Source organism: Sphaerodactylus townsendi, unplaced genomic scaffold, assembly GCF_021028975.2.
Source record: "Sphaerodactylus townsendi isolate TG3544 unplaced genomic scaffold, MPM_Stown_v2.3 scaffold_23, whole genome shotgun sequence".
NCBI lineage: Eukaryota > Metazoa > Chordata > Lepidosauria > Squamata > Sphaerodactylidae > Sphaerodactylus > Sphaerodactylus townsendi.
The window spans coordinates 316,012-604,369 of NW_025950396.1; the positions used below are offsets into that span (position 1 = coordinate 316,012).

General features: G+C 47.2%; 1 protein-coding gene and 1 long non-coding RNA gene across 2 annotated transcripts; both read left to right on the forward strand.

The window, feature by feature from the left end:
- Positions 1–12,105: 12,105 nt before the first annotated feature.
- TBX15 (T-box transcription factor 15) lies at positions 12,106–185,408 on the forward strand. Its single transcript, XM_048482794.1, has 8 exons — positions 12,106–12,479; positions 95,906–96,119; positions 113,862–113,963; positions 115,988–116,159; positions 117,805–117,972; positions 125,296–125,360; positions 164,214–164,311; positions 183,241–185,408. Exons 1-8 carry the CDS (start codon positions 12,263–12,265, stop codon positions 184,026–184,028), a joined length of 1,824 nt encoding a protein of 607 aa, XP_048338751.1. The 5' UTR covers positions 12,106–12,262; the 3' UTR covers positions 184,029–185,408.
- A 47,474-nt stretch (positions 185,409–232,882) lies between these two features.
- Positions 232,883–246,666, forward strand: LOC125425241. Its single transcript, XR_007243335.1, has 2 exons — positions 232,883–232,999; positions 246,595–246,666. It is a non-coding gene; the product is annotated as an uncharacterized LOC125425241 (long non-coding RNA).
- The last annotated feature ends 41,692 nt before the right edge of the window (positions 246,667–288,358 follow it).

Sequence of the window (288,358 nt, forward strand, 5' to 3'; positions counted from 1 at the left end):
CCCTCTGTAGGATGAGGCAGGAAACAGCGCAACAGCATACATTCCTTCCTTCCTTCCTTCCTTCCTTCCTTCCTTCCTTCCTTCCTTCCTTCCTTCCTTCCTTCCTTCCTTCCACCAGAACCCCGGGGCAGCCTCTCTGGGCGCCCTGGCCGCGCCGTCCGGGTTCCTGAGCTGGACTCCCCGCCCCTCCCCCGCCTCCTTCTTTGCAAAGCCGAGTTCCATTCCGAGAATCGCCCCCCCACCCCCTTCCTGGAAAACCAGCCCCAAAGCCAGGACAGCTGGGAGCTAAGCGCACACAGCCCCCCCCCCCCCCCACACACACTTCCCCGCAACGAAAGGCCCCGCAGCGGTCTGAGGCTCCCCGAAGCCATAGGGCGCCCCGGAGAACCTGCAGCCTCTTGAGCCTTCTCCCTGCCTCGACGGCCGCCCGATTCGCCGGCCTTTTTGCCCCGGGGAAGGCGCCTTTCCAGACTTTCCCTTCTAAAATCTCCCCCCAACGCTTGGGCAGCGCGAGGGGCGAGCGGCGAGCCCAGCGCGGGGCGAGGGCGTCCGCCCAGGGGAGCGCTCTTCCGAAGGAGACCCCCAGCGACTCTCCCGCGGCCCCTGCGCTGCGCAACTCCTCTTCCCTGCTCTTTCCTCCGCCGGGAGCCACCGCAGGGATTAAAGGCGGCCTCCGCTTCGAGCTGCGCTGCTTGTCCCCGGGACTCTCCGGCCCCGAAGTTTCAGGGGATCTGCCCCGTGTCCCCTTCTTGGGGACCCTTCTCCCCACTCCAGGGTGGCCAAGCCTCCTCGTGGCCCAGGGAGCCAAGCGCCGCTGAGAAACGCGTCTCAGGAATCCCAGCCCAAGACCCCCTTGGGAGGAGGGAGAAGAGGGTGGAAGAAGGTCCGGGGTGGTGGTGGTGTCTGCAGACCCAGGCCCGGGCTCACGAGGCCGCCGAGGCCTGTGGCAGGAACCGGTCCCGCAGAGCCGATTCCCCCCCCCCCCCAGGCAAAACGCGGGCGATTTATCTCCTCACCGCCTCCTGCTGAGTCAGGCCCTCCTCTAGCAGAGCGTCGCCGCCAAGCGTCGCCGACTCAGGCTGGCAGCTGCGCTCCGCGGCTTGCCCCGTCACCTCCTGCCGGATCTTTTTCACCTGGAGAGGCTGGGGATCGAACAGGGGAAGTTGGGACCCCCGGCGCGCCGAGCTGGTAGTCCAATTGTTCTGTCCAGACGCGCCCGGGGAGCTCCCAGCCCGGAGCCAGCCGCAATTTCAGAGCAAACCAACCCGTTCGCAGGGACCGAGGGGTGCAGAAGCGAAACGCATCCAGGTGCAGATGGACAGGAGAAGTGGTACAGTCCTCGCGGCACTTCCGGGCTAGAGGGACGGCTAGAAAAGGGAGCCCAGCCTCGTCTGCGGAGTTTCTAGCCGTGCGTCTGACGCGAAACTCGCTCATCTGCCTAAAGTTTTGACACCTCGTCTTATGTATTAGGATTTATTTATTAGGATTTATGTATTTTTCTAGTCCGCCTTTCTCCCAGGCGGATCACGCAAGAGGGAGTCGGGGCAGGCAACGAAATAGGACCCTTAGGAGAGTTAGATGACTGGAACCCCCCCCCCCCCCCAAAGGACGGCAGCTGAAGCATTAAGGCGCCCCACATTAAGGGGGGCAGAAATGACACCACAGGGCCCTACTTATTATAAGATGCCCCCAGAAGTCCAGAGCCAACTGCCAATCGCGTATTTAAGCAAGTCTGTGCACCTTTTGTTCAGCGCAGCCCAGTTGCCGGCCCAGAAAAGCCCTCTTGACTAGTTCACTTTTAAACAGTTTAGGGGAGGGCAGGAGACGGGCAGTTTTCCTGACCTCTCCGGAAAAGACCATCCCACAAGGGAGAAAGCCGCTGTACAGGTTCGGGGAGCTCAGACATCGCCCTTCTCCCCCCAAGTGGTACAGTAACAATGTATTGTCGAAGGCTGTCACGGGCCGGATTGGTGTTGTAGAGCTGGTTAAGCGTGTTAGAATTAGCAGCATTCTCTCCTGACGTTTCGCCTGCATCTGTGGCTGGCATCTTCAGAGATCCTCTGAAGATGCCAGCCACAGATGCATGCGAAACGTCAGGAGAGAATGCTGCTAGAACACAGCCATACAGCCCGGAAACCACACAGCACCCAAGGTACAGTAACAGCCCCCGTTGGACCACCCCACAACTGGGCCACCCCACAACCGGACCACCCGGTTTTGCATCAGCCTTCCAACATCAAGGCAATGCCTCCCAGCTCGCCCAACTGGCGGCCTGCACGGGCCCTTCCGCACATGCAGAATAATGCACTTTCAATGCACTTTGTGGCTGGATTTGGCCCTGCGGAATAGCAAAACCCACGGGCAAACAATCCTGAAAGTGGATTGAAAGTGCATTATTCTGCCTGCACGGAAGGGGGCTCAGGGCTAAGAGGCCGCCTTCAGCCCCCAACCAAGTGCTATATAGCATGGGCTGATTCCGCATGGGCCAAAAACAGCAGTGTGAAAATGGTGTGACAGGGTTTAAAATGGTGTAAAAGGGTTTAAACTGTTTTCACAACGTTTTCACACCGCTGTTTTGGGCCCATGCGGAATCAGCCATGATTTCACAGTTGGACTGACCGCCCCTAACCCCGGATTGCGCAATACCTGCGCAATAGCTATCCAGGTGCGGACACACCCAGGTCTCCAGTTTGAAGCGGCATTCGCGGGTCCCTTAGACAGCGAATGGGCCCAATCCATTCCAGGTTTGGCGATCTGGCTGCCCGACTCCCGAGGAAGTCTGCAGGGTGGGAGGGATCGGGTAATAGGGGTTTCTGTTGGCCTTGAGATCACCGAACTAGCAGTGGCCAGAACTGAATCCGTGGTTGACAGCAGGGACGGGACCTTAAGGGTCGCTCTGTTGGGGTGGGGGTGCTGGGTGGGGGTGGGGGGGGGGAATGCATTTTATCCTGTATAATTTAACGAACCTTTCCGGAGAAACCGAGGGGAGTTTCGCTTCATTGCCCTCTGGAAAGAGTAAGCTGGAAGCTGCGGCCTCGCTTCTGTAAAAACCCATTCGCATCTTTATCTCCTCCTGGACTTTATTATTTTGTGTGTGTGTGTGTGTGTGTGTGTGTGTGTGTGCCCCCCATAGGATAGCACAAGCGAGCGAGTAAAGGCCACCCAGGCCAAGATACAGAGTGGGGGGGGGGGAGGAGGTAAAATAAATTAAAACCCCCGCAAGTGCTGCCCGGGTTTTTCTAGGCGCGGCTGTGCGTTTTAATCTCCGTTTTTCCAAGCGCACCATCGACTGGTCCCCCCTTTCCTGGAGAAAAACAGATAAATTTATGAAGGGCGAGCGAAGAGATTAATTACAGAGGAAGGCCGTTAAATTTTATTTGGAGTCCCCAAAGGCAAAAAGCTGACATTTTATTGCAAACATCTGGCCGGCTGAAGGAGGCTGGCATGGGTCTGGGTGGAGGCTCCGGACCTCGGTGTGTGTTTGTGTGTATTTAAAAAAAAATCGGGAAGAACAACAGCAGCAGCAGCAGCAACAATGGCTCCTTCCGCACATGCAGAATAAGGCACTTTCAAACTGCTTTCAGTGCTCTTTGAAGCTGTGCTGAATAGCAAAATCCACTTGCAAACAGTTGTGAAAGTGGTTTGAAAATGCATTATTCTGCATGTGCAGAAAGGGCAGTACAACAGCAGCAGCAACAGGCGACAGTCCATTCAGTACCAAGGAGGGTAACAATCCCACAAACAATTCTTCTGCCCAGTGGTCAGGGAAACGTCACCTCTCACCTAAGGCTAAGATCCTACGCAAACCTCCTTGGGAGTAAGAGCCCTATTAGACCCGTCTTAAGACTCCTGTGTTTGAAAACTCAGGGTTGCTGTTTGCTTGTTTTTCCAAAAAAAAAACAATTGGGGGAAGGGGCTTGTCAGGTTTCTCAGTATCCCTGGGGGCACCTTTCTTTCGGCAGATTTCATTCTACAGTTGTGCTGGCAAGAGCAGGCAAGAAAGCAGGGGGAGTACAAAAGAGGGGGGGTAAGAAAGAGGAGAAAGAGAAATAAAAAAGAGAGAAATAGGAAGAAAGAAAAGAAAGACAGAAAGAGAAAAGAGGAAGGAAGGAAGGAAGAAAGAAAGAAAGAAAGAAAGAAAGAAAGAAAGAAAGAAAGAAAGAAAGAAAGAAAGAAAGAAAGAAAGAAAGAAAGAAAGAAAGAAAATCTCTCTCTCTTTTCCTTTCTTCCAAGAAACTGGCTTGGGGGGCCTCAAACTTGGTGACACTTCAATGCCAACCCCCCCCAAACAAAAACAACCCCCCTCTTTTCATTAGAGGTCTGGGAAGCCTTGATCTACTCTCGCCTCGTCCACTGACTGACAGGGAGGCCCTGGACACCTCTCCCCCCCTCAAATCCCCATAGGGCGGTTTGGGGGCCAGGTTGCCACCTTCCTCCAGGGCCAGGGAGAGGTGCAGAATTCTCCTTGGCTGCCTGGCGGAGCGGAGGTGGCGGGAGACAACCCCCCCCCCTTCCCTGACCCCTAGCTAGTTCCGAAGTCAAACACCTGGGCCTTGGCTTGGGGAGGCACGGAGGGAGGGAGGGGCACATCTAATGGCCGCCGAGTCCCCCCCTCCCCGTTTTAAAAGAAAAGGTGTCCCGAGAGCGACCGGATTGAACTGGATTGTGCCCCTCCGGTTCCCCCTGGAGCGGTCCTCAAGTGCCGTCGATCACACGACACCCCCCCGACCCCGGTCAAAGCCGCCACCCCCACCCCAATAAATGGGGCAAGCAGTGGGGGGGGGGGGGGCACCAGAAACTCCCTGCGTTTTGGAAGGGGGAAACTCCCTGCGTTTTGGAAGGAAGGGATTTGCTCTGGAGTAAAGATTAAACTTCTCGAAGTAAACCTCCCCGTGCAAAGTTTCCTTGAGCCGAAGGTATGCCAAGGAGAAAAGATTCTTTGCCACGAGCTGCTAGATTTCTATGTGCTGGGAGTGGTGTTTTTTTAAAAAATGGAAGACCATTCAGTCCTGCTGAACGCAAGACCATTCGGCTCTGCTGGTATCTTCCAAGCTGGAGGTAGTTCTAGTAAACAATTGGGAGAGTGGAGACTCCTACCCAGCCTAACTAGCGATTTAACTAGGTGTGGAAGGCAGAACGGGAGGCCGAAAGACGAGAGGCGCTTCCAGGCCTCAAGATCGCGCGGTTAATCCGAATCGAGGCCCCCGTCGGAACAAAGCAGCGTTCCCCGACGGACGCTGCCCGGTAAGGGGGCTTAGATCGGATGGAAGTTTAAAAATCATACATTTGAGTGGGTTGAGGCGACAGGCTCTGGGGGGGATTGGGGGCTGTCGGCTGCCACTCCGCCACGCTTACTTGGGAGTAAATCCCCGAAAACGGCCCCCTTGCAAGCGGAAGCCGAGCTTTTCCACCGGCCAGAAGGCTTTTTAAAAAACTCAAACATGTCCTCTGCTTGAGTCCTGTGTCGGCTGATCAATCTGTCTGCCTACTCAGAAGTAAATCGCGCCGAGCGGGACGGGTTTGACGCAGGCCGCAGCTTTTCCGACCAGATCAAGCGCCTCGCACTTTATCAGGGGGGTTCAAAGGTTTCAAAGTAAAGGGGGGGGGGCAAGGAGCGTAATCCGGATTCCCCGCTCCCCTCCAAGGCAAGCCTTGAACCCCAAGGAGACGGGGGTGTTCCGATCTGCCGCAGCCCCCGAGGGCGTTGGGCCGGAATCCGAAGTGAAAAGCCGGACCCAAGTGAGATTTGGCTTCTGTGCGTCTCAGACACTCCGGGTTTTGCAACCGGCGTTGGTGTGAACGGCCCGAATTCTCGAGAACGAACCCGGCGGAGTAGACCTCGGGGTGGCGAAGGGCCACGATCCGGCAGAGTTGAAGTTCACCCGAGTTCGGGTCTGCCTTTAAACACCGCCAGGCCAGCCCGGGTGAAATAGGCGCGTGGTTTCCCCACCTATGAGATCGGCCTCCCTTTCTTGTTTGAACCGGCTCAGTTGCTCCCCTCGATTCCCCGGGCTTTCTCGCCGTTGAGCGCACCCTGACTTCAGGAGGATATTTTAAAGGGGAGGCGCTGGAAATGCCCCGCTTGAAACACCCCCCCCCCCCGGGATTTTGGAAAAGCTCCGTTTTGGAGACGCCGCATTTCTTGCCCACGCTCCAGTTCAGCGCGGTTGGGATCTGGTGCGTTCAGGAGCGGAGAAAGCAACGCGACTCCCTGCTGCTCCGTCTGGGGGTGTGCAGGAATCCCACGTCTGGCCGCAATTTTCTGTCTTTTGTGGGGGGGGGGCACCCCTTTTTAATTTTTCTCCCTGCTCCGAGCCTGCCTCTGGCTTCCTCCCCCCCCCCGCCCGCCCGCCCCCCAAACCTTCCAGTGGCTCTTGCGCTCAGGCGAAAAGTCCTGAAAAGATTGGCACGGAATGGCTCAGCTGGCAGGCCCGACCCAGCGATCAAGAAATAACTCACCATCGATCCGGGAATCGCAATCTTCACGCGCCGGCAGTTTCCCGAGACGGTAGTTCTCTGCAAGAGACAGAGAGAGACACAGAGAAAGACAAACGGAAGGAAGGAAGGAAGGAAGGAAGGAAGGAAGGAAGGAAGGAAGGAAGGAAGGAAGGAAGGAAGGAAGGAAGGAAGGAAGTATAGAAAAAGAGAAAGAGAGAAAGAGAAAATAAAGGAACGAAGAGAGAGAGAGAAAAAGGGAGAAAAAAGAGAAACAAAAAGAAGGCAAGAAAGAGAAAGAGAAACAAAAAAGGAAGGAAAGAAAGAAAGAAAGAAAGAGAGAGAGAGAGAGAGAGATAGAAGCAGAAAGGGAAGGAAGATAAAGAGAGATAAAGAAACAAAAAGAAAGGAAGGCAGAAAGAGAGAGAGAGAGAAAGAACGAACGAAAAAAGAACAAGAGAGAAAGAAGGAAAAAATTAAAAGACAGAGAGAAAGAGAGAGGAAGAAAGAAAGAAAGAGAGGAGAAGAGGCGACTACGGGGCGCTGGGAGAAGTCAGCCCGACTCCGCGGCTCCTTCCCCGACCGGCAGCAGGTCACCCGAGCGGATCTTCCTTACCGAATCGCCCCCCGTCCGCCGCCTGCCCCGCCGCGGTTTCCCCCCGACTCCCGCTGCTGCTGCAGAAGGCTCCTGGCCCGAAACGTCCTGGGGGTGTCCGGGCGCCCTTCCCGGGGGCTGCCGAGCGAGTTCTCCGCCTGCCTGCCTGCCTGCCTGCCAGCGCCCCTTGCCCAGCAGAGGGCCTGGGTGGGGGTCCAGGGCTGCTTCGGTGTAGCCCCCCCCCCCGCCCCAGCCAGGCCAGTCCTTCCCGCAGCCTCGGCCAGCAACGCCCCAGGCCAACTCTCCTTTGTCCGGTCCCCGCTGGCTCCGGAAGGGTCGGCTGGGCAGCCAGATCGCCCCCGCCCAGCCTCCCCCGGCAACGGAGCCTTTGACCCCCGCCCGCCCGCCCGCCCGCCCGGCCTCTCTCCCTCCCCCTCTGCCCGAGCCTGAAGCGAAGCGGATTTCGGCCTCCGGCCGCCCTTTCCCTTCTTCCCACCCCGCAAGGAAAACCTGCAGAGAAAAATGAGCGCCCAGACCCCGCAAGGGAACCCCCCCCCCCCGAGGGCGCCGGCTTTGCCCTGGAAGCCTCATGACCGAGGGGAGGGATGGAATGTCTCTTTCTTTCTTTCTTTCTTTCTTTCTTTCTTTCTTTCTTTCTTTCTTTCTTTCTTTCTTTCTTTCTTTCTTTCTTTCTTTCTTTCTTTCTTTCTTTCTTTCTTTCTTTCTTTCTTTCTTTCTTTCTTTCTTCCTTCCTTCCTTCCTTCCTTCCTTCCTTCCTTCCTTCCTTCCTTCCTTCCTTCCTTCCTTCCTTCCTTCTCTTTCTCTTTCTCTTTTTCTGTCTCTCTCTTTCTCTCTTTTTCTTTCTTTTCTTTCTCCCTCCCTCCCTCCCCCCCCTCCCTCCCTCCCTCCCTCCCTTCCTTCCTTCCTCCCTCCCTCCCTCCCTTCTCTTTCTCTTTCTCTTTTTCTGTCTCTCTATTTCTCTCTCTTTTTCTTTCTTTCTCCCTCTTTTCCTTCCTTCCTTCCTTCCTTCCTTCCTTCCTTCCTTCCTTCCTTCCTTCCTTCCTTCCTTCCTTCCTTCCTTCCTTCCTTCCTTCCTTCCTTCCTTCCTTCCTTCCTTCCTTCCTTCCTTCCTCTCTCTCTCTCTCTTTATTTTCCCCTCTTTCTCTTTCTTGTTCTTTCTTCTCTCTCTGTTCATTCACTCCTTTCTTTTACGTTTCCTTCTCTTGTTCTGTCTTTCTCTTTATTTCCTTCCTTCCTTGAAAACGTCTCATTTGCAGGGTCACAATCCACGCAAAACGCAGCGCTGCTCGCCCCGAGCTACGGCAGCGAATCCCCTCGCAAGCCCTCGCAGCTGAGCCCCGCGAAGAACGGCGGCCTTGAAGGTCTTGCCCCTTCCGACCGACCGGCCAGAGCAAATCCCCGGTCCCGGAATGATTCCACCGAGCATCGGTCGAAGGGTGCCTGGGCGGGCATGCGCCCAACCCCACGCTCAGTGACTCCAGCGCAAACCCGCTACCACCCCCACCCCTAACTCTGCCTGCCTGGCGTCGTGGTGTGAAGAATCTACCAAGCTGCAGGGAGGGGCTGGTAGTGGAAGTAAAGGTAGAGCTCCAGGAGGTGCTCGGGTCCTATGCCAGGCAGGCAGGGTGTGCCAGGATCTAGGGGGAGGGGCAAGAGCTCCTGGCGGCGGGCACAGAGCGGGGCAGGGCAAGATTGGCTCCTGCAGTGCAGGCCCGTTTCCGACTAAGCTGCTGCTAGGAGGTGGGGGATGCTCCATGGCAGGGAGAGAGAAGACTCCTTCTGCCCCACTCATCCCTTCCCTCGTCAGGCTGCTGCAGGGAGGCGGGGGAGGTTGAACCACCCAGCAGAGAGGAGCCCTCCTGCAGCAGGCACCCCATTCCCGGAGGAGGCTGCTGCAGGGAGGCGGGGAGGTTTCCTTCGCACCAAAGAGATGGTTTATTCTGCACCATAAAGCGCCCTGCTTATCCCATTCGGCTGCTGCTGGGAGGTGTGGGGAGGGGACTTCATTGCAGGGGGAGGGGAGGGATGGCTTACTCTGCAGCAGGAGAGCTCTGTTGCTGGGAGGTGGGCGCAGGTGGGAGAGGGAGACCCTGCGCCTTGGTAAGCAGAAACTGTTGCTGTTAGCCAGGGGTCCTATGGCCGGACAATGGGACAGGGAGCCCGAAGTTCAAAGATGTTCAAAGTTCTATGCAATGGTTGACATGTAACCAGAAATAAATACCTAGACCCATGGTTAAAACCCCCCAGTGATAATGCTGATATATCAATTGTGGTAACTATGCTGGATTGTGGATCTGCAAGTGAATTGGAAGCGTTGGCTAACTTTTTGTGCTCTGTCATTAGCAAACGATTATAACTGTCCTGGAGATTGTATTTATTACACTGGTGTTGCCGCTGTTGTTGTTATATTACTGTTGTTGTTTTATATATATATATTAAAGGTTTATATATATATAAAACCTTTAATGGCATAATTAAAACAACAACAGTAATATATATACATTAATATACATTAATATATATACATTAATATATAGTAATATATATATATACATATATATATGTAGACACCCCCACCCCCACCAGGTAACCTTTCTTGGCCTTCCTAATCTCTCTCCTTCCCCTCCACTCTCCCACCAACAAGACCTAGGCCCTTTCCGCAAACACAAAATACTGCGTTTTCAAACCACTTTCACAACTGTTTGCAAGTGGATTTTGCTATTCCGCACAGCTTCAAAGAGCACTGAAAGCAGTTTGAAAGTGCATTATTCTGCATGTGCGGAAGGAGCCCTTCTAATTCAGGGGTGTCCAACTCTGGCGCCCGAGATGTTAATGGACTACGATTCCCATCAGTCCCTGCCAGCAAGGCCATTGGCTTATGGGAATCGTAGTCCATGAACATCTCGGGCATCAGAGTTGGATCCCCCTGTTCTAATTCCTTTCCCCCCCCACACCTTTCAAGGCCTGCAAGTTGACAGTGATCCTGGTAGGCTTTGGGCAGACATGACTTCGGGTGGGGGAGAGGGGCGGCTTGGGGCCCCTTCCACACACTCACAGGCAGAACTGGTGACCATTTATGCCTCTCTTTCCCGCTCCCCCTTTCCTGCTGTGCTGAGGGGTTGCAAGCCCTGGAGGAGCCTGGAATCCAATGGGGCAGAGGAGGCTCTCCCTCCCCCTTATAGCTGGGAGCTGAGCTGCGTCATACCTGGCTTTGCCAAAAGCCCCTATGGCATAGGTGTCAAACTCGTGGCCCTCCAGATGTTATGGACTACAGTTCCCATCATCCCCTGCCAGCATCATACTGGCAGGGGATGATGGGAACTGTAGTCCATAACATCTGGAGGGCCGCGAGTTTGACACCTGTGCTCTATGGGTTGGCCTTCCCCCAAGAAGCTGATTTTGGGAAAGGCTGGGAGCAAAAATGGAGGGCTCCTTCGCCTGCACCATGTGCCCTCAAGTCCCTTCTTGCATGAATCAGTGACCTCCATAACCTGCTGTCACTCACAGCCTTGCCCAGGTGAGAAGGGCGGGGCTTCCTTTGGTGGATCAATCCATCTCAGGGGGTTTCTTCCTCTTTCCTGCCTGCCTTTCACCATTCCTAGCATTCTCGTCTTTTCCGGTGAGGCCTCTTCCGCACATGCAGAATAATGCACTTTCAATCCACTTTCAATGCACTTTGCAGCAGTGCGGAACAGCAAAACCCACTTGCAAACAGTTGTGAAAATGGATTGAAAGTGCATTATTCTGCCCCTTCGGAAGGGGCCGTAGTCTTTCCCAGTGACTAAAGCACAGTCTTTTTAGCTTCTAGCATCACAATTACCAGACACAATCCCCCGCCTTGGGGTGTACTTTATCAGGCTACTAAGGTGCACAAGGTGTGTTTGGTGTTTCCCATATCACAATGATGTGTGCTGTATTTTTTTTAAAAATGTCCAGGGCCCCTTCCGCACACGCAAAAGAATGCGTTTTCAAACCACTTTCACAACTGTTTGCAAGTGGATTTTGCCATTCCTCACAGCTTCAAAGAGCACTGAAAGCAGTTTGAAAGGGCATTATTCTGCATGTGCGGAAGGAGCCCAAGAAAAGGCTACGCTGAAAAACCTATTCCTTGGGTCTGGGTTTAATAGGTGCAGCTGTGCGGGGAATATCCAAGCATGATAGGTCCATGACATATTGTAAAAGTGTTATGATTCGTTCACAGTTCATAGAGACCAATAGAACTTATTCAAAAAGTGGTTGATAATACACATAGAGACATATACATCTACATAAAGACAAATGGATATAATATAAGGGGGCCTCATTTTGTGCTTCCCCTCCCGCCTGCTTGAAAAAAAAATGTAGATCTGGTCCTGGCCAGGAGGGATAGAAAATACCTTCCGCAGCGCCTTCTTCCAAACCTGACCTCTGTTCTGAGGGGGGGGGGGGGAGAAGCCCCCCCCACGTGTTAAAATCCACTGGGGGCAAAAATCCCGGGCAAATCTCCAGGTTGATTCTTTAGGTAATTCTCTGCTGAGATCCTAAATCTTTCCTCCCCCGCCCCAAATGGTGTGCATGCCAACTTTCCCTTTACAAGGAGACCCCTTTCTAGGCAACTGTTACCTAAACTTGGCCAGGAGTTTTGCGTGGGGGGGGGGGTCCCCCGAGAGGAGGGCAGGCGGGGTCTTGTCTTTCTTCTGTATCCAAAAGACGCTTTTCACATTTCTTCTTTCCTTCCCCCCCCCTTCCCCCTTCCCCCTTCCCCAGTCTCTTGGCTGTGCAGCTGAAAGGGGAAACTAAACATCTCTGGCCATTTGGGGTTGGGGCGGCCCCGCTGTCCGCCTTCCCCCCCCCCCCGGGGGTCGCCCATCTGGGTCTGGCTGGAGCCCGGCGGCTGGGGCACAAGCGGGGGCGCCCCGCAAAGGGTTAATCCGGCTCCCGGGAGGAGTCGAGCCGGAGCAGCCCGGCCTCTGGGCCCGCCTCCCGCTCATTGGCCCGGCCTCGGGCCGCCCCTTCTCGGCCGGCTCTTGACGGGCGCTGGCAGGCGGGCCCGGGGAGGAGGGGGGGGGCGAGACCGGCGGCTGCCCAGAAGTGGGGCTGGAGCCGAGGGCGGCCCCCAAAAGATGCGGCGCGGCCGGCCAGCGCGCCTGTGAGCCGGCGCCGGCTCGGGCTCCATGTAGGCGCGCCTGGCGGGGCGCAGCCGTCGCTGGGGCCGCCGTCGGGGCGGCCAAGATGAGCGAGCGGCGGCGCTCGGCCGTGGCGCTGAGCTCGCGGGCCCACGCCTTCTCCGTCGAGGCGCTCATCGGGTCCGGCAAGAAGCGCAAACTCCGCGCCTGGGAGCCCAAAGGCCTCGAGCTGGCCATGGACGGCCTCGGCCCCGACGACGCCCACCCCCAGCGCCCGGACGACGCTGCCGCCGCCGCGCCGGGCCTGGAGCTCCACGCCGCCGGTGAGTGGCCGCTGCCCGGGGACGGGGGAGGGTTCGGCTGGGGGGGGGCTCCGTGGTGCAGACGGGGGGGGGCGCACTGCCGCTCCTCCCCCGAGGGCGCGTTCCTGGGAGCCGCCGGCCGGCTGGCCTTTCAGGGCTCTCCTTTGCCTCCCGCCGGCCAGGAATAGCTCGGCCACGCCGGCTATGAATAGCCGCCCTTCAGAGCAGAGCTCACCTGGGCGCCGGGGCGGGGAGGGGGGGAGGTTGGGGGGGGGACCCGATTTAGGGACCCTCGAGGGGAGCACGATCTTGCCCAGTTGGGGTCTTCTCGGCTGGGAGGGGCGCCCGGGGGGGGGGGGGTTTGGAGGGACCCGATTGAGGAAACCGATTTAGGGAGCCGAGGGGAACAGGATTTTGCCCGGCTGGGGTCTCCTCTGCTGGGGGGGGGGGTAGGCTGGAAGGGCGGGAAGGGGAGGGGGGGGTCTTGAAAGCAGCGCCCAAACTGGTATTGCGACCGAGGTCCCCATTTTCGGCAGAGTGTCCACAAACGTAAAACCAGACCGAACCCTTCGGAATCTGGAGGCTGGGGGGAACACAGGCCAGGAACCGTGTGTGTTTATTGGGGGGACGTTATTATTGGGGAGGACGCTTTATTGGGGGGACGCTTCTCTCCCCCACCCCCCAGCTTCCATTTTGGTACAAAAAAGCCTACTTTGCGCGCTCCCAGACAAAGCGCCGTCTCTCCGCTGCGGCTCTGCGCGCTCTCTCTTTTTTCACCCGTTCGTCTGAACCGTTCGACACGCAGGCTGGATTCAGCCGCTGCCTTCGGCGCGCTCGGGGACCCTCTTTGGGCAGCGGGGTGGGGCGGAAAGACGCGTTTCTATCGCGCCCGAAGAGAGATCGCCTCGGCCGTTTGGCCGCGCAATTCCCTTGAACGGGACCAGTCCAAGGCTTAAGCGGTTGGAGGATCGCAAGGATGTATTTCTCGGCAGGCGGCGTGTTTAAGAGGGGGGGGGGGCTTCCCCCTTCCCCCTCGCATTTGTCTGAGCCGCTGGGTCGTTTTGGGTTGCGAAGCGATTCGGTTTGGAAAAATAGATTTCGGAGGCAGCGGCGGAAAAGCTCAAAAATTCCAGGGGACGAACATGTGTCGGGGGTGGAGTTTTTTTTTGGGGGGGGGGGGAGCACGTTTATTCCATAAATGCAAAATTAATGAAAAATATATTTGCTTTCTTTTCTTTTCTTAAAAAAACCGCGTTGGAAAGGAATCGAACTCTGCCCTTTTCCAAAAAACACCCCCAAAGTACGAAAGTTAAAAACAGCCAAAAAATAAACGCAGTTGAATTTGCGCGAACGGACCCGCACGGACGGCAGGAAAGGAAAGGAAATCGCCCCCGAAATCTTGCGCATTCTTTACTCCGGATTCCGGATTAAGGGCCGTGGGGACCAGCCCAAACGCGCCGGTTTGAGAATGTAGGGTATACAAGAGGGATCCCCCCCCCCCAAAAAAAGCAGGGACCCGTTTTCTTTTCTATCCAAAGAAAGGCCCGTGGGCGACCCAGTCCCGGAATCCTCCGGTTCAGTTCGGATGACCTGGTCGCGGGAGGGAAGTCGCCCCAATTCACCAGTCCCCAAAATGAAAACCCGAAAGCCCCAATTTTGGGGGGCGATTCTCTTGGCAGGCGCCGCTCCTTTCGAGGGAGCTCGGCTTGGGGGAACTCGGCGCGGGATTGAGCCCCCAGATCAATTCGGATTCGAAGTGGGTTTTTTTTGTTTTAGGAACGAGTCGCTCTGAATTCAGCGGGCCTTACTCCAGAGTAAGTGCGGCGGCCTGGAATCCGCCTTGTCGGATGAATTCAATTCTTCCCGTTTCGGCGTGTTTTTCGAGCGCCGCTTGCAAAAGGCGTCGAAGCGGAATGGGGGCTCCGTTTTGTCTCGCCGGTTCGGTCCGTTGCCCCTCAGCTGCTGGGCCCGAATTCGAATTAAAAGCCCCCTTTTCCGGCTCCGGAGTGTAAATACAGATGTTCTGGGGAAAACCTCCTCTCCCCGCAGCGTACTGTTAGAGAGAGTTTCTGCAAAACTTCCCAAACTTTTCTTTCTGCTCCAAATCCAGGCGGACCGAGACTCCCCGTTTCAAATCCCCCCCAGCCCCCACTCCAAGTAAAACCGCACCGCTTCGCTTGTGCGAGCGGCACACTGGTCCGAATCGGAATCCGGGGCGACTTCGGAGCCCCTTCCAAAGAAAACTAGTGTTCCCAAACGGTTTGACAAATCAGGACTGCGGCGCCAGAAAGAGGCCTTTGCGCCCAGCTCTGAACTGGTTCTAACGGGAGTCACCAGCAAGAGGGACGAAAACCCACAGCCCATAGACCCCCTGTCCCCAGAGGCCCAGGGCTGGACGCTTCGACCCGTCTGGAGCCCCAGCCTATTTTAGCCGAAAAGAAAAACCACAATAACAACTTAAGAGCAAAACTTTAAAAACAAAACAAAACACTGAAGCCAAAAGGGAAAGGAAGAAAGGAAAGAAAGAAAGAAAGGAAAGAAAGGAAAGAAAGGAAAGAAAAGAAAAGAAAAGAAAAGAAAGAAAGAAAGGAAGGAAGGAAGGAAGGAAAGGAAGGAAGAAAGGAAAGGAAGGAAAGAAAGAAAGAAAGGAAAGAAAGAAAGAAAGAAAGAAAATAAGGAAGGAAAGGAAAGGAAGGAAGGAAGGAAGGAAGAAAGGAAAGGAAAGGAAGGAAGGAAGAAAGGAAAGGAAGGAAAGAAAGAAAGAAAGGAAAGAAAGGAAAGAAAGGAAAGGAAATAAAGGAAAGAAAATAAGGAAAGGAAGGAAAGAAAGAAAGGAAGGAAGGAAGGAAGGAAGAAAGGAAAGAAAGAAAGAAAGAAAATAAGGAAAGGAAGGAAAGGAAAGAAAGGAAAGAAAGGAAAGAAAGAAAGACAGACAGAACCCCGCTGAAATTATAAAAATGGGTAATTTAAAATTGCGGGCGTGTGTGGATCGAATGCCACTAGATTGTGCGTGCGTTTTAAAAGAACCGAATTGTCCCCGAAACCGAATTGGGTTGTGTGCTGGCCCTCTGTCCTTGTAGCTCGACATAGCTCAGAGAACCGGGGGTGCAGCTTCAGATATATGGCAGTCAGACATATGACAGCTAGGCCCTGCTGTACTGGTCTGTACTGGTATTTTGCCGCCCCCCCCCCCCCCCAATGAATTGCCGTAGATTGGACGGCGCGCCTTAGCCCGCGAAGGTCCCCGCTTCGACAGGCGGCCCTTCCAAGCACGCGGCGCCAACCCTATAACGGGGTTGGGTAGGTGGCGGCCTTCGAACTCGGGGCGGACAGAGTCCTGTCCACACGTGGACGGGAAACGTGCCTGGTGGCCCACCCTTTCGCAGCTCCGGATCTGCCGCCGGCTGGCTGGGCCAGACTGGGAAGGCGCTTCGCCTTTCCCTAAAAAGGGCTGCCCTGTCTGGAGGAGGTTTCCGCGCCTCGCTTGTCCCCGACGGGGCTGGTCAATTTCTCCCCCGACGCCCCGCTGGTCAATTTCACTTGAAATTGACCAGCGGGGGCCAATCAACGCAGGCGAAGTCTTCCAAGCCCGCTGAGCTGGACTTGACTCTTTTAGGAAACGGCGCGACGCCCCCGCCGAGCCCCCCTCCCCCGGAATGGCTCCCTTTGGCGGCTGACCCGCTTGCAGAGGCCGCCGGCCTGGGCCTGCGCTGGGGGGGGGGGGGAACGCGCCGATCTCTGGCCTCCTTTTGGGAAGGGTGCCCGGCTTTGGGGGGAGGGGGCAGGAAGGACTGGCTATCCCCCCCAGCCCCTGAACCTCCTCTCTCCCCCCCTCCCAGTTTAATGTTCTGTTTTACGAGGCCTTGTCTTGTGATCCCCCACCAGAGGAGTCCCCCCCCCACCCCCATATGGAGGCATTTTATGGAGACGGACCGGTTTTCCAAGGGGTCTGAAGCCAGGAGGCGGCCAAGGGGAAAGTTGGAAAGTTTGACCAGAGGGTTAGGCAGGCCAGAAGGAAACAGGGAAAGTCCCAGGCCCGCCGTTAGGTTTTCTGATATTGCTCTTTCCTTAATATCTTGAGGGTTTTTGGGGGGGGTGGGGGTGGGTGATGAGTGTATGAAATGTACCCTCTGAACTTAAGAGCAATTCAGTGACACCGAACCAGACTTTTTCGTGCATTTGGAACTCAGCTCCCTCCCCAACCTACCCTATCTTGCCCCTACCCTTTTCACCAGCCATCTGTTCCGCAGCAGTATTGAACAGGCCTCTGGTGCGTACAAATCAGGGCACGGCTCCAACTGTGCCATTAGAAAAGGAAGAGAACTAGAGCTCTCCCGGCCTTGCCTTAAAACAAAGCAGGAACAAGGATGTCCCAGCCCAGCCTGGGGGAGCTGCCCCTGCCAATCCAGGCTGCCTCGAAAAAGGATCCTGGGAGAAGGCCCCTGGGCCATGCCGGGCTTTCAGGTGCCCTCTAGGTGCCCTGTCCCATTGGGTCTCACTGAAGGCCCGCTGGTTGGGCATCACATAACCTTGTGAACCCCCCTCCCACACACAATTATTCGCTTCCAGCAGAACCAGTGGGATCTCCACCCCCATTAACAGCTGGTTGTTTACAAGCACCGTTTTAGCAACCGGTTCTGCTGAAGTGGTGCGAACCGGCTGAATCCCACCACTGCCCCCCCCCCCCAGTCCATGTAAGTTGTCAAGCAGTCCCCCTAGAATTTACCAGGGGCATTTTTGCACATGCAAAATAATGCAATTTCAATCCACTTTCAATGCACTTTCACAATTATTTGCAGATGGATTTTGCTATTTTGCACAGTAAAATCCAACTGCAAAGAGGATTGGAAGTGGATTGAAAGTGCCTTATTCTGCATGTGCGGAAGTGCCCTAGGAATTACTCCAAGGGTCTTCATAGAGACCGGAAGCTTAGCCCAAACCACACTATTGGGAAAGAAGTCTCTTTGGAAAGCATGGGTTATCCCTACAAGGAATGTGTTTAGGGTCAGATGGGAGTCTCTGTGGATATCCATCCCACTGATTTCCAGAGGCTTAACTTTCAATTAAGCTTGTTTGGAGGAGGCAGTTTAAGCCAGAAGCTAACACACTTCAAGGCATAGATCTGTAGATGAGGAATCAAACATGGGACAAACAGCATTGGAAACAGATCGAGAGGCTCTCCACCCTGAATGCTTAGAGACTATGTTACCGTGTTTCCCCGAATATAAGACAGTGTCTTATATTAATTTTTGCTCCCAAAGATGCGCTATGTCTTATTTTCAGGGGATGTCTTATATTTCTGTATTCTGTTCGTCGGGCATGCTTCCAAACAAAAACTTTGCTGCATCTTACTTTTGGGGGATGTCTTATATTTCGCACTTCAGCAAAACCTCTACTATGTCTTATTTTCCGGGGATGTCTTATATTCGGGGAAACAGGGTAATACATGGGGGGGGGGGGGTTTAAAATACAGATGGGGTAGAGATCCCCTTAGTGTGTTTCTTTCTTTCTCTCTCTTGTTTTGTTCTATTAATTTAAAAAAGAGAGAAATAAAATAGAAAATAAAAACATAGCTCATTTTTGCAAAGAATATATATATTGTATTGTACGCTATATTGTATAGTGTATTACATATAGTGTAATACACTATATGATACTTCAGTGGTTCCCAGCCTAGGGTGCATGCCTCAGTGTTTGTGGATATGCAAAAAGTGTGAAATGGGTTTGCTAATATGGGGGTACAATTTTAAGAGAAATGGGTTTCCAAGGGGTATGTGTGTGAAAAAAGATTGAGAATCACTGTGATACTTGATTATAACAGTAACAGCATTTTTTAAAAAAAACTCTAATAATTTGATAGTAATCCAGTAGAGGTTCTTTAAACTTGCAGTTTTCTGCATTACTAATATGGCGGCATTCGGAAGCCCAGCAGGATTAGCACTCGGAAGGGAGACTGATGGAAGGCTTTGCAGAGGATAGAGCCGACCAAAACCACCTCTGCTCCTCGCTGAAAGTCATTGGATGGAGTCGCCATAAGTCGGCAGCGACTCGATGCCATTTTGCCCATGGGCAATATGATTTTCACGCCATGTTGTTAGCATGTAACGATGGCTCAGTTGAATCTCTGGCCCACCGATTACGACACTGTCTCAGATTCAAGGAAATCAGATCCAAGTATGTGAATCTTACTCCTTTACATTTACCCCATCTCCCCGATTTAATTAGATTACACCATTTGTTGGACAATCCTGATCCTTCTCTCTGTATGATCGTGGCAGACTTTCTCCTGGAAAATTACTAAATGGCCCGTAGATTTCCTTCGACCTGACATTTCTTTCCCGTATTGTATATGCTTTTTAATCCGTTTTTTTTTTATGGTTGTACTGTTGTCTATGCCAATAAAGGCTTGCTAGCTAGAACAGTTTGGCTACGTTTCCCAGAAAGCCTTGCGCTCACTAAATAACAGTCTGCTGGTGTTCCTGGGCCCTGAAACAGCCAGGACTAGTGCTTTTTCAGCTAGGTCTGGTGGTGGGCCCTGTCGAGTGTGACCAGGGCCCTGTGAGATTTAGCACAATTTCCCAGGGTCTGTAAGGCCTGTCACTGTTCCTCCAGGCCTATCCCTGAGGACAGCTATGATTTCCACCTTCCTGGTCTCTCTTCTGCCCTCCCCCCTCCCCTGACATGACTGATAAAGTATTGGGGGTGGTGGTATCGAGTTGATTGATTTACGCTTGTTTTAAATGGCATCAAAGATACCGTTTGTACTGGAATTTTATCAGTTTTATGCGTTTTAGATCATTTATGTTATGAATTCTTCGCTGTGAGCCGCCTTGAGCTTGCTTGGGAAGGGTGACCTAGAATACCAATAATAAATAAAAATATTTTTTAAAGTGGGTGGTCCCTGGGTGGTCCCTGCAGCGCTCGGGGTTGAGGACACCCCTTGTGGCTGCCCCTGGCCCAGTGACGGCGAACCTTTTCGAGGCCGAGTGCCCAAACTGCAACCCAAAACCCACTTATTTATCGCAAAGGGCCAACACGGCAATTTAACCTGAATACTGAGGTTTTAGTTGAGAAAAAATGGTTGGCTCCGAGGCACACGTCACTCGGGAGTAAGCTTGGTGGTAGTCGGTGGCTTTGCTTTGAAGCAACCGTGCAATGCTTCGAACGGGTGAATCATGACCCTAGGACAGTGGTGGCGAACCTATGGCATGGGTGCCAGAGGTGGCACTCAGAGCCCTTTCTGTGGGCACGCAAGCACAGATTCGTCATGTGGGAGGGTGGAAAATCACCCCCCAGCACACACATCTAGGCTGGGCTGGGCACGATCCTTTACCTGGGAGTAAGCTCGGTTGCTGGCAATGGGGCTTTCTTCTGAATAAACCCTCCTAGGGTCGTGATTCACCCATTCGAAGTGTTGCACGTTGCTTTACCAAGCTTATTCCTGAGTAATGTGCGCCCTGGAGCCAACCATTTTTTCTAAATTAAAACCTCAGTATTCAGGTTACATTGCCCTGTTGGCACTTTGCAATAAATAAGTAGGTTTTGGGTTGCAATTTGGGCACTCGGTCTCGAAAAGGTTCGCCATCACTGCCCTAGGAGGGTTTACTCAGAAGCAAACCCCACTGCCAGCAGCCGAGCTTACTCCCAGGTAGATCGTGCTTTCGTTCTTCCCATGAAAATCAGTAGGGTTTAACAGCGCTTAACAGGGTTACCTACACTGCTTCCCCAAAACTAGGTCTTAGGTTTAATGCTAATAATCTCCCTGAAATAATTACACTATTATCACATGACGAACGCTGGGCATGCGTGCCCACAGAGAGGGCTCTGAGTGCCACCTCTGGCACCCGTGCCATAGGTTCGCCACCACTGCTAGTCTTTCTGAGCTGTGTCTTTGCTGAAGCTCTGGCGGTTCGGCATCATTCGTTTCTGACTGCCCATCAGAGAAGCCCACCAGGAATTGTTCCTGTTTGTGAAACAGCCAATCTACCCCAGAGAGTTAGATCAAGTATATTTAAAAGTTTAACTCCTGGTAGATGTTTTACTCATTAGACGCTGTGTCTTTCCTTTTGGGCGGAGGGCCCGTGCTTGTGAGCCGTGCCACGCTCTCTGCTTGTATCTTGCTGTGGATTCTCCATACTGATTTTAGAAACTAGATTGGGGTTTTCTTCCCTCTCCGACATCTCTTCATTCTGTCGCCAAGAAAGCTGCAACGTATAACGGGGAGGGGAGGAAGGGGCTCTCCCCACCAGGACTGTCTAAGCCAGCCTTGCGAGATTACGAGATCTGCCCAATTTAATCTCTTTCTCTTCGGCCTGACCACAAACTCAGCCCCAGCAGCTGCGGGAGAGATATTTATAAAGCGGACTGCCACTCTGCCTGGCCTCTGACGCTCCCCCTGATCCCTGGCTGGAGGCTGGTTGGGGCGTAGCAGGTGGTCAAGGTGGCCTGGCCCCTTACCAGGGTTCCCAACTTGTTTGTTTATTGCTCCCATGGGGAAGAGAAACAAGGAAGGATTCCAAAAAACACTTGATCTGCTGGAAGTCAAGTCGCCCTCTGCTCAGCTTCTCTCCCCCCCGCCCCTAGCACATGGATACTCTCTTCAAGAGGCTGCTGGGAATGAGAGCCCAAAGCAGATTCACAAACGAACCCATGCTTTTCAGCTTGAAAATGGCAGGCTTGAGGTTCTGGGTTAGCATAAGCAGTTTATTGGACTCCCTTGATCTCTGTACGTCTGGCTGAGTTTTGCTTTCGAAAGGTAATCTCCTTGCTCCCAGAAAACATTGATCAGAGATTATTAAATCCGCCTCACAATCATTTATTATTTTCAGATGTCCACAGTATGCAAGGTACTTCATACTGATGAATTATTCCTGAAGGGTAGTTTGTTTCACACTGGTTTGATCTTTCTTTCTTTCTTTCTTTCTTTCTTTCTTTCTTTCTTTCTTTCTTTCTTTCTTTCTTTCTTTCTTTCTTTCTTTCTTTCTTTCTTTCTTTCTTTCTTTCTTTCTTTCTTTCTTTCTTTCTTTCTTTCTTTCTTTCTTTCTGTCTGTCTGTCTGTCTGTCTGTCTGTCTGTCTGTCTTCCTTCCTTCCTTCCTTCCTTCCTTCCTTCCTTCCTTCCTTCCTTCCTTCCTTCCTTCCTTCCTTCCTTCCTTCCTTCCTTCCTTCCTTCCTTCCTTCCTTCCTTCCTTCCTTCCTTCCTTCCTTCCTTCCTTCCTTCCTGGAATTTAAATCGGCCCAGGAAGGCTCTATGATAGCCCTTCTATTGACTAAAACAGCTTAACTGGTCCACAGGTATAACCAGAACCCGTAGATTTGTGCAAACACCTGAAGAGGTTGTGTTTGGTTTGTTGAAGCCGGACGCAGCTTGGTTCGCTTGGGCCAGTCACGCACTCTCAGTCTAATCTACCTTGCAGGGTTGTTGTGAGGATAAAACTGAGGGCAAGGAGAATAATTGGTTTGTAGGTACAAGCTGGACTCTTCAGGTCGCCATCAGGGAGAAAAGTTGGGTGTGAATGCATTTAATTTTGAAATGTAGACTTTCCCATACACATTGTATGAAAACAATGGACAGTGGAATATGCTGCCTCGGCGTGTGGTGGGGTCTCCTTCTTTGGAAGTTTTTAAGCAGAGGCTGGACGGCCATCTGTCGGGAGTGCCTTGACTGTGTAGTCCAGCATGGCAGGGAGTTGGACAGGATGTCCCTTGTGGTCTCTTCCCACTCCGAGGATTCAAACATGCCTCGAGTGCTTTGGTTCTGCAAAAATCATGTCAGACCAGGCGTAGGCAAAAGTGCAGCCAGGCAGGGGAAGATGCGGCAAGTGGATGGTTGGAGGACAGTGTCACACGGGTGAGACCAGTTTGGTGCCAGACTGGGCAGAATCATCCATGCGGAAGCAGCATTGTGTGAAAAGAACCGGATGACTCAGCTCTCCAGAGGAACCGAAGCCCAGCGTGGCGGATGTCCTGCTGGCATGAGTCAGACCTGGCTAGAAAATAAGCTTCTAGCACAGTGGTTCTCAACCTTCCTAATGCTGCGACCCTTTAATACAGTTCCTCATGTTGTGGTGACCTCCAACCATAAAATTGGTATATATAAGAAGAAGAAGAAGAGTTTGGATTTATATCCCTCCTTTCTCTCCTGCAGGAGACTCAAAGGGGCTCACAATCTCCTTGTCCTTCCCCCCTCACAACAAACACCCTGTGAGGTAGGTGGGGCTGAGAGAGCTCCGAGAAGCTGTGACTAGCCCAAAGTCACCCAGCTGGCATGTGTGGGAGTATACAGGCTAATCTGAATTCCCCAGATAAGCCTCCACAGCTCAGGCGGCAGAGCTGGGAATCAAACCCGGTTCCTCCAGATTAGATACACGAGCTCTTAACCTCCTACACCAATGGTCTTAGGCGTCCCCCGTGAAAGGGTCGTTCGACCCCCAAAGGGGTCATGACCCACAGGTTGAGAACCACTGTTCTAGCATTCCAGGAGTCGTGTGTGTGTGTGTGTGTGTGTGTGTGTGTGGGGAGGGGGGCAAGCTTCCTTTATGGCCAATGGCAGAACAACAGAGAAATGCCAGCAGTTTGGACTGTGCAGGGAAAGAGAGAAAACAGCTTCCCCTTGGCACTTGACGGGAGACTCATTTTGCAAAAGTGGAATAGCAGAGATGATGTCACCTTCTCTGCCTTGCCCACATCCCACGGGCCTGAGCTCTCCCCCCCCCCCCAACCACAGACTGACATGGAGGCTTGAAATAAAGACAGCGACGCAGTAAAAAAAGCCCGCATTCTTTGGTTAGACAGGCTCTTAAATCCTTAAACTCCAAATAAATGCCCTCGCCCGATTCCAGTTCTGTACGAGTGGGGAAATATTAATTGTTGGGTTCAATTGTGTGCCAGAATACTCTTGCTGGTTTTGACCTAACAGTTTAACTAGGCAGGCTATTTTCCCAATGAGTCATTGTTTCGCATTAAATCGGTGTAAAACCTGATCCTGTCCAGCGATGGGCCTACTTAAGACCACGGCTTTCACTTGGCTAAGGAAGGCCTAAATCTGGATAACGTCAGCCCAATATTTGTTTCCTCCTCCTTCCACTTCCTAACAACTGATAACTTGCAGATTTGAGAATCTGAATTGCAGCGATTTATTTCCGGCCTCTAAGATATATGATTGGATACACCAACGTACAGTTGGACTTGTGTTGTGTTGCTGAATAGGTGTGTGGTGTCTAAAAGCCAGGAAGATAAGCGAAGCAAGCCTGTTAGAGAGGGAATAGAATTTGTTCCACGAGGAACCACGACAACGGCTGACATGAAAAGTATTCTGTACCTCTCTGAATAAATGGCCGCAGTCATATCAGCATTTTGCTCAGCAAATCCTGTTCCTTAACTTTTGTTATCTGCCAAAATGTAAAGCTGACACAGCTTTCAAAAGACACATATCTTCAGACTGCATGCAGCTATTTTACGTTAAATAGGTTTGCGGGGTGGGGAGGGGGAATTGATGAATTTTATTGAAAAGGTTTTAAAAAGTGCAATGTGCTTGCAAGATTATTTCAGAGTTGCATTATGAAGTATTAAGGAATACAAAGGAACAAATCCCATCCTGTTATTATAAATAACGATCATTTCTGGCTGTGTGCGAACGTCTCTAAGTCTTCTACTCTGAAAAGTTAATTTGGACATTAGAACCACTTTCCAAATTCCCAAATGCCAACCACTTGATTTCCAGTAAGACGCACAGCGTGAGCAGCCAAGCGGCGAATTCCCTATCTGTCGCATGTGCACAATCGTCCAAATAACATAATATCACTGTAGAGTCTGAAGGTAAATTTAATCCAGTGAGATTTAAAATAAGATTACAACTTGGTCAGCACAATGAGTGCATTTTAAGGACTCAGGAGAGGCAAACCTGGAACGCCCAATTTGTCGCTGGCATCTAGATATTTGAAGTATTTGTCGAACTCAGCTGGGCCCCACGTAGCACAAATGTTTTATAATCCTAGTGGAGAAACTGTACTTTTTAAAACTATTTTTTTGGGGGGGGGGGAGAGGGTTTAATATAAAGTGCTTGGAAATACACGGAGGGCATAATTCTGCCAAGTGATTTTATGTTTTGTGAAGAACTGTGGGAATGGAAAGTACTTCACTTTGGAGGTTCTGGGCATTAGTGTCAATTGATTGATGTTTGTATTCAGCCAAGGAGCGCCGGTCATTGTGGATGCTTCCAACCCCGGCTGTTGGCTATGTTGTCCTCTCAGCCATCCACTTAGGAAGGTCAGGCCAAGTTTGCGATGGTGGTTATAAAATACCATTGCAAATACTCTGGGAGGGACCCAAATGTGAATCAAGAGAGCAGCCCAAACACATCTCATTTCCTTTGTTGCCATCTCTATGCCACCTTTCTCTCCAGTTCTTGCATCCTTCTCCATTCTATTTTCCAAGCAACCCTGCGAGGTAGACTGGGATGAAAGTGGCCTGAGGTCACGTGGCACACTTCCATGGGGATTGGAACGTGGGTCTCTCAGATCCTAACTGAACACTCTAAGCCAGTGGTGGCGAACCTTTGGCACTCCAGATGTTATGGACTACAATTCCCATCAGCCCCTGCCAGCATCACCAATTGGCCATGCTGGCAGGGGCTGATGGGAATTGTAGTCCATAACATCTGGAGTGCCAAAGGTTCGCCACCACGGCTCTAAGCCCTACAACCGCACTGACTTTCGAGGGCAACAGATCCAGTCAGATTCCTCCATCTTTTCTCTCTGAGCCTTGAGGAAAAATGGAGAAGGAGAGGTAGAATTTGCCCGTGAAAGAATTTGTGTCTGTCCCATTGAATTGCTGTGGCTGCTAATTTCTTCTTTCGTGGAGCAGCAGCAGCAGCAGAACAGAAGGAGAGAGTTAGAATGGTTGAGGCCACTTCAGAAAATTCATGGGGGAGATAGTCGTGGAAGTTACCTCACACAGAGTTGCTAGCCCCATAATCCTCAACGTGGTGCCTCAGGTGATCTGGCAGCCTCAGATGTTTCTGGATCCCTTCCAGACTCCTTCCATATGAAGAGGGGATTCATCTTTTCCTGCTCAGATTCTCGGTCCTTTTTCATCTGTTTACATACCCACATTTCTGCCCTTTCCTTTGTTTCTTTCTTCACTCTTTCTTCTTCGAGTCTTCGTTGGCCCTCAGATCTTTCTGTCCTTCACCCCCACCCTCTGCCACTTCTCCAGAGGACCTTGAGGTTTGCTAAAGGAAAATGGGATGATGGGAAGATGGGCAGGATGAGAGGGTAGCCATTGGAATTGGGGGGGGGGAGGGGTTGAGGAAAGAGACAGTCAAGCTCCAGTTGTTTTTAGCCGTGCAGGTGAAGGTAAGCTTTGGTGTTAAGTTGCAACCAACCCATTGCAACCCGTGATGTTCCACTTCCACCCCATGGGATTTTCAAGGCAAGAGATGAGCAGAGGTGAGTTACCTTTACCATGCTCTACAGTGGAGGAAGGTGGTTTCCCACCCAAGTCCAAACTCTGCCTAACCTCTGAGTTCTAACAAGACTGGGTTAGTTTGGGCTATTTGGGCTAGCCCAGACCTTGATGGCCCAGCCTACCCTGATCTTGTCAATCATGGAAGCTGAATAGGATTGGCCTGCTCTGCCACCTGAGCTGTGGAGGCTTATCTGGGGAATTCAGATTAGCCTGTGCACTCCCACACACGCCAGCTGGGTGACCTTGGGCTAGTCACAGTTCTTCTGAGCTCTCTCAGCCCCACCTACCTCACAGGGTGTTTGTTGTGGGGGGGGGGAAGGGAAGGAGTTCTTTGAGTCTCCTTGCAGGATAGAAAGGGATGATATAAATCATCACCATCATCATCATCATCATCATCATCATCATCATCATCATCATCATCATCATCTCCTCCTCCTCCTCCTCCTCCTCCTCCTCCTCCTCCTCCTCCTCCTCCTTCTTCTTCTTCTTCTTCTTCTTCTTCTTCTTCTTCTTCTTCTTCTTCTTCTTCTTCTTCTTCTTCTTCTTCTTCTTCTTCTTCTTCTTCTTCTTCTTCTTCTTTACATTTACCCCATCTCCCCGATTTAATTAGATTACACTACTTGTTGGACAGTCCTGATCCTTCTCTCTGTATGATAGTGGCAGACTTTCTCCTGGAAAATTACTAAACGCCAGTAGATTTCCTTCGACCTAACATTTATTTCCTGTATTGTATATGCCTTTTAATCCGTTTTTATTATTGTTGTACTGTTGTCTATGCCAATAAAGGCTTGCTAAAGACTCTCCTCCTCCTCCTCCTCCCATTCCAACTACTAGCCTGGGCCATCCATGTCAGGGAGGACATGTTCCTACCCCCCTAAGAAAGCTCAAATCTTCTGCACACACTCCAGAATTCAGTTGAAACTGTACGTGTTTGGGAGGGCCTCCATGGGAACCATCCTGGCATGATGCTCACTACCCTTTACTGATCTTGCAAAAGGGTCCTTAGGCGTAGAATGGGCAGGCACCCCTGCTCTTAGCTCAGGCCTTTGCTTGTAGGGATGGTGTTTGTATTCTGGGAGGGGGATGCAGCTCAGTGGGAGAGCATCTGCTTGGTATGCGGAAGGGCACAGGTTCTATTCCCAGCCTCTCCAGTTAACAGGATGTGAAAGACCATCGCCTGAGATTGTGATGCTGCCCATGAGATTGTGATCCTGCCCATCAAAAACGGGCCTCGGTGGACCAAGGATCTGATTTCACCCATGAAGGCAGCTTTGCGTGTTCCCAAGTTTTTAACATTCTAGTCCGCCAGCTCTACTACCGTGTTTCCCCGAAAATAAGACAGTGTCTTATATTAATTTTTGCTCCCAAAGATGCGCTATGTCTTATTTTCAGGGGATGTCTTATTTTTCTGTGTTCTGTTCGACGGGCATGCTTCCAAACAAAAACTTTGCTACGCCTTACTTTCGGGGGATGCCTTATATTTCGCACTTCAGCAAAACCTCTACTATGTCTTATTTTCCGGGGATGTTTTATATTCGGGGAAACAGGGTACCAGTATTATCATCCATCACCTTGTACTGCCGTAGACCAGCTTCGCTCGCTTCAACGAGGGTGCGAGTCACAGATTTTTTTTGTGGAGGAGTACCGAGAACACACTCAAGGCAGCGAGAGCTGCAGGGGAAAAAAGAGAGACGTGTCAACTGATGTCTTCATTTAGAAAGATTACAAGCATTTTAAATGCCCCCCCTCCCCGTTTCCGCACAATATTATTTTATTACATCTGTAGGAGCAGGAAGAAGTGGGCTTTGGAGGACATTCCTGTCTGGCTCGTGATTTCTGAGCAAATCCGAAGAGATTCCATTACATGCACAAGTCAAAGAGTGACTTGCAAATCATCTATCACTTCGTCCTCTTCCCACTTGGGCCTGAGCTGTTATATCAAATATCAACACAACTGGCGTCCTCCGGCGGCGGCGGCCGGGCCGGGCCACGTCCAAGCCCGCCTTGAGAGAAACTGATGTTTTTTTCAGATGGGAAAACAGAGAAGGGGAGGAGGGGACAGCTTCACAATCCGTTAGCTTCAGGAAAGTCCCTTTTTTCCCCACACAGCCGTAAGATCCTGCACCGGGCAAGCGGAGAAGTCATACATCTCTGTTGCTCGAACTGGGGAGGCTGGGGATTTACGGCGTTAAAAGCCTGCAGAGAGAAGGCTTGAGTGTGTTTGTATAGCGCTGTCGAGCTGCAGCTTCATGGCGACCCTGCAGGACTGGGGTCCCCAATGCACTGTGACATTGTGACTGCTGACACATACCCGGTGCCTGTCAAGTGTTTTTAAAAAATGAGTGGATCCAGGTGGAGCTTTGTCTTAGGTCGAATCCCCACTACCGTCTTAGCCAGGTTTCAGAACACAAACTAACCAGGTTTGAGGGACGACCTCCCCATTGCTTGCGTGGCAGATTCCGTTTCTGGCGCTCGTTCTCCCCGTTAATCTGCGTTCCGGCAGGACCTGGTTGCAAGCGGCATAGACCCCATTAACACGGTTCAGAGCTGATCCGAGGGGAGGGATGAGGGTTGAAACCCTGACTCATTTCCTGCCCTGGAGTGTGATGCAGAATTTGGGCAACCAATCAGCACTGCGATGCACGCGCAGCCTTTTCTTGGTTTCATTTCCGCTTTTGCGATCGGCCAGCAGAAGGGGATGCAAACGTTGAACTGTCAAACGTGTAACTTTGAATCGTTCATGGTTTACACAGGTAGCAATTAACTGTTTGCACAGTTGAACATTAAACTTTTACACGCTGGTTTTTTTTTATCACGCCCCTACAATGTACGTTTCCACAATGGGGAAAGGTCCCACCCCATCAAGGCACGCCAGCCAATCAGGGGAGATGGGTAAAGCGAGCTTGCCTGGTAGTGGGTATTGCTAAGAGTTCTGCAAGTGGGTGTGTCTGCTGTGTGCTCTCTGCGGTGGAGAGGGAGAAACTCCGATGAAGAGGACACGGTTTCAAAACGAACAGGTTTGGATCTGTGTGCAAATTTCAAGTGGGGATTTGACCTTAGCCTGGCTTCTGATGGACCACTGGACATTTGATTGGCTATGCAGATTTTTAAAAAAATGTTGGTATGGCAGCAGCTGGCACCACAGTTAAAGCTATCTTACTTTGGTCACATTGTAAGACAAAGCTCACTGGAAAAGACAATAATGCCAGGAAAAGCTGAAGGTAGCAGGAAAAGAGGAAGATCCAACATGAGATGGATTGACTCTTAAGAAGGAAGCCGTGGCCCTCCTCAGCTTGCAAGACCTGAGAATCGCGGTTCACAAGGCAGACATTAATTCATGGAACGGCCATAAGTCACAAGCGACTCAAAGGCACCGAAGCCACACACATATACACAAGGGTTTAGAAGCCATTTTACGAAGGGAAAAATTTCAATAGTACTCTCTGGAATGGTTTCCATGATCAGGCATGGATAGGAGCAGCAGTGGCATAGGAGGTTAAGAGCTCATGTATCTAATCTGGAGGAACCGGGTTTGATTCCCAGCTCTGCTGCCTGAGCTGTGGAGGCTTATCTGGGGAATTCAGATTAGCCTGTACACTCCCACACACGCCAGCTGGGTGACCTTGGGCTAGTCACAGCTTCTCGAAGCTCTCTCAGCCCCACCTACCTCACAGGGTGTTTGTTGTGAGGGGGGAAGGGCAAGGAGATTGTAAGCCCCTTTGAGTCTCCTGCAGGAGGGAAAGGGGGGATATAAATCCAAACTCCTCCTCCTCCTCCTCCTCCTCCTCCTCCTCCTCCTCCTCCTCCTCCTCCTCTTCTTCTGCTTCTGCTTCTGCTTCTGCTTCTTCTGCTTCTTCTGCTTCTTCTTCTGCTTCTTCTGCTTCTTCTGCTTCTTCACAAACCATGGATAGCGAGCTCCAACTATACGTTATGCTTTTTATAATTTTGGAGGAGGGATCCAAGTCCAAGCACATAGGTCAGCGGTTCTCAACCTGTGGGTCGAATGACCCTTTCACAGGGGTCGCCTAAGACCATCGGAAAACACATATTTCCGATGGTCTTAGGAACCGAGACACAAATAATTTTATGGTTGGAGGTCACCACAACACGAGGAACTGTATTAAAGGGTCGCCGCATTAGGAAGGTTGAGAACCACTGACATAGGTTAAATTATGACAGTTCAACACAGTTGACATCCAATTGACCCTGGGAGGGCAATGAAATCCAAAGGCATTACAACAGGTCTCCCAGTCAAGTGACGGTGTGAATTCCCCATCTTCTTAAAAAAATTGGATTTCATAGGCCACCCCTCCCCTTCTGGGCTCTGGGCGACTTGCAACATAAACTTCTACATAAAACATAAGATCGTCTGCAAATATTATAAACATTTAATTCATTCCAGTCATTTCTAGCGATTCAGTCCAAGAGGCACGATGTAACAGTTCTATAGGGTGACACAAACTCAAAAGGAAAAAAAAATGGAGAGGAAAGGGAGAAGGGAAGGGAGAGGCAGGTTGGGAGGGGGAGGCCAGATGGCAACATGGCCGCCTCAACCGTAAACCTGGTGGAACGGAACCATACTGTCTTGCAGGCCCTGGATAGGATCCTGCAGGCCCAGGGCCCTAGTCTCATTAGACAGAACATTACATCATCCAGGGCTGAAAAAGTCATGGCCCTGATAGTTAGTCAACTGGACTTCTCTAGGTCAGGGACCAACTACTGTGTTTCCCCGAATATAAGACAGTGTCTTATATTAATTTTTGCTCCCCAAGATGTGCTATGTCTTATTTTCAGGGGATGTCTTATTTTTCTGTGTTCTGTTCGTCAGGCATGCTTCCAAACAAAAACTTTGCTACATCTTACTTTTGGGGGATGCCTTATATTTCGCACTTCAGCAAAACCTCTAATACGTCTTATTTTCCGGGGATGTCTTATATTCGGGGAAACAGGGTATTTGCAGTATAATATGGGGGAGTTGTGGTAATGTCTCTGAACTCAGGGCCTTCCATCTGGCCACAAGATGGTGCTGTCAATTTTGATCAGGCAATTGTGTGAGCGAGGAAGGGTGTGTGTGTGGGAACCCAGAGTTCCCATAATACACTGAAGAGTAGTGTCATGACGTGGCGAATGACAGGACCCTCCTTGAACGCCACTGGCGTTCAATGTGTCATGTGGTTGGGGACAGTTCTGAATCATAGGCACGGGCCCCAATTCTGTTCTCAGGATAGTTGATGTCTTGCACCTTGGGCATTATCTAGGTTTGTAGGCTGCATGTTTCCATTCAAGGTAGGAGAGTTTTTCCAGGGGAGAAGTTGTCACTGTGTTCGGGACCATGCTCTGTGTGCTGAAAATCATGCTTTGTCCAAGCTGCGCACTGCCATTGGCTAGGTTCAAGGCCAGCTTTGGCCTGAGGTGATGGTAGCCTATGAGGGCTCTTCTTGTTCTTGGCTGGCATGGGCCAGGAGTTGATGGGAATCATAGCCGGCTCCCTCCTGGATGTGTGTCAGCAGCAGCTGGGTTCTAGATGAATCATAGACATCAGTGCCACACAACTGGCTGTCAAAGGGTGGATTAAATTCAGAACTGGACCGTATATATATAAATAATGAAGAAGAAGAAGAAGAAGAAGAAGAAGAAGAAGAAGAAGAAGAAGAAGAAGAAGAAGAAGAAGAAGAGGAGTTTGGATTTATATCCCCCCTTTCTCTCCTGCAGGAGACTCAAAGGGGCTTACAATCTCCTTGCCTTTCCCCCCTCAAAACAAACACCCTGTGAAGTGGGTGGGGCTGAGAGAGCTCCGAGAAGCTGTGACTAGCCCAAGGTCACCCAGCTGGCATGTGTGGGAGTGCACAGGGTAATCTGAATTCCCCAGATAAGCCTCCACAGCTCAGGCGGCAGAGCTGGGAATCAAACCCGGTTCCTCCAGATTAGATACACGAGCTCTTAACCTCCTACGCCACTGCTGCTCCTCAGCGTTAGATAGACCAAATCTCTCTGTTAGACATTGCTGTTTATTATTGGATCCCTGCTTTTTTATTTCAGGGATTTTACTTTGATAGCTACTCCTTCCATGTGTTAAATAAACAACCATTTAATTGACCTCATGGCTTCTACGGGAGGGAGAAAATTTAGAGGCGCGCGCTCTTAATTCTCTTGGTGGTTCCCCGGGCTTTTGGCGGTACGTTTTCTCCTGACCTCCTCACCCATGAGCCCCATACAAAGCTGCTCTTTCTTTACGTCTCAAAATAATGTGATTCCAGCGGGCCGTTTCTTTAAATGCCGTTGTTGCCTGTCTGGGCCGCCCCAAGTCTAGTCAAGATGTGCCACGATGGGGACATTTCTTTCCTTTTTGGAATTCCTCCAAGGCAGATTTTTTCCTCAGGGATCGAGGTAGTTTGGGTTTGAAAGGGCTACAGATTTTCCCCGTCCTCCTCTTATGAGCAAAACAGAACTTATTTCATCCCAAAGGGCCAGTGTCTGTGGCCAGATCAATGTTCACGGAAGGGGTTGAGTTCAGAGACGTTAAAACTCCTTCCCCCTTTAGTGATGTGCTGCAAACAACTGGTCCCTGGCCCAGAGAAGTCCAATTAGCCTCAACCTGTGTCTTCAGTGTCTGTGACTCCCTTCGTCCTGTTCAAGCATCTACTTGCCTGCTGTAGAGTCATAGCTTTTGACGGAATGTCATGTTTCCCTGTACTATATGAAGCTTCATCCGCCAAGCACTGTGGAGAGGCGGTGGCACAAAAGTCCAAGAATAAAGATACATCATGGCCCCTTCCGCACATGCAGAATAATGCACTTTCAATCCACTTTCAATGCGCTTTGCAGCTGGATTTTACTGTGCGGAATACCAAAATCCACGTTCAAATAATTGTGAAAGTGGATTGAAAGTGCATTATTCTGCATGTGCGGAAGGAGCCCATAACTTGGGAGAGATTCGGCCAAATGTGGCCTCGCTTCTCGCAGACTCCAATTGCAAAGTTTTGTCCCTTCCTTTAAAATTTTTTTTATTGTATAGTTTGAAATAATCGTTCTATTTACATCTTTCTGATATAATTTCCAAACAATACATTTTCCCTTTTTTCCCCTCCCACCCTCCCCTAATATTATGTTTTACTTTTCTTTAACCAAACAGCAGTAAGTTCATTCGTTGTTGTCTTCTTATCCATATGTCTTCTTTGACTCCCATCTCCTTCATCCGATTCTCCTAACTTGTCCATATCTTCATTATTTCATTCTGTTTTTCTTGCCATGTTTGATTCTTTGATGATATTTCAAAAATGTCTAATGTCACTTGTTCCCATATATATTCCAACCATTTCTGAATCGTCCATTTTTTCTTATCTTTCCATCCAAACGCCATCACTGCATGTATTGCTCTAATCAACGTTTTATACATATTTCTATATTGTATATCTATTTTTTCATCATCAATTATTCCCATAAATAATAGATCATTTCTTAATTCCACTTTATTTTTCACCAATTTCTCTATCCATAGCAATGCCTTTTCCCAGAATCTTTTTACTTCTTTGCATTCAATCCACATATGGCTATAATGTGCATCTTGGTCTCCACAGTGCCAACATTTTGGGGATAATCCCTTAACCATATATGCAAGTTGTTTGGGAGTTCTTTTTTTAAATTTTTTTAATTGTATAGAATATTTGTACATTTGTTACATTCAATATCTTCATTCCATCTATACATTTTTCCATTTTCTCCCCCCTCCCCCCCTCTTTTCTATTGGTTATTTCATGCAAGCAGCAGGAGATTCATTCTTCTTATTCTCTTATTCCATAGTTCTTCGTTAAATCCGGCTTCTTCCATCCATTTTTTATACAATGTCCATAGCTTCATGATATCTTCTATTTTTTCTTTCCATAATATGTTTTTGTCAGTCTCTCAAAGATCTCTAACTGTATTTGTTCCCAGATGTATTCCAACCATTTTGACACTGTCCATTTTTTGTTATCTTTCCAGCCCAACACCAACACTGCGTGTGCTGCTCTAATCATTATTTTATACATTGGTTCCAAACTTTTGTTCACTCTTATATCCTCTATTATCCCCACAATTAGTAACTCTGTATTTACATCAATTTTTACTTTTACCAACTGTTCTACATATTTCAAAATATTCTCCCAAAACTTTTTCACCACTTTGCATTCTATCCACATATGAATATAATATGCTCCTTTTTCTCCACAATGCCAAGTTGTTTGGGAGTTCTGTACCATTTTAAAATCAACTTTCTTTCCAACTCCATATATATTTCAATTTTTATTTTTCTCATGCTAGCCGTTATTCTTTCAATTTTTTTCATCATTCAGAGTGCCATCCTTCTCCCGTTTTTGTTTCATAGCTCTTATGAGTTTTGTCCCTTCCAAGCTGACTTTCGGACCTCGAAGACTCCTGTAGATGAGCTATTCTCTGAAAGAGGGCGTTTTGTCAACTGTTTCAGCAGTCCGGAATCTATTTGCGCCTCCTGTGTTGAAGTCAAAATAAGTTTCCGTAACTGGGGAAGGAGTTGAAGGGGGAATAAGTTAGCTCTTGCACTGGGAAGTAGAGAAGCACAAGAGGGGTAAAGGAAAGAGGGTTTTTATTGTAACGTTCAGAGCAAAAAGAGAAGATCAAAACGGTTTTAGGGATATAAAATGTAAAAGGTGCATTATGAGAAAAAGTCGCGGGTATATAGTCTAGAACTGCCAACCTATAATTCTCCCAGAATTACTTCTCATCTCTGGACTACTGAATGTGGAGTTGCTAAGTCTTCTGCATGTGATTATCCAGTTTTCCTTTTGGTGTAGTAGTGGTAGTAGTAGTCTTTATTGTTTGAACCATTGGCTATAACATCCAAAAAGAATAAACAGTCTAAAAGGAAAATATTACAAATTAAAACACTAACATTGAAATAATAAGTTTGTCTTTAAGTTAAAATATAAATAAGTTGCATTCACTATAAACAGGTTAAAAATGCCACATCAAATACTTTTACAATCTCTTTCACACTAAACTGAATTGTCACTAAACTTAATAACTCATCAGTTTAAGCTATGCCTTCCCCTTATGTACTCTGCTCTCCCAGAACTTATGTACTCTGCTCTCCCAGAACTACTTCTCATTTCCAGACTACTGAACATAGTATTTTAAGTCTTCTGCATGTGATTCTCCAGTTTTCCTTTTGGTGGAAAGTGCCATCAAATAACAGCTACCGTGTTTCCCCGAAAATAAGACAGTGTCTTATATTAATTTTTGCTCCCAAAGATGTGCTATGTCTTATTTTCAGGGGATGTCTTATTTTTCTGTGTTCTGTTCGTTGGGCATGCTTCCAAACAAAAACTTTGCTACGTCTTACTTTTGGGGGATGCCTTATATTTCGCACTTCAGCAAAACCTCTACTACGTCTTATTTTCTGGGGATGTCTTATATTCAGGGAAACAGGGTAACTCATAATGATCCCTCAAAGGAGAGGAGCAGGACATATGCTGCTTTGGGTCTCCATTGAGGAGAAAGGAAAGATATCAATAAAGGATAAAAAGATCAAAAATCACAGGATGTGATAATAGCGGACAGGACAGTACAACAATCCGTTGAGAGGAGCAATTCACTTATTATAGGACTGCCTTCCCCTTTATGCAGTGTAAGAGAAGCCCTCAATCTAGAGCTGAAATGAATTTTCTCCCCTGAATTCTGTGCTGTACACCAGTCTCAACTATTTACTAGACATTTTCTATTCTTCTATACTGGCTATTGTGGGTTTTCCATGCTGTGTGGCTGCAGGCTGGGAGTTTTTGCTCCGAATGTTTCTCCCACATCGATGGCTGGCATCGCATCTTCCAAAGCATGTCACAGTAAGGTGTTTCTCTCCGTGGCGCAGCGTGGAGTGATTTTGTGGAGAGCATGGCCGCGCAGCCCAGGAAACCCAGGACAGCCAGTCGATTGCTGCTGTTTTATTCGACAAAATATTTGATGTTGGCATTTAATTCAATTAGATGGATTCTTCAAGAAAATGCGACTCTGAAATTTTTCTGGGACGTTTCCATTTCAGATTTAAACAAGTAATATCAATAATGTTAGCAACATGTAAATAACGTTAGCCAAAGAAAGCAAATACGCTATACACAAGTCCGTGTTTTATATCCTGTGTTTAGCTCATCTAACATAATGGATTTGCCGCACAATGTCAGCTATATTTACATAAGCAGGGTGGAAATTTTTCCAGCAAAAAATATTGCATCAGATTTCCCCCCCCCCTGTTTTTTTAATTACATTTGGTAGTGGGTCTGAAATTATATTTTAAATGTTAATGTATAACAGTATAGTATTTAATAAATTACAAGCAATGGTATTTCATATTCAACAGGGATTGGGGGTTCGTATCAAATGCTTGCCAGAAGTGAAGCAATCAAACAGTGCCAAAGAAGTGAAAGCATTTGCATTCCAAATATTCAGGGGTTTCACATCCAAACCTTGGATTCGAGCTGGAAATTTTGAAGATTTGTAAATATTTGCTTTCGCTTAACCTGGGAGCCCAATGACCGTTTCAAATTATTGGCCTAGGCCACCCTAAAGGGTAAAACGCAGTAGATATGCAGGTTATTCATGAATTGTTTGCCGTAAGCTCACAGCTGGCTTGCTAGAGTGACTTCGGCAGCCGAGAAAACATACAAACTTTGCTTTCATGCGATAACCTGTAGACTGGATATTTGATTCTTGGATGGGGTTCGTTTTCTATTTACCCGCTAAGGTTGGTTTCATGTGTGTGCGACACTTTGAAGTTGTGACGGTGTCTGGCTCGCTGTCAAGAGAAATAAAACTGGGGTGGATGTTCAGAGCATCCGTGAACGGGTTGAAGATTGCAGTGAAAGCGCTGGTTCCCCTCCCCCCCCATCTCTCATTGGTTTTAGTGGGAATCTTGGTGTGGAGGAAAAGTTCGGGGAGATAGTGGTGAAGAAGAAACGCTCTCAGTGCTTCCCAGATCAGGGTGTTATGCCTCTTTTTGTGCTTAATACACCCTGTTTCTCCCACTACCAATTGTGACCTGAATCCTCAGCCTCCCCCCAACCTTCAGTTTTACATACAGGTGAAAGTTTTTCCACATCTGCCATTTGCTGTATCAATTTAATCTACCCAGACGAACAACTTAACAATGTTCTTTTGGTTAAAGATAAATATACATATACTAGCAGTAAAGGGTAGGGTAAGAAATACAGCAGGCCTAGACATGGCGTGTGTGTGTGTGTGTGTGTGTGTGTGTGTGTGAGGGGAGTAGGGGATTGGGTTTTCCAAGCTTGTCTTTGGGGGGTGAGAGACGCTGGTCAGGGGGGTGTCGAGGAGGGCTTGTTAGGGGCTGGGGTGGTTGCTGTGGGTGAATGGTACCCTGAAATGTTGGTGCCGCTAGCCTTAAAAATGCGCCCCCTGCAGGCCAAAACATAAAAAAACACTAAAAAAAATTAAAAACACACAAACGACCCTGAAATGGTGGCGCTTCCCACGTGACCAAATGGGGGGCGCCCGGGGACATAGGGTATCCCCTGTCCCTGGGCAGGTACGCCACTGGTGGGAGGCTGGGAGGGTTTACTGGGGTGGGCGACGGGGCTTTTGGAGCTTGGGGGCAGGAGGGCTTGCTGGGGGTGGGAGGGAGAGCAAGGGGGCTTTTGGAGGGCCGGAGCAGCAGCAGCAAGGTACCACTGCTCTGGGGATGGGATTGATTGTCCGTTGACGGACCCTCCACCATTAAGGGAGCGGGACCCGTGAGCCCTGTTCCCTTAATGGTGGAGGGTTCATTGTCGGACATTCCATTCCTCCTTAGTGCTTTATTATTGGTCAGATTGATGTGTGAGTGGGTGATCAGCACTTCAAAATGAAACGAGCAGGCACGGTGCGCGCCTCCGTGTCGACGGGCGTAGGTTTATCGGTATGTGGGCTACAAATGTGCATCTCCCCCTCTCAATTAATTTAGTTACGAAAGAAGCCGTCAGTGTGGATCCAAGATGGAGAGCTTGTAAATGGAGGGGTGTGTGTGTGTGAGCTAACCGTTTTCCCCTTTGTGCGACTTTTCGGGTTTAAACTGAATTGCCCAGGGTACTTTTAGCCACGTGGTCAAAAACAGTGGATATCATAACTGAGCTATGACTTGATTGGCAAGGACAGTGGGGAGAAAGGAGGTTGGATTGGAGCCCCACTGCTGGGAAAGGTCACAGTGACCTCCCTGAGACTAAGCCTGTTTTGTGGCGGTCCTGTTGGCAACAGTAATGTTGTGTGGGAAAATGGGGCAGGCAGAAGGAGCCAAAAATCAGAGAATAATGCTTGAACCACACAGCCATGGCAGTAGGCAGAAGGGAGATTCGTGAATGAGGCTGTTGCGATTTGCCGGGGGCTTAGACGATGCCAGCCCCATGCATGGGCCTTGAGAGTGCCAGCTATGTGGAAGTGTGAGAGTGCCAGAGAGTGTGCTCCCCCCTGTATTTTTCTCTACCATTTGAATGGGGCCACTTGACATACTACCTGTATTGCTTAATAAACCCTGCTCAAAGGAGAGCCATGATGCTCGCCAGGTTTAATGTTATGCCTTCTGCCTTGTCCCATGGCAGATTTAATAAGCAAGAAAAGGCTAAAAGATTGTGCCCGTGTAATGATGGCTCAGTTGAATCTCTGGCCCACCAATTACTACACTGTCTCAGATTCAAGGAAATCAGATCCAAGTATGTGAATCTTACTCCTTTACATTTACCCGATCTCCCCGATTTAATTAGATTACACTACTTGTTGGACAATCCTGATCCTTCTCTCTGTATGATAGTGGCAGACTTCCTCCTGGAAATTACTAAATGCCAGTAGATTTCCTTCGACTTAACATTTATTTCCTGTATTGTATATGCTTTTTAATCCGTTTTTAAATTATTGTTGTACTGTTGTCTATGCCAATAAAGGCTTGCTGCTGCTGCTGCAGCGAGTGTGGAAGAGACCGCGTGCAGAGAGCGAGTGAGCTCTGCAGAGCAATTCAGACCCTGCATGCAAGGGGCATCTGGTTTGATCTCTGCTTATGTACTCCCTAGAGAAAATCCTGAGAAGGCTCGTGTCCATACTGAAGGCAGAGTAGTCCTACAGCCAACCATCAAAGCCGCCTGTCCTTTTGAGGCCAGGGAGTGCTTCAGCCAATCAGAGCAACTCATGCTTCTAAGGCAGCGTAGTGCTACAGCCAATAAGAGTGACCTCTACATAGGCCCACGATCTTGTTCATGTAATGGTGTGATTTCTCAGACTGGCCTTCACCATGGCAACTCAGGCGCACAGGCTACATGTTGCTTTCCACATACCGATTCCTCCGAGAGGAACTGGGCAATGTTTTAAATACTGGTCGTTGCGATAACTGGAACTTTACACATTAGTCCCATTAAAGTAAGGAAAGATACAATACACATCTGTAGGTCTGAGAGATCTGGAAAGCCAGTAATGTGCAATGGAAAATAACTTATGTCTTTCTTTTTTAAAAAACCCCTTCTCTTTAGAATGTAAAAACAGGAATCCAAACACTTACAGTTAGGATTTGGGGATTTCCTGCGTCGGTTTTTCCAAAGCATGCAAGTGAAACGTGCCTGTTTGCCATAAAACAGCCTGGCCAAAGATGGTTTTGGCCTAGTGGCATCCCAGGTGTGTTCATGGGCTTTTAGGCTCCTCATTGTTTACCTCGATCAACCTGAAGGATGCTTGTAAAGCAGTGGTGGGATTCAAATAATTTAACAACTGGTAATTTACAAGCACTATTTTAACAACCGGTTCTAGCGAAGTGGTGCGAACCGGCTGAATCCCACCACTGTTGTAAAGTTCTTGGGCACTATTCAGTTGGGACCCAAACCCTGTGAACCAGAGGAGAACACAAACTACTCAGGCGACTGTATCTCCTGCAGAAGTAACGCAGCTGTCATGATTTCACGGGCCTCTTTACCGTTCAGTTATTTATCCAAACCTTTAAGTGCAATCCAGAAAAAGCACAGTTTGTTAGTGTCTCTCCAAAATTAGTGCAAATTTAACACAAAGGGTACAATTCACCAGGACTGAAATGTTATAAACACCTTCCCAAGAGTTCCCAATTGTTTCAATGAGGCCGGGGCAGAATTTCTCGCTCAGTTGGCTCAAGAGTGTGAGTTTAAAGGCTGTACATTTCAATGGGATTTTTCATAACGTTATGGACAAGACAGGTCAAACTCAGCAAATCTGGGACCAAGGAAAATAATTAACTTTAAGACTACAATTTTGGTTACCCCCTCCCCCATTTTTTTAGTTTATATCAGAGGTGGGATCCAGCAGGTTCTCACCAGTTCCCGAGAGTGGGTTACTAATTATTTGTGTGTGCCGAGAGGGGGTTACTAATTGGGTCTGCTTTTCCGTTAGAAATTCCATTAGGTCCAAAAATCATAAAGTCCTATTGTTTCCTATGTGGCTGGTTAGCGAAGGTAGAAAACAGGATAATTCTCCCTGTTGTTTTAGAAATATGGTAAAGTTCCTTGTTTAAAGGAAGTTCCTTGTAAAGTTCCTTGTTTAAGGAAAGTAAAGTTCCTTGTTTCAGGAAAGTATCCTTCTTTTGATTTCTAGAAACAAAATTAAGTATTTGAAAGTATTCAGTATTTGACAGGCAGTCAATTAGAGGAGAAGTAGCTGTTTCTGTTGGCAGTAGGCGATAGGACTTGCTATAATGAGTTTAAATTATGGACAGAAAGATACCAGCTGGAAATTAGGAACTTTTTTTTTACAGTAAGAGTTTTTTACAGTAACAGAGAAATTATTAATGCCCCGCCCCTGGAATGCCCGACCACGCCCTCGTCGTGCCCCGCCCAGCCCCATAGGCGCTACGCCACTGTTTGAATCCCACCACCATGGGAACCTGTTACTAAATTTTTTAGATCCCACCACTGGTTTATATTCATAAAAATTATGGATGGAATTCTATGTTTCAGTAACTATAATGGGTACATGTGAGTGTGTTCAAGGAAGAATAGATGGTTGGGTACGCAACTCAAACACAACATGTGTCTCATATTTTGGTATTAAGAGGTTCTGTGTGGTGGGGTTTTGCTGTGACATTCTCAATTCCTGCTGGGATCTGTAAAGTATTTACTCCTCAGTAGTTTGTGCCCTGTGTTTTGTTTTCACTGACAATTCCCAAAGCTTTCGGTTTTATCAAACGGCGTGCTTTTATTAAACCGTTTACCTCATAGGAAATACCAACTGGTGTTTACTTTGTGGTCCTTAAAACACTGACTTTGTAATCAAAATATTAATCCTTTAGGAGATTAATGGCGCCGAGCCTTGGCTGAGAATGTTTTTATTGATTTTATTTTTACTACTTATGCAAGGGATACAAAACCAAATAAAACAGACAAATCAAAAGAACTTGCATCACAATAAGAAGGAATTTTGGACTGAGTGCCACAGAGGCAATCCACATCCAGAAATTGATGTTCGGCTTCCACAGATGTCTGCTGTGCTTTGCAACGCACTTGCCTTGTGAAGCATCTCGTGCAAATTCGTTGAGCTGGTGGAGTGGTGTGGATATTCCAGTCCTGCTATGAAAAAAAGCTGCGAGAATTACCGTAGTCCAACCACTGTGTGGAAAGGAAAACTGTCCATTTGGCTGAGATTCAGCCTCAAAGGTTCTAGGGAGAAGAATAGTTTTTTTTGGTGTAGCCTGAGGAGCTGGAAGAGATCCCAGAGATGGGAAGTTAAAAGGCAAAAAGCTCAGGAACAGAGAATCTAGACTAGAGGCAAAGGGCTGACAAACGGAAACCTGAGCGCAGAAGATAAAGGGAGCGAAAGCTGTTTTACGTATCACTGCAGGTTTCTCGTAACACAGTGAACATCATATACTAGGGGTATTTACTGTCATTTGCTCTGGCTATTTCTTTAAAAAAATATCTGAAGTGATTTGAATCCCTCGAAGTCAACCGTCAAGTTATGTGGACTATTTCCTTGCTACTGAACTATACTTGAGACTGCAGAATGTGTCTGTGTAAATCCTGATCTATCTATGCCTATTAAAGGTTAATAAAGATAAAGATAAAGATCTTCATATATATTAAAATCACATCAGAATAGCCAATACAGGAAAAATATAGAAACACCCTATAAATAGTCAAAAAATATTTCCCATTTCCCACAGGTGGATTCTGCATGGGCCAAAAACAGTGGGGTGAAGACGGTGTAAAATGGTTTAAAACAGTGTAAAAGGGTTTACACCGTTTTCACACTGCTGTTTTTGGCCCATGCGGAATCTGCCCTAGATTCCAACTGCCTCAAAAGTTTAAGAAATAATTTTGCTTGACAGCCTTGCTGAGAAATGGGGTGGGGTAGGGAGCCTTCCCGACTTCTTCTTGGAGGACGTTCCGTAAATCTTGGGCGGCAAACAAAAAAAATCCAAAGCGATTCATGCAATTGCACAGCCAGCCTTCAACTGAGGGAGTAGAGAGAAGGGAATTTGCTGGGAAGAGCAAAATTGGAGTGATATATATATCCAGCCCTCATAGGGTGCTTCCGCATTGTCGTGGTCGACCTGAGGTCGACTAGAGTCCGACACGAGTCCTCCGCACAGACGTAGTCTGAAGCGGCAGTTGTTAATTTGTGAATTCCTAATTTGGTCTTTTTGTTCATAAACATCAAGTTATGGCGTCAATTTATATAACGCGTGGAAACAGATGCTCACGCTGATATTTTAGCAGACGGGTCCAAAATAAACAAAAAAAAAGATGCGAAAATGATTCCACCGACGTCGGATTCAAATTATTCGGAGGAGGAATTCTGAAAAGGTAAAAAGAGTGGGCTGCTCTTCGATGTTGAGGTGGACATGAGATTGGTTCGTGGTTTTGAAAAGTTTTTTGGGGAGGAGGTGCTATTTTCGCACACGACGCTCAATGAAGGCAACGAGTCTTTCAAAAAGTGCTTGAGATATTTTTTTTTTCCCCCGGCAGAACGAACCAAACTTGTCAGGAGCTGCGTTATCTCCCGTTGTCAGGTTTCCGCTTCATCTTTCAGGCCTGTGATTTTCCTCAGGCGAGAGCGGGGATGACATTTCTCTCTAAAAAGGGCAAACCCCAAAAGAAAGGGGGGGAAATTAAACCCCCTCAAGGTTAAGCAGAAGTGTGAAAAGGAAAACTTTTAATGAAAAACAGACTGCGAGTATAGGCCTGACGCTGTCACTCTGTTAAATTAAAGCAGAGGGGAGAAATTCCTGCAGCTCTTCCCTCCAAAAGTGACCCAGAGGTGGGGAGGCAGGACGACAAAACAGGGAGACACAGAGAAGCTTCTAGAAGAGGAAAGAAGAAAATCGGAGAAAGAAGCCTTGGCTCCTTTTCACTTCTGCAACAGAGCCACTGAACGACATAATAACCCAGGGGTAATAACTTGGGGGAGTAGTAATATAGTGGGTTGGATCATGTGGATCTTTCCCAGGAATTGAGATACCTTCCCTCTGTTGAACAATACCAAAGGCCCACCATTTGCCGAACAGATCTGTAGGACTTCATCCATCACGTGGATTTTGACAATGCGTGGGCTCGTTTGATCGTGGTGGTTATAGTTCACAAGAGAGTTTCTCATTTGTTTCATTTTCTTTTTTCTCCGTAGAAGTATGTTTAGTCATGGACTTTCATTTTCGGAACACGGTTGAAGTATTCTGACTTTAAAGAAAAAAAGGCACAGAGGGTTTGTGGGCTGTTTCTGTATGGGGTGGCATTTGGTAGGCAACAGGAGTTAACTGAATGGGGTGCCCCGATTCGGTTTTTAACGACTGCATTTCAAAACCTGTCTAAAACACACAAAACGTGCATGCCCCGAGGTCTACCCTCCCCACCCCCTTTCTTAATAACCCCTCCCACGCTTACTTGGAAGGCCAGTTCACAGGTTCGCAAGGTCAGCAAAAGGGTCAATGTTCTGTGATTTTGCGATCCAGGCACGGAGGGTGCGATCCAGAGAGGTTCTAATCCAAGGCTTGTTGATGTGGATGCGAAAGATGCAATTTCCTTTTTCCTCCCTCGCCCCAACCAATTCGTAGACTCAGTTAATCTCAGTCATAAAGTGTATAATAAATGCTCTCTCTAGTCTGGAGATTAGATGTTTTAGTTTTGACCAATGAGGAAGGCCACTTGGACAACTCACATCTGGTTGGCCAGGGTCAAAAATTGTCTAGTTATACTTATTTGTGTTATGTATGTGTAAGTGAATACTGCAATATAAGCTGTTACAGTCCCTTAATGGTTTTAATTTGTACTTAATTCCACTGCTATAGCGTACTTAATTCAGGTACTTAATTCCACTGCTATAGCGTACTTAATTCAGGTACTTAATTCCACTGCTATAGCGTATTTAACTCAGGTACTTAATTCCACTGCTATAGCGTACTTAATTCAGGTACTTAATTCCACTGCTATAGCGTACTTAATTCAGGTACTTAATTCCACTGCTATAGCGTATTTAACTCAGGTACTTCATTCCACTGCTATAGCGTACTTAATTCAGGTACTTAATTCCACTGCTATAGCGTATTTAACTCAGGTACTTAATTCCACTGCTATAGCGTACTTAATTCAGGTACTTAATTCCACTGCTATAGCGTACTTAATTCAGGTACTTAATTCCACTGCTATAGCGTATTTAATTCAGGTACTTCATTCCATTGCTACCGCGTTAAGGTTTGTTCCCCTTCTTTGTGTGTGTAGAAAAGGCACAAGACCATGGCCTTGTTTTGTAAAGAATATTCAGGTAAAAAGAATATTTTGGGGTGCTTTAAAGATTAACAGACGTTGTGGACAGACATCATTCAAGTCCTGGAATATCTTAAATCAGATATTAGATATCTGACCAAGTGAGTTTTGACTCCTAAAACCTCATACCCAGGAAAACATTACCAGTCTTCTGCATGCTGCTGGACTCGAATTTTGTCTGCTACTACAGACACACACAGTTACTCAGCTGAGACGCTGTGACATACACTTTTAGTGTTTTGAGCTTCTTGGGAGGTTCCTGAAGATCTGATGAAGCCGGCTTTCGTTCACAAATGCTTCTACCCCAACAGATTCGAAGGCGCCGCAAATTTTTATGTAGCATTTTCTTTAACCGCTACCCAGCAGGAGGGATTCGTTTCAACGTAGCTTGTAAAAAAAAAAAAAAAAGAACTTTTCTACTTTGCTCTTCATCTCATTGCACAGGCCGGCTTACGTTTTCTCCTTTGCTGAAGAATTTCAAAGCACGTTTGAGATGACTATGTAAATACGACATAGCTGCACATCTAGTTTTTCCAGGCTGGAGTTTCACGCGCGCTTTATTGACTTAGTGCATTTTTATCTCACTCGGCAACCAAAAATAGTCTTCCCAGATGGCTTACAGCAATTAGAAATGCAGATATATAGATGTAATAAGGCAGCAGGTCTGTGTCCCCGAAGGATGGCGGGGTGCCTATGGAGATGTAAAATTTCGACAAATTTTGAAGTCATGAAGAAAAGAAAGTCCCCCCCCCCCCGAAAAAAATGCAATTTTGGGAAAATTGAAATATACTTTCTTATATTTCTTATATATGCTTTAACAATACAAAATAGCATATACAATTGTAATATTTGGTATATTTACGAAGATTGGCAGTATAAATGCCTGCACTTTCTGCAAGCAAAATTTCAAATATACCCCATGCTACAGAGAGAGTTGCAAACTGCCTCAGCAGATGTTTCTTAAGTCTGAGGTAGTAAAAAATAAAAATGGAAAACAGGCAAAATAAATTCTGTAGGAAAGCAAAGAAAACATTATTTTAATACTCTTAAAACCATAATAGGGTAGGCAGCCTATTTGGATATTGAGTTAAACTTTTAAACCCCAAACCAATGGGTCTTCAATAGTATATTAGTATTATATCCAATACAGTATTGTCATTGCAGACAAAATTAATCATATTTAAACAAAAAAAAATGAGAACCAGCGTGGGGCAGTGGTTAAGAGAGGCAAACTCTAATCTGGAGTTTGTATGGTCCAATAGCCACCTTACCCTTGAATCTCTCAGAGGTGGGTAGTGCGATCAAATCATTCTGAAATGCCTTGGGGAGAATCTTAGTTGTATTTTATCTTTTGATCTTAAAGTACCTAGGATAAGGAATGAAAATGATTGTGAATTTCCTGCATTGCGCTGAGAATTGAATTAGATGATCCCTGAGTTCCCTTCCAGCTCTGTTTCTATGTATTTCTGTTCCTGATTTCATTTACACATGCAAATATATTTTGTATCACAGCGGATCTTTCGTAGTTACTCATTTCAAGGATGATTAGATTGATTTTAAATGCAAATCTAAGAAGGTTAAGTAGAAGCGTTCACTGTCTGGGCTACTGGAGTTGAATCCACTTGTCCTACTGCAGGCCAACATGGCTGCCCTATGACATTTGGCAGAAATGCAAGGTTTTCATTTGACAGCTGGAAATAAACTTCTGGGTACTGAAGAGAATAGCCATCTCAATGTAGCCCTGTAGTTTAGTGGTTAATGTGTTGCTTTGGAACAGCCAAGGAGATCTTTAGTTTCCATGCATCTGGTTTAAAAGGAATTATTCACAAGGGGGATGAGATTCACCTGTTACAGGTGTGGGGCCAGGACCGCGTTTCTGGTCCTACACAGTTGAATTAGTTTAAGAAAAACTAAGTTAGAAATAAAAGCAAAAGACATCTGACATTAGAAACAAACAGACAGTTTTTACTTAGCAGAATTTAGAAAGTTTACTGGACAGCATAAGTATCTGACCAGGGTGTCCCCTTAAGGGTAGGAGGCACACCCTTGATACAAAAGACCAATTTTATAGACACAAAAATACAGAAAGTTACAGGAGGTTGACCCTCCCGGGTGGCTCTCGAAAGAGGCACACCCAGTAGAGGAAGAACCTTAATTTTTATAGATGCAGAATACAGACGTCACACGGTTCATCCCCTTACGTTCCACGTGCTACAAGCATGTACCTTCTGTTACTCAAACACTGCATGCTGTTACCTTTACCCATGCAAAGGGACTGCCATAAAGCTAGCCTCTGTCTCCAAGAAAAACCCGTTTTGCTAAGTTTCTCCCAGAGAGAGATATATCCCCTTCAAGCAATGCAGGCTTGAATCTACATACTTTTAGATCATAAAACTTCCTTGTTCCCCAGCTTGAAATGTTTTAAAACATTTAACAGATTTTACATACACTGATTCTAACAATTATTCCTTCGATTCCAATACAATAGAATTATAGTAAAATAGAAATACATGTGAATCTCTCATTATCATTTCTGTGTTCATTTAACTATATAGAAAAACACTTTTTCCTTTAACTAATCACATTCATTTCTAACCCAAAAACCAAAGTTATAAATTGCAAATGTCTGCTGTCACGTTGGCCCTCAGTGACAAGATACTAAAGATGTTATCTTGCTTGCCTGCATAGTCACTGACAAGCTGGTAACATTCCTTTGACCTACTGCAAAAATGCAGGCTTCTACTGGTCACTTACACAGAAGCTCCCATTTTGATTCATCGAATCCTTGGTTCTATGACTTTCCATATTTCTTGATTAAATACAATTTATACACATTCTGATCCGTCTCCACACAGGTGAGCTAAATGTGACTCTTGTGAGGACACCAGCAACAAGAAATTGTGTGTGTGTGTGGTGGGGGAGCAAGTTCTGAATCTCCCCCAGGTCCCAGTGTGAGCAGGCAGAGGAAGATGTTAAATGCCAGCATGGTGTACTGGTTAAGAGCAGGTGCACTCTAATCTGGAGAACTGGGTTTGATTCCCCGCTCTGCCACTTGAGTTGTGGAGGCTTATCTGGTGAACCAGATTAGCTTGTGCACTCCAACGCATGCCAGCTGGGTGACCTTGGGCTAGTCACAGCTTTTTGGAGCTCTCTCAGTTCCACCTACCTCACAGGGGGTTTGTTGTGGGGCGGGGGAAGGGAAAGGAGACTATAACCCCCTTTGAGTCTCCTTACAGGAGAGGAAGGGGGATATAAATCCAAACTCTTCTTCTTCTTCTTCAATAAAATTTGAATAGCGTTTGAATGACTCTGGCTCTCTGACTTCATTTCCTTGCGAACAGTTGGAGCTTTTAAAAAACAATGTGGCATGATTTTTCCATAGTGGGGTGGGGATGCTGGCATTGATCCTCGGTGCATGTGAACCACATAACCAGAGAGTGAAACATTGGGCAAATGGGGCCTTATTTCACAAGCCACGTTTACTTCTTCTGTGTTCTCTGGTGGCTTTTTGTGTTCAGGCGTATCTTTCGCCTCCATTTGGGACATGATGGAGAGATGAGGGGCTATTTCCTTAGAATGACTCCCCAGGAATGAGTACTCCTTGTCAAATTGATAAACAGCAAAAAAAGAGAGCCCGATTCACCTGCAGTCAGATGAATAATCCCATAAAAGGCCATAATAACTGTCCTTGTTCTAGAGGGCTTCCCTTAACGAAGCTAACAAGAAAACAATTAAGCGTGCTGAACCTGATCTCAGCCATTACAGGATTGGAGTTTCTGGAGAAGGAACACAACCAGTTGAAGAAGAAGAAGAGTTTGGATTGATATCCCCCCTTTCTCTCCTGTAGGAGACTCAAGGGGGCTGACAATCTTCTTTCCCTTCCCCCCTCACAACAAACACCCTGTGAGGCAGGTGGGGCTGAGAGAGCTCCGAGAAGCTGTGACTAGCCCAAGGTCACCCAGCTGGCATGTGTTGGGAGTGCACAAGCTAATCTGGTTCACCAGATAAGCCTCCACAACTCAAGTGGCAGAGCGGGGAATCAAACCCAGTTCTCCAGATTAGAGTGCACCTGCTCTTAACCACTACACTATGCTGGCATTTAACATCTTCCTCTGCCTGCTCACACTGGGACCTGGGGGAGATTCAGAACTTGCTCCCCTCCCTCCCCTCCCCACACACAATTTCTTGTTGCTGGTGTCCTCACAAGAGTCACATTCAGCTCACCTGTAACAGGTGAATCTCATCCCCCTTGTGAAGCATTCCTTTTAAACCAGATGCATGGAAGTGTGTGGGAGTGCACAGGCTAATCTGAATTCCCCAGATAAGCCTCCACAGCTCAGGTGGCAGAGCTGGGAATCAAACCCGGTTCCTCCAGATTAGATACACGAGCTCTTAACCTCCTATGCCACTGTTGCTCCCTATTGCATAGGATGTGAGGCATAGGATAAAAGGTATGTACATTTAGAGGGTTATTCATACAGGAATCTGAGGGATTCTCCCTCCCCTGCAAACTTCCCCCACTGACAAAAGTTTACTGGTATTCTTTTTGGAAGCCACCTTTGAAGTCTCTTGCCCTTGGCTTGATGTCTTCCCCCCTCAAGAAGAAGAGGGACCTTGTGTGGTGTAGAGCTTAGGCTGGGATCTGAGAGATTTAGGTTCAAATCCCTACACTGCCAGAAATCTTTCCGGGTGACCTTGGTCCCAAATTGGACTTTTCCAGCTCATCCTTTCAGGGTTGTTGTGAAGACAAAATGGGCGAAGGGGAAACTATACCACCATGAGCTCCAACAATTTTAATTTTCACTTTTCCAATGAGATCTTCTCTACATAGAGTCAAAGCAGTGGCATAGGAGGTTAAGAGCAGCAGTGGCGTAGGAGGTTAAGAGCTCGTGTAATCTGGAGGAACTGGGTTTGATTCCCAGCTCTACTGTCTGAGCTGTGGAGGCTTATCTGGGGAATTCAGATTAGCCTGTACACTCCCACACACGCCAGCTGGGTGACCTTGGGCTAGTCACAGCTTCTCGGAGCTCTCTCAGCCCCACCTACCTCACAGGGTGTTTGTTGTGAGGGGGGAAGGGCAAGGAGATTGTGAGCCCCTTTGAGTCTCCTGCAGGAGAGAAAATCCAAACTCTTCTTCTTCAAAGCCCTCTTTGAGCAGCGACCTGGCAGGTTCTTTAGACCCAGATCTCGAGGCTCAGTCATTTTGTTTTCTGGGGTCTTGCTATACTATCCTTGGTTAGGTTGAAGTGGCTTGACACAGTTCTAAAAAAGCTCTTGGACCTTTCTTGAGACTTATGATTGACTGGAATACCAGACCCTTACACTTGGCAATCCAATTTTGCTGTTTTTGTTTTTTTGCTGTCAAGTCGCAGCTGACTTGTGGCGACCTCCTCAAGGCAAGAGATGATTAAAGGGGTTTTTCCGTTGCCTGCCTCCGCATCCCAACCATTGTATTGCTTGGAGGTCTCCCATTCAAAGACTGACCAGGGTCAGGGCTGAAAATGGGCAACTGGCCCGAGGTCATCTGGAAAGATTTAGTCTGGAGAAGAGAAGGTTAAGAGGTGGCATGATAGGCATGTTTAAATATTTGAGGGGATGTCATGTTGAAGATAAAGCAAGCTAGTTTTCTGCTGCTCCAGAGATTTGGACAAGAGGGCTTTCCCCACTACAGAAGGGAGCTAAGGTCGACTCGGTTCCCTTCAGTGGAGGGCGATTCCAGGCTGTCCCCACAGCAACTGAGTTGGCTCCCTGGAACCGAGCTAAGCTCCCTGGAACGGGAACATCTTGGTGCCTGTTTCACTCCTCAATCGTGATTGGCGCTTGTGTTATGGCAGGAAACTGGAGCGTTCTCCCCCCCCCCCCGTTTTTACAGTTTACAGTTACATGCGTTCTGCGCATGCCACAAAAGCGGCTCGTGATTGGTTGAACAGATGAGGTGTCGTTTCAATGCTTCCCCACTTCGAAGCTTCGAAGAGGTATCGACCTTGTTCCGGCAGAAAAGTGTAGTTCGGGGGGGGGGGGGGCTGAGACAAAACAATGTTGAGCTCGGTGGCAGTGGGGATTCACTGCGGCGAACCTAGGTAGAAACCACTTCAACTCTGTCAGTGGGGAAAGCCCCAAGGAGTAATGGAGTCAAGGTACAGTAAAAAAAAAAATCCCACCTAAACATTAGGAAGAACTTCCTGATGGTAAGGGCTGTTCAACAGTGGAACGCACTGTTTCAGAAGGTAGTGGAGTCTTCTTTGGAGGTTTTTAAACAGATGCTGGATGGCTGACTGTCAGGAGTGTTTTGATTGTGCCTTCCGGCAAGTGGTTGGACTGGATGGTCCTTGTGGTCTCTTCCAACTCTATGATTCTAGGTCCCCCAGCAAGCTTCCATGGCACGAGTGGGAATTTGAATTTGGGTCTCCTGGGTCCTAGACTGGCACCTTAACCACTACATGAAGCTGGCTCTCAAGCAATACCATTAACGAGAAGAAAATCATTGCTTATTTAGTTCATTATAATGTTAGCCTGGTCAGGGCACTGTTTTTGGTTTGCCAGTCAAACATGCAAAGGCCTCAACCAGTTTCTGGGCTGCCCTCACTGAGATGTTGGAATCCCACAGCTATTTGTTGGCGAATCAGCGGAGCAAGGGGCTTGGGTTGTTTCCATTTGCAAAGGCCCCGTCTGATGCTTCTGGCATCCTCTCGGCGGCGTGGGCAATCACAAACCTTTGTGAGTCACACTTTCCCTTATTAAAACGCCCATTTCTAGGTTAAATTTACACTGGGTGTAACGTGATGGCGTAGTTAAAATTATGCTGTGTGCAGTGATAGAGGTTTGTTTTAAATGGGTTTTTTTAATAGATAAAATTAACCTGCCTGGAGTACAAAAAGCTGCACAGTCTAAAGAAGAAATGCTGAAAACAAAGGCCTTTTCTGCGCAGACATTTTTTTAAAAAAATTGGGGCAGGCAATAAACCGTTTCCTCAAGGAGTTCTGCATTGTTTTCTGCTCCTCCCAGATGTTTTATTTGCAGCCACAAAATGTTTTAAATGCACCCTCTTTTCTAGCAATTCTTTGGGCGGAAACGTTTATTTAAAAAAGTTTAATTTGTGTGCTGTCTCTTTAAGATGCCATTTTGTGCAGAAGCCTCTTGCCCTGTTTTTGGAGCATTTCAGAGCATTTGGTGGGGGGGCTTATTCTTCACAGCACTGACTACAGAAGACTCAGGGAACTGCAGCACAAGATTGTGGAGCATGAAGCACCGATTTGTCCACATGCTGGAAAAAAACAGGGAAAACTAAAAATGGCGGCAGTGGTGTAGCGCCCATGGGATAGGGGTGGGGTGTGATACCCCGAGGCATGGAGTGCACCCCGGGGCATGGAGGGGGCGTGAGGGGCATGGTGGAGGCGTTCTAGGGCAGGGGTGGGCAGCGCAGTGGCAGGGGCACAGGATGCACACCCCGGGAGCAGTTTCCCCCTGCTCCGCCCCTGAATGGCAGTCAGGAATAGCTTCAAGGGGGCGAATTAGAACAAAAGAGATGGCTGGAAAACACGTTACAAATGTTTTACAAACACTTTAGGAGATTTGTGGGGGAAAGGGTCTAAGAATCCAATAGGTGGAATTCAACTGTGCTTAGCAGACAATTGTGCAAAGCACTAAACTGGTAGCAGAAATTACTGTGTTGATATCTTCTGTTACTAGATAGCACATTCCTGAGCTTTTTAAATGTAAGATTGGGGTTCCAGGGTCAAAAGACAAATGGAAAATGCTTCTAGAAAATAGCGCCCACTCAAATTCTGTTTGCCTAAAATATTTCTATACTGCCATGAGATATAGTTCTCACCAGAGGTGGGATCCAGCAGGTTCTCACAGGTTCCTGAAAGTAGGTTACTAATTATTTGTGTGTGCCGAGAGGGGGTTACTAATTGGTGATTTTGCCACGTGATTTTTGCCTTAATTACGCCCCTCCTCTCAGCAGTAGCGCGCAGAACTGGAAGCAGTCTAGCAGGAGATGCACCGGCGTGCGTGGCAGCCTGCACCTGCGTGCATTCGTTTCCCGCCCAAGGACTGGTGCAGCAGCTGCGTCCTTGCCACAGCTCCGCCCAGGAATGCCCCACCCCCAGAATGCCCGCCCCCACCCCGTCGTGCCCCGCCCGGCCCCATTGGCGCTATTTATTTATTTATTTATTTATTTATTTATTTATTTATTTATTTATTTATTAGATTTATAAGCCGCCTCACCCCCGAAGGGCTCGAGACGGCTCACAATATGGCTGTTCTCTTAAGACAGCAAATCAGCAAATCATTACAAAAATACAACTTAAACCCATTAAAAACTTAAGCAGCAGTTACAAAAAATGCCACAGTTTGAATCCCACCGCCATGGGAACCTGTTACTAAAATTTTTGGATCCCACCACTGGTTCTCACGGCTGTTTTACAGTGCATAAAAATACAATAAGGTGGATGCACCCTCAAATCAAACCACAAACTATGGCAGCAGCACCATATTTCCTTTGAGGAGTGAGCTCAAATATTGTGAATGGTTTCCAAGAAGATTTTCTTGCTGCCTCTGCAGATGAGTCTGTGACAAGACCACAGACGGTGATTTGAAAAATGGCAGTGGAGAAGAAGTGGCTCTTGTGCCTTTGACCAGGTCCAGTATTGCCTGGCTCAACACCCAGTGACTCTTCATGGTGGTGGAAAGTGCCATCAAGTCACAGCTGACTTATGGCAACCTGGTAGGGTTTTCAAGGCAAGAGACCTTTAGAGGTGGTTTGTCATTGCCTGCCTCTGCATCGCAACCCTGGACTTCCTTGGTGGTCCCAGCCAACTACCAACCAGGGCCAACCCTGCTTAGCTTCCAAGATCTGATTTATTTATTTATTTTTATTTATTTATTTGATTTTTATACCGCCCCATCCCCGAAGGGCTCTGGGCGGTGTACAACAATTAAAACACAATATAAATAAATAAACATTTAAAGCAGCGATAAAATTCCCAATGCATTTACCGAATATAAAACTCAAGGTTTAAATTTAGAGTTAAGATCAAGATATAGGTGGCGTCCAGCATTCTAATAATATAAAATCCCTCCCTCCCCACGGTAGAGGGAGGCGTGGCGAGTCTCATTAGATGTTTGGTGGCTCAGATGTTAAGGGCCACGGGAGGGGCACTATTGGCGGCTGGTTCCTCCAAAGGCCCGGTGGAACAGCTCCGTCCTACAGGCCCTGCGGAACTCCCCAAGGTCCCGCAGGGAGATTGAGCTAGCCTAGGCTTCTTCATGGTTGAAGGCAAAGGAAAGCCTTCCCCAGCCTTGATGCTTATGAGCCTCAACGTGGACACAAGCAAAGGATCTGATTGGCTGCTGAACTTTTCCCAGAAAGACTGACTTCATGTCAGAAGATAGTTCTGCCCATGTGGAGTCAGAGACTCAACTGGATTAACAATGCCCAATTATGCACAACGTGTTTGCCACATGGTGAGGGTGAATGTCTGTTGCAGGAAGATTTCTTGTTCCAACATATTTCTTCAAACCCCACTCTCACTTTTCATTCTCTCCATGGCGAGACCACTTCTAGCACGATTTTAATTTTGCTTCACTGCCACAGTGTGCATACTTGCCAGTGAGCACACCTTTGCCTCAGACATCTTCCCTCTGCCCACAGCCAGCCTTCCCCCTCGCCCCCCTTCCATGTTGCCAGCTGCTTCAAGTAAAATAAAAAAGCTCACTCACATGGGCTTAGTCAAAACACCGACCTCTGCACTCTATTGATATATTGAGATATCAGCAGAAATAACAAGCCTCTGTGCTCCCGCAGCAGCAGTGGCCGGGGGGGGGGGGGGGAATATCAGCTATAGCACAATGTATCCTTTTTTAGCATGGTGTGGTCCAGGGATTTTCTTTGTTCTCTCATTTGGGGGTGGGGATTATTTTTAGAACAGTAAAATTGATAAAAGTGCAGTTTAAAGACTAAGCCCACAATCTTGACTACCGAGTGTAATGAGATCTGCGCCTTCAAGAATAAGAATAAGTGCCTTTAAGATCAGAGCCTTTAAGAATAAGTTGATAAGGAGAGTTAGGAGAAATAGGCCAGAAGAGTTCTGTGCAGAAAATTGCACACCCAGGAGGGAATGCCTCCTCATGTGTAAACAAAGAAACGTGAGGGGTGCCCCCTGAAAGCCCATTGCACAAAGAAGAGTCCCGAGGTAAGCGTTCCATGCCTAACTGGCCAACGTGTTCGAAAGTAGGAGGGTGGATCCCAGCCATCCAAAGCTTCAGCCTGCTGGAACGAGGCCAAATTCTTCAACTGGAAGGGAGTTAATCTTCTGCTCTTTGGCAGGTCTGCCAACAGCTGCCATAGAGGCTGAGCCACAGATCCCTTCCCCTGAGTTCTCTCAGCACTACTCAAGGCTAGCCCCAAAATCACATGAAAAGAAGACACATGATTTGCCGGCTCCACAGTAGATCTGCCGACCTCCAGATGAGGCCTGGAACGACAGCTGACCTCCAAAAAGACAGTTTCAAGAGGGCAGCCATGTTGGTTTGCAGTGGAAGAACAAGGTTCGAGTTCGGCAGCGCCTTAAAAGACCAAGAAGGTTTCCAGGGTACAAGCATTCAAGAGTCTAAAATCAGATAAAAATAGAAATGGACCAATTCCCAGAGGTGGGATCCAGCAGGTTCTCACAGGTTCCCAAGAGTAGGTTACTAATTATTTGTGTGTGCCGAGAGGGGGTTACTAATGGGTGATTTTGCCACGTGATTTTTGCCTTAGTTACGCCCCTCCTCTCAGCAGTAGCGCACAGAACTTGAAGCAGTCTAGCAGGAGGTGCACCGGCGTGCGTGGCAGCCTGCACCTACGTGCATTCGTTTCCTGCCCAAGGACCGGCACAGCGGCTGTGTCCTTGCCACAGCCCTGCCCAGTAATGCCCCACCCCCGGAATGCCCAGCCACGCCCCCAGAATGCCCCACCCAGCCCCATTGGCGCAACGCCACTGTTTGAATCCCACCACCATGGGAACCTGTTACTAAAATTTTTGGATCCCACCACTGCCAATTCCCTATGAGAAAATGGTTGCTTTATGGAGACTGGACTCTATGGCATTATACTCCTTCCCCAAACCCTTCCCAACCCAAGTCCCACCACCAAAATCTCCAGGATTTTCTCACCCTGGAGTTGGCAACCCACGGGGGACCAGATTCCCTCGAATTTCATGGCCCCTCCCTCTCTCTCCTTTTTACCTTCCTCCCCAAATCATTTGGGAATTGCTCTGTCCAATTAGTATCTGTGAAAGCTTGAGGTAGCTAAAGGAAGGCTTCTCAGTTTCTGTTTTGCTTTCATCCATTCGGTTGCAGTGTGAAATTCTAGCTTGCTCAAGTGAGCCCACATCTGTGTGTGTATGCGTGCGTGTGCGTGTGTGCGCTTAACCCGCTGGCTCGAACGGGATCACAATTTCCTCTTCCGAGCTCCTGGTGCAACTGATATTTATAGACTTTCTCCTTTCCTCTCCCTGCTGCGCTGCCTCCCAGAGCAGGGCTTTGAAGCATCTTCTATGTTTATCCACTTTTTATTGCATGTTATGGCTAACCCCTGTCGCTGATCCTTTATTTAGGCCCTGCCTGAAAGCAGTTTCGCAAGGCCGCCCGTTGGAAATGTTGCTAGCAGATATTGCCCTGCGTATTTCAGGCGGCATCCCTTTGCACCTGCCTTTCCAAGCCGGGCCCGGGACCAGAGGTGGGATCCAGCAGGTTCTCACAGGTTCCCGAGAGTAGGTGACTAATTATTTGTGTGTGCCGAGAGGGGGTTACTAATGGGTGATTTTGCCACGTGATTTTTGCCTTAGTTACGCCCCTCCTCTCAGCGGTAGCGCGCAGAACTTGAAGCAGTCTAGCAGGAGGTGCACCGGCGTGCGTGGCAGCCTGCGCCTGCGTGCATTCGTTTCCCGCCCAAGGACTGGCGCAGCGGCTGCGTCCTTGCCACAGCCCTGCCCAGGAATGCCCAGCCACACCCCCAGAATGCCTGGCCACACCCCCATCGTGCCCTGCCCGGCCCCATTGGCGCTACGCCACTGTTTGAATCCCACCACTATGGGAACCTGAAATGTTTGGTACCCACCACTGCCCGGGACTGATTATGACAAGGCACCAAAAGGAGATGTGGGATCCGGGGTGGCCTGATTTGTCATTTGGTTTGTCCTTCTGCAAAAAAGAACCCTGTGTGCCTTCAGAGATTAGGAGACATTTAACACCCAGGCACCGAGTGAGATCTGCTTCGTGACATTTTGGCTGCACTCTGAAAGGATGGTGGTGTCCTTGAACAAGCAACTTGCAGTTTTCTATCCAACAGATGCCCCCCTTTGCTTCAGTGAGGACAGCATGGATTTCGGGGTGCATTTGGGGGTCAGCTGCAGGTCTGGAAATACCTGGAGGTCTGGGGGTGGAGTCTGGAAAGGCAGAGTTTTGGCAGGGGCAAGATATGAGCCCGTGGAGCCCTCCCACGGAAGCAGTCCTTTTCTTCAGGGGACCTGTGTCCCCCTGGGGATCAGATGGAATTCTGGGAAATTTCCAGGCCCTGGCTGGTGGTTGGCAATTTTGGTGTAAAAGAGCTATGGACAGTGGTTATGGACAGTGGCGGGATTCAAATAATTTAACAACCGGTTCCGGTGGTGGGATTCAAATAATTTAACAACTGGTTGTTTACAAGCACCATTTTAACAACCGGCTCTGTCGAAGCGGTGCGAACCTGCTGAATCCTACCACTGGTTATGGATATCTATCACATGGTACTCATGACATCTACCCACCCGCAGGAGGAACATTTGTTTTCAAAATCCTGTGGAAGCTTTCCTCCTGTTGTACCCGAAATGCTCAGATCACCCCTTCGATAGTTTTCGGTGTGTTCCTTTTGTTTTCCCACCATGTAGTGCAGTGGTTGCTGACCTTTTTTCACTCATGTACCCCTTGGTAACACATTTCCCTAAAACTGTGCCCCCCTATTAGCAAACACATTAAGTAGTTTTTTTGCATACCTCCAAACACTCCGTATCCATAGGGGGATCCATACCCCAGGTTGGAAACCACTGATATAGCACATCAATTTTTATTGTCCCCATTCATCCCCCTTCCCCACAAATTCCAAGAATAGATACATACATCTCACCGGTTTGCAAAGGGCTGACTATTAACCTATTCCTCACTGATATATGCCTCTCGGTACTCGTCTTTTCTGTCCCCTACTAACTTGCTGGCTGTAGTCCTGGCCTCCATAGATAAGATCACAACTATGGCTACACCACTTCTTATACTCTAGGTCAGTGGTGGCGAACCTTTGGCACTCCAGATGTTATGGACTACAATTCCCATCAGACCCTGCCAGCATGGCCAATTGGCTGGGGCTGATGGGAATTGTAGTCCATAACATCTGGAGTGCCAAAGGTTCGCCATCATGGCTCTAGGTCCACCTTTTCCTATAATTTGACTGTGACGTCTTCACCGTTCAGTGGGCCCTGTGTCTTGAAAAGCCGCAAACCACAGCTTGAGGACTTCTCTTGACTGAAGAAGCAATACAGTTCCCCACTAGAACTAGAACTAACATAACGTTTATATAAGTATCAGATAGAAAAAGTGCAGAGAAGGGCAACAAGGATGATTGAAGGATTGGAGGACCTTCCTTATGAGGAGAGGCTGCAGCGTTTGGGACTCTTTAGTTTGGAGAGGAGACGTCTGAGGGGGGATATGATTGAAGTCTATAAAATTATGCATGGGGTAGAAAATGTTGACAGAGAGAATTTTTTTCTCTCTTTCTCACAATACTAGAACCAGGGGGTATCCATTGAAAATGCTGGGGGGAAGAATTAGGACTAATAAAAGGAAACACTTCTTCACGCAACATGTGATTGGTGTTTGGAATATGCTGCCACAGGAGGTGGTGATGGCCACTAACCTGGATAGCTTTAAAAGGGGCTTGGACAGATTCATGGAGGAGAAGTCGATTTATGGCTACCAATCTTGATCCTCCTTGATCTCTGATTGCAAATGCCTTAGCAGACCAGGTGCTCGGGAGCAGCAGCGGGCAGCAGAAGGCCATTGCTTTCACATCCTGCACGTGAGCTCCCAAAGGCACCTGGTGGGCCACTGCGAGTGGCAGAGTGCTGGATTAGATGGACTCTGGTCTGATCCAGCAGGCTCTGTCTTATGTTCTTATGTAAGTCAGGTAACATGCATAACAGCTGAATTATATCAACTTTAAAAATACCCCAATTTGTTAAAATAGCAGTTTCCCCCTCTTTTGCATAATTTATTTTTCAGCTTTTATTGGTTGCTTCAGAGTTTACTGAGCCACCTGGACACAGCAGAGTCAAAGGGGAGGGGAAAAAACGGAAGATCTGCTTTGCTTTGAAACCTACAGACTTTCACAAGCTTTCATAATAGCCCTTTCTCTTAAATCTTCAGCTCTTAGAGGTCCATTTTCTGGAATGTATTATGATCCCAGCCTATTTTTCTTTTTAAAGAACTTTTGCTGGCACTCTTGGTTGCCAAGACACCCAGGGGCAAGAAAGTAAATAAAACTAGCCTTCAGTTTGTTCCTGTTAACGCTTTGTTATTTGCATGTTTGCAAAGTTGCCAATTTCCAGGTAGGGGCTGGCATTCTCCTGGAATTACAGCGATCTCTAGACAACATATATTATTTCCCAAAAGAAAATGGCTGCTTTGGAGGGTGGACCATGGGCAGTGGTGGGATCCAAAAATGTTAGTCACAGGTTCCCATGGTGGTGGGATTCAAACAGTGGCGTAGCGCCAATGGGGCTGGGCGGGGCACGACGGGGGCGTGGCCGGGCATTTCGGGGGCGGGGCATTAATAATTTCTCTGTTACTGTAAAAAACTCTTACTGTAAAAAAAAAGTTCCTAATTTCCAGCTGGTATCTTTCTGTCCATAATTTAAACTCATTATAGCAAGTCCTATCGTCTACTGCCAAGAGAAACAACTACTTCTCCTCTAATTGACTGCCTGTCAAATACTTAATTTCAAATTTCAAATACTTTCAAATACTTAATTTTGTTTCTAGAAATCAAAAGAAGGATACTTTCCTTAAACAAGGAACTTCACCATATTTCTAAAACATGTTTTTAAAACAGCCCAACAGGGAGAATTATCCCGTTTTTTACCTTCGCTAACCAGCCACATAGGAAACAGCAGGACTTTATGATTTTGGGACCTAATGGAATTACTAACGGAAAAGCAGACCCAATTAGTAACCCCCTCTCGGCACACACAGATAATTAGTAACCCACTCTCAGGAACTGGTGAGAACCTGCTGGATCCCACCTCTGACCATGGGGCATCTTATCCCTGCTTTCCCTTCCCAAATGCCACCCTTCCCAGTCACTATGGTTGCCAACCCCCAGGTGGTGGCTGGAAATATCTTGCTATTACAATTAATCTCCAGACAACAGAGATCAGTTCTCTTGGAGAAAATGGCAGCTTGGGGAAGATGAACACAATAGCAATGCATTCTGCTGAGGGTTCTTCCCTTTCCAAATCCCATCCTCCCCAGACTTTTCTCCCCAAATCTCTAGTATTTCCCAGCACAGAGCTGGCAGCCCTATCAGTCACCACCCCAGTGTCCAGGAATTTTCCACTCTGGAGCTGGCCACTGAAGTGCTCTGATTATTTGGCGACTTTGGCCAATTATACACTGGCGTTCTGCCCCGCAGTGAGAATATTATTATTATTATTTATTATTATTTTATTCGACTTGATAAACCGCCTTACCCCCGAAGGGCTCAGGGCAGTGTACAACCAAACAACAGCAAACACAGTAAAAACAAATTGAATAGTCCCAGTTCAAAATAATACAAAACCTTAAAACTATAGCAGCAGTAACCTTCAATAAATAGTTAATAACAAGAGACGTCTGGCATCACACCCCAATGATCAAACCCTGGGAGGGGGCTGGCAGATGGTCGAATACACAGCCAGTGCACAGGGCAATAAGAGGGGCGGGCTCAAAGGCCGCCCCCCCCAAAGCCCGGTGGAACAGCACAGTTTTGCAGGCCCTGCGGAACTCTCCAAGGTCCCGCAGGGCACTAACTGCTGGGGGAGGAGCGTTCCACCAGGCAGGGGCCAGGGCAGTGAACACCCTGGCCCGCGTGGAGGCCAGCCGCATCATAGAGGGGCAGGAGGCCACCAGCAAATTCGCCTCCGCTGAGCGAAGGACGCGACTCGGGACGTATGGGGTGAGACAGTCCCGTAGGTATGAGGGCCCCAGGCCGTAAAGGGCCTTAAAGGTCAGAACCAACACCTTGAAGACAATCCGGAATTCCACTGGGACCCATGGTCCATGCAGGGAAGGATTTCCATACTGATGCCATCCAAGTTATGGCACTGAAGGTCCTGGAAGTCCCATAGGTTGCCAGAGCAGGGAAACCCCCAGGTTTTCCTCTCACTGTGGGTTTTGCTCCTTCTGGATCGCTCCCCTGTCAAATGCCAAGATGGAAAGTTGTCTTTTTTCTTTTGTTTTGTTTTAACCCTTTCAACTTGATGTCGATATTTCTTATATCGATATCATACTGGCTGTTTTCATTGCTTTTGTGTTTTTAGGGAAATGCCGGCTGTGGATCTCTGCAAGGGTGGGCAGCAGAAAACATAAAAAGGCCCCTTCCGCACACGCAAAATAATGCGTTTTCAAACCACTTTCACAACTGTTTGCAAGTGGATTGTGCTATTCCGCACAGCTTCAAAGAACACTGAAAGCAGTTTGAAAGTGCATTATTCTGCATGTGCGGAATGAGCCAAGGAAACTTTTTTCAAAAACATAAAAGGAAACTTTTGATCTTGGCTTTTGATAGGGGAGTGACCCGGGAGTGGGGGCAAGCAAGCGCGCAAGTTGCATGGCAGGCAGCGAGGGGCACTTCCTGGCGTTTAAACAAGGAAATGCATGGAGACCCCACTGCAAAGCCACTGTGGGGCTAGAAGTGTTGTGGGAAGCCCTCCGTTGGCCTCCGAGAGAATGATAGCAAAGTTTATTTGTAAAGGAGACAGCACTCTCTGCTGCTGGGGCTCATTCCAGGGATTTGGTCACCCCCAAGTAAACGATTACAAACTTTTTAAGATTGAGCAATAGCTGTTAGTCCTTTTGCGGACAGACTTCTTTCAACTAGCACTCGTGTGAATCTGTCAGTTGGAGAGACTTTGTTTTTCCTGTTGCTGTGTAATGAACATCGGGGATGGGGTGGGAAGGCATACAGAACACCACGTTCAGTGGTGGGATCCAAAAATTTTAATAACAGGTTTAATAACAGGTGGATTCAAACAGTGGCGCCGCTGCACACACGCACCTCCAGTCCCTATTGGGCAGGGAGGTTGTTTCTCGGCACTCAGAAAAAATTAGTAACCACTTCTAGAGAAGTGGTGAGAACTGGTTGGATCCCACCTCTGACCAAGTTTCATCTTTAATTAAGAAAGCAGTGGCATAGGGTACTTTTGCACATGCAGAATAATGCACTTTCAATGCATCATCACAGTTGTTTGTAAGTGGATGTTGCTATTTCCCACCGTAAAATCCAGCTGCTAAGTGCATTGAAAGTGGATTAGAAGTGCATTATTCTGCATGTGCAAAAGTGCCCATAGCAATGCAAAGTGTGATTGTGGCATGCATTTGGGAAAAGTCTTGAAGAAGCACAATAGGAGCGAAATGGACTTATAGCGCTTTCTGTGACTCCTCCGGAAGGCACACCCTTCATGCTTCCCTCATACAATCAGGCATTTTTGCCTTTAAGGAATCTGCCTGTAACATAAGGTGACCAGATTGTCACCTTTTAAAACTGGGATGGGGGCACGTGCGCATGTGCGCGCAGCCGCATGAGCGCACTGCCTTTGGGGCGCTCCCTGGGGAAAAGGAACATGTCTAGTGAAAACGGGAGCGCCCCAGAAGGCAGTGCGGCAGCCTCCCGTGCCCCAAACCGGGAAGCGCCCCAAAAGGCAGTGCGCTCCTGCGGCCGCGTGTGCAGGAGACTGCCGCACTGCCTTCTGGGCCACTCCCCTGTTTCCCGCCCTGTGACAGGGTGGGAAAAGGGGAGCGCCCCAGAAGGCAAAATCGGGACAGTTAAAAACCCCAGCGTGATGTGGGACAGATTGGTTTAAGGCAGGACTGTCCCGCCAAAAGCGGGACGTCTGGTCACCTTACTGTAACATCCTTTTTGCTGTAGTTTGTTTCTTTCTGGCTAGACCTCTATTTTGGCATTCGTGTTCTGATCCATGCTACCTTGCAGTTTTGGTTTGAATATGGACTATGGATGTTTGTTGTTCGTAACACAATATGCATGTTTGTAAGTTGCTGGTGTTATATATGGCTAACAGCGATATCATATTAATTTGCAGCATGGTATTTTCCTAATTGTTGCTGGCCTGTGCCAGCACTTCTTTCAGTGTCCTCCTCCGCTTAAGTTTCTTTTAAAAATTGTATCATGCAACTAATTAACATTCAGAAAAAAAGATTAAATAGACAAAATATTGCTTAAAATAGCATAAGGAGACAGGTAATAAATACACCCGTGAGAATCAGGACACATAAACTATGTCATTCAGGAGATACTTAAAAGTTAAAAGGGAAGATGTCACCATGCTGTTGCCCCACTTTTCCTTGAAGGAGCTCAGACCAGAGTATGTGATACCTTCCTAATTTCCCCCACAATAACCAGAGGTGAGATCCAGCAGGTTCTCACAGGTTCCCGAGAGTAGGTTACTAATTATTTGTGTGTGTTTCCCGCCCAAGGACCGGCGCAGCGGCTGCGTCCTTGCCACAGCCCCGCCCAGGAATGCCCCACCCCCAGAATGCCCGGCCATGCCCCCGTCGTGCCCCACCCAGCCCCATTGGCGCTACGGCAGTTTGAATCCCACCACCATGGGAACCTGTTACTAAAATTTTTGGATCCCACCACTGACAATAACCCTGCGGGATAAGCAAAGGCCTCTCGGCACACACTGGCTCTTAAAATACTATCTGAGTTACGGAGAGAAATACTATCAAAATCATAGATGCGCTGACTAAACCATAATTAAGATATTTTAAAGAACCCTTGATTATATGGGAAAAGGAACATGTCTAGTGAAAACTACAGCTTAAAATATTGGAACCAAAACATAGAAGACAGAGGAGCATACATGACTTCAGAATGTATTGCTCCGGAATCCAGTTCTATTTATATCTTTGTTTCAACTGATTATTCCAGTTTCCTAATGAGCGGGAATCTGTGAGCCATCTGTAGCATCGAGTGTGAAATCAAAGAGAAGCTGCAGAGGCCTCGTTCTGTAAATAAATTGTAGGATACAAGGAAGCCCTGCTGGAATGGGATAGGATATGATGTCATGATCTACCTTTAGGCCCTTTCCTATTCTTAGACAAAGTGCTGCGGAAATAAACCTCTCTTAAATTTCTACGGCTTATGCCGATACTTGAATTCTAGTAGCTCTGTGTCTACCACTATGAATAGCTACAATTAAATTTACAGGTGTTTTCTGTGACTTAATCCATGAACAGCTGATAATAGGGAGATAAAGCTATGGGTTTACTGTACTGCTACACAAATTCAGGGATGGGTTCACTCACACCATGCAAAGCTGAAAAAAAACCTACTAAAAATCAGCAAGGTCCCTTCCGCACACGCAGAATAAGGCACTTTCGATCCACTTTCACAATGGTTTGCAAGTGGATTTTACTGTGTGGCATAACAAAATCCAAACGATTGTGAAAGTGGATCGAAAGTGCATTCTTCTGCATGTGCGGAAGGGACCACAGTAAAATCCAGCTGCTTAATTGGATTAATTTTCAATCCTATTAAAAGTGGATTGAAAGTGCATTCTTCTGCATGTGCGGAAGGGGCCCAAGTTGGGTCAGAGTTAAACAAACCCCTGCTGCCGAAAGGCCAGCGGTGCCTAGAAATGTCTTTGTGGTACCTAACATTTGCCGTGGTGATTTTATTGTAGTATCTCTTGGTGATCCTCAGTGGAAGTACAAAATTCACGTGCCAAAAATTTTAGTAACAGGTTCCCATGGTGGTGGGATTCAAACTGTGGCGTAGCACCAATGGGGTTGGATGGGGCACGACGGGGGTGTGGCTGGGCATTCCGGGGGTGGGGCATTCCTGGGCGGGGATGTGGCAAGGACGAAGCCGCTGCGCCAGTCCTTGGACAGGAAACGAATGCACGCAGGCACAGGCTGCCACGCACGCCGGTACACCTCCTGCTAGACTGCTTCAAGTTGTGCGAGCTACTGCTGAGAGGAGGGGTGTAACTGAGGCAAAAATCACGTGGCAAAATCACCAATTAGTAACCCCCTCTCGGCACACACAAATAATTAGTAACCTACTCTCGGGAACCTGTGAGAACCTGCTGGATCCCGCCTCTGCGTACCACTTTGCAGTAGAACATGTTCTGCGGTGTGATGTAAAAGTGAACCTGCCTAAAGCTATCATCTGGGATCGTTCATATATAAACTTTAATTTACAACATTCGGTAGTGGCGAGCAAATTCATTTCTTAACCAGTTATTTTTGTCGCTGGCTCCACTATTCGGTTACATGGAACATTTAAAAGCAATCATGGCATTATGAGGAATTTGGGGGAAGTTAATTTAAGGAGAGCTTTTTGTTGTGGGATTGATGACTAGAGTTGCCCCTATATTTATTTGTACATTGCTCGTGCTAATAAAGAGAAAATGTGAAAAGAGGCTAGAATTAGGTTTTGTGGTAGCAATAATTAGAAAATATGTTCATTCAAAACACAACCCTAAAGGCTGAAAAGTGGGCTGGCTCTTACATCCCAAGAAAATCTGTCGTTACTTGAGTTAAGTGTTGTCTGAAGCCTGAAGAAAGAAAAAAGTCCTATCTCCTTTAAAAGAGGCTGATTGGGATGCTATTTACTTCCAAGCTGTGAAAAGCTGCATCTGTTCATTTCTACATATCAAGCTTCTATTAAATAGATAGGAATTGTCCCCCAGACCCTTTGGGAACCCCAATCCCCTGCTGTCTGACATCTAGTTTTCTGAGCAGAGAGAAGTGGTTCTATTTTGATCCCATCAATCAATCAATCAATCAATCAATCAATCAATCAATCAATCAATCAATCAATCAATCAATCAATCAATCAATCAATCAATCAATCAATCAATCAATCAATCAATCAATCATTCATTCATTCATTCATTCATATCCCACCATCACTCCAAAGACTCAAGATGGCTTGCATTTAATGCTGTGACATCCCCCCACACATGCCTGCAAATTAGTATATTCCAGCTCAATCCAGGTTTATCCAGGTTCATTGAAAGCCAGAGTGGTATGGTGGTTAAGAATGTGGGACTCTAATCTGGAGAGCCTGGTTTGATTTCCAACTCCTCCACAAGAGCAGTGGACTCTTATCTGGTGAGCCAGACTCCCCCCCCCCACTCCTACATTCCTGCTGGGTGACCTTAGACTAGCTGGGCTAGTCACAGTTCTCTCAGAACTCCCTCAGCCCCACCTACCTCTCAAGGCGTCTGTTGTGGGGAAAGGAAGGAAAAGGATTTGTAAACCCCTTTGAGACTTCTACCAGAGAGAAAGGTGGGGTATAAATCCAATTTATTATTATTATTATTATTATTATTATTATTATTATTATTATTATTATTATTATTATAGTAGATTTAACAGCTGCCAGCTCTTTAGCTGGTTGTTGGCCTTCATTACAATTCGAGCCTCACCCAGAGGCCTAGGAAGTTGTAATGTATCGGTGTAGTATTTGTGCGGATCCCAGCAGGGTTGCCTTCTGAATTTGACCAATGTTAATTTTGTCAATTCGAAAATGTTTCAAGTGCTGCCCTAGTGTTTTTGGGATGGCGCCCAGTGTGCCGATTACCACTGGGATTTATTATTGTAGATTTCACAGCTGCCAGATCTTTAGCTGGTTGTTGGCCTTCATTACAATTCGAGCCTCAGCCTAGGAAGTTGTTATGTATCGGATTATTATTATTATTATTATTATTATTATTATTATTATTATTATTATTATTATTATTATTATTATTATTATTATTATTATTATTCCAGTGGAAGAGGCTTTTGCTCTAGGTGAAGGTTCCACATCGAATAGCCAATGTGTCAAAAAAAGGTTCTGGAGCTCCTTGGTTGAAATCCCAACTCTGCCGTGAAACTCTCTGGGTGACCCTGGACCAGCCACTCTCTCACCCGGGGTCATTGTTGGGAGGAGAAAAAAACGGAGAGAAGAACAGTGTGTAAGACACTCCTGGTCCCCTTTGGGAGGAAGAAACAGTTAAACTGGGCTGATTGGTAGGATACAACATACAGCACCCAATTCACTTCCAGACCCAGTTCAACAGAGGCGTAGCTCCAATAGGGTGAGGGGGCGCAACGCACCGGGCATGCACCCCTGTGGGGTTGCGGCGAGGACGTTCCGGGGGCATTCCGGGGGCATTCCAGGGCATGGTAGGGGCATTCCAGGGCGGGATGGGGGCATTCCGGGGTGGGATGGGGGGCAGAGGATGTACGAGTGCACCAAGCGCTTTCCCCCCTTGCTACGCCTCTGCAATTCCAGGTGTTGATGTTAACTTACGAGGGCCTAAATGGCTTGGGCCCTTGCCTACTTAAAGGAATGCCTGCAACCATATGTGCCTGCCCAGGTGCTGAGGTCACAAAGGGAGGGTCTCCTTTTGGTACCACCCTGGTGAGATGACTGGGAGGGGGGGCAAGGGTGCATGGGAGGGCTTTCTTTGTGATAGTTGCCAGATTTTGGAATAATCTCCCCTCAGAGGTTCACCGAGCACCTACCCTCTATGCATTTAGGTGCCTGGTAAAAACTTTCCACTTCACCCAGGCACTTGGTTCGCCTCCTTGGATGTCCCCTCTGTGATGCTGGTTGGGGGCAGTAAGGTGAGGGCTAGGGATTTTAACTTTTGTAGTTGCAGTATTTTTAAGAGACGAATGTATGCATGGGGACATTTCAATGTTGTAGCTGCCTAGAGATCTTGCATACTGGCTGGGAATAAATTAAAATAAACGAGCAGGTACATTATAGCAGATAAGATAAGATTCCTGCTTTGAGGAGATTACGATTTAAAGTCTGGCAGAGGAAGAAAACAGAGCAGACAAAGGCCAGGATTACTAAAGTTGAGAGAATGTAGCTAAAGCTGCTCAGTAATGAAGCAGTTGATCAGAAATAGCGTGGGGAACTGGGTGCTGGATTAGAAGGACCTTTGGCTTTATTCAGTGCAGAGGCGTAGCTCCAAGGGGACAAGGGGGGGACGACGCACCGGGTGCACACTCCTGTGGGGGTGTGGCGAGGGTGTTCAAGGGCATGGCAGGGTCGTTCTGGGGCGGGGCAGAGGACGCACTAGTGCACCAGGCGCTTTTCCCCTTTGCTATGCCTCTACCAGTAGAACACTTTGTCTGTTTCTTCTTATGGCAGCTGCTACTGCCTTCCTCTGCATAATGATGACCTGTGTCTTCCTTAGTGGTCTTCCATTGTAGCACTAACCTTGCTTAGCTTCCAGGCTTTGATGAGTTTGGGCTAGTGAGTACTCTTCCGGCTGCTTGTATCAGAATACTGTCTGGAAAAGAGAACATGAACTCGAGAGTGAAATTCCTTTTGTTCTGGGTCTGGGACTAAGTAGAAAAAGCCGTAGACAGCCAGAGTGGTATAGCAATTAAGGTGTCAGACTAGGATCTGGAAAACTCAGGTTCGCATCTCCACTCTTCCATGGAAACTTGGTGCCAGTCGCACACTTTCAACCTCAACCCTGGCTGGTATTCGGATGGGAGACCTCCAAGGAATACTCAGAGCTCTTTCACACATGCACTTTCAATCCACTTTCATAATTTTGCACAGTAAAATCCATCTGCAAAGCTAATTGAAAGTGGATTGAAAGTGCATTATTCTGCATGTGCCAAAGTGCCCACAGATCTACAACTAAGTTATTATCAGTGTGCATTTAAAAGGTGTAACTATGACAAGCAAATGTTTGAAGCTACATATCTCATGAAGGTATGCTCACTATCAGAGGTCTAAGAGATCTCTCTGGTTGGTCTTCCCTTCCTTCCTTCCTTCCTTCCTTCCTTCCTTCCTTCCTTCCTTCCTTCCTTCCTTCCTTCCTTCCTTCCCTCCCTACTTATTTCCGTGGTTTATGTTGAGGTCTTCTGTTTATATTGTCAGTTCCATTTTGAACTGAGACAGAGCACCATATTTTTCAGATGACTTGGATTGTTATTGCACTGCCTGTCATAGCCACCCTGAGCACGAAAGGGGAAAAGTGGCCAAGACATTGATTTTTTTTAAAAAATAATCACTTTTAATTAATTTTTAATTAGCTGCAACAGAATGAAAATTACCCACTTCAAAACAAAACTGAACAGGGTTTCTGACATTGTCTCCTTGAAACTATTCCCAAGAATAGATAATTCTGGATCATAAAGTGGAACCTATTATAATCTCCCTTGAGTTCTGCAAGCAAGAGAGGCAGTGAATAAATGTTTTAAGTACATATCAGAGCAGTGGTGGGATCCAGAAATTTTAGTAACAGGTTCCCATGGTGGTGGGATTCAAACTGTGGCGTAGCGCCAATGGGGCTGAGCGGTGCACGACAGGGGCGTGGCTGGGCATTCCGGGGGCGGGGCATTCCTGGGCGGGGCTGTGGCAAGGATGAAGCCGCTGTGCCGGTCCTAGGGCAGGAAACGAATGCACGCAGGCGCAGGCTGCCACGCACACCGGTGCACCTCCTGCTAGACTGCTTCAAGTTCTGCCCGCTACTGCTGAGAGGAGGGGTGTAACTAAGGCAAAAATAATGTGGCCAAATCACCAATTAGTAACCCCCTCTCAGCACACACAAATAATTAGTAACCTACTCTTGGGAACCTGTGAGAACCTGCTGGATCCCACCTCTGTATCAGAGTCTCCACAGGACCATTCGTGCACATCTTCTGTTCACTACCTCGGTGCTTGCTGAGCAGGGTAAATATTGCACTGCTTGGATCGTGCCCTTGATGATTCCTTATGATCCGAGAAGTCCTCTGAATGGATCCCACTCTGGATCTGGATCTGCTTGGATCAAGCTCCAGGGCTAAACACTGGGCCTCTATGATGCTGATCCCATAAAGTTGGATATTTGTTTCTGTTGGAAAGGTTTGGGTGGCCGGAAGGGGCGCTGTCTTATCCGTGTTTCTTGGAGGCCAACATGGTTCTCTTGACAATGGAGGAAAGGAAGTGACTTTTTTTTCTGTTGCCGTTGTTTGGAACCAGAGGTGGGATCCAGCAGGTTCTCACCAGTTCCCGAGAGTGGGTTACTAATTATTTGTGTGTGCCGAGAGGGGGTTACTAATTGGGCCTGCTTTTCCGTTAGAAATTCCATTAGGTCCAAAAATCATAAAGCCCTGTTGTTTCCTTTGTGGCTGGTTAGCGAAGGTAGAAAATGGGATCATTCTCCCTGTCGGGCTGTTTTAAAAACATGTTTTAGAAATATGGTCAAGTTCCTTGTTTAAGGAAAGTATCCGTCTTTTGATTTCTAGAAACAAAATTAAGTGTTTGAAAGTATTAAGTATTTGACAGGCAGTCAATTAGAGGAGAAGTAGTTGTGTCTGTTGGCAGTAGACGATAGGACTTGCTATAATGAGCTTAAATTATGGACAGAAAGATACCAGCTGGAAATTAGGAACTTTTTTTTACAGTAAGAGTTTTTTACAGTAACAGAGAAATTATTAATGCCCCACCCCCTGAATGCCTGATTACACCCCCGTCATGCCCCGCCCATGCCCATTGGCCCTACGCCACTGTTTGAATCCCACCACCATGGGAACCTGTTGCTAAATTTTTTGGATCCCACCACTGTTTGGAACTCTGCTGAAGGACTGTCACCATCTCTCTGTCTTGTCAGGGCCCGGAAGGCACCCTGCCTCGCAAAAGAAAGGTCTCTGTTGCACAGGCGGGGAAACTTGCTTTAAAGCACCCCCAGCCTCCGAGAGCTCGCCTCGACCAAGTCTCTCTGATGTGAAAGCAGGGAGGGATACATGAGCGAAGTATCTTGAGGCCTCTTGAAGCTGCCACCGGTTGGGGGGCGGGGGGGGGGGGGGAATGGATTTGAGAGCAGCGCGTCAATTTAGCAGGCCCGAAAAGGGCTTTGGAGAGGAAATCATTTCTGAATAGCCGAGTCTGAAGTCGGTAATTTAATCGGGGAAGGCTGCATCTCCTAGTGGGTTGGTGTTACTTCCTGCAGCATTGATGCCCCCCCCTGCCCCATCCCTTCCCCTCCCCCCTGTGAATCCATTGCAAAAATGCATTAGGATATTGAAAGCAGAACCTTCTGGCTGTATGGTTTGGATGAAAGGGAAAGGGGGTGGGGCGGGGGGAATGTGGCACGTTTGCCCACGTCAACTTATGCTGGAAAAGTCACGTCAAGCCTATAAACACTGCAAGATGCGGAGGCAAAGGCAGAAGGATACCCTGCTGTGTTTCTCCTGATCTTGCCATCTGGCCCGTGAGAGGAGACGGAGAGGGAGGGAAGGAGGGAGGTCCAAATGAGCGCAACAGCGGGATCCATTTCAGAAGAGATAAAGCAAACTCATAAAGCAGCCAAATCCACAATCTCTCAGTGCGGGACCGAAAAACACACACTCACACACCCATCTAGGGAAAGAAACAGAAAGACCTCCCCAATCTCAAAAGGTTTCCCGCTGTCCTCCAGGAGCTTTATTGGTTCCATCAATCCTCTCGGCCGTCATCGGGCCGGTCCAGATTTTCCGTGCATGAACCCAAAAAGCTTCCTCCGCTGCCTGCCTGCTGAGCAATGCTAGGAGATTGTTCAGGAGGAGGAAACTTCTGAATCCCAGCCTAAGCAGAGAGGTGGTGACTGCTTAAGACAGTTGGGTTGATAATGGAAGTGCCTGCCGTCCAGAGGTGGGATCCAGCAGGTTCTCACAGGTTCCCGAGAGTAGATTACTAATTATTTGTGTGTGCCGAGAGGGGGTTACTAATTGGTGATTTTGCCACGTGATTTTTGCCTTAGTTACGCCCCTCCTCTCAGCAGTAGCACGCAGAACTGGAAGCAGTCTAGCAGGAGGTGCACCGGCGTGCGTGGCAGCCTGCGCCTGCGTGCATTTGTTTCCCGCCCAAGGACCGGCACAGCAGCTTCGTCCTTGCCACAGCCCTGCCCAGCAATGCCCCGCCCCCGGGATACCTGGCCATGCCCCCGTCATGCCCCTCCCAGCCCCATTGGCGCTTCACCACTGTTTGAATCCCACCATGGGAACCTGTTACTAAAATTTTTGGATCCCACCACTGCTGCCGTCTCTTGACTACTGAGGGCAGTTGCCCTAGAGCAGTGGTGGCGAACCTTTGGCAGTCCATAACATCTGGAGTGCCAAAGGTTCGCCACCACGGCCCTAGAGAGATGGGATGCTTTGAAGCATAGGTGTCAAACTCGCGACCCTCCAGGTGTTATGGACTACAGTTCTCATCATCCCCTGCCAGCACGGCTAATTGCTCGTACTGGCACAGGATGATGGGAACTGTAGTCCTTAACATCTGGACGGCTGTGAGTTTGACACCTGTGCCTTGGAGGGTGGGCTCTATGGAATTATAGCTCCCTGAGTTCCCTCCTTTTTCTAAACCCCTGTGCCCCCAGGAGATGTACATGTAAAACCTTCAGCGGTTTCCCAACCAGAAGTTGGAAGCCCTACATACCACAAAGCCCTGCTAGAACACACTAGTGATGATCCAACTCATCTGGTGTCCCCCTTGCACAGAAGCCAACCAAATAAGCCAACAAAGGTCTCCAAAGAGAAGACCTGAGGGCAATTCAATGGTATCCAGACATACACACACTCCACTTGACACATGGAAGTTCCATCATGGCTAATGATCACTGGTGAACCTACTCATATATTTTGTGAATTTGACTAATCCTTGGCCATTGCTCAATCCTGAAGCGGTGAGTTCTGTTTGTGTCTTGCTCTGTGAATATTCTTTAGAGCTGGCGCTATTTTGGCCCTGACCCCGGCTTGGCGGAACTCTTCACCAGCTGAAATCAGGGCCCAGAAGGATCTTAATCAATTCTGCCGGGCCTGTAAGACTGAAATGTTTTGCTGAGCCTTTGGCTGATGCGGTCATGGGTCTGTTACATCACGCTGGCCCCATGAGTTCCTGTTTCTCCCCTTCTTCTCCAAAGGTAAGGATCGTATAATGGGATGGGGTTGATGATTACAGACCGAGAGTCCTTTGTTATTTATTTAGTGACCATCTGTGAATGTTTTTAATGTTTTAACTCTTTATCTGTTAATTTGGATACTGTATTGTTGAAGGCTTTCATGGCTGGAATCACTGGGGTGCTGTGTGGTTTCCAGGCTGTATGGCTGTGTTCTAGTATCATTTTCTCCTGATGTTTTGCTTGCATCTGTGGCTGGCATCTTCAGGGGATCTGATGGTAGGAAAGGAAGTGCAGTGTGTGTGTATATGTGCGTGTGTGTGTGTGTGTGTATGTATATGTATATGTATATGTATGTGTATGTGTATGTATATATATGTATATGTATATATATGTATGTATGTGTGTGTGTGTGTGTGTGTGTGTATACACACACTGAAGATACACACACACACACACACACACCTGTGGAATGGTTCTTTCTCCCATCCAGAACATTCCACAGGTATATATACTCCACTTGCTTTCCTACCATCAGATCCTCTGAAGATGCCAGCCACAGATGCAGGCGAAACATCAGGAGAAAAAGCTACTGGAACATGGCCATACAGCCCGGAAACCCCACAACATCCCAATTTGGAAACTGTTCTATGATGTGTTTTAGAATTATTTATGTAAGTTCCCCTGAGGCTGGCTTTGGCTGGGGAAGGCAGGGTAGTATATCTCATAAAATAAAATAGGAACCCACTTGATAATTTTCTTTACTCCCCTGTATAGTTCAATTATATTATTTTTAAGATGGAGTGACCCAAACGGCACACAAATTCCCAACCTGGCTACACCATAGATATACACAAGGGCATGATGACGGCAACAATTTCCTTTCAATCCTTTTCTGAGTAATCCCTACTCAATCACTGCTGCTGGTGGGCAGTCCCTCACCACGGTACTCTTCTTGCCTCTGAGAGAGAAAAAAATGGAGGGGAAACCAGCATTACCAAACACCATGGTGTCATAAGAACATAAGAACACCATGGTGTCATAAGAACTTTGGGAGCTCACGTGCCATAAGAACTAGCCTGCTGGATCAGACCAGAGTCCATCTAGTCCAGCACTCTGCTACTCGCAGTAGCCCACCAAGTGCCTTTGGGAGCTCACGTGCAGGATGTGAAAGCAATGGCCTTCTGCTGCTGCTGCTCCCGAGCACCTGGTCTGCTAAGGCATTTGCAATCTGAGATCAAGGCGGATCAAGATTGGTAGCCATAGATCAACTTCTCCTCCATAAATCTTTCCAAGCCCTTTTTAAAGCTATCCAGGTTAGTGGCCATCACCACCTCCTGTGGCAGCATATTCCAAACACCAATCACACGTTGTGTGAAGAAATGTTTCCTTTTATTAGTCCTAATTCTTCCCCCCAGCATTTTCAATCAATGCCCCCTGGTCATTGCCGGTTGAAAACTTGCACGTGACACCAGAGTGTCCTGAGACACTTTCGGCACTCCACCCATCCCTATGACTAGAAATGACTTTGTTGGTGACACCATTTCCGTAGAAAGCTCCAATGGCTGCCAGGAATGGATGCGCAATCTTAGCAGAGACTGGCCATTTTGGTAGAGACTGACCATCCGTGAAGAAACAACATTATTTTGCATGTGAACTGTAGTAGAATGATTTCTGAGGATTCCGAGGTTGGCTACCCTTAGAAATACCGGAATAACTATACATTTGTTTGTTGTCTGTCCCCCTTCTTTGCTCACTGGGGACTCAAAGGGACTTGATCAGAGGTGGGATCCAGCAGGTTCTCACAGGTTCCCGAGAGGAGGTTACTAATTATTTGTGTGTGCCGAGAGGGGGTTACTAATTGGTGATTTTGCCACGTTATTTTTGCCTTAGTTACACCCCTCCTCTCAGCAGTAGCGCGCAGAACTTGAAGCAGTCTAGCAGGAGGTGCACCGGCGTGCTTGGCAGCCTGCACCTGCGTGCATTCGTTTCCCCCCCAAGGACCGGCGTAGCAGCTGCGTCCTTGCCACAGCCCCACCCAGGAATGCCCCGCCCCAGGAATGCCCGGCCACGCCCCCGTAGTGCCCCACCCAGCTTCATTGGCGCTACGCCACAGTTTGAATCCCACCACCATGAGAACCTGTTACTAAAATTTTTAGATCCCACCACTGGACTTGACGCAGTTCTACGGGGTCTGTAAGACAGAGCTGTTCCACCAGGAGTATGGTTGAGGCGGCTACGGTTTTCCACCTGGTCTGGCGTCCTCTCTTCCCCCCTCCCAAATCTACTTCTTGGTGCCATAAGAGCTTTAATATTTTAAATTGACCGTCATGTTTTGAAATGCATTTATATCATTTTTAAAATGTTGATATTAATGGTGTTTTTGAATGGTTCCGTCGTGTATTACAGCAAGGCAGTGAGCCGCCCTGAGCCGGTCAGGGAAGGAAGGGCGACATGCAAAACCAATCAAATTAATAAATACAATGTAAAAAGTGGTTTCGAAAGAAGAACACTACAATTTAGGCTACTTCCAATGGGCTCTGTGTTGCTTTTATTGCTCCTGGAAATCTTGAGAGAGATGGGTGTTAGTGATGGAGTGTCCACATGTGGAAGTTTTCTGTGCGTGTCCCTCCGTCTCCCCTCCACCCTGTTTCCATTCCACACACACCCCCACACCTCTCGAGGCCATGGTTGTCACAGTTATCACGCTAATATTACTGCTACTAACTTTTTTGGGAGGGGAGGGAGCAGCAGTGGCGTCGTGGTTAAGAGCAGGTGCACTCTAATCTGGAGGAACCGGGTTTGATTCCCAGCTCTGCCAGCTTCCTGGGAGATGTGTGGGGAGGCGGCTTCTTTATCTGGGGAATTCAGATTAGCCTGTGCACTCCCACACATGCCAGCTGGGTGACCTTGGGCTAGTCACAGTTCTTCTGAGCTCTCTCAGCCCCACCTACCTCACAGGGTGTTTGTTGTGAGGGGGGAAGGGCAAGGAGATTGTCAGCCCCTTTGAGTCTCATACAGGATGAAAGGGGGGGATATAAATCCAAACTCCTCCTCCTCCTCTTACATGTGTTGCAGGGATATAATGTGGCTGTTAAAATTTGGAATGAAAATAGACAAGTAGCAGTTAGACTGCTCTAGCATTATAGTGCAAAAGCACTTTCACCTCCTATCATACTGTAATGCTGTAGCAATTACGGACTTTTAAAAAAAAGTTCTCCAAAATCCCCCTGTGGGTTGGCCGGGAGAAAAAATGCTGGGGAAGTGGTGCCCGTGGCCGTTTATGCATGCGCTACTTACTCTGTGGCTGTTTGCTTTGCAGTGGATTTTTGCCACGGATTGTTGCTTGCCCAGGGATTCTTCTCCTGCAAAGTGTCTCTAGCCAAGCCAGTTCATCATTTTGCCCACCCGCTGCTCTTTCTGTTTGGAGAGGTTGTGTGTTTGTGTGTGTGTGCATGCGCTATCTTTGGTCTAGTGCAGGGGTCTGCAAACTGTGGCTCTCCAGATGTCCATGGACTACAATTCCCATCAGTCCTGCCACTTGGCCATGCTGACAGAGGCTGATGGGAATTGTAGTCCATTGGTAGTTTGGAGAGCCACAGTTTGCAGACCCCTGGTCTGGTGTTACTTTACTCAACCATGTAAATTTCATGTCAGTTTCAAAGGTCTATCCGCTCCAGCAATAGACCTTCAGAACCCCCTTCTGATCATTTTGAAAGGGTGGCCCGAAGAAGGGGAGAAACTGCCGTGGTGTGGGAGGAGGAAGGCAGGGAGGGAGGAGCGAGAAAACCTGGAGGAAGCTTAATGCACGGCGATCTCCTCCACTTTCCCTGCGAAAGGAGAGGAAAAGTTGCACTTCATCTGGTTTCGGAAGCCACCGGGATTCTCCGATCTGAGAACACAGTGAGTTCCAAAGAGAGGGAAACACGTGCATATCTGAGAACCAAACCTGAAGGGATTGTATACTCATCGCAAAGGGCGCCACAAGTGCGTAAATGGCCTGGGAGGGGCTCACGGTGAGAAAATGGTACTGGCGGAGCAGTGAAACTCAGCATCGATAACAGGCAAACGACAACCGCTTCCCCGCTCCCGAGAGAGATGCAAAATCATTCCTAATCACGGATGTTCTTGTTTATCCACTCCATATCTGCTGGCTCGGAATCTTGAAAGATGGCTTCTAATGAAGCTATTCCATCTGCAAAAATTTTCTTGGGAGTTGGGGGTGGGATGGCAGCTGGCTGCCGTTGCTTCTTTTTTTAAAAAAATAAGAAAACATGCCTGGTTTGAAGAAGGAAGGCCGTCCCATGAGGCTGCATTGATATGGTTTTGGCAGCTGTAAACGGCTCACAGCATGGTGCTAAGCCTCTCCTATGAGAGATTTTCAGTTCCATTGAAATCTCATCGTTTGAAAAAAAAAAGTGCAAACCGAAAGCTATGGAGGAGAGCAGAACAGATGTGCCTTTCAGCTGGCTCGTGCCTGCAACCTTTTTACTGGCCTGCCTTGCTTTTCTGGCAAACATGTATAGGAGGAGACATGTGCGGGGCGGGTGAACTTTTAACTTGCAGGGGGAGAGCAGTCAAGAGTGTTACGCCAACATAAGGAAAAAGAGGTGACATTTTAGCCCTCTGTGGCTCATTCCACACATGCAGAATAATGCACTTTCAAACTGCTTTCAGTGCTCTTTGAAGCTGTGCGGAATGGCAAAATCCACTTGCAAACAGTTGTGAAAGTGGTTTGAAAACGCATTATTTTGCGTGTGCGGAAGGGGCCTGTATTTTGTTTAAATTTGTACACGGCCCCTCCCCTTTTGGGCTCAGGGGGGCTTCCCATAATAAGACAACCCATATACAATTATACAATAAATACATTAAAACTATAACTATTCACTATAAATTAAACAATTAAAACTCTGCATGTTTACCTGAAACAGGATGGCGAAAACATCCCGCTTCCCAAGTCCAGAAAAATCCTAAAATGGGAGGGAGGGATAAGATCAAAATCCCTCACTTAATAAAGAAGGTGGCCAGGGGAAAGGACTTCCCAGTAAGTCTTGCAGTCTTGTTCCTGGGACCTCTTCCGCACATGCAAAATAAGGCACTTTCAATCCACTTTGCAGCTGGATTTTGCTGTGTGGAATAGCAAAATCCACTTTCAAATCATTGTGGAAGTGGATTGAATGTGCATTATTCTACATGTGTGGAAGGGGCCTGAGAGTCACGGTCACATTTTTTATGGGTACAGTATGGCATTTGACAACAGTGAACTGTTACAATAGTGGATGCGGTGTTGTGGTGATAATCTGCTTTTTCAATAACAGAGGCCACGAATATGTCCCTGCTACTCTTAAGGCCTTTGAAGCCAAGGTAGGTCAGCAGTTGCTCTGTAATGCTCCTATATCAGTGGTGGCGAACCTATGGCATGGGTGCCAGAGGTTGCACTCAGAGTCCTCTCTGTGGGCACGCACAAACAGAGTCCCCCCCACATCTAGGCTGGCCTGGGCCACTGGGGTCAATTATTAGCATTAAACCTAAGACCTAATTTTGGGGAATCAGTGTAGGTAACCCTATTAAGCGCTGTTAAACCCTACTGATTTTCATGCGAAGAACTAAAGCATGGTCCTTTACCTGGGAGTAAGTTCGGTTGCTGGCAATGGGGCTTGCTTCTGAGTAAACCCTCCTAGGGTCATGATTTACCCGTTGGAAGAATTGCACGGTTGCTTCAAAGCAAAGCCACTGACTACCACCAAGCTTACTCCCAAGTAACGCATGCCTCGGAGCCACCCGTTTTTTCTAAACTAAAACCTCCGTATTCAAGTTAAATTGCCATGTTGGCACTTCGTGATAAATAAGTGGGTTTTGGGTTGCAATTTGGGCACTCGGTCTCGAAAAGGTTCGCCATCACTGTCCTATATGGATTGGTACTTGGAACTGCTCAGCTGAACATATACAATCCTGCTTCCTATATAAGTTACTCAGTTTGCCACACTGGGTGCCCTACGCTGTCCTTTGTCTTGAAACTGGTCAACACCTTTTAGAGGCCAGAGCCTGGCTTGCTACATTCAGGTTCTGGCTACATCTCTGTTTTAAATTTGAGGACTCAAGCCTTACATACCAATCCCTTGTAGATCTTCACAATTCTGACTGGCGGACATTAGTAGAACAAAAATTATTAACCTTGGGATTTATAGTACAGTCACTAGCTATGCTGTCCACTCATGAAATCTTTTGCTCCTTAAAGCAAAAATTAATTGATTAGGAATTCCATTATCTCAACAGTACAGCAAATAAGTCCTGCTCTCCCCACTTGTTTAGGAATTCCCTTTAACACAGTGCAGAAACGCAACTCCACCAGCATGAATTGTGCCGGTGGAGGCTCGGGGACCGTTCGCCTGCTATCATGCGAGTGGCCCCAACTTTCCCCCCAGCCGACCCACTCCACTGACCTTCCTGTCCAGAGTTGCTCTGGAGGGCTGCAGGGACCCGCCCAGGGGTCGGAGGGCAGCGTGGGCAGGTGTGACGAATGCATTTATCCTGCATTCAGGTTACAGGGTGGAGCCGCCCCTGAAAGAGTTAAGCCCTGGCCAGCCCTGATTGGCCAGAGAGAAAAAATGCAGATACTATAAATACTGTCAGCGAGAGTGCTGAAGGGTTCTTGAATCTTGGTTCTTGCTTTGAGTCTTTGGACTTTTTGGCTCTGTGTGAGCTTGTGTGCCCTCAGGTGCTTTTTGTAGCAGCGTGAGGAGAATCCGCCAGATCTCTCACTGCTGTGGCTTAGTAATAGCTGAGGAAGCTATTTAAGTCATCTAAAACCCTGAGATTTGGAGGAGAGTGTCCGCCCTCAGGTGTTTGTGAGGGAAACCTCTAAAAGTCTATAGGTCTGTCCTCCAATACAGTGAACACCAGTCTTGGGAGGCCCAGTTCCTGTGGCAGAGAAGCCAGATTTTGGGAGTGTGGGAGAGGGAGGCTGTTATGCCTGAATCCCACTGGGCGTAGACTGGGTGTTTTATTTTGTGGTGAGGAACAGCGGACTGAATTATATTTTAAGAGGGAGTATGAAACCTCCAAAGGAAATATCTTTAAAGAAACGTCTTTTTCTGAAGTAAAATCTGGAGTGAAGTGACACCTGCCAGTGTTCATACATTGTGTAACTGAAGTAAAGTGCCGCAACCATTAAGCGTTAAAACAATATTTCTCTGCAACTGTTAAGCTTTAAGAAACAATCTTTCTCTGTAACCGTTAAGCTAAAGCAAACGTTCTCTGAAACCAATACGCTTATTTCCTCTCCAATTTACCTGAGAAGCCTTTGTGAAGCCAGCAATAAACGTTTTAAGTTTTTGTTCAAGACAATCCGTTCCAGTTATTATTATTTTTGTCTGTGTGTCTGTGTTCCCCAGTCAGGGTGGTGACCATTTAAAATCAAGTTTTGTGGGCTTTAATTTATATTGGTGGCAGCGAAGAACAAAACAACTGAAATAATAGGAAGGGTTCCTTAAAACCAACTAGCGGGGATCCTTCCTATATAGTGCTTCACGTTATAGCAGGTCTCTACAGCCCTCCAGAGTGATGCTGGACAGGAAGGTCAGTGGAGGCGACGGGAAAACGAGCGAGATTTAAAGCGGCAGATTCACGCCACTCCAGGGCGGCCAGGACAGTGCTGCTGCGATGCAGCAGTGCCTACTGTGCGAACAGCACCCCAGGGATGGCATTTTTGCCGTCCCTGGGGCACTGTATTCCTCCTGTGTGGAAAGGGCTGGAGAGGCCAAATACCTGAGTCCCGTGCGGAAAGCTGGAGAGGCCAAATACCCGAGTCAATTAATCTTACCCAACCAGGGACGAGCTCTCTCTGGCAAGGTGCAACGTGCTTTCTTCAGTTCTGACAACAGGAAGACATCTAAACGTTCCCTACAAGGACAGAATCTGAGATTGTGGCCCAGAGCTGACTGAATCTATAATTTCTGTTTGTGATGATATTGTATTTCGATTTTATTAGATTGTGGTTGTTTTAGTCGTTTTATTCTCTGTACACCGCACAGAGCCCTTCGGGGGTGGGGTGGTGGTATCACAAGTGGAACTAATAAATAATAATAAAATAAATATGCTTCTGCATTGCCCATTGTATGAGATGATCAGGTCCAACTGGCTGACCTCTCTACTCATTAATAAAGAAGATCTATCAGACCAACAAAAAAAATTCTTATCTTTTAAACAGTGGATCTTCCGCTATCTCTGAGACAGTGGCTAAGTACCTGTGTTACGCCATTAAGTTGCAGCCATGATTGCATTACTCTGTGATTTCTACTAATCTGCATTGTTTATTATGCCAGTAAAAACGTTTGATGGTTTGATATGCTAAATTCCTTCAAAGATCACCGTACTCTGACAGTAGTATGTTATCTGTGACATGAGGAGGGAAAAAAGGATGTGATATGACTTCTAGGGACAGCAAACACTTGAACCCTCTTCTTAATTTGAAACTCAGCTGAGCATAAGATAGTCTTCACAAACAGAACTGCCAACTTGGGGGAGGGGGGTCAGGTATTGTGATCTAAATAATGGGAGGACTGAGAATCTCTTTATGATATTGGAGAGGGAAGGTCTTTGCCATTGAACAGCCCCAGTGGCGTAGCGCCAACGGGACAGGGGGGTGCGACACCCCGGGCGCGTGCCAGTGCAGGGGCGTAGTGGGGTTGCAAAGCGCATGCGTGCCCTGGGCGCAGTTTCCCCTTGCTCCGCCCCTGAGCTGCCCAAACTTCTAGTTGATAATGGCTTTCCGTGTCAAAGCTGAAATATTTTGAACTATATTTCGGGCCGTACGCCTGAGGAAGTTAAACAGGAGGCAGAGCGAGGGTTTTGCAAAAAAAAAGAAAGCTTGTCTGCAGCTTGTCAAGCAGTTTAACTAGGTCTGAAAACCAAATGGGTTACTTTTAAGGGGCTATAGCAAGAACTGCATAGTTGGCATGGCTAAATTTAGTTTGGTTGTGATTTCTGTTTCATAAATTCTTTTGGTGCATGGCTGATGGGCCATTAAACCTCAATCAAGTAAAGTAAATATTGAGGAGGGAAAACATGCTTGCTGTTAGACAAATCAACCTCTAATAATGGCAGGGATGTGAATCCAAAAACTTTCTTTTTGGCTAATATAACTTTTTTAAGGCAATGTCCCCCCCGCCCCCTGTTGGCTGCTGGATTCCCCCACACAGCAGAACGGGGCCAATGTAATGAAAGCAAGCAGGGACTCTTTGCTTTGGGAGCATATGTTTTCTGTGGAGTTGGAAAAGAGAGAACAAAGTCAGTTTTACTCCATTATTTATTGCATGCTTAACATAAACAACGGAGCGAACAAGTCAAGTCTCAGAAGCATGTATCGCCAGGAACATATTTCACCAGCCTGTGAAGAGCTCTGTGGGTTACCAAATTGTTCCCAGGTGCATCTGGTCTTACTCTTTGAAGCCCTATTTGGTCTTAGACGCAATATTTGCTGTTTATACCTTTGATATCCCTAGAGGTGCTCTGACACCCATCATTTGGGCTCACCGCCTGCTCACCAGCTATGATCAGGGAGCCGATTATTCATCAGGCTGTTTGGAATGTCCAGACACATTCAGAAGTTTCCATTTTGCATGATTGCTCTGCATCTGTGCAGGTTGTCAGCATAGTGCAGGTTGTCCGCCCTCGACCCAATTACTTGCTTTGAGCCACCATGCTTTTTTAAAATGGGAATTCTCACTATCATGCCATGACATTTTCTATTTTTGTTAGTTTTTCTGTCAAAAAAAGAGAGATTTATAATGCAATACAATATCAACACTCATTTCCCCCCATTTTAAGACAACTCATCCTCAAAAAATTATGAACAGTCATTATGATACTACAACTGCACTCTTCAATGTGGATTGGTATAACAATGGTCCCATTAATCACTCGGTCTTAATTGGTAATCATTATCCTCTTTAAAAGTAAAAAGAAGGCAAAATTGCGCAAGGCTAATGTTATGTTTAATTCTTTCTTCCAAAATTCATACGAAGATTCCTAGTCGTCAGAAAAAAATATGCTTTTTAAGACTCTACCATTAGCAGTACAAGGTCTGATCCTTCTGATGGTTTCATATTAACAAAAGCTTTTTAATCCAGAATTTGAGAGTTTCCTATTTTACTTTTTTTTTCTTTTGCCGCTAGCAATTTGGCAGCTGTAATCACACCAAGAATTATCCTTCTACAAACCTTTGGACCATATTTGCTAACTATTCCCATTAATACTACCCTGGGATGCATTGCACTATTGCTGTCATTTGGCCATATTGGCAATAGCCCTACTGAATAGGGTTGCTGGCTCCAAGTTGGAAAGTACCTGGAGATTTTGGGGGCGGAGCTTGTGGAGGGTTGAGGAAGGGAGGGACTTCAGCAGAGTATACTCCTGTAAAGTCCACCTTCCAAAGTCGCCATTTTCTCTAGGTCAGTGGTTCTCAACGTTCCTAATGCCACGTTCCTAATGCCACGACCCTTTAATACAGTTCCTCATGTTGTGGTGACCCCCAACCCTAACATTTATCCATTTTACAGATGGAGAACACTGATGCAGAGAGTCTTAGGTGACCCCTGTGAAAGGGTCGTTCGACCCCCCAAAGGGGTCACGACCCACAGGTTGAGAACCGCTGCTCTAGGTCAGCTTCTTTTCGGGACCAAGTGCCCAAATTGCAACCCCAACCCCACTTATTTATCGCAAAGTGCCAACACGGCAATTTAACCTGAGTACTGAGGTTTTAGTTTAGAAAAAATGGTTGGCCCCGAGGCATGCATTACTCAGGAGTAAGCTTGGTGGTAGTCGGTGGCTTTGCTTTGAAGCAACCGTGCAATTCTTCCAATGGGTGAATCATGACCCTAGGAGGGTTTACTCAGAAGCAAGCCCCATTGCCAGCAACCGAACTTACTCCCAGGTAAAGGATCTCGCTTTAGTTCTTCACATGAAAATCATTGGGGTTTAACAGCGCTTAACAGGGTTACCTACACTGCTTCCCCAAAACTAGGTCTTAGGTTTAATGCTAGGTCTTAGGTTTAATCAAGCCCAGCGGCCCAGGCCAGCCTAGATGTGTGTGTGTGTGTGGGGGGGGGGACTCTGTTTGTGCGTGCCCACAGAGAGGGCATTCAATGCCACCTCTGGCACCTGTGCCATAGGTTCGCCACCACTGCTCTAGGTGAATTGATCTCTGTTGCCTGGGGATCCGTTGTAATCCTCGGAGATCTCCAGCCACCCCATAGAGATGGAATGACGAGTTGTGTCAAGAAGTGGAAATGTGTTTTTGTATTGCTAACTGATGTTAGTTTGAATAGAAAGTGCAAAGAAGAAAAATGTATATTCTGTTGAGCAGTCTGGATAGCCCTTTAGCTTGTCAAAGCTTGGAAAGTAAGCAAAGTTTGGGTGGGAAACCACAAGGAATACCAGAGGAGAACAACCGCCTCTGAGCAGCTCTTACCTTGAATAACTTTATGGGGGGCCACCATAAACTGGTTTTGACTTGGTGTCACTTTCTTATTGTTTATGGTCTAAAGAGGGAAAATATTGGGGTGTGGAAATGTCACAGTATTATATGAATAGTTACAGATTAATTATTTAGCATCACTTATCTTCTCTGACACCTTTTCCAAGAGGAACAGCAAGGCCAAATGAAAACTAGTTGTGGGGCCAGACGGCCTTTGGGGTGGAGCAGTCAATGGGCGGATCGCTCCTTCATTAGGTTAAGAATTCAGAATGACCCGTTGCTATCCCCATGGGTGTTAATGGTTAAGAGAGTCTAAGGCTCGCTCAGTCACGTTCCCACCACAGCTTGGAGATGTTTAGCTCTTCCAGCTGAAGGGAGTAAGCTGTGTGTGCATTTGTGTGTTATAGGGGGGCAGGGGGGGGGAGGAGAAAGAAGCAAGTCTGACTTTGGGAAAACGGCAAATGAGAAGCAGATGAAGAGTTCTCTGAGTCGACTGAAACATCTTGGGATGCAGATCGCTCTTTGCCTGGGAATCTGATGTAGGACAGGAGATCTGCTACCCTATGGAAATACCTCTTTAACTCACAATACTAGAACCAGGGGGCATCCATTGAAAATGCTGGGGGGAAGAATTAGGACTAATAAAAGGAAACACTTCTTCACACAACGTGTGATTGGTGTTTGGGATCTGCTGCCACAGGAGGTGGTGATGGCCACTAACCTGGATAGCTTTAAAAGGGGCTTGGACAGATTTATGGACGAGAAGTCGATTTATGGCTACCAATCTTTATCCTCTTTGATCTGAGATTGCAAATGCCTTAACAGTCCAGGTGCTCGGGAGCAAAAGCCGCAGAAGGCCATTGCTTTCACCTCCTGCAGGTGAGCTCCCAAAGGCACCTGGGGGGCCACTGCGAGTAGCAGAGAGCTGGACTAGATGGACTCCGGTCTGATCCAGCTGGCTTGTTCTTATGTTCTTATGTTCTTATGTTCTTAACTTAGTTTCATGTTCGTAAATATGAACATATCCCCCCCTCCCCCGAAGCCATTCGTTTCCAATGCTTGCTCCTCCGCAGGAAGCCAAACCAGGTAGCAGGGGGCATGGTTAACTGTACTGTGCCATCATTTCTCTGCTTATGCTCCCATCTTACCCCACCTATTTTTATTTAAACTTGGGAAACTGTTGCACACATCTGCCTTAACCCAAAACTGTGCCCCTGGAGCAGCAGTGGCATAGTGGCTTAAGAGCAGGTATATTCTAATCTGGAGGAACCGGGTTTGATTCCTCGCTCTGCCGCCTGAGCTGGGGAGGCTTACCTGGGGAATTCAGATTAGCCTGTGCACTCCCACACATGCCAGCAGGGTGACCTTGGGCTAGTCACAGTTCTTCTGAGCTCTCTCAGCCCCACCTACCTCACAGGGTGTTTGTTGTGAGGAGGGGAGGGTAAGGAGTTTGTAAGCAAGCCCCTTTGAGTCTCTTATAGGAGAGAAAGGAGGGATATAAACCCAACCTCCTCCTCCTCCTTCCGCAGCAGTGGCGTAGGAGGTTAAGAGCTCATGTATCTAATCTGGAGGAACCGGGTTTGATTCCCAGCTCTGCCGCCTGAGCTGTGGAGGCTTATCTGGGGAATTCAGCTTAGCCTGTACACTCCCACACACGCAAGCTGGGTGATCTTGGGCTAGTCACAGCTTCTCGGAGCTCTCTCAGCCCCACCTACCTCACAGGGTGTTTGTTGTGAGAGGGGAAGGGCAAGGATATTGTAAGCCCCTTTGAGTCTCCTGAATGAGAGAAAGGGGGGATATAAATCCAAACTCCTCCTCCTCCTCCTCCTCCTTCTCCTCCTCCTCCTCCTCCTTCTCCTCCTCCTCCTCCTCCTCCTCCTCCTCCTCCTCCTCCTCCTCCTCCTCCTCCTCCTCCTCCTCCTCCTCCTCCAACTACTTTCCTAGCAACCTACTTACCTACCTTACTCAATTTATTGACTACCCTTCCCTTGTGGGCTAAGTTCAAGTTCACCTGTTTGGCAGCTGATTTGGGACAGACAATGGAAACTCCTTAAGACGGAATTAACTGACGCAGTTCATTGTCACGAGAGGTGCAGGTACCTTAAAAATGCCATTTGTTGCATTCCTATAGCAACACTGGCCTAACGGTTTAAAGGTTGGTGTAAAGATCAGAAACAAAGATCCCCCACGTGCCTCCCACCATGACGCAGCTTAGGATACGAACAGTGCAATCCTATGCCGAGTTTCTCAAGTCGACTCCCATTGATATCGATGGGTTTAACCTGGAAGAACTCGTCACAGAATCACACTGTAAGTCTGCAGAGCATCACAAGTGCATGCAGAGCATCTGGTTGGCATGCGAAAGGTTTCTGGTTCACTTTCTGGCACCTCACTTGGCATACTACTTGTATTACTTAATAAACCCTGCTCAAAGGAGAGCCATGGTGCTCGCCAGGTTTAATGTTATGCCTTCTGCCTTGTTACATGGCAGATTTAATAAGCAAGAAAAGGCTAAAAGATTGTGCCCATGTAACGATGGCTCAGTTGAATCTCTGGCCCACCAATTACTGCACTGTCTCAGATTCAAGGAAATCAGATCCAAGTATGTGAACCTTACTCCTTTACATTTACCCCATCTCCCCGATTTAATTAGATTACACTACTTGTTGGACAATCCTGATCCTTCTCTCTGTATGATAGTGGCAGACTTTCTCCTGGAAATTACTAAACGCCAGTAGGTTTCCTTCGACCTAACATTTATTTCCTCTATTGTATATGCTTTTAATCCGTTTTTATTATTGTTGTACTGTTGTCTATACCAATAAAGGCTTGCTATGAATTAAAAAAAAAAAACTTTCTGGCACCTTGGTTGATGTGAAAGACCTTGGGAAATCGCTGCGTTCTGACCTTGACGGACCTTGATGGGTTAAGAGCGGGTGTATTCTAATCTGGAGGAACCAGGTTTGATTCCCCGCTCTGCCGCCTGAGCTGGGGAGGCTTATCTGGGGAATTCAGATTAGCCTGTGCACTCCCACACATTCGGAAGAAGGCAACTTCATGGGTTCAACTTCATATGAACCACAGACTCTGCACTCATCTGGGCCCAAGAGGCTGCACAGGCTGCAGTTCTCTGACTTCCTTGTGGCCCCCCCTAGAAAATGCAAACAGAGACCCCCACCCTCAAGGACGTCCACTGCACCAACAGCCGAGGAGTACATCACAGAATCGTGCTAAAGCTCCTCTACTGAGAACCTGTCTAGGTGCTCCATCTCAGGATACAAAGACCAGGTTGGATCCACCAGCGATGGGATGACAGCACATCCCAACAGGTAAGCCTCAAGCTAAGGTAACTTCTCAGTGCCCTTTTCCCAGTTCAAAACCTACACGGACATGTATTAGCTCAGCAACCCATCCTTCAGCAGCAGTGGCGTAGGAGGTTAAGAGCTCGTGTATCTAATCTGGAGGAACCGGGTTTGATTCCCCGCTCTGCCGCCTGAGAAGTGGAGGCTTATCTGGGGAATTCAGATTAGCCTGTGCACTCCCACACACGCCAGCTGGGTGACCTTGGGCTAGTCACAGCTTCTCGGAGCTCTCTCATCCCCACCTACCTCACAGGGTGTTTGTTGTGAGGGGGGAAGGGCAAGGAGATTGTAAGCCCCTTTGAGTCTCCTGCAGGAGAGAAAGGGGGGATATAAATCCAAACTCTTCTTCTTCTTCCTCCCCCTCCCCCCTTAACATGACGTTTGTTCGCCCACATTCCCTCACAACAATTTATGGCCGCCATTCGGTGTGGAAAATGTAGTAAATAGACAGCACAGTGAGGGAAGGCGTTTTGAAAATGCTCCAGACTCAAGAATTGTTGGAAAAGAGGATTCACTGAGAATGTTTTGAGGCTGGAAACAGAACATTTTCGGAACATAAAGGGGGCGGGGGGGAAGGGAAACAAGGCAGAACTCCATGGAGCAAATGTTTTATTTCCTGCATCAAAACATTTTAAAGGGTTTGTGCGGAAAGGGCCCGATTCTGACAGCATCCTTCTCTTAGAGGGGCCACAGGGTTTATATGCGTTGTGCAGAAAGGCCACCCCATAGAAACTGTGCGGGCAGTACCTCACCCCAATGTCAGGATTATGGAAACCCATAATATTATAAAAAAACATGCTGAGGTTGGTATGATGTCCGCAGATGTGTGCTAAGGTTGCTTATTAGTTTTTGTTTCAATTGCCACAGTGTAATGTTGTTTGCCTGTACAACACAAACCCTCAGCTAACTGATTATACCTGGTACGTTCTTTTGTAACTAGTGGCGTAGTGGTTAAGAGCAGTGGCGTAGTGGTTAAGATCAGGTACATTCTAATCTGGAGGAACCAGGTTTGATTCCCATCTCTGCCACCTGAGCTGTGGAGGCTTATCTGGGGAATTCAGATTAACCTGTGCACTCCCACACACGCCAGCTGGGTGACCTTGGGCTAGTCACAGCTTTTCGGAGCTCTCTCAGCCCCACCTACCTCACAGAGGGTTTGTTGTGAGGGGGAAAGGGCAAGGAGATTGTAAGGGGGGATATAAATCCAAACTCTTCTTCTTCTTCCGGAGCCAAGAGCGATGTTTATGTTATTTGCAATCGCAGCAAGTCAAATGCATAGCGACAAAGCATTTATATTGTGACTCGGAGATAGATGCACATCAGCAATGTTTTTTCTGTTTTGTGAACCAGTTGAAGAATTTTATGTAGTATTGCCAACACTGGAGACAATTACTTCAAGGTAGCTGCACAGCAGCATTGCCATTTCTGTATTGTCAGAAGCTTTCATGGACAAAATCACTAGGATGTTGTGGGTTTTCTGGGTTGTATGGCCGTGTTCCAGTAGCATTTTCTCCTGATGTTTTGCCTGTATCTGTGGCTGACATCTTCTGAAGATGCCAGCCACAGGTGCAGGCGAAACGTCAGGAGAAAATGCTACTGGAACACGGCCGTACAACCCGGAAAACCCACAACACCCTATTGCTATTTCTGATAAGTAGCTAGGGATTTTTGTTGTGCAGGCAAACAACATTACGCTTTGTTAATTGCAAACAAAAATCATAAGCCTTGGTTACTGCAATCAAAGTGGACATCTGTGGACACCATACCGAGCCTTGGCATTTTTTTTTGTATTTTGTGTTTTTTGCTACATGCTGCCTACTGTAGCGTGTGTTTTTGCTAGTGCACGGAAGCAGTTCTGAGTGAATATCAAGTGTTCCAACCATTGTAACTGCTGGCCAAACACTCCCAATGCCTTTTGCCTTGCAGAACTGCAGCCTGTGGAGCAGAACCTCTAGAGAGGGTTCCATCGCACAAACGCAGGAGGGGTGGGTCAGTATTTGCTCTGTAGCTTCTCAATCTGGCCCAACAAGTGAATCCCACAATGGGGGAACCCCTCAAGAGGAGAGAGGGGCAAGGCCGGAGCGAGGGGGAATTGCGCCCGGGGTGTGCGTGTGCCCTGTGCCCCGGGCACGCCCCCACCCACTCCTGCCATGCCCTGGAACGCCCCCGGAACACCTGCTCCATTCCCCGGGCACGCCCCCAAACCGGCTCATGCCCGGTGTGTTGTGCACTCCCCTCCCCCTTGGCGCTACGCGTCTGGAGAGGGGATGGGAGCTTGAAGAACACTGTAGCGATTTGGCTAAAAGAACCACTTCTCCCATCGGAGCCTGGAGGCCAGCTACCATCTTCGTGTCCCTTTTTGTCCTCCAAATAGGAGAGTGGTGTTGGTGGCGTGGCATGCCATGCCTTTCTCAGGGAAGGCTCCTGAACTCCCACTGGAGGTCCGGCCTGAAGCAGGCCTTTCTGCCCTTTACTAACTGTATAATACGGTTCTGTTTGAAAGAGCTCGGAGCATAAACAAATTGTCTGATTGCCTTGTTGTTCTCTTTTTTAGCGGCCAGCTTTGAGGCGGTGGCGTTTGTCGAATCGGTCACGTTTACTGCTGCCTGTCGCCCTGGGTCCGCTCTGCGTGGAGAAGGCTCCTAACACAGGAAAGAGTTTGCAACGCCAGTCGCTCGTGCCAGGTGCAGAGTGCTCAAGGCCGCTTGGGGGTTGTTGGAACATGACCCAGGGCTATTTTTGTGTCTCTTTTGATCTTTGCAGGCCACCCTTCAGGAGCAGAAGAGACCAGGATGGATCCTTGCTGTGGCAGTTGCCTGTTGAGTCTGCTGTGGCGGCTGCCGACTGAGTCTGCAATGTCACCCTTGGCTCTATCGTCCGGCATCCATCTGGCTGTTCAGTTGTGAGGTGGCCAGCTCTCACGTTCTTCTCAACCTTGCTCCTGCTGGCTACTTAGCAGATGGTTGTTCAACATACTCAGTTATCGCTCTTGTGGGTGTGTGGTTCCCATGGACAGCGGTTCTGTCGTCTGTCAGCGCATGGTTCCGAGGAACAGGAACTTTGCTGGAATGTGGCGGCTGGCAACCCGATTAATTTGGTTGGCTTTCCAAACTCCATCCCTGATGCTCTTCAATAAATGTGTTGATTATTTGACGGTTGTGTCTGTTTCTGGGGGGTTTGGTGGACAGGGATCAATGTATCAGCAGAGTTTTAAGTGGCGTCGATTCGATTTCGAATACCTTTAATGGCATATAAATAGTTTAACATTCACACTGCAAGATAATAACAGCCTTTACAACTTCTGACGCGTTAAAATAACACCATTTAAAAATTTAGCCACCGCTTCTAACAGCTCGTAGTTGTGGCTGTTTAAAAGATATATAACCTTCTGTTTATCTGTAATGCCTTCACTTCCATGCAGGAAGGGGATTATGTGCTTCTTCCTATCTATCTCATAAAAAGGACAATCCAACAGCATATGAGATACTGTTTCCACAGAACCCATGCCACATGGGCATTTCCTTACTTTATGTGGAATTCCAAGGTGGCGTCCAAGGCTAAAGGAGGAAGGCAGGGCATTACACCTAGCTAAGGTGATTGCTCTACGCCACCGGGCCTCAACCAGGAGATAAAAGGTACCGGGCTACAATTAATCTAACCACAGGTATTCCCAGAGAGATCGGGGAACAGGTTTTATTAGCTTCCTCTAGCATCTGTTGAAACTCTCTATCAAAAAGTCTCTTCTTGATAGCCCCATAGACCTCCTGCTCTGTTAACATTAGCAAGTCCTCCAAGGAAATGCCCAACTCATTAAGTTTGGCTTCGATGTTTAAGTGGAGTCACTCTGGTAAGATGAGAATGTTTAGACTTCTTGCACTCACTGCAACCTTCTATCACTCTTGGAAAAGAATACACTCCACGCAAGATGTTCTTTCCATAGGAAGGTTCCACTTTAGCAGTTGCAAGGTTACACAAGTCTATTCTATACAAGACTATAATACTGTACAGAACTCTTCAGCAAGAACAGAGTTCAACACACACTGAACTTAACCTCAGACTCTATCTCTATCTCAGCATAGCATATATAATGCATCAACAAGCAGGATACTTTTCCATGCCCAGGCAACAGCCTCTCATTGGTCTAGAACAGTGGTGGCGAGCCTTTGGCACTCCAGATGTTATGGACTACAATTCCCATCAGCCCCTATCAGCATGGCCAATTGGCCATGCTGGAAGGGGCTGATGGGAATTGTAGTCCATAACATCTGGAGTGCCAAAGGTTCGCCACCACGGATCTAGAATTACAGTTAAATTCATCAATCATGTTAAAGGTCAATTATTGCTAATTATTGCCCGTAGTCTGACTGTCTCCGTCCTTGGGTTTTGCAAACTTCTGCTAACTCAGAAGATGACCTCTGTGAACCTTTACTCTCTTTTTTATATATCATGACGCAATGCCCATCCCCTTACTTGTGGGTAGCCTTATATTTCTTAATCCATTTATTTGCTTGATTAATCCACCTCTTGTTTTCCCAATGGGGACCAAAAGCAGCTGATGTTGTTCTTCTCACAACCACCATGTAATGTGACCTAAGCCGGGAGTACACGGCAGGCCCAAGGGATGAATGGCCCAGTGGGTACACGGCTGTCCTTGTGAGCTTCCAAGGCAGAGTGGCAGTTCCAACCTTGGGCCATTTATTCATGCTGTACTTATGGCTGTTTGCCTTGCTGTGGGGTTTTCCTTTGCCTACCCCCTGCTTCCTTGTTTCTGCACCCTCCGTTTGGGCTGCTTCATTTGCCTTAAAAAAACAACAACATTTTCAGGCCTATTACTCTTGCAATGGACATTACAGCATTTTATTTTTATTTTATTTTTTTAAAAGAATCCCCTCTGATCTTCCTGAAATGCTGGCCTGAGGTGTGGGCAAAACTGCGACTGCTGTGTGGTCTGGGAAAAGCGGAAAGGAGTGGAAAACCTCAAAGCAGGCTGAAGGCACTCTGTTTCCCTTCGCTTTCCCTGCACAGGCAGAGGGAAAGTTGCACTCTCCCTGCTTTTAGAAACCGTGGGAATTCTCTGATATGTAGTGTGGCGAATTTGGGAGCGGGGCAAATGTGTGCACAATGGAGAATCTGACACAAAGGGAATGTATGCACACTGCAGAGCATAAATGGCTGGAGTCTCCCAGATCCTAATCCAGCGGCCGCTCAAGATGGTTATGTTAGTCGGGCTCTGCATATGATTACCCAACCCCCCCGGGACTGTTCGCATGAACGGTCCCAGTAATGACCAGGAAGACGGCACCGCGCTGCGCCGTCACCCGATCGACTTACCGTCCCTGCGACCGTCCTGTCAATGGCTGGCAACTCTGACCGACTGTCAATGGCTGGCAACTCTGAATGGAGCATAGGATATAGCAGTGGTGGCGAACCTATGGCACGAGTGCCAGAGGTGGCACTCAGAGCCCTCTCTGTGGGCACACGTGCACAGAGTTTGTCATGTGAGGGCGGAAAATTGCCCCCCCCTACATATCATCTAGGCTGGCCTGGGCCGCTGGGCATGACGCGGTGTAGGTAACCCTGTTAAGTGCTGTTAAACCCTAATTGATTTTCATGGGAAGAACTAAAAGCACAATCCTTTACATGGGAGTAAGCTTCGGTTGCTGGCAATGGGGCTTGCTTCTAAACCCTCCTAGGGTCATGATTCACCCATTCGAAGCGTTGCACGGTTGCTTCAAAGCAAAGCCACCGACTACCACCAAGCTTACTCCCTTGGAGCCAACCGTTTTTTCTAAACTGAAACCTCAGTATTCAGGTTAAATTGCCGTGTTGGCACTTTGCAATAAATAAGTGGGTTTTGGGTTGCAGTTTGGGCACTCAGTCTCAAAAAGGTTCACCATCACTGGGATATAGGTTAGCTGGATCTGGGTTAGGGTCGGCGATGCGTTGATTTTTGAGACTTAGGATGTGGTGGTAAGATTCTGAACTACCACAAACCTGTCAAGTGGGAAACATCCTTTCGACGTGCGATATGGGGTTTGGAGCTTTCTTATTGTCCTGGCATGGTAGATAACCAAGTTTGCGCTTCGTATTTTGTAGAGATTCTCAGAGAGAATGTGAGCTGAGGTCCCGTGTCAGCATTGTATAATATTTCCTATCAGCATAGATTATATGGGGAAAGAGTGGGGGGCTTGAATATTTTCAAAAAATATGTAATGAGCCAGAGACAGTATCTGTTTTACAGAAGGGAAAACAACCATCAACATCCTGATTTTGTATGTTTATCTATGGTCGATTCCCCACTTACCGTTCGCTGTGCGCTACTCTCAGCACGCGTCATTTCTGGCGAAGTCGTGTTCCCCGGGCTTCCCCACTGCCCCGCGCTCTGCGCAGGGTCATCAAAAGGCGCCGTTTTGAGGAGCAGCAGAAATGACGTGCATGAGGGGGCGCGAGAGCGGCAGAGTCGGGGCGGCTGCGTTGTCGCTGCCCCTGTAGTGGAGTGCCATTGGACTCCCGCTACTTTGCGGTGTTATAGTGCGCAGCAGATGGTAAGTGGGGAATCGACCTATGAGTACATGAAGCTCGTCCACGGAAGTGGAGTATTCACAGGCATCAGACACTTGGTATCCTTCACATCTACACCATTAGTGGATCTCTTTGAAAGTGATACCTTTATTACAGAGACTTGATACTATTGTATTTGGGCTCCCGTGTGTGTGCATTATTCATTGTTTTGTTGTTGTTATTTATAATATGTATACTTTGTTGTTGGTTAAGAGTTGTGGCTCTGTTATATAAATGTTTTAATTATTTTCATTAAAAATAGAGGTTTGAAATTCGCATTGGAGCCAGACAGGTTCTTTTAGCTGGAATATTTTCCGCATTTCCTCCTTACTCAGGCCCCTTCTGCACATAAGAACATAAGAACATAAGAAGGAGCCTGCTGGATCAGACCAGAGTCCATCTAGTCCAGCACTCTGCTACTCACAGTGGCCCACCAGGTGCCTTTGGGAGCTCACGTGCAGGATGTGAAAGCAAGGGCCTTCTGCTGCTGCTGCTCCTGAGCAGCTGGTCTGCAGAATGATGCACTTTCAATCCACTTTCAAAATTGTTTGCAAGTGGATTTTGCTATTCTGCACAATAAAATCCAACTGCAAAGTGCATTGAAAGTGGATTGAAAGTGGATTATTCTGCACGTGCGGAAGGGGCCTTATGGAGTCTAAGCCAGAAGCATGACATTTGTTTTTTTAAAAGGCAGAAAATCCAGGAAGGGGAAACTAGCATATCCCTGCAGATCCTGCCCCTCTTCCTGGTAATGGTTTCGTTTACTCCCGACTGATTGTTGTCGTTCCTTGCGCAAATGTTTCCTCATTCATAATTTCTCAGTCCAACATAACCGATAAATATGTAGCTGAACTTTACTTCTCCCCACCCGGCAAAGTCTAGGTGTCCCTTGCAATAACAATTCTTTTCCAAGTAATCCCTTCCATATGTTTAGCATCTTCCTCTCTCCTCCAGCAAAGATCCCTAGAGCTGCAAAGCTACATGGTTATTTTCTTCAGAAGTGCAATTGTTCCAAAAATTGCAATACAGGAACGAATAGCATGCATGTGGAAAGGAAGCGCAGCCAGAAACCTAGACTAGAAGCCATCCTTCATTATTTTGGAGGACAAGCGCACTAACAAGAAGGAACAGTCCTTTGCCCCAAAATATCACATTTTATGCGATATGACACATAATTAAATGCAATGTGGTATCTCATTGGTCCTGACTAATCTTGGATTGAAAGTTGGGTTTGAAGAAAAGTCTCCCCCACCCGACATTCACCACTGATGTGCTTCGTTCTCTTGCGTCCTGAGGACGTTTATTGTTATTTATATTTTATATCGCTGGCGCTTATGTTCAGCAGCTTTAAAACTTGACTGGAATACCAGATGTCCTGCTAGAAACAGAAGAACCAGAAAGCAGACTGTTGAAGTCCACATTAATGCTTGACAACTAAAACAAGGGCAATTGCATTTGTCTATATTTTTTCCCCTCTACATCCACTGTAGAGGAGTGCTTTGATTGTGTGTTCCTGCATTGCAGGGGGTTGGACTTGATGGCCCTTGTGGTCTCTTCCAACTCTATGATTCTATGATTCACGGCATCATTTTGTTTCCGACTCTGGGGAGCATTCGATATCGACCGAGTTTGATGAGATGTTCTTTCTCATTGTTTCAGACTCGGAGCAGAGCACGGGGTCGGACACCGAAGTGTTGGCCGAGAGGACATCTTGCTCGTTTGGGTCTCACCCTGACCTCCCGTCCAGCGACTCTCTCGCGCAGCCTCCTCCCACCTCGTCCATGGAGGAGATCCAGGTGGAGCTGCAGTGTGCGGATCTTTGGAAAAGGTTCCACGATATCGGCACGGAAATGATCATCACAAAAGCAGGCAGGTAAGGTGGAGGGCCGACCCTCAGCGGAACATCACGACTTTTCTCTGCGCAGTTGAGTTCGTGGACAAGAAAGGCCTTCATAGAGCGGGGGTTGTATTGGCACGGTCTCGCGCTTCTAAGATCTGGACTTGGATGTGGAAATTTCAATCTCAGCAACGCTGACTGGTCTCAATGCTGTGGAATGCCTGGTAGTGCGTTTTCAGAGCAGACACCCGTAGGAAACATGACCCGCCTCCATCTGCATTAAACTTTCCATATTTCATCACTTCGCCCTAGCTATAGCTGTGCCCCAGCAGCTGTTGACATCTGGGTAATGTTTAATTTATTTTTCTGAAAAAGCGATGCTTTTAAAAAAAATTCTGGTGTTGTCTCTTCAAATTCTCCTTAGTATGGATACATTGTGATGGGCTGGCATAAGGCTTTTGGTGGTGATTTTAACATATTTTTCAATAATCAGCTGTGAGGTGCCAGTGTACAGAAAAATGTACAGAAAAAATGAATCCAAATCCAGTACTTAAAAAAACTGAAAATGCAATCACTTGAGCTTCTTTGGGGAGACAAGCAGCTGGGGCTTCTGGGCTTCATCTGAATAATAACAGATTCTCTTTCTTCTTTCTTTCTTCTCTTCTTCTCTTCTTTCTTTCTTTCTTTCTTTCTTTCTTTCTTTCTTTCTTTCTTTCTTTCTTTCTTTCTTTCTTTCTTTCTTTCTTTCTTTCTTTCTTTCTTTCTTTCTCCCCTGTATTTCTCCCTGGTGGAGACCCAAGTCTGCTTTTATTTATTAACTACATCCTAAGCTCACAACATTTGCATCCTTCTTATTTTGATTCAGACTGAATCCTTACAGGTGTGTAGGAAAACCCATAAAGAAACAGAACTTACTATGTCTCAAAGTGTGCTCCCTGCATTTGGAACAGGGCTGAGCATGGGGGAAAGCTTTTTCTTTTATACATACATACATACATACATACATACATACATACATACATACATACATACATACATACATACATACATACATACATACATACATACATATGATCTGTCTGTCTGTCTGAGATGATAGATAGATAGATAGATAGATAGATAGATAGATAGATAGATAGATAGATAGATAGATAGATAGATAGATAGATAGATAGATAGATAGATAGATAGATAGATAGATAGATAGATAGATAGATAGATAGATAGATAGATAGATAGATAGATAGATAGATAGATAGATAGATAGATAGATAGATAGATAGGCAAATAATGTATCTGTGATACCAGAATAGCCAGTTCTATCCCCCAGCCCTTCTCAGTTGGAGACACTTTCAATTTTTTGAGTAAGGAGGAATAAGCTAGGACAGCAGGCTCAAAATGGCATTGACATAGTGCTATAGACTAGGGGTCAGTGATGGCGAACCTTTGGCCCTCCAGATGTTATGGACTACAATTCCCATCAGCCCCTGCCAGCGTGGCCAATTGACCATGCTGGAAGGGGCTGATGGGAATTGTAGTCCATAACATCTGGAGGGCCAAAGGTTCGCCACCACGGGACTAGGTAGTGGAAAATCTATTTGACCATATAATTTGTCTTTGCAATTTTCCTGTATCAAAGTGAGAAAGGAGGAAATGTGGAGGAAATTATTGAAGTGTCAGTGTATATCTCTGTATAGGCAAGGGAAAGATGAAGGCTCCAGGTTTAGTTTGAATGAGAACTTTTGGCTATTTTTGGCTTACTTTTGGAGACTTAGGTGGGCAAGTCTCCTCCTCTGCCATATCCCTGCCAAAATTTTGATGCAAAAAGTACCTCTTTTTCTTTCAAGACTTTCAGCGTGTTTCAGTAAAAGGTTAGAATAAAATAAAAATTAGCAATAAAGTTGATGATGATGATGTCGCCTTTGGAAACTTAAAGAGTTGCTTAAAGGTCCTGTTACCTTTACTTGTTCGTAAAGCTAGTTGCGCATTCCAGCCTCTTTCCATTTGAATCCCAATTACTTTCATTTTTTCTAAGTAATCAGCACCTTGGACAGAGAAGTGATTTAAGATGAGCACACCAACTAGGCTGTAATAGTTCTGAGGGATCTAAAGGAAAGTTGGGGGAACGTGATTCATTCCCCATTCTTCCCCGTTATCAGTTCTGGGCACTGAAATGATCATTCAGCCCATTTTTCTCCTCTCCATCTGGCTGTGGGAAAGTTTGCGCTTAACTTCTTTCAGATAGATAGGAGAGGTTCCAAGAAAGTGAAAATCTCAGGGCAACAGTCCATACTGGAAGAATAGCAGGATCCATATCTGAAATAATGGGAAAGAACTGAGTGACCTCTTCACTGTCTGGCCAATTACAGGGAGAGGCAAAGAAATAAATGACTCATTCTGATGGTCAAGTGGAAAGGCAGGGTGAAAATATTTTCATATATATATAAAAATACATCTTAGGTGTGCTGTTTTTGAAGTCAGCTCCTCCAGCTTCTAAAAAAACCCTGGAAAAAGTGCTCATTCATTTGATCCGTCTTTATTGAAATGAAGCTGTTCTATACCAAGTTGAAACCTGAGTCCATCTCGCTCAGTACTTCTTAGGGCGATTCCGCACATGAGTAAAATAGGTTCGACCCAGTTCCCTGAGAAGGGTACTGACCTAGGTCGAAGCCATTGTTGTTCCCCACTGCAACCAGCTTGATCCCAGCTCGGAGGGCGGAATCATCCTGTGCCTCTTCGCCGCTCCATTCCGATTGGCTACTGTTCTACGGCCATGTTCCGCCTATCCCCACACACGTTATAAAAAAACTGCCACAGGAATGGAGGGACGAAGGTGGCATTTTTTGATTGGCCAGCTGTACGCATGCCCGAAACACTCAGCTGTGATTGGCTGAATGGGGGACCCCTGGCACCAGAGATTCCGCACTTTACTGGAATCGAGCTGAGTTCGAGCGTGGTTCCCTGAAAAAGTAGTAGTTCCCAACTGGAGTCGGAAATTTGACCGTTACACGGGGTGAAACTGGTACAAAACCATGTCAATCCCAGTGGTTGTGCGAAGCACTTAGGTTGAACGCAGCTTGAACTTAGGTTGATAACGCAAGTGCGGAATCGACCTTAGTCTTGCTTGATGGTAGATCTCCAAGGGTTCAGGGGGACAGCAGACTTTACCAGCATCAGTTATCTAGAATCCTTTAACCAGAGATGGTAGGGATTGAACCCTAATGGAAAGCAAATGCCCTATCTCTGAGAAACAGCCTCTTCACTTCCTGAGGGATGCAGATGGACTTGTGTTCAACTGAGAGAGAGTGACCGACCCCAGGTCACCCAGCAAGCTACATGGCAGAACGAGCATCTGAAATTCAACGAGTAATTACAGACTCCTAGAGAGGAGTTTTGCTCCATTAATAGTTAAAAGAATTCATACCCTCTCTCCCTAGTGTCTGTCTGTCTGACTCATAAGGAGAGAGAGTTTGTCTGTGCCATCAAATTGCAACCAAGGCCCCTTCCGCACACGCAAAATCATGCGTTTTCAAACCACTTTCACAACTGTTTGCAAGTGGATTTTCCCATTCCGCACAGCTTCAAAGAGCACTGAAAGCAGTTTGAAAGTGCATTATTCTGCATGTGCGGAATGAGCCCAAGTTATGGCAGCCAGCAAGGGGCTTTCAAGGCAAATGAGGAGCAGAGGTAGTTTGCCATTGCCTGCCCCTATGTAGCTACCCAGAACTTCCTTGGTGGTCTCTCATCCATGTACTAAGCAGGTGTGACCCTACTTAACTTCTGAGATCTGATAAGATTTGGGTTGTACCATGCCACCTTCCCTCTGGGCAAGGATGTAGGTAGAATCATTCTCAGGGGCCCTGCGGGGACTTTCAGCAGACCAGGTATTATGATGCTCATTCAGGTTGTGTTGAGCTGAGTGGATACATCTTTTGTTGCAGGGAGCGAGATGCAGATTCCTATCTAACGTTAGCAGCACCCTACTATAGCTGGAGGAAGACTTCATGTTTCAGCTTCATGTTTCAGGAGCAGCAGTGGCATAGGAGGTTGAGAGCGCGTGTATCTAATCTGGAGGAACCGGGTTTGATTCCCCGCTCTGCCGCCTGAGCTGTGGAGGCTTATCTGGGGAATTCAGATTAGCCTGTGCACTCCCACACATGCCAGCTGGGTGACCTTGGGCTAGTCACAGCTTCTTGGAGCTCTCTCAGCCCCACCTACCTCACAGGGTGTTTGTTGTGAGGGGGGAAGGGCAAGGAGATTGTAAGCCCCCTCTTCTTCTTCTTCTTCTTCTTCTTCTTCTTCTTCTTCTTCTTCTTCTTCTTCTTCTTCTTCTTCTTCTTCTTCTTCTTCTTCTTCTTCTTCTTCTTCTTCTTCTTCTTCTTCTTCTTCTTCTTCTTCTTCTTCTTCTTCTTCTTCTTCTTCTTTTTCTTCTTCTTCCTCTTCCTCCTCTTCCTCCTCCTCCTCCTCCTCCTCCTCCTCCTTCCTCTTCTTCTTCTTCTTCCTTCTTCTTCTTCTTCCTTCTTCTTCTTCTTCGACTTCTTCTTCTTCTTCTTCTACTTCTACTTCTTCTTCCTCCTCCTCCTCCTTTTTCTTTTTCTTTTTCTTTTTCTTTTTCTTCTTCTTCTTCTTCTTCTTTTTCATGCCTTGGGGAATCGTAGCTGAGCACAGATTCTTTGGCATGTAGCAATGTGTGCAGGGTGTGTGCACAATGAGCATAACCATTGTACTGAACAGACACAGCTGCACAGCACATGGTCATTATGAAAGCCACCCCTTTTGGCTGCCTGAAGGTCACCCGGTCGTAGCCTGAAAACTCTAGCCAATCAACATCCATGGCGTGTCTCCCATTACTTCACTTAAGGTCCAGATTTCACACTCATTTTCTGGCCAGTGCATTTGACTCTTGCTGGCTCTGTGATCCCCCTTTGGAAATTTGTGCCGCAGTCTTCAGAGGTCTCCCGACATGCCGGGAAGCAGAGATCCCAGGCCCCCTTAACCAGCTGGCTTTTCTCGACAATGATGCCTTCTTTCATCTGGCGCTTTCTTGCGTCCACGGCTCTGAGAGCCCTTTGGAAGTTCGTCGGCTTTCAAGCGGAGTCTGTAGGATAGTTCTGAGGGACCCGTTGTTGCCCTGTCAGCACAGTAGGAAATTGAGAGCTTTCTGGGCATAGTCTTTGAACGGCTGAAAAACAGTTGGGAGAAGCTGTTCATGCACAGTGATGAAAGCGGAATGCACAAAATCCAGTTACGATTTGTTGAGGAGTGTTTAAGCTAAAATTAGCTTGAGGGGGCAAGGATTTAACTCTGGACTGAGCCATGACGTGGTGTGTGTTTCGTGAATAATTTTTGCATCTCCTCTCTAGGAAATGGACCCTATCTTCTCAATTTTTAAAAAGTAGGCTATGAAAGAAGAAGGAGGAGGAGGAGGAGGAGGAGGAGGAGGAGGAGGAGGCATAGTTTGGATTTATATCCCCCCTTTCTCTCCTGTAGGAGACTCAAAGGGGCTGACAATCTCCTTGCCCTTCTCCCCTCACAACAAACACCCTGTGAGGTGGGTGGGGCTGAGAGAGCTCCGAGAAGCTGTGACTAGCCCAAGGTCACCCAGCTGGCATGAGTGGGAGTGTATAGGCTCATCTGAATTCCCCAGATAAGCCTCCACAGCTCAGGCGGCAGAGCTGGGAATCAAACCCGGTTCCTCCAGATTAGGTACATGAGCTCATAACCTCCCACACCACTGCTGCTCTCTCTCTCACTGAAAGAGGATGAAAGTGGTTGCCCATTCAGAGTGAGGACAAGAAGTATGGCACTCACTCTGATTTGGCTTTGTGAGGTCATCATAAGTTCAATTGACTACGTCATAGGTGTCAAACTCGCGGCCCTCCAGATGTTATGAACTACAGTTCCCATCATCCCCTGCCAGCATCATGCTGGCAGGGGATGATGGGAACTGTAGTCCATAATATCTGGAGGGCCGCGAGTTTGACACCTGTGGACTACGTCATGTCAACAAGAAGCCTAGAAGGACCACCATTAGAAGAGGGCCATGTTTTTCTTAATTCATCACAGTATTTATATCCCACTCAAGGAGGCTTGCTTGGCACGGTAAAACATTGCAATTTAAAACCAATAAAATAAACCCCCAAGTCATTCCTGCTCAGGAGCCCTGTGGCGCAGAGTCATAAGCTGCCGTACTTTGGCCCAAGCTCTGCCCACGACCTGAGTTCAATCCCAACAGAAGTCAGTTTCAGGCAGCCAGCTCAAGGTTGACTCCAGCCTGCCATCCTTCCGATGGAATTCAGTGTTGTCTTATATTCAAGCTGGTCAGCTGCGTGGATGGAAAAAGATGTCTTTTGACGGATGATATATGTCCCTGACAGTAAACAAGCTGCTGTTTTATGAACGAGTCAAAATATTTCTGAGTTGGCTTCAAGGGCAGCCCGACATCAAGTCCAGCCAGGAGGTTATGAAAACATGAATCAATGCAGCCAAGTCTGAGGAAGGTGAGAGTTGATGAACCAGTGGCTCTCTTGGCTATTACCCCAAACTGCTTTCCAAAGAGCAAGGCAGGATCCAGGAGTCCCCATAAGCTAATAACTTGCTCTACAAATGCCAACTACACTCCCTTCAGGACAAATTCAGTCCCTCTATAACATCATACTTCCTGACACTCATTCCCCTCAGCTGCAACTCGTTCTGCTTTTGCCTTCCAACTACAGCCTCAAAGCCGAGGTTCAGCGCCAAGATGGACGTGCTCAGAGACTCGGATAATGAAATTTGGAGCTGTGTGTCATCGGGTGATGCCCAAAACGAAATTATTTATGGTCTTGCTCAGTGGCCTCCTATAAATAGTGATGAACATGGGTGAATGAACAAAGTCTTGTCATGCTCCACAGATCAAATCCTTTGATTCTTCCCCTCCCCTCTGAGCCTGGGTAACACAGGGTCATTAATGACCTGTGCGGTCATGTCACAACTGCACATTTACTAGGCAGATTATGTTTACAGGGTGGATTGCCATCACCTTTCTCAGTCATCTACACTTTTCTCACAGCAAGTTAGGTAAGACAGACTTTGCATGCAAGGGTGGTTTGCCATTGTCTATACTTGCCAGTTGTCTATACTTTACCCCCAACAAGTTAGGTATGGCAGACTATGTTTACAGGGTGGCTGGCCATTGCCTTCCTCAGTCATCTACACTTTACCTCCAGCAAGCTAAATATGGCAGACTATGTTTACAGGGTGATTGGCCATACCCTTCCCCAGTTGTCTACACTTTACCTCCAGCAAGCTAAAAATGGCAGATTATGTTTACAGGGTGGTTTGCCATTGCCTTGCCCAGTTGTCTACACTTTACCCCCAACAAGTGAGGTATGACAAACTATGTTTACAGGGTGATTGGCCATAGCCTTCCCCAGTCGTCTACACTTTACCTCCAGCAAGCTAAATATGGCAGACTATGTTTACAGGGTGGTTTGTCATTGCCTTGCCCAGTCGTCTACACACTTTATCCCCAACAAGCTGGGTACTCATTTTACTGACCTTGGAAGGATGGAAGACTGAGTCAATTTTGAGCCAGCTACCTGAAACTGACTTCTGTTGGGATCAAACCCGAGGTCATGAGCAGAACTTGAATTTGCAGTACTACAGCTTACCTCTCTGCACCAATCAGACAGAAAAAACTGAACCGGCCAAAGCCTATTCCCTTAATGGTAGCTCCATATTCAAACCAATATATAAGAATGGAATGGTCAACTGTGACAAAGGCTGATAGATCCAAGAACATTGACTGGTGTAATCACCCCTTGCCGTACATTAAATGAAGACCAACACAAGTCAAGCCATCCCAGCTCCAAACACAGGCCCCAAACAGGATTGTAATGGGTCACTTGCTACACTACTATGTGGCTTGCCATAACAATCAAAGCATGACAAGTTGCAACCAAAATGAAATAACAAACCCAAAATACTCCCCTACCCACCTGCAGAAGACTATTTATAGTCCATCGAAAGCCCTAGCAGACTGATAGAACTCCAAAAGACTTTCAGTGAGGAGATTAGCCAATTGGCCATGCTGGTAGGGGCTGATGGGAATTGTAGTCCATGAACATCTGGAGAGCCACAGGTTGCAGACCTCTGTCCTATTACAATTACAGGAATTGTTGCTAGTTTTCTGTCAGTGCTTCAAGAAGATCTCTGTGCTTCAAGATCTCTGTGCTGCTGGCCTCGTTCTCCAAGGGAATGGAACACATGAGAAGTGATGAGAATAGGCAGTCAGCCTGCCCAAAAGGTAGCTTCACAGATGCACTAGCAGCGTCAGGATTTGGGAACTCCTGGAGCTTACAGATTTTGTTCCTATGAGAGGTTAAGGGGTGACATGATAGACATGTTTAAATATTTGAAGGGATGTCATGTCAAGAGAGGAGCAAAGTCTCGACGGATTCCGGACGAATCTGAACTCGAATCCTAACAGATCCGAATCCATGGGATCTCGGATGCGTTTTTTATTTTTTGGGGTTTTTTTTCACGCCTCGGCTTATCTTTTAAACATATCAGCACCAAAATTTCAGGCATCATCAGAGAGCTGTCCTTATGATACCCTCCAAGCTTAGTGAGGTTTGTTTAGGGGCCAGGACCCCAAAGGCGTCCCTATCTCCCATTCTTCCAATGGGAACTAAGGAGATGAGGGCTACCCTGGGAGCAAGCTTGTTTTCTGGTGCCTCAAGGACTAGGACAAGGAGTAATGGATTCAAGGTGAAGGAAAAGAGATTCCACCTAAACATTAGGAAGAACTTCCTGACCATCAGGGCTGTTCGACAGTGGAATTCACTGACTCGGAGTGGTGAAGTCTCCTTCTTTGGAGGTTTTTAAACAGAGGCTGGATGACCATATGTCGGGAGTGCTTTGATTGTGTGTTCTTGCATTGCAGGGGGTTGGACTTGATGGCCCTTGGGGTCTCTTCCAACTCTATGATTCTATGATTCTAGATAGAGGAAGTTGTGTGGGTGGACCTCATGCACTGAAGAAAGATACACATGGAGACCTTATCAATAACTGGTCAAATAGACTTCTGGGAGCCTAATGTAAAATGTCAGATTTTCAAGGAGCTGGAGATAAGAAATTCAATTAATAATTTCCCTGTTACTGCCATTTCATTGATGGAAAGTCACTACAAGGTTCCATACCCTGCCAGAGTATGGTTTCTGACCTTCTGCCACCTCTAAAATTCCTTGATAGTTTGTATAAAGCCAATGTGATGTAGTGGTTAAGAGCAGTGGGCTCTAATCTGGAGAACCAGGTTTGATTCCCCACTCCTTCCCCAGAGTGACAGACTCTTATCTGGTGAACCAGATTTCCTTCCCCACTCCTAAATTCCTGCTGGGTGTTCTTGGACCAGCCACAGTTCTCTCAGAACTCTCTCAAGCCCACCTATTTCACAAGGTGTCTGTTGTGCAGCAAGAAAGGGAAGGAGTTTGTAAGCTGCTTTGAGACTCCTTACAGGAGTAGTAGTCGTTGCCGTCTTCTTCGTCTTCTTCGTCTTCTTCGTCTTCTTCGTCTTCTTCGTCTTCTTCTACTACTACTACTACTACTACTACTACTACTACTACTACTACTACTACTACTACTACTACTACTACTACTATTTTGGCTCAAGCTAAACCTTAACCCATCTGGATTAACCCTCTTAATTCTCTCAGATATGTGCCCTTTAAGTTGAGTGAATGAGGTTGAAAATAAAATACAATTTCTCGACTTCTCACCTTAAGCAATATGCCATTGCAGGTTCTTGAGAGCTGAAGAAATACTTAAGCAATGAGTCTGGAATACAGTTCTTCAAACTGATAGAGCTTGGGCACACCTCTGTTTGGTGGTGAGAAATCATAGCCAAAACTTTGTGGCAGCAAACTAGCTTTCTGCTTTAGAATTCCCCAAATACCATAGAACTTTCACCCTTGCTCGTTTTGATTGGCTGCCCTCAGTGCTACTGGAAGGGAGATACATATATATTCCCTACCTTCAACGTCTGTGTTCTTGCTAATTGAACATTGTCAGAAAAGTGGAACATGTAATGGTGGAACAAGGTCACCAGCTGGGTGACCTTGGGTTAGTCACAATTCTTCTGAGCTCTCTCAGCCCCACCTACCTCACAGGGTGTTTGTTGTGAGGGAAGGGATGGGAAAGGAGTTTGTAAACCCCTTTGAGTCTCCTTACAGGAGAGAAAGGGGGGATATAAATCCAGCTCTTCTTCTTCTTCTTCTTCTTCTTCTTCTTCTTCTTCTTCTTCTTCTTCTTCTTCTTCTTCTTCTTCTTCTTCTTCTTCTTCTTCTTCTTCTTCTTCTTCTTCTTCTTCTTCTTCTTCTTCTTCTTCTTCTTCTTCTTCTTCTTCTTCTTCTTCTTCTCCTTCTCCTTCTCCTTCTCCTTCTCCTTCTCCTTCTCCTTCTTCTCCTTCTTCTCCTTCTCCTCCTTCTCCTTCTCCTTCTTCTTCTTCTTCATCATAATGTCCACTTTATAAGAACGACTAGTCCACCTATCTCATCCCTATTCTAGTTGAGTTCCCAGGAAGACCTGAAAAACTCTTCACATATCTCCTCCTTGCAGAGACCTCTAAAGTGGCCAAATTCTGCGCTGACACTTTGTCTGTAAGAAAGCAGATATTCCAATCTTTTAAATAAGCTTCATGTATAACTAAGGGCAGCATGATAAAGTTGTGCATTTTAATCTCTGTATGTTAATTTTACCTTTGTATGCAAAGAGTGCTGTTGAATTGTTGTTGACTGATCTCTTGAGCATAATAAATGTTGACTGATGGACATTATTTTCACCCAGATTTGGTGGTTGGCTTATTGTCTGTCACAGTTATGGTATATATCTTTGCAGCCAAGTTTCAGACTAAGGCCATGATATACATTTGCATGTTCTCATGTCCTTTTAGAAAAGGATTTACTGATATATGACAACATAAAACCATATTGATAAAAGGAATACAATAAGATAAATATACAATGTGATAAAACCCTATAATCAATCCCATGAACAAAAATAGGACTGACAGGTATATTTTTGAGGGATGGCATGCACAAACCTTTTCCTTAATTTAATGAATTAAGATATGAAAGAACCATGTAACTGCTTAGTTTACATCCACCAAGAGAAAACAGATGCGATCCTCATCTGACCCCCGGGTCAAAAAGCTGGTTCACAAATTATACTTGGCCAACTCTTGTTTGCCCATTCATTGATGCAATAAGGTGTGGGATCTGGTAATTCACAGATCTGAACCAGGACAACCTCTGTGATCTCTGTTTCAAGAGGGGGCAGCAGATTGCTGGGAAAAGAAATAAGGCAGGCACAGGTCATAAGCAGAGTCTAGATCAACTAGCAGGACCATGGATAGTTCCAAAGCAGTGAGACGTTGCTCCCAACAGCTGTAGAGTTCAACTGAGAGTCGTTTTCCGGGCTGCTTTGAGCGCAGAGCCGCCGCCACCACACACTCAACTCCCTACATATCCCCCCCCCCCCCCGTCTATAGCATCTAGGACAATTTGCCATCTGATGCCATGACTGTGGGTGATATATTGGTGGCCACAGGCAAGGAGTGAAGAAATACACTCTAGTGACCTTTTCAACATAAGTCAACTTTTGAAATTCCCTGAAGGACTTTGAACACCTGTGTCAAACTTGCGGCCCTCCAGATGTTGTGGACTACAGTTCCCATCATCCCCTGCCAGCATCATGCTGGCAGGGGATGATGGGAACTGTAGTCCATAACATCTGGAGGGCGCGAGTTTGACACCTATGACTTAGAAGGATGACTCTGTTGGTCTCCTAATGAGGAAAGTCGAAGCTACTGATATATTAAAAGGATTAGTTCCAAGAGCAGGTATTGCTGCACAGTGGAATAATTGAATTCCTCCTCTTCCTCAGATGGTGATATTGTTATTTGTTATTCCTCAGAGTTCTCTGGAGGCACCTCATTGGGTTTAATGTCCAAGTTGCTAATCGAGACAAAGGAAATGACAATGAAAACGAAGTTCTCATTCTTCCATGTGCTTATGCAGTGAGCATGGTTGAATGTAAAGGGCAGTCACATTCTAATAATAGCTAGTATTAAGGGTCAGATGGCCCAGGTTAGCCTGATCTCATCAGATCTTGGAGGCTAAGCAGCTTAGATGCTGTTGGTTTTAACTAGCCAGAGCCGCCTTAGCATTAGGGAGGTCTTCTGCTGTCCCGTGAACATCCTTAAGAAGAAAATGAGATGCCATGGCCAACATGTAGCTTTTCTGCAGGGGGCAACCCCCCCCCCCAGCTTTAAGGTGATGAAATAGAGGCAGTGGCAGCTAGGTGGAGCAGTAGATCACAAATATCCCACAGACTATTTCTTTCACGCTGTTCTGAGCTGGTTCGCAAATGATCTGATGACATCTTCCCTCCATTTCATGATCAGCTTCCCTTTATCCAGTCAGTCAGAGATGCAGAAAAGAGATGTGATGTCAATTGTGTCAGGGTACGACCCTGGTGGAAGGGAAAGGCCGTGGCTGTGGCAGAATATTGATTAAGAAGCGTCCCTGGGTGTTTTGAACTCCCCCGCTTTTCCAGGGGCCCTCCCAACACGATCCACTCCGTTCAGCCACGGTTTCCTCTCTTTTCCTGGTTCGCTCCTGAACCATCTTTCCCCGGACTTACCCTGTTTCCCCGAATATAAGACATCCCCAGAAAATAAGACGTAGTAGAGGTTTTGCTGAAGTGCGAAATATAAGGCATCCCCCGAAAGGAAGACGTAGCAAAGTTTTTGTTTGGAAGCATGCCCATCGAACAGAACACAGAAAAATAAGACATCCCCTGAAAATAAGACGTAGCGCATCTTTGGGAGCAAAAATTAATATAAGACACTGTCTTATTTTCGGGAAAACACGGTGTCACTGCTTTCCTGAACCCAGTCAGATAGGTCTGACCTCATATCATTCCAATGATTGCTCTGGGGTTAGTCATTTTACCACCCTATTCCGGTTGTTTCTCTGCTCTTCTGGTGAAATTACCCAAATGGAAACATGCTGACCAAGCGCTGGTAAAAGAGCACTCAGATCCCTGCAGGAGCAGACCCAAAGTCCCTAGAGTGATCCTGCATGTCCACCAGAGTCCTTGGGGATGATTTTCAAGCAGGACACCATGAAAACTCTGCTCTCATGCTTTGACCCCAGCACCTGGTATCTAGAGGTATTCTGCTTCAGACAATGGAGGTCATCTCCAGCAGCAGTGGCGTAGGAGGTTAAGAGCTCGTGTATCTAATCTGGAGGAACCGGGTTTGATTCTCCGCTCTGGCGCCTGAGCTGTGGAGGCTTATCTGCGGAATTCAGATTAGCCTGTGCACTCCCACACACGCCAGCTGGGTGACCTTGGGCTAGTCACAGCTTCTCGGAGCTCTCTCAGCCCCACCTACCTCACAGGGTGTTTGTTGTGAGGGGGGAAAGGCAAGGAGATTGTAAGCCCCTTTGAGTCTCCTGCAGGAGAGAAAGGGGGGATATAAATCCAAACAACAACAACAACAACAACAACAACAACAACTCCTCCTCCTCCTCCTCCTCCTCCTCTTCTTCTTCTTCTTCTTCTTCTTCTTCTTCTTCTTCTTCTTCTTCTTCTTCTTCTTCTTCTTCTTCTTCTTCTTCTTCTTCTTCTTCTTCTTCTTCTTCTTCTTCTTCTTCTTCTTCTTCTTCTTCTTCTTCTTCTTCTCACAGCTACTGATAGAACTGCCCTCCATGAAGTGTAATGGCTATAAACTCACTATGCAATGTATTGTCGAAGGCTTTCACAGCCAGACTCGATTGGTTGTTGTGGGCTTTTCAGGCTGTGTGGGGATGCTGGGGTTGCTGTGGCTAGCATCTTCAGAGGTGTAGCACAGAGAGAAGTGTGCTACACTTCTCTCTGTGATGCACCTCTGAAGGTGCCAGCCAGAGATGCAGGCGAAACATTAGGAACAAGATCTACCAGACCACGGCCACCCAGCACAGAAAACCCACCACAACCAATCACTATACAATTTCCTCTTTTTTGCATTTTTCGGTACTAGGGGAGTACCACTGATCTACCTTGCCAGGTTGTCGTGAGGATTCCTGAATTAATTGAGCAAAATAGTTTAGAGTGTTCAAAATGACATAGAAATGTGCAATTGGGTGAAGCTCAAGGCGAGCTTTGAAGCAAAGAATATGAAATGATGATTTTTCACAAGTGATCTTTATTGCAATGTCCATAAGAATGTAATGTTGCTTTCAGAATAGAAGGGGGACTTTTGACTTTGGCGTTGAAAGATCTGGCTAAAACCCCATTGACAGTGCTGGGGAGGAATCTGTGTTTGAAAACTGGAGTTGCAGACTCACTCTTCTTTGGAATGTCCATTCAGAGCCAGTTCAAGCCCCTTGAACTGGGGCAGCAGTGGTGTAGTGGTTAAGAGCAGGTATACTCTAACCTGGAGGAATTGGGTTTGATTCCCCGCTCTGCCACTTGAGCTGTGGAGGCTTATCTGGGGAATTCAGTTTAGCCTGTGCACTCCAACGCACGCCAACTGGGTGACCTCTGAGCTCTCTCAGCCCCACCTACCTCACAGGATGTTTGTTGGGAGGGAGGGGGGAAGGGAAAGGAGTTAGTAAGCCCCTTTGAGTCTCCTACAGGAGAGAAAGGGGGGATATAAATCCAAACTACTCCTCCTCCTCCTCCTCCTCCTCCTCCTCCTCCTCCTCCTCCTCCTCTTCTTCTTCTTCTTCTTCTTCTTCTTCTTCTTCTTCTTCTTCTTCTTCTTCTTCTTCTTGCACAGTAGTGGTGGCAATTTGCTCCCAATTCAAAACAAGCAAGCCTTTTGAACATTTCTGTCACTGTTTGCTGGTGCCATTCAGCAGAGCGACTTGGCAGAGGGCCACGATCAATGCACGCTTGCGATTTACTGACTAGTTTGCTCGGATTATTTTTGCTGTCCTCTTTGGGCAGGTCATGCACGCTGAAAATTAGCCGTGTATATATATGCGGTCTTTGTCCTTGCACAGTTGGTGTGCCTATATCCGTCGGCAGCATTCGTGGGGCTTAGAACTTAGTGAATCATTCTGGCTTCCCCAGGTGGTAATGCAAGAACACGGAAAAGAGATCCAGTTACCGCAAGCAAACACTCTCGGATTTGGGAGTGGAGCAGGGAGGCAAGCCGGGCACTTTAGAAAGACACGGCTGGAGAAGTTTCAGAGGATAACTGTGTTGGTCAGCAGTGGAACATTTAGATTAGCACCTGAGAGACCAACAACATTTGGAGGGTATGAACTTTCAAAACCCACGGCTCCCTTTGTCAGACGAGGAAAATAAGCCATTTCAGTTCCTCCTCCTGCCAAGCTGCGGGACAAAACACATCCTTGGGCCTTTCCCCACTCCCTTCCATCCCCCCTATGCCATGCGCTGCTCTCAGCGCGCGGCATCCCAGGCGCGCGCCCAGGCGTCCCCACGACCCCATGCTCTGTGCGGGGTCGTCAAAAGGTGCCGTTCGGAAGAGTGCCTGGGATGCCGCGCGCTAAGGGGGCGCGACAGCGGCAGTGTCGGGGCGGCTGCGCTGTGGCCGCCCCTGCCGTGGGGAGGGAGGAGGAACCCCGCGCTACTCTCCTCAAGTAGCGCGGGGCTTACGGTAAGTGGGGAAAGGCCCCTTGGTTGATCCTTGTCAACATCTGTTTAAAAAAGAATGAACAAAGGGCGGTGATGGGGAAAGTGACCATGTGAAGCTGTGCTGAGAATCTGTGATCCAAAGTCAAGTCTTCAGAAAAAAAGCAAACGTTCCGAATGTGCGAGGGGACTGTCATTAAAATAAAATCCGTTTTCTTTCCATTTATTATTGAACTTCTCGTTTCTATTGTTCTTCTTGGACTTTGTTACTACTGAAAAATAAAAATAAAAATACTAAATGCCCTCAGGCACCACATGGAGCAAGAAAAGGAGGCCACCTCTAGGCCCAGGGAAGAGCCAATGGGCTTGCGAGAGCTTAGTGCACCTTTTGGGACACTGCCCCATCTGTGAGATCACAGATTGAACTTTTTCCTCCTGTCCCAAGGGAGGAGTCAACTGTTTTGCAAAGGAGCAGCAGTGGCGTAGTGGTTAAGAGCAGGTGCATTCTAATCTGGAGGAATCGGGTTTGATTCCCAGCTCTGCCGCTTGAGTTGTGGAGGCTTATCTGGGGAATTCAGATTAGCCTGTGCACTCCCACACACGCCAGCTGGGAGACTTTGGGCTAGTCACAGTTCTTCTGAGCTCTCTCAGCCCCACCTACCTCACAGGGTGTTTGTTGTGAGGGGAGGGAAGGGAAAGGAGATTGTCAGCCCCTTTGAGTCTCCTACAGGAGAGAAAGGGGGGATATAAATCCAAACTCTTCTTCTTTGTGAAATTCTTCCATCCTGATTTCATTTCGTACCAAATGGATTTGTGCCTTCTGTGACTCTGTATTGTCTTTGCCCATTACTGATGACAGTGCAAACATCTTCTTGAGAGAAGAGGCAGATGCTGCCTAGTGTCTGGGGGTTAGAGTTTCCAATCTCCAGGAGGTAGCTGGAGATCTCCTGGGATTGCAGCTGATCTCCAGAGATCAGATTACCTGGAGAGAATGGCTGCTTTGGAAGGTGAACTTTGTGGCATTTTACCCCAGGGAAGTCCCTTCCCTGCCCTTCCTCAGGCTCCAGCTCCCCAAATCTCCAGGTATTCCCCAACTCAGAGCTGGCAACTCTACTGGGGAGGGAATGAAATGCCCATCTCCGAAAGGATTTTGCCTTCTTTTCAGAAAGTATGGATATTGGGCCGAGGCCATATGGCAGAGCACGTCCTTTGCATGCCCAAGGGGCCAGGTTCTGTCACTAACAACCCCAGTGTTCAGGATTTCAAGCATAAGAACATAAGAACAAGCCAGCTGGATCAGACCAAAGTCCATCTAGTCCAGCTCTCTGCTACTCGCAGTGGCCTACCAGGTGCCATTGGGAGCTCACAGGCAGGATGTGAAAGCAATGGCCTTCTGCGGCTGTTGCTTCTGAGCACCTGGACTGTTAAGGCATTTGCAATCTCAGATCAAGGAGGATCAAGATTGGTAGCCATAAATCGACTTCTCCTCCATAAATCTGCCCAAGCCCCTTTTAAAGCTATCTAGGTTAGTGGCCATCACCACCTCCTGTGGCAGCCTATTCCAAACACCAATCACACGTTGCGTGAAGAGGTGTTTCCTTTTATTAGTCCTAATTCTTCCCCCCAGCATTTTCAATGAATGCCCCCTGGTTCTAGTATTGTGAGAAAGAGAGAAAAATTTCTCTCTGTCAACATTTTCTACCCCATGCATAATTTTATAGACTTCAATCATATTCCCCCTCAGACGTCTCCTCTCCAAACTAAAGAGTCCCAAACGCTGCAGCCTCTCCTCATAAGGAAGGTGCTCCAGTCCCTCAGTCATCCTCATTGCCCTTCTCTGCACTTCTCTGTACTCCAGTACTCCAAGTGCGGTCGCACCACTGCTTTATATAAGGGCATGGCAATCTTTGCAATTTTATTATCAATTCCTTTCCTAATTATCCAGCAGAGCTGGAAGAAGTCTCTGCCGTTGAGCCTGGATTGAAGTAGACAATTCAGAGGTAGATGGATCCACACCGCCACCCAGAATGAGACAAGTTCATGTCATCCCCGATTTGAATTTGTTGAGATTTCTTCTGATCCTTTCCAATATTTTCCTGTCTTGGCAAAGGCATCTCTCGTGAGCTACTCATTGTTCCCTTTCTACGTTTGCAGGAGAATGTTTCCTGCGATGAGAGTGAAGATTACAGGGTTGGACCCTCACCAGCAGTATTACATTGCCATGGACATCGTTCCTGTAGATAACAAGAGATACAGGTAAGGACTTTGGAAGACTTCCCTGAAGGACGTCATTTGGCACGAATTAAATTAAGAACTGCACTCCCAGGTTAACAAGCAAGGGACATATGGGGTGATTTCCCACTGTTGATGAATCCTGGGATTATCCAGGTTTCCTCACGATCTCCCCACTGCCCACAGATCAGTCCCGTTTCTGGCGCTCCTCCCACCCCCCACCCCCATCACAGGATTTTCCTGGACCTGCTTGTATATGCACCTTTTTGAAAAAAACACTCCAATGGGAGCTAATAGGAGATGGGGGCTACACATTTGAATGTCCATAACTTTGGCCTCTATGAACCAAACCTCACCAAAACTGAGTGGTAATATCAAGAGAGCCTCCTACTGATACCACCCAGGTTTTGTGAAGTTTGGTCCAGGGGGTCCAAAGCTACGGACTCTCAAAGAGGGTGTCCCCATTGTTTCCAATGGGGCTACACATTTGAGGGTCCATAACTTTGGCCCCCATGAACCAAACTTCACCAAACCTGGTTGGTTTCATCAGGTGGGTATTCTAAAGATACTCTGAAATTTTGGTGCTGCTAGCTTAACAATTGCACCCCTGACAGCAGGCAACCCCCAAGGGGCAGGCCTAGACGTCTTCACTAGAAACATGCTGTTGTGAGGATGTTGGAACCTGGATGAAAAGGTGCCGATTCTTTTGAAACTTGGTTGTATATAGATTAAATTTTTAGTTGGAATTCGGCCTCAGTAACCCGTAAGGTTCTCAACACTGTCTAGCCCTAACAGATGCCAGGAAATTTGTGAGGCAGTGCCTGGGAAGAGTGGAGTTTGCGGAGGATGTGATGTCAGGCAATGCTTTAGGAATTTCCCCTTCTGTGGTAAAGAATGCCCATCCACTGCCATACCCCTGATGGCTGGGATCAAGCTGAGTCCCTGTGGTGCCACAGTCCCAGACACCCCCTTCAGCAATTGCTTGGGTGTACTGTGTAAGGGTCTGGTACTCCAGTCAGTAATAAGACTCACAGTAGATTCAAGAACTTTATTTAGAACTGTGTCAGCCCCACGGCCAGATAGCCGAAACTGAAGTTTGACTCTCTGGCCCCAAGTATACACCTGATAGTTTGAGTCAACCCAGAATCCACCCCCACAGAACGTGAAAGGACAGCGAGAAAGAGACATTGTTTTTGGGACAGGCAGACTACCTCTTCAGGAAGGCAGATAAGAAGTAGCAGTTAAGCACTATTGCTAGTTACTTGCGAGCGAATGAAAGAGGCCTCGTGGCCTTGGACGATGATAATGGTTGGGCCATCTGCTCCAAGGCTGTGTACTTGCGAGCTGCCAAGCCAAGCATGGTGCAGGCCTGATGATACTGGGAGGAGAATCGGCCCTGAGTTTTGCTGCTCAGCTCCAGAGCCGCTCCTTTCCCTTCTTCTTCCTTCGATTTCACCAGTGCGCAAGCGGCAGTTGTTGTCTCAGTCCAAGTTCACATGGTCATCCCGGCGCGTTGCAATGCAAGGAGCTCAGGCTACGCCCTTGAGGAAATTTGGCGGCCATCACAATCACAGCCGCTCACAACGTTGCAGCACACAAGCGGGACAGATGACATTTTTGAAAGATGAAAACACAGACTGCCCCAGCTCAGTCGGAGAAAGAAAAGGCCTCTGCAGGTGCAGCCCACGCTCAGGAAGGCATCTGCAAGCAATGAACAATTCCCTAGTAGATCTAAGAGCTTTCATCTGTGGATTAGGGGGGTTAACCAATTAGCGTGCCCCGTGTGCAAAGTTTTCTTGAGGCAGTAATTGGAAAAGAGGATTAATAGAGAGATGCAAAAACAAGGAAGTAGTTCCAGGTATCATCTGGTTTCCATTTGAGATGAAGCACTTAGTTTCCTTCCTGTGCACATAATCACAGGGCCTGAACGCTCTTTGGTGAGCGCAGAAGAAAAGCTCGCAAGGAGAAAGAAGCTACAGGTGTCTCTTCCCCCCCACCCCCACCCCCACCCCACAAGTAACGAAAGCTCTTTTCTGTGTCCCTCTCAGGTATGTGTACCACAGCTCCAAGTGGATGGTGGCAGGCAATGCGGACTCCCCTGTGCCCCCCAGGGTTTACATCCACCCCGACTCGTTGGCGTCTGGAGATACCTGGATGAGGCAGGTTGTCAGCTTTGATAAACTCAAACTGACCAACAACGAGCTGGATGACCAAGGCCATGTAAGTGCCTTTCGTTTCAAGACAAGCCCTTTGCTTCCTCACTACAAGCCTTAGCTAAGTTGGCCCTGCCCATCTTGGCAACCAGTGGCAGACTGAGAGTGGCGGGCGTGGGCATGATAGCACATTGATGGTAGCCCTTCCAGGGAAAACCTGTCAGTGACATTAGTCCTCTCTAGGAATTGCTGAAAATTCTATAGGTTTACCATACTGTATCTGGGGAGTCCTAGAGAGGCATGACATCACTTCCAGCTTTGACCCTAGAACTGATACTTTGGGGCTTTCCCCACTGACAGAGTTGAACTGGTTTTTACCTAGGTTCGCCTCAGTGAATCCCCACTGCCACCGAGCTCAACATTGTTTTGTCTCAGTTCCCCCCCCCCCTCAGAACTGCGACATCCTTGTCGCAGTTATGAAATACACTTTTCTGCCGGAACAAGGTCGATACCGCTTCGAAGTGAGGAAGCATCGAAACGACACCTCATCCGTTCAACCAATCACGAGCCGCTTTTGTGGCATGTGCAGAACGGGAGAGTCATGGTGGGCAGAAAGCGCATGTAACTGTAAACTGTAAAAACTGTAAAAAAAAAAGAACGCTCCCGTTTCCCGCCGTAACACAAGCGCCAATCACGATCGAGGAGCGAAACAGGCACCAAGATGATCCCGCCCACTTAGCTCGGTTCCAGGGGGCCAACTCAGTTGCTGTGGGGACAGCCTGGAATCGCCCTCCACTGAAGGGAACCAAGTCGACCTTAGCTCCCTTCTGTAGTGGGGAAAGCCCCTATGTCACTGGCCTGCCAGCAGGATCTCCTGCCCTCACTGGAGGACTGTCAATGTAAGCCAGGAGTTTGCATGCTTTTTAAAACCCACTTGCTCTACTTTTCAAAATTTAGCTGCCAAACAACTCCATACCACTTTCCCCAATACGAAACACATAAATCTCCCATAAAACACTAGAATCTCACATGAGTTCACCTGGAACGAGTTTGTGTTTTCATGTCGAGTATTGATCAGAATCCTTATTGACAGGTAGCATTATTTCTGTCACATATTATGCAGAGGCAAACCTAAACTATGCACGTATTATCTAGAGGCCAACCTATATTTGTCCTCAAGTCTTATTTGTTTGTTTGTTTGTTTGTTTGACTTCTATCCTGCCCTGCCCCCGCAGGGCTCAGTCTTCTGGCTTACCCTATTCCCCTCCTCTTCTCTCCTGGCTTCACATCTCAACTGCAAGAGAATTGCAATCCCTGTTGGGTCCCAATCCCCACTTTGAAAACCATTGCTGTAAACTGTAATCTTCCTTCTACAAGCTCTCTGGTCTCAAGTCCCGGGAACACTATGCTGGGGCAACTTCCCCTCCTCCATGAGTAACCCAATTGTGTCTGCCCTGGTTGTGCCATAAATTGTGAGTGGGCCCTTCTTGTCTGGACATGGCTGTTTTTCTAGAAGCAGGCTTTGCGCTAGGAAAGCAGCCAACGCTGTGGAGGGTATGGACGATGCCATTATTATCGAGATTATAATGTTAGGGGGTCAAAGTTAGGGGTCTTTGGTGCTATTCATAAATCTCAATTGTAAAGTCGCCAGAACAGTGCCGTTCAAATAATTCTCCCCTTCCTTTCTTTCATTTTTTTAATTGTTTCAAAAGATAATCCTGCACTCGATGCACAAGTATCAACCACGCATCCACGTGATCCGCAAGGATTTCAGCAGTGAGCTGTCCCCCACAAAGCCTGTCCCTGCCGGGGATGGGGTGAAAACCTTCAACTTCCCGGAGACAGTCTTCACCACGGTCACGGCTTATCAGAACCAGCAGGTAACCAAACAAATGGCGTCCCCGTCAACCCATTTTCTCTTTCACCTTGAGGGTGTGATCCCCCCTCATCCCGACGAGAGGAGCGAAACGTGGTTGCGCTAAACAGCCCCAACAGCTGGGCAAATGAGCTGGGGGGAAATGAACATTCCTTTTCCAGGAGAGGCAGGTGGGAGATGGGTAGTCAAAATTAGTTGTGCAAACTTGAACCTGGAGTTACTTGCTGTCAATATTTTACTCCTAATCCATGGAGTAGCACAGCATCATTTGAGGAAAGCAGCATCATGCCATTGCTACAGGCAACATTAAGAACGTAAGAACATAAGAAAGAGCCTGCTGGATCAGACCAGAGTCCATTAGTCCAGCACTCTGCTACTCGCAGTGGCCCACCAGGTGCCTTTGGGAGCTCACATGCAGGATGTGAAAGCAATGGCCTTCTGCTGCTGCTGCTGCTCCCAAACACCTGGTCTGCTAAGGCATTTGCAATCTCAGATCAAGGAGGATCAAGATTGGTAGCCAAAGATCGACTTCTCCTCCATAAATCTGTCCAAGCCCCTTTTAAAGCTATCCCGGTTAGTGGCCATCACCACCCCCTGTGGCAGCATATTCCAAACACCATGTTGCATGAAAACAATGTTTCCTTTTATTAGTCCTAATTCTTCCCCCTAGCATTTTCAATGTATGCCCCCTGGTTTTAGTATTGTGAGAAAGAGAGAGAAAATTTTCTCGGTCAACATTTTCTACCTCATGCATAATTTTATAGACTTCAATCATATTCCCCCTCAGACGTCTTCTCTCCAAACTAAAGAGTCCCAAATGCTGCAGCCTCTCCTCATAAGAAAGGTGCTCCAGTCCTTCAATCATCCTCATTGCCCTTCTCTGCACTTTTTCTAACTCTTCGATATCCTTTTTGAGATGTGGCGACCAGTTATAATGAATCGTGGTCTACGCATGCAGTGAAACAAGGTGGTAAAGTCCTGGGGCAGTCAGAGTGGACTCTACCATTTCAGGTTGCGGCTGCAAGATTCCACTTTTTGACTCTCCCCCATGAGAAAAGTTAGATCAGAGAGTTTATGGAAAGCAGAGAAGGTTAGGGTTTTTTGCATAGGAATTTTGGGGTAAGGAATGAGCCGCTCCCATCAACACCGTCTTTTCCCAATTCTGCTCATTGGCTGAGTGTAGGCATTTCCAAAGTTGTCAGCGGTTCCAAGTCACTCTGTGGATTCAGAGACAAAATCCAAATCCAAACGCCATGATGTGAAAGAGCCATATTGTGAGGCTTATCATTGGTTCCCCTGGTTTATGACCGCCTGCCCCGACCAGCAGTCATTCCCAAGGCTCTTGAGTGGCTGCTTTTGGCAACCTGAGATCCTATTATCTGGGAGTGCTTGAGGTTGAACCTGAGACTTTTCCCAGGCAAGGGATATGGGCAGTGATGCTCACTTGAGGGCACTTTGATGTGTCACCTGTGGCTCTTCTAAGGGCCAGTTCCTAGTGTGTTGTCTGGTCCATGTTTCAGAAAAGTGGCAAAGGCCCAGTTCGGCCAATGAGCATGGCGCAGAGGAGCAGGGGCTTTAGTCTTTCCTCTCTGTGCCTTTGGCCACGGAAAAGCCCTATTCAACCTAAAGGAGGGTTCACAATTGAGACCTGAACTGGGTATTTCAGGCTAGCCCAGGGGTCGGGAACCTGCGGCTCGCGAGCCGCAAACGGCTCTTTAGAGCCTGTGGTGCGGCTCCACGCCCCTTCCTGGGCAGCGTGGGATTCCGCCCCCTTCCCCCGCCCAGAGACTGCCGCCGTGCCGCCGTCCCGGCCAGGCAACCTCCCCGCCGCCGCCGCAAGCGGCCTTCGCCGCCACCCCCCAGAGAAGCGGCTCCGCGCCACCGCCCCCCAAAGAGAAAGCGGCCTCCGTGCTGCCGCCCCGGGGAGAGAAAGCGGCCTCAGCGCCGCCCCTCCAGAAGAGAAGAAAGTGGCCTCACCGCCGCCCCAAAGAAAGCCAGCACCAGCCGTTAGCCCAAAAATCCCCGAAACAGCTCAGCCCTGGAGTTGGCAACGCAGGGGATTTTTTGACAGGTCGAAGAAGGGAGGGGGAAGGAGCCGCAACAGCGGTGAAAGTGAAACCAGCCGAAGCAGCAACAGAAGCAGCAGAGTCGAAACAACAGCCTCCGCTGCCTCCCCCCCCGCGCCTCCGTCCGCCCACAGAGGAAGAGAAGGAAGTCAGGGTGCGGCTCCATGAATTTTCTTTTCCGGGGAAAATGGGCCCAAATGGCTCTTTGAGTCTAAAAGGTTCCCGACCCCTGGGCTAGCCCAATCTCTTGTCAGGTCTCAGAAATCAACCAGTGTTCTCCGGTGCAGTTTTCCCTGTTGAGTTCTGCTTGTGAATTGGCTGCGGTTGAATTTTGGTTCCTGAGTACCTGATGGCATCTTCCATGAGCCTCCTCCGCTGTTGCCCGCCCCCAAGTAGCAGTTACAGTTTTTCCAGAGACTATAGAGATCAGTTCCTCTGGGGCAGAAGCGTACCAGGGGTAAATGGCGACGGGAGACAAATTGTCTCCAGGACACCCCCCAGGCTCCACCACCCCCCTCTGCCCCCACCCCTAGCTCCGCTCCCTGATTCCCCAGGCTCCACCCCACTGTCCTAGACCCCGCCCATGTCACCATGGACATGGACAAGGTCTAGGGTGCCCACCTCCCCTCCCCTCCCTCAGACTCCCCCTGCCGGCTAGGCTCCCAGCCGGCAGCCTGCAGTCTCTTCTGACCTCCCCTCCGGGCAGGCCAGAAGAGACTGCAGTCCCGGCCTCGGAGACCTTCTTTTATAAGCACTGAGGTCAGGGGGTGGGGCTTGGGGAGCAGGAAGGGGTGGGACTTTCTGCTCCCCAAGCCCCACCCCCGGCCTCAGTGCTTATAAAAGAAAGTCTCCAAGGCCGGGACTGCAGTCTCTTTTGGCCTGCCCGAGGGGAGGTCAGAAGAGACTGCAGGCTGCTCCCAGCCAGTGGGGGGGGGGAAGGGAGTGGGGAGTCCAGGGTGGGGTTGAGGGTGCTTGGAGGCAGCAGGAAGTCCTGCTGCCTCGTCGTTTTTGCGTGCCTTGGATGGGGGCGAGGCACGCAAAAATGATGAGACAGCAGGACTTCCTGGTCACGTGGGGGGGGCAATTTTGCGCCCCCCACGTGACTAGAAGAGTGGCGCCTGGGGACAAGGGGTACCCCTTGTCCCTAGGCAGATACACCACTGCTCTGGGGCAAATGGCAGCATTGGAGGGTGGAACCTATAGCAGCACCCTTGCTGAGGTCCTCAAAACTCTAACCTCCCCAGGGTCCAGCCCCAAATCTGTAAGAATTTCTCAACTCAGAGTTGGCAACTCTGTGTTTTCAGATCAGGGACCCAGCATTATCTCCAGGTGGCAGTATGGCGCCCATTGAGCTGAAGCTTGTGGCAGGAAGTCATGTGACAGGAAGAGGAGGACCTAAAGCCTTTGAACCTACCTATGGAGGCCTCTCCACTGCCAAGTGACCCTGTCATCCTACTGCTCCCTTCCAAGAAAAGGCGGTGGACATGGAGGCCTTTTGCTCAGTGAAGATGCTCTAGGTTCAGCTCCTATAAAGCTGCAAGATAAGGCAGCTTTATAAGAGATCACAACTGATCAGGTGGGATTCCGTGAGAGTTCCAATCTGTGGATGTGGGGGGGGGGGACTGCCCTTTCCTGAATCCAGAAACAAGGTCTGGGCACAAAATGCCGATTACGGCACTCTAAAATGAAGGCATCAGCCATGTATCATAGCTGTATGAAGGAAGAACAATATTGGTACAAGCCAAGTCCCATTACAATATATTAGGAGCACGGTGGTCTTAGTGCTAAGCTAGCAGAGCAAACTAAGATGACAGCACGAATTAGCTTGAAAGGAAAAGACAGGTGGTGTAACCCAACTGGTGGAAAAAACACACACACACACACACGGGGATCTACAGTGTGAGGCCACAGATTCCAGAGAGTGAAAAAAAAATAGCCTTAAATCAAGAACGGGAGATTTGCCACATGAACTTTTACATGTGTAGAGCATTCGTGCAGACATTCAAGTCTTGGTAAGAACTGCAGAAGGAGCCAACTTTTTTTTTAAAAAAAGAATTAATAAAGTGGGGTGGTTTTTCAGTCATATATAGGTATATGTTTAACATTTTTTATTCTTAAACTAATTAATTAATTAATTCTAATGTGCCCTGAACAGAGACTACCACTTTCTGTTTTTATAAATGAATAATGTTGTTTCAGAAGTTGATAGATTGACCACAGGTGTCAAACTCGCGGCCCTCCAGATGTTATGGACTACAGTTCCCATCATCCCCTGCCAGCATGATGCTGGCAGGGGATGATGGGAGCTATAGTCCGTAACATCTGGAGGGCCGCGAGTTTGACACCTACGGATTAAGCAGTTGCGCAAAAGGAAGAGGGAATGGGCAGTGATGGAGAGCAGGTGTGTCTTGAATCTGTGGTGTAAAGGTTAAGAGTGGACTCTAGTCTGGAGGACTGGGTTTGATCCTCATTCCTCCACATGAGTGGCAGACTCTTATCTGGTGAGCTGGGTTTGTTTCCTCACCCTCATGAACCCCGCTGGGTGAACTTGGGCCAGTCACAGTTCTCTCAGAACTCTCTCAGCCCCATCTACCTTACGTGGTGTCTGTTGTGGGGAGAGGAATGGAAAGGAGTTTGTCAGCCACTTTGAGACTGCTTACAGGCAAGAAAGGCAGGTATAAATCCAAAAGCTCCTCCTCTTCCTCCTTCTACCTCAACCAACCAACCAATCGGATGGTTGCTAGGAGCCTCTGTGTTTGTTGGCCTTTCTGTTTCTCCCTCCATTTTGGTGCCAAGGTCATCTCTATTGGCTGCATGGGACCCAAGAAATACACTTTTGCGCCATCTACAGTGCAAAGGATAAGAACGTTTTGTGGAAGTGAAGTGTTTTGAGACTCATTATGGTTGAGCAAACTGGGGTAGAAATCCACTCTTGATCTACATCGTCAGTAACTGGCTCAATTCCCTGATAAGCAGGCAGGGTTGCCAGGCAGTGCCAATGGCAACCAGTAGGAGGGTGTGTGCGGGGGAATTAAGTGACACTGTTACCTCAGGCAGGCAGTTTCTCCACGTAAGGGAATTAGTTGAAGAGGCAGAGTGAAAGGGGAGTAACTAGGACCTACAACAGTGATGGAGAACCTTTTCGAGACCGAGTGCCCAAACTGCAACCCCAAACCCATTTATTTATTGCAAAGTGTCAACACGGCAATTTAACCTGAATACTGAGGTTTTAGTTTAGAAAAAACAGTTGGCTCTGAGGCATGCGTTACTCAGGAGTAAGCTTGGTGGTAGTTGGTGGCTTTGCTTTGAAGCAACCGTGCACTCTTCCAATGGGTGAATCACGATCCTAGGAGGGTTTACTCAGAAGAAAGCCCCATTGCCAGCAACCGAGCTTACTCCCAGGTAAAGAATTGCGCTTTAGTTCTTTGCATGAAAATCAGTGGGGTTTAACAGCACTTAACGGGGTTACCTGCACTGCTTCCCCAAAACTAGGTTTAGGTTTAATGCTAATAATCGAGCCCAGTGCCCCAGGTCAGCCTAGATGTGTGAGCAGGCACTCTGTTTGAGCGTGCCCACAGAGAGGGCTCTGAGTGCCACCTCTGGCACCCGTGCCATAGGTTCGCCACCACTGACCTACAACCTATATATATATACCAGGATTGTCCCAAGCGGAAACTCTCAAAAAAAGCAAGCAGTTGTTGGCAAAGAAACGAGTTTCATTAGAAATAAAAATAAATGTCATGCAATCAAAGAACAAGCACACAGAATCATACAAGAGCTAAGAGGAGAAAAGGAAAAAGGCTTGATAGCACTGTGCGGATGGGTGATCATTTCCAATTCCCAGAGAGAGAGACATCCATGAGAAGCAGAGCTGAGAAAGGAAAATGATCAGCCATTTTGGAAACAAAAGAGACGACACACACACAAGAAGAAGAAGAGTTTGGATTTATATCCCCCCTTTCTCTCCTGCAGGAGACTCAAAGGGGCTTACAATCTCCTTGCCCTTCCCCCTCACAACAAACACCCTGTGAGGTAGGTGGGGCTGAGAGAGCTCCAAGAAGCTGTGACTAGCCCAAGGTCACCCAGCTGGCGTGTGTGGGAGTGTACAGGCTAATCTGAATTCCCCAGATAAGCCTCCACAGCTCAGGCGGCAGAGCGGGGAATCAAACCTGGTTCCTCCAGATTAGATACATGAGCTCTTAACCTCTTACGCCACTGCTGTGAGGCGTGTTTGTGTGTGTGCATGTGTGTGTGTGGCATGGATCCAAGACACGCACATGGGGACCAAGGACCTAATTTTACACCCTAAAACAGGTTCTGAGGTGACATGAGGTGCTGTGGCAGGGATTCCAGAGATCAAAAGAGTTGATTGACGAGTTGATTGCTTTTCTGGCGATTTAGACCAAAAGGGTAGGATAGTTTTTGACGGTTCATAAATCTAAATGTCTGGACTAGTTGGATGCAGATTTGGTTGGAAACGGTCTGCTTGACATGCTGATTAAAATACCGTGAGGTGACACAAGGGGCTCTAACTAGTCCTTCCTTGTGCATAAAAGCCTGGAACATTCTTTGGCCGGGGGGAAAAGTCAGCTGCCAACCCCTTTCCTACCCAGGCTTGAGCAGAATGAAATGGATTCCAGAAATGTCTCCGAAGGGCATCCATTTGGGGGGAGCAGCGCCATTCTCTGATGCCAACCTTAGAGGACCCCTTGCCTCGCATGAAAATCAGTGGGGTTTAACAGCGCTTAACAGGGTTACCTACACTGCTTCCCCAAAACTAGGTCTTAGGTTTAATGTTAATAATCGAGCCCAGTGGTCCAGGCCAGCCTAGATGTGTGTGTGTGTGGGGGACTCTGCACATGCCCACAGAGAGGGCTCTGAGTGCCACCTCTGGCACCCGCGCCATAGGTTCGCCACTGCTGGACTAGGATCTCAGAAATCCAGGTTCAAATCCCCAGTTGCATCATGGAAACTTACCAGGTGACCTTGGACCAGTCAAATACTTTCATCCTCAACCCTGACAATTATATGGATGGGAGACCTCCAAGGTCTTTTTCTTTCTGAAACCCTGCCCTCCCAAGTCCCCACCGCCAAATGTCCAGAATTTCCCATCCCAAAGTCGGCAGCCCAATCTCTTGTAGAATTTATGCTTAACATTTTGCAAAGCAATTGACTGTGAGTTGCGGGGGAGAAGGGCAATTGGGAAATTATAATGGAAAGATGGTAACAATAGAAATGTAAATGCCTGTATTCTGTTACAGATCACCAGATTAAAAATTGACCGGAATCCATTTGCAAAAGGGTTCAGGGATTCTGGAAGGAACAGGTAAGATGGTCCCTTCAATATTACTTTGTAGTTTTGAGCTAACTCTTCCCTCATTACTTGCATTGACTTAGGTTCTCTCCATGCAATATCTGAAAAGAGAGTGTCATAAGGTCATAAGTCATAAATCATTTTATTTACAGTCAGTGACCAGTAGTACAAGATCAGGGTACATCAGTTTCAAGGTACCGTTACCATAGTATATATTTGGTCCAGCTTACTGATATCTATGACCAATAGTCCCTCTAACCGTGGTAGGGATCTGTATGGAAGTTCCCTACCTCCGTGTGGAACTGAGCCACCTGCAAGAGCTCCCCCTGCTGGTGGCTGCCTGACCTGCGCAACACCAATATGGTGTAGTGTCCGCGCAACTCATGTGGTCATGCAGCTTACAGGGAACGTTGTCTGTGACTGTACATCCCTTTCCAAAAAGATGGTTGGAAAGACCAAGTTGGACTGTGACTGTCATCTGCTTTGGAGAGGGCCCTAAGTGGGGATAAGTGCTATCAAATCTGACCATGCCTGGTTGGGGCAAGAGTACTGTTCACACATCCTGGTGCCCATTAAATATTATCTGTACAAATTATTGGATCAGGTTGTTCTGGATGCTTTGCAAGGATTATGGAACTGGGCAGCATGTGGGCTTCTAGCCACACAAGTTGTCATGCTTGTTCAAATGACCCAGGAGTCAAGAGATGAATGGCAGCTAAGTTCCTTCAGTTTCAAATAGTAGAAGAAGAGTGAAGAAGAGTTTGGATTTATATCCTTCCTTTCTCTCCTGTAGGAGACTCAAAGGGGCTTACAATCTCTTTGCCCTCACAACAAACACCCTGTGAGGTGGGTGGGGCTGAGAGAGCTCTGAAAAGCTGTGACTAGCCCAAGGTCACTCAGCTGGCATGTGTGGGAGTGCACAGGCTAATCTGAATTCTCCAGATAAGCCTCCACAGCTCAAGCGGCAGAGTGGGGAATCTGTACTATTATTGGTGATAGTGGTAGTAATAGTCGCAGTAGTAGTTTGTCATACTTTGGTAACATCATGAAAAGACAAGAGTCACTGGAAAAGACAATAATGCTAGGAAAAGTGAAAGGCAGCAAGAATAGAAGAAGGCACAACATGAGATGGATCAACTCAAGAAAGGAAGCCAGGGCATTCAGTTTGCAAGACCAGAGCAAGGCAGTTAATGATAGGGTGTTTTGCCAGACATTAATTTATAGGGTCATCATGAGTAGGAAGTGACTTGATGGCTCTTAACACACATACACAGTAGTAGTAGCGGCAGTAATAATGGGAGCAGTGGTAGCAGCAGTAGTAATAGTAGTAGTAGTAAGTTGCAGCAGTAGTTGGTAGGTAAATAGGTACCCTGCCTTTCTGCTTTTACAAGGGCTGCCAAAGCACAAAGCAGGATGGGGGGTGGGAGGCTGCCGCACTGCTTTCTGGGGCGGTCCCCTGAACCGGGAGCGCCCCAGAAGGCAAAATCGGGACAGGTACAAAACCCCGCGGGACAGATTGGTGTAAGGCGGGACTGTCCCGCCAAAAGCAGGACGTCTGGTCACCTTACTGTAATGGCCAGGAGGGTTCATAAGGGATTAGGCAGTTTTGTTATATTAGAGGAGTCACTCACAACTGGACTATATTGTCCCTGTGGGAAAATCTACTATCTGTTTGTGTGGGTTTGTGTGGGTTGGAGACTTACTGCTGAAACAAACACAATGAGTACTGGTTTGAAGTCAATGGAAAGTATTCTTTTTCTAAATCACTGTGAATTTGCACGACATGTAGGCTTTTTAAAGTACAGCCAGAGGCAGCTAAGCCATATTAGGAATTTCCTGACTCAGAGATGGCAGCCATATCAAGGACCAATATTGCATAACCCCCACACTTTTTGACCTCCCTTATGGATTAAGATGGCGGCTCTTAGAGGATCCCAGGCCCTCTCTGCTATTTATGCACCCTTACAGTTACACTTAGAGGTCAAAATCTGTCAAGGGAGGGTGCCTCACCTGAGATGGACCTTGTTTGAAGGCTCACCTGTGCAGGGGTGGGCCCCTGGGGTCAAGGACTGAAGCTCGCTGGGTTTAAAGAGTCTAGAGACAATGCTGAGGATCAAAAGCAGGCAGACCAGGTCTCCTGCTATCCTGTTAAAACCACAGAGATTTGGGAATTGGAGTCCACTCTGGAGATTGCCAGAGTGTCTCCATGGTGTGCGGTGCCACTTTTGGTTATGTGACCAGAAGTGACGTGATGGCGTCACATGACACCCTGCAATGTCCAGTGTCACTCCCAAGCACTTGATAACACCAACCAAAGTCAAGTCATCTGAAGTGCCCAGGTCTCTGCTCTCCTGTCGAGGAGATATCAGGAGATAAAGGGAAGTAGCGTAGTCGCGGTGATATTCGGAGAAGCTTTCTTTGAGGCACAAAGAAAACCTGGGCTAAAGGGAAAGTTAAAATTGAGTGCAAGCCAAGCGTGGCAAAGGTCACAAAGGCACGGCGCAGCAAATTCCTTCATGGTAAAATGGCGAAAACAGGGCCTCTCTATTATTCCCTCCATTATATGTATGTAAAAAGATCTCATCTGGCAACTGACCAGAAATGGAGGGAAAAAACAGTTATGCCAGTGGAAAACCAGCCAGCCGTCAACCGTCAAATCAGTCACAATCTGGGGGCTGGTTGAGGAAGACCCCCATCTGCAGTCTGGATCTCAAGCAACAGTGATGTCATTGCCTCCCACCAGGGCACAGGAGGCCCATTTGAACCCACACTACAGCACAGATGAATTTTGCAGACATCTGAGAAAGGAATCTAGTTGTGCCAGATTATTGCTAGACTGGCCCAAGGAAGCCCACCCCATCCCTGATGGAAATGAAAGAGCCAGGGCCTCAGGAAAGATGTGGTTGATACAAGGGACTTGTTTGCTTTGAGAGAACTTGGGAAGGGCCAAGGATACTGTGGCGGAACAGGCCTGCTTTGACTTGCAGGCCCTATTCCACCCAGCCCTCTGCCAAGGGTTCCCAACTTCTCCTGGAGGGGGATTTCTTTCTCTCTCTATGGCAGGGGTGGCTCCAGATGTTCATGGACTACAATTCCCAACAGCCCCAATTGGGCATGCTGGCAGGGGCTGATGGGAATTGTAGTCCATGAACATCTGGAGCACCATAGTGTTACCTAGCCTAACAGGGGTTATACATTTATTAAAAGGGAATCTCCACCAGCTGCTAAGAGTGTAACAGCACACATATGGTTTAAAATAGTGAAGGGGAATGAGCACTCAACTTGGCAGTGTGAGAGGCGGCTAGGAAGGGATATTTTAGACTATGAATACGGGGAAGGGATTGGCAAGGAGCGTTCTGCAGAGTAATGCAAGAGTCCAAATTGAGTTTCAAAATATTTATATAAATTTGGTTTAAAAAGCATACATACAGCAAGGCATAAGAGCACATACATGCAAGTTCCTAGTATATAGAAAGGTTGAAAAAGTAGGTGGGAAGATAGAGAGGGAGTTGGGAGGCAGCAGGGTGATACGTTACCTAACGATCTTAAGGAGCACATGAAGCAGTAGAAGGCAGGGATTCCACGCCAGCACAGAAACCCAGGAGAAGACGATATCATGTCTCACACTGACCAGACCAAGGGAGGCACAGGCTAGTAATGAGCAAGGTGTTGCAGGTGAACTAGGTTTTTATAAGGTAGATAGTTCTCTTGGCGGGAAAAGGAACCAATTGCACTAAGTTTCACATCTGTGCTGGGTTTGGGGTGCAGAGCTAATTAATCAGCTCATCTAAGTCCGGGACAATGGGGCCAAATTGCATTGTTAGGCTAAACGAGGAAACGCTGCAAGGCTTCCATGCAGATTAACTCTTTAGAGTCACTGCCCAGGATATTCAGATTTGGCTGAGACGTTGGATCGGGATAAGGTGAGTGGTTTAGGAAAGTCATAACTTTCCTAATGCAGAGAGATGCAGAGTCATAACTTTCCTAATGCAGGAGATGCAGAGAAGCAACCATTTGTTGCTGACCTGGTTTCCAGAAGAGATAAGGAAATGCAGTATCTGATATTACTGTGTCTTTCCATATTCTTTGTTTTAACAGTATCTTTGCAAGGTGTGGTAATCAAGCATCCCCTCAAACAAAATGAGACCTCCAGGTTATGCAGGAGTAACTCATCCTCTTGATTAGATTTTGTGAAGCAAACCTTTGACCTTTGGCTTGCTGTCAAGTGGACATGCTGCTACCTACACAGAGAGGTGTTGTGACAACTGGCTTCTGCCAATATGATTTTAAAGAAAATATATATTGTAATAATATATGGGGGGTGATCAGGGCCATAACAATAAGTTGGCCACCCCTACTCTACAGTAACTGCTTTCACCACTTAACCTTTGAAGGAATTTCCCACTGGGGAGAGTCAGGAACCCCAGCTTCCTTGCCAACTCTGAGACCTTGCCTCTGTGTCTCCAGCTGCCCCTCTCCTGGGTACCTCAGGGATGGTTTACGGCCTGGAGGAATAGCTGCTTGCCAACTGCCAGCCTTCCCCCAGGTGCCCTCCTTTTAAAATAGCACGTCCAAGACAGTGGAGGTCTATGTGGTGCAGAGAACGGCCGTCAGCATCCAACATTAAGAGGCATTTGTTAAAAGGAAAATGTTTGCAAGTATCATTTCAGCACAGCATCGGACTGGTCAGGGGATTCAAAGGAAATGAGGGATAAACGCAATTCCCTCTGTCCCTTTCTCTCTGTGTATACCCTCTTTGTTATTAAAATAGGGCAGACTCTTTATGCTTAGGATATTTCAGCTGCCTACAGATTCTCCATTACGTATAACAAATCCTTCAACTCCTTGGGCATGGACATGATCAAAATGGCTGCTGCCTCCAGAACTCCAGCAAGAGTCTCCTTCAGTGGTCTCAAACCGACCAGAGCTTCCTCTCTGCTCCCAAGAGTTTCATCAGTTCTCAGCCCCCAGCTGTAAGGAATTCCATAGAAGCAGAAATAAAAGGCTTTTTGGGTGTAAAAGTCCGTTTATTAAGACATCTTAGAAAGCTCACATACACGTAGTGGCAGGAATGGCACTTCCCGCCAGAAGCACAGGTTATAACACCATTCACCCCATCCCCCCTTCCTGCTTCCCATGGGAGCGGGTCTTCATCTCCAGCGCAAGAAGATAAAGGTCTCGCCCGATGCATCTGGCCCATCGCCGGGCTGTGGAGATGCACTCAAGGTTACTTCACCATCAACAACACCATTGAATCCTTTTACACTCTGCCTCCCCTAAAGAAGACCCTTTCCCCCCAGGTTTTATGGCTTGGTAAGGCGCCGTGGAAAGCAGAAATAAAGGGTGGGGGCTTCAATATTTTGAGGAATAAACCCGTTGATTAGCACGCAGAGTGAATATCCTGCACAAGAGACTAAATATTACTGGCGCTTATGCGATTAAAGCGCAGAGAGTCCAGGATAAGCGTCAATTTCGTAGTGCTTGTGGCCATCAATAAATAATAGTCGGTGGGGCTCTCCGAATGGAGTGCCAGGCATCGGAAGCGGGAACCTCCTTGAGCAAGCTGGAATGGAAGACAGGATGGATGTTACTAAGAGAGTTAGGCAAATCTAAGCGGGCAGTGACATCGCATGTCACTCAGTAATGTCTGAAAAGGTCCCACCAATCTCTTACCAGAAGTTTGGAATATTTATACGTCGCCTTCGAGGATTTTTGGCAGATAAATACACCGAGGAGCCCACCGCGCGGAGAGGAAATCCGAAAGCGGTGTTTATCCGCTTGCAGTTTTGGGAGTCCCTTTGCTTGTTGTAAAGTACGGTCTGGACCGACTTCCATCCCTCGACTAGGATGAAATCCATTGTTGAAATTCTCCTTGGGGTCCAAAGCTGTCAAAGCGGTGGATGTGGTAACCTTGGCCGGAAGGAGCGACCAGACACAATTTCAAAGGGGTTTTCTTTGTACTACTATGAACCGCGATTGTTGTGGCGTACATTCCTTAGCGGAATAAGCTTTCCGCGCTAATTGTCTTGGTGGTAGTTGTTGCTTATTTCGCGTAAATACTGCTCTAAGGGTTCTGTTGGTTCTACTCCGTCCTAGCCGTCACTTTGAGCGTGGTAAGGCGGCGATGTCGGCGACCCCCCAACAACTTAAAAGCAACGCTTCAGAACTTTTGAGATGTAAGTGGGGGTCAGCGGTCGGAGACCACCTTAGCGAAGGCCGAATGGGGAGGCGGTAAACATGTATGTTGAATAAACAGCCGTTATAGCTTAGGAGCGGAGGATGGAAGCACATGGAATGAAATGGGCTTGCTTAGAGGGCAAGTCTACCACCACCCACAAAACCGTGTTGCCATGACTTTCGGGCAAAAATCTGGTGAATAAAATCCATGGAGATGACTTCCCAAGTGCGGAGGCCACGGGAGAGGTTTCAATAGCCCATGGGGCTTTCCCGAGGATGGTTTTGGCTTCTGCACAAACCGGAGCAACCTTTTAATGTAATGCCTCAATGTGCTTTTGCGCTATTAGCGGCGCTAACACCAGAACTGCCCGTGGGCTAAATGCAGAGAGTTTTCAAAAGCAAAAAATGTCAGTTTCCAGAGCGGGCATGGTGGCGTAAGCTTCAAGAACCTGCTTGGCGGAGGGGAGGCACGCGTGCCAACATTCCCCTCGCCAAACTCCATTCTCCAAGCGCACGGTGGGAGTCACCTTAGTCTCGCTGGAGGCTCGTTGCAGCCCGCCTCCTCCAGTTCCGCAGGAAAGGGGAGGCGAGACTAGGAATGGGGGTGGAGGAGAAGTGGGCGTTTGAGATCGAGACACCTAACCCCAACTGGGAGGGGAAAGAACAGAAAGCGCGGAATGTCTCGTAAGGCGAAAGCTCCACTACACTCCCAGGTGCTGAGCAGCCAAGTCAACCAGTTTGTTGGTTTTCCCAGGGGAAAAAAATGGACTGTAAAAGAGAAGCGAGAAGAAATCATTGCCGAACGGGGTTGTTTCCATGGAACATCTTGAGGGGTGGAAAAGAGCTGCCAGGTTTTATGATCCGACCAAGCCTGAAAGGGTGTTTAAAGCCCCCTCCAGCCGAGTAGTAAGAAGTGGAGAAGTGCTACTTTTGATGGGTCGCGAGTCTCTTTATCTCCCACAGTCCAGTTGAGTTCAGCACCAGAGAATTTTTTTAGACAAATAAACACCGCGAACCAACCTACCATCTTTATTTTTCTGCAACAGGGCTTGCCCCAAGTGCTTTGTCCGAGCATCCACGTGAACCACAAACGGGAGATCTGGGTCAGGGTGCTTTAGGATGCCAGGTTCGATTAGTAAACGCGAGATTTTAAGAGTTGAAAGGCTGTTTGACATTCCTCAGACCTCAGGAAAAGGGGGGCCCGGGCTTGGCGGACGGTGGATCTTTACCCACTTAGTGCCAGCGTAGAGGTCTGTGAGAGGAGAGTCAGTTCAGCGAATTGGGGGTATAAAGTCCGCGATAGAAATTTAGCAAAACCAAGAAACGACTGGGAGTTCTTTGCGGTTGGTGAAAGGGGCAGGCCATTGGAGGACTCGCGTCAATTTTAGCAGGATCCATTTTCAAGCCCCTCGGCTTGAATCCGATAACCCAAATAGTCAATGGAGGTCTGATGGAAACAGCATTTGGAGAGTTTGGCAAAGAGAGAGTTGTCAAAAAAAGCAAAGCCGCTTTCAATACCTCTCGAACTCAATATTTCATGCTCTTCTATGGTTTGTGAGTAAATTAAAAGCGTCATCTAAGTATACCACAACCCGCTTGTACAATAAATCATGGAGAACTTCGTTGATAAGGGCCATAAAAGCTCCGGGGGGCCCCACTTAACCCGAATAGCATTATTAAATATTCAAACTGTCCAAACTTTGTGTGCGTTAAACGCATGATCGGGTGTTCATAGCCTTCAGCAATTCTGACTCTGTAGTAAGCTTCTCTCAAGTCCAATTTGGTAAAAAATGTTGCCGAAAGTAGAAAATACAAGGGATGTAGAATAAAGGCGAAGGATATTTATTGGACAGGGAGACCGCGAGATTGAGACCATCGATAATCTGTGCAAAGCATTCAGAAGACCCATCTTTCTTCTTTACAAAACAAAGCGAGGGCGAAAGCGTGTGTGTGTTTGGTAGGCCCGCCGTGGTATTATGAACCCGAGCAAGGTTCTTGCTTGTCCAGAGAGCCACAGTTCCTTCTCTCATTTGAGGACTCATGCTGCGGTGAATTCTACCTGCTTGGGTAGTTAAGCCCTTGGTTGTATAACAATATCTTACAGTCCAGTGTCTCTGTGGGGTGGCAACTGCTCGCATTCCTGCCCCTGAACACCTCTGGCTAGATCATGATACGCAGGTGGGATGCCAATAGAATGGGAACTGTCGCTAGGAAGCCAGGGAGGGTGTGTCAGGAGAGCGTTGGGTTTCTCCCAATTCATGTGTTCACCGCAGGGAGGGTCAGTGAATTCTAGGATCCGTTCTTTCAAATGAACTTTTGGTTCATGCCAACAATAACCAAGGCATGCCCAAAACTGTGGAGTGTTTGGCCACTGGCCCCAAACTAAAACTAATTTTCTCCCAACTGGTCGGTATAGCGGAGGAGAAACGGCTGTGTTTTGTACTGGGCGGTCCTTCGTTCGAGGGGCTGCCGTCCATTTGGGTGAATGGTATGAGCTTAGCCAGGGAATTAGGTCAGACCTAGCTCCTCTGCCACCTGGGGCGCATTAAGCAGTGGGAGCAGCGGAATCCCTGAGGCGAGGCTATATCGCGAGTGTGTTTGAGGTTGGCCAGAAATGCTTGAACAGTAATGGGGCGCTGCCTTCCTCACCGTCAGGAGTTGGGCCCATGTCCATGGAGGCTGAAGAAAGGCAAGCAGCTGCTTCCCCCCTCCTCTGGTGCGCCGCCGGTAACGCTTTAGGCGAGCCTGTAGGGCGGCCCTGACCACGATGGTGGTTGGCAGGCGGAGTCGCGTGGAGCTGGGCCGGTTGGTTTTGTTTCTTGGGACAGTTGGCTGGCTAAGGCCAGCCTGGCCCTCCGCGTAAAGACACAATCCCAGTCGGCGTTCAAGAGGTGGTTCGGTAAGGCGGCTGGAAGCGACTTGGTGAGACACATTAGTGGTTTTAGTAAAAGGCTGACCTCCGGCCTGGCGTATTCAAGCGAGCGCCGCAGGGGACTAACTGGATCAATCTGCAATAGTACGAGGAGCAATTAAAGCTTTACCGTTTCCGCGTAGCTTGCCGTCCACGGCATCCGAGAAGTATTAGCATTTCATGCGTTCAGGCCACTCAGGAGGAAGTCGAGCAGCGTAGAAATTCCGCGAGGGCCCAGGAGAATTCTGCAAGCGGTGGTTGCCTTGCTGGATGGTTTGATGGATGCGGGGATAGCTTCATTCGGCCTGGATCTTGAAAGCAGCTCTTAAAGGCTTGGAGAAGTCTGCGGGCGCAATAGAGAGTCCTCATCCTGCAAACCCAAAGAGTCCGCGAACCATTAGGTTGCTGTCGGTTTACCCCATCCAGGACTGAGCCGATGTCCCGTATTTTTTCGCGCTCAGACCGGTATAAATCATCATAGTCTTCCAAGTGGGCATTGAGGTGCAAAATGAAGTAGGGAAGTTTGGAAGCGGTCCCATCAAAACGGAGGCTGGTATCGGGGGGCGATGAGTAGCCCGTTCATGGACTCTTAGCCTGCTAAGGAGGTGGTTTGCGCAGCGGTTGAGCAGGTTGGGCAGGCAGCTGTTATGCAGTGCAGGCGGAATCCCGAGCGCTGGCCGGTGCGCTGGCGTTTGGGTGGCAAGGACCCAGATGCGTGGCCCCCCTGGCACCGGCATGATCAGTAACAGCATAGACTCCAACCAGGGGCTTCCTGGTCTGCTGCCTCCTTAGTTCCCTCTCCAAGCGCAGCCAGCTCCCTCTCGCTTAGCGAGTCCCAAGTGCATCCTGGTGCGCATGCAAAGCAGCTTTTCGTTCCAATTTAGCCAGTTTATAGGTCCCGTTTAAGGGCTTCCAGTGAAGCTCACTGCGTCGCGCCAGAGCGCCTGAACGCTTATTCGGCGTTGCCGTTGTAAAATCCAGTCTGGAGTGTTCCAGGACTTTATCATGGACCTTGACAGATTCTATGAGCATATTATTAAGTTAGGCTGGCGGCGTCTTTATGCGCGGTCCAAACTTCGAGCTGGACTTCTTTTCGCGTTGCCTTTCTCGGTCCCTCTGCGGGTTTAATAGCGCTCTTGCTGCAGCTTGTGCCCGTTCCTCCTCCCACTTAGCTGGCGTTTCCACGAGGTCCATGCTTCTTGGGCGATCTCGCGGTCGCCCCACTTCCTCATCCCAAGTCTCGCTTCGATGGGAGAGGGAACAGATCCGGCTGGGAGTGGAAACGAGCTTTCTTCGGACTCTTACGTGCGTCTGGAAGCGAGGCGTCGGAGAACACCGTAACTGCCGTGGCCACCGGTGGCTCCCGGAGCACCTCAGGTCGCGGTCGCTGGCCAGGGATCAGGGGGGTCGATTGGGAGGCGATACGGATACCCCTCCCAATTTCCAGGAATTTAAGATCGAGTCCTTTTGGACGGGCCCCAGTACTGTGCCCACGCGGTGGTTTCCTTGGGAGCATCACCAAAATACGAGTCCAGGAGGAACCGTTCAATGGATTCCTGCAGGTTGCGCTATGAAAGGTGGTCAAGCCCGTCTCCTCTCATGACAGAGTTGCATCTGAGGTTTGTAATCCACGCAGCGGGTAGAGATCCGATCCACAGGCTCGATCAAGACGAAGCCCCAAGCACGACTCATGGAAGTCCTCATGAGTTACGTCGTCCGTCCACTCTTTCGTTCCAGCGGAGTAAAGGAAGACTTCGTGCTACGACGTCACGAAGGACGAAGGGAAAAGGAAGCCACCAGCGAGGCCCGTTCTCCCTGCCGGTTCCTCCAGATCCAGAAGGGAAAGGTTCCGGAGCCCTCTTTGAAGAACTCTACCGCACCTTCCGCAGTAACTTTCCAACCTCTCATCAGCAAGACAAAGAGGGGTCCACTGCAAAGATATAGATGAATTAGGATTCCTGCCACCACAATGTAAGGAATTCCCATAGAAGCGAAATATAAAGGCTTTTTTGGGTGTAAAAGTCCGTTTATTAAGACATCTTAGAAAGCTCACATACACGTAGTGGCAGGAATGGCACTTCCCGCCAGAAGCACAGGTTATAACACCATTCACCCCATCCCCCCTTCCTGCTTCCCATGGAAACGGAGTCTTCATCTCCCGCGCAAAGATAAAGTCTCCGCCGATGCATCTGGCCCATCGCCCGGGCTGTGGAATGCACTCAAGGTTACTTCACCATCAACACCATTGAATCCTTTACACCAGCCCCTTGGCCTGGTCAGTCTGGCTCAAGGAAGCTTTCCATGTTGGATCCAGGCATCTTCTTCTTCAGGCCCTTCTGTCTTTTTGAGACCTCCAAATCTATGGTACCTGCTTGGAAAAGGAGGTGGGGCTTAACCCATACCGTTGTCTCTCATTACCTGTATTAACATTCCTAAAGTTGTGAGGTTGGATGCCTCCCACTCAGAGGAAAGGGGGAAAAATGCTTAAAACATTCCTTTCAAACCTCACAGGGAGGGGGAGCCAGTTATTCACAGGTGTGACTTATGAGAACGGACCCCCACCGTGGGCTTCGTCGACAGCTGAGTGAGACTTCCACAAAGTCTCGTTCTCGTGCAGGCGGACATGTTTCTGAAGAGGCCGGGAATCATGGAAACTTGTGGCTCGTTAACATGTGGAAGGGCAGGATGTTGCTACACGGTTGCGGCCGCGGAGAGCTCAGCGCAGCACTTGGCTGATGTCAAGGAGAACCAAAATCTTTAAGGCATTACGCATCGAAGAGAGCGGCCTGGGCTTTGAGTCAGGGGAGCTGCACAACAGGCTCCAGGAGGAAGGCGTCTGCCCTGTTAAGGAAGCTTCTGCCAAGATTTTGATGCTGTACTCAGTGAATGAAACGGCGTAATTCCCCGCCCCCCAAAGGCATCACACACCATAAGTGCCACTGAAGAGGAGCTAAAAGTAAAAGGCAGCGGCAGATCCAAATAAAGCTGACCCCAAAGAAGAACCTTCTAAGGTTGCCAGGTCTGGTGTGGGACGTTCCTGGAGACTTGAGGATGGTGCTGCAGAGGGGGGAAATTTGGAGAGGGATTTCATTGTACTCTATGGTATACCATAGAGTCTGCCTTCTGAAGCTGAGTTTCCTCCAGGAGAACTGATCTCTGTGCCCTGGACAGGCCCCACCTGAAGACTGTCAGCTCTATGGTGGATTCCGCATGGGCCAAAAACAGCGGCGTGAAAACGGTGATAAACCCTTTTACACTTTTAAACCATTTCACACCGTTTTCACACCGCTGTTTTTGGCCCATGCGAAATCCACCTTAGGTCGAATCCCCACTTGAAATTTGCACGCAGATCCAAACCTGTTCGTTGTGAAACGACGTCCTCTTCATCGGAGTTTCTCCCTCCCCACCGCAGTGAGCACACAGCAGACACACCCGGTTGCAGAACTCTTAGCAATCCCCACTACCAGGCTAGCACACTTCGCCGGTCTCCCCTGATTGGCTGGCATGCCTTGAATGGGGCGGGACCTTTTCCCACTGCGGAAACATACATTGTAGGGGTGTGATAAAAAAAACCAGCGTGTAAAAGTTTAACATTTAACTGTTTACCTGTGCAAACAGTTCATCGTTACCTGTGTAAACCATGAACGATTCAAAGTTACACATTTGTCTTTTTAATGTTTGCATCCCCTTCTGTGGGCCGATCGCAAAAGCGGAAATGAAACCAAGGAAAGGCTGCATGTGCATCGCAGCGCTGATTGGTTGCTCAAATTCCGCGTCACGCTCCAGGGCGGGAAACAAGTCAGGGTTTCAACCCTCATCCCTCCCCTCGGATCACCTCTGTTAATGGGGTCTATGCCACTTGCAACCAGGTCCTGCTGGAACAAAGATTAATGGGGAGAACGAGCGCCAGAAATGGAATCTGCCACGCAAGCCTCAAACCTGGTTAGTTTGTGTTCTGAAACCTGGCGAAGACGGTAGTGGGGATTCGACCTTAGACTCCAAACCAAAACTAGATTAACAGTCACTCCATTGCCCAGGGAATCCTGGACACTATAGTCCTGGTTGCAAAAGGAAAGGATAGAGATAACGAATGGAGAAGTCCCAGAATCCTTTGCTGAAAAGAGCCGTGACAGCTAAATTGGTGTACAATTCCCAGAGTCATGTAAGAGGGCCCTTAAACGGTAGACATGAATTTGCATCCCTGTGCTTGCTTTATATTTCTCTGGCTACCATTGGGGTTGTTCAGGAGTCTTCAAACTATGGCCCTCCAGATGTTCATGGACTACAATTCCCATCAGCCCCTGCCAGCATGGCCAAGTGGTAGGGCTCATGGGAATTGTAGTCTATGAACCTCTGGAGGGCCATAGTTTGAAGACCCCTGGCTTTGTTGTTAGTTGTGCACAAAACACTTCCCTAAATTTAGGCCCCTGTTTGTAGATTTCTCCTCCTCCCTCATGAACCCAACATGTAGAACTGGCCATAAAAACCCCCTTGCCATTGTTGCCTCTTATTAAAAACCAAGGTTGGAGGAAAGGACAGGTTTTAATTGTTCCTAATTGCCACTTCTCTCTAAAAATATTTTTTTTCACCTAAACAAATAACAGGGGATGCCAGACTGAAAGCCACGGGTCTTGCTCACGGAACCCTTGAGAACTGCGGCAGAGTTTCCTGTATTTAAAATCCCCCAGGAGTGAAAAACAGGCACCCCCCCCCCCCCGCAAAACCCTCTTCCAGAGCAGCACACAATGAAACAGGAATGTATTCTTGGCCTCTCCTTTCAAGAAGTTGCCTCGCAGAAATTGGTTTTTCCGTTTGCTGCTGTTATAATTGAGCCTTTTCTCTCCCCCACTGTGTTCAGGGTTTTTTTTAAAATGTTTATTTTTATTACCCACTGCAGCCTGCACAGGGTGTAAAAACTGCCATTAAAAGCATAGTTTGGTGTCCATTATAAACCTACGGTTTTTATTTGCTCATAAATTCCGCACACAAAAACTCCCTCCAACCACCTTTTAGGTACAAAAAACTAAACTCGGGGCTATAAAACTGGGCTGAATTAATTGGTGGCTGGGGAACACTTCGGAGCACACATTTCTACAAAGCAAAACGTCAACGCTTGTGTGGTGTAGTGGTTACAGTGGGGGAGACCTGGGTTTCAGTTTCTCATCCCAGTAAATCAAATTCAGCCAAGCTGTGGTATTGCCTGTGGTGGTTTCTGATCAAATAAACTGCTACAAAACAACGAAAGAAGATGTCCGGCAGCCAATAAGCAGCCCTTAATGAACTCTCCATGCATAACTCACCAGAGGACAGAAAGGAATTCCAAATGTGGTCTGTCTGCTTTAAAGGTTCGATACCCTCTTATTTTCCCATTTATGGGCAGTTCCCATGGGTGCAATTGAACGAGCGGAATGGCCTGGTTTTGTTTTATACAGATCATTTGCTGCAGTTCGTTCATTAAATGTGTGTGGAGAGATGAACCTGATGTCCAGAAGGAAAACACACACAGGCCGTTTCTGCACGGCACAATTATACTGAGTTACAATCGGTATCTTACAATCCGGGTCTGTTTTATCCTGGTTCCTCCCGTCGAATGGCAGCCCGTTTCTGCAAAGGAATCGAGTGAAGACCGGGAGGAAATACACCAGTTTGTTTCACACGAGCCCGGGTCTTTTGTATTTACGCCACAAGCGTGTCCGCGCACGGGCAAACATCCTCGGTGTCCTGCGTTCTGATTGGCTGTTGTTTTGGGGCAGCAGCTTGAATGAACGTCTCTGCCCTTCCTTTTGAATTTGAATTGCTGTCGCCCATCTTTACACCTGCTCTGTGGTTTTCGGGTAGGAGGTGGTTTTGTGAGCCGGGAGATTCTTTGTTGAACCTATTGAACATGGGTCCAGATCCAGAGGTGTCACAGCTGCTGGGTGTGTTTGTGGCACTGGTGGCACACCTCACTACCAGGAAGAGATGGTCTGGGCACCTCTTCAGTCTGCTGCGCTGAGTAGACATCGCAGGCGGGCATGGTTTGCCCTGGTGACCGCTCCCCAGTGCCCTCCCTACTGGGTTTATCCACACGGGAGCAGGGACTGTTGGCACAACTGCGTCATGGTTTCTTGGAATGATGAGGAATGGCTGGGAGACTTCTGCATGACAGGAAGACCTTCCTGAGGATCATGGACAGCCTTAGACCCCATCTGCAGTGCCAGGACATGAACATGCGGGCTGCATTCCCTGTGGAGATGATAGTCAGCATGGTTATCTGGTACCTCGCCAGGCCGAACAGTTCCCGTGAGGTGAAACAGCAGTTTGGTGTCAGCCTGGCAACTGTAGCAGAAGCCATGCATGAATCCTGCCTGGTCTTCAGGTGGGTGGTCTGTTTCACAGGTCGTTTCCCCACTTACCTCGACCACCCTTTGTTGTGCGCTACTCCCAGCGCGCGTCATTTCTGGTGCACTCCCGGGCTTCCCCACGACCCCACGCTCTGTGCGGGGTCATCAAAAGGCGCCGTTTTGAGGAGCCCCAGGAATGACGCACGCTGAGGGGGCGCGAGAGCAGCAGCATCGGGGCGGCTGCGTTGTCGCCGCCCCTGTAGTGGGGAGTGCCGGGGTACCCCGCGCTACTTGGGGAGAGTAGCGCGCAGCAGCAGGTAAGTGGGGAAACGACCACAGATAATGTGGAGCAGTTACGTGGATTCTTGCGTCCAGCTGGGGTGGCCCCTTTGTGCAGAGACACTTTTTTGCTTTATGTTCTTGGTGTCAGTTATCTCATGTATGAGTTCATGGCTGCCCCTCCTCAGAGCCCCAGGGCACACACGTGTTGAGCCCCCTCCACCCTGTGCCATAATCCCATCCTTCTGATGTTCTTATTTTTATTTATTTATTTATACTTTCAGCTTTTATACCGCCCAGTCCCCAGGGGGCTCCAGGCGGTGCACAACATACAATAAATACAGTCGTAAAACCATCATAAATTAGATAAAACCTGTAAAAGCAGCGAGGTCTAGCTAAGTGCGAACTCTTAAATAAAAATCCAAGAATAGATATGGGTGTAGATGGCGCCCCATACCCCGACATTAAATCCTTCCCCCAATAGAGGAACGGCAGATCCCGTCAGATGGTACAGTCCCAAGCATGGGCCAGGGAAGGGGGAGGGGGCACCATCAGCGGCTGGTCCCTCCAAAGGCCCGGCGGAACAGCTCCATCTTACAGGCCCTGCGGAACTCATTGAGATCCCGCAGGGCCCAGACAGCTGGTGGAAGAGCGTTCCACCAGGCCGGGGCCAGAGCTGTAAAGGCCCTGGCCCGTGTGGAGGCCAGCCACATCATTATGTTCTTAAGCAGGTCCCAATTCTGTTTGGGAAGTTCCTGGCTGTCATTAGGCTATTCAGACAGATAAAATGTTAAACAGTGTACACAAGAGCTGCCGAAGAACGCTGCTGGAGGAAATGGTTTGCGATGCCTTGAGGTGACGTTCTTCCAAAGAAACATTGCAGGGATTTTCAACTCTGATATCAAAGACTAGGCCGCACTCCACATTAAAGAGAATCCAAAGTCTGTTGAAGTGGTCGTGTGGAATGAGGTGTGGCTGTTTTCATGAATTTCTTGTTCTCTGTGAAGCAAGCTGCCCCCTCAGGCATCTTCTTTTGTGTGAAAGGGTGTGAACATGTTCCCAGGGGACGCTGGTGTCCGTGAGAAGCAGGACAGCATTTCCATGGCCATGGGCAGACAGGAAACTACTCCCTCACTGGGACTTATGTCTGAAAAGCAACTCACTCTTGAGTGAGAGAGTGAGTGAACGAGTGAGCGAGCAGCAGTGGCGTAGTGGTTAAGAGCAGGTGCATTCTAATCTCGAGGAACCGGGTTTGATTCCCTGCTCTGCCACCTGAACTGTGGAGGCTTATCTGGGGAATTCAGATTAGCCTGTGCACTCCCACACACGCCAGCTGGGTGACCTTGGGCTAGTCCAGGGGTAGGGAACCTGCGGCTCTCCAGATGTTCAGGAACTACAATTCCCATCAGCCCCTACCAGCATGGCCAATTGGCCATGCTGACAGAGGCTGATGGGAATTGTAGTTCCTGAACATCTGGAGAGCCGCAGGTTCCCTACCCCTGGGCTAGTCACAGCTTTTCAGAGCTCTCTCAGCCCCACCCACCTCACAGGGTGTTTGTTGTGAGGGGGGAAGGGCAAGGAGATTGTAAGCCCCTTTGAGTCTCCTGCAGGAAAGAGGGGATATAAATCCAAACTCTTCTTCTTCCTCTTCTTCCTGCCACCACTCAGAGCAGCCGCCGCCGAATAAAATCACCTTCAGGCAAATTGTGTGCCGTCACTTCTGGAAAAAACCTGGAAGTAACACCAAGCCTCTCTAGGAATTGCTGGAAACGCTATGAATTTATCTTAACATTTCCGGCAATCCTTGGAAAAATGTTACATTACTTCTGGGTTTCGGCAGGAAGTGACATCACCCCATTTGCTGTGGGTGCACTCATGTCCCCAACTGACATTCACCCTATGCCAGCTCGGCTTGGCAATCCCAGTATTAGCGTTGTTAGAAAGAAACGTCCTTCTATATAGCCACTGGTTCTTCTTTTTCTCCTTTAAAAATGCACCCTTTTGAAAAGCGACCTGTTCACTTGAGGCCTGGTGGGGCTCGCAAGGTCTCCTGGGAAGTAAAGGGTTCCCACCAGGCCATTTTCAGCCTCAAGTGAACAGGCCTCTTTTCCAGCCTCCATTTTCAGACTGAACTAAGCTAAGTGTGGGATGTGGTGGGGGGACGTCGCTGGGGGCAGGGGTGATTTTCCGCCCCCAAGCAAGCTCCCAGTGCAATGCCCCCCCTGTCCCCTGGCAGCTCCACCTCTGGCCCTCAGATCCTAGTCTGGAACTCTAACTACTACACCATGGTGGCTGTTGAATAATAGCAAGCTGCCAGGCTTGGGTGAGTCATGTAAATCAGGTTGTTCAGTGGTTACTGCCAGGCCTGACCCTGTAGAGTCTTCCCTCAATGGGGAAGGTCGCCAGAACTGCCCTGGAAAGGGCCCTGACCCCTCTCTCTGTCTTTACTGACAGAAGCAAAGGTCTAAAGGCCAGCAATACTGTGACAGTTGCCGAACAATTGCTTGGGGGGGGGGCATTCATTCTTAAAGCTACAGGCACTGCTTCTACCATTTTGAGGGGTTTTAATCCCGGAGTTTTTACTTTTTTATTTTAGATTTCAGGTTTTTGTACAACATGGGGTATTTTTCAGATTTGTAGAAAGATTTGCCTAGTCTGTTCATGGCTCTGGTCACTGGATTTAAGTACCCACATTAAGATATATTGATATTTAGGATATGTCTCAATGTCCATGTCTCAATATGTCTCAGTGCCTATTGAGACATATTGATGTTTTAAGATCCAGTTCCAGTTACTTTATCACCCCAAGCAAAGTATACCCATCACCACCTGGACCTGCGCTGCTGCCAGCAATATTCGAGCTCGGCCTGCATGTAGCATTGCCAGTCCAGCACTGCCAACCAGCAGGAGAAAGGGGGATAGAGACTTGGTGAAACAGTGTCGAGCAATATCAGCTGTGTCACCAGTAGTGACTTCGCCGCATCACTTGATGCTGTAAGGTTTCCCATAAACTCTATAGTAAAAACCATAGAGAGCTGGGAAAGTGCTAGATCAGGGGTAGGGAACCTTTAACGCTCAAAGAGCCATTTGGACCCGTTTTCCACGGGAAAAGAAAACACTTGGAGCCGCAAATAATTTTTGACATTTAAAATAAAGATAACACTATATATATAGGGGTTTTTAAACCTTTTACTCTGCTCATTCTGAGAAGTGAATGGATGCGCCCGCCCTGCTGCCTGCAGGGCGGGCAAGGATGAAGCCAGCGGCTTGGCCTCGCCGGCCGCCGGCCGCTGGGAAAGCACCCGCCCCACTCCAATGGGGCGGGCGAGAGGGGAAGCCCGTGGCGTGGCCCAGCCGACCGTGGGCAGTTGGTACTCCCGCCCTGCTGCCTGCAGGGCGGGCAAGGATGGGGCCGGCGGCTCGACTCGTGGAGCCACAGTGCAAGCGCAGAAGAGCCGCATGCGGCTCTCAAGCCGCAGGTTCCCTACCCCTGTGCTAGAGTATCGCATGATGCAGCTGCATTACTTCCATATTCCTACATCATGGCATCATGCCATGCCACTCACCCCATTTCCCTCTCAGATGTTCCACTGAGCAATCACAGGGGACAGGGAGCAGCAGCAGGGGTTCCCCTGCTGGCATCAGGCATCTGGTAACCCTTCACCCACAGCTGAAGCACAATAAGCCCAGGTGGAGAAGCCAATCCCCTCCCATGCTGCTGCCGTCTGGGAAAGACCTAGGCTCCAGTGCTGTTCATGATGCTGCCCGAATCCATTTTTGGAAAGGAGAGGGCTCAGCCAGAGAACTGGCCCTGTTCAAAGCCAATCGATCAGCGAACAATTAGATAGACGGCTGCCAGAATCTTGTCTTCAGGCGGGTCTGGGAGGCAAGTCATCTGGAAAGCATTACGGAAACAAAAGAGATATGTGGAACATCTTTTCCTATTCCCCCCCCCCCCCCAACAACAATGGGATCGTTGCATTTATGGCCTATTATTAAAATGTTATGGCACTAAAAACCCCAAAGAGAACCAAGCGAGAGAGACAGCGAATTCTAGAGATCTATTAAAGAGGCCTGTTTTTAAACGAAAGCCGTTTTGTTCAAGAGTTTTCCTCTCTCCCTTCCATTACTAATGACAACATGAGAAATGCGAGGTTGTGATGAAACAGACAAAATGAGACTATGAGGGTCGGGAAGGGGGGCACGGAAAAGGAAAGCTGCGTTGACATCTGGTCTGTTTTGGCCCGATTATGCAAAAGAGCTTTGTTCTCGGCTAGAAACTCCAATATGTAACCATTTTCCCAGTCTCACCACACCTTGCGAAACCTGTTCCTTATTTAGGTGCCTCAGTGCAATCGAAACCTTTGTGAAAATCTTGGAGGGTGTTTTAAATTTGATTTGATGGCGGCACCCAAACTCAATTGTTTATCTGAATCAATCCCTGGACGAGCCCCTCAAGTGACGTGCCCTCTACAAAAGCTTCCAAGTACCGATACCTTTACACAATTCTTTTGAGGAATGAGTTCCCTTGATTCTTCCATAGGTTTTTTCTTTGGCTTGTTTTTTACTGGGGTTATAAAACTCTGAGTGGGCTGCATGAGAGAGGAAGAATTGTTTCCCTATCCTAAAATAAATCTTTTGCATAGAAAGCTAGCATGCTGGGGAGAAGGACCTAGCCTTCTTTCTAAAATCCTAGCACTCTATGTGAAGGGGTTTTTTCCTCATGAAGAAGACATACGCCATCCACAAGTAGTACAACTCAAGACTCGGTTTTACCACGGTTGTAAAAGTTTTGCCGCAATGTAAACCATAAGTTACAAGTTTTGCCGCAATGTAAATCATAAGTTACAAAGAAACTGGCAGAGAGGGTGTATCTCTTCTTGCCCCCCTACTGTTGGCACTGACCCTGCCCTTGCTGCTTTCTCCTCCTACCCCTACCCCTGCCACGATCACTGGAGCTGCTGCTGTTGCACTTCCCAGGTGGACCTCTGCCTGCCGGCCAACGAGCCCACTTTCCCTTCCCGAAGATAGTGAGAGCCGCTGCCACCATGCTACCCAGGTGTCCCTCTGTGCCTGCCGACCCAGCGAGCCCATCTCTTCCTTTCAAAGATGAGTGAGGCAGCTGCCACCAATTACGCTACTAGGTGTCCCTCTGTGCTCTGCTTTTCGGCCAGGCCACTTCCACTTCCTTCCCCGAAGATGAGTGAGGCAGCTGCCACCATGCTACCCAGGTGTCCTTCCTGTGCCCTGCCGATAGCAGGCCCACTTTCCCTTCCGAAGATGGTGAGCGTCAGCCGCCACCATGCTACCCAGGTGTCCCTCTGTGGCCTTCGCTTTCAGCCAACGAGCCCGCTTTTTCCCGCTTTCAAAGATAGGAGGAGCCGCTGCCACCATGCTACCCACGTGTCCCTCTGTGCCTGCCAGCCAACGAGCCCACTTTCCCTTTCCAAAGATAGTGAGAGCCGGCTAAGCCACCGTACTGCCCAGGTGTCCTCTGTGCCTGTAAGCCAGCGAGCCCACTTTCCCTTTCCAAAGATAGTGAGAGCCGCTGCCACCATGCTACCCAGGTGTCCCTCTGTGCCTGCCGGCCAACGAGCCCACTTTCCCTTTCCGAAGATAGTGAGAGCCGCTGCCACCATGCTACCCAGGTGTCCCTCTGTGCCTGCCGGCCAACGAGCCCACTTTCCCTTCCCGAAGATAGTGAGAGCCGCTGCCACCATGCTACCCAGGTGTCCCTCTGTGCCTGCCAGCCAACGAGCCCACTTTCCCTTTCCAAAGATAGTGAGAGCCGCTGCCACCATGCTACCCAGGTGTCCCTCTGTGCCTGCCGGCCAACGAGCCCACTTTCCCTTTCCAAAGATAGTGAGAGCCGCTGCCACCATGCTACCCAGGTGTCCCTCTGTGCCTGCCAGCCAACGAGCCCACTTTCCCTTTCCAAAGATAGTGAGAGCCGCTGCCACCATGCTACCCAGGTGTCCCTCTATGCCTCCCAGCCAACGAGCCCACTTTCCCTTCCAAGATGAGGGCCGCTTCGCCACCATGCTACCCAGGTGTCCCTCTGTGCCTGCCGATAGCGAGGCCCACTTCCTTTCCCCGAAGATGGTGAAGGGCGGCTGCCGCCATGCTACCCAGGTGTCCCTCTGGTAGCCTGCCAGTAGCGAGCCCACTTTTCCTTTCCAAAGATGGTGAGGCGAACATACCATGCTGCCAAGGCGTGTCCCTCTGTTGCCTGCCCGACGCCAGCGAGCCCACTTCTCCCTTCGAAGATGGTGAGGCGCTCCGCCTGCCATGTTACTGCAGGTGTCCCTCTGTGCCTGCCGGACCAGCGAGGCTTCACTTTCCCTTTCCAAAAGATGTGAGTGAGGCGGCTGCCCACCATGCTACTGCCAGATTGTCCTCTGTGCCTGCCGGCCAACGAGCCCACTTTCCCTTTCCAAAGATAGTGAGCCCCGCTGCCACCATGCTACCCAGGTGTCCCTCTATGCCTCCCAGCCAACGAGCCCACTTTCCCTTCCCGAAGATAGTGAGAGCCGCTGCCACCATGCTACCCAGGTGTCCCTCTGTGCCTGCCGATTAACGCAGGCCCGCTTTCCCTCTTCCGAGATGAGTGAGAGCGGCGCGATCATGCTGCCCAGGTGTCCTTTCAGTTCTGCCGGTAGCGGGAGCCCATCTCTTCCTTCCCCGAAGATATGGTGAGGCGCTGCCACCATGCTACCGCAGGTGTCCTCTGTGCCTGCCGATTATGAGGCCCACTCTCCTTTCGAAGATGGTGAGGCCGCGCCGCCGTATACTGAACGCCACTCCGACGCGCCCTTGACCAGCAAGCCCACTTTTCCTTCGAAGATGGTGAGCCGCTGCCACCATGCGCCCCAAATTGATCATAAACGTTGGCGATTTGCTTCCGAGATGAGGTGAGAGCAGCTGCCACCGTAATGCTGCCCAGGTGTCCCTCATGTGCCCTGCCAGTAGCAAACCCACTTTCCTTCGAAGATGGTGGGCGGCTGCCACCATTAACTGCCGGTTATTACTCTGTGCCGATTGCGCGGGGCCAGCACCTTCGAGATGGTGAGGCGGCTGCCACCATGCTAACGGTGATGTCCCTCTGTGCTCGCCGCATAGCGGAGCCCACTTTCCTTCCCCTTTCAAGATGGTGGGGAGCCGCTGCCACCATGCTACCCAGGTGTCCCTCTGTGCCTGCCAGCCAGCAGGCTCCGCTTTCCTTCCCTCCCTTTAAGATAGTGAGCCCGCTGCCACCATATGCTACCCAGGTGTCCTCTGTGCCTGCCGATAGCGAGCCCGCAATTACCTTCGAAGATAATTGAGAACCGCTTTTGCCACCATGCTACCCAGGTGAAATCCCTCTGTGCCTGCCGATAGCGATCGGCCCATTTCTTTCCCTTCGAAGGATCGTGAGAGCAGCTGCCACCATGCTACTCAAGGTGTCCCTCTTGTGCCTGCGATAGCGAACGGTTTACACTCTCCCTTTCCCGGAAGATAGTGAGCCGCTGCCACCAAAATGCTACCCAGGTGTCCCCTCTGTGCCTGCTGCCAGCCAACAAGCCCACTTTCCCTTCCCGAAGATAGTGAGAGCCGCTGCCACCATGCTACCCAGGTGTCCCTCTGTGCCTGCCGGCCAACGAGCCCACTTTCCCTTCCCGAAGATAGTGAGAGCCGCTGCCACCATGCTACCCAGGTGTCCCTCTGTGCCTGCCGGCCAACGAGCCCACTTTCCCTTTCCATTGCTGCCAGCCATGACCCACTTTCCCTTCGAATGGTGAGAGCCGCTGCCACCATGCTACCCAGGTGTCCCTCTGTGCCTGCCGGCCAACGAGCCCACTTTCCCTTTCCAAAGATAGTGAGAGCCGCTGCCACCATGCTACCCAGGTGTCCCTCAGTGCAAATAGCGAACGCCCACTTTCCTTCATGAAGATGAGTGAGAGCCAGCTGCCACCATGCTACCCAAGGTAGTCCCTCTGTGCCTGCCGCCATTATGAGCCCACTTTCCTTTCCAAAGATAAGGTGAGAGCGGCTTGCCGCCATGCTGCAGGTGTCCTCTGTGCCTGCCACAGACCAGGCCCACTTCTTCCGCTTTCATCAAAGATAGTGAGAGCCGCTGCCACCATGCTACCCAGGTGTCCCTCTGCCCGCCTGCCGATAGCGGAGCCCGCTTTTCCCTTTCAAAGATGGTGAAGAGCGGCTGCCACCATAAGTGCTGCAGGTGTCCCTCTGTGCCTGCCGGCCAACGAGCCCACTTTCCCTTCCATGAAGATGGTGAGGCTTCACTGCCACCATGCTACCGGGTGTCCCTCTGTTGCCCTGCCGGTAGCGGGCCCACTTTTCCCTTTCGAAAGATGGTGAGGCGGCTGCCGCCATGCTGAAACCAGGTGTCCCTCTGTGCCTGCCAACGAGCCCAATTTTCCTTCCGAAAAAGATGGTGAGAGCGGCTGCCCACCACATGCTGCAGGTGTCCCTCTGTGCCTGCCGATAGCGGGCCCGCTCTTTTCCCTTTCGAAGATAAACGTGAGCCACTGCCACCATGCTACCCAGGTGTCCCTCTGTGCCTGCCGGCCAACGAGCCCACTTTCCCTTCGAGATGGTGAGGCAGCTGCCCACCATGCTGCCAGGGTGTCCCTCTGTTCGCCTGCGTTAGCGAGTTTCCACTTTCCCTTCCCGAAGATAGTGAGAGCCGCTGCCACCATGCTGGGTGTCCCTCTGTGCCTGCCCGTTATGAGCCATAATTCTTTCCTTTCAAAGAGATAGTGAGCAGCTGCCACCATGCTACCGCTGGTGTCCTCCTGTGCGCCACCAGCCAGCGGGCCCACTTTTCCCTTCGAAGATGAGTGAGAGTTTTACGGCTCGCCACCATGCTGCAGGTGTCCCTTCCTGTTCGCCTGGCCGACCAGCGGCCCTTTCCTTTCAAGCATAGTGAGCCGCTGCCACCATGGTACCCAGGTGTCCCTCTGTGCCTGCCGGCCAACGAGCCCACTTTCCCTTCGTAGGGGCCAGGTGAGGCCACGCCACCATGCTGCCGGGTGTCCCTTCCTGTTCGCCTGCGATAGCAGGCCCACTTTCCTTTCAAGATGGTGAGGCCATTTCGCCACCATGCTGCCCAGGTGTCCTCTGTTGCTCTGCCGATAGCGGGCCCACTTTCCCTTTCAAAGATGGTGAAAGAGGCGGCTGCCACCATGCTGCAGGTGTCCCTCTGTTGTGCCTGCCGATAGCGAGCCCACCCTCCAAAGAGCTTCGCCAATTACGCCACCAGGTGTCCCTGCGCCAGTCAACGGTTCCCTTTCAAGATAGGTGAGTGGAGCGGCTGCCATGCTACCCAGGTGTCCCTCACGACATGCCCGATAGCAGGCATTCGCCATCCTTTCAAAGAGATGGTGAGAGCCGGCTGCCGCACCATGCTGCCAGGTGTCCCTCGTGCCTGCCCGATAGCGGCCCACTTTCTCCCCCCCTTCCCGAAGATAGTGAGAGCCGCTGCCACCATGCTACCCAGGTGTCCCTCTGTGCCTGCCGCCAACGAGCCCACTTTCCCTTTCCCAAGATAGTGAGAGCCGCTGCCACCATGCTACCCAGGTGTCCCTCTGTACCTGCCGATTAGCGAGGCCCACTTATCTAATTTCCCCTTCGAAAGATGGTGAGCGCCGCTTTCGCCACCGTACGCTGCCCAGGTGTCCCTCTGTTGCCTGCCGATAGCGAGTTCTCCACTTCCCTTTCGAAGATGGTGAGGCATTGCCACCATGCTACCGGTGAAAGTCCCTCTGTGACTGCCGACCAGCATGACCAATTCTTTCCCTTTCCGAAGATGGTGGGGAGTCACGTGCCACCATATTGCTGCCCAGGTGGCCCTCTGTGCCTGCCGATAGCGGGCCACTCTTCCCTTCCCCGAAGATAGGTGAGAGCCGCTGCCACCAATGCTGGGTGTCCCTCTGTGCCTACGCCAGTAACAAGCCCGCTTTCCCCTTCCGGAAGATGGTGAGGCGCCGCTGCCGCCATGCTACCGCAGATTGATATTTTCTGTTGCCCTGCCCGACCAGCGAGGCCACTTTCCTTCCGGAGATGGTGAGCCGCTGCCGCCATGCTACCCAGATTGTCCCTCTGTGCCTGCCGTTAGCGGGCCACCTTTCCTTTCCAAAGATGGTGGGGAGCGGCATTTTGCCACCATGCGTACCCAGGTGTCCTCTGTGCCTGCTGACCAGCGGGCCCACTTTCCCTTCCGAGATGAGTGAGGCGCACCACCATGCCCAGGAAACCCTCTGTGCCTGCCCGTGCGCCGGAGCCACTTTCCCTTCCCCCGGAGATATGGTGAGCGTATGCCTTTTAGGTGTCCCTCTGTGCCTGCCCAGATGGCGGAGCCAACTGTTCACTTTTCCTTCGAGATAGTGGGGCGCTGCCACCATGCTGCCAGATTGTCCTCTTTCTGTGCCTGCCGATAGCGAGCCACTTTCCCTTCGAGATGGTGGGCGCTGCCACCATGCTACCCAGGCGTCCTTCCCTCTGTACCTGCCGCCAACGAGCCCGCCACTTTTCCTTTCGAAGTTATGAGTGAACGGCTGCCACCATGCTACCCAGGTTGTCCCTCTGTGCCTGCCGACCAACGAGCCCACTTTCCCTTCCCGAAGATAGTGGGCGTATGCCACCATGCTACCATAAGCAGGTGTCCCTCTGTGCCTGCCGATAACGCAGGCCCACTTTCCCTTCCGAAGATGGTGAGCCCGCATGCCACCATGTTACTGCCAGGTTGTCCCTCTGTTGCCAGCTGCCGATTGGCGAACGTTTACTCCTTCTTCGAGATGAGTGAGGAGCGCTGCCACCATGCTACTCCAGGTGTCCCTCTTAATTGCCTGCTTATTAGCCAGCAAACCCGCTTTCCTTCGAGATAGTGAGCCGCTGCCACCGTAATGCTGCCCTGGTGTCCCTCTGTGCCTGCCGATAGCGGGCCCACTTTCCCTTCGAAGATGGTGAGCCAGCTGCCACCATGCTGCCCAGATTGTCCCTCTGTGCCTAGCGCGATGGCGGGCCCGCTTTTCGCTTTCAAAGATGAGTAATGGTGGGGCCCGCTGCCTGCCACCATGCTGCCCTGGTGTGTCCCTCTGTGCAACGTATAACCAATGGCGATTGCTTTCCTTCCGAGAGATGGTGAGCCAGCTGCCGCCATGCTACCCAGGTCCTGCTGTGTGCCTGCCGATAGCGAGGCCCACTTTCCTTTCAAGAGATGGTGAGGCAGCTGCCTGCCATTAGCTGCAGATTGTCCCTTTCTGTTGCCTGCCAATGGCGGAGCCCTTTTCGCCTTCATGGAGATGGTGAGCCGCTGCCGCCAATGCTGCAGGTGTCCTCTGGTGCCTGCCGTTAGCGGGAACCCGCTTTTCCTTTCAAAGATGGTGAGGTGGCTGTACCATGCTGCCCAGATTGTCCTCTGTGCCTGCCGACCCAGCGGACCCTTTTCGGCGCTTTCCAAGATGGTGGAGCGGCTGCACCGTACTTCCGGGTGTATTCCTCTGTTGTATGCCGTGTAACCAGCGGGCCTTTCCTTTCGAAGATGGTGAGGCCGGCTGCCACAGTGCTGCCAGATGTGATCCTCTGTGCCTGCCCGGCCAAAGCGAAGGCCCTTTCCCGCTTCCGAAGATAATTTGAAGAGCCAGCTGCCACCATACTGCCAGGTGTCCTCTCTGTGCCTGCCGTACTTGCGAGCCCACTTTCCCTTTCCGAAGATAGTGAGAGCCGCTGCCACCATGCTACCAGATTGTGTCCCTCTGTTGCCTGCCCGACCCAGCGAGCCCACTTTCCTTCGAAGATGAGTGAAACAGCTGCCACCATGCTACCCAGGTGTCCCTCTGTGCCTGCCTTGATAGCGAGCCACTCTCCCTTTCGAAGATAGTACTTGAGGCACACTGCCACCATGCTACCCAGGTGTCCCTCTTGTTATACCCGGCCAACAAGCGGGCCACTTTCCCTTTCGAAGATAGTGAGGCAGCTGCCACCGCTGCCCTGGTGTCCCTCTGTGCCTTGCCGTGGCGAAGGCCCGCTTCCCTTCCGAAGATAGTGAGCCGCTGCCACCATGCTACCCAGGTGTCCCTCTGTGCCTGCCGGCCAACGAGCCCACTTTCCCTTTCCAAAGAGAGTGAGAGCCGCTGCCACCATGCTACCCTGGTGTCCCTCTGTGCCCGCCGCCAGCCAGCGGGCCCAGCACCGCTTGTAGAGATAGTGAGAGCCGCTGCCACCATGCTACCCAGGTGTCCCTCTGTGCCTGCCGGCCAACGAGCCCACTTTCCCTTTCCAAAGATAGTGAGAGCCGCTGCCACCATGCTACCCAGGTGTCCCTCTGTGCCTGCCACCATGCGCGAGGCCCACTTTCCCCTTTCATGAAGGTGAGTGAGCCACTGCCACCCATGCTGCTGCCCAAGGTGTCCTGTGGTAGCCTGCCGATAGCGAGGCCCACTTTCCTTTCCAAAGATGGTGAGGTATGCCGTACCATGCTGCCAAGGTGTCCCTCTGTGCCTGCTGCCGACCCAACGAGCCCACTTTCCCTTTCCAAAGATAGTGAGGCAGCTGCCACCGTACTTTACCCAGGTGTCCCTCTGTGCCTGCTGCGATAGCGAGGCCACTTTCCCTTTCAAAAGAGATGAGTGAGGCGCTGCCACCATGCAGCGGGTGTCCCTCTTGTGCCGATAGCAGGCCCACTTTCCCTTTTCAAAGATAGTGAGGCAGCTGCCATACCATGCTACCCAGATTGTCCCTCTGTGCCTGCCGATAGCGAGCCACTTTTCCAGCGCTTCCGAGATGGTGAGGCAGCTGCCACCATGCTGCCCAGGTGTCCCTCTGGTACTTGCCCTGCCCGATTGCTTGAGGCCCACTTTCCCTTCGAAGATGGTGGAGCAGCTGCCACCATGCTGCCAGGTGTCCTCTCTGTGCCTGCGATGAGTGAAGGCAGCTGCCATGCTACCCAGGTGTCCCACTTTATATGCCCGATTCCAGGCCACCGAAGATAGTGAGGCAGCTGCCACCATGCTTTACCAGGTGTCCCTCTGTGCCTTGCGGTAGCGAGCCCACTTTCCCTTTCGAGATGGTGAGGCCGCTGCCTGCATTATACCCAGGTTGTCCCTCTGTTGCCTGCGGTTAGCGAGGCCCACTTTCCCTTCGGAGATGGTGAGGAGCCGCTGCCACCATGCTACCCAGATTGTCCCTCTGTGCCTGCGATTATGAGCCCACTTTCCTTTCGAGGATGGTGAGGCGCTGCCGCCATGCTACCCAGATTGTCCCTCTGTGACTACTTGCCCGACCAGCGAGGCCCACTTTCCCTTTCGAAGATGGGTAAAGGCCAGCTGCCACCATGCTACCCAGGTGTCCCTCTGTTGCCTTAACGATAGCGGGCCCGCTTTCCTTCCGAAGTAATGGCCAGAGGCAGCTGCCACCATGCTGCCAAAGATTGTCCCTCTGTTGCCCTGCCCGTGCGCCGGCCACTTTCCCTTTCGAAGATGGTAGAGGCCGCTGCCACCATGCTGCAGGTGTCCCTCTTGTGCCTGCGATTGGCCAGCGATTGCTTTCCTTCCGAGATGGTGGTGAGCCACTGCCACCATGCTACCAGGTTGTCCCTCTGTTGCCTGCCGATAGCAGTTTACTTTCCCTTCCGAGATAGGTATGAGGCAGCTGCCACCGTACCATGCTGCAGATTGTCCCTCTGTGCCTGCTGACCAGCGGGCCACTTCCCTTCCGAGATGGTGAGGCCATTGCCGCCATGCTACCAGGTGTCCCTCTGTTGCCTGCCGATTGCGCGGGCCCACTTTCCCTTTCGAAGATGGTAGAGGCCGGCTGCCACCGTAATGCTGCGGGTGTCCCTCTGTGCCCTGCCAGCCATATGACCCGCTTTCCCTTCGAAGATGGTGCAGGGAGCCACTGCCACCGGCGCTACCAAAGATTGTCCTTCTGGGCCTGCTGACCGTTAGCAGGCCCACTTTCCTTTCAAAGAGATGGTAAGGTGCTGCCACCGCCATGCTGCCAGGTGTCCTCTGTGCCCTGCCCAGTAATGGGCCGCTGCCCTTCGAAGATGGTGAGCCGCTGCCACCATGCTACCAGGTGTATTCCTCTGACCTACGCCATTAGCGGGCCCACTTCCGCGTAGCCGAAGATGGTGAGCCGCTGCCACCATCACTGCCCAGGTTGTCCCTCTGTGCCTATATGCCGATAGCAGGCCACTTTCCTTCCGAAGATAGGTGAGGCCGCTGCCTGCATGCTGCCAGGTGTCCCTCTGTGCCTGCCACGATAGCGGGCCCACTTTCGCTTCGAGATGGTGAGGCCGCTGCCACCGTACTTTACCCAGGTCCCTCTGTGCCTGCCGATAGCGGGCCCGCTTTCCCTTTCGAAGATGGTGAGGGAGCCGCTGCCACCATTACTTTACCAGGTGTCCCTCTGTGCCTGCCAGGTAGCGAGGCCCACTTGCGCTTCAAAGATGGTGAGGCCGTATGCCTGCAGCGCTGCCCAGGTGTCCCTCTGTTGCCTGCCCGATAGCGAATTACTTTCCTTTCGAAGATGGTGAGGCCGCTGCCACCATGCTACTGGGTGTCCTCTGTGCCTGCCAACGATAGCGAGCCCACTTTCCCTTCCCGAAGATAGTGAGAGCCGCTGCCACCATGCTACCCAGGTGTCCCTCTGTGCCTGCCGATTAGCGGTTACTCCCGCTTTCGAAGATGGTGAGGCCGCTGCCATGCTACTTGCAGGTGTCCTGTTATGCCTTATGATAGCGGGCCACTTTCCCTTCGAAGATAGTGAGGCGGCTGCCACTGCATGCTGCCCAGGTGTCCTTTTCTGATGCCTGCCCGATAGCGAGGCCCACTTTCCTTTCAAAGATGGTGAGGAGCGGCTGCCACCGTACTGCCCAGGTGTCCTCTGTGCTTACCGACCATGAGCGGGCCACTTTCCCTTTCGAAGATGAGTGAAGAGCCGCTGCCGCCAAATGCTACCAGGTGTCCCTCTGTGCCCGACCCAGCGATTATCAGGCCACTTTCCTTTCAAAGATGAGTGAGCCAGCTACCACCATGCTACCCGGGTGTCCCTCATTGCCTGCCGATGACGAAGCCACTTCCTTTCAAAGGATAGTGGGGCTGCCGTACCGCATGCTGCCCAGATTGTCAATCCTGTTGCCTGCCAGATAGCGAGGCCCACTTTCAGCCTTCGAAGATGGTGGGGCGGCTGCCACCATGCTGCCGGGTTGTCCCTCTGTGCCTGCGATGACGGTAGCGGGCCGCTTTCGCTTTCGAGATGGTAAGGGGAGCCGCTGCCATACCGTACTGCCCAGGTGTCCCTCTGTGCCTGCTGACCCAGCGGAGGCCACTTTCCTTCGAGATAGTGAGGCAGCTGCCGCCGCCATGCTACCGCCCAGGTGTCCCTCTGTTGCCTGCCGACCAGCAGACCCACTCCCTTTCAAAGATGAGTGAAGGCGGCTGCCACCATGCTGCCAGGTGTCCCTCTCGTGCCATGACAGCCAGCGAGCCCTTTCCTTCCCGAAGATAGTGAGAGCCGCTGCCACCATGCTGCAGGTGTCCCTCGCGGTGTGCCTGCCGACCAGCGAGGCCCACTTTCCCTTTCAAAGAGATGAGTGAGGACGGCTGCCACCGTGCTGCCAGGTGTCCTCTGTGCCTGCCGGCCAACGAGCCCACTTTCCCTTCCCAAAGATAGTGAGAGCCGCTGCCACCATGCTGCAGGTGTCATGCGGCTGCGGCCAGCGGAGCCCACTTTCCTTTCGAGAGATGAGTGAGGCCTTGCCACCATGCTTACCCAGGTGTCCCTCTGTGCTAGCCCATGGCCAAGAGCCCACTTTCCCTTTCAAAGATGGTGAGGCAGCTGCCACCGTGCTGCAGGTGTCCTCTGTGCCTGCCCGATTAGCAGGCCCCTTTTCCCTTCGAAGATGAGTGAGGGGCAGCTGCCTGCATGCTGCCAAGGTGTCCCTCTGTGCCTGCGGTAGCGAGGCCCGCCACTTTCAAGATGGTGAGGCAGCTGCCACCATGCTACCCAGGTGTCCCTCTGTGCCTGCCGGCCAACGAGCCCACTTTCCCTTCCCGAAGATAGTGAGAGCCGCTGCCACCATGCTACCCAGGTGTCCCTCTGTGCCTGCCCGTTAGCTTGAGGCCCACTTTCCCTTTCAAGATAGTGAAGGCGGCCGCTGCCACCATGCTACCCAGGTGTCCCTCTGTGCCTGCCGGCCAACGAGCCCACTTTCCCTTCCCGAAGATAGTGAGAGCCACTGCCACCATGCTACCCAGGTGTCCCTCTGTGCCTGCCGGCCAACGAGCCCACTTTCCCTTTCCGAAGATAGTGAGAGCCGCTGCCACCATGCTACCCAGGTGTCCCTCTGTGCCTGCCGGCCAACGAGCCCACTTTCCCTTTCCAAAGATAGTGAGAGCCGCTGCCACCATGCTACCCAGGTGTCCCTCTGTGCCTGCCGGCCAACGAGCCCACTTTCCCTTCCCGAAGATAGTGAGAGCCGCTGCCACCATGCTACCCAGGTGTCCCTCTGTGCCTGCCGTTATGAGGCCCATTTTCCTTCGAGATGAGTGAGAGCCGCTGCCACCATGCTACCCAGGTGTCCTCTGTTGCCTGCCGTGGCGAGGCCACTTTCCCTTTCAAAATGGTGAGGGCGCTGCCCGCCGTACTACCCAGGTGTCCCTCTGTGCCTGCCATTATGAGGCCCACTTTCCTTCGAAGATGGTGAGGCGGCTGCGCACCCAGGTGTCCCTCTGTGCCTGCCAGCCAACGAGCCCACTTTCCCTTCCCGAAGATAGTGAGAGCCACTGCCACCATGCTACCCAGGTGTCCCTCTGTGCCTGCCGGCCAACGAGCCCACTTTCCCTTTCCAAAGATAGTGAGAGCCGCTGCCACCATGCTACCCAGGTGTCCCTCTGTGCCTGCCGATAGCCTTGACCCGCTTTCCTTCGAAGATGGTGAGGCAGCACTTGCCACCATGCTACCCAGGTTGTCCCTCTGTACCTGCCAATAGCGAGCCACTTTCCCTTTAGAAGATAGTGAGGCTGCTGCCTTACCCATCCAGGTTGGTCCACTGCACCTGTACTGGCTTAGGTCATCAGATTGAGTCTATCCCCACAAACACACTATATATATATATATATATATATATATATATATATATATATATATAGATAGATAGATAGATAGATAGATAGATAGATAGATAGATAGATAGATAGATAGATAGATAGATAGATAGATAGATAGATAGATAGATAGATAGTACTCAGCCCAGGGATTCTGGTGATGGAAAGGGAATTAATGAATGAACGGGAATGGAATGGAATGGAATGAACAGGAATGGAATGGAATGGAATGAACGGGAACAGGAATGGAATGAATGAACAAACAAACGGGAATGGAATGAACGGGAAAGGGAATGAATGAATGAACGAATGAACATATGAATGAATGAACAAATGAATGAATGAATGAATGAATGAATGAATGAATGAATGAATGAATAACCATTTTGAAAAGCCAGGAATTGGGAGCAGGGTATGGCTACCCAGACTAAGGTCCTTTCTGCACAAGCAGAATAATGCACTTTCAACCTACTTTCAATCCACTTTGCAGTTGGATTGTACTGTGTGGAAGAGCAAAATCCACTTGCAAACAATTGTGAAAGTGGATTGAAAGTGCATTATTCTGCATGTGCGGAAGGGAATAGGGAAAATGGTACCAATGGGACAGAAGCTGTAAAAATATGCCCCTTCCAATCTGTACAGCTGCAAAGATGCTTTGAGTGATAGCCACCTGCACTGAACCGGAGTTGGGAAAGATCATAGCAATGCAGGGAGAATCATGGAAGTGAGGTGAAAAGAGGATAAAGTGGAGATAGCCCTGACAATAGCATTGGAGACAGGAAGCCAGAGGCAGAACAAAGATTCCCCCTTGGAAGCATCTGAGATCGCCAGGTGTGAGGGGAACTCAGCCAGTACCCCAGTTTGTTCACATAGCCCCAAACCATCCTTTGCAGCTGTGGCTGAATTCAGCCTGGGTGTGTGTGTGCAAACACTAGGGTTGGCGATTTGGATCGGCTGAATCAACTATTTGGTCCGAATCACCTCCAATTCGGGCAGATTTGGACCAAGCCAGGTCTGAATCAAAGGCATCTGATCAGACTATCGAGATCAATGATTATCGATACTGGCGCCGATATCAAATCGAGCCCCGAGACCGGCCTTCGTAAAAAAAAGCCCTCTGACGAAAAAACCCTTCCTTCCCGTGTCCCCAACAAAAACTTTCCCTCCCTCTGCCCCAAGTGTGCTCCTTGCTTGAAGTGTGTTGCAGAATGGCTTCATTTTAAGAGGTGGAGGTTCTGTAGGGTTTTCCGGGCTGTGTGGCCATGGTCTGGTAGATTTTGTTCTTAACAAGTTGCCTGCATCTGTGGCTGGCATCTTCAGAGGTATATCACAGAGAGATGTCTATTACGCAGTGTCCAGTGACTGAGTAGGCTTCATGTGTAGGAGTGGTGGTGAAACACAGTGGCTCTTCAGGTTCTATGGTGGAAGGAGACTAGAGGCACGGGGATTCGTATCTGAAGTGGCTCCGGTACCGCAGCCAATGGGGAAATTTGTTCTGGGGAGGGCTGGTAAAGGGGTCCCCATTTCTCAGAGTAAAGAAACCACAAAACTTTCGAGCACATCTTCAGGGAGAGTCTCTTGATGACACCATCCAAGGTTTGAAGTAAGCGTTGCTTCTGGGGGGGGTTGAGATGTTGTAAGACCCAAAGGAGTAAGAGACCTGTCTCCCACATCCTGGGCGGCGTTGCCCAAAATGACAACTTAAGCCTGGCTATCATCAAAAAGAAAGAACTCCTGAGCTACTTTCGGAAAGGGTTTGTAACTACCTTAATATGCACTCTGGCCCTCCCAAGAATCCCATTAGCTTCCCCAATCGAGTGAAGTCACTGCAGAGCACAGAATCTGGGGAAATTTCTTGGGTTGCCTGTCAGGGGTGCATTTTTTGAGATAGTGGCACCGGGATATTGGGATATCATCTGGAGATTGTCCTCATGATACTCCTTAAGTTTGGTGAATTTTGGTTCAGGGGGTCCAAAGTTATGGACCCTCAAAGGTGTAGCCCCATCTTCTATTAGCTGACCATTGGAAACAATATGGGATGGGGCACCTTTATGGGGTCAACCAACTTTGGACCCTGAACCTCCTGTCACTAAACGTAAAAGGGAAAATCATCAAGACGATCGCTAGAATGATATCCTGAAAGTTTAAGTTGCTGCTAGCTTTTCTAAGAATTGCCTTATGTGAGCCAAAATGTGTAATAACACCAAAAATACAAAAAAATTAAAACAGACCCGAATTTTTCGGATTTACCCGAAATTACTGGCATATCCGAATCGGCTATGAATTGGATTCAGGCATACAGATCATTTTATGTCCCCAAACATCTGAATCTGAAATCCGAATTGTACCGAATTTTTTGGGTTTCGATCAACCCTAGCAAACACTCTTGTTTACTTAATTTACTACTGAACCTTGGGATGATATACACTTTCAGACTGAAGGCTGAGAGGAGATTCATTTTCCCCCTCCTGCAAATAAAAACGAACATAATGGGGTGAAAGATTCGACCCTAGCTGTTATTATGAAGGAGGGATGTTCTATGCTATCGAATTGCATTGGGATTTAAAAAAAATATTTTGGAATCTACCTTGATTTTCTGTGAGAAAGGTGGGCTTTAGATAAATGCATTTATAGGCCTGGCCAGTTTTTCACTGATGGAGAATTGGCAAAAAAACCCCTGAAAAATGGCTTCCTTCCCTTGCAGTTGGAGGTGGAACTGGTTATTCTAGTCTTCCCACCTCTGAATTATAAAATTTCTTGAGATTTGGGGGTGAAACCTTGGGAGAGCAGAGTTTGTAAAGGGAAGAGGTCTTAGCAGGGTATAACGCCACAGAATCTGCCGTCCAAAGCAACCATTATTTTCCCAAGTGAGCTGATCTCTGTGGTCTGGAGATTCCTTGTAATTCTCGGAGTTCTATAGGGTCCACTTGTAACCCTAGCCAATCCTGCCACCTCATTTCCACCTCATTCTTCAGTTTGCTTGGACCAGTCCTGAGTGTGAACAACCCCAAGGCACAGTTCGTATTAATTTCTTATGCTTAAGCTGTGCTCAAGCTTAAGTCACAAGTCTTCATATTAGACCAGACGGCTTTGCTGGAATCCTTTGTGTGCCTCTGGGTGGGAACAACCTCTGCCCTTTACTCCCAGCGGCTTCACTGCTAATAAATACCACAGGACAAATGCTATTCCCAGACTTCCAGTTAAAATGCAGAGTTTGGTTACCAGCAACCGTATATCCAAAATGCTGTCACTTCTCAGGTGAGTTTGGAAAGCCAGCATATGTTGTCCAAAACATTTCCCCTCTGAGACAAAAAGCTGCACCCCAAGATCACTTCAGATTGAGAAAATGCCACAACAGGGGTTAGATTTATCCCCCTCCCTTTTAAGAAATGGTCCTGATCCAGATATCTGAGAACTGAATTTTTTTTGGGGGGGGGTCATTTTAGGGGTGGGGGTGGGAGCTCCATTGGAAGAACTTCTCAATTGCTGTCTCATTTGGTGTTGAATGGAAGCCCGTCCAGGGGAGCCATTTTCTGATGGAAAAAGCTGTTCCAACCCTGTAGCACTTAAGAGGCTGTGGAGACTCCCGGCTCTTCAGACACTGAACGAGAGTACATTCTCGGATTTAATGGGCTATGAGAACACAGGCGGAGGGCGGGAAACATAGCAGAAGGGTGCGGAGTGACTAATGTGGGATGGTTAGTGGGCCTCTCTTGATTACACTCTGCTTTTTGGGCTACTCCATTGTTTTCCAAGGAGGTCAGTCTGAACCCGAAGCTGAGGGTTCCAGCCCCGCAAGAGCCATAAAATCGCCAGCCTTCAGGAAGGGCCTGGAAATCTCCCTGAATTACAACTGATCTCTAGACTACAGTGATTACTTGGAGTAAATGGCTACTTTGAAAGGTCGACTCTGTGGTCTTATTCTTCACAGAGGTCCCTCCCTCCCCAGACCCTGTCCTCCCCAGGTTTTATCCTCACAATCTCAGGGAATTTCCCACAGTGGAGTTGGCAACTCTAGCCAAAGGCTTAGAGCGTGAGCCTGGCCTGTAGGGTTACATCTCCAGTCTGGGAAATTCCTGGAGATTTGGGAGGGGGGGCAGAATATGGAGAGTATGGGGTCTGGGAAGAAGAGGGAACTCCTCAGGATATAATGCCATGGTCCTTCCTCTGAAAAGCCAGCCTGGTGTGGTGGTTAAGAGTTGGTGGACACTAATCTGGAGAGCTTGGTTTGATTCCCCACTACTCCACATCAGCAGCAGACTCTGGGTCTTTCCCCACTTACCTTAAGCCCCGCGCTACTTGAGGAGAGTAGCGCAGGGTCCCCCGGCACTCCCCACGACAGGGGCAGCGACAGCGCAGCCGCCCCGACGCTGACGCTGTCGTGCCCCCTCAGCGCGCAGCATCCCAGGCGTTCTTCTTAACTGTGCCTTTTGATGACCCTGCGCAGAGTGCGGGGTCGTGGGGATGCCCGGGCACGTGGCTGGGATGCCGCGTGCTGAGAGGAGCGTGCGGCATAGGGGGGATCAAAGAGAGTGGGGAAAGGCCCTCTTATTTGATGAACTGGACGTTTCCCCCCTCCTAAATTCCTGCCGGGTGACCCGAGCCCAGCCATCGTTCTCTCAGAACTCTCTCAGCCCCTTCCACTTCACGTGGTTTCTGTTGTGGGGAGAGGGAGGGAAAGGAGTTTGTAAGCCGCCTTGTCACGTTACAGGAAAAGAAAGACAGGGTATAAGTCCAGAACTCTTTTCTTCTTGAAGTAGCCATTTTCTCCAGGAGAAATGATCTTGGTTGTCTGAGGATCGGTCATAATTCCAGGAGATCTGGTAACTGTACTGGCGGTAAGGCCTCTTCTCTTTCTGTCCGGCCCCTTCCGCACATGCAGAATAATGCACTTTCAATCAATCCACGTTGAAGCTGTGCGGAATAGCAAAATCCACTTTTAAACAACTGTGGGCCTTTCCCCACTTACCTTAAGCCCTGCGCTACTTGAGGAGAGTAGCGCAGGATCCCCGGCACTCCCCACGACAGGGGCGGCGACAGCACAGCCGCCCCGATGCTGTCGCTGTCGCGCCCCCTCAGCGTGCGGCATCCCAGGGGCTCTTCTTAAGGGTGCCTTTTGATGACCCTGAGCAGAGCGCGGGGTCGTGGGGACGCCCGGGCGCGTGCCTGGGATGCCGTGCGCTGAGAGCAGCACACGGCATAGGGGGGATCCAAGAGAGTGGGGAAAGGCCCCAGAAAGTGGATTGAATGTGCATTATTCTGCATGTGCAGAAGGGGCCAGTCTCTCTTGTTCGAGAGAGAGATGAGGGTTGCCAGGTCCCGTTGGCCACTGGCAGGGGATGGGAGGTTGGAACGTCAGATCCAAACTAGGAAACTCCTGGAGATTTGGGCCCCTTCCGCACATGCAGAATAATGCACTTTCAATCCACTTTCAGTGCACTTTGCCACTGTGCAGTATAGCAAGATCCACGGGCAAACAATTGTGAAAGTGGATTGAAAGTGCATTATTCTGCACGTGCGGAAGGGGCGTTGGGGATGCAGCTGGAGGAAGAAAAGAAACTTAGTGGCGGATAATGCACATTTTTCCAAAAGCATCCATTTTTTCCCAGGGGAACTGAGGGGTAGTCTGGAGATGTGCTGCGATTCCAGGAGATCCCCAGGTTCCCCCTAGAGGCTGGCATCCTTAATAGATCACTTATTTATCTCCCCTCCTGAGGTGCCCTGAGGAGATTCTTTTCCACACAGCTTGGAAAGATCAGCCGTTCTGATCAAAGCCGCAGCGCAAATTAATCCCCGAAAGGGCTCTGCGCAAAAGGGGCAAATGACGGAGAAGCCAACAGGAAAATATGAAAGGGGAATATTCGGGGCACTGATGTTGTATCCTTAAATGGTGCGCCGATCCAAACTGCCGTGTTCGGGGCGCTGTCAGAATGAACGGCTGCAAAATGGCCGTTTGCTGGTTGCTGACAGAGAGAAGGATGCAGTTAAAATCCTCTCATTTATTCAAGCCGATCTACCTGCTCACTGATCCCCCCCTTGCTATTTTTTTCTCTATTTCCTTTCACAGAACTGGCCTGGAGGCCATTATGGAAACATATGCGTTCTGGAGGCCCCCCGTGCGCACCCTCACCTTTGAAGATTTCACCACCATGCAGAAACAACAAGGTGAGCCATTTTATAATGGGCACCAGAGCGGTGGCCATGAAGCAACTGCAGAGCCTGATCGCAGGCATCTGGTATCCAGCTGGATTCTGGACACTGCTGGGACTCCTGACAACCAGGTGGAGATAGAAAACAGCAAAGAGCAGATGCCAGTTGCAGAAGCCGTGGGTGGAGGGCGCAGTGGAGGTAGCTGACTGAGGATCATGTAGTGTAGCGGTTAGAGCGTCAGACTGGGGACTGGGTGATGCGGCTTCCCCACTCCTGAGAGGCTAGCAGCAGTGGCATAGCGCCAAGAGGGCGGGGGTGGGGTGGTACGTGATGCAGCGGGCGCACATCAGTGCAGGGGCATGGAGGGGGCGTGGCAAAAGCGCTCCGGGGCAGGACGGGGGCATTCTGGGGCAGGTGGGGGCATGGCAGGGGTGTAGGGCACACGCGTGCCCCAAGCACAGTTCCCCCTCGCTCTGGCCCTGACTGGCAGCTATCAAATAACAGAGGCGTAGCTCCAAGAGGGGGGGTGCACAATGCACCAGAGGCGTGCCCTTGCAGGGGTGTGGTGAGGACATTCTGGGAGCATGGCGGGGGTGTTCCGGGGCGGGATAGGAGCATTTATTTATTTATTTATTTATTTATTTATTTATTTATTTATCAAATTTATAAACCGCCCACCCCCGAAGGGCTCTGGGCGGTGTACACTGGGCCAAACATACAATGGCCAAAACAACATACACCAAATAAAATAAATTAAAACAAGTTAAAACAATATACAAAAATTCATAAAACTAGCAGCATCAGTACAATATACATAACAGTAGATTATAAAAGTGTGTGTGGCGCCCGATCCCAAGGCCAGGCGGGGGTAGCAGCGTCAGTCAGATATTATATTGGACGTGTTGATGGTAAAATGGCATGTAGCATGGGGGCATCCTGGAGGGGGGTCCGCGGCCGGCGTTCTGGAGTGGGACAGGGGCACGGGAGGGGTGGAGGACGCACCAGTGCACTGGGCGCTTTCCCCGCTCGCTCCGTCCCTGTCAAATAGGGTTGCCAACCTCCAGGAGATCTCTGGGAATTACAGCCAATCTCCAGATGACAGAGATCAGTTCTCCCCTGGAGAAAATGGCTGCTTTGGAGAGTGGCCTTTATGGCATGACCTAGCAGCCAAGCTCCCTCCTGTCCCCGAATCCCACCCTCTCTAGGCTGCACTTCCAAATGGCCGGAATTTCCTAACCCAGACTTGGCAACCTATGAGGCCTTGGGTCAATTTCTCTCTCAGCCTAACCTACCTCACAGGGTTGTTGTGAGAGTAAAATGGAGGAGCGGGGGAAAACCATGTATGCTTCCCTGAACTCACCGGAAGAAGGGTGGAATAAAAAGACACGAGATACTCAGATACAGATGCCACATCTAGCAAGCGGTTTGGGGGTGGGGTCTGAGAAGGGAAAGCACTACTGGTGGTAAAGACCCAGAAGACCTCCACAATGCTTTAAGAATTCCCCCTGAACTCCATGGTATTTGCCACAGAGTTTGAGGGGTTCCTAGTGGGTCGAAAGGAGCAGCGATGTCACTTCTGGGCCTTCACCTGGAAGTGACATAATCAGAGTTGCTCTCCCTCCCGCATTTTGCTCCCAATGCTCACAAGAGTGAGGGTGGGTAATAGAAGGTGAGGGCAGGAGATGTCGCCTACAGAAGTCCCTTTTCTCCCATTAGGGCAGGGCTATAGCTAAGAAGAGCACGTGTTGAAGGCTCTGGGCTCAGTCCCCAGGACTGCTACTCTAGAAGGTCTGAGACATTTTAGAAGCCCAGGAAGGGCTTCTCTTTGCCCACGGAGATGGGAAACTGCTTCCTGGGCTAGAAGGTCCATTATCCTGACCCTTCATCTGGCAGCTTCATATAAGAAGAAGAGAAGAGTTTGGATTGATATCCCCCCTTTCTCTCCTGTAGGAGAATCAAAGGGGCTGACAATCTCCTTGCCCTTCCCCCCTCACAACAAACACCCTGTGAGGTAGGTGGGGCTGAAAGAGCTCCAAGAAGCTATGACTAGCCCAAGGTCACCCAGCTGGCATGTGTGGGAGTGCACAGGCTAATCTGAATTCCCCAGATAAGCCTCCCACAGCTCCGAAGAAGGCTGACAGGCGGGGAATCAAACCCGGTTCCTCCAGATTAGATACACGAGCTCTTAACCTCCTACGCCACTGCTGCTCCTTAACAAAATAAGGAGAAGCAACTATCAGAGAAGTAAATAGAGAATAAATTAAATGCAGTATGGAATAAATGTAGGATGAAATTAATATTCAACAAAGGCAGCTCAGGATTCGTAATGGAGAAAGCTGGGGGGGCCTAAATGTGTTTTCACTTGAAGGATAAGCGTCTTGCAAGTGGTTCGCCACCTACTGCTGCCACCTCCCGTTCTGCCCCTTCCGTGCTGTTGCGCCATTCGAGGCCCGGTTGTGTTTACTGTTTGTATTCTGCCTCCCTGCTGCTTGCGACTTCTTATCTCTGCCAAGGACTGTGGGAGGCCGTTAGATGATCCCTGCCTCCGGTAAAGGCCAGGTCCCAAATAAGCCTTTGCTGCTAGTTTTCCTGGGAAAAGGGACACACGTCGTGCCGCGTGTTCGCGTCACGGCATCCCGGGAGGATTTGTGTTCTTGCATCTGTCGGTGCCCGGCGGGTAGCCTTTGGGTAGCAACCAGGAAATCCTGGCCCCAAGCCCAAGAGTTGGTTGCCAACCAAGGGTACATGTATTCCCAGGGCTACAGGGCATTGGGGGGTATGCAGGAAAAGTTATTTAATGGTGGGGAAAGGTGAATGTGTGTGCTCATGTCTCCCACCGCCCCCTTGCTGCCAGAAAAAAAGCCTGTGGCTGCTTTAAAATTAAGTTTAGTTTACTTCTAAGCTAGTGCTGGCCAGGAGGAGACTGAGGCCAAGGATAAGACCAGGGAAAGCCACAGTGCAGTTGCCTGGATGTAAATTAAGCTTAATTTTAAACCAGAGGCTTTTTTTTGCAGTGGTGTTGGGGGCTGGGGAGGAGAACGTAGACAATGTTTCTCCCCCACCGCACTACTGAAGCTCCCTCTTCCCCTTTCTCTCCCTTTCCATCTTCTCTCCTTTCCCTCATCTCTCTCTTTTCCCTGTTTCTCTCTCTTTTCTTCCTTTCTCTTTCCCCTTTTTCTTTTCTCCTTTCTCTTTTTTCCATTTCTCTTCCCTTCCTCTCTCTCTCCCCTTTTCTCTCCCTTCCTCCTTTCTCTCTCTCTCCCTCCCTCCCCTTTCTCTCTCCCTGTTTCACTCTCCCCATTTCTTTCTTCCCCCTTTCTTTTCCCCAATTCTCTCCTTTCCCCACTTTCTTCCCCCAATTCTCTCCTTTCCCCCTTTCTCTCTCTCTCCCCCTTTCTTTCTCTTTCCCCGTTTCTCTCTCTCCCTCCCCTTCCTCTCTCCCTGTTTCACTCTCCCCATTTCTCTTTCTTCTCCCTTTCTTTCCCCCAATTCTCTCCTTTCCCCACTTTCTTCCCCCAATTCTCTCCTTTCCCCCTTTCTCTCTCTTTCCCTGTTTCTCTCTCCCCCTCCCCCTTCCTCTCTCCCTGTTTCACTCTCCCCATTTCTCTTTCTTCCCCCTTTCTTTTTCCCAATTCTCTCCTTTCCCCACTTTCTTCCCCCAATTCTCTCCTTTCCCCCAATTCTCTCCTTTCCCCCTTTCTCTCTCTCTCCCCCTTTCTTTCTCTTTCCCCGTTTCTCTCTCTCCCTCCCCCTTCCTCTCTCCCTGTTTCACTCTCCCCATTTCTCTTTCTTCTCCCTTTCTTTTCCCTAATTCTCTCCTTTCCCCACTTTCTTCCCCCAATTCTCTCCTTTCCCCCTTTCTCTCTTTCCCCATTTCTCTCTCCCCCTCCCCCTCCCCCTTCCTCTCTCCCTGTTTCACTCTCCCCATTTCTCTTTCTTCCCCCTTTCTTTTCCCCAATTCTCTCCTTTTCCCACTTTCTTCCCCCAATTCTCTCCTTTTCCCCTTTCTCTCTCTCCCCCTTTCTCTCTTTCCCCGTTTCTCTCTCTCCCTCCCCCTTCCTCTCTCCCTGTTTCACTCTCCCCATTTCTCTTTCTTCCCCCTTTCTTTCCCCCAATTCTCTCCTTTCCCCACTTTCTTCCCCCAATTCTCTCCTTTCTCCCTTTCTCTCTCTTTCCCTGTTTCTCCCTCCCCTTCCTCTCTCCCTGTTTCACTTTCCCCATTTCTCTTTCTTCCCCCTTTCTTTTCCCCAATTCTCTCCTTTCCCCACTTTCTTCCCCCAATTCTCTCCTTTCTCCCTTTCTCTCTCTTTCCCGGTTTCTCCCTCCCCCTTCCTCTCTCCCTGTTTCACTCTCCCTGTTTCTCTTTCTTCCCCTTTCTTTTCCCCAATTCTCTCCTTTCCCCACTTTCTTCCCCCAATTCTCTCCCCCAAGGCACCCGGACACACTGCTTGATTCTAATTAACACAATGACATTCAGAGTGGTCAATGTGCATGCGCCGAACATGGAGAAATGTATCAGCTTCCATTTCAATATGCGTTAGTTCAGCATTATGCCTCAACCAGCCCCAAAGTAAGCATTGGAAAAGTCGCTCAATACTGTACTATTACCCAAAGAAAAACAAATCAAATTTGGCTCGTTTTAATAAAGAGTCATGACAAATACTGTGCTATTGCCATGAGCATTTTGATAGCATAAATACACCATCTGGTTGCCACAGAAATCTTCCATCCTCCAACCAGCAGTTTGTTGCATGTGGGGAAAGGGAATGCAATGGCCTACCCCATTTCATTCTGCCTCTTATGCGGCCTCCCTCGTGTTCATAGGTATGTTCCTGAGTGCCGTTGCAAATCATCCCTAGAATGGGGTTTGCCTCCCATTCTGTCCTAACCCAAAACACACAGGTACAGTCTTCCCTGCGCATGCTGCCTACAGGAACAGCGAGCATAAGCCCACCGTTGCTTCTTCTGCACATATGACCAATTTTAATCTTTTAAAAACGTATTTATTAAAATATTTCGCACACCTTTCCTTCTGATTCCAGGCGGCTTACAATAATAGTGGTCAAAAATGTCCAGTTAAATACAAAATAAAACCACAAACCCCCAAACACAATTGGCCATGCTGGCAGGGGCTGATGGGATTTGTAGTCCATGAACATCTGGAGAGCCGCAGGTTGCAGACCCCTGGCCTAGAACCACCATAGGGAGAAGAGGCCCCAATTTGAACTGGGGCTCTGCTTTGCGGCAATCTAATCTTTCGCTCCTTTATTTTAAAAGATGTATTGTTAATTCCAATCCCTTTGGGGTCACAAGGTGGCTCACAGCAGACTTCCGGTGGAATGGCATTTCACTTTGGTTGAGCCTCTGAGAGCTCCCAGACTGCATGTTGCTGATAGGGGCTTATTTTGCCAGCTGTCGAGCAAGTTCTTCTCTGCTCTCACCTCCCCAGACATTGGGGACCTTAAATTTGACAGGTGGGCTAGAAGAATTTGGATTTTAGACCCACTGGTTCTGAAAAAATCCAGGATCAGCCATGTGAGTGAGCTGTAAAATCCTCAGAGACAGCCTCCTGCTCTTTTTTTGTTTTTGTCCTTGTTAGTCTTTCTTTGTTTTCTTTATTTCTTTTTCTTCATCTCTGTCTACTTTTTTATTCTTTCACCTTTCTCTTCCTTTCCTGTAATTCTTTGTTGAATTAAAAAAATATATTTGAAAAAAAACCAAGGTGGTGTATTGCGGTAACATAAACAGAGGAGAATATGCGTACATGCAATAGTTCTTGTCTAGATGCTTCAAGCTGCCCACATTGGCCGATTCCCTACCGTCAATTAATCAAGTGATATTCACGCAAAATATCAAGGATTCAGGAAGAACTCCCCACTGTCTGATCGACGAACAAGGATTCATCCCGGTTCTGGCGCTCATTCTCCCCCTTATCCCGCATCTTTGCCGAACCTGCTTGAAAGTACTACTTTTTCAAAAAAAACATGTCTTCGATCCAGTTTGGAGGGCAGGATTGGGGGTCTAATCTTGGTTCAAATTTCCCACCATGGAGCATGACGCAAATGCCTTACAACCAATCAATATGCAGCGGGTTCTCGCGGTGCGGTTCTCGCGAGAGCACAATAACCAACCAGAAACTTGGGCGGGGAGACGTGCTGACGCTCTGACATCATAACATGAGCATGTTTTTGCGGGGGGAAAGAAAAGGTCCTGCCCCAACATAGCACGACAGCCAATCAGCAGAGACCCGCCAAGCCGATTGCGTGGTCGTGGGGTTTGTTACATTTCTTGAATCCGAGATAGGCCTAATGTCTTCACTGGAAACATGCTGCGGTGGGGAGGCTGAGACCTCGATGAAAAGGTGCAGTTTATTTTCAAACTTGGTTTTAACTAGATTGAATTTCCCAGTGGGGATTCGGCCTATGATAAAAAGGACTAAAGAATTTCAATCTAAAACCACAGCACTAAGAAAATGGAAAAAAAATACCTTCCTCTGTTAAAAAAGAAAACCCAGTAGAAAATAGCGGGGAATCCATTTCACAGAGCCTATCAAGATTAGCCTTTTAGCTACTTAAAGATTATGTCAGATAGCTGTGAATCCATAATCAAGATTCAACGTGTGGAGTATGTTTTAACCCCACACCTGTTTGCGAGCAGCTTTGGGCCTATTAAAGGCCGCTCTGACACTCCATGTGCTGCCCGGTAAATAGGCCACCGTGCCTTATATTCATATTTGCTCTGATAACCCCATCGGTTATCAAATAACAGGCTCGTAGCAGCTACAGCAACTGCTGACACAGTCAAGTAATATAAGGAAAGGAAAATATTTCATGTATTTTTAGCTTCTTTTAATGCAAATTGGCAGCTGAAAAACCAGGAAGCAAGCCAGCACCGTATGACCAGCGAGCTCCCTGCAGACTTCCCACCAACTGTTGTTCTGGCCTCTCCTTCAGGAGGGCATCAACTTCGTTTTGTCCTCCCCCCCCCCAGAGACAGAAGGAACTTGCCAAAGTCATAAACGCACCATAACATTTTACGCTCACAGAATGTACCGTTTTCTCTTTGCGGGCCGCTTTCCGAGAGCCTCCAAAGAACCATTTGGGTCAGGGGAAACGCAACATATTAGAGGTATTTGACCCACGTACTTTTCCAGCTGCGCAGAACTTGAAACGCAGTCAAACCCACAGCCAAGAGCGAAGTCCTAGCAACAGCAAACTGTTCTGCAGCTTTCTGCCACGGTTCACACGTAGTCACCAGAGAAGCAATAGCTCATTGCAAGACATCAAACGACAAAGCAAAATGTCCAAGGCTCGTAAGGTTGCCAGCTTGGACCTGGAGATCTCTCAAAATTACAATTGATGTCCTAGTTACAGGAGTCAAGTTTCCTGACAGCTTTGATGGGTTGGTGATCTGGCTTCACTTTCTCACTTGGTCGCCAGCTTCGCTTTCTTGTTGGTGCACTCTAATCTGGAGAACCGGGTTTGATTCCCCACGCTGCCACTTGAGCTGTGGAGGCTTATCTGGTGAACCAGATTAGCTTGTGCACTCCAGCACACGCCAGCTAGGTGACCTTGGGCTAGTCACAGTTCTTCTGAGCTCTCTCAGCCCCACCCACCTCACAGGGTGTTTGTTGTGGGGGGAGGGAAGGGAAAGGAGATTGTCAGCCCCTTTGAGTTCTCCTTACAGGAGAGGAAAGGGGATATAAATTCAAACTCTTCTTCATCTTCTTGGGGGGTAGATTGTATATGGCGTCATATTCTGCACTGAACTTCTGCCCCTCCCAAAATTGCACTGTCCAGACGTCGCTCCTAAATCTCAATGAATTTCAGATCCCAAACCATTGATTTAATCCCCCACTTTCCCCGGCTTATTTTATTTTATTTTATTTTATTTTATTTTATTTTATTTTATTTTATTTATTTATTTATTTATTTATTTATTTATTTATTTATTTATTTATTTATTTATTTATTTATTTATTTATTTATTTATTTATGGGATTTCTATACCGCCCAATCCCCAAAGGGCTCTGGGCGGTGTACAACATGGATTCCACATACAGTATATAAACAAAACCCCATTAAATTAAAATGTAAGTTTAAAAGTTTAAATATTTAAAACGCAGCAGTAATTCAGTAAAATGGCGTCAGCAATACCCCAGATTAAACCCTCCCCAAAAGGGGGAACAAGACAGTAACAAAAGTGGGTCCCCTAGATGACAGGGGGACTCCGAAAACCGGAGGAATAGAGTAGAAGGGGCACCAGCTTAGGCCAGTTTCAGGGTGGCTAACGTATATGCTTTACAAGTATCATCATGTAGTTTTATTTATTAGTTCGTTTAATTCAGTAGAAATTATTGGAAACTTTATGGTTTTACCATAGCATTTCCAGCAATTTCTACAGTGACATGATATCACTTCCGGTTTTTCCCTTCTGGCCTGGCAGCCCTAGAACCCAGTACTTCCTGCTTTTTTAAAGAGGAGTGTCTCTGTTACCATCACATAAAACAGAAGAGCCATGTTTTCTGACTGGTCAGGAAGAGACATTCAGAGCTGGTCTTTGGAGCTGTCAGCATTTTTCAAGCTCTTCGACAGACAGAAATTCTCATTAATACTTCCAGCTATCATGAAAAGTCAGCATAGCTTATTGTTAATGCCACTAGCCTGTAGGCACATTAAAAGCAAAAAGTCAAAAAAGAGAACTATTTTGTACAAACCCAAATAAGATCTTGAAAATGTTGGAAAAAATACTTTCCCGTATATGGGCCAGTTATTCAGAATCGCAGTTAGCACAGCCCACTAAGGAAGACAATAACAATAAATTTTGAATGACAATTAATCGCATATTAATTCAAATTAATTGTACATTCACTCAAATTTGATTCAACAAAACGGATGAACTCAATCCCGTGATACCAATTTGTCAGAGTCTGATCATCACTGAGCAAGAATCTTAGATGCCATATTTAGCAATGACTTCACTGTTCAGGAAATTCTCAATACAATGGATTGGCTTGATGAAGTGATACCAGTTTGCCAATGTCTGGTTTAAAGTCATTCAGCACAAGTCTTAAATCACCCTGTTTGGTGATCTGGAGTCGATGTCTGTGCTTGGAGAGAAGATGGACGACTATGCTAAAACCACCGAATCCGATGTTGGAAGGCAGCAAGAAGCTTCTGAAGCATTATCCACTGCGCAGGAATTTCCTTCTCTAACCAAAAACTCTTGGTACAATGTTGTAAGCGTTGGCTTCAGCTCAGTGTCATTTCCCAGCTTTGTTAGTTCTTCCTTCACTACACCTATATCCTCAGTATTGGAAAAATGGATTTATTACCCGATCTGGACTCTCCATCAAAAAAAAAAATCTTCAAATAGCTCGGACATATCTTTATGCAGCATATCCAAATGGTCAAAAATTATTTGCTGATCAGCATCTTTTAATTTTTTTTAAAAAAATTCATTAATAACAAATATAAAAAACAGTACGAGATAATGGGAAACAAAAATAAGAATAAAGAATGGATCTATACTTGATTACACAAGTAATAATTATATAAATAACATTCTGCAAAAATTAACAATTATATAAATGACATTCTGCAAACACATAAGATGATCAGTGGGAAGATAATAAAAACATTAATATATAACTACTGTTACTACTATTGTTTTCTAGAAATTTTCTTATTTGATATAATTTTCCATTCCATTTTAAAATCTTTTTTCCAGCACAGTCATTTCATTACTAAACCAAGCTGTTTATTGTTTATTGTTTAGGCGTAAGACATCAACAGTATACTCCTCCATCAATTTTAACTTTTTAATTAAAGAATGAGAAATACATTTTCCATTTCTCTTGGAATTCTTGGTTTAGGTTTCTTATTCACGTAACTCATTAATTTAGCCATTACTGCAAATTATCATCTTGAATCCCACGTTCTCTTCTAACTCAGGCTCAGAAATTGGTACAGCTCGTGATGGGCTATGTTTGAATAGAGTTAACTTTGAAATAAACTCAGTGACAAAAGATTTGGCCATAATAAGACTGAATCCTTGCAAAGACGTCTGTGAATTACCATGAGACACGGTTGCTGCTCGGGGTGGGGGGAGGCGAAACCAGCAGATGCCGCCCAGATAAGGGCAGAAGGGGAAGGCGAACCATGCTGGGAAAGGACTAACATCGCCGGAAGAAAGGAGGGGAGAACCGAGACGTTAAAGGGGCTCACCCTCCTTTGTGCCGGCCATGTGCTCGCCGGCTGACGATTTGACCACACATCTGTTTTCCATCTGTGCATGTGAGTATCCCTTTGGATCGGACCCCCCCCCCCCGCTTAATATAAGTCTCCCTGGTGTGCTATGGGGTGGGGAAGCCTTCCCTACTCTATTGGGTTTTCTCCCTGGGACTGCCCCCCCCGTAGCTGGGGTCGGGGTGGGCGGCCGGCCAGCACCAACTGGCCACGGCTTTTGTCAGCGCTCCCCGCTCAGTATCCAATCAGGACACAGTGGGCTGTGCGCGATGTGCGCATAGCCCTTTTTTAAAATTTCACGGACCGGAGATCCACGTGGATACGAAGCTACGTAAGGCCGGCTTTGACTGATTGACTGAGTAGAAGGCAATACAAAGCAGTGCTACACGTCGTATCCATGTGGATCCGAGGTACATGGAGGTGCGCAGAAACGGGGCTTTGTTTTAATTGCCTGTTTCTTCGTCTCCGCATAGTCGTTCTGCGCATGCTCGTGCAGATGTGGATCCATCAGTTTGAATGTTTAAAAAAATCCCGCCCCAGCACAACGCAGCAGCCAATCAGGATAGCCCCTGAGCAGATCGCGCGTTTGATCCGCCGACAGTGGGGACTCCTGCGTGGCTTCTGCGTTTCTGGGAACAAGGGGGCAGAAGCTGCAGTAGGGACCATGAAACCATGTTCAAAAGGTCCCGAATCTTACCAAACCGGTTTGTATCTACTTTCATTTTTGAAGTGGGGAATCGACCTTTGACTATGTCTTTCCGTCAAATGGACTTTGCCAGGGAAGATTATTGGTGGTCGGTAACCAGTCCCTGAGATCCATCTTTGAGCTTCTCATTGAGGAACTCTACAATTTGCAAGGAACCCTCAGGGTTCCCTGAAACGTAGTTCAAAAAGAATTGTGGGATCGCACGTCCTGCAGGGCATTGCCCACGTAGCTGTCCATGGAATGACTTCTCAGAAGCATCACCAAGCCCATCTGTTGCTTTTCTTCCAGACCGGGACATCATGTCCTCTTTCCCAACAAGGCTATAACTTCTCTGGCTGAGAGATCAGGCAAAAGACATAAACAGAAAGATGCCAGTAGATTCCCGTTTCATAAGAAGAAGCACCAAAATGGCCTAAACCAACAGCCAGCCTCCACCCAACTTTTAAAAAAGGAGCCAAAATTAGACAGATGCTTCGAAATGCAAGGGCTGTGGAGTATGATGTCACCATCTCTGCGATTGGCTTCTTATTGGGACAAAAATGGGTTTGGGATTAATTAAATACACATGGCAGTGAGGTCGGGGGAGCCAAAAACCTATTAAACACTTTAAATGTTTTTTTCCCCTTAAGAAAAAAAAAAGCCCCTAGTTGAACCTGATCCAGAGTCTCATTATTAAAAATATTTGGCTCTGCTTCGTGACTTTAATGAAGAACATTTAGGGGGGAAACAAAGAAGTGAGAGTTCCAGTAACTCTGCACTCCGTCATTTTCCAAGGGTGCAAACACTGATGCTGGCTTCTATATGCAATTCTGTTTTCCACACAACACAGGGGATGCGATGTACTCTCCCGCAACCAGGAGGCAGACCAGACCTCCTCACCCCTGTCAAATGGTTTATGCAGCTAAACGCTATTGCAGGCGCTAGCTGGCAACCCTTCTCCAGTAGTTCAAACAACTGACAGGAAGAAGTATCTTCTGGTAATCATACCACTCTCTTTTCTCCACTTGTACTGTCCTTTGTGGGGGAGGACTTGATGTTATGGTGACACAGACCTCTGTCTCAGAGGCCCTTTCCGCACGGGCCGTTTACAGTGCCCTAGGGACGGCAAAAACGCCATCCCTAGGGAGCTGTTTGCATGGGGGGCACAGCTGCTTCGCAGCCGCACCGCCCTCGCTCCCCCCAGTGGCGTGAAGCCGCCATTTTCCCACCTCGCTCCCTGAGCGAGGTTTTTGGAAAACAGCAACTTCCAGCCACTGCTGTGCGAACGGCAGCGGCTGGAAGGCACCATCCCCTCTTTCCCGATAGACTTACCTTCCCTGCGACCTTCCACCACGTCGCCGAGGCCTGGGGACACGCCCCCCACCCTGCGACTCAGGAGCGGTTGCGCAGGGCAGGGGGCGTGTCCCCTGGCCTCAATGATACGCCAGAAGGTCGCAGGGAAGGTAAGTCGATTGGGTGATGGTGCAGCGCAGCGCCGTCTTCCCTGTTGTTACCGGGACCGTTCATGCAAACGGTCCCGGGGGGGGGTTAGGTTGGCGTCATGTACGCCAACCCAACCCCCAGCGTGGCCGTGCGGAAGCGGCCAGAATGTGAGTCATACCAATTTCCTAAATACCAGGATGGGGGAATTTAAAGCATAGATTTGACATGAGAACCCCTAAGAAGAGCCCTGAGAGAGCAGACCAGTGGTCCATCTAGTCCAGTATCCTATTTTACACAGCGTCTAACCAGCTGCCCTGGAGAGGGGCAACGAACAGGGCATAGAGGCCTTCCACTCATGTTGCCTCCTAGCCAATCCAACAGTGGTAATACTAGTCTGACCCCAAAACCATCTACTAAGCTCAGACTGCCTCCAAAGTACCAAGAAAGATGTGTCCATCTAAACCACTCCCAGAGATAATTCCATCAAGTTGAAACTAGTAGGGAAAAGTCCGTGGCGGCTGATCCTATTGTCCATTCAGAAAAAAACCCTCTTTATATGGTGTGTAGTTGTCCTCCAGGTTGATACCAGGCAAGATGGCCCTCAATAGGTGGTCCACACTCCAAGAAGTAGCATCATAAATGGGGTTCTTTATGGTCTCAGGGGCTCACTGGGAAGAAAATGGTTGGAACAAGTATTTTTTCAGGCAGAGAAAGACCGGCCACTGATCTTGATGGGAAACTTGCCAGTGGGCTACTGCCCTGTAGAGTGGACAACCTCTACATAGGCCTAGAGTCTTCCTAGAATTACAGCGGACCCCCAGACTGTAGAGAGGATATTCCCCTGGAGGAAACAGCATCTTTGAAGGGTGGAGTCCACGGAATCCCATCCCACAAAAATCCACATCCACTGCGTTTCATCCCTGAGACCTGCAGTCCTTCTTTGTGCATTCATTCCCATCCATCATGAGGATGGGCATCTCACAAGTAGTTCACAATTCCCACTGCAAAAGAGGCAGCTACAACGAGTTGTACACTGAAGACTGGTGACCTTCTGGAATCAAGGAGTGGAAATCCCACTGAGGATGTTGTACACTAAGCACGGCTGTGCATTCCAGTGCCTCCCAAACCCAATACTCAGCATTCCGGCAGTGATCACCACAGGAACGTTTGCCTGGGGAGATTCGATAAGCATCGGCTGCTTTAGTGACCAGAGTTGACTCCTTTTCCATTGAAGAGGTGAATGGTGAAGCACCTGTCAGGTTTGGTGAGGTTAGACAGGCATAGAAGGAAGCTATGTGCTATCTTGGCTTCCTAGTGATGGGCAGAGAGTGCTGAGGGTCTAAAAACTATGCCATGCATGGTCGGTGTAACACTATCCATTTGGGTGGTTCTTCTATTGCTTGTTGTTTTCTAGAATTCAGAATAATTCACCTTTGGCTGGTGACCTGAATTGGTGGATAGAACCAAGAAAGGCCACTTCAAGAGAAGTTCCAATGATTGGATCTCACTTTGGATCATGGATTTTGTTTTGATCTGGCCTCTCTCTCTTTTTTAACACCCTCCCCCTTTCTGTTGTGTATATAAATTGGCCTGCTGGGCAGTGGTGGGATCCAAAAATTTTAGAAACAGGTTCCCATGGTGGTGGGATTCAAACTGTGGTGTAGTGCCAATGGGGCTGGGCGGGGCACAACGGGGGCATGGCCGGGCATTCCTGGGCGGGGCATTCCGGGGTGGGGCTGTGGCAAGGACGCAGCCACTGCGCCGGTCCTTGGGCGGGAAACGAATGCACGCAGGCGCAGGCTGCCACGCACGCTGGTGCACGTCCTGCTAGACTGCTTCAAGCTCTGTGCACTGCTGCTGAGAGGAGGGGCGTAACTAAGGCAAAAATCACGTGGCAAAATCACCAATTAGTAACCCCCTCTCGGCACACACAAATAATTAGTAACCTACTCAGGGAACCTGTGAGAACCTGCTGGATCCCACCTCTGCTGCTGGGTTTGCACTCCTGTGCACCTGTTGAATTGACCTCAGATTCCAGAAAGCCGAGGCTGATATAAATTGTATCAGCCTTTAAGTTGCCTCTGGATTCCTGTTTTATTCTGCTATATGGCCACCCTTCTGGGCTCGGCTGAAATAGTTGATGTCCCCGTTCTCTGCTCTCTTGGCTCTCCAGCGAGGGGCAGAGAATCATTTTTATGAGAATCTGAAATGACTGATCTATTATGATATTGGCCGGCCCATTGTTCTCCTCAAAGAATTGGGACCCAAGGCAGGTAACAACTTAGAGTAAATAACAAATGAAACACAATCCAACACAGAAAAAAACTTAAAAAGCCTAAAACCGCAGCAGGCATGCTCTGACATAAAATCAGTTTCCTGGTCTACACGAAATAGTTCCAATTTACAGCCCTCTTAAAGGACCCCAAATGCTCCCCTTTAAAATTCTGTTTTGAAATCTCTCTGGTATGCCGGTAAAGTCAGATCTTTCCTTCTCTTTATGAGGCTGTTTTATCGTGTAAGGGCCAATTATTTAGAAATGCCTTGGCTCCAGTTAAGCTGCTTGAGGTGCCTTACAAAATAAAACACAATAAAACATTAAAAAGCTGCAATGAGTTAAAAACCTAGAATCAAACACCCTACCACAGCATAAAAACAGCATTAAAAATCGATAGTTTCAGGGGGTGTCTGCTGTGGAACAGCTAGATTTGAGTCCAGTAACACCTCAGAAACCTAAGCTTTTGAGAGTTAAAGTTCCCTTTGCCACAGGGTAGATTAGATTTCAATCAAATCAATTTAAACCACTAGTCAGTATGACTTGATTTAAATCATGGTTTTCTGCATAAAGTCTCATTCTTGCTGGTATAAGCTTGATATTTACAGCCATATGAGAGGTTTTTTATTTTTAGGATAACTTTTTAGATTAGTTTTACATTGAAAATGCTGGGGAGAAGAATTAGGACTAATAAAAGGAAACACTTCTTGGTGTTTGGAATATGCTGCCACAGGAGGTGGTGATGGCCACTAATCTGGATAGCTTTCAAAGGGGCTTGGACAGATATATGGAGGAGAAGTCGATTTATGGCTACCAATCTTGATCCTCTTTGATCTGAGATTGCAAATGCCTTAACAGTCCAGGTGCTCGGGAGCAGCAGCCGCAGAAGGCCATTGCTTTCACATCCTGCATGTGAGCTCCCAAAGGCACCTGGTGGGCCACTGCGAGTAGCAGAGAGCTGGACTAGATGGACTCTGGTCTGATCCAGCTGGCTTGTTCTTATGTTCTTATGTTCTTACGAGGCTCCACGTCACTCGCAAGGGTGGGTAGTTTGAATCCAGATTCACCCCCCCCCCCACTTCCCCGCTGCTCCAGATTGACCACGCATTTTCAAAAAGGTCTACTTCCTTCCAGGTTCTAAAATAATGCGTGCTGGGGGGGGGGGGGCGCGACAGAAACGGGGTGAATGCGTGTTCGACGCTGGTGTAGTGGGGAGTTCTGCAGGAAACCCGGATATTTGGAGTGACGAGCACGCATCTAATCGTGAGTGGGGAATCGACCTCTGTTGTCTGGAAAAGAGCTCATAATTCTGGTGGATCCCTAGGTCCCACCTACAGACTGGCATCCCTAAAAATGATGCAGACATGACATGTGGAACATATGAACAGTATGAACTACACAAAGTCATATATTCCACAGTCTGTATCTTTTTACCCTTCTGAACCATTTCGTTACAGTACAGCACTACTACTTGTATAAAAAAAGCCCTCCTGTATAATTTTGTTTTGCATAGTTGCAGAAAGCCAGGCCTGGTACCTAAAAGAGAGCAGGGTAGTTACCTGGCAAGCATCAGGGGAACTTACGCCAGCGGCCGGAGCTTTAGACTTAAAAGGTGTCGTGAATCTATTTAGGCCAATGCGGGCTTCTTTTGTGCTTTTTAAGCCTGCCCCACACTGTTGGGAAGCCTCTACAGGAGTGTTGGGTTGGGGGAGCTGCAGTACCACAGCTGGCTGCCCGGCCTTTTGGATTGGGCTGTCCAGAACACTGTCTTGGTGCTCCTGGGAGAACATGTCTGTGCCTACCTGTTTCGTCCAGGCCCAACTTCCCATTTTTAAACTTTGTTTACCAGAAAGACTAACCAGGAACAAGCATTAAAAGTATTAGAAGCACCTTTGGAAAAAGAAAGCTGCGTGCCCGGAGAGATTTGATTACGTGCAGCAAACTTTTGGCTTCTCTAAGGGTTCCAATCTGCTTTCCATCCCTGGCTTCCATCAGCCGCCACTACCTAAAAAATATACCAGAGCAAACAATTCTCCCACATCTGCTTCCATGTTTTCTGCAGCCATGACCCCAAAGACCAGATCAGAAACTAAGATGTTAAGCAACATCTCACTTGCTGCTGAACAGTTTAATCCCACAAACCAATCCACCACCACTCCAACAAGATTTAATATTCTGGAGAATTATTACCCTGAGGCATGGTCTGCAACAGTGGTGGCGAACCTTTGGCACTCCAGATGGTATGGACTACAATTCCCATCAGCCCCTGCCAGCATGGTCAATTGGCCATGCTGGCGGGGAATAATGAAATATGTAGTCCATCTAAAATTACTCCCCTACCAGTCTAATCTAATTGTAAGGAATATGTACATGTAATTATGCTGTATAACCCCTATGTTCCATGCTACATTATATCACAGACAGGGGACAGACTGTGTGGTGTGGTGTGGTGGTTGAGAGCAACGGACTGTCATCTGGAAAACTGGGCTGGATTCCCTGCTCCTCCACATGAAGCCTGCTAGGTGGTCTTGGACCAGTCACAGTTCTCTCAGAACTCTCTCAGCCCCATTTACCTCACAAGGTGTCTGTTGAGGGGAGAGGAAGGGAAAGAGTTTATAAGCCACTTTGAGACTTCCTTGGGTTGAGAAAAGTGGGGTATAAATCCAAACTCTTCATCTTCTTTTGTCCTGTCCCCCCCAGTCAAGTCTCAGTCTCTTTGTGTGTGTAAAGTTCTGTCAAGTAGCAGCTGACTTATGGTGACCCCAACAAAGGGTTTGCAAGGCAAGTGAGAAGCAGAGCGGATTTGCCATTGCTTCCCCCTGCAAAATCTTCCTCGGTGGTCTCCTTCCAAATTCCAACCCTATTAGCTTTTGATATCCGATGAGATCAAGCAATTGGCCATGCTTGCAGGGGCTGATGGGATTTGTAGTCCGTAAACATCTGGAGAGCCACAGGTTGCAGACCCCTGAGCTATACCATGCCTCCTTCCCTCCATCTCAGATTGTTTGGCCCACTCTAGACTAATTGTTGACAACCACTTGGGGCAACCCATTACTCTTTCCACAAATGGGTTCCCAAATCCTTCTTTACATCCAGAAACAGGATTCTCCGTGTATGTGACTACCATGTTGTTAATTGTCAGGTTTTGAATGTGTGGCTTCATTTGCTTCATGCATGATGCTGATGCCCCTTTCCTGAGCAACCTCCAGGTGGAAATTACCTCCTGTTAATAGATTTACCTCAGGGGAGCTTCCCAAACTCTCAGTTCTGACCTCAACGTAAAATGCTTGAAGCCTTTGAAGTGAAGGGATGGAGACAGATGCAACTTTTAAGAAACATTACATCTGTCTTCACTCGGGGTCTGCTAATCCCACCTGGTCCCCTTGAAAGGAAATAGGCAGAACTGGCCCATCAGAAAAAAACACGTATTGTTTTCTTATCCACCGGAAACCCTGGATCTGAGAAGTCTCAGATGACTGAGACAACTTTGTAGTTGAGTGCAGATCCTAAACAGAGGGGCTTTCCCCCCCTACAGAAGGGAGCTAAGGTCGACTCGGTTCCCTTCAGTGGAGGGTGATTCCAGGCTGTCCCCACAGCAACTGAGTTGGCCCTGGAACTTTGGAAGCTAAGTGGAGTGGGATCATCTTGGTGCCTGTTTGCTCCTCGATGCGTGATTGGTGCTTATTATTCGCGATTGGGAAATGGGAGCGTTCTTTTTTTTTAACAGTTTAACAGTTTACAGTTTACAATTAAATGCGCTTTCTGCCCGCCTCGACTCTCTATTCTGCGCATGCCACAAAAGCGACTCGTGATTGGTTGAATGGATGAGGTGTCGTTTCTATGCTTCCCCACTTCGAAGCTTCGAAGCGGTACCGACCTTGTTCCGGCAGAAAAGTGTAGTTCATAACTGCGACAAGGATGTCGCATTTCTGAGGGGTGGGGGACTGAGACAAAACAATGTTGAGCTCGGTGGCAGTGGGGATTCACTGAGGCGAACCTAGGTAGAAACCAGTTCAACTCTGTCAGTGGGGAAAGCCCCAGAGAGGGCGGCCCCATGGTCCATCTCTCCTTCAGCACGGGCCTATGACCGTAGAAAAATCAAGGGAGTCCTTGGCTCTGCCAGGGAACCAGGCAGCCTACAGCTTTGGATGTACAGCATCCAAAGGCAGCAAAACAGTACATGTTCTGTCAGAATGAGTGTATGGATTTAGCAGAAGGTGATCCAAATGCACTGAGAAAGGGCTTGCATTGCGTATCAGTGAGCCTTTGGTCACCAGGTTTGTTTTTTCTTTTCTAGGCGGCAGCACGGGCACGTCCCCAACAACCTCCAGCACTGGGACCCCCTCGCCCTCTGCATCTTCTCACCTTCTCTCTCCATCGTGTTCACCCCCAGCCTTTCACCTGGCCCCCAACACTTTCAACGTCGGCTGCCGGGAGAGTCAGCTGTGTAACCTGAATATCTCCGATTATCCTCCGTGCGCCAGAAGCAACATGGCGGCCCTGCAGAGCTACCCGGGGCTGAGCGAGAGTGGATACAACCGGCTCCAGAGCGGCACGGCCTCTGCCACTCAGCCTTCTGAAAACTTCCTGCCTCAGCGGACTCCATCCTTGATCTCAGGAATGCCTGCTCCTTCCTCCCTGCCAAGCAACGGCAAGATGGACGCCTACGGTGGCCAACTGGGGTCATTCCCAGCTTCTCAGTTCCAGTATGTCATGCAAGCTGGCAACTCTGCCTCCACCTCTTCATCTTCCCACATGTTTAGCGGCGGCCACATGCAGCAGAGCTCCTACAATGCCTTTTCCCTGCACAATCCTTACAACTTATACGGATACAACTTTCCTGCTTCTCCAAGGTTGGCGGGAAGCCCCGAGAAACTGCCCACCACCCAAAGCACTTTACTCTGCTCTTCACCTTCCAATGGGACTTTTGGAGAGAGGCAGTATCTTTCAGCAGGGATGGATCATGGGATGCACGTGATCAACAGTCCTCCAGGCAACAGCCAACCAACAGCCAATGCCTGCGACAACAGACAGTACGGGGCGGTACCGGGGTCTTCTTCACAAATGCCGGTGCACATGGTTTAACCAGTGCTCGGAGTCATCCCCAGAGGAGCGACAACCTCGTTGCTTGTCATGGCAACGTCGTCCCCGTTGCTTCTGCAACTTAAAATAGGACTAGTCTTGGAGCGATGCATGGAAATGCAAGCCATCTACAGCTGCACCCCAAAGAACCAGACCGAGAGCTGCAGGCACAGCAGCCGTTGCGACCTTGCATGGCTCGTTGGCGACTGTCCCAGCGGATTCTTTTTTTTAACCGAGAAAATGGCAATCATTGGCAATAAACAGGGGAGGAGCCCCCTATATAATATATGCAATAATCATCTGAGCATGGTGTGAACTATTCACAGTAGAGGAAGTGCAGTGTGTGTGCGGTTCCTTCTGTGTTTCCGGGATGCGAGCAGGCCCTGAAAACCTCGGCTTGCGAAGCTGCACAGCCTTTGAGAGGCCGTTGTGTCGTCACTGTTGGTTCCATCTCGTTGTCATCTGCAATAACTCATTTGAATCTTGTGGCCTTCTCTTGCCCTCTGTAGCAACAGAACATTATATCTGAACTGAAATGTCTATTCCCGGGGTGGATTTTTACCTTTGGGAAAGTGCTAGTTGCTCTTTCCCATGAGAACAATAATTGGGGGAGGGGGGGATGAAATTATATATGAACGAGAGAAAGAAAGGGGGGAATAACCGGACAAAAGTTTCTTTCACCTTGACATGTGAGATGCTTGTTTAAACATACTTTGCTATGAAGAGATTCATAAGATGCTCAGTTGTATGCCCAGTGCCTTAAAGCTGTTGGTAGCCAAAGTAACATTAACAAGGCAACAAGCCAGCTGTTAACTTCCAGAATATATACACCCCCCCAGGAGTCAAATGTAAGGGCAAGAAGCTGCCGAATTTAGCTCATGTTAAATGGAGAGCAAACAATAAATGTGGGGAAAATGCTTGGCCTATGGCCAACCATCTTGCAATACATGAGAAAATGGCCGCCATTAACCTTAAGAGCTGACATTCTGCGCATCTCAGCCTGCCAACTGAGCTCAGACATCGCTGCCTTAAAAACAAACTTTCCTTTCTGATTTATGTTTCCTTCAACTCTTCTAAAAGTAAGCAGGCAAGTGACGCTTCTTACAAGCTAAGCTAGTAAAAGCTGTGTGAAACTTGCAAGTGGCAACTTAAGGAATACAGAAACTACAGTATAGAGATTTGCTTGAGGTGTTGTAGATAATGTATTTATGTTTCTAGTGTGGGGGGGAGGGGAACTCAATATTATGAATATTAAAGAAGGCAATAAATGGGTATGTAAAATATATATTAAGAAAGAAAATGTATAAAGATTTGCCCTACGCAGGGAACTCTGTTTCCAGGTGCCAAGCACAGAACTGATGCAAAATAAACCTTTGTCCTTTTCTTGTTTGGTCTGTCAGTCATCCAGGTACCTAGAGGTATTGGGGGAGATTTTACTTACTAAGAGTGAAGGCAGACATCATATCAAAAGAGAGGAAACAGCAGGCTGGGTTGCTAACTTCCAAGTGTGGTCTGGAATCACAACCAATATCCAGAGGTCAGATCCCCTGGCTGCTTTGGAAGGTGGACTATGGGGCTTTCCGCACTGACAGAGTTGTACTGGTTTCTATCTAGGTTCACCTCAGTGTAGCCCGCATCTCGCAACTGAGCTCAACGTTGTTTTTTGTCTCAGTTCCCCTCAGAACTATGACATCCCTGTACGCGGTTATGAACTGCACCTTTCTGCTGGAACAAGATTAGATGCAACCGCTTCGAAGCTTCAAAGTCGCGGATGCATTGAAATGACACTTCATCGGATTCAACCAATCGAAGCCACTCTTTGTGGCATCATGCGAGAACGGAGTCGTGTAGCCGGAGGCATGTAACTGTAAACTGTAAAACTGTAAAAAAAAAAGAAGCTTCCCGTTTCCCATTTTAACACAAGCTCCAATCCGCGATCGAGGCCGTAAGCAGGCACCAAGATATTGATCCGCCTTCACTTGAAAACACGGTTCCAGGGGCCAAATGAAGTTGATGGCGGACAGCCTGGATAAGCCCCCCCACTGAAGGGAACGGAGTCAACCTTAGCTCCCTTCTGTAGTGCGGAAAGCCCTTATATTGCTTTAAATCTCTTCCCCTCTTCCAAACTTCCAGGAATTTCCCAGGCTGGAGTTAGCAACCCTATTCTCCCAGGGGTGAGCGCAGTATTTTTTCTCCACTTCAAAATTTACATGACAGATGTCCATAGAAGTTAATCAAAAGTTCACGCCTTTCCATCTTGCCCTTCTCCAGTGCTTCTGGCTAGCTGCCCAGCTTTGAGAATTATTATTTTTAAGTTAGCACATTTACAGTTACTTGTTTATCCAGTCTTCCTACCAATGTCTTAAGAATGAAACCATTTAAAATATATATATATATAGTATAAAAGCATCTACGAAGGGGCGGCATTCATGCGCCGATGACAGCTTCCGTCGGCCAATAGTCTTCTAACTCACAGATGGATTACATGAACCCTCCATTTTAAGCTCTAGTGCACAGGTGTCAAACTCGCGGCCCTCCAGATGTTATGGACTACAGTTCCCATCATCCCCTGCCAGCATGCTGCTAGCAGGGGATGATGAAAATGTGAATAACTTAACATCTGGAGAACGAAGTGTGACACCTGAAGTGCAGGGTAAGGAACCTCGCGGCTCTCCAGATGTTCAGGACTACAATTCCCATCAGCCTCTGTCAGCATGGCCAATGGTAGGGGCTGGTAGGGGCTGATGGGATGCTGGTAGGGGCTGATGGGAATTGTAGTTCCTGAACATCTGGAGAGCCGCAGGTTCCCTACCCCTGCTCTAGTGCAAGGGAAATCTCGTGCAATCACTTTTCTGAAGCACTTATTTGGAATGAGAAGGGCGTCTTGTTTACAAAGCTTTCTGGACGTGGGTTGCATGCATCCCCTCCTGTGCCAGGATTTGGAATCCTATTACCTCCTTTTCCCACAGAAACATGGACAGAGGTCTTTTGCTTAGGACTGTGCCAAATACTCTCCTGTTGTTATTATTATTATTAATAATAATGCTTGCCAAGTGGGAAGTTAAAAACATTTCCCATCAGTCTCTTAAACTTACAGCCTTTCCCCCAGCTTTTCCATCTTCAGAACCGCTCTTTCCCCTGTTCTTTTTCTGCTTCTCGCTTCTTCCTGACTTAGTCACCTGGATGATCCCAGCCAATCAGCTTGCAAGTGTCCAGGATGACCCCGTAACGGTACGCAGCCCATCCGACTGGGAGAGACAGCAACAGACAGCAACATGAATGACCAGGCAAAGGTTTTCACGGCTTTGTAAAAAAAATATATGTTGGAAAAAAGTGGGTGGGTGGGGTCCTTTTGCATGATCCGGAAAATGTTCCTGAAGTACAGAAGATGCTTTTGGACAGTCGCTCATTTGCTGTAGCCATCTTCTGTCAGTATTAGAGCCTTTTCTCTTTTGCTTTGAAAATGTTTTTATATTGGATTTGCACAAATAAACCCATCCATTCACTTTCACCTGTGCAGCCGTTCGCTGATTTTCTTTTAGGAGCGAGTTTTCTAACCTGTTGAACCAGTGGTGGGATTCAAACATTTTTAACAACAGGTTCCGATGGTGGTGGGATTCAAATAACGACTGTTAAAAGTATTGCGCTAAAACATTTCTAATATCACTTTTTTTATTTTGAGTATTAAAAAAAATATTAATGCCTCAATAAATATATTTTGAAAGTATTAAAAAAAGTGATATTCTTTAATGCATTGTCGAAGGCTTTCATCGGCGATATCCTTGGGTGCTGTGTGGTTTCGGGCTGTATGGCCGTGTTCTGAAGCTTAACAGTTCTCTCCTGACGTTTCACCTGCATCTGTGGCTGGCATCTTCAGAGGATCCTCTGAAGATGCCAGCCACAGATGCAGGCGAAACGTCAGGAGAGAATGCTGCTAGAACACGGCCATACAGCCCGGAAACCGCACAGCACCCAAATGATATTTTAAATTTTAACAGCAGGTTCTGCAGAACCTTCGGAACCCCCCGAATCCCACCTCTGCCTGTGACCACCTATCTAACCCAACTTGGATCCCTGTGGCCTAGTTTTCCTCAGGTCAGAGCTTCCAATTGATGTTGGGAGCTCACGCAATTTGATAATTTGCCATGCATTTTTAAAAAAACCACACACACACACACACACACAGTGTGATTACCCACTGCTGGCTGTTTCCCAACCTCGCCCTGCTCTGGCACGAAAAGTCCGACCAGAAGCACTCCTGCTTACCCCGTGGAAAACGAGAAGTACATGCAGGGCAGGAAGAAGTGTGTCAAGACAAGAAAGACCCCAAAGAAGAAACACATTGGGATTACCCAGTGCCGGTGGGTAATCAGCCACAGAAAACTAACTTGACAGGGAGAAGGCTAGAATAGGACCGGCTTTCATGGTGCTCTCATTTTATCGACCAGGGAATCTTTGGAATTCTGATGCAGGGTTATGGGCACCAACACCAACTCTCTGCTAAGGGAGGCCGAGCCAACAACAAAAACTTCAGGGATGGACCGAAGGACCCATAATAGGCACCTCAGATCTCTGGGCTGGCTCACATAGTGCTTTCCCATACAAAAATCACCCTGGGGTGCTGTGTGGTTTCCGGGCTATATGGCCGTGTTCTAGCAGCATTCTCTCCTGACGTTTTGCCTGCATCTGGGGCTGGCATCTTCAGAGGATCTGATAGTTGGAAAGGAAAGCATGTGGAATATATATCCGTAAGTGATTTTTCTGGCTGAAATAGTCTGCAGTAGTCAGCAATAGCAGAACACAGAAAAATCAGCAATAGCCGAACACATAATAAACCAACCTGGACACAGAATATTATTTGAAAACACAGAAATTCTGGACCACTCTGACAACCACTATGTCAAACTACACAGAGAAGCCATTGAAATCCACAAGCACATGGACAATTTCAACAGAAAGGAAGAAACTATGAAAATGAACAGAATTTGGCTGCCAGTTTTGAAAAACACTAGAGTCAAGACAGTGACTAATCAGCTCCACACAGACACAGGATGACTATAGACAATCAAAGGGAACAAAGGCCAGACTACTTCTATTTAGATGCCTCACCTATTGACCTTGCTATCTCCATTGTTACTCACGTGCTACACTTCATTGTTACTCAGTTGCCAGGCCACTCCTATTCAGATGCCCTCACCTATTGACCTTCACTCACAGGTATATATACTCCACTTGCTTTCCTTTTCAACTATCAGATCCTCTGAAGATGCCAGCCACAGATGCAGGCGAAACGTCAGGAGAGAATGCTGCTAGAACACGGCCGTACAGCCCGGAAACCGCACAGCACCCCAGGGTGATTTTTGTATGGGAAAGCACAATGTGAGCCAGCCCAGAGATCTGAGGTGCCTATTATGGGTCCTTCGGTCAATGCCTTGTATTTTTTTCATGTTTTTCTGACAAAGGGAAAAAAAGAATATCCAAAGCAACAACACTCCTGTGTAAACCAAAGCTTAGCAGTTTTTTTAAAAAAAATTTTTATCAAGTCATTCCTTCACTTGAATAACGTAAATATTGATGGATGTCTTTTGTCTACCATAAGAAGTCCTGATGATCGCAACTGTTCATGACAAAGTAAAGAAATAAAAGTCTGTGACCTTTGCATCTTCTATGCTGCGGTTAGAACCAAAATGGTCACAAAGTCTACTGCGCATTGTGGTGAGTTAGAATTGACATCCAGCCCCCCATGCTGTTCAGAGATGAAACGGAGGGTTCGGCTATTGACCACATCAGGAGTCCCCAACTTTTTTCAGCACGCAGGGTCCTTTGGAATTCTCACACATCATGGTGAGCACAGCCACAAAATGGCTGTCACAAAATGGCTGCCACATGAAGTACAGCCAGCCACAAAATGGCTGCCAAAGTTTATCTTCAGTTCCACAGGAAAACCCTTCGTGCTGTGGTAGCAGCTGCTGTCAAAGCATCATATTAAAAATCTGCATAGCCAGTCAAATCTTCAGCAACCAATCGGAAGCTTTGTTGGACAAAATCTCCACCTGACGCCACCCACTTTCTCAAAAACACTTGGTGGGCATCTGGAAAGGTGTTGACAGGTGCCATGGTGCCCACTGGCACAATTTTGGGAAACTTTGGACTATGTTATAGTATTATGAAAGGGACGTGGTCTTTGAGGTGTTTTTGTGCAGGCCAGCAAAAAAAGGGGAAGCCCTATTTGACAGCTACCCTGTTTCCCCAAAAATAAGACCTACCCTGAAAATAAGCCCTAGCATGATTTTTCGGGATTTTTGGAGGATGCTTGGAATATAAGCCCTACTCCAAAAATAAGCCCTTGTTACAGATTCCCCGTTGCAGCTGATGTGGTCACGTGGGGGGCGCAAAATCATGGAAAAAAGAAGACATTCCCTGAAAATAAGCCCGAACACATCTTTTGGAGCAAAAATTAATATAAGGCCTTGTCTTATTTTTGCGGAAACACAGTAGAAAGCTGTTCCAAATCATACAAATGGAAAGGTGTATTTGAAGTTTCAGGAGAAGAGGAGCTAGAGGACATGACCAAAGGAGTAAAACTGAATTGATGTTTGCTGCAACTAAAATGATATAATCTAACATTTCTGAGTTTGTGAAGGGAATCTAGATTGTGGATTTCTGTGTGCGGTTGTTTTGGTCTGCTTCCACTCGGAGATTTTCTCTATCTTTGCTTCCAAACTGAAGCATGCTCAAATTGTCTTCTTTCTAGGCTTTCCCCATCTTCAGTATGCTCGTTCTCAAACATATTGTACGCCTGTCTTTTGGGAAAGTATGAAGCCCACATGTGTTACCAAACCATGTGGAAGAAATGATGCACTCTTTTCCTGTCCTCTAAAGGTACCAGCCACATTGATGCCACTTGCCTTCAGTGAGGTTCGGTTTCCTTCAGCTTAAAGCCAGTGGGTTTTTGTGGGTGATTGTATTAGAGTGCCATCGCAATTATGGATTTTAAGAAGAGGTGGGATCCAGCAGGTTCTCACAGGTTCCCGAGAGTAGGTTACTAATTATTTGTGCGTGCCGAGAGGGGGTTACTAATTGGTGACTTTGCCACGTGATTTTTGCCTTAGTTACGCCCCTCCTCTCAGCAGTAGCGTGCAGAACTTGAAGCAGTCTAGCAGGAGGTGCACCGGCGTGCGTGGCAACCTGTGCCTGCGTGCATTCGTTTCCCGCCCAAGGACTGGCGCAGTGGCTGCGTCCTTGCCACAGCCCTGCCCAGGAATGCCCCGCCCTCAGAATGCCCAGCCATGCCCCCATCGTGCCCCGCCCAGCCCCCTGGTGCTACGCCACAGTTTGAATCCCACCACCATGGGAACCTGTTACTAAAATTTTTGGATCCCACCACTGATTTTAAGTCCCCCCCCCCAGCAAAGCCCTGGAGTGACACAACAGGAAAAATGTAGGGGAAGTGACAGCCATGATGGGCTAGCCAAGGAGAAAGTGTGTGAAAGTTCCATGTGGAAGTTCCATCACCAAAGCACATCTCTCTACTTTCACAGGGGGAGTAGAAATATCACAAAGAACCCTTGTCATGAGGAAGCAGCCCAAAGCCCCCCCCCCCCCCGCACAGGCCAATAAACACAGGTGTAGGATGGTTAAAAAACTGTTTTTTTGGGGGGGGGATTTCGCACAGATCTTGCACCTAAAACCAGTCTGCCCTGTGTTATTTTCCCCAAACCAGTTTTCTTTTAGAATCGCGCTATTATCAAGTCTTTTCAAAAATCCCAGGTTGTAGCTGCTCACAAGTGAATGGCACTCTACTTACCTCTGTTTTCCATTTTTTGAATTTTGTGGGAGGCACTTTATTCACCTCTGTTTTCATTTTTTTTAATTTCGCGGCTTAAATCTTCAGAGCTACACAGGTGCAGATGGATGTATCGTGAGAAATCAGCATGGCTGTGGGAGTTCATTTGTACATGCCTGCATAGTTTGCATGGGTGGGACGTAAATAAAAGACACATCTCTGTGTGAAGGTGCAACAGCAACCCAGATTGTTTCCATGGGCTCCAATTGCTGCCTGCATGGCATGCGAACGCGAAAACAGGAAAATGGGTTACTCTATCTTGACTGCAACCCATTATACATTTGCTGTGCAGAAAGGGTCTAGGCAGCTCTAGGTCTGAGGGCAATTCTGCACTCACTAACTCAACCTAGGTTCATCCCGTCAGGCTGAAATTGCCGACCTAGGTCAATTCCTCCATTACTCCGCACAGCAGCCGAGGTCATCCTGCCGGAGCCGAGCTCAGAGGATGGGGTCACCTCGGTGTGTCATTCGCTCCTCGTTCCTGATAGGCTGCTGCGTTGCTACGAACAGTGTGTAATCTGCCCTCCATTTATGTACATGGCTGTTGCTTCTATACAGAAGCGGGGGGGGGGGGCTTTTCACCAGCACAAGTCTCCCGATCCACGCATGCCCAAGACATTCGTCTGTGATTGGCTGAACAGGCGAATCGAGGCGATGGAGATTCCCCACTTTACCAGCTTTGACCTGGGTTCGCCGAAAAAATGGTACCTCCCTGGTGGAGTCAGAAATTTAACGGCAGGACAGAGCAGAGCAGGAATGGACCCGCGTGGAACTCGCCGGATGTGGGGAGTACCTAGGTCGAACCTTAGTGAGTGTGGAATCTCCCTGAAGGAGGCTTTGGGCTGGAAGAAATCTTTAGAGTGAGGCTTCTAGTTGCCATTCTTCACATAGTGAAGTGATCTACGGCAGAACAAGCATTTAAAATAAAACTTACACTGCAGTACCAACAAGAGAACCAGGTGTAAGCAATCAAGCCAACTCCCAAGAGTAGCACAGAATCCAATTCAAAATTACATATTGAAGAACAACCGTACACATTTTCCTTCCTTGAAATGAGTAGGACTCTGCTGAAATTCAGGCTAGCGATTTGGCCTCGGCTTCCAATCACGGCAGTGGAATTGGTGCAGGAAAATGTTCCCGTGGACTGCCTGTATTGCTACTAGGACACAGTGGACAGTCATTGACCCTTTCCGCACAATTAATTTAAAACGTTTTGAGGCAAGGAATAAAAAGTTTCCTCCATGGAGTTCCACTTTTTTTTTTACCCCCAAACTTTTACCAGCCTCAAAATGTTTTTAGTGAATCTCCTTTTAAAATGATTCCCCAGTGGAAACATTTTGAAAATGGCTTCAGTTGCTCCAAATCCAAAACCTTTATTAGGCATAAAACTGGTGTGTGTCATGAATTCCAAATACAGTAAAAAGATCATTATTACACAACTTGCAGTTCACAGAGTAAAAATGTAGCAACAGCTTCAGAGATTTCAGCATTAGAGTTATTTAGAAGCTTAGCCATTTTTACCTTATCAGAAAGAAGCATAAATCCTGTTGGTAGTACAGTTCTCAAATCAGTTCTGATGTTGTTATATTTTGAACAGTGAAGCAGAATTTGAGAAAGTGAATCAGTTGTATCAGGACAGAATCGACAGCGACGCTCATTTTGTGGGATATTAGAGAAGCGACCTTGGAGATGTACTGACGGAAAAGAGTTACACCTTGCTCCAGTCATGACCCATCTGCAATTATAATTAACAAGATGTTCCAGGTATATAGCAGGGCTAGATTGCTGAGGGATAATCCCAGTTGCTTTGTGCTCTATTGACTATGTTTTCCATGCTTCTCTGCTTCCCTGAACTTCTTCCTTGATGCCATTTTCTAAGATCATTCAGTTCCCCCTCACCTGTTTATTTACAGCATTTCTCTGCTTGTTTTTTTTGGGGGGGGCAATCTTTGAAGCACTGAGCATACAAGAAGTATATATGCAACATAATTCTGTGAGGCATTAAAGCACCAATTCAACATAGAACCGGGGGGGGGGGGATCACAAAATGGCGGCCAGGAATCATTTCCAGGGAATGAGTGCGAACAAAAGGGGGGATTGTAAACGTTTGACTAACGTTTTAGGAGATTTGTACAGAAAGGGTCATTCACGTGGAGAAATAATCAAGAACTGCAGAAAAATCCCGGAAAATTATCTAAGCTGAGCAACCGTTTTCAAAAGAAATATGTGAAACCAAATCAACTGTGTGGCTAAAGAATGCTAAATGTTTCGATGCTGGAGCAACATAACAATTTATCAAGTTTTGACAGACCTCCCAAAGATGCTTCCCAACTCCTGCCCTTGCTCTGTGGAAGGGCGGGGGGAAATGGAAGGGGAAGAACATTGATCACAAACTGGACATTACTTCCTGTTTTGAAACAGGAAGGGATATCATGATGTTCTAGGAATTTTCAACTCTGTATGGAAGGAACAATAAAGGTTTTTAAAATCCCTAGCGCATCATGACATTATTTCCTATTAGGAAACAGGAAGTGACATCCCAGATCTCTTGGGCGACTCTTTAGTGATGTTTAGATCCTCTGGATGCTTCCATCTCCAAAACAGTTACTCTTTTGTGAGTTGCTCTCATGTGGCGTAGGGGCTGCGTCTGAGTAAGGCAGCTACATGTGTGGATCTGGACACAAATCCAGGGCCCGCACAGCCTTGACAGGAAAGGATTAACTTCTTATTGAATTTCCATTGTACTATTGCCCCTGTTGCTTCTGTATGATTTACAAGTAGATCAGAAAGTGATTTTTTTTCCAATGCAAGCTGGAGATTCAAGGGGGCGGGGCTAGAAGTCTGGTCTTCCTAGCCCTGGTTCGGCCACATCTTTGGGCCTTTCCCCACTTACCTTAAGCTCCGCGCTACTTGAGGAGAGTAGCACGGGGTCCCCCGGCACTCCCCACAAGAGGGGCGGCGACAGCGCAGCCGCCCCGAAGCTGCTGCTGTCGCGTCCCCTCAGCTCGTGGCATCCCTGGCGCTCTTGCAGCACGTGGCATAGGGGGGATCCGGTGAGTGGGGAAACGCCCTTTGAATCTGCAAGCCGAAGAATAACCAGTGCCCAGGTAGCACTAAAATAGGAAAGTTTTTTTATTTAATTTCTTCCTGCTACCAAAGGGCCTTTTGGATAACATGGCAGATTCTACTGAAGTTGTTGGTAGCAAATGCTCCATTTTACGGAAATGGTCAGCATCAGAGTAAAGCTGTGAAAATCTAAGCCGTGGACAGGAGAGGCCCTTAGCCATACATCGGCTTGTGGAGAGTTTGTTTCCCAGCTTCAACAGGGAATTCGAAGTAGGATGTTCCAAATCCTGGAAATTTTGCTATGGGATCAATTGTCCAAAAATTCATCTGTTCCATGACATAACAAGATGAATAAGGGCTCCATGGAGCCCCCTGTGTGTGTCAGGCATGCATATTTTCTCCAAATAGAGTTCAGTTAAGACTGAATATAACCCCAAGAAATTCTCTCTACGAACCAGGCTCTAATACCTGTATTTTTGTCTCGCCAGTTGCTACTACAATTGCCCCACTGGGAGATTTTTTAAATTCAGTTTTCTGTGACTATCATTCATTTCCCGCCCAGCACTTTAATTGCTAAAATGGACCCAAATAATTTATGGTGTCTAAAAATCTTTCTCTAACACTTCTCACGGGCGAGGAAAGGAAATGGCAGTCCTGCAGATTTCAGTGAACCAAAACTGCATACCAAAACTTCCACCTCATCTGCCCATCCCTCTGTCCTGACTCCACATGACCCTGTACGGTTTCCTCTACACACAGTCAGAGACATTATAATTAGTTTTAAGAACATTTTCTCATGTTTATAAGCATCTGCAATTGAACCACACATTTCCAACTGCGCCCTATGTTGTATTCCCTGCCCACCCATTCAATCGTGATCCTGTCATTCTAATCCTCACTCTTTGAAATACACTTTAAGTCGGATTACCCCGGCTGATTACCCCGATCTGGTGTGAAAACTTGTGCCAGAAGTGCTCTCGCTTGTCCCAGGGTTGTATCTAGTGGTGGGATTCAAATAATTTAACAACTGGGTGTTTATTTTTATTTATTTATTTATTATTTCAATTTCTATACCGCCTGATCCCTGAAGGGCTCCGAGCGGTGAACAACATAATATAAAACAGGAAGCATTAAACAGGAGCGAATCCAGTACACAATACATAGGCTCCATCAATAAAACGTCTTAAAATACTTAAAACCCGCGGTTAATAATTAACATTTAAACAAGGCGTCCCGCCTCAATTTCAACCCACCCCAAAAGAGGGGGGGACGGCAGGCCCCTCAATATGAGGGCTCTGATGTACCAGTGCCAGGGTAGGAGCAAGGAGGGGGCACCGTATCAGCAGCTAGGCACTCCAAAGGCCCGGTGGAACAACACAGTCTTACTGGCCCTGCGGAACTCGCCAAGGTCCCGCAGGGCCCGGACAGCTGGAGGAAGGGTGTTCCACCAGGCCGGGGCCAGTGCTGTAAAAGTCCTGGCCCGTGTGGAGGCCAGCCGCATCATTGAGGGGCCTGGGACCACCAGCAAATTGGCCTCTGCTGACCGCAGAGGCCGAGTGGGGACATAGAGAACCATTACAAGAACCATTTTAACAACCAGTTCTGCCGAAGTGGTACGAACCAGCTGAATCCCACCACTGGCTGTATCACAGTATCGTGAGACGTCAGCATGGTTCTGGGGGTTCATTTGTGCAGGCCTGCGTAACTATGCATCAGTGGGAGGTAAATAAAAAAAATGGACTCACCTCCGTGCGAAGGCGCAACAGCAACCCAGATTGTTTCCTTGGGCTCCAATCGCTGCCTGCCTGGATTCACACAAACAGGAAAGAGGGTTACTTTATCCCAACTGCAACCCGCTATATACATTTGCTGTGCAGAAAGGGCCAGAGTGCTTCAGTAAAGTGGGATAAAGCCATGATTGGTTCTTTGCTTTGAGGGAGGAAGGTGGGGGTGCCAAAAAAAACACACTCATGAGAGCACCATGCTGAGGATCACTGACCTGGGATCATTACACTTCTGTTAGGCACAGGGCAAGGCCCTGTCCTCAGAGCTAAGGCTCTGTCCGGTTACTAAAATAACCATCCCAAAAGCTTCTTCAGTGTTCAGAGATTTATTGTTTCAATTCTGCGCAGAAGAGGGAACTCTCCTCTGTTAGCAACAGGGAGGAGGTTCAAAGGGGCTGTTGCTTGTGTAACATAATTTATACCCTCTTACAAACATCCCTCCTTGTCTTCTAACCATTGGCTAGATTTGGAATACGTACACATTGCTATTTGAATCTTCCACTCCTCTCTAGGGCCCACCTTGCTTTTTACAATTGGGTGTGTATTCTCTATGTCATCTCGGCCCGTTCAGAGATCTTGGTTGCTATAGCAACCCAGCTTTACTTCGCCCTTATCTGTGTTTGTGAGCTCTTGCTAGTTTCTTATCTCCTTGGTGGGGCCCTGTTTTCCCAAACCACCTGAAAAACTCAGTGTCAGGCTGCCCTATAAGTTTCGTTTCTTCCAACGAAAGTAAGTTTTTGAAGTGATTGGTACCCAGCGAATTACACTCATATAACTTATATGATTAAATACAATGGCTTAAAACATCACAAACTATATGTTCATATCACTTCCCTCACCCAAGAAGTTCTCATCCTTTGCACTGTGCATGGTGCAAAAGTGTATTTCTTGAGTCCCACTTGATCAATAGAGATTAGGTGATCTTGGCACCAAAATGGAGGGAGAAACAGAAAGGCCAACAATTGTGGCAGCTCAATATCAACTAACTGATTGATTGGTTGGTTGTGGAAGGAGGAGGAAGAGGAGGGGGACAGTTTGGATGCATACCCCATCTTTTCCTCCTGTAAGGAGTCTCCAAGTGACTTACAAACTCTTCCACTTCTGCTTCCCACAAACCAGACTCAATCCACTTGTCTTTGGTTGAGGATGTTCAAAAGAGTACTATTTGCTCCTCAGCTGAGTCACCTGAAGTTCATGCATCAAAGGCTTTACCCAACCAAACACGAAGGTCATTTGGCTTTCTTAGGAGGGTGGTGGCATTGTGTGCTAAGCAGCCACAAACGCCAAAAATGATTTGCATAGGTTCTCTCAGAACTATATATATGCAAAAATGCTACTGATTCAAACTACTTGGTGGCTGTTAATGGTCACTAAGGAATACTTCGACAAATGCTAATGGGCATGATTTTATGGAAACATTACATACCTTCATGACTGAGGTATATGATTTCTGAGGGGCATGACTGTCCATTTAAACAATGACCTACTGAGCAGAGCAGTTACATAGCCAAATGTGGGTGGGTGGGTAATAGAACTCACTTGGCTGTATAAGAATGCAAATCGCACAAAAAGCCAACTAAGCTGTACTGCACGTTACTAAGGGATACAGTGACACAACCTCCCAAACACCCAACTATTGAAAAATCAGGTCTCTTGCTAAGCGATACAATGTTCAAGGAGAAGCCCATTCACTAAGGGTGTTGGAGTAAGGGCTTTCTTTATATATTTTTTCCTTTCTCTCTCTCTCCCTTTTCCTTTCCTTCCAATATAGTAATATATGTAGCTACGAAGACAAAAACTGATATTTATGTTAAGATTAATCGAATTTCACAAATTTTCTCTCTCTTTTCTTTTCCTTTCCTCCTTCCTTGCTTATTTTTTTCTATTAACCTCCTAATGTTGTTATAGTATGCAATGCACATATCAAAAATGGGAACAGAAAATATTTTCCCTTCAAAGACATGAAGACAATATGATAACAAATATACATGAAGTAAAATTAACAAACTTCAATATCACAGATAAATGCATACTCTTTCTATATGTTTCCAGATACCAATAATTTTGTTTGTACTGTTATCTTCTTTTGTTTTATGTTGAAACTTAAATAAACTATTTTAAAAAAATCAGGTCTCTGTTCACAACCAGCCAATCCAAACTCTATGCTGGGGATAATGAGGAAAGGAATTGAGAATAAAACTGCAAAGATTGTCATGCCCTTATATAAAGCAGTGGTGCGACCGCACTTGGAGTACTGTGTCCAGTTCTGGTCGCCGCATCTCAAAAAGGATATTGAGGAGATAGAAAAAGTGCAGAGAAGGGCAACAAGGATGATTGAGGGACTGGAGCACCTTCCCTATGAGGAGAGGCTGCATCGTTTGGGACTCTTTAGTTTGGAGAGGAGACGTCTGAGGGGGGATATGATTGAAGTCTATAAAATTATGCATGGGGTAGAAAATGTTAACAGAGAGAAATTTCTCTCTCTTTCTCACAATACTAGAACCAGGGGGCATTCATTGAAAATGCTGGGGGGAAGAATTAGGACTAATAAAAGGAAACACTTCTTCACGCAACGTGTGATTGGTGTTTGGAATATGCTGCCACAGGAGGTGGTGATGGCCACTAACCTGGATAGCTTTAAAGGGGGCTTGGACAGATTTATGGAGGAGAAGTCGATTTATGGCTACCAATCTTGATCCTCTTTGATCTGAGATTGCAAATGCCTTAACAGACCAGGTGCTCGGGAGCAACAGCCGCAGAAGGCCGTTGCTTTCACATCCTGCATGTGAGCTCCCAAAGGCACCTGGTGGGCCACTGCGAGTAGCAGAGAGCTGGACTAGATGGACTCTGGTCTGATCCAGCTGGCTTGTTCTTATGTTCTTATGTTCTTATGTTCTTATTTGAGCATGTCAAGCTGAGACACCAGGAAATGCGCTCGTTTTATTCTTCCTAGCATTGCAGTTGCGAGCGAAGCCTTTCCGAGAATGTGCGACAGCGGAGGAGAAAGACGCAGGGCCGAGTTATCTGGACGGGCTGTGCTGCTATGTTGTTGTACAGCTGTTACTGTACTTGTTAGCTGTGTAATGTCAATGCCACAGTAGAGCCCAGCACACCATTGGCACCATAGCAACATGTCTCAACCACCTGCTCCCGAGTGTTTCCCATTCAGGCTGCCAACTGGCACACAGCGAGGGGGGAAAAATCCGCTAATTTGCACTGCTCCAGAAATACAGCAGTTACGAAGTCGCTAGCTATTAGGCAGCACCGAGGAACAAATGCCAAACCTCCGTTGGTATCTCACAAGCAAACTCCTTTTTTAAAAAAAGTCATAATATGTTCGTTCCTCGATGATTTCTCTCTCCTTGACATCAGCGCAACGAGACGTGTTTGTATACCCTTGGGTACTTATGCAACTGGCAACATAAACAATTCTACCATAAGTGCAATTAAAAAAAAACGACATTTGTCAGAAAGTGTGAGGGCCTCAGGAAAAGCCAAATCATAAAACGGTCTCTCGAGAACTGTAAAATGAAGGCCTGGGAAATAGTTTTGAAGCTATGCTAAACCCCCGTTGTAGGTTTCGTATCTGGCTCCTTTAACATCTTGTTTAAGTTGGCCCTCAAAATGGCTGACTCTTTAGTAATATGGCCGCTGTGCTGCCAAAACATTTACCTTATTGAATGTTTTACAAATAGCAGCTTGGTGTTTGGTTAAGATGTACAAGAAGGCGCAGCGTTCATTTCCTTTCTTTTAAAATATGAGCAGAAGGACGAAACAAACGCTGCGGTGATTAGAGGAACCAATGGGCTTCATACCTTGGCACCCACACCTCTAAATCCCACAAACCAGAACTTTTGCCAAGAAAAAGTCAATCCGTGTTAGAAAACACCCCCGTGACACCTTCACTTGCTTGGCGTCGGTCTGATTCTGGAGAGTGGAGGCTATAAATATTTTCAATAAACAAAAGAACAAGCATCCCTAGTGCCTCCATGTCTTTGTAGTAACCTTTTGACTGAGATCTTCCTTCAGTCCCTTGCAGGAAATTCTGTGCAGGTCAGCAAGTTTTTACCTGGAATCTGTCTATGATTACACATTTAAGGTTACGCTGCCCCACCTGCTTCTGCCATTTCTGTGAAGGAGCCAATTTTTGACTAATGCTTGGCCTTATATTTACAGTGGCCAGTTTCCTCGCCAGCACAAGCCTTCAGGAATTTTGGGTGGGATCTTAGCATCTGAGTTTCACTTGTCCAGTCAGGTGTCAACTTAAAGCAGAGGGCTTGGCAGGGCTGTCAAGCCCTGAGCTCCCATTGCCCACTGCTGTGGAAGGGGAAAATAAAAACAACTCACTGGTATTGCAAGTGCCGTGACATCATTTCCAGGGGGAACCTGGAACTGATGGTGGTAGCTCTAGGAATCTCCAGAAACTCTATCATTTTTATCATTGACCCTTTCTGCTCAAATCTCCTAAAATGTTTGTAAAACGTTTTCAATCCTTCCTTTTGTTCGCACTCACTCCCTTGAAATGATTCTGGCCTGCCATTTTCTGTTTTGTCCGGTTATTTTGCAGTGCATGGACAATAAGTGTTTCATTCTTTACAGCATCATGCCGCAGTTCCCTAAGTCTTCTGTAGTCAATGCCATGAAGATTAAAATGCCCAAAATCTCAGAAATGCTCCCAAAACAGGGCAAGGGGATTGTGCAGGCAAGGGGTGAACTCACAAAATGGCATTTCAAAGGGGCAGCACACAAATGAAACCTTTTTTAAAATGTTACAGGCAGAAGAAAAGAGGATGCATTTAAAATGTTTTAAGGCAGCAAATAAAATGTTTTTTGGGGGGGGCACAATGCAGAACTCCTTGGAGGAAATGTCTTATTTCCTGCCCCAAAACGTTTTAAAGTCTCTGAGCAGAAAGGATCATAGAGTTTCTGGTGATTCCTAGAGCTGCTGCAGTCACTTCTGGGTTTTCCCTGGAAGTGACACCATCATGCTCATAACTACAGAGCCCCACATTGTGTCCCTACCCCCAAGTCTTCCTGTCAGCTGGCATGCTCAGCCGGGAGACCGTAACCCCGTGGTGGCAAACCTATGGCACTCCAGATATTCATGAACTACAATTCCCATAAGCCCCTGCCAGCATGGCCAATTGGCCATGGTGGCAGCGGCTGATGGGAGTTGTAGTCAATGAACATCTGGAGTGCCGGCCTAACCCATAAGAAAAATGGAGTTACAGATTATCAGTTTTACAATGTTTGATTGGTATCCAAGAGTGACCAAGGGCAGTAGGAAAAGCAATGGATGTAGACCAGTAAAGAAAATGAGTTACTTCCTGTCAAATACTGGATTAAATCCTACAATACAGTATAACATATTGGACCCTATTTGGTGATTGTTCTATAAAGCAAGTTTCTAGACCAATGCTTGCACAGAAAACTCTGAAAATATTTAGCTAATCTCCACGCAGGGCATTGGAATCCTCTTCTGAAGTTGTGGAGCCTTCAGATGCCAGCGCAGTTGAGTCAAGTATCAAAACCTGTACACATTAAACATTTTTCTGGCCTCTGAGGGGATGCCATGAACTTCAGGGTGAACACGTTCAACTGGTGGAAATACCACGTTTTGACTGCCATGACCACTTGTGAGCTGTTATCCCCTTACCTTACTGCCTGAGCTGAATCACGGCCAACCAACTTTGCTACTGTGGAGTAGATATAGCGGTAAAGTTTTGTTTCCTTGTGGTTGTGGAGTTTTATTTTTATTCTGCCATGCAGTCACTTTTGCATCTGCACAATATGTGAGTTCAATCGTCCACCAAGGACATGGATGGTCACATGATGAAATGGTGTATGTGGGGGAAATGAGATTAGATGCTTAGCTTCGCCCCCTTGCATGCACATTTTAACTCAGCCTTATAGGGGGTACCCTATAAGGCTGGGTTAAAAGGTGCGTGCAAGGAGGGAAAGCTAAACGTCTCATCTGGATGTTTGAGAATATGCAGGCAGGAAATACTGCTGATTGAACTGTCTAGTAATGTACCATTTCAATATGCAAAAAATAATGATAATAACCGAACCAACAGACTCAAGCAGTTCACAAACTGATCGCTGAAAACTGTCTCCATACTCATGACTGGTGAGCAGAAAATGAGCCATCTGGCAAGTGTTTAAATATCCTTCACATCTACCTGTCTGTACTGTAAAGTTGTGCAAGGAGGCACAACTATGAGAACCCACAACTGGAGAAGTACATTTGAAGAAGAATTGTACAAGGGTCTTGGCAGCTACCCCTATGGAATTCGTTCCCTCAGAAACCACACATGCCCCTCACTGCAAGCCTTACAACAGCAATTCACCTTCTAAAAAATAATTGCAAAACTTTTAAAAATTAGTTTGTTCCCTGGTTTTTATGCTGTGGTTTGTATGCTTGATGAATTTGTTGTTACTGCAATAATTATGAATATAGTTGTGTCCTCATTATCATGAGATCTCCTGAGCTTTTGTATAGGAAAGGCAGCATATAAATATTCTAAATAAATACATGTATATGCTAGTTCAGGGAGTCAGCTATGACAAAAGAACAACCATTGATTACACTTCGCCTCAGCCATTGTCTCATCAGGAAAACCAACTGGCAAGCATGAACTCGTTCATTAAAATGATTGATCCCATACAGTCCCTTTCCACACAAGTCATTTACCTCATATTTCAGGTGGTCTCAATCCCATCGTTTCCCACAATGCATGTTTGTACATCCCCTTTCCAAATGTTTTCCCAAACTGTTCTCTCCTGAGAAATTAAACTGTTTCTGTTCAACCCACACAAAAAAATTATGTGTTCATTCTGGAGTAGCAGCATCACTCATAACGTTGGTACGCATCTTGTACTACCCCCCCTTTTTGCGCATGCAATGTTGCATTGATTTGCTGAATTGATTGATCAACCCATTGTTTCAATGAAACATTCACATATATTTAAAAAAAATTAAAACAGTAAATGTCAAAGGGGGAAATGGAGCGAGGTGGGGACGGGGGGAAATGCAGGACAGCCAAGGGGAAGGAGGGTGAACACACCAGGGCCGGGGAATGAGGGCCAGACTTTTTGGAGACGTGGAAAAGAAAGATTGAATGGATATGTCTGCACTGTTAAGAGAAGGCAGCTTGGAAATGTTTCAGGGGAAAACATCAGGGAAAAAGGGGATTTTGAAAACAACCAAGTTAAAATTGTTCAGAAGTGTTTCTGGCACCAAATGGGTGAGTGCGTGTGTATAAAAATGCGGAACTCCACAGAAAAACCTTTCTACTAGAAGGCTGCGTGAGGTAAAATACTTGTGCAGAAAGGGCCACAGAGTCAGTGTGGTGTAATGGTCATGCTAGATTCTGGCAGGCCCAGGTTCAATTCATCACTTTGGCGTGCGAGCTTATTGGGTGAACTTGGACCAGCTGCACCATTTCATCCTAACTGACTTCACAGGACTGTTGTGAAGATAAAATGGAAGAGAAGAGAACAAGGGAAGTAAGTTGCCACTGGGGAGGAGTGCGGAGTGTCAATGAAGCAAAATAATTCATGGACGTTTGTTGTTAGGCAGGCTACGTGGTTCTTACTGCAAGTAGACCAGCTCAAGGGTCAGGCAGTTGCTTTCAGAGGCGTAGCTAGGCCAGATTGCGCCAGGTGCACACTCTGGCTTTTTCGTGCCCCTCGGCCCCACTGCGGCCCCCCCGCAGCACCCCACCCCACTTACTTTTAGGAAAGGAGCAGGCCAAAGAAGCCTGCCTGTGTTGCCTGGGCCTGGTGGGAACTACATTTCCCAGGAGCCCCTGGGAAATGTAGTTCCCACCAGGCCCAGGTGACGCAGGCAGGCTTCTTCTCTGGGATGTTCCATTCCTAAAAGTAAGTGGGGGGTGTGCCATGGGGGTGCACTGTGGGGGGGCAGGGGGCACCGCAGAAGGGGGCGCGGGGGATTTTTCCGCCCCCATGTGACCAGAATCGGTGCGCCCGGTGCGTTGCACATCCCCCGCCCCCTGGTGGCTTCGCCACTGGTTGCTTTACTTGTATGCCAACCCAAGTTCAAGCCTTGACCAATATATTTAATGGATCTCAAGTAATCAGGCCTTGGAAAGCCAATAAGAGTGTTCTGGGTTAGATAAGTCAACATCCATTTCTATAGAGAATTAGTCATCAAGAGATGATAGAAAACTGAGTGATGCAACTCTGCCTAATGCTGTCAAGCAGGAGCCGAAACAAAAGTTGGATTTTTCGTTCAAAATTGGATTTTCATTTTTGGAAGCAAAAATTCTCTTTCATATTCTTGATTTAATGTGTGTATGTGTTTTTTTTTTAATGAGCAGTTAACATCAATTAAATTTTGTTGTATCAAATGCTATTGGGTCATTCATTTTATATTGTTTTTCAGGAAGTCTGCTTTGAACTTTTATTTAAAATGAAAAGGTTGGGTAGAAAGTTTTGAAAAGACATAATGCTCGACCAATATTATTAAATACTGATAGTTAACATGCTAGGTGCTGTCAGATGGTGAAGGGTTGTGCAAAATCCTCAGGTGCCAGATGGAAAGGTTGGGATTCAAATACTTACCAGATGCCGTGCACAGAAAATCTGCATATTTGGAAACTATTTGAAAACCTAGGCAGCATCAATATAAACAAAGCAGACAGTGGGAAAGAAATTGGGGGGGGGGTGTATTTATTTATTTTACAGCTAGCTAATAATATCACAGGAAGGCCTACACAGTATTTTTAAAAGCTCAAAGTATGTGTTATATTTGGGATGCTGCAAAATTTCACTGCAAATGTGTTTTCCATCAAACAACCCACATACCGAATAAGCTTGCATTAAGCTTTTTCCAGAACCGTACACACATGAAAACACTGCTTATCCAAAGAGATCAAGAATGCAGAAAAACATGATTGTTCTATATCAAACTAACAAGAAGAAGAAGAAGAAGAAGAAGAAGAAGAAGAAGAAGAAGAAGAAGAAGAAGAAGAAGAAGAAGAAGAAGAAGAAGAAGAAGAAGAAGAAGAAGAAGGGGAGGAGGAAGAGGAGGAGGAGTTTGGATTTATATCCCCCTTTCTCTCCTGCAGGAGACTCAAAGGGGCTTACAATCTCCTTGCCCTTCCCCCTTCACAACAAACACCCTGTGAGGTAGGTGGGGGTGAGAGAGCTCCGGAAAGCTGTGACTAGCCCAAGGTCACCCAGCTGGCGTGTGTGGGAGTGCACAGGCTAATCTGAATTCCCCAGATAAGCCTCCACAGCTCAGGCGGCAGAGCTGGGAATCAAACCCGGTTCCTCCAGATTAGATACATGAGTTCTTAACCTCCTACGCCACTGCTGCTCCCTTTTAAGGTGAAGTAACCTGCTAAACAGCCATTAATGGGTTGATAAATACAGGAACAGCCCCCTGAAAATCGGTTCCATTTTTTGGACTGGCAAACAGGAAATGAGTTGAACCAAAGGGCATTCAAGCATCCTTACACCAGTACATTGCCTTATATCTAATAGTGAAGTGTGAGAGCCCATCTGTGGATACCCCATCTGCCCCCTCCCAGCTTTTCAGAAAAATATGAACATCTGAGGGAGCCACCACCACTGAGGCAGTGAAGCTTGGGTGGGATAGGGTTAAGCTGCCTCTGTTATTGCAGTTGGGGGGTCTGGCAAGATGGTGTGGCGGAGTACAACGCCCCCTGCAGTACAGGTGATGTTAAACAGAAGAACGAGTGAAGAATGAAGACGTCTCCCTTTTCTGGTTCCTGCTTGAATTTTCCTCCCGTTGGATGATGGAGGGTATCTAAGCAGCAAGCCAAAGAGAAGTCCTTTCCTAGAGGTCTGCTGGCTGTCCTCCCTGCAGACTTTGCCATTTCATAAACCGACAGTTGTATGCCTCAGCGAATCGTGGCGTTATCTGCGGTGGTGGAAATCTCTCCATGACTTTCACAAGTCCCTGCTCGTCAAGTATTGTCCTTACAATGTAGTGTTGACCAGGATTTTTTAATCTCTTTCTGTTTGAGACGTGGGGTCGAGGCTGAGTGAGTACCCCTTGGAGAAGGAGAGGCCCCTTCCGCACGGAGGCGGAAGGGGTTGGGTCGGTGTAATCTACGCCGACTTGACGATGCTGGGACCGTCCGCATGGACGGTCCCAGAACCGGCTGGGATGACCCGCCTCTTCCCCGTCCCTCTCCTGTTGCCACCGTCGCCCTGCTGGCCTCCGTAGACCCGCCCACGCTGCCCTCCGACCCCCAGGGGTTGGAGGACAGCGAGGGAGGGTCTTCGGAGGCCAGCAGGGCGACGGAGGTGACGAGGTGAGTTGGAGAGGGACGGGGAAAACAGCGCATTCCCGGTGGTGCTGTTCGCACCGCGCCGCCGGGAATGCGCTGTATTCCAAAAACCTCCAGGAGGGAGGTTTTTGGAGGTGGCCTGACGCCGCCCTGGGGGAGGGGAGCCAGGTCGGTGCTGCTGCGTTTTGGCAGGGCCGCCTGTGCGAACGGCTCCCTGGGGACGACGTTTTTGCCGTCCCCAGGGCGTTGTTATTGGCCCATGCGGAAGGGGCCTAAGATAGAAAGTTCACTGCTGATATAAGGTTGTTCATTGCTGAGACCGGCTTTGGCCGGGCGGGGGGGGGGTATCAGCTCGAATGAAATAAAGGTTCAAAGCATGTACTGAGCTGTATGGAAAGGGCCCATCAGCTGCTTGCCTTAAGAAGATTCTCTGTCTCTGGGTGCAATTACTGTCCATCATGCTCTTGCCATTGGATTCCTTTTGGCCATTATAAGACATATAAGAAGGGAAAACTGAAGCTGGGCATCTGGTTCTGACACTGACAGATTCACACGCTGCTTCAAGTGAAAATGCTCAAATGTTACAAAGATAAACCATATGGCAATCTCTCGCACTTGGGGCCATTAATGGGGAATTTTCGGCAACTGTGATTGATGGAGGCACTCTTACAAGTCGAACATCAATGAAAATGCGACTTGATCTTTTGAACTTCAAGGTTTTTCCTTGGTTTTGCATCTTTCTCCCTCTCTCTTTTACTAAAAAAAAAAGGTCCCATAAAAGCCATTTCTGCTTAGACAAAAGCTGTCTGGAGCGTATGGGCTCATCATATGCTTTTCAGTCTGAAATCTTTCCCTCCTGGCCCCCTTCGTTGGCAGAAAAGAAAATATGGTGGTTTGAAAGATTTTCGGCCCGTTGTTTTCACCAGAATAGTAGTTTCAAGGGGTGGTCACGTTGATCTGCAGTAGAACTAGATGTGAGTCCAATAGCACCTTAGACGCCAATGAGATTTTTGTGGGATGATACCTCACAAAACTCGTCGGTTTCTAAATTGCTACTGGATGCAAATCTAGCTCTTCCACCAGAATAGTAGTAACTGAGCTCTTGGGTGGTGTCGAATGGGCTGCCTCCTGAGGCATTTGTATGAAGCGAAAAAGGTAAGCAAAATCAAGCAGATTAAGAACATAAGAACATAAGAACAAGCCAGCTGGATCAGACCAGAGTCCATCTAGTCCAGTTCTCTGCTACTCGCAGTGGCCCACCAGGTGCCTTTGGGAGCTCACATGCAGGATGTGAAAGCAATGGCCTTCTGCGGCTGTTGCTCCCGAGCACCTGGACTGTTAAGGCCTACATTGTCTACATGGTTGTCCTACATGGTAGTCCCTACAAGATGTTACCTGTGGGGGTGAGTTCTGGCTAGCTCCAGTGCTAGAGAACAAAGCCAAAGAGATTTGGTTTCAGTAGTTGATGTCTGACGATATATAAGGCGGAGGATTTCATAGCTGATACACTTTTTTTTCAAACCTAAGAAGTTTGACAAAAGGCCATGTTTACAGATGATTCTATTCATATAACTCTCGTGCTTATTTTAAGTTCCACAGCTCTTTCTTTAAAGTTAAAAAAGGTTTATCAGAAGTAAAATGAATTTCCTACCCTTCCCCCAAATTCTCTTCAATGGATTGTTATTGCTAAATAATCACGGGATAATCTGTAAGTTTACATAAATTCACCAAATATTTGACAGTAGTGTTTAACATCCAATGGCACTTTATTACAATATCTGATTTTTTTTGCTTCTATATTTTATTTATAATATGCGGTATATCCAATTGCAGTATTGGGTAGCTGACAGCCAATGGTGTTCGGTATTTGATAGATGACATGCAATCATACTTGGTATTTGACAGCTGTTGATAGTTGAGGTGACATGATGTTTGACAGTTGCCAGTTTATGATTTCAGGGCATCTGGAGAAATCTGAACAAGCACAATACTAGAAAGTAAAAAAAGTTCCCAATGGAATATTTTGAAGTACAATTTCTCACTCAGACTTTGAATTTTATTTCTCAAAAACTAGATAGTAAAATCTGAAAATCTGCACAGTATTGAATGTGTGCAAAACTGTGTTTCATGTTGGATAATCTCCTCGTAGAGATTATACCGTTTCACAACAAGCAAAGGGCCAGAGGCTAAGCACAGTGGAGCGGATCCCTGAACATGCGTGTGAACTTGCGTGTGAACTTTGGCACAAAGAAAAGTCAGAGTCGTTTGTAGTTTCTAATCTAATAAAAAGAGTATTTATTAGTGAACTCCATTCTGGATAGAAGGGTAGACAGACAGGTTCTCTATTCTATTCTAATCTCGCTGGATTGTGATGGATGCATGGAGCATCCATCCTCTCTACGCACATGGTGCTCTAGATGGTTGGAGAGCAAGATGGAGAGTGAGTGAGTGAGAGAGAGAGAGAGAGACCAGAAGGAACTCTCTAAGAGTATCAGTCTAACATCAAAGGATAGTGCCAGCATGATAGAGTAAAGGTGACAATTCCCAGGTCCCTATCTAGCATCTGGCTTACTAGTAAAATCCCCTCTGTCACTGAGGCAGGAAACAGTGGTCGATTTCCCACTGGAAAAATGAAAGTGGATACAAACCAGTTTGGTTTGATTTGGGACCTTTTCAGTGTGGTTTCATGGTCCCCACTGCAACCTGTGCCCAGGCATTATACCCTGCCACAGCCACTCCACTCCCCAAAGCCACCCTCCTCAGACTCCGTTCCCCAAAATCTCCTGGAAAAACACCCCTTTTTTGCAAGATGTTTCTGGAATGTTTTTACATCCTTCTCCTGTTATGTATCCCCAGCACATGGTATTCTGGGAGGGAAGCCGACAAAGTACGTTCTAGGAAGCTAAGCCAGGTCAGGGTATGAACAGGAGACCACCAAGGAAGACTCTACAGAACAGGGGTCCCCAAACTTTTTAAACCGGGGGCCAGTTCACTGTCCCTCAGACTGTTGGAGGGCTGGACTAAAAAAAACTATGAACAAATTCCTATGCACAAATGATTGTAAAATGTTTGATTTCACCTTTCAGCCTTTCTGTCATGGTCTATTTTTAGAACAGTGACCAAAGTATGTCAAGTATAGGGTAGGCTCCAAATATTGTTGGGGAGGCTGTGGAATACCTTCCCCTGTTAAAAAAAAGCAGAACTTTCCCAATGAAACATTCCATCTAACCCAGGATCAGGTATTTTCCTGGGTTCTTTCCACCCTAGCAGCCAGCGATCGATTCGCCAGCCTGGCTGATGCCAATGGGAGTGAGGCGGAACAGAAAGCCTGAGAGCAACACATGGAGTAGCTGAGAGGGAAGGGCGGAGCAGGCGTTGCCACATGTAAGGTTTCCAACTCTGGGTCAGAAAATTCATGGAGATTTGGGGGTGCCATCATGTAACTGCAATCAACAGCCGTTGGGGCCGGTTCCTCCTCTCCCTCGAGCCCCCACTGCACATGAATGGAGCCATCGTCGCCATGCCTGGCGGGCCGGATAAATGCCTTCAGGGGGCCACATTTGGCCCCCGGACCGTAGTTTGGGGACCCCTGCTACAGAGGAAGGCAATGGCAAGCCAATTCTGCTTCTCACTTGCCTCGAAAGTCCCTTGCTGACATCACTGTAAGTTGTGATTTCTTGGCACTTTTATAAGTGACTGTGTGGCTGAGTTCCACTGGCTGTGTTTGTCAATGAATGTGTTTGTGTATAGATTAAGGTGACCAGATGGTCACCTTCGCAAACTGGGAGCCGCAGTAGTGCACGGCCTTCTGGGGCGCTCCTGTTTCCCGCCCTGTCACAGGGCGGGAAACGGCAGCGCCCCAGAAGGCCGTGCGCTCCTGCGGCCACGCGGAAAGCTGCCGCACTGCCTTGTGCCCCAGAAGGCAGTGCAGCAGCCTTCCAAAACCCGGGACATTTGAAAAAACCCGCGGGATGCGGGACAAGTTGTTTCAAGGCAGGACTGTTCCGCCAAAAGCGGGACGTCTGGTCAGCCTAGTATAGATGACTTTGCCTTCATTGGCCTACTTGAGTTTCAAGGGCTCCTTGGCAAACAGCCCCAGATAGGAAATACTGGAGGTACAGAAATCTGACAGAGGCATTTGACGCACTTAAACTAGATCCAGGCAAGTTCGTCTCTCCTGGATTGTTTCTCCATCATCTACCTCAAAAGCTGTTGCCATCCATCCTCCGCTCCAAATGACCAAGACAGGAGAGCCGGTGTCACAAGCTCTCTCCGACCAGCTGCGTCTCCCTCAGAAGCATGCATTCAATTAGAGGACTTTAATTAAAATTCTTTTTCTGTACCATCCTGTTTCCACTCTCTGCTGTAAATTCAAGATGACTTTCTCTGCTTTAACAGGTGGACGAGATTACTCTGAAAGCCACCAGTTGAGGGGAAATGGGAGCGGGCCGGAGGTACAGCAACAGGAAAGTAGATACAGGATGACAGGTTGAAGGACTGTGGAGCAGGAAGGTTATTCACATTTTTAAAATTGTCTCCTTAGCCATAATATGAACTTTGCAAAATTCTCATTTTGTAACAAACACCAGGGGCCCCTTCCACACATGCAGAACAATGCACTTTCAACGCACTTTGCAGTTGTGTGGGACAGCAAAATCCACTTGCGAACAATTGCAAAAGTGGATTGAAAGTGCATTATTGTGCATGTGTGGAAGGGGCCCAAGAGTTGGGAGAGGTTGCTTTTGTTCCCCATGCAACATGTAGATGAGACTATGGCAAATAACGGAGAAGTATGAAGTGTGTCAGGAGACTCCAACTCCCCAAAATTCTGTTTTCATTATGACCCTTTCTAATTGCTGTAATAACTGGGAAGTCACCCCCCCCCCCCCCCCCCGCGCCCCTCAGTATCTCCCTTTCCTCCATAACCAAAATGAACTGGCTATATACCTGGTTCTAGCAAGTATGATGCCTTCTGGCAAAACAACCCGTGAAGTGGTTCTACAAACAGATTAAGTTCTGAGCAGCAGAGCGCTTTCTTTTGTCTTCTAAAGGTACGTATCACAAACCTCTTATTTACACTTATGAGGAAAACTCCAGTCAGTCATATGAGGAAAACTCCAGTCAGTGAAATCTACACATGCCAATAAGTTGGTTACATGGGCTTGCCACTTATCCAGTGGGAGCGGGCATTCTCCCACTTTGGCTTCCCCTGCTGCCTTACTCTAGGCAGCCGGAGGAAAATGGGAGGACAGTGCAATGCGTCTTTCAACATCACTTCTGGCAAAAAGGAAGTGACAGCACGGTCTTTGCCACAGAGATTTGTGGAATTCTTAAGAGTGCCGAGGACTGGCTGTGACCTCACTTCTGGGATTTCACCAGAAGTGACATCACAATGCACACAATGAATTTTTGTCAAAGACTCCACCCTTCAAAAGTTCCTGCTATTTGCAAGTGCTGGTTGGGCGACCCTATGGGTATGTATAAAGAGACCTCAAGGGGCAGCCATTTTTGAATATCACACTGAAGCCACTTATCCTAGAGCAGTGATTCCCAACCAGGGTTCCATGGTACCCTGGGGTGCCGTGAGCATGTCCCAGGGGTACCGCGGCAATGCTACCGCCCCCCTCACTTTTGTGGTGTCTCTTGCCAGCCCCAGCAAGGACATGGAGCTGTCCAGGGGCAGGGCCTGCCGCAAAGTCAGCAGCAACTTTCCGCACCCCCCCCCCGTGGTTCCCCTGGTAGGGGAAGGGGGCGGTGGCATGCAGGGGCACTGGGAGGGGTAGGTGGGGGGGATGGCAGGGGTACTGTGAGATATGAAGAGTGAGGTCAAGGGTACCATAACGTCGAAAAGGTTGAGAAACACTGGCCTAGAGTAACTCCATTAGAAAATTGCGTTGAAGTTGCTGATACGGCAAGTTTTTAAAATGTTTTGTTTGTAAATTTTTTTGGCCCAGTGATGCGAGAAACTGCAAGGGACAGGGCCTAACAGAAGAGAAAATTTGCAGTGCATCCTGTCTCCGAGTGAACTGCAACTCTCTGTTACTGCTGTGTGACCATAAATCCTCCAAACAGTGTGCAAATCCCATTGGCACTGTTTATTTCCTGTCTCCGTGACAGCTCATCAGTACCCAGGGTAGCTGTCTGAGGGAGAAGGCATGGCAGCTTAGCTCAAAATTAGTTGGCTGGGCAGGGTTGGCTTAGAAGGCCCGTTTAATATTAAAAGAATTCAGCACAGGACTTTCTTTCTGGAGTCCTGGATATTCTTTCAAAATATCCATGATTATTCATGTTGGAAGTTAGTTCTATCATTTTATACGTTTAAGAGAATTCTATAAATTTAAGAGAAATTTCCATCATGCATTTTTAGAATATTCTTGAGTTTGAACCTTGCAATTTTGTATTGCGTTTTATAAGGCTACATATATACCAACAGACAAAGGAAATAATTCCAACTAACGTTTTAGGACACAGTATATCGATTAAAAATGTTGAGACAAACTCAATTTCACTTGCAAAAAATTAATGAAAAGTTATTATGTTGTTAAAAGGGTTGGTCGATACACAAAAAAAATGGTAAAATTCTGATTTGGATGTTTGGGGGTATAAAATGATCTGTATGCCCAAATCCAAATCATAGCTGATTCGGCTATGCCTGAAAATTTGGGTAAATTCAAAAAATTCGGGTCCGTTTAAATTTTTTACAATTTGTTGGTGTTTTTACATGTTTGGGACTTCACGGAGCGCATTTTTAAAGCTAGTGGCACCAAACCTTCAGGATATCACCCGGAGACTGTCCTGATGATTCTCCCCAGGTTTGGTGAAGTTTGGTTCAGGGGGCCCAAAGTTATTGACCCCCAAAGGGGGTGCCCCATCCCCCATTGTTTCCAATAGGAGCTAACAGGAGATGGGGCTATCACTTTGGAGGTCAATAACTTTGCCCCCCTGAACCAAACATCACCAAACTTGGGGAGTATCATCAGACAGCCTCCAGGTAATACCCCAAAATTCTGGTGTCACTGTCTCAAAAAATGTGCCCCTGAAAGGGAACCCAAGAAATTTCTGTGCTCTGCAGTGACTTCACTCCATTTCAGCCAGTGGGAAATTTCTGGGGGAGGGCTGTGGGGTGCCAGCAAATCAAACAAGCAGGTGATGAGAGCGACTGTGGGTGAGTGGGGTATGTTTTTTGGGGGGTCTGATTTTTCAAAGGTTGGAAACTGGGTGGAAGCAGGGCTGGGGTGGGGGGGGGGAAGGTTTCCATTGGGGATTCAGGAGGGAAGGGGTTTTTTTGTCGGAGGGCTTTTTGGATGGCTTTTTCCCTTTTTCTTTTAAAATGAGTTGGGCCATCTGAGGCCCAAATCGGTAATAGTGCCAAATTGGACGCCATCAATTCTGACGGCTCCAATTCGGACACCATTTGATTCGGACCTGGTTTGGTCCACATCTGTCCAAATCGGAGGTGATTTGGACTGAATCGTTGACTTGGCCGAGCCGAATCACCAACCTATTAATAAATATAGGCTTAAAATAATGTTTTTCATGGGGTCTAAAGGCCATAGAGGAAATAGTCTGTTTCCTTCCTTAAATTATTTGTGAGTTGTCACATTGAGAAAATTGAAAAACTTATATCTTATTCTGTGATAGGAACTGGTAGCTACAGAAATATCATAGTAGGGTTGTATATTCCTCCACCACAAAACAAAGCATGCTGGACCTTCTTTGTTGTAGAATGTTCCACCTGAGCCCTAGTGCCTACCTAGCCCTGCTCCCCCAATCCTTTTGAAAGTTGAAAGTTCTTGTATCAAAGTATCATGTTCAATAATGCACAAAATAATGATTTTGACAAAGACAGTACATAAAAAGAATGATAATTCTCATACTATTCGAGACTATATTCTAATATGGAAGCATACAATTCTGTCAACTGCTGCACCTCTACTGACTACTATCATCTTTCAGTGAAATAAAGTATAGAACAGCTGGAAGAAAAACCTAGGGGTGCTACCATGGTGATAGGGATTGCAAGCATAAGAATGCCACACTGGATTTAAAGTTGATTTAAAATTTGAAAATGATCAAGGTCCTCTCCAGGCAACATAAAACAGAGTATTTTTGCTTCCCCTTCTGTTGGAGAGGAGATCGCTTCACATTCTTTGCTTCTTAGTTTGTGGACTTGTCAGCGGAAATGGGCTGTTCCTTCTTTCATTTCAAACTTTATTAAAAACTTACCTGAAATACGACCTGAAATGGAGTAAGTAAAAAAGGGTGGGGCTTTGTGAATGAACCTTCTTATCCTTTTTATAGTGGGCCAGCCAACTTTGTTCAACAAAGGAGTGTCCAGCCGGTGACTGAGGTGCCCCTTCCATTCCTCCAGTTTCGGAGTCCCCTTTGCCATCTAGGGGACCCACTTTTTGTTCTGTTTCCCCCCTTCTTGGGAGGGTTTAATTGGGGTTATTGCTGATGCCATTTTTATTGAATCTACTGCTGTGTTTTAAATTTAAACTTAAATTATTTTAATCTAATGGGGTTTTGTCTGTATATACTATATGTAGAAATTGTGTTGTGCACCGCCCAGAGCCCTTCAGGGGTAGGGCGGTTTAAAAAACCCATAAATAAATAAAATAAATAAATAAAAACAAATGCTACGTTCAGCAAAAGATAAGAGGGATCCTCTAACCTCTCCAGGAGTCTACCGCGTACATTAGTGACATTCCACAGGTATACACTCCACTTGCTTTACTACCATCAGATCCTCTGAAGATGCCAGCCACGGATGCAGATGAAACGTCAGGAGAAAATGCTATTGGAACACAGCCATACAGCCCGGAAAACCCCACCACACTCCTGTGATTCCGGCCGTGAAAGCCTTCGACAATATTTGCCCACTCTGAGTAAAGGCAATGTTTCCTGCCCTTTCTTAGTGATATCATCAAGACGTCATATCTGATTGGCTATATGGCTTTGGGATGTCATCACTCTTGGTATCTGGGAGCACATAGTGTGCAAGAAAAAAATGGCTATACAGAATCTGTCAATCAGGCAGCAACCAAATTACAAACTGGTGCAAATGAAATAAGTAAATCTTTACATGCCCAGACTAGCCTGGTATCATCAGATTAGAAGTTTTTTAGGCTAAAAGTGTTCCTCTGGCACACATCTTTAGAATTCTCCCTAGAACATCCAGACCTCACATCATATTCCATCATATTCCTTGACGCTCCACCCAGAAGTGATGTCATGATGCTCCAGGATTTCTCACAATCTCTATGGAGCAGATCACTGTTGCAAAACAAAGTTTGTCAATGGAGCCAACTGCAACTCCATGGGACAGTTTGCAGATGTGAAAACAGCCTGAGAGAGAGAGGCTAAAGAGAGACAATCCTAGTCAGGGACAACAAAACAAAAACTTTTGAAGTGTTCATTTTTGCAACACATCCTGAAAAATGATTGCCCTCTTTTTTCCGATTTTCAAAACCCCCTTTCTTAAAAAGGGGGAGCTTCCTGTTAAACCAAGGGTACACGGGATGCTAAGGGAAAGAAGAATAAGATACAGGAGCCTAGAGACTACATAGGCAGACCACCAGCAGGTAGAAGAAAAGTTTTTTTGCAAACTTAAGGAAGGCATATAAATTCAAGGTCACCTGCAACTCACAACCCTCAAACTCAAAGCTCTTCTCTGCAGATGTCAGTGGCTGGCATGGTAATTTAGTAAGGGTTGTTGAAAGAAAACTGGGACCAATTATATGCTGGTGCCCTCCCCTGCACTGAAGGTAGATTATCTTTGGGACAGAGCTTCTGTTGCGGACACCTACTTCCCCCTTTCACACTAAGTGCACAGCAGCTGTTTGTGACAGTGGGCAAAGAGCAACCTTTCTCCCTGCTTTGTAGGAGAAACAAAACAAATGGCCCTACGTTATTCTTTCCTTGGTGCTTCTTGGCTCCACGCAGCCTTCCCCGCTCAACTTCCACCCTCCCCGATGATCAGGAGGGCTTTATTCCAACTTCAGGCCTTTGTACCATCTGAGAACTATCGCAATAATGATAGATCTAATTCAGGAATATCAACAGACCCTAATATTGAAATAAAGATAAATCTAATGGGTTACGATATTAAAGGAAAAAACCCAAGGCAGAGGCGGCTGGGCAAAATGGCCAAAGATGGATCAGCTCAATTCAGCAAACTTTGTTTTTAATGGGCAGAGAGAGGAAGGGCAACATTTCCTGGAGAAGTGGGAACTGAGGGCCACAAGTTGGAGGAGGACGGGAGACTCACTGGGGATTGGCTGGCCACTCCCTAGTCCCGCCCTTCTTCCTTCCTGGTAAAGGAGCTGGTGAGTACAGCAAACTGCAGGGAACTCCCGAAGCAAAGGGAGCTGCTGCAGAACTAGCGGTGCCTGCATATGGGTCTAGATAGCAGAGACAAAGTTTGCATCTTAGATTGCTCCTCTGCATTCTTTTTCTCAGTTGGAGGAGGACTGTTATTCAAGAAGACCCCCACCTTCAGTTAAAACGACTACAGCTAAAGTAACCGATCTCAAGGTGGGGTCTGGAGTCTTGCTAGCACCCCTACAACTGGATCTCCAGAATTATCTCCAGAAGATACCTACAATGGATCTCCAGAAATCAATTCCTGTGGAAGAACTAGCAGCTTGGCATCACACCTCTGCTGAGCTTCCTCCCCAAACTCCGTTCTCACCAAGCACCACCCCCAAATCTTCCCAACCCAAACTACAGACCAGTCTTGGGCCTACCATCTGAATGAAAAGAACTAGGCCTGTCTTTGACCTTACCCCACTACTGTAGCTGGAAAAGAACTTGCATAATACTGTATCCTGATGTATTTTTATGGTGATGGAAAGTGCTATCAAATCTCAGCTGATTCATAGTGACTCCGCAGGGTTTTAAGGAAACGGAAGTGCAGAGTTGGTTAGTCAGTGCCTGCCTTTCCATAGAGACCCTGAACTTCATTGGTGGTCTCAGCCACTAGTCAGGACTGACTCTGGTTAGCTTCCAAAATCTGATGAGATCTGGCTAATCTGGGCCATCCACGTCAGGGTGCTGTATATTCATACCCAGAGCCAAATTCTCATGTGTCCAAGATAGAAAATGTCTCACAAAATAATTTTTTTCCAGTGCCGACAAAAGATTTTGTGTTATTCAACACTCAAATATCCAGAGCCTAAAAGCACACTTTCTTACAAGATCAAAAAAAAGCATAAACATTAAAATTTCCAAATTTTATTTGTATTTTAGGTATGTTTGTAAACCTCCAGAACATATTTTTCTGTGGTGATGCAATAATTCTCTAGGTTATTATGAGGGAATCTATCTCCTCAGAACAATTAGAACTACATACCCAAAGCAATATATTTTTGGAGGGGTACTCTTTAACCCCAATTACACTGTATGAAATGGGGCAGCACAAAATAGTTCTTTGGGGATCTTTTCTAGCCTGGGTGGTCTTTTGTTTACAGAGTGAAAATTGTAGATGGTAAGTGGCGGTATTTGGAGGCAAACTTCTAGGACAATATTGTAGAGCCACTTTAATGCATGCTGCATAAAGGTGGGAAGTAAGGTGGAAATTTAATTCCAATGTCACCAGCAGGGCGAATTCCCCTCACAAACACATGTTGGATATTGTTATTGCACATTTGTGGTACCAGAGATATATTCTACAGATAAGTAAGTTGACTCTTTTTTCAGCACATTTTGTGCTCTAAAAGTTCCTCTCCCTTCGACTTTATAAGTGAGCCACCCTATCACCCGGCTGCTAATCACCGCTTGGCTGCCCGTCATCCCCCTTTTCCTTTCCCTGCAGGCTCTGAGGCTTGGCTTCAGGGAAGCTGCCGCTCAGGCAGGATGTCTCTATGATTTTCTTAAAAGGGCAATGCTCCAAAGATTGTTGTATAGGGTAGCCAACTCTGTGTTGGAAAATACCTGGAAAATTTTGGGGTGGCATCTGAGGAGGATGTGGTTGGGGAAGGGACTTCAGTGGAGTATAATGTCATAGAGTTCACCTTTAAAAGTGGCCATTTTCCCCAGATGAGCTCATCTCTGTCACCTGGAGGTCAGCTGTTATCCCAGGAGATCTTCCAGGCTGGCAACCCTAGCTGTATAGCATGAATTATCTTTCTGTCCAGGTAACTAAAGAGGTTGAAAAAAGACTAATAGACTAAATTATAATGGATTTATCCTTTATTTATCCTGTCATTAAGCTTATTTTTCAACCTCTTTAGTTACCTGGTTTTTTCGGGTCAAAGTTTTTTCGTCCCCTTCCTATTTTGGTTACCCTGCAGTTACATCAAGGAACTCTGGAATAGCACCAACAAGTCTCACTGCTCATTTCCTCTTTCCCACACCTTGTGAGGTAAACGAGGCAAAAACAAAAGGACTGGTTGGAGGTCACCCTGTGAGTGTCATAGCAGGTAAGGTCCCCATGTGGGAATCTGCACCCAACTCCAAGTCCAGTACTTGAGCTTCCATACCACACTATAAACCACAAGTATCTTTGTTTCTCATCAAAGAACTAAAACCAAGAGGTTGAATATCATCTACCAAATCGCGTCCTTTATTCTTGTTTTCAGCAAAATAGCTTTTTGCCCCCGAAGGACACTGAAACCTGAGAAACTATCCTAGGAACAGAACCTCTGTTTCCGATTGTAAAACAAAGCCCTAAAAAAATCTTCTCTCACTTGGGGAGGAGGTTTACACGCTTCCCAGGGGATAGCTGGGTGTCAAGTGTGGCAGGCTGTTTATTAATAAATATGAATATGAGTGGAATTAATGCATAGGCCACGTCTATGATGAATCGAGTTGTAACATTTGACCTTCTTAGCTGTAACCAGGTGCTATGAAGGGATTAACTGGACTCTAACATTTCTTGAAGCTGGTTCCCAAAGTATCTGCCCTCTCGAGAGCTCTGCTCGCGACTCATCTTCTCGCGTCCTTGTTTTTTTTCAGAACAAAAAGGGGATAAAGTGATTTAGGAAGAGCAAAGTCCCTGGAACAGATGGACCAGCAAGAGATGCGACAAAATGTCAAGCGGAATGTGCCTGTGGGCTGGGAATTTGGCCACGGACATAGCGGATGAGTCCCCAGGATAGCATGTCCCTCAGAGGCCGGCCGTGCTTTGGTGACAGCTGTGATTTTTATGACCCAGCTTCGATGACAGTTTGGGAGGGGGGGGGTCAGTTTGGCTTTTTTTTCTGACAGGAATTAGGTTTGTCATCAGATGCTTAAATCCTTCTGATTTATGGCATCGACCAGGTCTGGTTTATCACGTTAACTCCTAGGTATTCTTTTCCCTGTTCCCTGTGGAAGGAAGGGTGTGAGGCTTAAGATGTTGATGATAACATTTGAGTCCTATTGACCGGGAAGGGAAGGGGCAGGTCACAGAGAACACAACAACTGTGAACGCAAAAACATGTAAGACATATTTTATCTGTATATGGAGAAAACTTTTTCTAGCAGCCGTGCTTTGGTGGGTCTAACGGCTGCATTTTGCTTTACTCCAAAACTACTCTTAGTAATACTGCGGATTTATGAACAGGCAGGGTATGGTGCACAGATTTCAACAGCTAGGAGAATAACCCAGAAATAGATCTGCCATTTTGGAATTTGGAAATCATTGTGTATCTAGGATGGGTGGCTGTAAAGAAAAGAAACAAGGAAAATTATAATCTGTAGAGGTAGTGCCAGATTTAGATGAAGAGAAGCCCTAGGCTATTCCACTTTTGAGGACCCTCCGAATCCCCCACCCCTACTTTAAAATATTTTGTTCATGCTCAGATTAGAATCTGAAAATCAAAAGTAAAATTAATCTTCAACATTTATTAGAAAGGAAAACATGAAGGGGCATTCTCACAAAATGCAGTCCCCCTCAGTAAAGTCCTGGAAGGACAAAATCAATACAGAAATCAACACTAGTGTTGAGTTATCAGCTTAGTATTATTTTGAAATGTGTGTGATCATATATAAGACCTAATGGATAATCAGCAATTGGCTTCTGTAATCTTTGCTTGCTAGGAACCCATAAGTGTTAAGCGAGATATGCAACAGGTCATTGCAATATGATGAAGAAAGTCTTGGATGTGTAGTAATGTTAATGGTATGTGAGAGACAAAAACCCAATGAGTGTGTGATACAGTTGTGGATAACCTTGCATGGAATAGCATACTCATACCCTTACACTAGGGTATAAATGCTTTACTTTTAGAACAACTCATTGGAAAAATGCCTAGCGAGTGTGAGCCCTGTTTCTCCCACTGGCATAATAATAAAGTTGTATTTCCTGGAACCATCTGGTGGTCTTCTTGTATGTTCACAAATGGAGTGCAAGGAAAATTACTGAAGGGTTGTTTACAGACTACAGGGTGTTAGGACAGCATGTGTAAGAAAGGCCTATGACAGTGTTAAAAATATCATATACCATGACCAGAGGTCCACTAGATTTTGAATCTCTAGGATGCAGCCTACCAAGCCTATAGGTCAGGGGTCTGCAACCCGCGGCTCCGGAGCCGCATGCGGCTCTTTCAGCCTTATACTGCGGCTCCGCATGTCCTGGAGGTCAGAGGGTAGCATGGGCGTGTCCCTCCAGGAAAGGTGCCTCTCCAGCTCGGTAGATCTTCAGGGCCATGGAGAACGGGTCCAAATGGCTCTTTGGGTGGTAAAGGTTGCTGACCCCTGCTATAGGTAAATCCGGCACTTCATAGAGAAACAGAGAGCAGCTGGACAGAATGAAAGGTTAAAGGGGAGGGAAGGGAAGGACGTGATTTATCAGAGGATAACCATGGTGTCAGAAGGTATTAACTTCACTCACAGCCATATTTGTTAGACGAATGAGCATGTAGTTATATCACTAGGACATTGCATACAAGGGAAGTTTCTAGCTGCTGGAGAAAACTCTTCAGAGGTTTGCCCTGAAAAACAGCACAGGTCAAAGGTTAATCAAATATTAGAAACGGCATTGCTACTGAACTTGGTCTGCAGTGTTCAGCCTACCCATCAGCATATGACAGATGCTTATATGTCACAATATATCTCCCTTATTTCTTTATTTCACATGAGCCATGCTATGTGGACTAACGCTGCCTTATTACAGGTCATTCCTCCATGCTATGCAAAAGGGGAAGGTACACACCAAGGTGAAAATGAAGAAAACTTGTACCAACAGGCTACAATAATGATTTCAAAGAATTAGTTCTCCCACTGTAGTAGCAATTTACTTGTAAGTAACCAAAATAATTTTACAATTTTACAAACAGCGACAAAATGTTTTGGGAAAATTGTTTACATTCTCCCATTGGAGTAATCTATATGAACACAAGTTAGAACGGCACGGCAATGTAGTCTAAATATAAATATAACAGCTAGCCAGATTCTAGATAATTAATTTGAGGCCAGTTAGTTAATTATCTAGAATCTGGCTAGCTGTTATATTTATATTTAGATTACATTGCCGTACCGTTCTAACTTGTGTTTATATATATATTACTCCAATGGGAGAATGTAAACAATTTTTCCAAAACATTTTGTCACTGTTTGTAAAATTGTAAAATTATTTTGTATTACAGGTCATGACATTATGCCAATGTTTCAGGCATTTCTGGAATGTCAAAAAGTAGTAGGCTTCAAGCTGCCTAAAAAGTATTAGGCTTCAAGCTGCCTGCTGTCCTGGAAGTCCTTCTCCTTAATTTCAGGTAGTAGTACTGCAGACTATTTCCGACATTGTTAGTTATTGATACCCAATGGCACCCCACGTTACCCTCTCTGCTCTTATATTGACTCGCTTCCATTCTACATTAAGAAAGAACTGCAATATAGATTCCTTACACATGACCCAGGCTTTCTGTGTTACTTCAGTGACATGAGACAAAACTGCAGTGCTGTGGCATTAAGCCCCTAGAAACCCTTTTTGTGCAGGATATGCCTCTCTAGTACAGTTACCAGCACTGTCTTGGCAAATGTTGGGAAGGCTGGGTCTGGGGAGTGGAGATTGCGGAATATGGTCGATTCCGCACTTGGGTTATCGGCCTAAGTTTGAGCTGCGTTCGACCTAAGTGCTCCACACAACCACTGGGATCGACGTGGTTTTGTACCAGCTTCGCCCTGTGTAACGGTCAAATTTCCAACACCAGTTGGGAACTACTACTTTTCCAGGGAACCACGCTCGAACTCAGCTTGATTCCAGTAAAGTGCGGAATCTCTGGTGCCAGGAGTCCCCCATTCAGCCAATCACAGCTGAGTGTTTTGGGCATGCGTACAGCTGGCCAATCAAAAAACGCCACCTTCGTCCTTCCATTCCTGTGGCAGTTTTTTTTATAACATGTGTGGGGATAGACAGAACATGGCCGTAGAACAGTAGCCAATCGGAATGGAGCGGCGAAGAGGAACAGGATGATTCCTCCCTCTGAGCTGGGATCAAGCTGGTTGCAGTGGGGAACAACAATGGCTTCGACATAGGTTAGTACCCTTCTCAGGGAACTGGGTCGAACCTATTTTACTCGTGTGCGGAATCGCCCTCTGTGATGTCACTTCTGGGCGGTGCTATAGGAACTTCTAATCTCTATGGTTAAACACCATAGAAATATGGGGAAAATGTCTAGAGAGTCACTATGCAGACCATTTTCATGCCATTTTTTTTTCATCAGTTTCTCGAGAGTGGGGTTTTACCTACAGGCAGGCAAACATCAAGCTTATCTCTGGATGGTTGCTAAAGAGAACATGGAGAGCTGTAAGTCATTGTAAACGTTTTGGAAGGGCAAGCGGTTTTCAAGGAAAAGAAGAGGCGTCTCAACGTTGATTCTACGTGAAACAAAAGAAAACAGTATGTCCTGCGCCCGGGGCGGGGTCCCCTCCGGGACCCCCTCTGCCAACCCACCTTCCCCTGCCCGGCTGCTGGAACCGCCGGCCGCACTCCCGTGCCTCCCGGGAGTGGGACTCAACTGGAGACAGCCTCTTCAGCTACAGGATGCCCCGGCTACCCACAGGTGTCCCAAGGTCTGCAGAACCCTAGGTAGGGTAAGCAGGGACGCCTCCCTGCCAGCCCTTGCCTTGATAGCCTTTCCCTGGACCGTGTCCTCTCGCCTCTGTCCCTCCTCCACCTCCAGAGACTCCTTCCCCAGCACACTTCCCTGCCTTTCTCCAACTCTTCCCTGCCTTTCTCCAACTCTTCCCTGCCTTTCTCCAACTCTTCCCAGCTCTCCTCCCGTGCACACCATCCCACACCTTCCCTCCTTCCCGTCCTCAATCACCACCCCCTGCCTACCAGACTTCCTTCCTTTTATCCCCTCGCTCGTTGGGGCCGGGGATGAAGACGCTGCCTCGCCGCAGCTGCGCTCCCGGCCACCTCCCTTCATTAGCCCAAGAGGGCTCAGATGTTCTCCCCCGCCCGGCGCGGCTTTGGCCTTGCAGCTGCAGCGGCGGGGCTCTTCGTTGCCCGGCTTGCCTGCCGGTCGACCAACGGGGCATTCTTCGCCAGCAGAGCCTCCGCACGCTCCGCCGGCCGGAAGAGGTGCAGGGTGATCCCCCGATCGGTCGTCGCGGCGGCGGGGCTGTTCGTGCACGGCCGCCTCCCGCGCCGCTGGGGAGCCGCCGCCGGGGCCCGCGGCCGGGGAGGGGTGTGGGGGCGAGGCCGGGGAGGGGGTCAGGGCTACCCCCGCACCCGGACACAGTACATATCAATTTACTTTTGTGATCAGTCTGGTTCTGTTTAACATATCCTGATTCTATGCAAGGTCTATTTTGTAGATGTTCGATCATTTGAAAACTAGTTAAAAAGTCCTAAAATTTGGAAAGGTAACTCTTTGGCATTATAAAAACACTGGTATGGAATAGCCTGGGAACACTCGGTAATAGGAAACATTGACAGCAGTAGAGAATTTTGGCATGAGAGAGAACACAAATTGGCAAGCATAATTAAATAATAAATATTTAAATTTGCTAAAAGGGTTTCTTTGAGCAATCCCATCTGATTTCAGCTTTGAACATAATTTAACAGTGCAAATTTAGTATTATTATTATTAGGAATTATCTTTTTTGAAGACTATGTTTTTTCTAGAGCCCTTTTCAATGGTTTCCTTTTGGCACACCAATCACTTGTAATGGGAATATGCACTACCAGCCGTGCTCTTCATACGTGAGGCTACCATTTTGTCTGAACGGGGCAAGCACATATTATCCTGATGCAACATATGTGAAAGGGGTACTGAGATCTGGCAGCCCTATGATGGCATATGGTCATCTGTCCATCCATCCATCTGCCCCCTCCCTCCCTCCATCTGTCTGTCTGTCTGTCTGTCTGTCGATCTCTGTGCGTATTTGTGTAGATATTCACTAAATCAACTTTTCAAGTAAGCATATTCATTCCCACAAAAACCATAATTAGCATAACAGTCAAATTCAAGCCCTCAGTTACCCTGTATGAAAAGTCTGTTTTGCCTCACTCTCATGCATTGAGGGAATCTCCGTATTTGCCAGTTTTAAAGGTTCATCCTTTTAGTCACCCGTGTAATGTGGCAATTTGGACATTTCTGTAAGTCCCACGTATCTCTCTAAAGATGCATGTAATGTTCACAACGGTCGGGCACAGAAAAACGATCAGGTCAAAGGGAATAGACGGTCGTTTGACAGCTCAGCCTTACTGAAGTCAGGTTTCATATGCGCATGACTTCAGCCTGAAGGCAAATGGGAGGTATAATTTAGTACCAGGAGTCAAAAAGTGTTCAGAGAGAGCCTAACCGCTCTGTTCTGCATGTCAAATTAACAACCCAACAGTGAGCTCTCCCTGCTAAATGTTCACAGTTTGGCAAGCTGCCACACCTCAAAGCGCCCAGTACAAAAATGAAAACTTGTTATTCTAGGGCTGCCCTGTGAATACACATTCTGTCAAAACTGGAAGGAAATATCTGGGAGAGGCAGGCTGAGAAAACAAGCAAGGTGTTGGGTGTCAGATTTGATTTAAATGGGCCATGGCTTAGCACAGTGGCACTAGCACACAGCTGTACAAAAGAGGCCTCAAATTTTCAGCGGAGGCAGGATGGGAAAAGAGATCGGGCAGACCTCATTCCATGTCTCTTGGAAGCATTCCCTCCCCCTAAGCATCCCAGGATCACAGTTTTTGATAGGGATGCTGCAAACTCTGTCGCTGGAACATTTGACTGTCAAACTGACTCTGATCACACGTGAGCCAATGAATCACTTGGTCTGATTTTGGTTCATGCTAAGCAGCTGCAAACGCTCGACAAACCAGTTTGCATTGAGTTTTCCAAAAACTAAAAATTCAACCTGATTAGCAGCTATTGACATCACTAAACACTACACAGACCCCAAAAGGGAGGATTTTATTGAAAAATAGTGTTTATCAATGGCTGATTGATATGGCTCATGATTGATCTAATTGTTTTAAACAGTTGCCTGCTGAGCCGAGCAGTTACATGGCAAGGCTAGGGAGGTCATATAACTCAATTCGGGCATGTGAAAATGGATATGTGCAAGAAGGCAATTGTATTGGATTGCATGGTCAGTTGGGATTATTATTATTATTATTATTATTATTATTATTATTATTATTATTATTATTATTATTATTATTATTAATTCAGTTCCACCGCCGAAGGGCTCTGGGCGGTGTACAACATAAGAACATAAGAACATAAGAACATAAGAAGGAGCCTGCTGGATCAGATCAGAGTCCATCTAGTCCAGCACTCTGCTACTCGCAGTGGCCCACCAGGTGCCTTTGGGAGCTCACATGCAGGAGGTGAAAGGAATGGCCTTCTGCTGCTGCTGCTGCTGCTGCTCCCGAGCACCTGGTCTGCTAAGGCATTTGCAATCTCAGATCAAAGAGGATCAAGATTGGTAGCCATAGATCAACTTCTCCTCCATAAATCTGTCCAAGCCCCTTTTAAAGCTATCCAGGTTAGTGGCCATCACAACAAAACAGTGCATAGCTACAATACATAATAAATAAAACAAAATATACACGTGATAATAAAACCTTAAAAAACACAGCAGCATTAACACAACCACCATTGGTTGAGTACAATTTGTTGATGGCGCCCAATCCCAAGGCCGGGAGGGGGGACCCGGCAGTGCCAGATAAGATCTTACATTGGCAGTGCCAGAGATGGCACAACAGAGGGCACAGGGGCATCAGAAGGGGCAGGCAATCTGCAAAACAACCTGCCAAACACCCAAGAACGGACTGACAAACTGTGGAATCAGTCATTGAGAGATCAGCTCTGTTCACAACTAGTGAACAGGAGCATCTCTAGTTCTTAACAATTAGGGTTGTGAGCAGTACCTAATAAACAGTGATCTCCAATGACATACCCATCAGTGTCCTCTCCCAAAGCAAAGAGCCAATCCTTCTTTTTCCATGCAACCTCTGTTTGGGAAGGTTACCTGTGGGGTGGGGGAAGGGGTTTTCTTTGGTCAATTTCAGGGTCCATCACTGGAGCGATAAACTTTTGGCATAAGAAAGGAAGGAAGGAAGGAAGGAAGGAAGGAAGGAAGGAAGGAAGGAAGGAAGGAAGGAAGGAAGGAAGGAAGGAAGGAAGGAAGGAAGGAAGGAAGGAAGGAAGGAAGGAAGGAAGGAAGGAAGGAACGAAGGAACGAAGGAACGAAGGAACGAAGGAAGGAACGAAGAAAGGAAGAAAGGAAGAAAGGAAGAAAGGAAGAAAGGACGAACGAACAAACGAACGAAAGAAAGAAAGAAAGAAAGAAAGAAAGAAAGAAAGAAAGAAAGAAAGAAAGAAAGAAAGAAAGAAAGAAAGAAAGAAAGAAAGAAAGAAAGAAAGAAAGAAAGAAAGAAAGAAAGAAGGTGGCCCGAAGGGTGGGAAAAATTGCTGTTGTGTGGATGGAAAAGGCAGGGAGGAGTGAAAAAACCTGAAGAAAGCTTACTGCCCATTGATCACCTTCACTTCCCTTGTGAAGGGAGAGAAAAAAAAATCTCTGGCCCCTTCCACACACGCAAAATAATGCGTTTTCAAACTACTTTCACAACTGTTTGCAAGTGGATTTTGCTATTCCGCACAGCTTCAAAGAACACTGAAAGCAGTTTGAAAGTGCATTATTCTGCATGTGCGAAATGAGCCTCACCTTAACAGGTTTGGGAAACTGTGAGGATGCTCTGATCTGAGAGCGTGGTGAGTTCCGAAGAGGGGAAAACGTGTGTGTAACTGAGAATCCCATCCAAAGGGGATGTGCACTCATTACGAAGGAGACCACAAAGCATGTAAATGGCCAAAAAGGAATAAAAGCATGCGGAAACAAACCCTGCAACCTCACACAGAGAAATGTTGATTCTGGGCATATTTTCAAAACAACCATACTGGAATCTATTTTGAGTTTAAACAGGAACTAATATTCTGACACCACTGTGCTGGGGTTGGCTTTTGGAGTTAACAGTGAAGCTCTCGCTGGCCATTTCTTAGAGCGTGGACATGTGAAAAGCAGGCACACTAGCCTATTTCTGGCAGAAGTGGAGGTTCCATACATTTTGTGGTTGCTCCACCTGCTCGCGTTATGAGTCATGGTTCTCGAATATTCTGCCGCAAACCTTGCTGCGTGGTTCATAACAAACTGCATCCTCCGTCATCGCCCTGGTTCTCACATCATATTGTCCTCTGTGGAAGAGCACCTTTTTAGGATGCTGGAACCGTAACAACTGCAAAATCAGTTTCCAAGTGCTGTGCCCAACTTTGTCATCTTCTGCTGTAATCTCAGAGTGCACTACTGTGTGAACTGCTTTGCAGCCCTTTTAACTTCTGCATGGCCCCCTGTCTAGCTGATTCCCTTTCTCCCTGTGGAGTAGGGCATCCGAAGAATCCCAGGCCATTGCGTCTGGATTGTGAACCTGGAAGAAAATAATATTCATTTCATATCAGCTATTATTTATTAATTTTATTTTATTTATTGAATTTGTATACCGCCCTCCCGCGAGGGGCTCAGAGCGGTGTCAAATAATCATATATCTAACATTTAAAATCAGCTTAAAACAATCAATCCCCACTAATTAAGGAACCATAAATTGCATAAATTACATAAATTCAGATGGCATCAGAAGTTCCCCCCTCCCTCTTCCTTGCACCCACAGGAGGCCAGATGTTTATTATAAAGCAAGTTTTTGATGTTATCCCGGCTGGCCGAATGCCTAGCGGAACAGGTCCATTTTTACAGGTCCTGCGGAAACGCTGTATGTCTGCAGGGCCCTGATCTCACCTGGGAGCCTGTTCCGCCAGGTAGGGGCCAGGGCTGTAAAGGCCCTGGCTCTCATAGAGGTCAGCCGGATCACTTTGGGGGCAGGGATCACCTATCAGCCATTTTATATCAGCTATTTCCTAGTTTCCCTGACTTGGATAACGCAGACAGCCTTGATCTCATCAGATCTCAGAAGCTAAGTAGGGTCAGCCCTGGTTGGTATTTGGATGGGAGATCACAGTGGAAGTCTGGGGGTGCTACTCTGAGGCAGGAAATGCCAAACCACCTCTGAACATCTCTTGCCTTGAAAACCCTATGGGGTTGCCATAAGTTGGCTGCAACTTGATAGCAAATAAATAAATAAATTGTATTTCCTTCCCTAAATGAACGTGCCCCAAATAAGGAGTTTGAATCATATGAGACTCTGATAGAGGGTGGCAATAAATTTAAATAGAAATGGGGAAAAAAGAATGAATTGGACGAAAAACTGTTCCAGCAATGAGAAACCTTTATCACAGTATTTCCAAAATGCTCTGCCCATCAAGCCTCATTCAAATGAATTCTATGGTGCTTTTCTCCTCCTTCCTGCTGAGCCATGGAGGCATGGTAGTGGGAAACAAGGATTGCCAGCCTCTTGGTTATGAAGCTACGACCATGCAAAGGAAAAACTGATGTTCAATATGCCTCTTGACTATGCTTTTTGATGATGTAGCTACAAAGTCGTTACTAGAGTTGGTCGATACCAGCCAGATTCATTCCAATTCGGATTCGGACCAGATTCAGATCAATGGGCTCAGATTGGCCGAATTCTGAACCTTGCAGATTCGGACTGCCCTGAATCTGTGGGAATGTCCGAGAATTTCAGATGTGTTTCTATTTTTTTGGTGTTTTTCACGTTTTGGCCTTCAGGGGATGCATTTTTAGACATATTGGCACTGAAATTTCAGGGTATCATCAAATGTCTGTTGTGATGATACCCCCAAAGTTTGATGCAGTTTGGTTCAGGGGGGGGCAAAGTTATGGACCCCCAAAAGGGGTGCCCCATCCCCCATTCTTTCCAATGGGAGCTAAGGAAATGGGGCTATCCTTTGAGGGGCCATAACTTTGGCCCCCATGAACCAAACTGCACCAAACTTGGGGGACAGTCTCCTGATGATACCCTGAAAGTTTGGTGCTGATACATCTAAAAATGTGCCCTCAGCAGCCACCCCCAGGAATTTGCCCAAGATTCTTTGTTCTGCAGTGACTTAGCTGCCTTGATGTCAATGGGGAATTTCTGGTAGAGGGCTGTGGGATGCACATTTCTGAAGGTACAGATACAGAACTTTCAGAGTATCTTCAGGAGACTCTCTGGATGACACCATCCAGGTTTGGGGAACTTTGCTTATGGGGGCAGTGGGAGATGGGCCCTATCCTTTTTGGGTCCCATAGAATTGAACGGTTTGGCTGCTAATCCAAATCCCATGGATTCAGATCGGATGGGATTCGGACAACTTGAAGCGGGCCCTACTGGTCCGAATTCATCCAAATCAGTGCAGATTCGGTCCAAACCCAGATTCGGACTGTCCGAATCTCCAACCCTAGCTGTTGCAGAAAAAAAACAAAACAAAAAAGGGAACGCTCGTTCACGTTCTCACCCAAAGCAATAGCCAATCATGAAGTAGCAACAAAAAAGCAACCAAGCTTATCTCGGGCTCATGGAAAGGAGGTGGACGTCTTGATCCCAGTTTCAACTCGAGACCTCAGCTGCGGTGGGGAGGGGCAGACTGGGATCAAAAGGTACTGGTACTTTATGGTGCCAGTCCAATCCCAGGATATTTCCCTCGTGAGGAATAGACCAGAGTTCACTTCAGTTGATAATTCTTAAACAATGAGATGACTTCTGTCTTCTGGATACACCAACGAGTGCTTTTCATAAGTTCTGGTATCAATTTTTAAGCCAAAATTCATTCTGAAACATCTGAAAAAGCAATAGTGGAAAATACCCACTATGCTATATTGAACTAAAGTGATGCAGTGAATACTGGAACAGATACAGAATTGGTGTGCTTATATTGCCATCTAAGAGTTCCATGAACATTTCTCAGTTGGGGAGTTGTATGTTCTCCTTCTAAACACTGACAGCTACAAGAAGAGCCTCATGCCAAGCTGTAATTCCCCCATGACCAAAGGCCTTGCAACACGATAGACCGCACCATCTGCAACTGCAATCTTTTGCCACAAATAGCACAAAACGTTCTCTCCATGCCCAGCCCTGAGGGCTGCTATGCCATTCATCCTACCAATGTCTCAGTGAGGTCCCATCTAGCCCTTGTCTCCACCATACCCCCTTCTCTTCCTCTACCACCTCTTTCTATTTGTGCCAAGCTTATTCCGAGCTCCTTTCTGTAAGTCATTAATCACCAACATGGTTTGCCTTGTGAAAATATAACCAATTACTCATCTGTGAATATGACAAATTGTTTCCAGTCATTGAACTGCTGGGCCAGACATTTTTCACTATGTATTGTCGAAGGCTTTCACAGCTTGATTCAACTGGTTCTGGTGGGTTTTCCGGGCTGTATGGATCTGGTGGATCTTGTTCCTAATGTTTCGCCTGCATCTGTGGCTGGCATCTTCAGAGGTGTATCACAGAGGAAAGTTACACAGTGTGTAACAGACCACCCAGAAAACCCACCAGAACCAATTTTTCACTATGGTTGAAAATATTCTGATTAGACAGGTAGGGTATTCTGTGTTGGCATTTGTGTAGTTTTCATGTAAACTGTTACGTATCCAGTCTCTCACAAAGAACTGTGAGCCACAAGTCTTCAGTAGCATAACAACAATGTCTTTATTCAGCCATTTTGAACAGCCATCACACAGACTGAGTACTCTGTTGCCCCCTCTGGTATACCAACAAACTGCATTTCTAATATACTCTATATTACATCAACTGCATGAGCTATCGAACAAAGAAGGTTGTACAGAGGATTGGGGGAAGGGACAGCCAACTTTTGAGCAGTTGCTAAAAGATGCCACTTTGTAAGGCACGCTCTCACTTTGGGAGGGATTGCTAAAATTCAATTGACGGTGCTTAAAGGATAAATCAGAGGAAGCACATTTTTAGAGTTCAGGGTTAAGGGGCTTCTAAGAATATTGGCCTGAAGGAGTTCCTTGTTCTTCTCACCTTCTTCTGCAGAAGAACAAAACATTTGTTCCACAGGAAGGAAGGAGACATAGTGGCTTGGTGTAATTTGACCTGTCCTTTGCACCGCTTTCTCACTCAGCCCTGTTCCCGCAAAACCTAACACTCATTACCAGAACTGGAAAGCGCTCTTTTGCTTAATGGATTATTTTACACCACCCGGCAAAAAAAAAAGAGCTTGGTTGTTAGCAAAGGTCGTTAGAAGTTCAATTATATCTCTAACACAGTCTTCCTGTATGACTGATTGACCTTGGATACTTTACTGCATTATTGGAATACTAGTACTTCCTTTCTCCTACCCGTATCCTACAGGGGGGATTTTCAACATTATTTGTTGAACTGGTTCCTGCCCCACTGGTTCGACACAACGAGGTCATAGAACACAAAAACACTAAAAGAGGCATAGCCAGGAGGGCCTCTAAATAACAGCTGTGTCCTGTCACCATTGCTGCGGCTTCGTTCTCTGAATCAGAACTGAATTTTCAGAGTCTTGGCCTTCTTCTTAGCATCAAGCTATACATCAATTATGTTTGTGCCTCACCCTTCTTCAAAGGAGCTCAAGACAGCAGACGTAGCTTCTCTCACCTACATACTGTCCTTACAACTAATCTGTGAGTAGGATTTCCAAGTCTGGGTTGGGAAATTCCTAGAGATTTGTGGGTAGAGCCTGAGGATAGCGGGGTTTGGGGAGGGGAGAGCCTCACTGAGGCATAATGCAGGGGCGTACTGGCCATTTAGTCAGTGGGGGCACAAAATTGCCTCTGTGCCTCCTACCGCTCCCTCCCCCTGTGCCCCACTTACCTCAGCTGGTAGTGGCAGTTCCGGGCTGTTTTGTGCAAGCCCACAGCACGCCCCTCGGCCTAGCCCATCAAGCTGCCCGGGACCACTGCTGCTGGCTAAGGTAAGGGGGCGGGGGGCCCCGGAGCAGGTATTGCCAAAAGTGGGATTCAGGGGGTTCCGAAGGTACTGTCGAACCTGTTGTTAAAATTTAAAATATCACTTTTTAATACTTAAAATATTTTATTAAGTATTAATATTTTAATACAAAATTAAAAAGTGATATTAAAATATATTTTAATACTTTTTAACAGTCATTATTTGAATCCCACCACCATCGGAACCTGTTGTTGAAATGTTTGAATCCCACCACTGGGTGTTGCCCCAGGTGCCATTTGTCTCTGGTCTGCCCCTGGTATAATGTTTTAGGGTCTGCCTTCCAAAGCAGCCAGCTTTGCCATGGGAATTGGCTTGAGGAATCTGGAGATCTGTTGTAATTCCAGGAGATCCCCAAGATGCCTCAGGAGGTTGTCAGCTTTAGCTGGGAGGTAGACTAGGCTGAGAGAGAGAATGACTTGGCCAAGAACACCTAACAAGCTGGGATTCATATCAAAGCAGAAATTTCAACCTGGGTCTTGCCAGGTCTAGATGTTGTTGTTGTTGTTTTACCATAATCATTCTAACACTCTGGCACCAGGAAACGTGAGTTCTGTGTTTAGTGAATAAATTTTAAAAACTTTTTAAAGTCAGACAAAAACAAAAACCACACTGTAGGGCCGTTTCCGCATGGGCGGAATATGGCGGCCTGGGGACGGCAAAAACGCCATCCCCAGGCCGCCATTTCCGCATTAGAGCATGAAGCTGCATTGCAGCCACGCCACCCTGGCCTTGCCGCCCGACCAGAGCCACCATTAAGTCGGCGTTTTCCAGCGCTCCGGAGTGCGCTGGGAAGCGCACTTTCCCGGGAACACTGGCTTGAAGCCGCTGCCGTGCGAATGGCAGTGGCTTCAAAGCGCCTCTCCCCCACTCCCTCCCTGCACTTACCTTGTCCCCGGGCCTCCGGCGCATCGCCGAGGCCTGGGGACACGTCCCCTGCCCTGGAGCAGGCGCGCAGGGCCGGGGGCATGTCCTCAGGCCTCGGCGACATGCCGGAGGCCTGGGGACATGCTGGGTCGGCCGGGCGACGGCGCTCTGCGGCACCGTCATCCCGGCTCTTTCTGGGACCGTCCACATGGACGTCGTCGGATTGTCGGGTTGGCGTGAAATGCGCCGACCCAGCCGCTTCCGCCTCCGTGCGGAAACGGCCTAGGAGAGAAGGGGAAAAGGGAGCTCCCAACTTCCTCTGCATCAAATATAAACACAATTAAAATTTTACCATTTGCTCTCACTTCTTCTACTTACAACTCTAAAATTAGTTCTTCATTATTATTCCTAACAAGATTCACCCTTTTCTCTTTCATGTCTGTTTTCTTGTTCTTCTGTTCCTCAAATCAACAAATAATTGGTTTATTTTTTTCTGTTTTATGCAAAAAGTTTATCACAGGCTTATCACAATTATTAATTTATTTAGATAAGTTCTTTTCTGTAATCAAAGAAGTAAGCTTAGTTATCGCCATCAATTCCAGCATCTTCACGAACTATTCTTCTATTGTAGGTATCAATGAAATTTTCTATTTTTGGCCATATAATATTCTAGCTGCTGCTGACATACATAACAAAACAAAGTTCTGTAATTTTTTCCAAACTGTCTGTCCATAAGACCAGAAAGAAAAGCATCTGGTTTCATTTATCTATCAGTCTTTAAAATCTTCTGGATTGTTGAGGGTATTTGTATCCAATTTTTTTAGCTCTATTATCAATCCACCGTAAATGATAGCAGAGCCAATGTTTTGTCAAATGCTTTCCCAGCTGAAATCAACTGGGTGTTGCGGGTTTTCCAGGCTGTGTGGCTGTGGTTTGGTAGTTTTTGTCCCCAATGTTTCACCTGCATCTATGGCTGGGATCTTCAGAGGTACGTCATAGTAAGGCCCCTCCTGCACATGCAGAATAATGCACTTTAAGTGCATTTTCAATACACTTTGCAGCTGGATTTTACTGTGAAGAATAGCAAAATCTACTGGCAAACAATTGTGAAAGTGGATTGAATGTGCATTATGAAGGGCAACGGGTATATTTAGTATATATAATCCTGTCAAGCAAAGGATTGAGCGGAAATGTGGATTGCGCGGCACACCAAATTAGAAAAGTTTCTCTCTCAAAAGACCAACCGTTTTACCTCAGAAGTTCATAAACATAAGCAGAACTTTACTTAAACTGAGGCCCCTTCCACACATGCAAAATAATGCATTTTCAAACCACTTTCACAACTGTTTTCAAGTGGATTTTGCCATTCCGCACAGCTTCAAAGAGCATTGAAAACAGTTTGAAAGTGCATTATTCTGCATGTGCGGAATGAGCCTGAGAGAGAAAACATATACATTATATACACTGTATCACATATAATAGTTACATGCACTGCTCATGGTTTGTTACAGTTTGGTTGTGTTACAATATCTTTTAGTCAGAGCACATTTATACATGGTTTGGTTTAAGCAGAATACAGAGCACAGAGAAACATCTTTCTCTTTGTCAGTCAGGGAGTCTTGGAGAGTGTGTGTGAGGGAACAGAACATCACCAACGGATTTTAACTGTCACCTTTAGAATGTTTGTGCAGCTTCCCAGAATTTCCTGCTGCTTTGCTGTTGCTGCATGCAAGCAAGGCTGGAAATTCCAACACATTATTCTGCATGTGCGGAAGGAGCCTAAGATGAAACATAATCTTCTGTTTCAACTTTTCAGTTAAAAAGGCATATTCTTTTCTTTTGTGCAGGATTCTGATAGGTATTATTTTCAGAATGATTCTGTCCACATTATCAATTTTCAATCTTGCATCAAAATGCGGTTATAAGGTTATCTTTCATCCTCTTCCTTACAAATTGTACCAATATATTTCTTCAAGTTTTCCTTTTTGCAGCATATTGGAATTTATTCTGTAGACTTTTATCAACTTCATTCTCTATATCTTTCTCTGCGAACCCCAGGAAGTCTGGCAGGACAATTCTAATCTTTTATCTTATATTTTCATCTGCAGGCTCAGAACTGCCCTGAATCTCAAAATTAAATTATTTCACTCTCTTGTCAATTTCCTCCTACAAAAGCAACTTCCAGTGTCAATTTCATTTGCTTCTAACTGTTGACACATTGTATGTTCACCTTAATGTGACATTGCTCATTTGGGATGAAATTGACAAAGATGATATCATCTACCCAGCTTGTATCTGGACCCTTATATTACAGTAGCAGGGCCTGGCCACGTGTTGCTGTGGCAACTGACCTTCTCATCACAGTCCGCAACCCACACAGATGTCCATGCAGGTCCAATGATCCGCAGCATAGCCTTTTGGGGTGGTCAAATGGAATCCCTCTTTCCCTTTTCAATTCACATTGTTATATGGTGGTGTCTTGTTTTTTTAGTATAAGGTAATCCTCTCCATTCCACAACGGAACTGTCCAGAGTGTGAATCCCGCTGTAATGAGGCTGGTTGACACACCCCGTCCTGGCTTGGGTAAGGCAGAACTGGGGCAAGCAGGCTATCCCAGTCAGGCAGCAGAGGCAGGGTGGTGAGGCACTCAGATCGAGGCCAGCTCCCTGGGTTCATAAAGGGCCACGTACAAAGCATGTTAGAAGCGGAGGCAATAGTGTTGGTTCGCCCCCACCCCACGGATTGTCTTAGAAGAAAAAGGCAAACTCCAGCTCGCTTTTAATTAAAGAGAGCTGTGGCGAATATGGGTGAGGAAGTGGGTAAGTGGTGGTTGGATGTGAGGGAGGGCAGAGTGAGGTGTGTGAGGATGAGCTGGATGTGTATGAGAGTATGTGTGTTGTATGGTAGTAGTGGGTGAGGCACAGAGAGTGAAAGTTACCTGCGTGTGAGGGGGGGAACCCCAGCTAACATCTCACACGGCAAAGTGTGTATGTGTTTCACTTCCACTCGTATTACCTAACAGTATTACCTATTTACTGTTTTCAATGCTCATCTCTGGCCATCTGAGTGAACATTCTAAGGGCATACCAACCCCTCAGGCCACAGACAGGCTGCACGAACATTCTAAGGGTGACAGTTAAACACAGCCAGCTTCATGGCTTGGTGCGCTAGTAACCCTTACTAGGGCAGATGCTCAGGGCTTCCTCCTACCCTTCCCGGGCAGCAACTGTGGCCGTGGTGATTCACGGCCACTCTTTTAATACCGTATCGATTCCGGTGTGCAGCAATCTTGGAAGGGATATAGATGTATGCAGCAAATGTCTGGAATACCCCCATTCATATGAGAACATTAGCATAAACCCTGGATTTTATGTGTACAAGTCTGAAGAGTTGAAGAATTGCGGCGGGACAAGAAAAGAAAGAAGAGCTAAGCATTTATGTTTCCCAGCTGGAGGCTTCAGCTGTTGAAAGAAGTCTGTGGCTTGAAGGAAACTCACTGAATGAAGGCTGACAAGGCAATAAAATCTGAAATTATGATTTTTCGCTTTGTGCTCTACGTCTAACAGCTGCCCCCATGTTATTCCCAATGTGGTCCTGATTTAGGGTTCTGCCTCAATCAGCTTATGTGAAGGTGAGAATTTTATTGTACCAGATAAAGTCGGACCATGAGGATATAGGCTCCGTTTCGGCATCACTCCAGTCTCTGTCAGGGAACTCAGATGTCTAACCTATCTGAGGCTTTCCATTTCCTCTCATCCCGTCGTTTTTGGTTCACTTTCCACTTTAAATGCAGGTCGTCACACCCAGTCAAGTGCATTTGGGAACAGTCCGAGCAGTTAAAATCACATTGACGGCAAAGAAAAGATAGAGCAAATTGAACAGGTGCAACAGGGTGGAGGGTGTGTTCCAAAATGGTGCTTATTAATTATTTATTTATTCTTTAGATTTTTATACCGCCATATCCCCGGAGGGCTCCGGGCGGTGAACAACAGACAATCATAATATAGTCATAAAACAATCATAAAATAGCTAAAACCTATAAAAGCAGCGATAAAAACAATGAAAACTAACTATAAGAGATAGAATAATGATAGGTGGTGTCCGACAGGGGAGCAGACGACAAAGGAAGATAAGGAAATTTTAGAATAGGAACAATTCATGGATTCCTGATCAATCCTACGACCCCCTACCCCCACCCCCAGCAACATACAGATACCCTAACTCTGACGGCATAAAATTTGCTTGCTGTTCGAGGCATCCTAAAATTAATTATACAGAGAACATTTCCCCAGGAATGAATTATCTGTACAATTATTTCCTTGTTCATCCAAATTTGGAATTTTTAAATGTAAATTTTCTTTTGGGGGGTGGGGTTCTGGTTTGATTTTAATTAATTAGCTATTGTGCTCTAAATGTCTGATGTCTCCTGTATATTTTTTATTATGGTGTAGTGGTCAAGAGTGTAGACTATGGTTCAGAGAACCGGATTTGATTCCCCACTGCTCCACATGAACGGTAGACTCTTATCTGGTGAACTAGGTTTGTTTTCCTGCTCCTCCGCATGAAGCTTGCTGGGCGACCTCGGGCCAGACACAGTTCTCTGAGAACTCTCTCAGCCCCACCTACCTCACAGGGTGTATGTTGTGGGGAGAGGAAGAGAAAGGAGTTTGTAAGCCGCCTTGAGTCGTCTTATAAAAGAGAAAGGCAGGGTATAAACTCAAACTCTTCTTCTAAATTGCTGAAAGAAACAATGGAATAAAGGCAAGCATTGTATAGATTCAAACCATAGCTGGTAAGCAAGGTGAAGGAGCTTCTTGGTAGGGGAAAGGGGCTTAGAGGGCAGAGTTCACCTAAGGCCAAATTTTTCTAGTAGGCTCTGCTCCTCTTCATAATACTCAAGTCCAGTACAGCCTGTGGAAGATACTGTCCTGTATAAGACATACTGCAAGCTTTTATTCTGGAAAAAAAACCCACTACTGGCAGTTCTTGTCCTGCTATGTTTTAATTCTTCAGCCTTCTTGACATGCTCGTCTCGTTTTCTGACATCTTGCACCTTTTCCCCCATACGCCTCCCAGGCCAGGCCTGCCCACCTGTTCAGAAGTCCTGCTGTGAACAACAGGCAACTTGTCTGCCTGACCCACAATTCCACATGGTTTTTCCCCCTGTATCCAAATTGACTGTTCCCTTATGAACCTGCATTGTAACCTATTCCCCTAAGGCCTAAGAACTTGAGTGAATCTCCCATGACATCACAGCAACTCAGCCAATAGAATTCTTAAAGACCAGTCAGGATGTGAACCTACAGATGGGGCCTACAGATCTCACAGAATTTCAAGTGAACTCCAGAGGGTGGAGTCTGTGGCATTATGCAGCACTGATATTCCTCCCCTCCCCAAACCCCGCCTTCCCCACGACTCCACCCCCAAAGTTCCAGGAATTTCCCAACCTGGAAGTGGCAATCCTACAGTCCACAACAATACCCATAAAGGGAAAAAGAGAGTCCTGTGGATTTTATCTTCCCTGTCTTGCATAATTAAAATGGCATTTGGTTTCCTTCCTTCACCATTTTGTAAAAACAAAGGTGATGTAAATGCTGGCTATTGGCTGCAGAATTTCCCTTTTAAAAAACCTGGGCGGATGTCAGTTAATTATCTGCCACCCAAATCTAATACTTTCCACTCTGCGCCAAGCCGTTTTCATGCAGTCCTCGTGGTTGATGTGCCTCAGAAATACTTCTGCCGTCTGTCGCGGCTGAAAATCCATCTGCCTTTGTTTACCTGGCAACCAGATCCATGTTGCTAACGTGAAGGTCGCCCCGTATGAACCCATCCATCATCCGGCCAAGCCTTTCAGCCCCACGGTCATCTCCCAATCAAATTCAAGAGCAACATTTTTACTCTCCCCTGCATGCTAGTGGCTGTGCATGTTTAGATTTCATAATGGGAGGATTCTGAAGCTATACCCAAAAACAGAGAAGAGAACTCCCCGCCCCCCACCAATGGAACCGAAACAACAAGAGAAAGGCAGAATGCCCTTGCAAGAAACCAGATGTGATTCAAGAGAATCAGTCCTGGGCTTTATTGCTTTGTAATACACTTTTTCCTTATACACTATGCAAAACTATGGGAGCAGGGGTCTTCATGTATCTAATCTGGAGGAACCGGGTTTGATTCCCAGCTCTGCCGCCTGAGCTGTGGAGGCTTATCTGGGGAATTCAGATTAGCCTGTACACTCCAACACACGCCAGCTGGGTGACCTTGGGCTAGTCACAGCTTCTCGGAGCTCTCTCAGCCCCACCTACCTCCCAGGGTGTTTGTTGTGAGGGGGGAAGGGCAAGGAGATTGTAAGCCCCTTTGAGTCTCCTGCAGGAGAGAAAGGGGGATATAAATCCAAACTCCTCCTCCTCCTCTTCTTCTTCTTCTTCTTCTTCTTCTTCTTCTTCTTCTTCTTCTTCTTCTTCTTCTTCTTCTTCTTCTTCTTCTTCTTCTTCCAAGTAAGACTGCTGGGAGGGGGCCTCACTGAGCCTGGGGGTCCATGGAACCAGGCACATTGTGTGATTTGCTTTCATACAATGTTTAGATTCAACTGGAGGATTGAATGGAGGATTCCGGAGAGAATCTGGTGGAAATGCCCTCCCTGGAACTCTTATCCCAGCAGAGAGGCAAGACCACTGGTGGACAGCCGCCACAACTGCCTGACATGGCAGGGTGTTTCGGAGGTGTGGCCAGGGGTGGAGCTGATTTTAGTCAACTCCCCCCCCCCCGGCATTGCCTCCCAGGATGGGTTGCAGATGGCAGATCATTTGATTATATAAGCCATAAAGGTAGAATGCAGAAATGTTTTTTTTAAAAAATGGCAAAATTAATAAGACAAATATTAACACCGTAGTTGCCAAATACTTCTTGGCTGTGCTAAAAATTCGAGCTACTGCCATCAATCTGGTGCCTGGTTAAATATCCAGTGATTCCCTGGCTATTTGAATTTTAATTTTAAAATGTGTATTCAATATTTACTTTTCCCTACTGTGCTGAATGTTCCTTTTTCTCATGTATTTCAGTTATAACGACAATATTTTGTCTAAAGGCGATACAGACTTCCTTAAATAAATGAATGTAATGGCAACATCTTGTCCTGACTCAAGTCAGGTCTCAAATCTAAACTGAGCATGAAAGCGTAGTTTAAGGTAAATTCTGGTTTCCTGTTATAACAAATGCTTGCACATTTTTCTTTTACGTTTAAAATCCGTGCCTGGAATTTCTGGCCATATTCTTCTCACGCAAAACATGCTTTGTGTGCTCAATCAAGCGGCTCAAGCTGGGGTTCTGTAAAACATTTGATAAAGGGGTTCAATCAGCCTCTTTGAATGCTTTGAATATCCAGAGCAGCAGTGGCGTAGCACCCACGGGACAGGGAGGCACGATGCCCTGGGCGCGCCCCAGTATGGGGGCATGGTGAGGGCGTTCCGGGGCTGTTCTGGGGCAGGGCAGGGGCAAGCGGCACTGTGGCAGGGGCATATATGCATGCGCTGGGTGCAGTTCCCCCTCGCTCTGCCCCTGCAGAGCAGTAACATCTGATAACTATTTGGATCCATTTCCAGTTGACACCTTTGTGTGACGTACAAAGGTGAGAGCCGTACTTGGTAGTGAATTTTTCTTCCCACCTATAAGTGTGGACATTGCCAAAGACAAAACTGTTTACACTGCAAAATGAGCTTGTTTGCAACTTGTGAGAGATGCAGTGCTGAACGGAGCTAACAAATTTTTTGACTCAGTTGGAAATTTGACAGTGCTTTAATATTTCTAATTTTGTTGTTGTTGACAAAAACAAAACCAGGATGGCTAGTGATGTTCAAGCTCCAAGCACCAAATTCTGCATCTTGACTCTCATTTTATCGAAACTCCAACCCAAGGGCAGATTAAGATAAACTGAAGCTCCTTGACTGCATCAGGTTTGAAGAAGAGAAGAAGAAGAGTTTGGATTTATATCCCCCCTTTCTCTCCTGCAAGAGACTCAAAGGGGCTGACAATCTCCCTGCCCTTCCCCCCTCACAACAAACACCCTGTGAGGTAGGTGGGGCTGAGACAGCTCCGAGAAGCTGTGACTAGCCCAAGGTCACCCAGCTGGCGTGTGTGGGAGTGTACAGGCTAATCTGAAGTCCCCAGATAAGCCTCCACAGCTCAGGCGGCAGAGCTGGGAATCAAACCCAGTTCCTCCAGATTAGATACACGAGCTCGTAACCTCCTACGCCACTGCTGCCCCCAGCCGGGATTTTTTAGAATCTTTAGCGGCCCTTCATAATTTGAAGTCCCAAACTGTAACTTGCTGAGCTCATACATAAATACTGTTCTGACTCCAACATCATTCAACTGGAAAGCAGGGGAGAAAAATCACAGTAAGAAAAGTTCAGTTATTGCAATCAAATTCCTGTCAGGACAGTTTGCTGAGGGGGTTCGTAGTTCTTCACAGGGGCTGCCTGCTTCCCTTTTCCTACTAGCTGTTGTTTCCCCTCCCCTGGCGCTACATTCACCCAACTCTGCCCCTCCCTATCAATCCCCTTTCTATCCTCTGACCCACTCATTCCTCACACTTTTTTTGGCCAGATCTTTGTATTTAGAATTCAGTTTTTATCCTTCCCCAGAGAAATTACTTAATGCTTTGGCTCTCGCAAATAGCCTGCTAAACCTTCAATTCCTCACTGCCGAATATGTGTGGGATATGTGCGCCAGGAATCCGGAGCATCGTTTCCCTTTCCTTTCTCGTTCTCCTCCCACCTTTTTAATACAAGTGTGGGCTGGAAACAGATCGGATTTGGATGGTTTTTAAAGCCCCCTTTTTTTGGTCTTAATTCGCTGTAACCAAGTCTCCGGGGGAGCCAGCTCAATTTGGGTGTATGCAGACTGTGGGAAGAATTAGACCAGAGCGGGGCTATCTCAGCTTTTATCTGTGGGAATGTTTTCTCATTAGTTTCATAAGTGGATTGAGCCGCCTATGGACAGTGTATGGGCGTGCTCGGCTTGGGGCGCCCTCTGAGTAAGGAAGTACTGGTGTGGAAAAATGCAGAGAGGAAATAGGCTGAGAGATGACTCCCGGTCACCAAGACGCACAGCATCACACGGAGCACAGAGGGCCGCCTGCCCTGTTTCCAGGTGGTGGAGAAACATTGCTAAGTTGCATGTGGTGTGGCAGTCATGAGGGAGACGGCTGGGGAGGAAACGGGCCAGGTGCAGAGGAAGCAGAAAGCAAGCATCAGCTAGAAGGCTGCCTTGGAAAGCAGGTCTTGACCGATTTTCCCTGGAGTATACCTGGACAGAAAGAAGGCTATCCAGGTCTACTAAGGTTTGACCAAGCCGGGAGTTCAGAACTCTGTATTGTCCCCACTAAGCCCTGTGGCATTTCCCCACAGTCAGACAAAACTTATCCTCCCACAGTCTCGGTTTTCTAAAACCCGTTCTTCTCCCCCCCTCCACCACCACGTTTGGAGATGACAAATTCCCTTCCATCTTATTAACGTCCAATTTCTTAGCATTTAAGAGCCCTGTGGAGCACTCAGCCAGTTTGCTCCGTTCGGCTGTTTCCTGTAAACAGACATTTATGAAAACTTTAGGGGCAGCGAGGGACTCCTTTCCTCTCCAAAGTGAATCTTTTCTTTGAAGCCCTTCCACGCAGACCTAAACTTTTATCCCTCTGGCTTCTACTTTAAAATGCCACCTCTTCCACTCTCCTCGTGGGGGCACCCTCCACACCTCTGCCAGTGTTGTGCAACTTCAAACCCCATATAAACATCATTACATTTTGCAATTATGCAGTCCTAGAAGAGCGCCAAGCGCTTCAAAGACATAATTGTGCTGCAATCCTTACAACAGACTTATGAAGTAGCTCAGATTTATTCCCGTTTCAAACACAGAAAGAAAGAGTGAAAGAGAGAGAGAATATCTTTGCCTGGGCACTAAAGCTGGGAGAAAAAAATAACTTTTAAGAACACAGCCAGGAGATGGAGTGACATCACTTCTTGGGGGTGGCGGAAGAGACAAAAGTGGCTTGTCCTCTCTAGGAATTGCCAGAAACTGTATGGTTTTATCATAGAGTGTGTGGTGATTCTTAGACAGGCATGACATGACTTCCAGTTCCCCCTGGAAGTAACATCATGCCATCACCAACAACATCTGCCCATGTATCTGTACCCCAGTTCTACCTCTGGCTGAGCCTACTGAACACTGGCCTGGAAAGGTACAGGGGTACCATGTTGGAGGTGACAAAATACTTCAAAACAACCCCCTCTGTAAAAAATCCAATCCGTGAGTCATGAAACAAGACAATATCTCCTACACAGAAACAAGCGCGCCCAAAGAAATACTGAAATGAAATGGCTGAACTGTACAATGTGATGTATTTTTATTAAAGGTACTGGAGAGCTCTTACATGGCAGCGGTCTGTTTTCCCTCTGTTTTCCCTCTCATGAATTAGTGCCTACTCTGCTCCTTCATTGTAGTGAGCTTTCTCAGAGTGCTGAAAGATGGACTTTCAAACTCCTCCTTTGTGTGCCTTGTTTCACATCTGCATTACAATCACTGAAGTACCGATGTTGCAATTTCTGGAGCAGAATTTCAGTGTTCCTGCTGCTCTGTGCTGTAATTGCGTACTGTTTGCGCCATTTTATCGAAAGCCTTTTCTGCATTCATGCTAAAAAGCATCCGGAAGAGGAAGCGGTGCATGAAGCTGCCTTCTGCCGAGCCAAACCCTTGGTCTATCTGGATGTACCATAAGCAAGCTCCATAAATACTTTGAGGATGTAGAAACTGCATGGTTTGAAGAGGCGGCATGGAAACTGACCAGTTGTCTGTTCTTTTATAGTTCTCAGCCCTTCTGCTCAATTATTAAGGCCTTTCTACCGATTCCAAATGAGTGAACTCTTAAAACCAAGAGAGGAAGCCATGACGTTAATTTATTTAAATGGTCATATTACACCACTGCCTAAGCAATGCTACATATTTCTTCATTTCATACTTATTACCAGGCTTAGAGCTGTCTTCCTTTTCTATTTAAATACCATGGAAGCTCTTCTTTGCTTTCAAATAAATTTGATTTTACTTTGAAATGATTTGTTGTGCCTTGGACTTGGAAAGCCACTGCCTGCTTTGTGCACCAGTCCGGATTATAATATGGGGTTTCTTTTTAGAATAATATTTTAAGTAGTCCTGGTATCCAAAATAGGCTGATGGTAGTAACATACCAAGTTGTTTGGATCCTTTTGGTTTTAAGAAATGGACATGGGTACTAGGCAGAAGTTTGTGGGAAACCTCTGCATGTTGCTGGGATCATGATACCATCTAATTATTATGAGAGAAAACTTCTTAATCATAGGACTATAGACTTGGGCAGAAGGTTGAATTCAGTATGAACTATTGTCATGCCCCTAATGACACCCTCACTATTTTCCTTACTTAAGCCTCAGCTAGAATGGATTTAGTTGCTTTATGTACAGTATTATGTGGAAGGGAACCTTAGTTAGACCCTGTCCCTTTAAGAAGCCCTCTATAGGCAAAAGCACTATAGCATTCTTACTAGTTAGCAGTTCCTGTTTTACAGCCTGTTTTAGTTCAGGTGTCTGGGGAAGGCTGGAGACAGATATATCTCAGACTTTTAAGGTGTTAGAGATCCATAGAACTCAGAGTTAGAAAGTTCCAACAGAACTGCAAGCAAACAGAGTCCAGTTAGTGGACACCGGGAGAACTCAGAAGAAGCAAGCAGCGCAGACTTCCTTAGAAGCAGTTAAGGAAAAGCTGGTGTCTGCAAGTTCTTCAACCCATCTCCAATTGTTTCCAGCATCACAAGTATTCTTTATTCAGTTAGACTTCGTGGGAGGAGTCAGAGTCCTTTTAAACCTTTTTTGAACTGTTGTTTATTTGTCTGAGGGTCTTACACTATTCTGGCCAAGTGCAAGGTACCTGAATTTAGTTTGCTTGGGGAACAAGACAATGATCATAGGTGTCAGTAATGGGAAGATGTACAGGGAGGGTCCTATAATTCTAGTTTGTTCTTCCTTCATGTGATACTATTTTGAGGTGCCAGGTTTTCCTGTTAATGTTGGTTTTAACAGAACTGATTATGATAATTTTAGCTGCTCTGAGCCTGGTGTAACAGGGGAGAGCAGGTTAGCAATCAATCGAATGAATGAATGAATGAATGAATGAATGAATGAATGAATGAATGAATGAATGAATGAATGAATGAATGAATGAATGAATGAATGAATGAATGAATGAATGAATGAATGAATGAATAAGGCTTCAAGGTAAGGCATCAAAGCACTTGCCCCCAGCCAGTTTAAACAGGAATGTCTGATGCAAACTAAAATCTGCGCTGCGGATATATTTCATAACAATGACCATTTCCTCTTTTTGCCAGGATCATTTTAAAGTGAACACCGAGGGTATGCTGAAAACGGGATAAGTAAGAATTTAAGCTGCAAGCGCTTGTGAAAAAAATCCACTGTTATTGGCTTTCCATTCAGCTCAGTAGACTGCAAAGTCATACAACTGTAGAGCCAAAATGCTGCTGAGAAGAGGAAGCTCTTAAATCGTCAGGTGGGGATCTTCAAGACCTCATGTGACTTAGAGGATATAAAGAAGTTGCTGGGCTGGTGGGTAATAATGAGATATAGTCCTTTTACGATGTTACAAACATGTGTATCAAAAGCCTGTCGTGTGCCAGTAATGGAAACATATGCTACCCATGATCCACCTGGGTCTCAAAGTTGGCATGGAATATGCATAGGGCAATACACATGTTTGCCTTGTAGAGACAGGTTTCGTACAAGTGACCCTGACCAGTTCATGTGTACTGAAGCTGCATGCACAAGGAAGACAGGCATATTGCCCCTGTTCATACAATATGGTGACCATAAGTCATGGTCATGAGAGAGTCATGAGTAGCATGAGCTTCTGCTAGGCGCAATTAGTAGGCTCCTGGCATACCTGATGGGAATACAGTGGAACCTTGGTTTTCGTTGGTAATCCGTTCAGCAGGAGCCGTCGAAAACCGAAACTGACGAAAACCGAGGCACCATAGGACCACCTACCTTGCAGTCCTGGGTCACCCTCTATTGACACAGTTTTGAATGACAGCAGGTGTCGGAAATTGACCAAAACCGAGGCGATCGGCGAAAACCAAGTCAACTTTTTCGCCCAGGCAATCGACGAAAACCAAAACGAACGAAAAGCGAGGGCGACGAAAACCGAGGTTCCACTGTATCTAAAAAGGGCTACTTCTGAAAAAAATATGTAATACCCTGTGGTATTCTTTGAAAAGACTAGACAATACTGGTTTTGAGTAGACATACACATGAAAGTTCTGAGTTTGTGACCTTGAGTGCAACCAGGCTGGCTTTATCCTGCACCGCCGTCCTTCCCATCTTTTTTGTCAATACATCTGAAGTTTCATCCCCTTTCCCCATGCTGAGCCATATAAGATGGCCTTTAACAACACCACCATGGTCACTTCTTGTTGGGAGCCAGAGACCACCCAGAACATAAAGCAAACCTGAGCCACACTTGCTAGAACCTTCTACTGATCTGACATCTAGAAACATCGAGCCCCAGAGGAGAGGCCTTTCTCGCCTCATTCCTCTATGACGCCATGAACCCCTTGTGTTTCCACGGCGTGCATTTCTGTAGATTTCGTTGTCTGCTTTTTACATAAAATACATTTCCAGCTCAGCTTGCCAAGGTACACAAATATGAGCTCAGCTCCCAACCAGGACCAAACTGGAAAGGAGACGTTCTGTTTTGTTGTTCTTTGCAGACGCTCATTTAAAACAGAAAGAGGTGTTACAGCATAAAGGCCAAGAACGCGCTGGCCAAGCGTCGCAACGTTTACTGACATTGGCAGCAGTGACTGTTTCGTTCCGTTACAAAACGCTTGCTGTCTATGAAACCAATAAATTTATTTTTATTGTCTTTTTTTTTCAAACCAGTGCGTGAAATCAGTAAATAGGACCGTGTTCCCTATTTCAGAGGTTTCTTTTTCAAATGTTTTAAAGAGGATATAATAATGTATCCGAGGTGAGGAAAAGCTTTTGGGGCTGAGGTCGAGCACATCAAGGCCAGAGGAAAAATTATATTCCTTCTGATCCCTTTCACAGCTGTTAAAGTGTGGAATATTTACTGCATTGGTCACCATCATCTCAGGATTTATTTTTCATACTTGCGTCCCACCTTTCCCCCCCCACCAGCAATAATGCTCACGGCAATTCTCTCCAGAAACGTAAGGGGGATTTGAGTCTAGGAAGAGGCTCTTGCTGTCTTTTTTCCCCCTAGCGCTACTTAACAAAGCAACCTGCGGGAGTCCAGGGGGGTCGAGACATGGGCATGCCATTGAGAAAATAGTATGACATCACTTCTGGGGAAAATCAGGAAGTGACATCATGCATCTCTAGGAACTACCAGAAACCGTGATAAACCCATTCCAAATCACGGTGGGTAAGTTTTGCTTATTTTTATTTTATCTATCTATCTATCTATCTATCTATCTATCTATCTATCTATCTATCTATCTATCTATCTATCTATCTATCTATCTATCTATCTATCTATCTATCTATCTATCTATCTATCTATCTATCTATCTTTCTTTCTTTCTTTCTTTCTTTCTTTCTTTCTTTCTTACTTACTTACTTACTTACTTACTTACTTACTTACTTACTTACTTACTTACTTATTTATTTATTTATTTATTGGATTTTTATACTGCCCAACCCCCGAAGGGCTCTGGACGGTGCACAACACAAATTCTATATACAGTATATACAGATAAAAAACCCCATTAAATTAAAATGATTTAAGTTTAAATTTAGTTTAAAATACAGTGGTAAATTCAATAAAAATATAAAATATAAAGATATAAGAATGGCGTCAGCAATAACCCCAGTTAAACCCTCCCAAAGTGAACCTTTGGCACTCCAGATGTTATGGACCAATTGGCCACGCTGGCAGGGGCTGATGGGAATTGTAGTCCATAACATCTGGAGTGCCAAAGGTTCGCCACCACTGCAATAGGCTCACCATGATTCAGTTGGGTAGCACGACAGATTAACCTCCTGAAAAGCCAATAACTTTTGTCCAGTCTTCTCCAGCTCTTGACCACACACTGTTTCTACTGAATGTAAATGACGTTCCCTATGATGTTTTCCTGTCCTTGGGAGCAGCGTGAGTGGGTGGGTGGGTAGGTGGGGTGGTTGAAGCCAAGCAGACAGATTCAGCCCTTGAGGGGATTCATTGAGGATCAGGCAGTGAAACTGTTAATCCAGACGAGAAGAGAATCTGATTTCAAATTCAGCTGGCCCACACAAAGGGCCGTTAAATTGTGTAAATGTGATGAAAGGAAAGTGATATGTTAATTCTCCACTCCGGCAATATGTCTTACAACAGACTTGAACAAAAATTGGTCTAGCACTTAATCACAGGAAGGCCTCCATAGGGAGAGAAAGTCCCATTTTTCCTATCATTCCTTCATCTGTTTTTCTGCTACCTGTCTCTAAAATGAGTTGTGTCTTCCCCCCCACCCCCACCCCCCCAGCTGTGCAGGCTGCGCTCCTAATGTTGGGCTTACTCTCATCAGCTCCGAAGACAATAACCATGCAAGCATCCGAGAGCTTTTTCCAACTGAACCAGAAGGGCTTGAAGTGAAGCTACGAGACAATCAGAAACCATCGCAAATGTTATCAGACCAATTGCTTATCACTAGCGTGTGTATTACGCTCATGTTCAGCACTGATTGGGAATTCGTAATGCAATTTGTATTATCAGCCCCTTCTCCAAGCATTATCAGCCTCTTCTCCAGAACGCCAGTGCGGTGTAGTGGTTAAGAGCTGTGCTCTCTATTCGGGTTTGATGGTCTACTCCACATGAGTGGCAGACTCTAATCTGGAGAAAAGAGTTTCATTCCCCACTACATGTGCGGTCGACTCTAATCTGGAGAGCAGGCTTTGATTTGGGTGCTGTGTGGTTTCTGGGCTGTATGGCCGTGTTCTAGCAGCATTCTCTCCTGACGTTTCGCCTGCATCTGTGGCTGGCATCTTCAGAATGATCCTCAGAAACGCCATACAGCCCGGAAACCACACAGCACCCAAGTGATTCCGGCCGTGAAAGCCTTCGACAATACAGGCTTTGATTCCTCGCTCCTCCACGTGAGTGGCAGACTCTAATCTGGTAAACCAGGTTTGTTTCCCTGCTCCTCAACAAGAAGCCTGCTAGGTGACCTTGGGCTAGTCACAGTTCTCTCTGAACTCTCTCAGCTCCCCCCCCCACCCCACCTAACAGGAAGTCAGTTAGGGGGAGATGAAGAAAAGGAGTTTGTCAGTCACGTTTGTGGCTGGCTCAGCCTCTTGTGGCCACCATTTTGTGATTGGCTCTGCCTCCTGAGGCAGCCATTTTTGAGTTGCACCCCCCCTCCCTGTGCCAGAATTCTGAAGGTGCCTGAAAGCTGAAAAAGATCAGGGACCCCTGTAGTATAATGGCATGTAGAATAGCAGATTCAGCAGGGATGGTTTCTGCCTTAAAGAGAATTTTTTTCAACAAGACCAAGATCAACACGCTAACAGAAAGGTCAGGCACCGATGAACATTTTTACTTGTCACCTGAAGACAGAAAATTCAGTGCTGTAATATAGTATGTGGGCAATGTGATGAGCTATAGAATACCAAAATACACTATGCCCGTGGTGGCGAACCTTTGGCACTCCAGATGTTATGGACTACAATTCCCATCAGCCCCTGCCAGCATGGCCAATTGGCCATGCTGGCAGGGGCTGATGGGAATTGTAGTCCATAACATCTGGAGTGCCAAAGGTTCGCCACCACTGCACTATGCCCATTGGCCAATCACCAGTGGCGTAATGCCAAGGGGACAGGGGGTGCGCGGTGCACTGGGTGTGTGCTGGCACTGGGCCGTGGCAGGGGCGTTCCGGGGCATGCAGGGCATGGCAGGGGTGTGGCAGGGGCGCAGGGCCAATGCGTGCCCCGGGCGAAGTTCCCCCTCGCTTTAGCCCTGCCAATCACACTTATTATATACAAAAACTATACACAGGGGGAAAGTGCAAGTGCTCTATTCAAATATAACAGAGCAACAGAGTTGAGTATTGATTATGCTGTTGGTAAGGAGACATGGCAGATGTAATATCAAAAAACCCGTCTCTTTGAGTGACTCCCAACAAGCGGAAAAAAGGAACATCCAGTACCACTGATGAAGGCATGAAAAACCCATATTATTGCAAATAGGGTTTTGGACTGGAATATTGTACGCATTGAGATATTCATGGACTTTGATGCTGATTTGGGACAATGTCATACACTTAGAAATTCTCACGGACTGTGATGCATAAAGGATTTAAATTCCTAAGAAAGTGTGTGCATTATAATAATAGGCTGCACATTAACAGCTGCCTGTGTGTATAGTCTTTGTAGTTTGTATATGTGTTTCTGTTGCACTTTTAACATTAACATTTAACATTAACAATTTACAGTCCTTTTAGGTTGCATTTCAAGTCCTTACATTTACAATCTACTGATAATGCCAAGTCCAATTCTTCCTGCGGGTGGTTGGCTTATGAAGACTTCAGAGGCTTGGTGAACGGGATCCAAGATGACGAAGGTCCCCAAAAGAACTCCCGTCAACTACATACATAGCAAGCCCTGAAACAATAAATTCTAACATTTACAATATAGCAAAAATAAACAACTCTCTTCCCACTAGTTCCCAACAACTTTGCAGTTACCTTAAACAAGGTAACTTGGGGATGGGGCGGTATAGAAATTGAAAGAAAGAAAGAAAGAAAGAAAGAAAGAAAGAAAGAAAGAAAGAAAGAAAGAAAGAAAGAAAGAAAGAAAGAAAGAAAGAAAGAAAGAAAGAAAGAAAGAAAGAAAGAAAGAAAGAAAGAATTAAATCATGGTCCCAGCCTGGTAGCCTTGCTTCCTCCAACTTCACCAGTTTTTGCAGCCTTCTGCTGCTTTGAGTCTCCACCCCTTTCTGAGTGAACCCCTTCTGAACATAGGGGTTACATATGCACAAGTATGCACTCAAGTTTAGATGCCTCCACATGAGCTGGAACTCTGTTTATCACAGCTTTTCTGATTGGGTTGGTTATGTCATGGTTCACTGACGATATTCATCTGAGCATGCAGAAATTCGGGGCCACGATTCTGCTTCTCTTTTTAACAGGGGTCCGTAACCTTTTTCAGCCTGTGGACATCTGTGGACATCTGACATTGTATGGTGGCCCCAGCCTGAAAATGTCTGTCAACAGGACACAGCCAGAACATGGCTGCAAACAGGAGGAGGAGTCAGCCAGAAAATGGCTGCCACAGCTTGCCTTTTGTGACACGGGGCAAATCCTTATGTTGTGAGGGCAACTGTGAAAACAACATAAAAAAATCTGTGCAGCCAATCAAATCTCCAGTGGCCAAGCAGAAGCCTCGTAGAACAAAATTCCCACCTGTCCCCACCCTCTCTTTTAAAAAGAAGAAGAAGAAGAAGAGTTTGGATTTATATCCCCCCTTTCTCTCCTGCTGGAGACGCAAAGGGGCTGACAATCTCCTTGCCCTTCCCCCCTCACAACAAACACCCTGGGAGGTAGGTGGGGCTGAGAGAGCTCCGAGAAGCTGTGACTAGCCCAAGGTCACCCAGCTGGCGTGTGTGGGAGTGCACAGGCTAATCTGAATTCCCCAGAGAAGCCTCCACAGCTCAGGCGGCAGAGCAGGGAATCAAACCCGGTTCCTCCAGATTAGATACACGAGCTCTTAACCTCCTACGCCACTGCTGCTCCTTAATGGGCACTAGGAAAGGTCTTTGAGGGAACAATAGTTACTACAGGCATCATTCCAAGAGCCCTTCGGGGGAGGGCGGTTTATAAATATAATTAATAATAATAATAATAATAATAATAATAATAATAATAATAATAATAATAATAATAATAATAATAATAATAATAATAATAACTCCTACTCTACAGTACATCAAAGTAGATCCTTCCCATTGCCTTCCACTCCACTGAGTGAATGTTGTAACCTCTCTCTATCTTAGAGCCTTCTTCTGACTTTCATTGGCAGAAGAGCCACTTAAGTTGGAGGAAGGCTCCTTATGTTTCCTTGGAGGATGGTTGAATTCAGCCTGAGAGGTGCCATTTTTAATGGCAGCATAGAATTGTATGGCGGCTCATGCACTAAGTCCTCTTATGTTGTTTCCCATTCATCCCTGGCAGGGACAGAGTCACAATCATATGGCACCGAACAGAAGGAGTTCTGAACAGGACAACAACCTATTCTAGGCGTGTTTGCTCAGTTCAAGAAATTGCACAAGAGTATGTTGTATTAGAGGGGACCCATGTCAAGGCAACGATCTTTTAGGCCTTTCAGCATGGCGTACTAAATTCAGAGCAATCACGCCAAAGAGAGCAGTTATATAGCTTCAGCCTCCACAGGAGAGCAAGTGGAATTCACCTACGTTCTGAAATCCAAACACTTTTCATGAGGACTTTAAGCCAGGGTGATTTACTACTAATTTAATTATCAGCTTGATATTAAGCAGATGCAAGTTACCTGGGTACGCCACAGTTTTCTAATTTTGGATCCTATTTTTTTAAAAGGTAGCACTAATGCTGTTAGCAGATGGAGGCACGTTATTACAGTAGAGAGGACTGGAAACTCTCCATATACCCAACAATAAATATTTCTCTGACATTTATTATCCACACTTGAATTCAGGTGCTAAAATACTTGGACTGAAGTCATCGTTGCCATAACGGGGATGGGTGGGGGGGAGTAGATATAGTTCCTAATAATTTATCAGGCAAGGACAGAGAGCAAGCCCGGCGGGGAGATGAGGCCATCCGTCGTCAGAGGTTTCTGGAACCTTGACTCAAATTAGCCAAAAAAGGTCGGCCTGCTTCTCAGCACCCCCCACCGAAGATCCAGCTATATTCGGCCAATATCACAGATCACGTCTCAGGAGTTGTAAAAGATCTCTGTTTTAAAAGCCGGCATAAGCCTGCGTTTGTGGTCACGCACGTAACCCGGTATTGCCAGCTGCCGGGGATTGTAAACTCACAATCGGTTGCTTGTGGGTTCTGAGAGCCCAGAGGGAAGTGCGGGGATTATGTTAACCAGGAGATAATAACCCTTATAAAATCCCTCCAATAAAATAAACTCAAGGTGTGTGTGTCACAGCGTATTATGCGGCTTGTCTTTTCAATGTTAAGAAAAGATATTTTCAGTCCACTGGATGCGGCGGGGTTGAGCCAAGCAACAGTACGTCAAGGGTTCTCATCCCCTCAGATCACCAGCGTTAGGAATTTTTAATTTTTTTAAATCACATCTCCTATGGTGTTATCTGCTTCTAAGAAGAAGAAGAGTTTGGATTTATATCCCCCCTTTCTCTCCTGCAGGAGACTCAAAGGGGCTTACAATCTCCTTGCCCTTCCCCCCTCACAACAAACACCCTGTGAGGTAGGTGGGGCTGAGAGAGCTCCGAGAAGCTGTGACTAGCCCAAGGTCACCCAGCTGGCATGTGCGGGAGTGTACAGGCTAATCTGAATTCCCCAGATAAGCCTTTACAGCTCAGGCGGCAGAGCTGGGAATCAAACCCGGTTCCTCCCGATTAGATACACGAGCTCTTAACCTTCTACGCCACTGCTGCTCCTACTTCTAAAGGAAACACACACTGTTTTTATTGGCTGTAGAAGTCGTAGGGCGCAGACTGAGACGTCACACTAGTTTTCTGTGTGATACAGGAGTCCCAGAACATACTTAGGAAGAAATATGGTAATGTGGAGATCCAGTGTCATGTAATGGTTGAAAGTGGTGGACTAATCTGGAGAAGCGGGCTTGGTTTCCCATTTCCTCACCTGAGCGGTGGACCCTAATCTAGTGAACTGAGTTTGTTTCCCAGCTCTTCCACATGAAGCCTGCTGGGTGACCTTGGGTCAGTCACAGCTCTCACAGAATTCTCTCAGCCTCACCTACCTCACAAGGGGTCTGCAGAGTGGAGAGGAAGGGAAGGAGTTTGTAAGCCGCTTTGAGACTCCTCACAGGAGAGAAAAGTGAAGTATAAATGGAAATTTTTCTTCTACCCTTTGGCTGTTTTGGGGGGCAGAATTAATGCTTGTTGGGGCAAATCCTATCCTTTCCCTACTATGCCACTGAGAAAAGTTTGCTCACTGATTATTAAAATATTTATACCACACCTTTCCTTTTGGAACAGGTTGGCTCTAATGTGCCTTCGACCAACTTGTGGGTCGTGGGATGGAGAAACAGCCACTTAAGTTGGATGTCGGCTTCTTCGGTCAGAGGAAGGCTATTCAGAGGACTTTTGGATCCACCCAACAGTATCCAAGAGAAAAAGGGAGAGTAATCATGAAGCTGCCTTCTATGGAGTCACACCCTTGTGATCTACCAGAGTCAGTCTTATCTCCTTTGTCAGTGGTTTTCCAAGGTCTCAGGTGAGAGTCTTTCACATCACTTACTACCTGACTATTTATCTGAACCAGAAAACAGAACCAGAAACACTCTGCATGTAAGCCAGATGCTCTAACACGTAGGTGTCAAACTCGCGGCCCTCCAGATGTTATGGACTACAGTTCCCATCATCCCCTGCCAGATTGATGCCCCACCACATGGCCCCACCACATGGTTTGTTGAACTTCCAGTCCCAGCAGCCAGCTATTTATCTAACGGAAACCCAAATCTATGAACTGAACAGACTCACATCTGAACAACAGCTTCCAACATGGTAAGTTCGGCTGTCAAATGCATCGCTGGCAAAAAAAAAATTCATAGCATCTCTCCCTGTGATACTGTAGAAGCCACCGTCAGGCTGGGCTGTTAGCAAGGGCATTTATCAAGACTTCAAAGGCAGGAGAGTTTTATGGGTGGCGTATTTCACGCTTACAGTTTTAACGGAGCAAATTGTGAGCCAACTTTATTCGCAGAGGGAAAGGCAGGATGGAAATATTTAATGAACAAAATGTGTGTGTGTGTGTGTGTGTGTGAGTGTGTGTGTGTGTGTGTGTGTGTGTGTGAGTGTGTAAAGTTTTGTCCTATGGTGACCCTATGAATTAATGACCTCCAAGCCTTACCTTTAACAGCCTTGCTCAGCCCTTGCAAACTGAGGGCCTTGGCTTCCCCTGTAGACTCAATCCATCTCATGTTGGGTCTTCCTGTTTCCCTGTTGCCTTCAACTTTTCGTAGCATTATTGTCTTTTCCAGTGACTCTTGTCTTCTCATAATATTAGTCCTGTTATTGTCTATGGAACTGATTATTTTGTTTTATCTTATTGTATATTTTTAATTATATTGTAACCCTTTTATTGATATGTTTTTGTGTTGTGTTGTTAAGGCCTGTGGCTAAATCATTTAATAAATATTTACTTACCGACCACGTGACCAAAGTACGATAGCCTCAGCTTGGTCCTTTTAGCTTAGAGGAAGCTGACCTGATCTAGAATCCACTCGTTTGTCTTTTGGGCGATCCACAGTATCCATAAAACACTCCTCCAACACCCCATCTGGACAGTTGTGATGGATTTACAACACTCTCCCTTTCCTCTATTGACTATGATGAGTCAACCAAACTTACTCCCAGGTAAAGGATCATGACCAGCCAGCCTAGATGTGTGGGAGGGGTGCCTTTCCATTCCCCACCCCCAAGGAATGTGGGCACACACATCAATGACATCGCACAGTATCAGGCTGCGTGTTTGCATGAGCACGTACTGCTGGCCTCTGCAATTGATTTGCTGCTACTGTTCCTTGTCCATTTCACCACAATAAGCCACAGCAACGCGTGGCCGGGCCCCGCTAGTATGTTATAAAGGTTCCAAATTTAAAGTCTGTCTGAATAAAACCAGCCTACTTTGGTTCCCTTATTTCTTAACACTAACATGGGTGAGGAGAGTAACCCTTCAACTTTCTTGTGCTGCCCACAATCTTGGCCAGGCAGACGTGAAAAGGAGAGTGGGGTTTTTCTTCCTTATTAGGAGATGGTAACAATAGCAGTGTTCTCGGCAAAGGGGATACCCAGCAGCCAATCCCTCTTGTTTACCCTGAATCATGCGGGTTCCTTTCTGGGAAAAACAGGGTGTTAGTGGTGGCTGCCATCCTATTAAAGGCATCAAGGGAGGGCTGGGAAAAATTTAGCCATCCTTGAGAGAAACCAGGTCTATTGCAAAATGAAACTCCCTTTCCCTGCCAGGAGCTTTTTGCTACCCCTGGTTCACCACAACTGCTTCAACCTGAACTCCGCTGTTTGACATTGGGCCTTTCCCCACTTACCTTAAGCCCCACGCTACTTGAGGAGAGTAGCGCGGGGTCCACCGGCACTCCCCACAACAGAGGCGGTGACACCGCAGCCGCCCTGACGCTGCCGCTGTCGTGCCCCCTCAGCGCGCGGCATCCCAGGTGCTATTCTTAAGGGCGCCTTTTGATGACCCCGCGTCGTGGGGATGCCCAGGCGCGCGCCTGGGATGCCGTGTGCTGAGAGCAGCGCACGGCATAGGGGGGATGGAAGAAAGTGGGGAAAGGCCCATTGAGAGTGGCACTCAGGCTAAACGAATGGGTAGTTCCATCCGAAGTCTCTCATTTGGCCACAGCTGCTATTGAAATCCACACAGGACTCACTTCCCAGTTCAGGACCTGATCTACATCACTCACCGTGACAACTGGGATCCTGGTACATTGGCGCAGGGTGAAAAAAAGGGGCACTTACCCTTCAAAACACCCCAATTAATAAACTAAATGGGGACCGCAAGGAGAGCACTTCTGTTCTCTCTCTCTTTCTCTCGCTCTGGGGAAAGATTAGAAATCTCCTTTGAAAACCTTGTAATTTTTGCTACTGGGGAAAAAAAAGAAAAGCACTCAAAGTCCCAAGACCCCAGAGCAGCAGCAGTATATAAGGCATGAATGTGTAAGTTTTCCCCACTGACCTATCAGGGAACAAGGCATCAGTTAAAAAGCGAGGTCAGCCAGTTCAGCGGTTGCTCCCCCTGGATGTCTTGCTGTCGTGCTTTTCCAACTCATCTTCTCAATCCCTCTCCCGTAGATTCCAGTGAATATTTGTGCTATGTTTTCTGAACATGGCTGTACTCTCTGGTTCTTTCTGTGTTGAACTGATACTGTCAAAATGATCCAGTTGTGTCTTCCCATTTCCTTCTCTTCTGTTAAGTGTATGAAAATCTGTCTTCTTTTTTTAAAAGCTTGTTTCGAATGCTAGCTAGGAGCAGGGAGAGATGCCTCGTTTGCCACATAGAGCCCTTTAGAAGTCCAGGCATGTGAGATTAGAAGTCCAGGCAGTGAGTGAGATCTTCCATTGTTGCTTCTAAAGCAGAGGCGTAGCTAGATCAAATGGAGCCCGGTGAAAAATCTGAGTTTTGCTGTCCCCTGTGTGCATTTGTGTTTTTGTATTTTTTAGTGTGGAGATCAGAGGTGGAGCTACAAGGGGACCGGGGGTGCGCATTGCACCGGGCACGCACCTGGGGGGGGGGGAGCAAAAATTTCAGGTTTGTTTTTTGTATTTTTTAGTGTTTTTTCAGTTTTTGGTCTGCAGTTTTTAGGCTAGCAGCATCAAAATTTCAGAGTATCTTTAGGAGACTCTCCTGATGATACCAGCCAGGTTTGGTGAAGTTTGGTTCAGGGGGTCCAAAGTTATGGACTCTCAAAGGTGTAGCCCCATCTCCTATTATCTCCTATTGGAAACAATGGGGGATGGGGCACTCCCTTTGAAAGTCCATAACTTCGGACTCCTTGAACCAAACCTCAGCTAACTTGGGTGGTATCATCAGGAGACTCTCCCGAAAACTCCCTGAAATTTTGGTGCTGCTAGCCTAAAAACTGTGCCCCCTGCAGGCCAAAAACTGAAAAACACTAAAAATACAAAAAACAAACCTGAAATTTTTGCTGCCCCCCCCCCCAGGTGCGCACCGGCTGCAACGTGCACCCCTGCTCCCCTTGTAGCTCCACCTCTGATCTCCACCAGAAAGAATACTCAATTGCTAGCATCTTGCCTGTGTTTTTGCAGCCAGCTTTGCAATGGTAGCAGTCGCTTTAGCGAGATCAAGGAATCCTCCTCCACAGCTACTACGTAGCCTGAATTCTACACCTGGGACCTTCACGCCTTACGTGCAAACGGCCAAAGTTTTAAACTAGCCCGCACCCAGCTGAAAACATTTATGAAATCAGAGCGCTCTTGGGAAATCCTCCTCAAAAACCATCACGTCATTTTGATAACCAAACATGTGGTGTACAGCAAATCTTCCAAAATGGAGCTCATTAACCTTTGAAAGGTACAGAGAAGGGCTAAATAAAATTAAAAGCATCACAATGGATTCAAAAGGCCTTTTTTTACAAGGAATGCCACGTTTACGAATGCCATGCCTCTTTCCCCAAAGCAACACTGGCAATTCTCAAGGCCAAGTTTATATCACTGTTTTTGCTCTTTCGTGGATAGAGCTGTCTAAAGGCAGTTGGCTGCCTTTTAGCAGGTCAGGACAAGCTTTCTTAATAGGGTTGGGTTGTGGCTCCCCCGGAAAGGGGCCAAAATGCAGCTTTCCACATTGTGAATTCCCTTTGACCCATTGGGCATGGAGAAAGTTATCACCATCCAGCAAACAGCAGCCATATTTGGCATGCCTTGAGTCCCCATGGTTCGAGGTCAATCCATTACGTGCTTTAATAAAGAGAAGTGTCATAGAGCTTGAATGAGCCTATTGGGATATTTGGTTAATATAGCAGAGTTTGCCCAGTTCTCCAAGTGTGCTATTGAGTGCAATAAATACATCTCCCAAGAAGTATAATGCAAAAAGTAAAATTTGCATTCTTTCAAGTAGATTCTAATCTGGAGGAACCGGGTTTGATTCCCCGCTCTGCCGCTTGAGTTGCGGAGGCTTATCTGGGGAATTCAGATTAGCCTGTGTGCTCCCACACACGCCAGCTGGGTGACCTTGGGCTAGTCACAGCTTTTCGGAGCTCTCTCAGCCCCACCCACCTCACAGGGTGTTTGTTGTGAGCGGGGAGGGAAAGGAGCTTGTAAGCCCCCTTGAGTCTCCTACAGGAGAGAAAGGGGGGGATATAAATCCAAACTCTTCTTCCAAACTCTTCTAGATTCAGTTCACCTTCAGGTTGCAGTCGAAAGGAGAAAGAAAAGTCAACTTTCCCTGTCACAAGTGGTCAGTTGGACCAGCATCACGTGTATGGAAGTACAAGGAACATAGAACTGCACGAAAAGCCATGTGGAGATTGGGAAGAACAAAGGGCACAGAGTGAGAGATGGGTTCAGCGGGCAGCTCGGACGTTAAGACAAAGAGAGAGTCACCCCATTCAAAGAGATTATACTGGTACACACAGTGATGACGTTTTACCACTTGTTGCTGTCACACATCGGGAAACAATATAAGATTCACAAACACGTGTGGCACATAGGCGTTGGCTCAAGCAATTTATATTACCTGTTAGTTACTTGTAAAGTATGCCAAATTGTTGGCTATTAGACTTATCAAACTATTATATCTCCATAACACATATATATCTCCACTTTAAATCCAATTCATGCAACAATTTATTACAAGACAACCTTCTCTCAAGTCCATAATCATGTATTTGTTAAACCAACAATGTCCATAATCTTATAAATATTATTGCGTCAATGTCACCCGTTGTGACTGTAATACAAGTTCATAACAATTAATGAAAATCCTGAATTGTGGGCAGCGGGCAGCTCAGACGTTAAGACAAAGAGAGAGTCGTTAAGACAAAGAGAGAGTCACCCCATTCAAAGAGATTATACTGGTACACACAGTGATGACGTTTTACCACTTGTTGCTGTCACACATCGGGAAACACAAGAATTATATACCAGAGTAAGTGTGAGCCAATCATAATGGCGCAAAATCCATGGTTTTGGTTACAAGAAAACACCTGGCCACACAGAACATAAGGTTTTTCATTAACATACCATAATGCCTATAAGGTCCATTTCCGAACATGTTATTTTTATGATAATGTTTCTATGCATGAGGAAGACTGAGGGAGGCTAAACAAGCTGAAATGCAAATGGTCACTTGTGGGTCGCTGACATAATTGCATCAACAAAAATATTTGAGATATGCACAACAATTTCGCCCTGAACACGAACCCTGGCCTGGCAAAACGGCAACAGGAAGTTGCCCCCTCTGTTGGCCTGACCAGTCGCCTCTCCCTTCTCCAAGCACCCTCCCTGCACCCCAAACAGCAGCCCCGCCCTGGCAAAGCAACAGTAGGAAGCTGCTCTTCCTGTCACAGCAAACTCACCAACCAAAGAAGAGCCAGTGAGTTGTGGGGGACAATTGGGGACACAGCGGCCTGGGGGCTGCCTAAAACACCTGGCCAGGAAAAGCCGCACTCCTAGCAACAGTCCCCCATGTGCCCCCCACACACACACCAGAGCCCATTTTATTCCTCTTAAAATGGGCTTGTTCCAGAGGTGGGATCTAGCAGGTTCTCACCAGTTCCCAAGAGTGGGTTACTAATTATTTGTGTGTGCCGAGAGGGGGTTACTAATCGGGTCCGCTTTTCCATCTCCACGCCCTCGCCTCCCCGAGAGGCATACTGCCTTTGAAAGTGAAGGTTCCATATAGCAATTGCGACTAATAATGTCACTCCCTGAACTGGGTCAATCCCTTTCAGGTACTGCAATTCATGGATTCTCAGCCTTTCGTACCTTTTATCTCACCAGTCTCTACCAAAGAACCTGTGTGTTTCACCATTGCTGTGTTCAGATTTGTGAGTTGGGGCATTTTGTATAATGTGATGATGATTTAGAAATGACCTGGTGCAAAAAAATTTGGGGGGGTCATGGTGGGGTGGCTGCCCATGGGGGGGGCATCCAACTCAGGTTTTGCCCAGGGCTCAGGTTTGCCTAGGTACGCCTCTGCCCCCTTTGCTGAAGGGGGGCTGGCGAGGGAACCTGTTACTAAAAATTTTGGATCCCACCACTGGCTTTTTCTGCTAGCATATATAAAATGTACCCAACATTATATGTATATATGTCATTGTTTATTGACCTGGAATTGTATTGTTTGCTGTGTGCTGGAATTGTACAGTTTTTGAGCTGCAATAAAACATTTGAAGTGAACTGAAAAAAAATTACCTCATGAAAGGTGTGAAGAAAATCTTCAGCCACTAGATTTAGCCTCTGTCCCTCAGCTCCATACTCTAACTTCACCCCTACAGGCCTAAACCGGGATCTTTTTATTTTATTTAACCGAAAGGCTTCTCTTTTAATCTCAGGGGAAGGCTTTCTCTGAGACAATGAACTGGCGAGCCCTGCTATATACCTCCAGCCAGTCTGCCCTTTCTGTCTTGAATTTCAAGACCTGGCTCAAGGGGGGAGAACTTTTGGGCCAGAGCTCGTCTCAAGGGGGAAGAGCTACGCAGGATGATGGACAGTCTGGAGTGCCACGGACCCTGACTTTCCCCCTTCGAGCCAATCCATCATCCCTGCTGTGATTTTCGGAAAGTGATATAGTAACCTGTCTGGGTGGGGGGCAGGACGGTGACCTGCTGCTGCCTTTTGTATTCTCTTGAATTATGCCACTTTCTTTTTTCATCTGTCTTTTCATCAGGAGGTTTTAAGTGGTTTTTTCTCTCTCTGGGCCTGCCAGTGAGCCCATTCCTCGTTCATTATCTGCACCAGGCCCAGCTAGCAGAGCGCATCTGCGAACCTTCCTTCCCCCTCCCCCAGGAGCCTCTTCCTTGAGCACAATTCTAATTTGGAACAGATTCCCTTTCAAGCCGTTCCTCTGAGCAGAGTACCTTGCCACAGCAGCTGTTGCTCAAGACGTCGAGCAGATACCTCCACCACCCGAGGACACAGCCGCTAAACTCAACGGCAGCAGCCTGGACAAATGGGGTAATCTTTTATTGTATGGATGCCAGAGGTGGGATCCAGCAGGTTCTCACAGGTTCCCAAGAGTAGGTAACTAATTATTTGTGTGTGCCGAGAGGGGGTTACTAATTGGTGATTTTGCCACGTGATTTTTGCCTTAGTTACGCCCCTCCTCTCAGCAGTAGCACACAGAACTTGAAGCAGTCTAGCAGGAGGTGCACTGGCGTGTGTGGCAGCCTGCGCCTGCGTGCATTCATTTCCCGCCCAAGGACCGGCACAGTGGCTGCGTCCTTGCCACAGTCCTGCCCAGGAATGCCCCGCCCCCGGAATGCCCAGCCACGCCCCCGTCGTGCCCCACCCAGCCCCACTGGCGCTACGCCACAGTTTGAATCCCACCACCATGGGAACCTGTTACTAAAATTTTTGGATCCCACCACTGATGGATACCAGCCTTCAGGTGGGGTGTGGAGATCTCCCAGAATTACAAATGATCTCTAGATTACCGAGATCTGCTACAGAAGATGGCATTGTACTCTTATAAGTTCCCTCCTTCCCCCAAACCCTGCCTCCCACAAAACACTAGGAATTTCCCAACCTGGAATTGGCAACCTGATTTCAACGAAAGATTGAGGGAATAATTGCCACAGCGGTGTTTGCTTTGGTGAGATTCTGAAGGTCCCTTTTTTGTTTTGCTTTGTGTGCAGGGCTGTATTAACCCATGGCCGGGCTCCTAGGCTTTCAGATACTTTGGTCCCCTTCCAGCACGTCAGTCTTTCACCCCAATACAGCTGACAGCCTGACTCCAAGCAAACCTCAGCTGACTATGAGCTTGCCTTGCAATTTATTCTCGCCCGCATTGCACACTGTCAGCACCTGTCAGAAAAACCAAAGCCTTAGAGTTCCGATAACAGGGCCTCAACGAAAAAAACCTGTGTGGCCCCTAGGCTTCAACCTAGTCAGCCTTATGGATAATATGTCCCTACTTGTGTGTTTAACTATGATGACATTTTCACTGAGGTTGTTCTGCATCACATTGTCAATAGCGACTCGTGTGCTGGAAATTTATTTGTTAGATTTATAGGCCGCCTCACCCCCGAAGGGCTCGAGGCAGTTCACAATATGGCTGTTCACAATGACAGCAAATAAATACAAAAATATAACTTAACCCCATTAAAATCTGATAGCAGCAATTACTTTAAATGAATACAAATTAAAACAACAAAAGTTGTTAAAAACAGGCACCCGATCTAAAGGCCAGAGAGGGAGGGGGAAAGGCAGGGCCCAAGATGGAATCAGGCCCAGCCAAGGTGAAAGACAGGCAGCCTCAGTGGGGGGTGGTAGAACCGCAGCCAGCCCCCCCAAAAGCCCGGTGGAATAGCTCCGTCTTACAGGCCCTGCGGAACTCACCAAGGTCCAGCAGGGCCCGGACAGCTGGAGGAAGAGTGTTCCACCAGGGAGGGGCCAGAGCCGTAAAGGCCCTGGCCCGGGTCGAGGCCAGCCGCATCGTCACAGGGCCAGGGGTCTCCAGCAATTCTGCCGCCGCCGAACGCAGCAGCCTATGTGGGACATAAGGGGTGGGACATATGTGGGACATAAATTTGAAATGCAAGGCCATTTTCTTCAGGACAGAAAAGTAGTGCAGTAGGGGAAAGACTAGAACAGAACCTTTTCCACTAACACCCCATTTTCTTTGAGGAGGGAATGGTTGTATGGAGGAGTCGTCCATCACATGAGCCCTTCCTACAGTCTAAAGAGGAAGAAGCCCAGACACAGGCTTACTATCCCACTACACGCTGTTTTCTTGTCCTTCCTGGTCATTGGTCACCAGCTGAAAGTTTGGTGATCGGAACTCAGTTCTCGGATATGCAACCTTTTTGGGGGGGGCGGGGTCTGTCAATTTCACCTTTCAAAACAGGGACAAAAAAATCAACTCACAAAGGAGTTCGACTCAAAACTTTTAAAATCTGAACTTTTAAAGACTTGCTGGCATCTTGCAATTCTTTGATTTTGGCAGGATTTAAACATGAACTTTCCTGCATGGCCAAACACTAATGCTACTAGTTTGGTAGACAGCTGCTGCTACCCAAAAGTGTAAGCTACTAACCTTATGTATAATCTATCAACGTGTCAAAGAGAAAAAGAGCACATGATACATTCATCATTCCATCGTCAAGTGCTATTTGTATGCTGCTCGCTAAAGACACGAACATTGCGGTTTGTTGTCGGACTGTTTTCTAGGACTCCTGGATTATCCAAAACCAAGGGCATATTGTGATGTGCTCTATAGTGTATTCTTGGATTCTAGCATGCAACAGTGAGGCCCAGCTGTCAGGGGCAGATGGGATGTTCAAAAAACCTTGGACCAGGCTTAGCAAAGTGTCCCCCCGCAATGTTGGCAGCTCTGTAGGGTTCATTTGGTCCGGACCTGGATTATGACCACAATGACACCTGGGTTATCATCACCACAGTCTAGGTCTGAGTTGAGCAGATGTTACGCCCATGATCACACAGTGAGCTTCATAACTGAGGGGTAACCTAAATGAGAAAGCACCCCCCTGCCTCCCCAAGCCCTGCCCCTGTCGTCAGTGCTTATAAAAGCAGCTCTCCAAGGCCAGAGATGGCAGATTCTCCTGCCCCCCCCCCACCGGCTGGGCTCCCAGCTGGCAGCCCCTTCTGCCATCCCCTCCTGGCAGAGGCATAGCTAGGGGAAATGGAGCCCAGTGCAAAATCTGAGTTTTGCTCCCCCACTCATGGGCAGCCGCTGTGATGCTGGAATCCACCCTCAAACAGCATCACTTTCAATGGTGTTTAAACTAGGGAGTCCAGATTCTCCATTTAAATCCACCTTAAAGGGAGAATCTGGGGTCCCCAGTTAAAACAACATTAAAAATGATGCTGTTTTGGGGTGGCTGATCCTTCACCCTGAAACAGCATCACTTTCAATGTTTAAACTGGGGACCTCAGATTCTCCCTTTAAATCCATGCCAAAGGGGGTGGATTTAAAAGGAGAATCTGGGGAGATTTGGGGTGCAATTGTTAAGCTATCTGCACCAAACTTTCAGGATATCTTTAGGAGACTCTTGTGATGATACCAACCAGGGTTGGTGAAGTTTGGTTCAGGGGGTCCAAAGTTATGGACCCTCAAAGGTGTAGCCCCCATCTCCTATTAGCTCCCATTGGAAACAATGGGGGATGAGACACCACCTTTGGGAGTCCATAACTTTGGACCCCCCTGAACCAAGCCTCACCAAACCAGAGTGGTATCATCAGGAGAGTCTCTCAACAAATCCCTGAAATTTTGGTGCTGCTAGCCTAAAAACTGCACCCCCTACAAGCCAAAAACCGGGGAAAAACGCTTAAAATACAAAACCCCCACAAACGGGGGCGGAGCTTCGGACATGTAATGGGGGGGGTTAAGCCCGGGAAAAAACTCCTTACCTACGTCCTTGCCCCCTCAGCTGTTTATTTGCAGCATTTCTATTTTTTAATTTGTGGGGGGTAATCTTTGAAGCATCAAGTATAAGAGGAGTAATGAATCGCAGCATGAGGCTTTGAAGCACTGAAGCATCGATTCAACACAAAACTTTAAAAAAGGAAAAATCATGTAATGGTGGTCATGAATCATTCTGAGGGGGTGAATCCAGACATACGTCATTGTAAAGGGGGGGACTGAAAATGTTTTAGAAATGTTTAAGGTGATTTGTGCTGAAAGAGTACAGTTCTCAAATAATGATCATATGAACACTGTCCAATGAGTCTGAATTCATATGAGCTTCCCAGTGTACACTCGTTTTTTGGATGGCAGTCGACAAAACGCCCTTAAGGGGCATGGCCGAGAGGCCCTCATCCGCCCTTACTAGGGTGGATGCCAAAGGCCTCTTCATGCCCATCCCGGGCGCAACTGCGGTCACTGTGATTCCCGGCTGCTCTTTTTCTAAATGCTCCCATGTACCACCAAGTCTCCTTCCTCATGAACTGCATTTTTCTTTCATCATGAGGAACAAGATACTAAAATCCAACTATTAGAATCATTGGGGCTTTCCCCACTGACTGGTTTCTACCTAGGTTCACCTCAGTGAATCCCCACTGCCACCAAGCACATCATTGTTTTGTCTCAGTTCCCCCCCCCCTCAGAACTGCGACATCCTTGTCGCAGTTATGAACTACACTTTTCTGCCAGAATAAGTGGGGAAGCGACACCTCATCCATTCAACCAATCACGAGCCGCTTTTGTGGCATGCGCAGAACGGGAGAGTTGTGGCAGGCAGAAAGCGCATGTAACTGTAAACTGTAAAAACTGTAAAAAAAAAGAGAATGCTCCCGTTTCCCACAGTAACACAAGCGCCAATCATGATCGAGGAGCGAAACAGGCACCAAGATGGCCCCGCCCACTTAGCTCGGTTCCGGGGGGCCAACTCAGTTGCTGTGGGGACAGCCTGGAATCGCCCTCCACTGAAGGGAACCGAGTCAACCTTAGCTCCCTTCTGTAGTGGGGAAAGCCCCATTGATAAAGTAAGACTAAGGAGAGGTGACCATGTGAAAAAGTAATATGTGATATCCCCCCCCCCACACAAGAGTTGATGCCTTAACAAAAGAAAGGGCAATTAGATAGAAATATCTCCCTTGCCAAGTAATTTTCATCAGATCGTTCTGAAAACAAGAACATGTCATGCATGGATAGTGTGGAAACCACCAAAGAATACATTGACAGAAGTTACCGAATCAGCAAAAACACAGTTAATGATGCTAAATGGTGTTCTTCATGTCATCATTGCAAACGGCTGGGCAATTTCTATTCCAAAAGTTCTTTTTTAACAAGGCCTAAGAAGGTGACCTTGAACAAAAAGAGCAGCTACCCAGCAGGCAATCCTGTGGGACGAGCAAAGCCATTCAGACACAGTAAATCACTGGGACCAGGTGGGAGAGTGGAAAAAATTCAGGAAGAATTAAAAGGGGGAGGGGGGGGCAGAAAGGAAGGAGGAACAGAAGTCTGGATGTGCTTATACTTTAGGCCTAAGAAGTCACCGGTGCCAATGAAGAGTGTGTTCTTATGCGGCACATCCTTAACTTAGCAAACATCTGAGTTACAAACCAACTCCCAAAGATAGTAGAGATCAGAAAGTGGCGGTGGGGCAGTGTGGAAACACTGGTGACCAACCACCAATGAGGGTCAACCCGGGATCTTGGAAGCCTTGAAGTGAAGAGTAGAAGAAGAAGAAGAAGACTTTATTTACAGTCAATGACCAAATATAAGTGAAGAGTAGAGAAGGTCAGGAAGCTCAGACGGAGGCTACACAGAGGTGGCAGGCAAGCAAGCTTTTGGTTTAAATTGCCCACCTTCCCCCTTCAAGTGTCTTTCTGTTAACTGCTCCTGAACAAATTCAAACACTTGAACCTTCAGCTTCAGATCTGAGGTAAAGAATTCCCTCTTTCCCCACAGTGTGGTCTGTGCCATTTGTCTCTTTGCTTTCCTGAGGTAAACCTGTTTCCTGTAAACTAGGCAGCAGCCCCATTCAAAGAAAATAAAAACTCTTGTATTCTACAGTCAACGTTTGCCGTACGGGTGCTGTATTGGTGCTGTACAAGTTGGGCAACCACCTGGCAGGGACAGCTCTCACTGGTGGCTCAATTCCACTCAGCAAGAATGAGCTTCCCTACAGTGGAAGCCTTCCAGGATCTATCTTATTGCTGCATAGTATTATAACAGGAAGGAGCTGCGTGGCTTAGTGGTTAAGTGCTTGCACTGCCACTCACATGGTCAGGAGTTCAAGCCCCCTGTGGGTCAGATATCCTGGCAGCTGGTTCATGGTCAACTCAGCCATCCATCCATTCCTTGGTCAGTGAATAAGTACATAGCACACAGCTAGGGGGTAAAGAATAGCCAGGGAAACAGCTTGCCTATGAAATCGCTGCTTGCAGTGGTACCCCAGGGTCGAACAGGACTGAAGGGGAAACTTTACCTTTTATTATAACAGGTCACTTCTAATTACATGGATAATCAACAACAAATGGCCTTTTTACTTTTTCTTTCCTACCTACATTGACTAAGTGGGTAGTTTTATGCTGGCAGAGGCTGATGGGGATCATAGTCCATGAAGGGCCACAGGTTGGAGACCCCTGGAGTACACTATTCCTCCCATGTGATATGCTACTGCTAACTCACTTGGACTGTGTTCTATCCAAAGTCTGGGAAAGTGCATATTGATGACAGGGAAGGTCAGGAAAGAGGACAATTAGAACACCACTAGCGGGGCACGGCCACGCGTTGCTGTGGCTTATTGTGGTGAAATGGCAAAAGAACAGTAGCAGCAAATCAATTGCAGAGGCCAGCAGTACGTGCTCATGGAAACGTGCAGGCTGATACTGTGCGATGTCATTGATGTGTGTGACCGCATTCCTTGGGGGGGGATGGAAAGGCACCCCTCCCACACATCTAGGCTGGCTGGTCACGATCCTTTACCTGGGAGTAAGTTGGGGTGGTGGCAATGTGTGTCGCTTCTGAGTAAACCCTCTGAAGGGCGCGACTCAGCCATTCAAAGTATGTAACGGTTGCTTTACCGAGCTTACTCCTGAGTAACGCGTGCCTCGGAGGCAACCTGGTTTTCTGAACTGTAACCTCAGTATTCAGGGAATCTAGGCTGGCAGGGCCCTCCCTCCACTCCCTTGCATGCCACCCCTCACTCTCTGTCCCCTCCCTCACTTCTCTTCCCTTGCATGCCTCCCCCTCCGTCCCTTCCCTCTCCCTCCGCTGAATGTGTATGAGAGTAGGTGTGTTGTGTGGTAGCAGTGGGTGAGGCACAGAGTGTGAAAGGTACCTGACATCTCACACGGCAACCCCACCTGACGTCTCACACGGCACTCGAGTTATTGCCTATGTACTGTTTTCACTGCTCATATCTGGCCATCTGAGCGAACATTCTAAGGGCACGAACATTCTAAGGGTGACAGTTACACACAGGCAGCTGCATGGCCTGGTGTGCCAGGAAAAAGCTGGTTTACCTGGCTCAGGTGTGTTGTCTGACAGCGGGAGGAACTCAGTCGGGGGAATGAGTAAGTGTCTGTGAAATTTGCAGTGCGTTTGGGCCAGCACGTGCGGGGTTATTCTCGAAGCAACAAACACATGGTTCCATTTTTATATAAATAGATTACATGGGGGAATGTGTCCCCTCCCCCCGCTACCCAAAAAAAAGGCAAATGCTTCTGTTTTGGAAGTAAGTTGGAGGGAAATTTCCAACAGACTTGGCAAGTTATTTGTCAAACCAAAGGGAGAAACTGTGATTTCAAAACAGCACATGATTTTCCCCCCTAAGAGAGTATTGTACTTTCAAAGTACTCTGCCCTTACCCAAATATCCCTGGATTATTTAGCTGTGAAAATCTAACCCTGGGAAAATTCAGCCCAGCCCTTGAATTGTTCTTTGACTCAAGACACCCCATGAGATGTACATGAAAAACAGGAGGGAATTTCCTCAGCGATTTGTCCCAGAAAGGATATATTTTATTAAACAAAAGGAATCTGTGCATAAATTGGCAAATGTAATTGGGAGGGGCAGCATTTCGAGCCCTCCAAATTTATCTGTCCGCACAGTGAGAGAAAGCATAAAACTTAGGTGGAAAGGTCAGACAGAAATTTGACGTTCTCAAGAAGTTCATTATTTTACTGAGCCACACACACAAAAATCTTACTTTATGTTAGTCTATGTATAAATGAAGAATTGTGGCATCAAAGCCAAACAGAATTATTTGAATATTACTGAGTATTAAAACAAAACTGTATATCATGGATGCAGAAAAAAGTGCTAAATTGGTCCATATGTATAATTAGGACTAGGTTAGATAACTGAGTATGAATTTAATTAGCATATCGGATTGGTAAGGTTTTTATCCTAATTTTAAATTTACAGTGCATTTTTGTAGTTTTTTAAATTAATATTTATGAATGTAAATCCCTTTGATATCCATCTGGTCAAGGTCAATAAATATTCATTCACAAAAGAGTAGCCTTAAATTGTCTTACCGACTTTCAAGAGCTAAACAACCAGTAAAAATAAATTGTTCAGCTTGTAGCTAAAACAAACTATTACCAACTTTGATGCCTGAGGAATGTTTAAGGGACCGTTATTAAAATCAGTCTCTTGAAGCTACATTTGTTCTTTCAGTCTTCTGGGAAAACACCCTGATGTTCAAAACTACATTAGGGTTCAAAGGAGCCAGAGACGAGATTGTCACCAGCAGTTCTTCGAACGCTAAATAAAGCTGAATCATGTCACCTTTTGTAATTAGATTCCACGCCACATCTACCTGCCAGCGGCAGAAGAAGAAATACCCAACTGTAGGTCAGTGTCTAAAAGATGAGAACAAAATCCATGTAACACCATGCATTAAAGCTATTTAAAGCTATTCGTGGCCTTGGACTAGCATATCTAAGGGACCATCTCTCCCTATATCGCCCTACTAGGCCCCTCCGCTCCTCGGAGGTGGACCTTCTGGTGATCCCTGGCCCCAAAATGGTCCGGCTGGCCTCCACAAGGGCCAGGGCTTTTACGGCCCTGGCCCCTACCTGGTGGAACAGGCTCCCAGGTGAGATCAGGGCCCTGCGGGACATGCAGAGTTTCCACAGGGCCTGTAAAACAGACCTGTTCCGCCAGGCATTTGGCCAGCCGGGATAACATCACACTTCTGTGATAAATATCTGGCCTCCGTGGGTGCAAGAATGGGGAAGGGGAAACGATTTTAATCGCCATCTGAATTTTTATAATTTATATATGGTTTTAACTGGGATGAATGTGAAATGGATTTTAACTGTTTTTATATAATTGATGGACACCGCCCTGAGCCCTTCGGGGAAGGGCGATATAGAAGTTTAAATACATACATACATACATACATACATACATACATACATACATACATACATACATACATACATACATACATACATACATACATACATACATACATAGAGCCCAACCACATCAGCAGCAAACATTGCACAAGCTTCCAGGCACCGCAAAACTCCCCATTAGGGTGGATATAATAAAATCTGAAAAGACAGACAGGTTGAAAGCCGATTTTTCTTTTGGCCCATGATGTTCAAGTCAGACCTTGCATACATCCTCTGGGAGATGCAAGTGGGCAATTAGCATAACTTTCTTCTGATGCGCTGAGTTGCAGCATGATCCCTGGGAAGCCGTGTTCAATCCATGTCTTAGAGCCTCACTATCTTGCGCATTTTTCCACATTCAGATATCATTTTCCCCTCTTTGGGAATAACCATGGGGGAGGATGATTGCCGAACTGCAGAGCATCAGTTTTACCCACAGGCTGAATCCCAGTGGTCAGTGATGTGAAATGCCCCTACTGGAGAACACGGAGAGCTACTGCCAGTCATCACTGACCTTGGCCCCTTCCGCACATGCAGAATAATGCACTTTCAATCCATTTTGAAGCTGGATTTTACTGTGCGGAATAGCAAAATCCACTAGCAAACAATTGTGAAAGTGGATTAAAAGTGCGTTATTCTGCATGTGCGGAAGGGACCCTTGATAGTTAGTTGGTATGACTGTGTAGAAGTAAGCTTCGTGGACTCACATGACCCAGTTCTGATCAGAACTAAGCAAAATTGGTGATAACAACTGTCCGCACTAACTGTAATATCTGTTGGAATTTTCAGCCTTGTTTGCATGCAGCAGCAGCACAAGCAGCAAGGAATTCTGGGAAGCTGCACAAGCATTCTAAAGGTGACAATTTAAAACCGTTGGTAGTTCTGTTTTTCCCTGACTGACTGAGAGAAAAGAGGTTTCTCTGTGTACTGCTAACCATTGCTATGTAAAAGTGCTTTTTGACTAAAGATACTGTATAAGCTTACTATCACAATCAAACTGTAACAAACGATGAGCCGTGAATGTAACGATATATATGCAATACTTTGTTGATATGGATATACTGTTTATTTTTTCTCTCTCGGTTAAAGTTCTCTTCATGTTTATGAACTTCTGAGGTAAAACGACTGGTCTTTTGAGAGATAACTATTCTAATTCAACGTGCCACACAATCCACATTTCTGCTTGTTACACTGCTTGACAGGATTATATATTCTAAATATACCTGTTTCCCTTCAATATCTGCATTGGAAATTCAACATTATGGGTTATAGTGGCATCCCTTCTTTGACTGAATTCCACCTTCCATTCTGTTTGAAGAGATCCTTCAGAACTTGCCAAGACCTACTTGAGAATTTCCCATCCTAGACAAGCTGGTGGCATCCAGAAACGGGAGGGCCTTGTGGTTTTTTAATTATAATCCGGTCCTTCCCCTACCACTTGTCACTAACCAGCAGAGGCAGCTTTCATGCTAAGTCTGCAGGAAAAACAATCCAGAGAATTGACATTCCTAAAAAACTTCCTTGCAACTTAATAGGGCTCCGATCACCCATGTAAAATAAGTCATGTTTTATTGCGCTTTTTCCTAGCCTTGACCTTTACTCCTCCAGCGCATTGCATGGAAAGTGAGGTGGAAGCAAATTTCAAGGGCAAAAGGCAGGTAATAATATTAAATGGTCACAAAGGGACTGGGGCAATGGATTGAACAGACTGGAATTGCCCAGTGCACCTGAGCGCGCATTTAGCCATCACCTTCTCACAGACGGTGCTCTCGGTCCCTCTGTGCTATATTTCATGGTCAAATTCAGGTGCTGACATGGACAATTTAGTGTCTGAGTTCTTTTTAACACAGGACATGGTGTTGTAATTACACGCTCCAGTGCAGGGTCTACATTCCAAGATAACAAACAACGCTGTTAAAAAAGGGAAGGAACTTTAATAGAGTCCGGTGCCCTTTCCCCTAGGGTGAGGAAGAGTTGTAAAGGGAGCTAAACATACTCACCAGGTATTGGAGAGGACCAATTGGAAATTGGGATACAAATAGCATTGCTAATGACATTGGCCATTTTAATGGTCCCTTCAACATTTTTGCCCTTATTATTTTGGATCTTAGAGATCCCAGGGGTGTTCACTAGAAGGCACTTGATGCCCTTCTCTAGATATCAGATATTCCAAAAACATGAGGTGTAAATGTGTAAATGTGAAGCCCATTCAGTTTTCTACTGTGTTCAGTGCATGAACACACATGAATCTCTCTTATACTGAATCAGGCTCTTCGAGTCAATGTCAGCACCCAATGTCAGCACCCTTCTGCACGAGCCAATAAACAAGGAGAGAGAACAGTTCAGTTCTGGTCGCCACATCTCAAAAAGGATATTGAAGAGATAGAAAAAGTGCAGAGAAGGGCAACGAGGATGATTGAGGGACTGGAGCACCTTCCTTATGAGGAGAGGCTGCAGCGTTTGGGACTCTTTAGTTTGGAGAGGAGACGGCTGAGGGGGGATATGATTGAAGTCTATAAAATTATGCATGGGGTAGAAAATGTTGACAGAGAGAAAATTTTCTCTCTTTCTCACAATACTAGAACCAGGGGGCATTCATTGAAAATGCTGGGGGGAAGAATTAGGACTAATAAAAGGAAACACTTCTTCACGCAACGTGTGATTGGTGTTTGGAATCTGCTGCCACAGGAGGTGATGATGGCCACTAACCTGGATAGCTTTAAAAGGGGCTTGGACAGATTTATGGAGGAGAAGTCAATTTATGGCTACCAATCTTGATCCTCTTTGATCTGAGATTGCAAATGCCTTAACAGTCCAGGTGCTCAGGAGCAACAGCCACAGAAGGCCATTGCTTTCACATCCTGCATGTGAGCTCCCAAAGGCACCTGGTGGGCCACTGCGAGTAGCAGAGAGCTGGACTAGATGGACTCTGGTCTGATCCAGCTGGCTGTTTCTTATGTTCTTATGTTCTTAACAGCCACTGGAGGCACTGAAGCAATCATTTTGAATGCTGTGTCCCTTTCCATCTTCCAAAACCTGTGCACAGTTAGAGACACAAACAATCACGTAACAAGCTGATTGACTTGATGTAAAAATGCACATCAGCCCAAGACAGAGTATGCTAATACATATGCAGGAGCAATCATTAGACATTTTCCAGGTCCTATCATCAGAAAGCACATGTCCCTTAAACCCTTTGGGATCAGGGATCATGGGCATATCTTGTGAATGTACTAACTAGAATAGATTGTGTTTCCAGAATTACATTTAGAGATGTTTCTGAAATTTTGCTGAATGCCTCCCAGGATTTGGGGATTATAGCTGATATCCAGGCAACAAAGATCAGTTTACCTATAGAAAATTGCCACTTCAGAAAGTGGACTCTTTGGCATTATACCACATTGAAGTCCTTCCCCTTCCCAAACCCGGCCCTCTGTAGCCTCTAGGGTCGATCGATACCCAAAAAATCAGTACATTTTGGATTCAGATGTTTTGGGGCATAAAATGATCTGTATGCCCGAATCCGACTCATAGCCAATTCGGATATGCCTGAAAATTCGGGCAAATCCGAAAAATTTGGGTCCGTTTTAATTTCTTTGTATTTTTGTGTTTTTTACAGGGGGAGCAATTTTAAAGATAGTGACACCAAACTTTCAAGATATCATCCGGTGACTGTCTTGCTGGTGCCACCTAGGTTTTGTGAAGTTTGGTTCAGGGAGTCCAAAGTTATTGACCACAAAGGGGTGCCCCATCCCGTATTGTTTCCAATGGGAGATAACAGGAGATGGGGATACACCTTTGAGGGTCTATAACTTTGGACCCCCTGAACCAAACTTCACCAAACTTGGGGAGTATCATCAGGACAGTCTCCAGATGATACCTCGAAATTATGGTGCCATTATCTCAAAAAATGCACCCTGACAGGCAACTCAAGAAATTTCCCCAGATTCTGTGCTCTGCAGTGACTTCACTCCATTGCAGCCAATGGGAAATTTCTGGGGGAGGGCTGTGGGGTGCACATTTCTCAAGGTAAAGCCACAAAACTTTCCGAGCATCTTCAGGAGAGTCTCTTGATGACACCATCCAGGTTTGGTAAACTTTGCTTCAGGGGGCGGTGGGAGATGAGCTCTACCCTTTGGGGGGCCCATAACATTCAACCCCCAGTGACAGCTAAGAATATTTCTCCAGGCTTTGAAATGGAACACCCACCCAAACTTGGAAAGCTGATACCCTCCAGCTATTACGAAAGGTACACAGGAATAGTTTGCAACAGAGTAGCAGTTTTGATTTGGACCTGAAGTAGGAATAAAGAAAGTGAAGGTCTAGCTGGAAACAAATACAGGGGGGTGCAAACTTGGAACTGGCTGAAACTGTCATCTGTACGTCCTTCAACTCTGCTTTCAATTTGTTCTAATGATGTGTGTTGAAGGTGGCTGATTTTAATGGCTTCAAAAATGGGATTTTACCATGCATGTTTTACATTGTCAGCTGCTTTGGTGGTCCTTGCGAGGGAAAGAAGGCGGGACGCAAACTTCGTAAATCGATAAAGAAATACTGCGCCTTTGGTGGTTGAGGAGGAAAAGAGCTAATGCAGAAAGTCTTGGCAGGTTTGTCTGCAGGACTGGGCTGAAATGGCTACGGTAGGACATCTGCTTTGCATGTGGAAGGTCTCCCGTGAGATCATGGGCAACTCCAAATAAGGATCAGGTGATGTGAAATTAGCGGACGTGATCTGGAAAGGATAAGGTGATGCGAAAGACCCCCTGGAATGCAACTGCCAGTCAGAGTAAGCAATACTGACCGGGCCAAGGGTCTGATGCAGTATAAGACAGTGTCAACACGTGTTCATGGAGTGAGGTGCGAAGACCCAAGCCATTGCCAGACTTCTGGCAAACACCATCGCCCACACCTTCAAGCTACTAGCAGTCACCTGGCTACCAGCCACATATAGCATGGAGCCAGTGTTAGATGTGAACAGTGGTGGGATCCAAACATTTTAGTAACAGGTTCCCAAGGTGGTGGGATTCAAACAGTGGCGTAGCGCCAATGGGGCTGGGTGGGGCACGACGGGGGCGTGGGCGGGCATTCCAGGGACGGGGCATTCCTGGGCGGGGCTGTGGCAAGGATGCAGCTGCTGCGCTGGTCCTTGGGCGGGAAACAAATGCACACAGGCACAGGCTGCCACGCACGCCGGTGCACCTCCTGCTAGACTGCTTCAAGTTCTGCGCGCTACTGCTGAGAGGAGGGGTGTAACTAAGGCAAAAATTACGTGGCAAAATCACCCATTAGTAACCCCCTCTCGGCACACACAAATAATTAGTAACCTCCTCTCAGGAACCTGTGAGAACCCGCTGGATCCCACCTCTGGATGTGAACTGATATGAGATTCTGGCATGTTATGCTAGGGTCTGCAACCTGCGGCTCTCCAGATGTTCATGGACTAGAATTCCCATCAGCCCCTGCCACCATGGCCAATTGGTTGCAGACCCCTGGAGGGCGAGGGAAAGGAGCACGGGATGACTTTCCAAGCAGGTCCCGAAAATCGCAGCAAACTCGGGAGCGCTTTCAGAAAGTATGAGCACCTTTGTGCAACACGAACAAGCCAAAAACTTCCTTCGCTCTAGCACCAAATCAGCCCCAACATTCGCTTGCTTTTTCCAGCAGGATGCTAACACATTGTTGTGGTGTGTTAATTATTATTTATAGGGCTGCTGTAAAAATTAGTTGCCATTGTATAACAAAAGCCCACAGCCAATATTTTATGGACCACACTCACAAAAAAAAAAAAGGACTGGAATTGATAGTTTACAGAACAGGAACTAACAATTAAGCAACTTCCCGAGTAAGGCTGTTTGGTTTTACACCATTTCACACTTTTCTAGCTTTTTTTAAATTGATGCTGGTGCCTCCATGTTCTCCAACAGATGTGTGGGTGTCTGAGAGGGATGTCTAGTGAAGATGCCCCCCAAAAGTGGGGGAAAGTCCTCCGCCTTTTGTCCATTCCTCAAGTGAGGTGTATTGTTTTGGCCCGTTTGTATTTTTTATTTATTTATTTATTTATTTATTTATTTCTTCAATTTATATACCGCCCGATCCCCGAAGGGCTCCGGGCGGTAAACAGCATTATCTAAATATCAGACAGGAGCGGTCATACAAAATATAAATACATAGGCTCCATCCCATAAAATAACTTAAAATTCATAAAACAGCGAATGACAGTAATACATAAATGAGCAAGAGGCGTCCAACCCCAATTAAAAACCTACCCCCATGAGGGGAGAGACGGTGGGGCCCCTCAATATGAGGGGACCCTAATATAACTGGCCCAAGGCACAGAGCAGTAAGGGGGAACCGTATCAGTGGCTGGACACTCCAAAGGCCCGGTGGAACAGCATGGTCTTACAGGCCCTGTGGAACTCACCTAGGTCCCGCAGGGCCTGGACAGCTGGAGGAAGGGTGTTCCACCAGGCCGGGGCCAGTGCCGTAAAAGTACAGCTACCTCTAGACTTTGTCACACGCAACATAAAATCCCCCCCTAAGGAATGCCTGTGTTATTCCTATATTTTGCTTTCTAACAAAAGAGCCTCAGAGACTGTATAAAGATATAGTTGACACCTCTCTCAGAGTACAGAAAGAAAAATATAGCTGTGTCAGAAGGCCATCTATTACGGAGTTGAAGTGGGGGGGACAGCATCTTTCATCTGAAGGTATCAAAGAATTGGGAAAACATCAATAAATTAAACTTGACAAAGCACAGGAAAGCCCTGGCAAGCAACACCCGGCACAGTACGTTCTTTCCTGATTATCAGTCTTACTGATTTATACAGTGTTTCAGCCACGTAAAGTTATTCAGAGGTAACCGGGCTCTGCAGTTTGGTTGTGTCTCATATTCTTGGTAGGACTCAAGGACAGGCAAATATGAAGTTTTAACTTTATGGAATTGTAACCTCAGCTTGTGGGTTCTGTGGGGCAGAACCTGGAATGAGTTTGCAATAACAATTTTTAAAAACAAAATGGTTTACTTTCTTGACATATAACATCAACATTTAACATCACATTACAAGGTCCTGTTCAGGTTGCATTTTCAAGTCCTTATATTTACAGTCTACTGATACTGTCAAGTCCAATTCTTCTTTGCAAGTGGGTTGGCTCCTGAAGACTCCAAGGGCTTGATGAACAGGATTCAACATGATGAAGGTTTCCAGGAGAACTCTCACCCATTACAACCACAAAAAGAAACCCTGAAACAATAAACTCCAACATTTACAACATAGCAAAAACAAACAACTACCTTCCCAGTAGTTCCCAACAATATTGCTGTTACCTTAACAAGGTGTTAAGGGCTTATAGAAATCAAGGTCCGAGTCTGGTAGCCTTGTCTCCTCCAACTACATGAGGTCTGCTGCCTCGTCCTGCTCTGAGTCTCCACCCCTTACTGGGTCAACCCATTCTGAGCATAGGGGTTACATTATCAAAATATAATTTTGAGTCGGAGAGGGTAACCTGGAAGCCGGAGAGGGTAACGTGGAAGCCAAGAGCAGGTGGAATCAAAGGCCCCTTTATACTTTCAAAGCTAGAATTGAGAAGATTAGGTTAGAATTCTCCTCTCTGAGATCTAATTTTCTTAAGGGGGGAGTGATTTTCTGTAGGGTTGTCAGCTCTGGGTTGGGAAATTCCTGGATATTTTAGGGGTGGGGGCTACAGAGGGCAGGGTATGAGAAAGGGATAGATAGTAGGGTGTGATGCCATACAGTTTACCGCAGGGGGTGGCCAACCTATGGTGCTCCAAATGTTCATGGACTACAATTCCCATCAGCCCCTGCCAGCGTGGCCAATTGGTCATGCTGGCGGAGGCTGATGGTGATAGCGGAGTCAGAAATGAATTATCCCATTTCTGATCTTGTTGTTAATAAAGGTGCAATTATGCTTTATTTCTTATAAGTTAGATAGGAACAAGTTGTATTAGGTAGGATGTAGGAATTACTGTTGTAGTTTGTATTTGTGTCTGCATGGAACCTCCTTGGCACAAGGCAGGAATCCACCCCTGCTCCACCTGGGAATGTCCCTTTCATTTGCTAAAACCATGAATGGACGTTGGACAAAAGAGACCCCGGAAGAAGCACCTCCATCTGCCTAATCCCACCAGCAGGCAGATAAGGGTGCCGTCGTCGTTAGGTTTCATTTCCTGGCCCCAAGTACCCAAAGGACTCTTTTGTGTTTTTCCCGCCTATGACTACGTCATTGCCTCACCCTGCTTCTGCTGCGAAATTCGAAAAGGGACTGGATTCTAATTGGTCCTATGTATTTGTAGATGTATGATTGGTTCCCATGTATTTATGAATGAATTATTGTAGGTTGTCCTGTACTCCCCCGGACTCCCGGGCGGAAGAAAAGTGTATTTAAGTTGTTGTAAAGCTGCTAGGCAGCGCAGTTGCCGTGGTGTGGAGGTGCTGTCACGTAGGTCAGCATCCCAATAAACTCATTTTTATTTTCAATAATTCTCGCTGTGTTGGGTCCTGTTTCTGTTCCTCTGCACTGCTGAGATCTGCTGCGCTGCTGAGATCTGCTGCTGAGATCTGCTGCTGCGCTGGTTGATCTGGGAGAATAAAAGAATCTGGGAGAATAAAAGCTACCCAGGCAGCGCGGTAACAATGGGGAATTGTAGTCAATGAACATCTGGAACACCATAGGTTGGCCACCCCTAGTCTACCATCTAAAGCAGCCATTTTCTCCAGGGGGGGTGGTCTTTGCAGTCTCCAGGGGGAGTGCAGTCTGCAGATCAGTTGTAATTCTGAAAGATCTCCAAACCCCAAGTGTGGGAGGCAGGGACGTAGGTATAGATTTTTTAATGGGGGGGTTCGGGGGTGGGGCCACACCCCATCCGCCTCTAGGGCATGGCCACGCCTCCCCAAGCCCCACCCCTCGCCTAGCGCTTATAAAAGCATCCCATTGGAAACAATGGAAGATGGGGGACCCCCTTTGGGAGTCCATAGCTTTGGACCCCCTGGACCAAACTTCACAAAACCTGGGTGGTATCAATAGGAGACTCTCCTGATAATACATCCCAGGTTTGGTGAAGTTTGGTTCAGGGGGTCCAAAGTTATGGACCCTCAAAAGTGTAGCCCCCATCTTCTATTAGCTCCCATTGGAAACAATGGAGGATGGGGGACCCCCTTTGGGAGTCCATAACTTTGGACCCCCTGAACCAAACCTCACCAAACACGGGTAGTATCATCAGGAGAGTCCCCCAAACAATCCCTGAAAGATTGGTGCTGCTAGCCCAAACAATGCGCCCCCTGCAGGCTAAAAACCGAAAAAGCACTAAAATGTTTTAAAAACCCACAAACGGAGGGGCGGAGCTTCGGACATGAATGGGGGGTTCAAAACCAAGAAAACCCCCCTTACCTACGTCCATGCTTCCATCTACTCCAATGATATATGCAATTCTGCCCCCTGCCCCCATCCTCCCAACCTGTAGAAAGAGAAAATAAAATCTTCCTTATGTTCTCAGCCATTATTCAGGTCTCTGTACTACACATATAGTACTACAGCATATTATTGTACAACAGATAGAGTACTGTAATATATTGATACAATACCGTAATAATTAATACTGTTTTATCGTTCAATAAAATAGTATTGCTTTTCTAGTCAGATGGATGCTAGTCGCACTGTCTGTGGCAGTTGAGCCAGAACTTGTCAGCCAACTGACAAGGCAGGTGAGGGTTTGAGGCGACATCACAATGGGCTCTGGATTGTTCAGTGGTCAAGACTCCATCCCTACACAAGCTGCAATGCCAAAGCTTACCAGTTTAGTAGACAGGTGCCCAGAACAGGAGTTTCATGAGAAATGGAAATTATATTTCTTGCGTTGTGCTACTATGTTTAAACAATGTTTTGAAGAATGAAGAAGGCAACCAAAACATGGTATTAATGTTTAAAAATACATCCAATACACTATTATCTTAAGTGCTTTTGGGAAGAATTATTTGATTTGTACGGGTAGTTAATATAATTAATGGGCAACAGGTATGTCTTCTATTCTTATTTTTAAAAGATTAATCTTAACAGATTTATATTGAATAATGATAGATAAGAACTATTTTATATAACTTAGAAAATTATAAAAGTCAAGCTGTTAGCACTGAAAGTATAATTGCATTTAATCACATTTAGTCATATTTAGTGGCATTTATTACTCACTTATATTCAATAATTATGATATGCTTATTCCTATGTTATACTAGCTATTTTGAGTTGCTCATTGTGGGAAGGCCTTCAGCTCTCAACTTGAGCTGGATGGCGGAGAGCTAGACAACATGGATGTCTACACTTTCTGCTGATTCAGCAGACTCTAAAGGCATAGGTAAAACATAGCCTAAAAGAAGCCCCTAACACATAACAAAAGGAGGCCTTTTAGGGTACACCAGCCAAAGCGTTCAGCAGTAAATTCTCCTGCCTGAACCAAGGTCGGAGACAGAGAGTTGGGCTAGAGTTGCACTTGCCTCTGTCAGTACATTCCTCCTGTCAGACTCTGTGTTTTACCATCCATCTAAGTGGGTAAAGGCAGGAGCATTGGGATGATGCCAAGGGTCAAGGAGCGTCAGAAGTTGTTTCAATAAAGTGGAAAATTGTTCAAGGATTGTCCTGTAATTAACCCTGAGTTTAACGAGGCAATAGGATGAACATGTAATAAAGAAACGATCAATCTATGGGACATACCTCTCAGAGATGGCAAAGGAAAACATCTCTGTGTCTGAAAACATGTCCTTCAGTTTTGTATGTTATCCCGTCAAGAACTCTGTGATATATAGGAATTTAATGACTTAGCATGTGATGCTTTTCTATAAAAGGGACGGTCTCCAAAGCCGAAGTTGAGTCTTTCCTCCCAGGCTGCTTTTGCAACCTGTTCCTTTCTAATAAACTTACTAACTTCTTGAAATCATTTTCTTTGTCTGTCTCTTTGATTCTCTAAATCTGAATTGGGTAACTTATCCTGTTCCCTCTATTTGGGGTAACAAAGCCATGGTGGGAGGCCTTGCTTTAGGGGTTTTGGTGGCAAGAAAAAGAGACAGATTCCTGGCTAGGGCATTACCAGAACTGACAGCCATCTGCTGGTTCGAAACATGCAATATGTCCAAAGGCAAGCAATCTGCAGTGGTTGTGCTTTGTGGCAGTGTGAAAAATGGTGTCAAGATGCCTGTCAAATAAGAAGGCCTGATGTACTCCTCATTTTTAAAAACATCTCTATTAAATACAAAGTAAAAACAAAACCCTCAATTGCATGACTACCAATACAAATAAATGCAAAGCCTTTATTGGCATCATACAACCAAACATTTTACAACCAGAATAACATAAATACGGCTCAAATAACCATCATTTAATATAAAAAAATCTCCCTTAACAGAAGTACCAATTATATCCAACAGAAACTTGGCAACTAATTCAGAAAAATCCTGATTTGAACCATCCAGGAAATGCTTTATCCTTTGATCTGTTGTATCCACGTTAAAAGGTGTAAACAATGCTCGATGCTTATACCTTAAATAGTCCGTATTTGGGCAGTGAAACATTATATGCTCTAATGTTTCTACTTGTGTGCTATTTCAAGGACATAATCTTTCGGTCTTTGGTATTTTTTTGGAACCGATCCTTGAGTAAAGCAGACGGCAAATATTGAATCTTGCTAAAGATAATGCACATCTTACTCTAAAGTTAGTCATGTAAAGTAAATAATAAGACATACAACCCTTTGTTTCAACTAGTGATTGATTTAGAGGTGATTTAGAGGTGAACTCATGCCAGTTTGAGGTGTTAAGTTCGGAGAGCAATAAGCATGTAAAACTGCCTGGCTTGGAATGCTGGTGGATATTTTAACCAGTATGTAGTTGCTCTAATCCAAGACAAGGTAGTTAGGCCTAGTTCAATATGTAAGGCTGCGTAAGACATGCAGTTGGGAAAACCCATAATCCTATTCAAAAAATTAGAGTGTAAAGTATTTAGACTGGTGTTTTGAGCAAGGGAAAGGACTGGGAAGCCATAGAGTAGATGTGGAACTACTTTTGTATTGAATGCCTTGATTACTGATGGAATGTATTGATGTCCTCAAGCATTAAAAAAAATTCACTAAAGCGTTTACAGTTGGGGTAGCTTTTACTGATGCTGTTTTAACATCAGCTGACTAACAAAGATTATAAGTAAACAAAATACCTAAGTATTTGTATTTCTTGACTTGTTCAATTTCTTTTGCCGCTACTTTCCAGGATTGTTTCTTCCAGGATCTAGCAAACACCATAACTTTCGATTTATTCAAGTTAAGTTCTAACTTATTTGATTTACAGTAGCTATAGCATCTGGGGTGCTGTGTGGTTTCCGGGCTGTATGGCCATGCTCTAGCAGCATTCTCTCCTGGCGTTTCACCTGGCATCTTCAGAGGATTTGATAGTAGGAAAGGAAAGGAAGTGGAGTATATATTCCTGTGAGTGAGCTATAGCATCTGTCCATTGAACATAACAGGCCTACCCTAGCGTGCGACATTATGATAGTATCATCTGCATAAAGTAGCACTGATAAATGTCTATTTCCCAGTTTGGGGTTGTGTCCATCAATATCCTTGAGTTCCAATATGTCCACCAATACACATTAAGAATTTAAGATCTACAATTGTACATTTTTGTTCTTCAATAACATGCTCTCCCAACCTTTGCCCAAAAACCATTCGTTCAGCAAATGGCTCAGGAATCACTGAGAAATAGTTACCAGAAAGAAAAGAAAGTCCCCTACTTACTCTTTCCAAATATTGAAAATTCTGGATAAGGGAAAAAAGAAAAGAAAGCAATTGCATTAAAACACAAAGCAAAGGAAACACAAAAAATAAACTTACGTCAAAGTATTTCTTAGCTTACTTATTTAAACTGTACGAAGCACTGTTTCTATCTGGATTGTCCACTGTTCTAAACCTGAGGTTGGTATAAAGGAATATCTTGATTTTAAGAAGATTACTAATGGTTCCCAAGTTTCTGCATACGTCACCAAAGACAATAACTTATCCATTTCGGCAAAGTCGTGTGTCAGCGTGGTGTAGTGGTTAAGAGCAGGTGGACTCTGATCTGGAGTACCGGATTTGATCCCCCCACCCCTCCTCCACCTGAGCAGTGGACTCTTATCTGACAAACCGGATTTCTTCCTCTATCCAACACACAAAGTCTGCTGGGCAACTTTGGGCCAATCACATTTCTCTTAGAACTATCTTAGCCACACCTATTTTACAAGGTGTCTGTTGTAGGGAAAGAAGTTTGTACACCATTTTGAGTCTCTTTACAGGAGAGAAAGGCGGGTATAAATCCAAACTCTTCTTCTTTAACTAACTAGTCCTCCAGTGAGGGTATTCTCTTGTCTTTCCAGATTTGAGCATGAACCAACCTAGCAGCAACATGCAGGTCAACTGTACAGCTCATACTCATGTATTACTTTGTCAGTGGGATAGTATCTACGTCATTGAGATGCATTCCTGAGTCAATGTAACCATCTAAAACAACAAACAAATGCTGCTAAAAGATATATGTAACCAGCCCTCTATATGTAACCCTAGCTATTTGAGGCATTATTTCCTTGATCCTTAGTTTATGAATTCACATGCTTTGTAGATAACTAGACTTCCCCTAACCCTCTGGTCCCATGAGAGAAAGAATTGCATTCGTTATCTCACGGGGCAGGAAGCCAGGTGGCTCTCTCTTACTTATCTACATTTAATCAGTCCATAGAGAAGGTCCAAGCTACCTTTTTGCGCCATATCTTGGTATTCCAAACCAAGTTGGATATGCAGCCATGCGTTTGGAAACAGGGTTGGGTCTTTCGGAAACTAGAGCATGGATACAGACTTTGAAATACCAGCTGTGCCTTCATTTTCTTTCTGATCATCATAGCTATGTACACAGTATGTTGTCAAACTCCTATTTAAGTAAGTGGTCGTGAATGGGTTCTACAGAAAATTAATTCAATTGTCATTCCATTTGACTTGCTCCTGGTGACCGGGAAACAACCAGGCCTTCAGATTCTGTGTTGTGGAACCTGCGCATGCCTGCGTAGCTACGCATCGGCGGAATGTTAAAATATATTATCCAAGGTTAGGAGATTCCTGCAGATTTGGAGGTGGAACCGGGAGAGGGGGCTGAATTTGAGGAGGGATCTCAGCAAGGTAAAGTGGCAGAGTCCCCTCTTTTCCCCAGTGGAATGGATCTCTGCAGTCTGAATTCTGGAGATCAGTTATAATTCAGCCCTTCCTGGAGGCTGCCAACCAGACCGAGCTGTGGATTGAAAAGTGAAAACGGTTCACAGCTCCATCTGCCTCTCCCAGTTCTATGCACACCCTGGCTAGTCAACACAACACAGGTCTTCTCTAAGCCAGCATAGAAGAAATCTCTCTCCTCCTCATCCCTCGGCCATGTGTACTTCTTTGTACTCCTGCTCTGTAACAGCTGTTGACTTGATTGATGAGGCCCGCATTTTTTCCAGCGATCCCTGCTGGTACCGGACTCACAACTTCCTTTAATGTGTCTGTGTCAGAGGGCAACTGGAAGCCAACTGTTTGGGACTGGTTTTTTAAGATCACCGTCCTGAATTATGGCTGTGTTGATGGTCTGTGTTCCACTTTTTCTCCAAGTCGTGTGATCTTAAGCACACTGGCGTGGATCTGGATTCCACTGGAAGGAATCCAATTTACTTCCAAGAGAGGTTTGAAGTGCTCTAAGGCTTTGGTCTTTTGCAGAAGCCCACTAATGGGTTCAGAAGTAGATATTTGGGTTGCAGCCTGTTCAAATGTAACTTGTGTGATCCGGAGATGGTTTCCCGTATCATTTCATTGGATGCACAAGCGAGAATACAGTACAGGGAGATGTTTAACCCAGCTAAGCGCCTCGTTGAAAAAAAACATATCAGCTGTGTTTAACAAGCGTGGAATGTTTTATGGCAGCGCCAGGCCATTTAAAAGAATGCTACATAAAGCCTGAAATACTCGCTTCCAGACCAGACATGCAAACGATAAAGATTCATACGTTTAAATAGACAGTAAAAAATATTTAATTATGCTTCTGAAGATGCCAGCCATAGATGCGGGTGAAATGTTAGAAGCAAAAACTACCCGATCATGGCCACGCAGCCTGGAAAACCAACAGCATCCATTTTACGGATTGCTTTACAAGACTCTCGCATTCGAAGCGGGACTGGTCTGGGGACCTCCCAGGGTTATAGCCAGTGGTGGGATCCAAAAATTGTAGTAACAGGTTCCCATGGTGGTGGGATTCAAACAGTGGCGTAGCGCCAACAGGGCTGAGCGGGGCACGACGGGGGCGTGGTCGGGCATTCCGGTGGCGTGGCATTAAAAATTTCTCTGTTACTGTAAAAAACTCTAACTGTAAAAAGTTCCTGATTTCCAGCTGGTATCTTTCTGTCCATAATTTAAACTCGTTATAGCAAGTCCTATCGTCTACTGCCAACAGAAACAACTACTTCTCCTCTAATTGACTGCCTGTCAAATACTTAATACTTTCAAATACTTAATTTTGTTTCTAGAACTCAAAAGAAGGAATACTTTCCTGAAACAAGGAACTTTACCATATTTCTAAAACATGTTTTTAAAACAGCCCAACCGGGAGAATTGTCCCGTTTTCTACCTTCGCTAACCAGCCACATAGGAAACAACGGGACTTTATGATTTTTGGACCTAATGGAATTTCTGACAGAAAAGCGGACCCAATTAGTAACCCCCTCTCAGCACACACAAATAATTAGTAACCCACTCTCGGGAACTGGTGAGAACCTGCTGGATCCCACCTCTGGTTATAGCTGCTCTTCAGACTATAGGGATCAGTCTCCCAGGATAAAATCGCTGCTTTGAAGGGAGAAGTCTATGGAATTAATAGTCCATGAAAGTCCCTCCCCTCTCCAAACCTCCCCCTCCCCCGGTTCCACTCCCAAAATCTCTGGAAAGTTCCCCATACAGAGCTGACAAACTTAATAGGATACAATTCATGAGCGGCATGAATAAAGCAGCCCGTTACAACTACGAAACGTTGTTGAATTGCAGCCACAAGAAACAATACGACAAAGACCCTGTGGGGAGAGAAAAGCATTTGAGAGATTAAAAATCCACAACCTTTGAGCCCATCATAATTTAATAAGGAAGGTGCTCCAATCCTTCAATCATCCTCATTGCCCTTCTCTGCACTTTTTCTATCTCTTCGATATCCTTTTTGAGATGTGGCGACCAGAACTGGACACAGTACTCCAAGTGCGGTCGCACCACTGCTTTATATAAGGGCATGACAATCTTTGCAGTTTTATTATCAACTCCTTTCCTAATTATCCCCAGCATAGAGTTT

Excerpts from the sequence above, each read along its gene's own strand:
- TBX15 (XM_048482794.1), top strand. The coding sequence starts at position 12,263 with ATGAGCGAGCGGCGGCGCTCGGCCGTGGCGCTGAGCTCGCGGGCCCAC. Across the intron at positions 116,160-117,804 it reads AGCTGGATGACCAAGGCCAT|ATAATCCTGCACTCGATGCA; the intron begins GTAAGTGCCTTT and ends TTGTTTCAAAAG. Across the intron at positions 117,973-125,295 it reads CGGCTTATCAGAACCAGCAG|ATCACCAGATTAAAAATTGA; the intron begins GTAACCAAACAA and ends ATTCTGTTACAG.